Consider the following 284,387-nt stretch of genomic DNA (forward strand, 5'->3'; position numbering starts at 1 on the left):
TCAATCTTTTAGGAAAGCCAGTCCCATCCACTTCAGTGAAATGTAAGTTTCAGGGTGCCAAACACTCTGCTGAGCATGGAGCTCACATCCCTAAGTCATTCAGTTCTTTGAGAAAGTGTTATCTCGTTAGAAATGGTCTCATTTGCTAGAAAAGTTGAATTGGTCTGACAGGAACATTGTCCTGAGGAAAGTGTAGGGGTGCAGTCTGACAGTGTGCAAAGTTGGTTTTAATTTAAAGCTTTACATCATAGCGATGATGTTCAAGAGAGTACAGCAGTGTTTGTATTTATTTTCTGGCATACACATGCTGCTGCAATTTTATTTTTCTTTAAATTCAAAATCATGTAAAATGAGCAGTGCAAACTCTAGAGGGAAAACCAGAGTGTTGTCATAGTTTGTACAGACACAGAAACAGTTTATTCTTTTGTATAGCAAAAAGGTCAAAATGCACGGCTTTGAGGAAAACACAAGCAGATGTATCTATTATAGATGATAACCTTTAGCTAAGTTGTAAGCTCCATGCTTATTGAATAATTGATATTACATCAGAACTTCAGGAAAGCCTTGTTTAACATGCTGAGTTTAAAAAAAAAGGTTTGTCATAATACTTTTTTCTAAAACATAATATAAAGAATAAACACGGACACAGAGACCAACAGGATGGAACATTTCCATGTTATTAAACAGATCACTCTATGTAAAATAGCACTAAACCTCTCTGGAAGAGGGAAATTAACCATGTTTTCATGGTGATATATCACTTCAAACTTGTATTTACAAGAGGAAACTTGCTGAGGGTTTATACTCTTTAAAAATGCAGCCTAAATGCTCTGTAGATTGCTCATAACCACAGAATGATATAAGTAGCTTTAAAGGAAATGATGAGCTGATTCTTAACTGATGTAAATCACCAGAGCTCTGCTATAGTAAATGGAAATTTATTCAATGGACAATTTTAATTTTAAATATGGTACAGATTGCAGATCCACCAAACTAGTTTCCATATACTTTCTTTAAATTGCAATGAGAAAAGGAAAATTCACTTTTCCACCCTTCCAGTTTCCGTAGGTGACTGTGAGACTGTGTGCTCATTTGGCAGAAGGAAATGTTAAAACACACCTCATTTTCCTCTCTGTCACGCTCCAGTAAATCGCTGGTAAGTTTAAAAAGGTTGCAGTGCTGCAAAAAGGTAGTCAGAGGCAGCATGTAACTAAATGCAGAGATGCTTCACCTCCAAGTGATTCATCTGCATCTTTTATGCCAGGTAGGAGGATGAGAGTGGTACAAAAAACCCACTTCTTCCCTCTAAAGAGCCCTGCGCACTGCTGAAACAGAACCTGGACTCCAGCAAGTGCTTTTTGAGCTTCTCAGGGTTAAAGGCAAGTGGCCACTAAAGATATGGAGGCTTACACCAGGGCTTGTCATGGACCAGGAAAGCCCTGCACTTGTCCTGCTGCTCTTTGGCAGCTGCTGCAAGTACTGCAAGCATCCTCTGGTTGTTTCAAAGGCTACTCTAGTGATTCATACTTGGGCCTTTGGTATTGAACTGTGGTTTAGTTGGGTTTGTTTAAATGTGGAATTTTCTAAACCAAAAGAAACACAATAGGTATTTATGAAAATAAATACAGGTTAATTTCAGATACCTCTGAGATTAATGCTTCTTAATGGCTATAATCCAACTTTTTTTGAGTTCAAGCCTGTCCAGCTACAATCAAGATCTGCCTAGATTTTAAGTAGGCTCTTGGTAGCAGCTGCAAAGCCCAGCCTCTCCTCAAGAGCACATTTTCCTTGTTCTTACATTATTAACAATGTCTGATTTTAGACACAAAAAACCCCAAACCATTTTGCACCCATTAGAGATGCTTTGTGCATTGACTAGGCTCTCCATGTGATGTTCCTTCCCAACAATTCTGGACCATAAGGAGGAAACCACTGCAGTTCCCATTTCCAAGTGGTAAAACAGCTCTCAGCACCACCAGCTGACTACTTACTGCATTTTAATTAGCTCAAGAACGTTCCCAGGCCACTGCCTTGAAATGAAATGTGCACACAACTGAAGACTTGCTCATTGGCAATCAAATTTTTAAGTTACCAAGCCTGCTGGGTTCTCTTTGCAGAGCAAAGCTGCTTCTTCAGAAGCAGTGATATTCCTCTGGGGGCAATGGGGAGAAAAAAAAGGCCCTATTTTTGCATAATCACAGTTTTCAGAAGTACAAAATTCACTGCTCTTTGGGAAATGGCAAAACAAAAAGTCTTAGTAAATATAAAGTCGTTAGTGTCATTGCTCAGGGTCTCATCACTGTTACAGAGCAGAATGCCATGGTTTGAAGGGCTCTGTGAGCAGCATAGCTCAGAAAAAGGGGCTTTGTCCTGCTGCTCAGCTCTCCTTCTGCGGAAGTCTCTCACCTCCAGGAAATCCAGGTTATAGCATGATGTAATTTAGCCCCTGCTGGCAGTCTCAGTATTGGTTAATTATTTTTTTCAAATTTATTGCAGTTTCTTGCAGACCCAGCGTAAATGCTGTGTCTTGGCTACTGCAAAGCTGACACCGAGGAATTTTGCAGAAAAACTACTTGCACTTATGATCACTTACATAGTGAAAAAATACTGCTTTTGTGTACTAGTGTGCTCAATTAAAAAGGAATAGCACATTTTTCTTTTCCACTTTACCTGAATTGAGAGGCTAACGTGTGTCTATGATATATTTATCTCTATGAATTGGCAAATAAGGTCAATGATTAGGTAGTTTAAAACTCATGTGTGCCCATATCCAATCTTACAACAAAGATTACAGGTAGAGGATAACCTAAGGCTTCTGTACTCAGCTAAGCTTCAATGACAGAAGAATATGGGGAAAAAAGAAACCAGAGCTGAGCACAAAGAAGACATTGATCACAGAATTGACTGATCCTTTCAATCACAGTGTAGGGATAGGTGGCACAGGCTGTGGGTATTTTCTCTGGACAGACATTGGCCTTGGCTGGCTCTCTGGCCAGGAACCCCTTTGGGGTGGTGTGACCGTGTTCACAGGGGTTCTTGGATGAGGCAAGAGACGAGAATGTTGACTTCATGTTCAGAAGGCTTGATTTATTATTTTATGATATATATATATATATTACATTATAACTATACTAAAAAGAAATAGAAGAAAAGGTTTCCTCAGAAGCTAGCTAAGAATAGAATAGAAAAGAATGATAACAAAAGCAGCTGGCCTGGACAGAGCACGAGAGCCAGCTCTGCCGTGACTGGTCAGTAAATCTAAACATCCACATGAGACCAATCAGGGACCCACCTGTTGCATTCCACAGCAGCAGATAACCATTGTTTACATCGTTTCTGAGGCCTCAGCTTCTCAGAAAAGAAAAATCCTAAAGAAAAGGATTTTCACAAAAGATATCTGCTACAGGGTGGGTAACAGAACCCCAAGCTGAGCACGCACAGAAATTTCTGCAGGACTCAAAGAGGTTCTCCAGGAGAGGTCAACTCTCCTGTCAAGAGATGATAAATCAGATCTTCACTAACAGAGCAATGATACTGTGAGAGTAAGCACAGAACGGTGCCATTCTGTAGTGTGCTGGATTCTGGTGTGTGCTTTGGATTACTGCAAGAAACGCTGGCATTAATATTTTATTTTTACTTTTTTCCAAGTAAAGGGAGTTTGACCTGGTTTCCAAAGCCAAGTAGGCCACAGTTCTTTCAAAATGATGGGCCTCCAGGGAACCAAGTGTAACTGAGCTAAGTCAAGAGACTCCCACAATTTACTCTTCCGTAGAGCCCTAAAGGTTTTCTGCAGAGGGAAGGGAAACATTTATTTATTTAATTCTGATTTGTTCACTCACAGGCATCACAAAAAAGAATTGCATTTTTATTTACAGCTTTGCAATCACTGCTAGATTCATAAAAGAAAGATGATCTTATGTTTCCTGTGTTCTAAATAGCAGAGAAGATAGAATTTGAGCTTGGTGAGAAATTCTTTCTTCTTATGAGCACTGCATGTGGAGATACAGCTTTAGGCACATTCTTTCCTAACTGCACAGCATTTAAATGTAATTAAGCACAGTCACTTGTACCAACCAACATCATGAAGTGTATAACGTAAATAGATCTCTGTTAACCTATTCCGTCAACAAAAAAATTATACCTTAATTTTAAAATTATTTTGCAGAATTTTTAACAAGTAATAATGTGTTTGGTTTAGAATATTTTGCTCTCTCCTTGAACTATAAAGTTCTTTGAGGCATTACCAAAAAGTTGTCTCTCAGGATTTTTATTTCTTTAATAGTTATGATCCTGAACAAGATTAGGCACAGTCAGCTAGTTTGTAGCAAGCCCAAAATTCATGTTCTTTTATTAAAGCCTTTTATATGTAGGAGACACCTTATCTCATACTAAGATGTAGTTTCATCACCCACCCTGCTATGCATACCCAAAAGATGTACCCATTCATTCACTGCCATCCCACTTTCACAACAACAGCTGACCTGGTATGTAATTGGTTTATTTCCATTTGCATCAGCTTAATCAACTCAGACACTTGAGAAATTAAAAATGTACCAAGTCCTCACTAGCTAAAAGGATGTTTCCTGGATCTAGCTTAGCTAGATCCAGGAAACTTCTCCTGAACTCTGCTGCTTAACTGATAATTATTCAGTGACAGAATCACTGGAGCCCTCCACATACGTTAATGGAACGATAGGCAGGAAACATGAAACTTACTCCAAAATTCTTATTCCTTTCTGGAAGGTCAGCTGTGCTCCCTTGAGCCTCTATTTTCCTGTAATCATGCATTTTGGAAAGTGATTTGAAGCCTTCAGGTGAGAAATGCTCTGCAAGTGTTATATATCAGTAATAAAATAAGCCTAATGACCACATCTTTTCCCTTAAAGGCTTCCCATGGAGCCAGCATCAGCCATGGAGAGGGTTCTGCAGGATTTTGTTGGTTTTTTTTTTACCCTAGGAATCATTGCAAGATGGGCTCCAGTTACGAGTTTATCATCATAAGCCTGTGCTGAGACTTGTACATCTAAATACTGGTGAAAATTCAATCACCAATGTAAATTTCCTTATTACTTATGCTCCGTGCATTTCCAAACAAGCTTTTGCCTCCTGCTTGCTGCAATGACATTTTTTACAAGGCACTGCTGCCTGTGAGACCAGATGACAGTGCTAATGACCCATGTCCTTGTTCTCCGCTTCCCTTGCTTACGCCTCTTGTTTCTCCACACTCAATTAAGGAAAAGGAATTGAGGTTAATATTCCCGTCCTTGAAATTAAATCTACCCTTGCCCCACAGTGCAATTAATGAAAACAACATTGGATACAGGGCCTTTCATCTCTAGTTCACTGGTTTATTTAGTAGGAGTTGACAATGACTCACGCCATTAATTTGTCTACTGAGTGGCAACCACAGAGCGAATTAGTGACGTTAGCTGGGATTGTAGGCACAAACCTTGCAAAATCAGTGCCACGAGTTAACAACCCTGCTGTCTTTGAGGTGAGGAGTTGTGGTGACTCTCAGACTTCTCCTTGTGTCACAGGTCCTCCTGCAGCCTGCCTGCAGACTCACAAAGGATATGCATGGCCTGTGCTGCTCTTGGTAATACTAATTCTAGGGGATATTAGATAAAAATGGCTATTATACATAAAACATTAGCCTTGGTCCAAATAACAGGGCAAGTTATGCTATGCACTCATACTATGAGAAGTGTTAGTCAAGTATATATTTGGCTATTAAAAGATTTTAAAGTCCAAAATAATGTTCAGCAGCAGAAACACAATAGATGGGTCAAAATGAGTGCGGGTATCATCTCTGATTTTTCTTCACTGGCAGATGTTGATGACTGGGGAGTTCTTGAGGTATTCACAAATGCTCAAGAGCAAGAATGCTAAAGGCATCTGAGAGTAATCTCTCCTGTATCCACCTGTGTAGCCTCACTTGTAAGGCAGAGAGAGTTATTTTCTGCACCATCCATTTCAGGACTCTGAATTAGGCTCACAGCTTGATTTACCATGGGGGAATACGTGTCTCCCTTGCCTGAAGCAAGTGGGAGGAAGTATCTTTGTGAATACTTCTAGCAGCCCTCCAGCTACCTGTTCCAAGGCAGAGCTCTGGGAAAATGGTTGGTATGGGAAGACTGGCCACATACTGACTAGAGACAGCACCATCCTTCTGTGACAATGAAAAGGTCTTGGCCAGCTCTGGATCTCTGGGAGAGTAACAATATCTCAGACCAACTGACAGAGCAGAACAAAAGCAAATGTTTTGGAACACCATCTTTCTGTACAGGTGTGAGGGTAATACATGATTTACTTCCTTGCCAGCCAGTTTTAGACATCTGGATGAACATGCCTAAATGTCTGCAAAATAATTTTCCTCATTGGTATTTTCTTCCATTTTTCTTGTCAATTTTCGAGATTTCAGCATTTTGCTTGATTTCAGAAATGAGCTAAGTAGGTTTATTCTCTATGATCCCAAAGCTCTGCTTTTCCCTGTCAGATAATTTCAATATCTAGACTAGAAGTAACTGTTCAGGTCAGGGAAGCCACAATGCTAGTTAAAAACTTGCAACATCAACATCAGCCATGAGACTGGTGCTCTACCTGATAAAGATATTCTGAAAATCACTCCTTGTGAAATCTGCCCCCAAATAAATCAAGTAAGGGCTAAACCTCAGTAGAATCATCTTTAAAATTATACTTTGCTACTTTCCTTAGCAACAGTCTAAACTATACATAGAATCACAGAATTATAGAATCATTTACATTGGAAAAGACCTCAAAGATCAAGACCAACAACTAACCCAGCACTGCCAAGTCCAACATCAAACCACGTCCCTAAGTGCCACATCTACACAGCTTTTAAATACCTCTGGGGATGGGGACCCAGCCACCTTTCTGGGCAGCCTGTTCAAAGCTCAGCAGCCCTTTCGGTGAAGAAATTTCCAATCTAAACCTCCCCTGGCAAAACTGGGGGGCATTTCCTCTTGTTACTTGTGAGAAGAGGCTGAACCCCACCTGGCTACATCTTCCTTTTCAGGGAGCTGTAGAGAGCAACAAGGTTCCCCATGAGCCTCCTTTTCTTCAGGCTAAGCAGCCGCAGCTCCCTCAGCTGCTCCTCACAGGACTTGTGCTCCAGACCCCTCACTGAACCTCACTGACAGAAACTAAACTTGTAGGAGCTGGATACAATACAGAAAAGCTGTGTGCAATTGGTTATATTTGCATCTTTTCTCACTCTGGGACTGAGCACCAGGGAAGGTAAAAAAAATCACCAAAATCTGAGTTTTCAGATGATTAATCCCAAGTTAGATTCTTAATGTTCATCACTGTTTGTACCTTTTGTGATTCACCACAATAGGATTTTATTTAAAAGATATTTTTACCTGATATCTTGCTCCAGGAATATTTAGATAAAAACTTCTGCTTTACAGAGGAGCAAATACAGCGGTGAAGGCCAGGTGAAGGCTGAGGTTTATCCAGGAGGTGCAGATTACATGGTCCTAAAACCACTGAATTAAAGCAGCTGAGATGAAAACTCAGTTTCACCTCTAGCACTTCTTGGGGAGATCATGGCAATATTCAAAATTATTAATAAACCAGACACATTCATCTCCCTAGCTGTGTTGTTTTGGCTTTTCCTTCTTTTTTTCCTCCTCTTCCTTTCAGTTCTGAGAACTCAGAGCCCTCAGGGAAGCAGCCATGAAAGCCTTTACCACTTGTTTCACCACATGGTTCTTTTGGTAGCACACTCAGACAAGGGCTGGTGCCAAGGCTACAGGCATACTTCCCTGATCCAGAGGTGTGGGATACAGTGCTCTCAGTGACCTTCACCCCAATTTTTTTTTCTACTCACCCCAATTTTTTTTTTCTACCCCAAAACAAATAATCAAAATCCCTCCTTAGCCATCTCTTTGGAACTAGGGTTTTTGATAAGCATATAACTGCCACCCTAAATCTCACACTTCACAGCAGCTTTGGTGTCTGCCAGCACCCAAGGACACCCAGAGGGGGTGGCTAAAGCAGCAGCCCTGCTCTCACCACCAGCCCTGTAACCTCAGCCATGGCACTGTGCTCTGGTGGAAAGCACAGAGGCACTGACCACGGGGGCTCCTGGTGCAGACTCTTCTGAGGTCCCATCTGAGCACTTCCTTGACAGAAGCAGTTTGCTCCCAGCAGCCCCACAGGCCCCAGACAGCCCTCAGAGGATGAGCTGAATTATCTACACCTCCTACCTCATGAACAATTCCTGGCTGTGCCAGGAATTTGCTAATGATGAAGATGATCTAAGAAATGGGATTAAGAATCTGGTTCACATGTGGTGGCTCTGCAAATATGGATATCCTCACATGATAGGATGATTTACTCCCTCTTTTAGCCTAATCTTTGTACCTTTGCCTGGTTTTGGAAGGAGTCTGAATAGTCTAAAGCATCTACTGTATAGATACAGTAGCAAAGCTGCACGAGGTGCTCTCTGTTTCTTAAGCAACTTTTTGGCCACCCCTCTCTCCACACCGCAGAAGCTAACAGCTCAGTCATGTGGCTTTGCACATCACTCAAAGGTGGCCACAGCTGTGGCATCCACACTGCTACTCTTAATGAGAAAGAAGGGGAACAGACCCAGACAGAGCCCTTCACATATCCACCTCATCATGGAATGGATTGTGTTGGAAGGGGCTTTAAAGACCATGAAATTGCAACCCTCTTTTCCATGGGCAGAGACACCTTTCACTAGACTAGGTTGCTCAGAGCTCCATCCAGCCTGGCCCTGAACACTGCCAGGAATGGAGCACCCACAACTACTCTGGGCAACCTGCTACAGTGCCTCACCAGCCTGTGAGCAGAGAAAATGTAAAGATTATAAAATCTTCAAGCTGCCCACAGAGAGGAAATTTTTTCTAATTTTCTGGTATAAACTAAGATTTTGTTCCACAGCACATGCTAAGCCCATAGATTATACGAATGCAAATCACCACTCGGTCTTTTGCCCAATTACCACAGGAGAGCAGTCTGTGTGCAGTTGCTCCATTGCTTTTCCTGTTCAGTATCAGTGGGGGGAAAGCATGACTAGGCAAAGGGAAGACCAGTGCATTTCCACCAGGCTGCACATGAGTGTTAACAGATTCACAGAATGGGTAAGGTTGGAAGGGATGACAGTGGATTATCTGGTCCAGGCTCCAAAGGTCTCCTAGATCAAACTGCTCATGATTGTATTCAAACATCTTTTGAATACCTCCAGTGAAGGAGACTCCACACTCTCCCTGGGCAGTCTGTTCTAGTGCTCAGTCAGCCACACAGTAAAGTTCTTCCTCATGTTCAGGTGGAACTTCCTGGGCATCAGTTTCTGTGCATTGCCTCTTGTCCTATTGCTTGGGACCACCAAGAAGAGGCTGGAAACACCCTCTTGTCACCCTCCTTCAGATACCAATACACACTGGTGAGATCCATTCTCAGTCAGCTTCTCTCCAGGTTAAATAGGCCCAGCTACCTCAGCCTTCCCTGATGAGAGAGATGCTCCAGTCCCATCATCATCTTCACTGCCCTCCTCTGGACCTGCTCCAGTAGCTCCATGTCTCTTCTGTACTAGGAGCCCAGAACTGGACACAGCAGCTCACCAGGGCTGAGCACAGAGGAAGAATCACTTCCATAAACCTGCCATGCTTTTTCTAACACCATGTGCCTTCTTGGCAACAAGGGCATTGCTGGCTCACAGACAGCTTGTTGTCCACCACGTCTTTTCCAACCTTAATGATTCTGTGATTCTATGATGTGCTCCTCTCCATCCACCTGTAAAAAGAAATGGCTCCCAAGTGCATGGCTGCCTTTATTCCAGTTAGAAGGGCACTACTGACAAACGATGTGGAATTATGCAGACACAAGCCTATTGTATCCTTTGGGGTATCTCAAATTTTTAGCTACTTAGTGTAAAGCACACAGCTATGAACAAAAATATTTTCTTCATTAATGCTTGTTTAGGCTAAAGCCCTAGGATTAGTAGTGCTCAAAGTATTTTAAGACAGTATTTTATTAATAATTAAAAATTAAAAGTACTTAGTCTAAATTCCTTTTTGCCCTTTCATTAAGTACTGCTCCATGACCAGATAGATATAGGTTCAAAATCAAAACATTTGTAGCAAACCTCTGCAAGTTCAGTGGAGGATGTGAATTGTCCCTGCAAGAAGCAGGAAACTGCTACACAGGCACAGAAAATATGATGCACTCTCACACCTCTATTTATCTGCCTCTAAAGAATGTGATCTTCACAGGCATAGAATATCACCCATCTAGTCACATTATTGAAGTAAATAAAAACTAAAGAAAGCTCTGATTTTGGAAAAAGATATCTATCAATTTCAATTTGATATATGCAGCTCTCTACAGAATCACAGAATCAATGAGGTTGGAAAAGACCTCTGAGATCATCAAGTCCAACCTATGACTGAAACCACCACGTCAACCAGACCATGGCATCAAGTGCCACCTTCAGCCTTTCCTTAGGCATCTTCAGGGACAGTGACTCTACCACCTCCCTGGGTAGCCTGTTCCAAAGTCTAACCACTCCTTCTGTGAAAAAATTCCTCCTAATGTCCAACCTCAATCTCCCCTGGCATATTTTAAGGCTGTGTCCCCTGTCCTGTTGGTGGTTGCCTGTGAGCAGAGGCTGACCCCCACATGGCTGCATCCTCCTTTCAGGTAGGTAAGAACACACAAACAGGTAACCCTGTGTTTATATTTGAATATACATCTACACAGGTTTGCTTTTCTAACATCCTCCTTGCCAACCAGCTCACCAGGGATATCTCTATTCTGAGAGGTTGGGTGTGCCACACCTTTTTCTTTCCCCTTGTTTTTTCAAACTTTCCTGGCAAGTTACAGCAGGGCACCTGAAAGGATCAAGCTGTTCAGAACACTTCAGAACACATCTTAAGCACAATTTTGTGATCTTCACAGGCAATGAGACACTTTTGGGGGTCATCTCTGTCTCTGGTATGGCAATGGAACCTCTCAAGCTGCAACATCCATTATGAACAAAACAGATAAGTTACAGAGAATGGAATTTTTCTGACCTTAACAACAGAAGACAAGCACTTAGCTCTTTGCACTACATCCACAAGGTAGATGTGGCATACTTAAAATATCTTTATACTCAGTTATGAGTAAGACTATTCATCCTACACCCTAGTTCTGCATACAGGAAGGAACAAGCTCATAGCAAAAGAATTTTTTTCAGCAGTGGGAACAACTGCACGATGATTATCTTCCACCCAGTGTGGGATTCCATGAGAGATGGATGCTCTGGCAAGTGTTGGGGCATTACTACATGTTTGTGGAAGTCTCTCAGCTTTTATTAATTAGACTCCTGACAAAGCAGTAAAACCCTGTAACAGAAACCCACACTGCTCATTCCTGAATCATATGAAATCATTCACCATTTTATGTACAAGTTTTGAATTACAATCTTCAACTCCTCATCAGAAAAAATAACAAACCAAAAAGCCTAAAAAACCATTTTTGGAAGAACTGCATAGTATACAGAAGCATACTTCAATTACAAAATATCTTACAGAACACAGACTGCAACAAAAAGCAGAGCCTGTTACCTTTTCTGAGAAGGCAGTGCCCAGCCCAAAGTAGATGTTTCACCTCCATTATTAGAGGAACAGCTTTAACTGAACAGAGGAGTACATGAAAAAAGTTCCTGAACAGTCCAAATAGTTTAACAGAAGAATAAAAGTACATTTGTAAACAACTTTAAAACAAGAACCTTATGAAAACAATAAAGGTCACTGAAAGTTAAGCTGTTAAAATTCTTCTTAGCCCAAGCTGCCGTGTTTTACCCTTATAGTTTTTTTTTATGATAAACAAAATTTTTCATATGGAAAACCTCAGTGAGAAATCTGGGCAAGTATTTTTAAAATTTTTGGTAAAATTAAGAAAAGGACAATTTGAAGGCAAAAAGTCAAACTCCAAATTTCTTTTGAAAATTAAGAGTGATAAAACCAAACTATTGATTGAAGCCAAAAATGCATGGTAGCACAGCACTTATTTTATAATCTGAGACCCTTTTTGATGTAAACCCTGGAAAATCATTAACAATTGCTAGAAATTACTTTTGTATTATGTACCATTAATTTTTCACTGCATTCACTTCCATTATTCAAACCTTGCCATAAAGTGACTTTTCACATACAACAGATTGACCTTAAGCATATCTCTTGTACTACACAGCAAAAATGTAAAAACTGTCCTGAGAAATGATTTTGTGTATGTAACTATCAATGCCTCTGAAGTTGAGCATCAGTATTTATGCTGCTCTACTTAATGCTTCAGCATATGTTAAGTAAGCTGCTGATCACTGAGTGTCTCCATTTTGGTAGACAGACAGATGTATGTGAACAGCAATGCTTTGGATAACTTGTGCTATTCCTAATACTAGAGTTATTTTCTCCCTCAATTACATTTTGCTATAAATATGTGTGCCCTTAAGTTGATCCCAATATCAGTTTCAGCTAACTAATCAAATTATCTGTTAAGGTTTTGGGAATGAGAACCCTTCCTTTATTTAAATAAAATGAGGGAAAGGTTTCTAACTCCCAAAGCTTTGCCAACAATAGATTTATTTTCAAGACAGGATGTCCAGTAAGTTGTTCGTCCTCTTTGCTGTTCACAGATAAGCACAACTGTAGTAATGGTTTTTATCAAGTAGGCAGGAAGAGAAAGAGAAAATAGTATGAGGTTTTTCCCCTTAAGGTTTTTCCAAGTTCTGCTCATGGGTATGAGTAACTATTCATTTGAAATAAGTGTACTTCGAATTTTAGATTACTTCTCTTTTATTTATAGGGCTCAGCAGCTAAACTTCAATTTCCTATTTTAATTTTGCAAACAAGTGTTATTAAAACCCTGCCTGTAACTGAGAACATCAAGAAATTATGTATGTATATAAGGAGTAATTTAGCATTGTATATAGAAGTGTCTCATTTTTGTACCAGTTAAAAGTTAATTCATAATCCAAATAATCAATCTGCTATGTAAACAAGTAATTATTTTCTCCTATGTAATAATGGTAAATATCAACACTGAGCATTACATATTCCACTCCACTTCATTAAATGCAATTCTTCAGTCACAAAGGCAGCAGGCATTCTGTAATGAGCTTCTTCTGAGCTATGTTCAAATGAGTGGAATAACTGAGATTGCTGATAGAGGTCTAAGCTATTTCCCCCATTTTCTTAATAGTTTCCACTATTCTCATATTGAACTCCATTTTATAATTTGCTATTTAAAATAAAGTCATTTCCCCACACTCTTTCCCCACTCTATCTAAAACAAACTTATTTACATTTATGGTAAATGCTTTTCATCAAATAACTTTAAGAAAAAAAAACCTCCTGAAACAAAATCAATAACGGAGCAAAAACATAGAGGGAGCAAGTATTTCAAGTAGTGTATTAATTTTCTTTCTGAATTTTCTTTCAAAGATTATACAGGGACAAAAGTTTTAAAAGTTTGAAACACACTTTTATATATTTTTGATGATATCTCTCTTACACAAGGGACCAATTCTGTCCCATGTATAAAGTGTGTATTGTGTAAAGTGATCACCTTCCTAACTTTTGGCCTGTATTTAAATAAAACTGCATGTCATTCACCCCAAGAAAGTAAACAAAATACAGCCTTTTACTTAAAATATTTTATGAATGCAAGACTACAAGAAATATATTAGTCAAAATGCAGGGCTATCAAGCACTGAACTGAGAATGCTGGCATCAGCTTGCCTACCATTTTGCATGTGGAAAAATACACTGTCTACAGGTAAAAGGCACCACTAATGCATCATGAATTACTCTGATCAGCCAATATCACCTCTGCAGCTTGCTGCATGTTTCAGTTTATTATGAAAATAATCATCATAATAATAGTTTGAGATGAGACACTGGAACAAAACCATTCTTAAACAGGAAAGTCTTTTTTTTTGCTCTTACTGAGGCAACACCAAAAACTAAAAGTAAGTTCTCACAATAGCAGCCTCCTCAACACTTAGGCTAGCCTTCACACAAGGAGCATGCAAACAGCCACTCTTCTTGCTTTAAATTGAGGGCCATTGGTTAATTCAAGTTACTGTTTATTCACTCTATTCAATTAACCTGTTGAACTGGATTTCACCTAGAAAAAAGAAAATTAAATGATGTTAAGCGTAGCAGACGTACAGATCACACCAAGAAGCTAACACTCATGAGTTGTCATAATAAGGGATAATAATAACAATTAAAAAAAATCAGTCTTTTCTGTGCATATTTTTCATTCAAAAGGTCCCAGGAAATCATGATGTGCCTGGCCGCTTCTGTTGCTGATTTCTGATGACCTCTAATTGTTTTTTGCATTGCTGATAGTATGTTGAGAGACTTTTGTTTTCATCTAACAGCTTTTTATGTTCTTGTACCAGACGGGATGTGTTTTGCTGGTCTTTTTCATCCTGGTCCAGTTCTGCTATTAGTTCTTGTCTGAAATGGGAAAAAAAAGTCATTGTCATTTATGTTCTATTTTCATTTGTGTGTAGATGACTTCATATGTTTCAAATCAGTATTTGATTATCAATCTGAACTCACAGCTGGTGATATTCTGTGCAAAAGAAGTTGACAAAAGAATGTTATTCTTTAATGTAGAATGGGGAAAAATTCCCTTCCAAATCAAATCCACATTTGAACTTTAAAACAGCTGAGGACTGAGCCTCAGCCCCTAAACCTGTCCTTCAGATAATGTCTTTCAGATGTAGTTTTACAGGTCACAGTAAAATACCTAAGGAGCCACATAAAATTTCATGAATATATTCAACTCCAATTTTAGATGTCTATATGCACATTTTAAATCTCTAAAAGGCAACTTCAAATACAAAATTGCAGTAATTTTTGTAACTTTTTAGTGAAGTGCTATTTTCTATCTGGACTTGAACTTATTAAAGCAGTGGAAAAGTAGAATCAAGGAAATTACTTCTGTAACTGGCATTTCCCATTATTGATGCTGTAAGTGTTCAACATGTTTTTTTAGCAAAGATTTTAGAGGCCTACACAAACTGATAATCTTGTTATAATTTATTCTGCAAAACTGATGTGGCAGTTTGTTTTACTATTTTGTTATGAGGTGACAAGAAGGAAAGCTGCCAGCAATATTTTTGCAACAAAATAGCAAAGGAGAAAATTAATTATTGCCATATGGTTTTTAATTACAGTTAAAGAAAATTTAGTAATTATATGAGGTTTGAACTAATAACTACCTTAACCAGCATTAAATTCATCCATCACAACATCTTTTTTTGTTTTAATGCTTATGGACAATTACATTCTTACTAAGAAAAAACTTTTTGGAAGAAATGTGAACACAAACTTCCTAGAAAAAAAAACCCAGTAGGAATCTAAAAGCAGAAAATTAACAGTTTTGAAATAAATATATTTTAAATAATTTATTGACCACGGGGACAACATAAATAGAATCAAAATTAAGATATTAACTCTAGCATCATTATCTCCTCATCAAATCTAAAAATCCTAGTTACATGTTAAAAAACCAAATTGTTCACAGAATACTAAGCCCAAAGTGAATATGTGATAGGAGTTCAATCTTACAGTAACATTTTCCTCCCATTCTGTATGCTATTTCTACTGTACAAAAGGTACACACATTTTTCTCATTAGCTAATCCACAAACACCAAGGCAAGATCCTTACTGCCAGTGGCTTGGACACTGGTGGGTCACAAGCTGATTATTTGGTCTAGTGCGTGACTATGACCTCTGAACTGGTCCCCAGCATCAGGAAACAGAACACAACAGAACTTGTTATGAACTCAGATTCTGAATCAGCAATAATTTTTGACCTAATACAACAATATGTGCAACCACAATACAACAACAATAATAATTTTTGACCTAATACAACAATATTTTTGACCTTATACAACAATAGCTGCTTTACTTATACATGTAAACACTGCAAGAGGAAAGACTTTATTTCCAACACACAAGGAGAAGGCACATAACAGCTTTTAAGCATCAGGTCCTCAAGCCATGGCAGAAAAATCTAAGATGAATGTTGATAATACAGTTGTAAATGCAGAGCTTGACCAAAGTCAGAGATATGATTAAAACTAACTGCAAAATGAGTAACACTGACATATTACCCAAAATGCTATAATCCGTTAACTGAACAATTCTCTATAAATTGCAACTGAAAATACTTTAATGGACAGTGTAGCAAATTAAATCCCAAGGTTCATTAACAGTTCAGATGTTTCATTTGAGATGATAAAATCAAACATTACAAGTTTGTTACTCCTTATGTAGGACTTGTCCAGAAGAGTCGTCTTGATATTGATTAGAACTTTCAATTACCTGCTCTAAATATTTCATCTGTACTGAGCAGCTCAGTATTCCTGAGTTTAAGGTTGGAAAATAATTATGCCCTACGAAATGTTACTTCATAAAGTCAGAAATAATAGTCACAGTGACTATCATTTACTTTTTATTATGTATTTTTATTATTATACACAGACTTTGTGGATAGGAAAGACATAGAAGAACAGAAAAGGTTAAACACATTTCACTTACTTCCTCTGCAACAGCAATGCAATTTCTGTCTGAACTTTCATATATTCTTGTGCCATTTTGCAGTGCTGTTCAAACACAGCCATAGATTCTTTGGAGTTTGGGCATGGTGCGAGAGGCTGAAAATAAATCAGACATGTAAAAGACTAATGAACTGATATCTTAGTAAATAGTGTGTTAGAATGTCTCTGCAGTGTATTTATAACAGTCTTTTAAAAACCAGTAAGCATTTAAAAATAAGTGTTAAACCATCCCCTGGAAAATATTACTGCACCGATGTCAAAGTTTGCTCAAATCTGAAGTTTTTAATCTGACACTTGTCACAAAAATCAGAGCAACATTTAATCCCACACACAAAAAATAAAGTGTATACAACAATTTGATTCAGTAACACTCAAGCAAATAATGTCTTATTTTGACAGTCAAACTCAGCTTATATTTGGTTTTAGGGATCATGTTTCCCAGGGCTTGTTTTTAATAGCTTGATCAAACCTGAGTCAACCAATCTCAGATTACATAATATATTTTTTTAGCCTTGGTCAAAAATTAGACAGAACATAAACCCAGGTAAATATGTGGCACTATATTTTGCAGCCCCAAAGTCACATGTTGGAATGAAATGCAAACTTGAGAATCTAATTAAACTGTATATTTATTACCTGTAACTGATGATCTAATGTGAGATATGCCATTGGGATGGAGTTATCTGACCCATTGGTCTCTGTAAAAACACCAAGAAAACTTTAATGTATTTAAAAAGAGTTAATTCTATTCTTACAGGGCAAAAACAAGAAGTCTAAGTAATTACACAATACACAATCTGAATGTGGATAAGCAGATGGAAATAGCAGTGTTCCAATCCCAAGGCAGATGAATCATTTTGTTTTTCTGATAGTTAAGAACATCAAAAGTATGGTCTATCACATCAAGAAAAAAAATTATGGTTACCAACCTACATTTCTAGAAGCCATGTAACAGCACACAGATTTTAAAAATACCATTTTTGTACAGTTTGCGATCATTTCTGTTTATAAAAAATTTGCCATTTCATTCTTGTTTATGAAGGATCAGCCAGCCAGCCCATGCATCTAATGATTTTAAAATTAGAAGCTGTGCAAATCAGCTCTGCCAAAATAAAATAAGCACAACCTCCTGCTCAGATTTGAAACCTCTCCCAGTGAGGTCTCTAAGTATCTTCCTCACAACATGCTCTGGGGCATCTTCTCTGCTCCATACATATACTTTGTGGGTAGCAAAGAACCCAATAATCGGTCTGTCCCCTGGGCATGGCTGCTCTCCTTACACTGCAGTTGCTCTGGATTTCTCTAGAGCTTTCATTCCAGATTTAGTATGTTTCTGCATTCTTATCTTTCAGTAGCCCACAATCTGGGGATCACAAGGTTACTGTTAAGCTTTAAGAGACACAGGAGTAAAGACACATGGAGAAACTACTGATTTTACAGCCGCATAATTGCTACTAGAGGATTATATGGAGGAGGGTAGGTGGGAAAAAAAAGGGGCTGCTTACCCATACCCCAAAAGCACCTGCCACAGAGCAGTCGTGGTAGAGAAACTAAGGTGTTGCCCTCAAAGACTATGCTATTTCCAAGAGCAGCTTCAAAAGGAAACAGAAATAAGAGGGTGGGAATGGAGAAAAAGTGGTTAAGTGTATGCTTGTAAAGAAACTGGAAGGTGGTAAAAACAAAAAGGAAAAAGAAAAAGAAAACAACCCTAAAACCAGAGACTTAATCACCACGGTATCTTAAATGCAATCAACATGAGAAGTCCTTCCCTGCATTAGACTATTGCCATATACGGATATTGCGACAATGAATTGCAACGCTTCAAAAATACATCAATACATGTCAATGCTTCAGGTGACATTCCCAAGGGTTTCAGCACCGCGTCCCAGTACTACTGCAAATTCTCCTTGATTGACCAGATACGGCTGCATCCTTGTTTTATCACTTTGCTTCATAAAATTAAAACCATAGCATCTTTTACAGAAAACCAAAATTATTTCTCTCCTCAGAAATTTGAACAATTCTTTGTGCACGGCCTACATAAACCTAACAAGAAAAAATATACATATGGCACATTCTGTGTTTACCTGAGTATAAGGTGACCATTTTCTGTGGGCCAGAAAACAAACTTGACTTTTAGCTCCAGTGCTGTGCTGCATTTAAGACCAAAAACTTGGCACAAACTTTTGTTGCACTGGCTTATGATTTGCAGCTTTTGGTTCCCAATGAACTCTTGACTGGGTAAGAGCTTGCTTCCAATGCGAGGCAGCAATTCCCATTAGTGCTCACTGCCTAAAGCAACTCAGGGTCCATGCTGCACAAGAGGGCCCAGGGTGGGCTGCAGCAGTGGGCAAGGCCTTGGGAAAGTTATGAGTGACAAGGCACTGACTTGTGGTCAGGCAAAGCAACAAAGGACATAAAGAAGAAAATAGGGAAGCAAAACACAAGAGTGTGCTGTCCTCCCACTAACACAGGGAAAAAAGAAAAGTACATCTTACATAATCACCTTATATTCAGTAAAATGCAAGTGTGTAAATATACATACATATTTATGTATATATACATATGCTTGTGCAAGAGTCAGTCATCACACGAGTTTCCATTTTGCAGTTGGTTACAGGAAAAGAGTCTGATCATCAAGATGAAAATATCATAAGAAAAAGATTACAGCATTTGAGGCACTCTGAAGTACCATCTTGAGACTAAATTTAAGATTCAACATGTACATTTCGGTATCAAAAATGTAATTTTTATTTATACCCAAAACTGAATTTGTGGGGATCCATTTTTTCCTGCATTCCAGTACTGGTTCTTTTCATAACAGAATACATTATGACTTTTAAAATCAAACTCAATTATCTTCATTCTTTATCTTATTTTATAACAAAAGAGCAGTGATGCTACAGTAGAAGTATTTACAATGTTTCTACAGACATGTGTTAGTGCATTTAAAACCAGCAATTTTGTGTGCACAAAATGCTATATCCTGCATAAGCAAAATTACAAGAGGTGGTTAACAGGAGTAACCTACTCCAGATGATACTCACCTACATAACATTTAATTCCAGATGTCAGGGCAATGAAATCTTTATATGTGCACTGAAAATACAACTGGACAAGACTAAAATGTTCTAAGATGTCTATTCCCCTAATTCTCCAAAACCACACTAAAAAATGACGGCTAATAAGATACTCATTAAGTATTATTATCACTGCAATTTACAGGGCTTTCTTACAAGCAAAATGTTTACAAGTTTATGTAATTTACCTATCTATAAATAAGTATTCTTACAGTGTATGTGAAAAACAAGGCAGTAATGTAATGATTAGATTTAAGCAGAACTTAAAAAAATAATGATCTTCATTGCTTACTTTTATTAATGTCTGAGCACACACCCCATACCACAATCAAATAAATATTTAAATTTTTTACAGGCAAAAAATTTACACAATAAACAAAGGATTACCTGCATCATCTGGTGTCCATGGATTACGTGTTGGCTTTTCAGAGGTTGGTCCCGAGGTAGTGATCATTCTCACACTAGGACTAGATGATCTACTGCTGTTTCTACTCTCCTGAAATGACAAAATAAAACAAAACGACAAGTTAACAGAAGATTTTTTGAGAAGTTCATTAAAAAGGAAAAAAGTTGAAGAAATATGAACCTATAATCCTCCTTAAAAATACTTTCCCCTTTCCCTCCCCAGGCTTTTACCCTGAATGCTCTCCTGATGGTTTGGTCAACTTTACATGCATTGCAGGGATAATTTCATCCCCATTTCTCCTTTACTGTGCAAAAGAAAATTGATACAATTTTGCTATTCAGCATAACAAAAAGCAATGCTGAACAGTGTGTTCAAGATCTTTATAGAAAATCATGACAATATGTCTAGTGATTTTTGCACCATTGTTCAGCGAAATCTAGCAGCTCTGTAACATAAAGAGGAAATGAAGTTTGTTTCCAACGTTTAATTAATGAATGAACTACACTCAATAAAAGGAATACAGCTTAGTAGCTGCACTAGACTACCATGTATTAATCTACAGTTTTCTTCTGGGTCTTTTGTTAACTCAGAGGTTATGTGATTAATCTTCAGAAAATGTGAAAAAAGAAATCAAAAGGATCAGTCAATTGAAGCACATCAATCAGAAAATGAGTACATGCTCCCTCATGAAGCAGTTTAAGAACTAAACCAAAATTCTGAAGGTTGTTTTTTCATGTACTGTTTGACTCCTCCAGTCTTTTTGTTTACTGAAGCACAAAAACATAATACAGATTTCATTATTCTCCTAAGCTGCTTTTTCAGAAATGTTATTTACAATATATATGTTTCTATTTCACATACCCCCTCAGTGACATTAAATTAACACAGTAATGGATTTAAGACTATAAGCCCCAGCAAGTTTCTCAGAAAAATATGAAGTAAAAGGAAAGATGCTATTAAAATACAACTATTTTCAGGATGGTGTATTTATCATGAAATGATTCATTAAATGACTCCATTTTTCAAAATAAGCACTCAAATATACATTAACTAGAAACTATATTTCTTTATGACTTTATTTCCAAATATCCTACTTTAATTTAAGCTTTAAAATTCAGGATTCTGGCCCAGTAATGATCCAAAGAATAACAAGATTATACACACTGAAACATCCATTATTTCAAATGCATACTCTTTCTTCTGTGATGTTTATTAAGCATTTTGTGTTTTATGTTATTATCTAGAAACAAGACAATAAAACATAGAAATAATCTGATGGATATTATCAAGATGATGGCATCAGACATTTTGAAAAATCTTTTGTGTTGGAGTCTTTGTTGACATTAAGTAAGATTTAAGTTGCTGAACTTACTGTTAGTGTCCTCAAACATGAATGATAAACACACCCTGCTGATGTAAAAGATTAGAAGATAGAGAAAGCACTTGTAACAGCATGAAGGCCCTTTAAGCAAAAAGAGATTAGTTGAGTAACTATAGTGGATAGTGAAGGGCACCTGAGAAATACTCTAGTTACAGTAACTTCTCAGTGCTTTACCAGATTGTTTTGGTCCACCAACCAAAACCACATTTCTTTGATACCTTTATTTACATGAAATTCAGTAGATGTAGAAATGAAGGAATCACATCTGAAGTATATCTAAGAAGCACTACAAAGCCTAAGGGAAGCTTCCCAAGCTGAACACTAGTTAGATTACAGTGTTTGAGTGTTTGTTGAGTGAGATGCTTTAGGCCACTTGCATGGCAGCCCCTCTGACAGGTAAAGTCCATTGTATGGACTTTAGCAATGAATTTCTGCTACCCCTTCATCCTTGCTTCCTCCAGACTTGCTAGCAGGTTACTCTCAAATCATCTTTGCCAGGTGGTCAAACCCTCATGGCATTCTTAGCTGCCATTTCTCAAACACTTACAGTCTTGAAAAGCAGGCATACTCTGAGTAATAATCTTCCCAGAAGCTTAATTTAAACAGGCAAGATGATTTAAAGAAATCATCATTACTAGTCCTGTTTCTTCATCTCAACTGTGAATTTTATCTTGCTGTGAAAGGGGAGAAAAAAACCCAAATGTGCATCTGCGACAAATTTCACAATCTCGTGGACAGAATGATTCATCTGTGCAATATCAGATCCCCAAATTATCCCACTTAGTTTGCATGTACATGTGGGCATGTACATTCTGACCTTGCTTCTTAACTGTTCATATCAGCACATGGCTTTCTTTAATACAGTAATTTTTTTCACTTCAAAGTAAACTGTAAAAGTTATGAAGGCCCTGCAACAGTTACAACACCCCCTCTCCCCCAAAAACCAACAATGCCAAAACAAAACAAAACAATGCTTAAAAGAGGAAGCAGGTAGTTTTGGTGTTTATGGTAGTACTGTGAAAGATGAGTACAAAACATCCAAACCAACAAAAGACACATAGGCAAGGAGATGGATACCACACTGAGCATCAGATCACAACCTGCAGATCTTGGATCATTATGCCAGATATGTTTCTCAGTATCCATATAAAACATGAAATTTTGTAAACACTGCATGCAGTATTAATGGCAATTTGCTGTGTTCCTTCAAATCCCCAAAAATATTAGTCATTGCAGTTAAGAGGCTGCATGTTTCTATGTTGTAAAGGTGTTTAGGCAAGAGCAACAGCACCAGACAGATGACACACTAAAATGTTTCAAAATGCATGTACAGAGAAATAGGCAGAAGAAACAATTCCACTCCAGAAAAAGAGAGAAATTAACAGAGAATCACAGTATATAGACAGAAACAAATGAAAATGTAGCATTTGATTTTAGAAGAGACAGTTGCATCAGTGATGTTTATGTCACTTGGAGTAAGGACCAGTCTAAGGTCTCCAAGTGCTAAAATCTGTGAAAATTCAGACCTGAACACGTGTTCTCAACACCAAATCATGCTAACAGCTGATCCAAAGATGGAAAACCCTTGACCTAGCAAATTTCCTATCTAAACTGTTGATGCTGAGTAGTAAAACCTTCTGCAAAGCACTATTACTGTCTGCTGTTGAGAACACCAGTAAGAGCAATACTGGTGTTAAGCACCTTAAGTGTCTCAACAACATAAGCATAGTAATTGTCAGCCATACAAGCCACACAAAAAAATCTTCCAAGAGCACACAGACATAAAATAGACATACAATCATAAAACATACAAGGTGGTCAAATGAAAACAGACAAACAGGTACACAGGACCAAGAGTCTTGGACTACCCCTTTCAGGTAAGCACCCATATATAAAAATATTAATTAATAATATAAATATATATATTTATTTATATACAAGCCTTGTGTTTTCCTTCACCTTAAGAAAAATTCCATTCTGAATTGGAAAAACCTTTCTAATAAAAAACCCGTAGTAGCAACAGAACCATTTTCTATAGACACAGCAGCAATTTTCAGGAAAAATACATTCAGTAAAAATATTTCTGATCCGTTTTACTGTGTCAAATAGTTAAAAGCCAGAGAAGAGGCACCATGGCAATCCTTCAATTTTGAGTGGGATAGAGCCTTTCATGGCCTGGGTGAGGGAGCAGAGGGGCCATGGCTGCTTGGTGAAGAAGGCTGTGCCTCAGAGTGGGTGTAAGGGAGAATGGAATGAGGGGAAGAAGGATGTTTGCAATGAAGGGAGGGAGGGGAAGGGGATTTTCACATTAGAAAGGATACTCTAGATATGGTATAGTGCATATGGGGAGATTGGATAAACTCACCAGAGCTATATCACTCAGATGTTTTTTCTGCTTTGGCTTGTAGATTGCTTATATGGATAGCAGCTCAGAATTTTTAATAAAAAATCAAGGCACTGAGGTCCAGAAACCCATAAAGATTAATCTTAAGTCTTTAGCCATAATTACATTGTGCTCTGTTTCTTCATTGTTTTCCAATTTTTTAATATACAAGCATGCATACATCAAAAGTTAGCATTAGTTTCAGCAGACTCCTCTATCTCTCTTCACATCAAAAAGGGGATAAAAATTCATTATTTGTTTATATGGACAGTGCAAAAAATATCTTTGAAACTGCATTTTTCATGTGTGTTAAAATATTATGTTTTCCAGATTTCACCATGTTTCCAAAGAAACTGCAGGATAGCAACAGACAATTGTAATTCTTCCACTTACATTTCCAATATGCACACTATCAGAAGTAAGAAAGTAAAATATGACTCTACTTCTATAGACCCACAGGAGATATTGGTGAGCTAAACATAAAACAAAATTTCTGTATCCTTCTGTTCACAATGACAATTTAGCTAGAACACCCATACAAGCAGTAGAACAGCTTTCAAATAAAGATTATAATAATAGTTATTAAGATATGAAGCAAATGATGAAAATTTGAAATATCAACCATTCATTAAAATGAACAGAATGAAAACTTTTAAATAAAAAAGCTCTAATTAAATATATTCATACATCAATCAGCACAATTTGGTATAACTGATGTATTGTCACTTAATTTTTTCCCTTAAGTCTTGCATAATTTTAATTCTACAATTAAATGAATAGGCTAAATTAGTTCCTAAATTTTTCAGATTAATTTCTTTCTATTAAACCTGTCTTCTCTGAAGATATTAAAATATATTATGTAGACTTGTTATTTTCTGGTAAATGTACACAGTAAATTTGCTAATACCTACAGGCTTGATGAGGTTTCTGTGGCTATCATACTCCATGGAATTAAAGTAAAATCAAAGGTTATCTTCCTGGTAAATCAAAGGTTATCTTCCTGATAATTATACCCCCCAAGAATTACCACCCATTTTATATTATTGCAGTAGGCTGTTTAATAAGAAAACCTGATTAACCTGATCAATATGCTAAGCACCAGTATCCCACACTCACATAATAGTAGGAATCTCAAATCACACTAAGGACCAAATAGCCTCTGTAAATTGTTGAAGCAATTAAAAATACAAAATAACCACATCTGAATGAAGTATTAGCTATACTTTTCTCATTTAAAACTGAAATGAAACTAGGAGCATGTTATGTAGCATACCACTGTCTCTGTTTCCATGGCATTTACAATACCAGTCAAATAGCGATGTTATTACAAAATATCCTTTTGAAATAGTATTTTTTTAAAACAAAACTTTTTGACAACACCCTGCTGTAAATCTTTCACAAGAAATAGAGATATCTTGTAATTTACTATTCAGAATTCAGAAATTGATAATAAGTAACATTTATTATACTGATGCACATGCTTTTTATTTTCATGCAGAAAGTGAGTCTATATATAACTGTTTTACACAATAAGTAGCAATTACAATTGTTTCCTACATACAGAAAGATGAAAAGGCTTTCCTGTGTAACATGTGCCCTCAGCCAAATTAAGCAGTACACAAAAAAACGTGTACATAAAAGTGATAAATACTGCATAAGCTATACAGAAAATGCTTCTCATCTAGAGCTCATTCATAGCTACCCTCATGGAATCTCATTTCAATGCAATACAAACAACACTACAGTCTGCCAAGCTTCCACATCATTTCTATGAAAGCATCAAAGGTGAAGATTTCCAGGTCAGTTCCCCAGTACAGATTTGGTGCTGACTTTACTGAGAGGCAAAGAAGAGATGAGAAGGACATTACCTGACTGGACTCTGTTCCAGCAACACTAAGATCTTGAATGGATCTGCGCCTCTGCTGTCCGTTTCCTGCTGGGAAAAAAAACAAAACAAAAACAAACCAGTGAAATATATTCAGAACAAAATAAGAAGGGTGCGACTGTTGCAGAGGAGCTTGGAATTTGTACAAATCCACAGAGACAAAGTGAGAGAGGGGGAGAGACAGCTGCAGAATTTTAACTCAAAACATGCTGGCCTGTCAACAAAAAGTATACCCTAATACAATAACCACTCCTACCACATGAATAGCTGCTGCACTCTACTCCACCATCTTCTGTCACATGTATTTGGTCAGGCTTAGTACTTGGGGCAGGAGCTGATGACGACATCTATTTCAAGTGCGTTACGTTATGGGGATTTCTAAAAGCTAAACCACAAAGATAACAGGCTGCCAGCTTTAACCTGTTGCTCTTTGGCTTGCTCAAGGAACACAGCAAGGACTCCTGCCTGCGTGACACTCCCCTCAAGGAAAGTAAGAAGTGAAAGCGCTTCCTTCTGCTCTCCTGTCTCCTTCAGGGGAACGAAACTATGTCCTGTTCTCATGCTCTGAGAAGTGTGAAAAGGGGACCGTTCAGCTAAATCACATCTCACCATCAACCTACGAAGCACAATGCTGTAATCTTTTCCTCTTCTCCTTCCACCTGTTCGCAATTATCCACCAGTGACAGCTACATAAAACAGTTTAAATTTTAGCACTGACAAGCAATCAAAGGCATTTTCAGGAAACAAAATCTCCTTAAAAATAAAAGGAGATTATGCAACAGAATCTCCCTGACTACTTTGATTTTTATTACAGTGATTGTTTATATTATCTCTTGAGAGCAGGTCAGCTGTCCAAAAGGAAACACCAAAATGTCCTGAGTAACAGCTGACAATGCTCAAAATTCTTGCTCTTAACTCTGTGCATTACGTAACTCTGCTACTGGAAGGGAGCATCTGAAACATGTACTGCAGCCATGGCAGCCCCTCGCCCAGCAGCCCCACACTCAGCCACCAACACGGCTCACTCAAAGCCCTGCAAAAGGCATCACATTGCTGACCTTTTAGATACTTCTCATTCAGCATAATTCCCACGACTCCAAGCCTATCCTGACACATGTTTTGAATTGCAACAGTTACTACAAAAATGTAAGACTATTTAATATTAACTGATAAATTTAATAAGACTTTAATTTTTTAAATATATGTATTATTACACATAGGAGCACACTACCACGAAACAGCAATACAAAATGCTTAGTGTCACTTTATCAATTTGTCATGATATTTTAAAATTTATAGAAGGTACTTTAAGAAACAAGCCTATAAGATAGTCAAGCAGGATTCTAAAACGAAAAAGAATATACTTTTTGCTCTGACTACAAACGGATTTGAATTGCAACTGTTCTGTGGTCTTGGTCTTTTGCTTCTGAAATTCAGGGAAAGTATATACTTACCTAAGCAACAACGGCTAAGTTTGTTTAATACTTTCATATGGGGATCTTGTGAATTACAAATCTATGTCAAAATGTCTGAACTTGTTCATTTGCAGTGAACTTTTTCTCTATGCAATTGTTTAACAAACAAGATTATATATTTAATAGAATTCTGTGCTGTGGATACTTCATCTGGCTGCCACAGCTCATCTCAATATGCAACATATGTGCAATCCACCCACAACTGATACAAAATTATGTGCACATTTCATTCAACAACATTGTTATAAAATTAGCTCAGCTGAAATAGGCTTGCAAAAATATCTGAAATTCTCATTTCAGATTAGCAACATTTGTGAATTTAAAGAACCCAGCGCATGTGTTGCTGAAATATTAGAACATGGCTGCCAAAATGTTAAAATAATCAGGGTGGGGTGCAAGAAAGAAAAGAAAATGCCTTGCGGGAAGGGAAGGGGTGGGAGGGAAAGAGGGGCCAAAACTACTGTTGTAAAAAATGAACACCTTTAAATGAAATATCTTCAAGTTAGTAGCATGAGGGAAGAGCAAGCTCAACTAGGCAATGCCATTTTAATTAGTATAATACTGCAGACATCTGGCAAATAGCTTCAACAAGGCAGAAACAGACTACAAATCCACAAATACTTATTGCTCCAGATTCAAGACAAATTTCAGCTGAAAAATACGCTGTACAACAAAACAAAAAATATTTATTTGAAAAGCTCATGGGTACTTTATGCTTTCCTCTCCCAGTTTTGATCTTGTTCTTACCTCTATGTCCATTTAAAAATATTTTTTCCTCATATAAAACTAAGAGATTTGTACATGGACAGAAGTTAATCCACAGTAACTTGATGTACAGTGTCAGGCTTTTGGTGGTTTACAGGATTTTAAGATTAAAAAGCAAAAGTCACAAATATACTTCATGGCCTCAGGACAACCCATTTCACATAGTGTTATTTATTTTCTAAAATTAAATTCTAAAGGAACAGGAAACTTCCATCACGTCCTGCCCCACATACTCTAGGCAAAAATAAATTGTACAACTTATTAAGCTTTTGATCACCGCCCCCACCCAGCCGCCAAATATCCAGACCAGCTATGACCTCTTCTCCCTGCCCTTTAGCAGATACTTGCAGCTCCTTTTACACTTTCTTATTTACTCACAGTCCTCTCTCTTCCTTACACACCTACAGGGCTCAAGCCTCTCTCAGAGTGCTGGATGATTAGTGACTGCAACACTGCTATAAGACATTCTGAAGAAGTTAAAACATTGATCTGAATTCCAGAAGAATTAAATGATCTTCCCTGATAAAGGGAAGACAAGGGTGGGATTTCTGGCATACATTGATTTTAAAAGTAGATAAGAAAAACTACAGACCTACAGCATCCATAATTCCTATCCACCTTCTAAAGACCTTCTACAAAATGTTCCTATCTTGAGTAATCATTTATGCAGTGTCAATGCTATAAAAATTGTAACGCTGTGGCACAGTTTCAGATGACAAAATTACAAAGCCAAATGCACACATGCTAAATGCACGAGATGTCTAACATTGCCAGTGAAGAGAAGGCTGTACTTGTAGGTATATTTGCTAGATGCTGCATGAATGGTTTCTACCAAAAAAGTATACAAACTAGAATTCATTTTTTTTGTTTCTTGAAACATAAGGATACTTAAACTTTTTGCACTTATTAGGGTTTTCATTTTTTATATATAAATATGTATATAAAAATAAAGTTGGTGCTTATAACCTGTACTATACATACTGTAAATGAAAAAAAAACCAACTGATACATCACTAGGCTATCTGGTTACAGGATATCACCACTGCAAACTCATTTGCTAAGCTGTTACACAAAGGAGGAATTTTTTGACCCATCTTTCAGTTTTTAAGTTTTGTAAACTAGTAACACAAAATAACATCTCAAATGAACAAATAGCTCTCTTCACTCTTACAGTACTTATTTAGAAAGAAGAGCAAATATATTCTAAAAACTTCCCCTTCTGACAGTATTTTACCTTTAATTGATAAAGTATGTATTTTACGACCTTGGAAGCATAATCAGTTCATGGACGAAATGCAGTTGAGGCAACGCATTACGAAAACCCCCAATGATAGCAGATGTAGCACTCATACTTCCAAAATAGCCCTGCCCAAAGCAGCTGACTCATGGTAACATGCCTGCCTGGTGCTTCCCCTCTCTGGGCAGCAGCTGCTCTACCATGTGCTCAACACAACTCCAGGCAGCAGCACAGACCGGCGCTTGTGCGGCTCCGAGGACAGGGACGAGCTGCTCGCCCCACCGAGGGACGTGCCCTGGGAACTCTGCAGGAGCTGGGTCTGTGGCAGAAGTAGCATGGAACATAACTGGGTGGGACTGAGATGGTGGCGACAGTTTGGGGGTCTTGGAAGCTTAGGGGTCTAGAAAGTGAGAAGTGTGTTCAGAGGCCAGAACTGAGAGCTTTGTGCTGAAAGAGTAAAGAAAGGAAAGAAGTGAGAACTATACAGATGAATATAATTAGTTTACTGGGCAGATGATCATGTTCTGTCATGTAATGATTAATATCATTTTTTCTAGCTTTGGGATTATTACTGGAAAGCTGTTCTGACAACCGGAAAGTTTTCAATATAAAGCTCAGATTTATTTGCAGACAATTTACATGTTTTTTCTGTAGTGCCAATACTGTCTTTTAGCTTAAGTAGTCATCTCTTCCTAGGTTTTAGCAGCAGATTCATCTATAGAAAATAATTATTCATTCTCAGCTTTCACTTTGTGAGCTAAAAAAAGCTATGCTTTCAGATTTGTTTTTCTACTCTCTATACCCCTCATATCCTAGTAACTCTTCTTCATATTATTATTTGAGTGCATGTATGTCTCTTTCATATGGTTGACCAGAAGAGTATGTTCAATTCCTGATTCAAACTCAACAAGGGCCAGTAATAGTGTCAGTGCTTCTTTATTTTTCCTGGAAATGCACCTTAAGATTTCACAGTTTTTCACAACTACATTAAATTCGTGGCTCATACTACCTGGAATTAATCTGCATGCATGTGCTATGATCCCATGTTATCTTATTAATAGAAATTGTTGTCAGTGCATGACCCTGGATTTTACCCTATTTCTATTCAGTCACAGCAAAATTCTCCCTACCTATGTGATATTCTAATCCTCCTCTTAATAAATAGTTGCTTCTGATAAAGCATTAACTCAAACTTATTTCACGTAAATATTTTAGGAATAATTTTTGAGAAAACTCCTTAATATGCTTGCTCCAACCCTATACCTTTTTTATTTCTACAGGTTTCTATTTCTTTCACATGTATTCCAAATTCTTGAAATTCCCATCCTGACAAGTTCAATTAAAATAGACCAGGTGAAGAATTTTTAATGACTGCCTCTGCCTAACTAAGAAACCAATAGACTGGTACAATACAATCTGTTTTGTGAAAACAACATTGTATTTTATTTCACTGACTTCTTCACTATTGCCTAAAAGTTTCAAAGTTTCTTGGAAGCCTCAATGTTTTTATGGACAGACAGTGTATGGAGACAAGAGGCACTCATTAGCTTCTAGAGCTTATTTACCAGGCTCTCATCATGAGTTAACACTGAAACTGGACAGATGTCTTCACTTTTGCTTTCCTTGCTTTCTCAGGATTTCATTTATGTCAGTGCAGGCCAGGACTGCTTGATAGTTACAGTGGAAAGCTACTCTAGTGAACTTTTTTGCCAATTTGTTAGCCTCAGTGCCAAAGAGGTTTGCTTTTTTATGGGTGCTATTGCTCCTTGGAATCTACTTTCTCATATTCTGTATTTTTACTGTAACCTTCAATAAAGTTATCTGAAAGAAATGTTTGTACAAAATTATCTTTTGCATTCAACTTTTTAATACCTAACGATATCAAGATTTACAAAGAAACTTCCTCAGATGACAGAAATTTAGAATAGGAGGGCCATGGTTTTTAGTGGATTCCTAGATACTTTCACTCACATTTCCTCATTTTCTGCTTCTGACATATCACTCTGAAGTGACTTGCATACTGTTAATGGTATGCCTATCACAGTTTGGGATTGATTATACTTATTTTTAGGCTTTGAGAAGTATGAAATGAAAGAAAGAAAAATGTCATTCTACTAACTAAAAAAAGACTTGGAATACATGAGAATTATTCATTAAATTCCCAAATGATATTCCCATCCATGGTGCCTGATTATATTAATTTTTTTCCTATCAAAAGCCTCTCCGAGTAATTTTAGTTGGCATTAACTTAAACACAACAGCAATACCTCATGCACACACATTATAGCCCTAGAAAAGCGTACTCAAATATAAGAATTACACAGACTACGTGTTAATGTTTTAATCACAAATATCACATGGATTTAAAGTTCTGTACATCATTTATCTTAGGTTTTTTTTCCACTATGATCTGATTAAAAATGGGAGCCTAAACACAACAAAGATCGGGGCAAAACAATTACCTAGACAGGAATTTTTCAACTTAGTTCCATTTTCACCAAATGAGGTACTGTAATACAAGACTGCATATATAGTTTTCCTCTATAAGAAGACTCTGAACATCAAGATCTTAAGGGAAAAAGTCCTTTATCAGTAGAAGTAAATTTGATTAGGAGATTGAACAATTTACTGATAAAAGTAAGTTGGTAATAAAATATCATGCTCCTCTTTACTGAAGCATTATGAAAAATTTAGTAGGATAATTTCTGGGCCTGTCCTAAAGCAACTGGAGCAAGAAGTATTTCAGCAGTCTGATCATTATTCCGGCATCTTAACCAACTGACCCGTTCACCTGGTCTGCGATACCTGGTATGATGATCTCAGGGACATCCAGAATGTTGCCAAATGAAGCAGTTTTACGATGGCCTCGTTTAGGCTTGGAATAGGCTGAAAAAATACACATATACAATACACATGCAAAACACTAAAATGGCAAGAGCAAAATTATTAAATTCCTAATACTGCATTTTTCATATATTTGGTTAAACTAGAGTTCATGCAAAAATGTGTCATGCAGAATAAACTGCATTGCCTTCCACTCATGCTTACACATAGTAAAGCAACTGTTAAAAAGCAAAAAATGCAGAACTAGCCATCATTACAACACAGTGTAATTAGTTATAGTTAGCAACACAAAAGTCAAACACAGAAAGCAGCATGGCAACACAGAAGGGAAAACCAAATGTAATTATCCAAACAGAAAACAAATTAAATTATTTCAATTCACCTATACATTCAGAAAAAAAAAAAACAACAAACCTTGATTGCCTGAACTTAACTAACATTTTCTCTTTCGTGTTAGGCACAAACTATTTTATTAAAAAGTCTAATAGCTAGGTACTTCTGATTCTTTAAATCACCTCCTTTCAAAGGAAATCTCATCTATCTCTGAAAAAATATTTACTTTTACTACATTTGACAATCATTCCTGCAAGTTACTCTTTTATCCTTCCAGTGAAGATTTTTTGTTTTGAAAACTGGATATAACTACCAGCTTTTAAATTTTTGAATAATGTTCAAGAAACATTATACACCTTGAAATAAAATCTAATCATACTTTTTTTTATTTTACCGCTTCTGTAGTTTAAGATAGATAGTTCCTATTTGAAGAAAAATCTGAATGCATCTCCCAAAGGTAGAACATTGTAGCATACTCATTTCAGTAAGTAATGGTGATGTGCATTACATGATTTACTCTTACAATTAATCCAGAGGACGATGGAACAAGATTAAATCATTTTCAACTTGATTTAACAACAGCCCAATCCTCACCCAGCCGTGCAATTTTGTTCAGGTTCACAGCATATTATTTCTGTCACATGGTTAACAAGATTAAAAAAAGAAACCAACACAGTGCTGTTTTACCTCTTTTTGAAAAAGTTATGGTCAGATGTGCTTGACCTCATTTCTCATAGTCCACTACTGCATGAAGCGATTTCCCAAAAATTATCCAAAGAACCCCAAACCAAAAATAGTATGTTCAATATGTACATTTATTTCAAGAAAAAGAAACCCTTCAGTCATAACAAAAAAACACCAAAAAGCCCTTAGATTACTTTGAATAGTAATTATAATTTCAGAGCAATGTACTTAAAGAAGACAAACTAGGAAAATTAAAAACTCTTACAAAGGAGGGCCAGGCTATCTCTGATAATGTCAAAAAGTTACATTAAGAATGTCAGCGACCAAAGTGAGTCCTGACATGTTTTAAAATAAAACCAGCACAGTGTTATTACCAGGTAAGTACACAGCTGCCTTCTGTGTTAAGAAACCTTTATAGATATTCAGGGTGAGATGTGCTACACAGTCATCCAGTCAAAGACTGACAATACAATAGACAGATTTTGGAATAAGGCTTTAAAATAAAAACATTAAAGTAAAAAAAAAATAGGGCAAGATAAATATTATTTCAGTACCTCAGTATTTAATAAAACAAGATCCTGGAGTAACCATAACACAATGAAGAACAAAAATGAAATAGCCATGGTGCACAAGAAAGCCAGAATTTGGATGTGTAATTTCTTATTAATTGCAGATACTCGACTACCCTAATTTTAATATTGGTATAAAAATACTCAAACAGCTAAATAACCCTGAACTAACCAAAGTAATTTTGCTTAATTATTTAAATCTGTGCTTATATATAACACAAAAAACTTTCACATATGGAACTTAACACCTGAAGTTTACATATATTAACAAACAGTATTTTGATGAAGAAAAGAGACAAGAAAGTGTTTGCCAAGTGTACACATTTTTATTAATTTGCTCTTCTGGGATGAATCAAGATTGCTTTCACCATAATATTATGTATTTATACTTACAGATAAATTCTAATTCTCTCACAGATTTAAGGTTTAGAGATGACAGTTTATATCTGACGGAAACCTGGCAAAACACCTGTAGCTTTTTTTTAACAAAAGACAACAATGCTTTCTTAACCTGGTGAATAAAATCTAATTACGTTTCTCATTTTGAAATCTGTCACAGTGGATTTTTAAACTTATTTGGGAACATGAACTTTAAACCTACCTTTTCATTTCAGAAGTATTATAGAGACAACCCTGAAGAATATGTTATTATATAAATAATTACGCTAGCAGAGGTGAAATAACACTATTTCAGATAAAAAGGAGAAAGTTGCGCATTTGGAATAGAACTGATATTTAGAAGTCTCATAATGCTTTTTTAAAAAAGGTAAAAATCTAATTCAACAAAATTTCTAAAACTTTTAAAATACTCAATTAAAATACTCAGTCTTGCTGAGTGTATAACCATAAACAACGGCATTTTCCCCCCACAATTAATAAAGGACAATCAAGACTACAGGAAAACTTTTAAGTATTTTCATATAGCTACTGTTGTCAACTTTCTGTAAGACTATGCATGTTTTACGTTTTCCTTCCTCCTTTATTTCTTTCCAGTTCTTTAGTTTACTCCCCAGACATCATTAAATTTTACCTGTAATGGAAGCTATTCTTGCTTCTATTTCAGACATGTCAGCGCTCATCCTTTTGGCTTCTCCGGAAACAAGGGCGGACGGTGGTCGTGCGCGAACATCTGACAAGCTCTCAACACTGCTCCCACGAGATGGGGGCAAACTCAAACGGCCAGGGTCACCCTGTTTAACAGTCACACCTTGTGAAAAAAAGTTCTGCACAAGCCCCTCCATATTATGCACCAGTACGTTTCTACAATATGCATTTTCAAAGGGACAAGATTTAAAATTCATAACACAATAAATGGCAATAATTGGTATCTACAAATGGAATATCTGCAGCTTTAAAAATAATCTAACTTCACACAGATAAAAAAATCAGCAGAATTAGGCCAATATTTTAATAAGAGTATCTTTGTATTTTTGCATTCTACTTTAATTCTACTTCAAAATTCACCTAAAATGTTTAATCCATTCATGTCATACTAGTATTTTGGTTATAAATTAAGGAAGCAATTTTCAAACATACTTTTTAAATCTAATAAAAACCTTTGAATACATTGGAGATGTATTTAAAGGGATTTATTAGATTAAAATTAGAGCCTTCCAGTTTACCTTTTTGGCACCATACAACATTTTTCTGTCCCTTTTCTTTTATATTCTTTTCCTATAACTAACTGGACCCAATTTTGTACTATTTTGAATGAGGACACATGTTTCAGAGCAGACACAACACTTATGTCTACCCACGTCCATTTTGTTACTATGGTTCAAAATTGCACCTGTTGGCTTACCGGCTGCTTGGCTGTATTTTTGATTTGCTGTGCCAATTTTGATTCTAAACGTTTAATAGTGTCATTGGTAGAAGCTCCTTGGAAGTCACTTGGCTCCATGTTAGCGTCGCTCTTGTTACTTGTGTTTGTAGAAGTGATGTCCATGAATGAACCTAGAAACCAGTAACAAGGAAAAGCATTGGAGAATGTCCACTAAAAATACTGAAGTGCATCTCTTCACAGCAAAGCTCTCAGATGTCTAACTTGCCCTTAAATCAACACTTTTAAAAACTTTTAATGAAAGACAAGTAGCAAGACTGCTACAGATCAATTAGTATAAGAAGCAAGAGCAGTGAAAAAAGAATATGTATCTAAATACTATGATAACATTCTGAAGTAAATCTTTACCTTTCTTTGAAATTTTTAGGGTAGCTGTTATATTATATTAACAACACAGCAGCAACCTCATTCACAATTAATGACAAAGACCATCATTAACTACAGAGCAGCACAAACACCTGAAAAATATCAGCCAATATCTATTCATGGTTTGACGTGATAAATTCACTTAAAATCGTGTGCTGAGAGGTGGAGGAAAATCTACTAAAGTTAGTGAAATGCTAAAGCTGCAAAGATTTTTTTAATATAAAGATCACTAAGCTGCAAAGTAGTCAGTGAAGCTTTATCCAAAATAGCACCAATTTCTTTGGTGATAGAAAATAATTTAACCAAGCAGAGGAAGCTGGAGACATGTAAAATGAAAAACTACTTAAGTGGAAAAAAAAGTACTCTAAGCAATGAGAAAACTAAATGATTTTTTACTATTATTAAAAAAAGGATTTCTTTGAGGGCAAAACTACCTGAAAGTCTAGCCCACATTTTGTTCCATCCACCAAAATTTCTAGTCATTTTTCTTGCACTTAAATTACTGTGTTTACTGTATAGTGAAGAATAGTGAAACATTTTAAATTGACAACTCCTAAACATTACATATGAGTAAAAGAGTGTCAATTGCTAGCAACATTCATGGGGAAAAAATGGAGACATTAAACCTGAGCATTTGGAGACAGCTTTTATTATAAGCTTTTTCTTCATTACAAGTACACTTCAGCAAAACCATTTGACTGAGAACACTAAGTATGAAGTATTAACAAAATAAATAGGGTCTACTGATGCTTAAGATTTTGGACGTATTTTCCATTTTGAGTTCAAAATCAATGTAAGAACATGCTTTACAATCTATCTGCATCATTTCATGCTGCTGTTCTTTTTCTCTAACTTATACAAATGTACCTGTGCTAGTGGCAGAGTTGCTTTGGCCTTCATCTGAATACTGGCAAGGATATTGCAGAGGTTCATCAGCTCCTGGAAAGTACTGTGAAAAACCAGTAATTATTTAATTAAAAAGTAATTACAATTGTTTTAAAACTATTTAAATAGTACCTCATAATTTACAAATGTAAATTATATATTACATTTATAATAATTTATTTAGAAGATAAATGAATGCAATTATTTTCAATAATGTAATACATTAGATACACCTATGACTTTGTTTATTTTCTCAAATCTATTATGAGTTACTATACCCCTTCAAAGAGGAAATATATACATATATATATATATGTATATAAGATGAATTATTTCCCTTCAATAACTTGGTAATTTTTGTCAAAAACAGAGAGGCAAAAGAAAACATGCAAGCCCACCTTTGGAGTGTGATGAAAAGCATACTTTTTGTACATCAATTTTCCAGCTTAATAGTTTAAGAAATGATTAAAATATTTACCCGCATCAAGTGTGTCATTATTTTAACAATTTCCTCCATGGATGGCCGTTGGGAGGGATCCTTGGACCAACAACGGGTCATCAAACTCTCAATTGGCTTAGGTAAATTCTTGATCAGTGGTGGCCGAGTACCTGCAATGGAAATTATAAAACACCTTTAAACTTTTTAAACAGACTCTAAAACAACTGAAAGTGTCTGATCTTGCTCCAGTATTTTGCTATATAAATAAAGGAAAATGCAGAATTAATTGTAATCTGGATGAACTGGCTGGTACTTAGTTTTCTCTCTTACAAACAAAAAACTGACAAGAAAAGTTCCTTTGCACTACACAGCAGCAGTAGAAAAAAATTAAACTTTTCCTTCTGTACAGGTTTGAATACATTCACTGACTGACCAAATACAGCATATTACAAAGGCTAATGACATGTTACTTCTTTCTCAAGAATAAAATTCTAGAACAAATTAGAAAGCAAGTAATAACAGTCTTTGGTTCCTAATGCTGTATTCACAAGAAAAAAAATGTCAAAACAAAAAACCCCCCAAATGAACAAAAACAAAATAAAAAACCAACAAAACAAAACAAACAAACTGAAAAACCCAAAAGACTTAAAAGTATTTTTGAAAGCTGATTTTGAAAGCTGCTACTAAGAACATCCTGAAAAATTATCAGGCCCTGGAACTACCAATTTTCTGTGACTTTTTCATGGTCTATACTCATTTTTAATAACATTTTACTTCAACTATTGTATAACTATTCAGCTGTTTTTTGCTTCAAGTTCCTCCTCTTATTACAGTTGTGCTGGATATATGAGACACAGTGATGGTTTGCAAAGAAAGTAAGTATTTAAGAATATATTAAACAGAACAAGTAATACATGAAGTAAGAATGCCACAATAGTTTTAAGTGAGATGAAGTGCACTAACACTAACTTCCCTTCTTAAGAAAAAGGAAAAAGAAAATGGAAAAAGATAAAGATAAAATTTTAAAGCAAAAGTAGGTAGAGACAGTGAATTTTAAGGTATACTCCCACACCTTACTGAGGCTTCCTAATTTAGCACTAGATTTACACTTAGTTTTACAGTAAATGCTTTTATGCAAGGCACATATCACTCCTAATCTCAACATCCAGTGTCCTTGAAAAACTGGAGAATCTCATTCTTCATTCAAAAATGGCATTTGCAAACACTTCTCTATATGCATTATTAAGACTATAATATTAATTGATTCCGTCTCTGTCTGCCCCATTCTCTTCTTTGAATAGGATATGCCTGTGCTCACCTATGCTTCTATCATTTACTACTGAAGTAATGACACTCAGGCAGAGTACCAGCCTTCATTGCTTGTTAAATTTTTTCTTCCAAAAAGTTGGTGCTAGCCTTGATGTTGTCTCTCACAAATGGCAGAAACTCTTTGCAGACATTCACTGAACTACTTCACTATCATTACTTTATTACTGAAAAGATTGTTTTGTCATGGTACCTAAAAACACAGCAGTAAAAAAGTTACACTTCCAGCCTGAAGATAGCCTACTCTACTACACTGACCAATGTTACACTACAGCTTTAAAGAAAGCTGTCCATTTGAACACAACCACTGTGTCCTGTTCATAGTCTAAGCTCCTGAAAATCTGTTCTGCATAGCACCTAGCACAGTAGAGTGCTGCTCCATGAGTGCAGGTACCTGGGCATAAAGGTAAAACCATTCAAACAACAGAATAAAAAAAAACAAACCCCAAAACACCACAGATGAAAAACAAAAATAACATTTTTAATGCCTAATGTTCCTGGAGGAGGTTTCATAGTTTCTAAGATTTATAAACATAGGTTAAGTTACTTAAAGTTACACATTTCTTGTAGACGTTCACTTAAAAAAAAAAAAGTAGCTAATAAATGTAGCTAATAAACCATCATTTAGCCAGGTAAGAGGTTTTTCTCAGATCACTTTTAAAATGGAGTGATGTAATAAAGAGGGCATTACTCTCCATCCTTCTTTGTTCATACACCAGTTACACTGTAGCAAACACTGTAGCAGCCAAGTAACTCAAAACCTACACTGACACAAAGTGGCTGTTTAGTCTTTGTGACAAAAATGCATATTCAATGAAGCACAAAATGGAAACACTAGTAATTTAAAGCTGTACATTAAGAATGTTTAGCAAATTTATAGGTCATATACACAACTTCAAATGCAATAAAGTATTTTCAACTCACCATTGTGAACTGCCCACATTATCCGGAAAGCTGGACCACCAATCTCATCAAAAGGTTTCCTACGGGTGATTACCTCCCAGAGAATAATACCCCAACTGAAAACGTCACATTTTTCACTGTAATTGCTACCTGGAAGAAAGCCATCAATATAATTTGACTCTTTTCTATGTAACACGTCAAAAAGAAATATAGTTTGAGCAGATCATAAAATCAGGCGGGAAAAGATCTCCAAGATCACTGAATCCAACCTTTCACTAAACCACAGCACTAAGTGTCGTGCTGAGTCACTTCTTCAATGCTTCCAGGGATGCTGACTCCACCACTCCCCTGGGCAGCTTGCTCCAATAAATAAATAAATAAATAGCTTTACATACTTACTTTCACTCACATTTAGTTTGCTGAGAAAAAACAGTTTTCTAAAGCTGACTGATTTATGCTAACTTAAATCTGAAATCACTTGACAGTATGACTGTTAAGAATGCCCCTCTCTGGGAATCAATCCTTTTCATTTGGAGTCATCTTGAAATGCTAAAATGCATCACTTTTCTTATATGATATAAACTGGAATTTATTAGGTTTTAAAAATCTCTTGCATTCAGGGTTTAATCGATTATGTTTGCTTCCTCTAAATATTCTTCAATTCACTTCCCACCTTAGTCACAATATGCCAGCCAATAACATCTCTCATATCCATTCCTCTTAATTAATTACAGGTCTTCAGAAGAACAACTAAGTTACCACATGAACAAAACAGGAGAGTCCTCAATTCCTCACCATCTTATTTCCTCCTTGTTTATTATTCTTATTCTTTTTGTAATGTCATTACTTAATTAAAATTCTTTGACCATAAATTCAATATTTCTAAGACTCCTAAGGCGCTGAAGACAGGTTGGGGATATAGAATAATAAATAAAGTTGTTCAGAGGCTACAAAGAAAGAATGTATGCTTTGCAACCATAACTCATGCAAATGCTAATAAGAAATGTGAATGGCTAATGACATGAGACTATATATATATGTGAATATGAATTATAGGAGATTTGCTCACCTATCTTCAAACAAGCATTAAAATTGGCATATAGTGGCCAAAAGATTTTTTTTTTGTTTATACCTGATCAGAAAGCATTATTCAGACTAATCATTTCAGTAACAGTGGAATTAAAGAAGTCAAGTTCCATGTGAATACCCACCATACAGCAATAATTGCAACAGGCTCCATCCACTACCTGTGAGCCAACTTCCTCTGCCCCCATACCTCTGACAAACTGCAAGGCAAATAGCCCGTTCTCTGGTCAGTTCCAGTCCAGCCAGTTTGCAAGGCAAACACAAGAAACAGACTGCAGCATGAACCACAAGCCCTCTTTAAGTGAAGGCACTAATTTGGACTTTACAAAACTCTTTAAGAATGTGGATCTCAAAAACTCTTGACATCTGTATCAAAGTAGCTGAATGTGGCTAATGAGTTCAAAAGGTACGAAGAAGAAAAAGTCAGCTTTATCAGTCAGCTTATTTTCAAAAATGTTGGGGAAAAAAAGTCATGTAAACAATTGCAGATCACTAAGGAAAGCAAAACAGTCTCATCTATGCAGTCACAGAACTTCTGTAACACACAGCCTATAAAACTAAAGTAGTACTATTCCCCTATTTGAGCAACGGAATTCTACTTTATGGCTGAGAAGTCTTGGACTAATTCTGAAAAGTGAGAGTCCAAAAGAGGTGAGAAAGTATTCTGTATTGTTTCCTTATATCCCAAAGCAATTTAATTTTTTTTAAAAACAGTTTCTTCTAATGGGAGTTCTTATATCAGAATTGCTCTCTTTCATTTCATCCTGATCTATAGCATATTGTTTTTATTTAGATTATTTGATTTGTACAAGGCTTGAAGTGCCCTAGAGCCTTAGGTTTAAAATGGGGGAAAAATTCTTAATATTACAGTAACTAGTTCACTAAGCAACATGTTCTGCAACAGATGCTTTTCATGCATTTATTGTTCTCACCTAGAAACCTTGTACTAGAACAGCATCAAATTAATATTGCCTTTATTCCATTGTTGAATTCTGCTGGAGTAACACAAGCAAAGAAATTTTTAATAATTTTGCCATTTAAAGTGGTTATTTTTAGTAGTTTAATGACTGTTCTAAGAGTAATTTGATATGCTGCATTGTAGAAGATGCATCATACTAGATTCTTTCCTCTCCTTGATATTTGTGTTTTTATAATGATTTGTCTATTTATCAGTAAATGCTTTCAGTTAAAAGCACATGAAAACAACTGTAAACTGAAGGCTTCTTGCGCTGTCCAGCAATAACTGCAATACAAAGTTTCTTTCTACCTTGCTGGATTCATACACTAGAGGAACTAGGATATGAACTGCAAATCCCTACTACAATACACTTATTTATATTCATTTTATATTAAGATTTTTTATGAAAAAAAAGTCTATCTTTAACACTGATTGTTCAATTGCTTATTTCTAAAAGAAAAGAAATCTCCTATTTATACAATTTAATTTACTAGAAAACAAGTGTTAAGAAAAGAAGCAGTCCTGGCTAAAAAAACAGAGGAAGTGCTTGAATATAAAATGACATAATGGAAAATTTTCAGGCATCTGAGTGAAACAAATAATCCTCCAGTTGGTACTCTAAGCAATATGTGGAAGAAAATGGTACCTTCAGAACGTAAGTTCCAAAGGTGATGTTTGGGAGGAATTCTAAAACTGTATATGGACAGTCTCTGGAATAAGGACAGTAAAAAGAAAAGAGGTCACCTGGATCCAGAATCTGGGAAACCACTGCTGCACATTGTCACTTGCCAAATATATCAAATCAAGAACACCTGCTTCCTAAAGCAGGAGGGTGACTCTTCCAGACCATTGCTAAATTGCATTGATAATTAAGGTATAGACAGATTAAAAGGTGTTTAGTCTGCAATTTAATATCTATGGGTTTATTTCTATGATAATAATGCAGCAATTATAGGTATCTAATTATCAAGTATCATCAGTCTTCCCCAATTACACTCCAAGAAATAGCTTGTTTTTCTACATAACCAAATTAACTGGTATTAACAAATTCCTCAGTATGTAGGAAAGAGGAAGTACATCAAATCTCTAGATTACACAAAAAGCAGATGAAGATGGGAGTTACAAGAAAGTGGGGGATGAAAAAAGAAAGCAATTATGTTCAATTTAGACTCGAACAGGGAAATTCTAAAGTTAAAAGCTAATCAGAGTAGGGAGTGAAAGTAGTGACAGTGTATTTAAATGACAGAAGAGTTTGAAATGATTTAAGAATCTTAGAAACAGCAAAACTGGGGGGAAAGAGCCCTCTGGCTGTATTTTACTGACTTACAAAATAAGGAACTGCTGCTGTCTAAAGGTACACCTTATGTAAATCTCAGCAATGACAAATAAAGGTTCTACATCTTCATGTAAATAAATATCTAATAATAACATGAGAGAATTCGTTCAGTGCTGTTCTTCAAACCTATGCACAATTATTTGACAATATACACTTGTAGAGATTTTTAAAAAAAATGTTAGACTTCTGCCAAAACTCTTTCAGTTGTTACCTCAACTTTAGTAAACTTTATTTTAAAGACTATATGACGCTCTTATTCTTACACCACATTAATTCACAGTTGCATCCCTATAAAGAAAATGTAATATTAACACTGAAGTTTTATTACCTTCAAAAACTTCAGGTGCCATCCAAGCAGCACTTCCTTTGTTGTTGGTCATGTGTGTTTGAATATCACAGGCTGTACCAAAGTCACAGATTTTTAGAACTGTCCCCCCAGCTACCAAGAGTAAACTGTCAAAGAAGAAAAAGGATATTAAACCACTTTTTTTTTTTAATCCAACAACTATCATTCTAATATAGGTGAATATCTTAGGCTTTGTATCTCAGGGCTTTGTTTTATAATCTGGGAAATAAAGAAGGTCATTTGTGTCTAATGTGAACACATTACATATTTTAAAGTAACCCAATATATGATGTAATTTATTATTATTTCTATATACTAGATCTTAAATAAATATCTTTAGCCATAGTAAACGACTAAGCATATACTGACAAAAGTAGACTTTCAGATGCCAGGGGCTGAAAACCAACAAATGCTGTAACAATTTTACCAAAAGAAGAACAATCAAGACTCCCACAAATGTCAATCAATGTAGCTATTTATTTAAATGGAAGCACTTGAAGCTACATGTGAACTCTCTAAATCAAAACTGGGGAATACAAGAAAGGACTAAAGATTTAAATTGTGGCTTCATGTTATAATTTTATCTGGTAATAACTGCAGATTACCACCAAAAAGGGATGATTCTGCTGATCCTCAAATATCTGTTTCTATCTAATCTGTGGAGCCAGATCTCAAGCTGTAAAATGAGCTGGATAACAAACTGACTGGGTAGGAAACTATTAAATTTTGTTTTGGTGGAAAGTGATGGGAGCTTCTGGCAGGGGTAGTGGAACGAGCAGAAGGAGGGGATAAAGGAGGATGGCCATGTAGCAAAAGAGCTCTAATGCAACAGATTAAATATGACATTAGAACCAATCAACCCCACCACAATGTTCTCTTATTGAACAACACAACCATTCCAAAACAGGAAGATTTTAAATGCCTCTGATTAGAAGCCCTATTCCTAATAAAATCCTCTTCCATGATGGATACCTGTAGGGGGAGAGAATATAAGAAAATAAAAGATAGTGTAGAAAGTAATCTTACCCCTAAGGAGTTGCAGCTGGGCCAATTATCAAAGATTAGGAACAGGCCTGACTTTAACAGGCCACAGCTGTAACCAATGAGAAGAAGAGTGCTATAAAAGAGTGGGTTGGGGTGCTGAGAGGGGAACTGGAGTCAGTTGGATACTTTGTGAAGAAGAAAGAATCAGTGCTCAGAGGAACAGCCCATGAAAAAACACCAAGAAGGTGTGAAACTTTTGTGATAAGGAGACAACAGTATGGAACCCCTGCAATAAGATGACAACAGGTACCCTGCAAGAGCAGGGTATTTTTCCAGTTGAACAGAGAGTAACTGAATACAGTTAGTTTTCTGTATCATAAATCTTCATTCTACAACTGAAGCTTCATATGCACAGCTTTCATTTAGAATACAGTACATCTAAAAGTTAGTACCAATTAAAGGTATTTCTTTTAAATGCAATAAAACTATTGTAAATGATCTTAAATACCAATTGTAAGAAAATATGAAAAATGAACTCTAAACCTACTTTGGTGGTTTCAGGTCTCTGTGAATTAGAGCCTTTGGTTTCATACTATGGAGATATGCCACTCCTTGGGAACATTGTAAACACCAACTCATGGCATGTGCAGCAGTATAATGAGGCAGAGGTTCAGCACCATGCAGCACTGCAAAACAAAGGCACAAACTAAAAAGAACTTTATTGTATATTACAACAGATACAATGGAGTTAACAAAATACCAGTCAGAAAGCTCTATGGAATCTAAGTAATCACCAACACCTCATTACTGAACCAAAAATACCTTTCTGCAGACTGTTAAAATAACAGAAATGTCAAAATATTTCCCACTTTTTTAGTACATTTTCCATAATAATTTATGTTAGAATTCAATGTGAGAAGTGTTGCTTGTTCTCAGCTATTCCTGGTAAAGTCTATGTTAAACAAATGCCCAGGGAATTTACAAATTAAGGAAGAATGTTTTCAGATGTTCCACTGGCAAGCCTTACATTACTTGTATAAAATATAAGAAACTGCTATCAAGAACAAACCAGCGAACTGAAAAGAGGTTTTAAAACATACACTCCTTTCTCCTTAAAATTATTTTAAGAATTTCAAAGAACCATATAATAGTTGGGAGAGATCTCTGGAAGTCCACCAAGCAGGTAAAGCAGGCCACCTCCAGCCGTTTGCCCTGGACTGCATTCAGGTGGCTTCTCAATAGCTCCAAGAATGGTCTCTATTGAATTTCATTTTTATGAAACAACTTGTAGTTTACATGTTTGCCCTAATACCAGCACTTTAACTCCAGGAAGCTGAAATGATACTCACCATTGTATAGAGAACCTCCTTCAGCATACTCCATAACAAGACACACCTTTGGGGGGAAGGGGACAAAAAATAGGCATATTTTCAATGCAGAGGCAGAAAACAGCTTTTGTAAACTGAAAGGGAAGTTCTTTGAGAGCAACTGAAAAGCCCCCATAACCAAGCTAATGGAAAATACATAGTCAGTTTGAAATGTATGTATTTGCATGTAAGAAAAATCAGTTTTACACTTAGTTCTCACTGGAAGTTAGAAAATATAAGAATGACCTCCCTCCTCCTCAGACTTAAAAAGCAAATACTGTTTTCCAACTGCAATTCATTGTCCTTTACTTTATTCCTTTAGTGGCTTACAAAAAAAAATTGTTCAATACTATACCAGAAGAATTTCACTAGTACAAAGAAAGAAAAGGGATGCAGCATTATTTTAAGCAATTGAATAGTCCATACAAGAATTAGCTAAGGATACATCTGTCCTGTCACAGTACCCTCTCTTCTGCTTAGAGAATTTGTGAGACTGTTTGCAGCTGTGGCAGAAAGCAGGTAAATCCTGAAAATTACATGTATGAAAATAGGAGCTGATTTACAAGACACAGTCATGTCTTGATACTGCATTTTTTTTGTATTGATTTGCAATTAATAGGATTGTAGATATGAATGTAATTATATTATGTAATACACTAAACACCATTTTTTCAAACTGAACTATAACTGGTGATGAGAAACAGATTTGGGGTGTTCTTGAAAGAATTTATTTTTTTATAGCATTAGAAAGGAAAAACAAATACCTGAAAATATCAACCAACCTACATATCTGTGTATTTCCTTATTATGGTTAAAACAGGAAAAATATATAAAAGATACATTTTTAATATAAAATACATGTTCTGTGCATTGATGCTTGCATATGTTAAGCTAGTTACCTTTTGTCATACTGACATAAGCTATAACTTACTGGGTTTAGGCAGGCTCCATATAACTTGACAATATTGGGATGGTTTACCCGTGACAGCTGTCGAAGCTGCAATACAAATCACAGAGCTTCAAACCACAGGAAAAAAAGGCTAATGCTTTATTTTCATAGCTATAAATAATACACCACAACAGCAAGTACAGTTTTCTATGTCTGCATAACTCCAGATGGTGACTTCACAAATTACAAGATTTATGTCGGTCTTTGCATTTTAATTTATGTAGTCAGGTTTGTGTCAGGTTTGGACCTGTATTTTAAAAGGAAGTTTCATGAAATTATATTTAAAGAAAGTATTTTTGTCAGGCTATAGTAAAGTCACTCAAGACACAAGCACTGTGCAACTATGATGTCTATAGATTTGGTGCTCTTCCTGAAGCCTTCAATTTTGGGACTACATAAAAATTGTCCAATTAGATTAAAAAAATCAGAATATTACTGTCTGTTTTATAGAGGACAAAAGTTCTAAAGTCCCCAAGCCCACAACCCCATAAAATAATTTAATATTAGGATGACATAGTTCTAAGAACCTATTACTGTTTGTACTGACAACTGCATTATTTTGCATTATTTTTTTACTAGTACACAGTAGAAGCAAGCAAAAAGGAATTTTTTTTTCCCTGTACACAGACTGCTGAAGTATTTTATGCTGTCTTTGGAGCAAATGCTATTTTTTCTATATATTTTAGATCTTCTCCTTAAGAAGATCTAAAAATCAGAATGAAATATTTCCATTGATGCTTGCACTGAGCAGGGTTTCCCGAATAGAAGTAATTACTGAAGCATTTCTGGGATTATCTACTCAGATCTCTTTTGAACACAAAAATCCCAGGAGACTGATCGTATTTACTCAGCATTAAAACAGACTCAAATTAATAACCTTAAAAACTTTCCATCATAATGAACAACATATAAATATTTACAGAAAAGCCTACTACAAACATGTTTTTTCAGCCCTTTAGTGTGTCACATTTTATTAGAGTTAGTTCTAAATTTAAGCTTTATTTTTAACATGTTTTATGTATCCTGAACATTTTAAGCTATACCTGAATAAATACTAAGCAGCATGTCACAATATATGTAATTTAAATTATGCTTTTGAGTCTAGAAAATATTATGTATCTTGGGAAGTTTATCAGTATACTTGAACTACTCAAGACATTTTTAAATAAGCAGACATTGAATGAAAACAGTGTTCTCTTTAAGGTAGCAATGTACTTGCATAGAAGAAAAAAAAGTTATCAAATTATTAGAACCGCTGAAAAAACTCAGAAACAGTTTCAAAATATCAACCTGATTGTACTGGAGAACCTATGCTGTGGCCCCTGGAAGTGTTAATCAGCTTCAAGGCTTTGGTGGGTATTCCAGCAGCACCTTGACTTCACACTGGGACAGAATCTAAAAACTGTTATTTCCCTACTTGTGTGCCCTTGTCTCTCCCGCACTCTTGCTTTTCAGCTTTTATGAGAAGCAAACTAAAGGAGCTGCAATGTGCTTTGAGAGGTCTCCTGTTCTGCAAGACAAGGGTCCAGACCTGAACTGGGTACTGCAGGCAGCATTTCTCTTGTGATAAAGACATAGCTTTTAGTACACTGAGTGCACCCATGAATTTCAGGAAACAAGCTCTACCAAACCTTATATTTTCCATCAAACATACTGTACCTCTACAATGAAGGCTTTTCTTTCAGATTCACTTTCTATCTGTTTAATGGCTACATCTTTAGCTCGCCATTTTGCCTTGCAGACCACACCAAAGGCTCCTCTTCCAACAACCTAGAACAAAATATAAAACATTGGAGTTAAAATTTAAAACAGTTTCATCCACTGTGCAGGACTTCACAAAGAGAAAAGAAATTTAATTTAGAAAACTGAAGATACACAGGCTCGAGTTTTGTAGTAGGAATTGAATACTATGCCATTAAAGCATAACTAGTCTTAGCTAAGCTTGCTCATGAGATCATTTAGGCAAAAATTGGAAAACACACATACAAAAAATTTTATTACTAATGTGCGGTGACAGTATCTCAGAAAAGTATAATCTCAATTATTTAGAACAAGATTTGCTCAGAAGAAAATTAGAGGAATGAGACCTTTTATTTTTTTCTTTTCAGGTTTGACCCCTGAAATGACACCTATCTGCTGTATTTGTTTATTCTTGCTAAAAAACAGGAATTAAGACTTCTGAAACTTAAATGCATACACAACTGCACAGGACCATGATGAAACTGGGACAAGATGTTCCATGTGCTAAAAGTTATCAGTTCATTTTCTCATAGATGACTCAAGAGTGTGATAGCAGTAAATTATCCTGCAAGTCCTCCAAAAAAGTGTCTATGAACTAAATTATCCCTATTTCTGTTGAAGTCTGCTTTCTAGCTTATTTGGAATTAACATTGCCTAAAACTATGGAAAAAAACAACCCCAGACAAGAGTCATAACTCTTCACTGTAACTTTGCAAAAGCAGTAGTAGCTGCTTCTGCATACTATAGTGTTCAAGTAATCCTTAACCTCTGCTGTGAAGGAGCTCCAACACCACCATTATTTAGAGCAGCTCTTTGAAACCAAGCATAGAAATAAAAGCAGGATAGAAAGAAGGTCACTTTCAGTTACTGGTGAATTACACACGATGTTTAATTAAAAATCCACTTCTTTTAATTGTTCCTCAGAGGAAAAATGGCAACATACCGGAATAATGATAAAACATGTATGTGAGATGTAAAATTGAAATGAAGCTGTTGCCAAAACAGTGACTGCAGCCACTACAGGAAAGCACAGACAAGTGTGTTGTTATTCATATGCTGAAAAGAAAATGATGAGGAGGAGGAAACCTAGGGCACACACAGGCACAGAAAGAAAAGGAGCTCCTCCAAATCCAAAAATGCAGGGCAGGCAGGATGAGAAGTAGAAGAGAGGAGGAGAAACAAGGGGCTGACTACCATTTATGTAATCCTTGGGTTAGGTTCTTACTATGTGCTTCCCAAATAAATAAATAGTGAAACTGATTTCCCCTGGGAATGGGATGGTAAGAGATGCATAACTCAAGACCTGCTAAACTGTCATGATGGATATGAGAAAGTCTGCAATCAAGGCTCCAGTTTGAAGAGATGAAAAATATAAATTAAAAAAACCCATCAAGATCTTGCATTGAGAAAGATAAAAAAAGGGAAATTATGCTTAATATTTCTTAGAAGTTTCATGTGGATAGAAGAGACAGATGCCCCTGACAGCCATGGTGATCAATGGCACTTTCTTCTTCTGGTTTCCTTATTACTGTAAGAAATATTTTTCTCTTTTACATTACAGCATGCACTTAGCCTTCCAGGAGTTCCTGCCATCTCCTGTTTACTTTCCACAGCAGTGGTTCACAGACAGAGTCTGTGATAAGACATCACAGGAGATGCACAGAACATGCCCAATTCTGCTCTGTTTAAGAACAAAACCTGTTGATTGTAACCTCATCCCCCAGCCAAAGTGCCTTGCACTTTGTGTTGCCTTCTTACATCTTGTCCTGATGTAACACACTCTAACTATTTTCTTGCATTCCACACGTGAGGTTGGAAACACCACGCCATGAATGATAGATGAGCAGCCTACAAAAATAGTACATATAAACAAATTGGAAACAATGAGTCACTGGAAGACATAAAAGTCCTGAACAGTCTTCCTTGTTATCTCCTTTTCTCTCAGACCATGTTTTGAATAAAATTGCTCGCTTTCTAGGGGCTGGCAGGCTCCCCACCTTCACAAAAATTGTTGATTACAAAGCCCCTACCCATCTTGTACAGCACATGACCAGACCTACCGAATAAGGAAAATCTCATCAGTCAGTGTGTTGCTGTAAGTCTGCATTTCACAGAAATGGTGATTAGTGAGTACATAAGTGCAAGCACCAGGGAAATACTAAGGACAGCTAATGAGAGAAGGATGCCACAGAGCAGCTTGTGAAGGATGAAGCGTATTGGCAGAAGCAATACAGTTAGTTCCACATCTGCTGCTCCCCTACACTGAAGAAATCCAAACAGGGTTACCCAAGTGAGTGGGAAGAACACTCCCTTTCACTTAGGGAAAAGGAGATGGACATAAAATTAATTCTCCTAGGTGGATACAATTGGTTTTATGGTTCAAGTCTCTGTGAGACACCTTTTAGAAGGTTCCTTTTCTTAATATACCTTTTCTCACATGCTTTCAGAGTTTTCAACTACAACTCTGTTACATTTAATGCAATGACAGAAACAAAAAGAGTGATTGAAAGCAGTGCATATATGTTAAAAGATTGGTCTAAAAATTTAATGAAGCAATTTGACTTTTTTTTTCCACTCAGCCTGGATTACCTACAACAGTTTGTGATAGGTCAGGCTTACTTTTTTTCTGGCTAGTTGTATCTTTCCCTGCTGAAAAGCCTTGTGTATGTCCATATAAACAAATACACTATATGCATTATGTATATTATTTTAATATTATCAATATGCAATATATACTACATATATTTTTATACATTTTATTTATATTTATTTTTCAGATGTATAACAAAAAAAATAAAGTCCATGTATCTCTTCTATTTAATTCCACATGGTAAATTCAGCTCATAAGTCAATATAAACGCATACTACTTCCCTGCAAAAAATTCATGACTATTTGCATGTTTCATCCTGAGAACTGGTACATGTACTTCCAATTAATAAACTAAAGAAATCATTATTTTTTAATGCTGTTGTATTTTTAGATAATATTTCTAATAACTGAAGAAACTCACAGAAACAAGTATACTGCCCCATGTAGTGTTTTACATTGAGCCATGAATGTCACAATATTTGGGTTTTAGTTGAAAAGTGGAATAAATTCCAAGAATTAGATGTTCTTTAAGAAGTCCCACTGATGACTGGAAAAAAATAATAATAAAAAATAAAATCAGTGTTGTGCACCAAGAGTTTACCAGGCAATCTAAACCTTAATTATGTAATAGAAAGCTGTGAGACCACCAAGTATGTAAATTTTATTATTGGTGAAAATAGTTTGATAAATGATTATGCAGTCAAGGTTTCATAACAATTTATCAGTGACTTGGTGCCTGTTTAGGCAGAAGGTTAAACTTGAGAAGAGGACATGGATGCAGTGAATATTTACCTAGGATACAGGGAAAACAGAAGAGCTGATCCTCCATTAAAGCAGCTCAGGCTCTTGGATGGCACATGAAAGGAGCAACCATCAGAAACAATGACAGATCCAGTACAAATTGGTTTCCCATATGTGAAAACTCAGTGTGTTTTTCCTACTTAATCTGGAAAAAGTATATTACTCATAGCAAAAAACCCTTTATAATCGACAGAATGCAGCTTGTGGTGGAGTCCATTTACATATAATTTTCTTCCCTTAAATTTATTCTTTAAAGGAGTAAGTCTTAGATATTGTCAGAACAGTTTAAACACTATGTAGTTTCCTTCAGCACCTCGTGCTGGAACTAAGTAACTTAATATCACAGGAGGGAGGCACTGCCTGAACTTTAGTTTCTTCATGCTCATTCCTTTTTGTCCCCTGCTGCTGGTGCCACACCATATGCTTGGGCAACAGCGCATATTTGGAATTATATGAAGCACAGTTAATGGAATTATTGACACAACAAATCAATAAACAGCAGTTGATCTGTAGCACTGTGTTTATTTGGAAAATGATCTAAAAATAAACACATTCTTTTAGTAAAAGATTCTGTTTCTTTAAATATCTTCTAGGAGAAAAAAGGAAGATACAGGGTAGATGAGACATTTAGAAATAGAGTAAGAACAAGTCTGCTTCTACCTTTATCACAGAAGAGAATTAAGTTTGTCAAAAACCACTTTGTACATGACACAAAACCATTTTAAACTGGAAGTAATACTTAAAGAGGTTCAAAGATTGAAAAGTGTATTAAAATTTATTCTTCTACCTGTAAAATACATACCAGTAAGAAGTTACATTTTACTGCGTGACAAAGTGACATGGTGAAGGACAGTGCCACTTGCATGTTTTCCAGATAATGTATTTAGAGTCTTATTTAAAGAATATGAACCATACAAGAACCCTGGAACAAGCATTACCTCTGTCTCTGTGTACAAATAGTATCAAATGCTGTACATAAACAAAGATACATGATACTGACTTGTAAGTATGTAGACTATACTGACTGGTAAGTTATGTAGACTAGAAATCATGCAGGAAATAGAGACTGCAGATATGCTAAGAGCTTAAGGATGTATTTTGTCCTAAGGGATGTGACCAAAAATTTCCCCTCCCCCAGTAAAACAAGAAAAATGCATCTCTATTCAGATGCACCGTAATTCCCTAACAAATGTCAAAACTTTGGAAGAATTAATTTCAACTTTGCATTAACTCCACAAGTCTTCTATGAACTCAAAAACATAAAAATGCAAAGATTTTCTCTTTATCCATAAAGTTTCCATGTAAGGTAGTTCTGCATGCTGGATACCTAGTACTTTTATTTCTAAAAAAAAACTTGCTGGATATATAAGACACCAATAAAATATAATAGCTCCCTGGTTAGCAGACATAGTATTCTTTAGAGAACTGACTTCATAATTTGCAGTATCTACTGTATGACTGCTCATTTACGATTTTGGAAAGCAGAACAAGCAGTTACAAAAACCCAAAACCAGAAACCAAACAAAACCTGTGCTTCGAAAATGACAACAGGCTTTAAGTTATCTTTAATATCTATATTGCTTTGTTTACCGGTACATTTGCTAATGAAATGGGATGTATGCAAACTGAATGTTTGGATCTCTCAAGCTCCAGATACTACTTGAGAGAGTGGAAAAAACTGTTCTATTATGTGTTCTAAAAAACACAAAAAGATTTTTTAACATTTTAAAATTCAGTTGCTTTTTTTAACATTTTTAAAATGTTAAAATCATTAACATTTAAATCAAATTCAGTTGTTTTTTTAACATTTTAAAATTCAGTTGCTTCTACTCTCTCTGTCTACCAGAGCTCCAGCAGTACTAATAAAGTATACCAATATTTTCAGTTTTTCACATATGTGAAATGTATGGCACACGCAGCGTAAATTTTAAAAAAGTGCCAAAAGAAGCCATGAACAACAGTTTAGAGCTTCTAAAATTATATTCCTACACTTTCTATCATTCATTCAACCAGCATCAAATTCCAGCTTTGGTTCCTCTGCGTGTGCTATGCTTTATTAAGTAGGTTGAAGCAAATCAGCCCCGTGCCATAAATGACTGTGGCCAATACCCTGGCAGCACTTTTAGGAAGGAGTTCAGATCTATCTGCCAATTCTTACAGCTATGTTCTTTGACTGGTTAAGTTTATTTGTACTAGTGTCAGCACAACTCTAAATGTTGCTTTTCCTTTCTGGGATTCATACAGCAATGAAGAAACCTCCAAATCCTCTCCACTCCCCCACCCCCAAAACCTCTGGAAGAAATCCTACTAATTTGAAGTAAACTAAGTAATTTAGTTTAGATTTAGTTTCCAAGTTTGAACTTAGAAGTTATGCAAAACACTGTAGAAAAAAATATTTCTTCCTGAAAGAAACTGGTTATTAAAATCAACTTAGATTCTTAATATAGGCAAGTTCTGCTTGACAAACTCATAGAGTTGGTCCTTATCTAGGGTTTAATCTCTGCTGTATAACACTGTACAGTTTTCATTCAGTGGCTGGTCTATCTGAATTTAGTTCTGTTTTAAGAACTAATTCTCTTTTCAGCTTCTTTAGAACACGTTTATGAAGAATCAAAGTATCATCATACATGTTCCTAAAATTATAGAATCATAGAATGGTTTGGGTTGGAAGGGACCTCAAACACCATTTAGTTCCAATTCCTCATCATGGGCAGGGACACCTTCCACTAGACCAGGTTGCTCAGAACTCCATCCAGCCTGCTCTTGAAAACTATGCTTCCAGAAATTCTTCCTTTGCTCGGAACATGCAACCAACCCCTCCCTCCATTTTGATATAGCTCAAGTCATTCCAAAAAATGCATGCATCTCAAAGATAACAGTTTATCAGGTTATACTTTCATAATGAAAAGCTTTTATGCACTGATAGGATTTTATACATCTGTCTTGAGAACTGAACTCATTTTAATTAATGACAATTTAAAAACATTAACAAACAACTTTCTAATGCTCTAGTATGAATCAATTTGTTCTGTTAGAGCAGCTCAGAGAGTGAATTACTGTTTTAGAAACAAGATGTTGGATAATCTTGTATGTAGGGTGCAGGACTCTAACACGAGCTCTCTGGGCTGGCACTGTCTAAAATTACTGGTCTTTGGAAAAAAACCAAACCAGAAAACAAACAAGTATTCTGCAACTAGTAAAATACTGGTAACAATCTACTGGGTGGAACAAATAAGGGACATGTGAAACTTGCTCTGTTGGTTCACTTTTTTTCTTTTTTTCTTATTATTATCTCATAAATATGGATCTTGCTTTCATCACTGGAACAGGAAGATCTGTGAGGTTTCTTTCCCATGTATTCTTTATGAAGTAAAGTATGAGTCTCTTTTACAGGATACAAACTGATTCACTGAAAGTATCTGCATGTGTAGAAATGAGTGTAAAGTGTCACATTAAGAGTTTAACTAGCTAATTAGCTATCTTCTAACTCACTAGTAAATTTCATCCACGTGGAATAGGTGTTGCATAACTTCTGCTATAAATTCATACTCCAGCTGACATTCCAGCTATTTTCTTATACAAATTAATGAAGAAAATCTTCTATTGATGTAACTAAACTACATTTAAGTAGTTATTGGAATTAATCCAGAAATGTACTTAGAATAAAATCAGAGAAAATACTGGCATATGTTTTCACCATGTACTTATTTTTTGCCTTTGTTTTTGAATACCCAGCTTTGCACTTTGATGTATAACTGAAAAAGGCTGAGAAATTTGACTGAGTTCAAATGGATTTCTAACTACCACCCTTGGTTCTTGAGAACCAATCCTTCTGTACTCATGTCAGATATCCAATAATGCTGTTAAGATCTCAAATCACATCTGGTTCTTCTCCGAATTTCTTCCAATTTTTCAGATTGGTATTCTACAAGTGGGGATGATCCCCCAGGACACAGAAACAATGAAGGTAGTAACAGCTCCATGTTCAACAGCAGCTCACACAAATCTGCTTTACCTTGTAATGGACATAATCAGACACTGCATTGTAGTAAATCCCATGGACCTGGCTAAGGCCCCATGCAGAATCTGAACAATAGGAATGCTGAGAAAGCAAAAGAAATTCCTGTCTCCCTGACCTCCGCCCCATAGCCTATCTCTGTAACCCTATAAGGCTATGTTACTTTAACCCTTACTATTGGTCAAATCTGGATTCCCCTAAACCCTTACCATTGGTTAAGTCTGGATTCTCTCCAACCCTATAAAAAGGCCATACTGTAGCCCATTTGGGAGAAGAGCTGTTCCTGGACCCTTCGCAGACTTCCCCAATAAAGCCATCTCTGTGGAACCCCAGGACGCCTCCTTCTCCTCTCTCTGCCGTCTGCTGCAGCCTCAGCCCAGGGCACCCCTACCTAGCAAGCAGAGCTGAAATCCTAAGAGCTTGCAATCACTATAGAGCTGATAATCACCATGCTTGGTAGATGGTAGCCCCGCGGCGATTCGGCCTGAGCTAGCTTAGCTTCGGGCACCCGGTCCCCCTGGGGACTGAGCTCCTGAGCTGACTTGCACTGCATAATAATAAGGCCAAATCAGAGGCTTTATTACTGCATCTCACTAACTTTTTAAAAGTTAACTATAAAAAGGGAAGCAAAACCCAGTTGCCTTGCTGTATTGCTCATTCTCTTGCTTCTGAACTGCTTTGCTCCAGAATTGGAAGGAACATATGTAGTTCTCAGCACGCTACTCAGTTAATGAAATTAATCAACTATTTAAAAAATATCTAAGATAGGTGGATATACTACAAATTGCATCTCCTTAGTTGCTGGGACCTTAAGTAAATTTTCTAAAATAAATATTTATAAAGCTTACCTCTTCATCTCAAAGAAAACAGGAGATGAAAACATGAAAATTCTCTTAGAATTAACTACTGCCCAAATAGATTGTTGAAAAGAAACTTCATTGTAAACTGCAATATACCAGCAGAGCATTAAAAAACAGTTTTCAAATAATTTACATTTCAGACCATCCAAAAGTAACTTGCAACTGTGCAAATATGGCATTAGTTTTTTAACTTGTCTGCATCAGGCAGTGACTGGGCAGGGCTGCAGTATACATGACCAGACATGTACCTTTGGCTGTGCAATCCAAGCATACACACATCATGTGATGAAGAGGTCTATGTTTTGGTCATGTATGGGACTGTTACCCAGTTACCTGGTGGAGGAAAGCCTGTGGAATTTTCAGGAAAGAGTGGAATTTTCAGGAAAGAGCCAGAACAATTAAAAACCAAAGTCTCTTTTAGCTTAGATGTGGAAACTCCCCTGGGAAGAAACAACCAGAGTGTTGTTCTAGATTCAAATAAGAGATTTTAAAACAAGGCTATTAGGCTTTTCATTATTGACTTGATTTCAGTTATATTAGATTTTATTTTTTCAGTTTCTAATCATTTTTCTATACAATACTAAAAACTAAAAATGGCATTTTCACAATTGAAAACTTGTATAGTGAAATAGAGAGCACTTCTGTTGAAATAGAGAACACTTTCTGAACAAAACTTTTGTGTTGTTTTTCCCCTTCTAGCTTTGAAGATGCTCCTGCTGTGTCACATCAATTTTGATTTGACTCCAACTCTTTCATAATAATTGTCTCTATAGTTTACTTCATTTTAAGCACTTGAAATAACAAAAAGGCATTCTGAAGCTGAAGATGTGTTTGACTGGTGGGAAGTAACACTACAGTTACTCATGTGCATGCTAGCTAAACCAAAATATGGTATATTCTTGTTTTTATCTCAGTAGAGTTCAGACAAACTTAAATGAAAGTGCACTTATAGATCTCACATTTATTAGCAAGGTCTCTGGGCCTGTAAGTATTCCAGAACTTCAATATCTATTAATAAACCAGTGGCAGAGTGGGACTGCTATCTGCTGACAAGACAGCCTTGATAATACAACAGCAAAGCTATGATTATAAAAGCAGTTGAGTTTCCAGTGTAGATCTCTTAACACTCCATTTTGCAACATTTGAAGTTTGCCAAGCATAAATATGACGATTTTGAGATATTACAGCCACTTAAAATCCTTGAAAACCTCTGAGCCTAAAGTGAGAGCACAGAAAATCCTCAGTAAGGATGTGCCTTTTGTTATGACTACAACGTTGACTATTTGTGCTGAAACTGCATCATGAGTAAGAGGTCAACACCCACAGCTCAGAAAAGCAAGGCCTAAGTAGGATCTCCAATCCATCTGTTTTCTTGTAAAGTAGGTCTTGTTTCTTCTGCTGTGCATGGACATTTAGACATTGTTCAATACTAGGGTACTCCCTTTGCCTCTAAGAACTTCTGGGAAGACAGGTACACTCAAAATGCTATGCCAGCTGTGACCAGATTTTTTCATGGAGACAACACTATCTAAGTTGTCTTGCTTACATCACATGAGTTTTGTATCTCTATGAAGATACTGTGTTTAGAATAACAACAACTGCATTAAACAAATTTCTACTTCAGCACTGTCTCTAGATACATTTTTATACAGACAGTCCTGTTTCTGCAAGTGCCAGACTTGACTGTGTTGGACACAGTCAAGCTCTGAGCACTAAACCTTAGAATGCTAGACTCTAGTTACACCAATTACACACTATGCAGGTCCACATCTCCCGTATGTAAAACAGCAATACAATCCTTGCTAACATCTCCCCAAAGGTGTTGTGAGGATTAAAGATTTGAATAGCACTTTATTAATTCAAAGGGCTATGTCTAACACAGCAGATGTGGTACTCACTTCTGTGAGCCATCACTGGGCACCTTTTTACAATGGATAAGCTGCTTATACTTTCTTCATTGGGTGAGAAATGCTATTTCTCCCAAAACGTGTGATTTGATCCCCAGTTATTAGTAAGTGTTGCAAAAACAACAAAAAATACCTTGACTTCAGAATAATTAAATGCATAAAGGGAGGCGGAACAACTAGACTTACAGAAACAAAAATCTTTATGGTTGCCAAATTCACAAAAAGAGATAGAGGCAATCTTTTGAAATATATTGTCTTCTGAAAATTTCCAGTGCCCAGTGCCAGCTATGCTGAAAGGCAAAGTTACCACAATACTACCTGAATACAGCAGAAGGTGCCCTGGTGCTCCATGGTAGATTTTAAGGTCCCTGAATTATCCCCAGGAGACCCAAGCCCAGGAGGATAATTATGAACAAACCAGTATCTAGCAAAGTACTGCAAAAACCTGAGACCCAGGCTGTCATACTGATAAAACTACACAAAACTCCACTTCCACACAAACTTTTTAAGGAAAACAGGGTGATTATTACTTTAAAAGAAAGATGTTAATCTACAAATAAAAGCACAGGGACTCTTTCAGCAGTCTTGGATGCCTGTTAGGTCCAGACTCTACAAGCTGGCCTCATCAAATTTGTTATGGATCTATAAGAAGAAACTTAATTCCTGTAGAGAATTTAGCAGGCGACAATGAAAAAACAGCAGCAATATTTTTGAGTAATTCTGAGAGTCAAACAACACTGTAGTATATAGAGACTGCTGAGCCCGTTATTAAAGCACACAAGCTACCCTAGATCACACCTACATTACTTTTACAGGGACCCCTGACAGATGAAAGATACACCTGAAATAATTTCACTATGTGAATTTCACAGAAGAAAAGCTACCTTCCAATTTTATACAATAACTGAATGTCACTTCCTGTGTAACAGGCACAGGTCACAAATGAAATGTTAAACATCGATGAGTGCAACATCACTAGCCTATGTTAAGAAAAAACCCCCTGTTTATCCTTACAGCTCACAGAGCTGTAAATTTAGCAAATCATTAAGAGTGGTATGATCATTATATATACAATGGCTCAGTTTGGTGGCAGAAGGTGAAAGCAGGGGCATAGAGACCTAAAAGAAAGATTAGAATTAACAGTTCTCTCTTGACAACTATGCTTGCCACCCATACTAAAGTGGGTGGCAAAATGGGCGGCGAAACTTTAAAGTCCTGAATAAATCTATCCCGTTTAAATAAAACTTCACAGTCAGGTATCCAGCAGCAGGGCCGGCAGGAGTAAGCTGGCACCTCCGCTCCCAGCCAGACCGCCTTTGTTCGCTGGTGCCAGCCGCTGCAGCATCCACGGGAGCACAGAAGCCCCGCTCAGGTACACCGGGGGGGTCGCGGCATCCCGGCGCACCCGCGAAGCCTCCGCGGGCCCCTCCGCAGCGCAGCGCAGCGCCGGGCAGGAGAACCGCGGGGTCTGCGTGGCGGGGCCAAGCTGGCCGCGCCCGGGGAGCCAGGGGGACGGCGGGACCCTCACTCACCTCTTCCACCTCGATCTCTTTGTAGTCGATTTCTTCGAAGTTGAGGACCGGGGGGGTTTCAATCATTTCAGCGGAGGCGGCAGCGGACATGCCTCCTCTTTCACCGCAGGGAGGAGAGGGGGCCGGGGTTACGCGAGGGTCCGGCACCGGGCAGCCGAGGGCCGGAGCCGGGGCTACGCGGGGCTCGGCGGCGGTTCCTGGCGCAGGTCGGGGCGGGCCTGGCCGAGGCGCCGCCGGGGCCGCATCCGCGGCGGCCTCAGGCCTCACAGGCGGCGGGCACAGGCCCCGGCGCCGCCGCTGCGCATCCCGCGCCCTCCCGCACCCCCGCGGGGCGCCGCGCCGACTGCCCTAGGCCGCGGCCTCTGCGCAGCTTGGGACCGCCTCGGCCACGCGTCCCCGGGCGAGAGAATGCGGCGCCCCCGGGGCCGCAGCCGGGCTCCGCCGCCAGCCCCAGCGGCGGCAGCCGGAGAGGGGGCCGCGGCGGGGGTGGGGGAGCCGCTCAGAGCCGCGCCGCGGCCGCCGCCGCTGACATCAGAGCCGCTTCCTGCTGCCCCGGCCGAGGAGGGAGGGACGGAGTGAAAGAGTAAGGAAGGGAGGGAGGGAGCGCCAGGCGGGGGCGGGCGGGGAAGCGCCGGCAGCAGCGGCCTCTCGGGCGGCCGCGGCGGGGCCACGGCCTGGCGGCGGCACCGCCCCCGCCCCGCCCCGCCGCCCGCTGCCGCCAGGGGGAGCAGCCGCGGTCCCCGCCCGGCGCCGCTTCCTGTTCCTGCCGCCAGCCGGAGCCGCCGGCGGGCGCGGAGCGGAGCTGCGGGCAGCGCCCCGGCCGCGCGCCCCAGCCTGGGCTGCAGGGCACAGTCCGGCGGGGCTCCCCGCGTTCCGGGCGGGCACGGCCCCCTCCCGGGGCTGCGTGTCACCGCCATGCGAGGGCCGGGCGCAGGCCCTTCCCCTGTATATGTGCTTGTATCTGTCCAGGGCAGGAGGTGTTGTACGGGGTCTTGGGACGAGGGCAGGCCTTGTGCTCCTCAGCGGTGCCTTCTCAGGGGAAACCTGTGTGTAGGAGGGTGACTGTGGAGTGGAGTGGAGAAGAATGGAGCGGTTGATGTAAACACATAGTAATAAAAGGATAGGGAATGAACGTATACCTTAACCGCTCCCTATCCAAGGGAGTCTTGACCCACTCTTTGCCAGGGCTGTCTGCTGCTCCCGCTTCTGCTTTTGGCTGCAGCACCCACCGCATTAGTGTTTCAGTTGTAAATGTCTCAGACTGATGCTTCAGGGCAGTCCATGGTGTGAAATCAGTGCTGAGATGAGTGAATAGAGCTGCTGTGTTCCCCTGAAACAGCTGTGCTTCATTTTGATATGTTTAGCCTTCAGGCTATATATAAAAAGTTATGTTATTGTACAATACTATTAATAGTCTGTAATTTTAGTAGATCTAGTAAGCTTTCCTAGATCTTCCTCTGCTAGCATGCTAGTGAATGTCTGTTCCTCACAAGGAAGTCTCATAAATGTAGAGAGATCTGGTTTACACAGCTAGCCTGAGAAAGCTGCTTAAACAGTTAACTAGGAAAAAAAAAAATCAAGAATGAATATGGGAAGTGACCTAATCTTATGGTGGCTCAGCTGTTAGAAAAGCCAAAGTGAAAGTACCTCTATCGGAGCTGCTGCACTTTGTGACAGGTTGCTATTAAGGCTTGTTTGCTCCCCTCTTGTATTTTTCTGTCAGCTTTTGTAATTTGTCCAGGATTCTCAGATGTACACCAATCCAGAAATCCCAGCCAAGGAGTCACAGTCTGTGTTGACTCTGTTGCATGCAAGATGAAACTCGTATGCAGGGCTGGTGGGGTTGGTGCAATTACATTGCCCATGCAATCTGTGTGTGCGTGGGGAGCAGACTCATGCTGAATGTGCTGAGTTTCTACTGTTGCTTTTTGATTTTCTGATATGGTTTGGTGTAGAAAGATCTAAAGAATCTTCTGTTAGTCCAAGTACCACAAAATCTGGCTAATATCTGCTTCATCCAGCAGTGGGGTTATCCAGAGCCCCTACTTTCTCAGCTTGTTTACAGGTTTGGATGTTCATACTGACCCTGGCACCCCCTTATACCCAGTGAAGCATTTGATTTTCGTTTCCTCAAAATCCACTATTAGTACTCATCTTAGTCATGCTGGGACACAGTCATAAAGAACCATGTTTATACCTGCACCTCACAACTTCTCATAGGAAAGTGTAAGTAGCTTCTGCTGTCTCACCTGCTGGAGTGTGCAATATATCGATTATTGGAAGATTAGGAATATGGATTTATGAGGTATTGAGAAAACTGAAAGTCCAATGAAAACCAGACTCCTTTCAGTCTGGTTCATACTGGCTTCATACTGCTGCATGAAATGCTTCAGTTCTCTAAACACTTGTAGATCAAGACAAGGAACACCTGAAGTCAACTGAAGCCAAGGATAAAGCATGAATGAAAAGAAAGGAAGCTGTGAAAATCTATCACTGGATGCTTGAAATCCATCATCTTGATACTTAGTTGCAATCATGAGCACGATCTCAGGCCAAAAGCTTAACATTTTATTTCTTTTTTGGGCACATTTGCATTGGGAAAGGTGAACTACATCAGTAGTTTTTTTTAAGAAAGATGGCCAAGTGGGTGGTTGTGCTTTAGGGGGTGGCAGTTGGTGATCTCTGTTAAATGTAACTGAATATTTGGCTTTTTGTTATGTTTCACAGGCCTCTCTTTAGGGTATGTATCAGGCAGATGGCAGTTGCAGTCTTCTGTTTTTCAGTGGAGAGATTTTTCTGTTACCTTTGTTACATTTTGTTGATGGGTATTAAGACAGCAGATGAGAGCATTCCAATTATAGTTGCTTGTAAGGTTCATTTCCTTTCAGAAATTGATGTGGAAATATGTATCTCAAAAATAATGAGCTCTTTCTTTGTGAAAGCAGAGTCATCATCATTATCAAAATGTCACTGCTGTGAAGATCAGGAGGGGTTTTAAGGATGTAGTAATTTTGATATTACTTTTTTTTTCTTCTTTCCTGACTGACATAGTCTTAATTAGTTACGATTAGCTATTTTGTGGACTGGGTATTGCCTGTACAGCCCCAAAATATTTATTCAACAGATACATGAGAAAAAGGAAAAGAAAAGCTGTACCTGCTGTGCTTATCTTGGAGAAAAACTGCTCTTGTGTTTAGAAGAAAAACCTAGACCCTGGGAAATCCACATTCTGGGTCTCAGCCTCTTTAACATTGGAAAGTGGTTACATTGCCTGGAAGGTTGCTTAAGGACTGTTGGAAAGGTCTGGGTACCATGGCCAGAGTGTGCACAAATACTCCAACCTGAGACAGCTGCTGTGGAGCTTTTTGTCACACCTGTCCTAGAGGGTAGGGCTGTGCTTTTTTCAAAAGAGACAGCAGTAAGTCTGATGCAAAATATAAACAAAGTCCACCTGGACAGCTTAACAGACCTGAGGTTTAGCCCTAATATCTGCATATGCTAGTGAAAATGTATCCAATATAATATGGAATTGTACAGCTTAGAATTTTGACACATTTTCATGAATACAGACAAAGGCACAAATACATTATCCTGACTACCCTTCATCCACCTCCCTTAAAATTTCTCTGACAATTTTTAAAGAGGGGTGAACAAACATTATTTCCCACTGACTTGATTTAGAAAAAAGCTAAGTGATTTCTTCTTCCAAAAGACTTTATCTTGTGTTGTTTTTTCAGTATATGCATTAAAAAAAAATTGGTTAAAATGTCTCACTTTAGGTGATTGAAGGTTGAAACTAGAAAACAGTGGTGGAACATACTGGGTGGTATCTACAACTGGAATGCCTACAACAAAAAAGGTTTCCTTCTAGATTAAGCACAGGAATATGTTTCTGCCAAGTCTGACTATTTTGTCCCTGTTAAATATTGTCCTGTAAATATGAAGTTATGTTATTTCAGTTTGTGGGAACCCTCTGTTATTAAAGAGTGGGTTCCTGGTGACTGTAGTATGGAGAGCACTGTGAAACACGCGTGTCCCACAAATTCCTGTCACAGCTGGGAGGCACCCCAGAGAAGCCTGCTGCTCCTTCCTGTGCAGGTACACTAGAAATATCTCATGAGGACAAATCACTGTGATGATATTGAGAGACTTCTGTTTCTCTGCATGGCTGAGTTGTTGCCTAATCTACTCTTCTTGTGCAACTCCTTTGGCTTGTACATTAATATTTCCCAAGAGCAGGTTGCAATATTGTGTGTGTGTCAGATTCCACTTTGAATCTCAATGATTTCTTCAGTTATGTCCTGCAATAATGGTTGCAGTCTTGGGAAACAGAACAAGGGTGTCTTCTGCCAAATACACTGAGATAGCACCCCCAGCATGCTTCATGTATTTTTATTGCTTCTTTTGCAGTCCGGGAAGACTTCCCCATAGTATGTAAAATCTTCTAAATAGCTATTAATTCCTTCAGTCGTGGTGTTCCCTATTATTTGTGATAAAATACATCTATTAAAAAAAACAAACTAAAAAAGCCTTGCAAAATAAATGCATGAGCTGCTTTGCTAAATAGCAAACTCAGTTGTATGCAAGGAATTGTATTCACTTTAGTAAAAGGAAAAGTTCTGTTGTATGAGTATTACAGAAACTCAAATGATCACATTTGTTTCTGCACTTTATTTTGCCTCCTAGTCTGGGACATGTTAGATCTCCCAGAGTTTTCCAGCAGTCTAAACCACCAAGAGAGCCAGGAAAGTCAAATAATGCAGCCACTGTGCATTAAGGGCTCAGCAAAGGTGAGAGACTACCTAGATTCAGTCCTGTAAACAAACACATTTTCTCTGGCGCAGCTATCAGCAGCTGGGCTTGGCTAAGTGGCCAGGGGGAGAAAGATAGTAACAAACTTAGCACAGAGAAGAAGGAGACAGATGGCTGTAGACAGGCTGATCTTGATCTGAGAGGTCTGAAAGATATGGTACATGAAATTGCTGATAGAGGATGTGTTAGGCAGAGGCGTAAAGGTAGGTAGCTATAAAGTTGCAAAGGTATTTTAGAAAGATGCAAGAACAGATCCAGACATCTAAGTGTCTTTTGCTCTGCTCTCAGTAGACTTTAAAATGTAATGTAATGGAGAGAATAATAAAGAGCATGGAGGTAAATGGAATGAAATGTCACATCTTTTTAATCAAAGGTCAATTATCTCGGATTAACAAAAGATCATTTTTGATATATTCAGTGATATTTTTAGGCAAGGAGAATGGATAGAACTGTTCTGTCTTGAATGTATTTGATATATTGTCTTGTGGGAAATTGTTAATTAAGCTGGACATGATAAGAATCATTAGAAGAACTGAAAATGGGTAAAGAAAGTAGGGGAGTGGTTAGGAGACAGTAGAGACTATCAAAAGGGAAGTATTGCAATGAAGTTACTAATAAAATCTGTTTTTCAGAATTGAATTTTGAGAGAAAGCTTCTTAGTAATTTCATTAACAGTGTTGATAAGAGAATTAGGAGTATGACAGTGATTCTGAAGACATAAGTTTAGACAGCATAGTTAATGGAGAGAAGGATAAGAACATCAAATGGGAGAAATAAGATGAGTCCAAGGATAAGAGAAATAAAGTGGCTAGTATTTAAAATATTAGAATACACGTTCATAAATTAATTTGAGAACTCATGACATCTTGTTATCCTGTGAAAGGTTTACGAAGAAGAGGTGAAGAAGATTACAACTTGCATGCTTTAACTGGTTTTAGGAGGACTGTGAGTGTTGTAGGTAATGCACCTAGAAAATGTGCAAGCTTATATATCCCGTTTGACATATCCAATAAAGCTATAAAAGTTTATGCAGACCTCATCTGAAAGGCTCTACTGTGTTGGTACCTGCTTTCCAAGAAAAATGAATTGAGACCTAACTAGTTGCAGAAAAAAGCTACAAAGATGGTCAAGATAAGAGAGGGCTTACCACAGAGGGGAATATAAAACAACTTGGCATGTTTAATCTTGCGAAGCAAAGACAGAGAGGATATATGTTGCCTCTGTTTAAAGAGATTGGAAAGATAAAGATATTGTGAATGTAAACAGTACTGATGGAAAGTGATATTCAAGTAAAAGGAAACTCCTTTTTGCACAAGAACCCTGTTAATGCATGCAGATTGGAGACCTGTAAATATTCCTTGCAAATGGGGCAAGTCACTTCACTGGATGGTCCTGATTAATGAAATAATTTATTTGTCATAACTATCTGTGAAAGCAAAGTATTGTATTAATTTCCTAAGGAGGTATCTTCTAATCATATGTTGAATAAAAATGTGCTAATAAAGGTGTAAATAATGTAACAAATTCTTATCGTGGTATTTCTTTACCTGAATATAGATTGGAATGAACTGCATGTTCTTAAGATCAAGTAAGTATTGCATTGAATTGTGAGAGTAAGGTGGTATTCTAAAGAAGGAAGTGAAATTGGAAGTAGGAGAAATTATTGGTATTTTATTTCTTGGGGAAGTAATATCATTATCTTTCATTTTAAAGCTTCTAATGAATGAATTAGAGCATGTGAAAGGAATTGTTGCAGGTGTGATTTTTAACACAATATTGTGAAAAGGATTTTACAGCCTTGTGTGTTTTATACAAGACACAAAAGTGGGTGGAGCATCACAAAATATGGGAGCAGTGGACTGGAAATAAGAGGGGAAACTGTTCATGATCTTCATCACAAAATGGGCATAAGACATGTAGACTGAGAGCTCATACACTAAGGCTCCTGTGTATGAGGAACTTACCTTCAAAATTTTTCTTTTAGAAGATCTGTTCTACTATTTAAATGAGAAACAGGAATAGATGCTCTTTCTGGTTTCATACCAGCTAAAGCTGACAGAAATACAGAACATATAGAGCTCTTGGTCAAATGGAGAACTTGTATGAAGAAAGTCTGAAGCAGTTAGTCCTTTTCTCCCTGAGAAGAAAAGGCTCAAGAGAGGATCTCATCACAAGTATCCTAGCACTTAAAGGGCTTCTCCAGAGGATGGAGTCCCTCTCTTCATAGGGAAGAAAAGGTACAATGGGTGCTAGTTGTGCCAGGTTTCATCTTGATGCAAGACAGAATTTTTTTACAGTGAGAATAACCATTGCCTAGAACAACATCCAGGTTCATGGTGAAGTTGCCTTCACTGGATGTTTTCAAGACACAACTGGACAGGGTGCTAGATAATCTCATCTAGCCTCCATTTCCTGCACAAGGTTGGACCAGATAATCTTTCAAGGTTCCTTCCATCCTTGGCTGTACTGTGTTCCTAAGGATACGCTAGCAAGCTGGAAACATGTCACAGGTTGATTCTTGTGTGGTCCTGTTTCATAAATACAGCCTTCTTCAGGCAATTACTGTAGCAGTTGCTTCAACAGATCAATGCAATAGATGTGATGAGCCAGTTAACTTGCTAAGACCTAATTTTTGGCATAATCTCAGCATTTCATTGTCTAATTCATTTACCTTGATGAGACCTGGCAGCATGTGCCCTCTTGGGAATCTCAATCTGTGTCCGTTGCTCTCATGAAAAGGAAGGAAAATGAACTTTAGTGAAAAAAATATATACATAGATCTCATGGTTTTGTGGTGGAAAACTCAAAACTTCAAAGCTACTCTGAAATGTTAACTTCAGGACTTGCCTACTTTTTATCTGAGAGTGCCTGTGGGTCTCCCAGACTGTGGGGCATACATGGCTAGTGGCATGGCAGGCCCTCCAAGTTCCATGTGCCTGGTGGTGGCATCTTCTAGAAAATCATCTACTTCTGGGATGTGTGCCAGATCCACTATGATGGAGACTGGGAATGTGGAGATTGAACCTGGGGAATTTGTGTGATGCCATGATTTTAGGGTGTTGGTTTGTGGAGAACCTGTTGAGAGGGAGGCATAATTTTTTTCTATCTTTCTGGCAAATTAAATGCATATTTGGAAAAGAGGGGTGCTGCCTTCACTGGGAAGAGAGCATGTGATTGTAAAAGAGTAGCTGGGTGCAGAGGCACTTTTCATGTGCATGAACCATCTCTGGCAATCAGACCCCAGTTGCTGGTACTGCCACCACTAATGGCATCTGAGCTGACTGGTATCCTGGAATAATGTATGCATTATAGGCCAGATCACCTTGTACAAATCATAGGTACGACATGCAACCCAAACAACAACCAACAATGCCAATATTGTGAGCATGCAAAAATAGAGAAAAAGTCTATAAACTGTTATACATTAACTTTCAGTTTAATCTCATCAAAATATGATTCCCTGAAAGTTAGTTCCCACTTAGTTTCAAAGTTCCTTCTTTGATCAGTAAGGAGAGACAGGTGTCTTCAGAGGGCATTTCTTCCCAAATTACTCTTTGGAGATGTCTTTTTCTTTTTCTCTACTGCAAGCCCCTGTGACGAACTTCAGTTATACTTCTAGGGCTTGGTTCAGCTTCCTACTAATTATAATTTAGTGACTTTGAAGACCCCCAGGGATTCTGTGACCTCTGCATGGGGCTGGTAAATGTGATGCAGGTCATGAGCTGAAGGTCCAGGGAGCATATTCTGGGGAATCTGAGATGATGTTAGGTAGGTATGTGTGGGCAATTGGGCTGCTCACCCAATTTCTTAATGAAAGTAAGGTGAAGGGAATCCCACTATTGGGATCTCACCCCAGCCCAGGTAAAGCCAGTATCAGTCTTAGTAGAACAGCTGTACGTGGATGAGTCCTCAAACTCTAGAAGTCTAATGTCACAACCTAGCTCTGTGTGAAGAGTAAACCTGAATACAATTTTGTTAATTTCTTGTGAGTTTGTTTCTGCACTGTTCCCATCAATGGCATGTTCTCCACAGCAAGAAGAAAAGCAAGTTGAAACTTTGTTTATATATTGGAGGAAAATATAAAATAGCCCAACGAAATCCCCTAAAGAATATTCCCCTCCCCATCTCCCCCTGCCCCATTGGTCAACATCCGAACAACTTGGGAAAGAAAGAACTAGTTGTTCTGCTTTATTAGGGATTCATTAAATTCAGAGATGCCTATAAGAAGTTATATTTAAAAGGGTGAAAATTGCATTTAATACAGCTCTTAAAATATGATGGCTGGGCAACTACTTCTTCTGACAACCAGCAATTACTTAATCATACAAATTTCTTTCACTATATGAAAGAAATGGAGAAAGGCAGATGAAAATTCCCTTTGGGGATCTGAGGATTTGATAACCTTATTTCTTCAGATGTAGTCAGGAATATTACTGTCTCTAATATCTACATCAGTTGCAGAAAAGCAATAAAAAAGTCATCTCAAAGATCCTGGCATTAGTTTATTTGTGTCATAGCCTTTAACTTTATGAAGCATTTTGTGTGGGTGGAATTTGACATGCCTGATGCAATTGTTCTCTTGATTCAGTGTAACTAGAGAAATAAATTTGAAACAAATGGAAGTCAAGTAAAGAATGTAGGCAAATGTAAAAGGATACATTTTTCTTCCAGGAAGTTTTTACAGTAGAATTCTGAAAGATTTCATCTGGAACATGGATTCTTCAAAAAGAGTAATTTGACACTGGGAGAAATCATGCATCACATACATTGCTGATGTCTGGCTCTCTTTCATTTGTCTTAGTTATAATTTTATGTTTATATGATGAGTATTTCCTGAAACTGTGCAGCGGAAGAAGTCAATGCTGAAACCATTTTTATTTCCCCACAAGGTGGTACTGTGGTACTGACTATACAGCTCTTGTTTTGGCTGTAGTTGATTTATATTTGTACCTCCTTTTGCACATGTTTTAAAGACGGATTTTTGTTTGCAAAGAAGAAAGCTTCAGTGTTAAAATCAAATGTCATTGCACAATGTTCTTAAGACTCTTTTTTTAATGTGCCTTTTCCCAACTTTTTTCTCATTAAAAATAAATTTTACTGCGAGTTGTAATTGTCAGAAAAATCTCCATTATTGTTCTTTAGATTTTTTCACCTTTTATTACATTAAAAAAATTACTTTGTTTCAGACTCCTCTGTTTTCTAACTAAACCAATAGCTATTATATGTTTGTTCAGAAATTAATCTTTTTTTGTCCCCCTTTAGTTACACGTAAGTAAAGAGGTACCTACAATTAATTACAGATGTAAAAAAAAATAAACATTAAGTATTTAGGAGAATGCAGTTTTTTTTCTCTCCTGAAAACAGACCTAATCACTGTCAAGTACAGGAACAACACATAGTAGTTTTAATCTAGCTCTGTGGCAGTATATGGGGTTCTTCCAGGAGGTTCTTGCAGAGGTCTGTAGGATCTATTGTGAGCAGCCCACTGTTGCATTTCATAACTTTTCTGTGGTCATGTCTATGCTTCTATACTACTGTAGTTTGTAGTTTATAATTTATATTAGAAAGTGGAATAAGACTAGGGAACACCTGAGCCCTGGCCTGGGTCTGGGTGTCTGCATGCTGCTAAATGGTCAGCATAGTCCTTGGCAGGGCTAAGGGCTCCCCAGACAGAGTTTATCAGGGTTTGGCTGTAGTCCGTACTTTGCATGGGAGAGAGTTCAGCTGTATTGATATAGTCCAGGGATTATTGGTCTCCAGAGCAGAGGACAGACCTTGGTCCATTGCATTCATCAGTATCAAGGTAGCCACTGGGATACAGTGAATAATCCTTATGCTCAAAGCTAAGGATGGACTCGGGTAGGTTTTTGCTCAATTTTAAGAAACGCAAACTGCTGTTTTTATGGCCCAGCCTTTCATCCATTGTGTTTCTCTGTGTGGCTGTTTCTATTCAGCCCCTGTGCAAGGACATACCATAGGCAGCGTGATAAAGCAGTTACCCTACAGATGCTGGTTGTACAAGTTATCAAGTGTCATGAACAATCTATACTTAAAAGCAGGAAGGAACATAAAAATGATCTCTAGTTATATGTATTAAAAAAATACATATGGAGACTCACATTTAACTATTATTAAAAATGTTCAGTGGTCTATGCCTTATTTAGTGATATCTAAGAGCTTTCTAAGAATAAGTTATTTAGTTTTCTCTGCATATTCTATATATTCTTCATGAGTGGAAGAAATTGGAGAGCTGAGTGCTGCTATTACCTTTCAATTCTTCCTTTCAAGCAGCATCCAAGTTCTTGTGCTCCTTTGAAGGTCAGGGAGAACAACGTAGATCAGAAAAGTGAGAGACCCCAAGCAAGTCCCAAATTAAGGGGGTGCAACTATGTGGCACCATACAACCTGTTTGGAGGCAGAGTGAATGCCTTGAATCCACAAACAGGACTTGTCAATGTTAACAGCTTGCTCTTCATGGCCTCTAGGTCAGAAGATAGAACTGATCCTGCTAGGGTGGAAACACAGCAGGAGATACTCCTCTTTTTGGAAAATGTGGCTTTCCCACACTGAGACGAGGGTGTGGGAGACATGGATAAGGGGAGACAAGATAGGGACTAAAAGAACTGAAAGAACCTTGGTCTTCTGGCAAGTAGTGCTTGCAAAACAGATCTGTGGGATCTGTTACCAGCATTATGGTAATGTTATGGTGCCAGAGGTAACATGAGAGCAGGATAGGAAGAGGTATGCAAAGCACTTCTGCTCAGATATTCTGTACCTTTACAAATTGGCACCCTTTCTTTAGGCATCAGATCCCAAGCAAAGAATTTCTCTATGATTATATCTTCTCAAAGCATGAAGTTATGGTCTATTAAATGTCTGCACACCCTACTTGAAAAATGACCTATCAGCATTTTCAGCTTTTGGCTCTGCTTTTGAACAATCTCCATGTATTATTGTTGATAAAGGCTTCTTTCTTCCTACTATTTTCCCTTATCACAAAGAAGTTCCCTGAATTCTGGGACTTTCCTGCAAATGAAAATGCTTAAAATAACACTTTCTGTGGGCTTTTTTTAGATTTTCAATTTTTTCTTGATGGAGATAATAATATTAGTTCTTCATGAGAGAAAAATATATCCAGTGCCCTGGAAAAAGTGTTCTGGACCTGGTAGCAATGTCTCAAATGTGCTTGAATGAGATCTAACAAGAATAAGCATGTGTATTAGCCAGGCTCTTGAGACTGCAGGATGGGAAAAATACGCTCGAAGGAATCACACTGAAGTGGTTTGCCAGTAGTACATAGATAGGATTGCTGGTAGGGATATTTAATAACATGGGTATGGTTCTTGTTTCCAGGACTTAGAGTTCATAAAGAACAGGTGAAAAGAGATTAAATGCTTCTCCGACATCATTTTTCTATGTCAGAATTTGCTGTCAGTGCCACAAGTCATCTTTTCAGGGGGAAAAGTGAGCTACATAGCTAGGAGCAGGAAAGGGAGGCATGCCTATGCCCTATAATCTGAGAATCTTGTTTCCCATGACACTAGATCCCAGTAACAGTATTTCTTTGTTACAGAAATTCACTTCAGAGATTGAATCAAAGCCATACATAACAATTCTAAGAATCCTACTTCTGAAAGCAGAGGAATATCGCACAAAGAGTAGCAGATGTTGAAAATATTTGCCCTCTGGCTTCCAGTTTTGGTTTCTATTCCTAAATGGTCCGTTTCTGAAGCCTAAGAAAACTATTAAGTTGGACTCACACCTGCACAAGCCAGACTCAACTCACATGCACTCTGAAACATCTGCAGACTCTGATGTAAAGCAACCAGGAACCCCATGTTTTATGAGCTATTTTGGGCTTTAGAGAACCTCTACTAAAGTACAGCTTTCATATTATGGAAAGAAATTGAAGGGTTGCCAATTGGAGATGACCATGAAGGGGACAGCAGGATCCAGATGAAAAGAAATCTTTTAATAATGTACTTAAGAGGGAATAGATCCAATAAAATGACCTTTGGAAAGTTTCTTATTCTCCTGTAATTTGTCAGTTGCTTTAGCCAAGTCTACAGGATGCTCCAGGGTGAAGTAACTGACCTTCAAAGCTTGGGAGTCCTTGTACTTTCCTCTTCTGTTTTTATCATTTTTTGGAAGAATTCAAACATTTATCTAGTCACCCACTGAAGAATGGATTCTGGTTTATCTAATAAAGGATAGAAATTGCTGGTCTGTTCTATCTGGAAATGGAAATGACCTCAGATAAAAGCCTTTCTTTATTAAGGAGCCAGAGACATTTTAGATCTCATTTGGCCTTCATGCCCTACTCATTCCTTGTTGTTTTATCTAGTGGTGCTTTGCTGATACAGTTATTATCCATCTCAGCTACTCTAAACATATAATATTAATTCTGCATTGTCTTTCTACCTCCAGCCCTTTTTAACAGTTAGCTCTTTAAAACCCTATAAGGCTAATTACCCTATGATCACTCCGTGTGTCTCACCTGAGCAGGCATCCTCTGGTTCCCTCTAAATCCACTTGCTCCATTTATTCCCTTGCCTTCTTTTTTGTTCTTGTTGCTCTTTAGAATTTGGATCCTTTTTCCAATATCAGGAAAACATTTTTGTCCTCATCTTCTGAGTATTTTTTCCTATTCTTCAGGAAGCACAATAATCTCAGAAAGAGGTGAATAGACATGGAATTGAATTGCTCCTGTGAGGTGGGTTCAAGACCTAGGTTGAAATATTTCAGTGAATGTCCATTTTGACATTACAGACTGTTTTCAGCATCATATAAAATGGTTGTCCTAGATTATTCTAATGATTATAATCACTGGTTTTAAAATCTGTGGGTTTTTCTTTAAAGACTCAACTCACCACTTCAAACAGTTTTCTCTTTCTCTCTTCATTAGTAATCCCCTCACATGCTCTTTGTTACAGTGTTGTTTCATCTCATGTTTGTTTGTCCTAACTAATTTAGATATTAAGTCCTTGGTGACTGACAATGTGTCTATCTATGCAAAGCACACTTAAATAAATAAATTTAATAATAATTAATAATAAATATGCCAGCTGAAAGCTGTGCATCTGAGCTAGCAAGGACGACACTGACATTGATGAATTTGTTTTCAGGAACAATGCTTGCTGTTCCCCTGCCTTGGCTCTTCAGGCAGAGCTGTTAATGGCTGTTGTGCTCTGATGGCTTCCAGGTCCCCCTCTTACTGTCCTCCCCACCAGAGAGTCACTCTGCCTTGCCCCTCATCACTGCACAATTTGAAATCCAACCTTTGGAGCTAACACTCTCTTAAAGGTGATTGAAAAACAAGAGGAAAGCGTGGAATCTGTTTTGGGGGAGATGATCCTTGAAAATTTCCCAAATCCCTGTGCACAACTAGTTCCAGTATTTCTCTTACTGACAGCAAAATTTTTGCATCCTTGTTCTCTGTGTGGAAAGTCTTTTTTTTCTCTTTCTCTCTCTTTCCCCCTTCCCCAGTTTCTTATGTGTGAAAGGTTTGCAAAGCAAGTTAGCACTTTTGTGAAACAGGCTCTGTAAACCCTCAGACAGAATCATTAAAACTGGCAGGAACGAATTCTTGTGGTGTGTGCTAACAGTGTCTAAGCTCAAACATGATTTAATCTGTTATTCCTGGTGGGCACTACCTTGTAGGAAAATAATATCATTACAGATACAATCTTTCAGCTAGTAATAAACCTCAGGAGTGGTCTGGTGGAGAAGGGGGACAAGTGAGTTTTTCCTAAGCAGAAGTAAACTGGGGAAAATGTGTCCTTCGTGTGTCTGCCTGAGAAATTGTAAATTCTGATAGAAGCAAGATATTCACAGTATATATTGCCATTTTATTTCATTGGAAATGCAAGAGATTATTTGCATGTACTTTCTCTGGTCCATTCCAGAACTCTAACTGCAATAAACCAGGAAAAGAGTAGCTGAATAATAAGTAGCAAGGAAGAAGAATTAGAGTAATTTCTATGATTATTAATCCATCTGAAGATGACAATTTTTGTCAGACATGGCAACATCTAGAATGAGTTCACTGTGGTAGCAGTTTTACTGTCATTAAAATCCTGAAGTATTTACTGCCACAAATAACATTTGTTCTCCCAGTTCACCCCTGGGGAGAAGGGGTTAATGTTCATGAGCTTTGTTTTTTGTAGAATCTTAATTTTTTTTAGGTAAGTATAAAACACACTTTGGAGGAAGTTGTGGGATGCTTGGTGGAATTCAGGAGCTGCAAACTAGACCACAAAGCAGTTCTTTTTCAGGCAAATAACTTTTCTTTTTACTCTGTAAGGCTTCATTGTGACAGAACTTTGTGAGGTCCCAGGAGTACTTTGAATATAAACACTGCAATCTTGAGCTTAATTCAATATTTTGTGGAGTCAGTGGAGAAAGTAATATAATTTGTTCACTGTAATCAGCTAGTAGGTATCTCTGAAGGTCTGATAACTTCATGTTCAAATAAAATGCACTGGTACAATCCAGATGGGAGTTGATGATGGCATATATAACTAATCTGGACTTGCTTAGGATGGAGTTTTTAAACCAATCAGAGATAAAAGAAAGCATTATCGATGGATATGGCTCCTTGGGAGCTTGGTGTAAGTGAGAAATCCAAACCTAAATGAAATACTGTGGGCATGCAGTGTCAAAGGAAGGTTATTGCATTGTAACTAAAACTTTTTGAAGTCTGCTGCAGAGCCTCCAACATAATCATCTATGTCTCACAGCCTTAGGTTGTCCAGTCACTTTTCAAACACAAGTTATTTTTGGCTTCTGGGGTTGAGAGGCCCGTGTATTTGCCTTCCCCCATTCCCCAGTATTTCCCACAACAACAGCAGAGGTATGGCTACTTGTGGCACCTTTTCCACTTTTCAGTGGTGTGTGATCCATTAGCAGTTTGGGGTTGCTGTCAGTGGGCTCAGCCACCACGGAGGTGCAGCCATGATTTGAGCAAGAGTGATGGATAGTGAAGGCTGCACGGTGCTGTGTGTCACTGCTGGATTATTGCCTGTATTGGCTGGCCCAATCATTTCATGGCTGCACAAAGATGCTAACAAAGTCTTGAGAGAGAATTATTTCCTGCAGAGCCCTGTCTTTTAAGAATTCTGTTGAAGGATAAGCATTTTCCTCCTTGGTACTTGTTAGGTGCTTCTAACTCTGAATAAGCAATGTTTTAGCCTGTTCCTCATGACTTTTTCTTCTAATCAGGACAGCAATACCTGTCAGATCTTTTAGCAGGCTAAATTTGCAGTTTATCCCAGGTTCTCATATGCACTGTATTGAGGATCCCCTGAGCTTTATGTGAAGCAGAGAAATGCTATGTAATGGTCTTCTAATTTTTTGTTCCTTTTGACAGCTAAATACTGAGTCATTGTGAATAAGACTCATCTGCCCAAGCACAGCTGTCTGTAACTGAGCTAATTGTCTTTCTTCATTAATTACTGAAGAAAACTAGGCACTTCTGGGATGCAATTTGTTTCGTACCAGAGGAGACACCTCAAAAAATACAAGAGGTCTTATGACTTGCTAGTTTCAAAAATTGTGACCTAATTAGATCACTATAATTAGTTCGGGCCATGGGAAAGACTGTTAAGGCTTAGGGAACAACAGATAACAATTTATAGCTTTACTTGTTAAGAGGAATCCTGGTAATCAATATTTCCATGTTTTCAAATGCTTTACAGGAATTGTATTTCTCATAATTTCTGTCCTTTTTTTCTCTAGAAAAAAGCAGCGACAGGATTCCTTTTTTTCCAATTCAAATGTAACTTCCATCCATATTTTGAAAAAGCAATTCTACCCATGGATCCCGCAGAATGAATGAGCTGAAACTGAAAGGTGTGTGTGACTCAGACAAATGCAATGGGCTCAAGACAGGACTAACTGGATGCTATTTTATCAGTAATACAGGAAGTCAGAATAAATGATTTGGTAGTCCCTTCTAGCCTTAAAATCTATTAAAAAACCTGAACAAGTTCAGTAAAAATATAATCGTGTTTTACAGAAATTACTTTAAAACCCCAAAGAATTAATAGTCACTAATAGTCTTTTTATGATGTTTTCACTATATATTTCTAGTGCAAGAAATCCTATAGAGAGGGTTTTTTCTTTTCAAATTGATGATGTGATGGGGAAAAAAAAAGTCCTCATTTGAATTGTCAGCCCTGGCATAGCAAAAAAGCTTGTTTCCTAGTGTGGATGCCTCTTACACATTTGCAAGTAGGAAGAACAGTAATTTAGAAATGAGAGGGGGATCTCATTTTGCCATGAATTTTCAAAGCATCACTCTGTGTATCATTTAGACAACCTTTGGCTCTGACTGCTGAGTACAAATGCATCAGCCAGTGTGTGTGGGCAGTGCGAGCCTTTCAATTTTCCTACTGTATAATAATAAAAAAACAAATGGTGGTGAAGCCAGCATTTAGGTCTAGAGAAAGAAGCTGTGATAATGCCATGAATCCTTGCACTCAGGGATCAACAATGATGGCATACAAAGCAGGCATAATGACAGGCAGATTTTTGCTTATCGGGTGTTGATCTGAGCCACAGGCACATTTATCCAATCTTATTTTTATCTTGCAGCTCCTGTACCCTGACTAATACCTTTAAGAAAAAGAGTGGTTCTTTAAAACATGGTAACTCAAGCCTATAGGAATTAAACACATTTGAAAACAAGTTAATTCTTTTGGGTTAATATCACAGATTTCTGGCCTTTCTTCCTTCCTCTTATTCCCCTCAGCTATATCTGTTTTATTTTTTAATGTAATATATTGTACTGCAGAGGCTGTAGTTTCAATTCATGCTAGTGAGAAAGAATAGAAATCCAGAGCTGTTGCACTACTGTGTGCCTTCTGGGGATCCCTGTAGCAAATGTGTCTGGCGAACTTCCCTTCATTATTGCTGATAAGAGACATGAATAAACATCCCATAATATAAATACCTACTCTGCACACACAAACAAGTTTTTAATGACAAAACCTATGTTTTTTATTGCTTTTATTAGCACTACTGCACAGAGACAGGACTAAGATTTGCTCTTACAAATTTTATTTGTGGTGAGACATGGGTATTTAAAGAAGATCAAGTGTGGAAAGAGAAGATGATTTCAGTAATTTTTAATAATCAGACCATTGCATTCAGGTTTACAGGCTGGTTGTAGATAATATGATGGTCCAAATTAAGAGGATTAGGAATGAGAACTGTCAGAAACACAGTAATAAATAGGGAAAGAGTCAAGCTTCTAATCCCATTACCGTATTCACAGATAAAAAATAGTCAATTCAGTGGTACATAAACATAGACATGTTGACTCTAGAGAAACTTGGCAAGGCCAATCACATGAGGAGAATAATAATTCTGATGGCATAAACCCTGCATGGTAAATTGGCTCAAGGAAGATTTTCTTAACTGCTCAAGACTCAGAAAAAATTTTCTGTCCAAAGGGCTTAAAGGGTAAGGCATTATTTTTAGGTCTATATGACTTGAACTATGGAAACTCTAAATTCTAGAAAAATTTTTCAAAATATGCTGATGATGATGCTTAGTGATGTGAAGAGAAATGTGATAGTGCTGGTAATGATACTGTTGTATAATCTTTTCCTCTGGGTTAAAGGGCCCAGAACTTGAATCAAAAGTGTGGGTATGCCATAGCAATGCCCACAGTACCTTCCCAGCCCTGCTAGGCTTGGAATTCTATCAATATTCCTGTGACATTTGGATCCAAAATGGAGTACAAATTATATGAGGGCTGAAGACTGTTTATTGTTGCTGGAGTAGTAAGACACAAATTAATAAAGAAAGCAGCAGCAACAAAATGCTGCCGGTCACAATTTGTGATATAAAATTAAAGTAGACAGCCTGGAGGAGCTAGTGACAATAAGTAAATAACATTTACAAATATGCTGGAGGAAAAAAAAAAGAAAAAAAAGCAAAAGCAAGAGAAGCAGTCAGTCTCTTGATAGATGACAAGGGTAATAAAAAGCAGAGGGATGAGGCTTTGCACAATTCTCTTATCTTTCTGTCCTTGTTCTCACTCATGCATCCTAAACTGGAAATGTGATCCTCTCATGTCTAATGAGAAGGGACATATAGTATAAGGGAAATAAGAAAAGCAGACATGTTCCAGTGCCTTCACTGCTGCTTGTGTGAGCTTATCACCATCCGGGAAACACAGAATCTGCAACCCTCTAGCAAACCTCAGCCCAAATGCCTGGCAAGGCTTACAGCTCTGCAAGAAAATCCTGCCTTTTCTGCTGGGTCTTCACATCTGGCCTCACCATCTTCCCACAGCACCTGCATCCTGGTGTAAGTGACCACATCACAGCCCTGTGTGGGTACTCCATGCTGGACAGATTAGAAGGCAGCAGCTCTCAAGCTTATTTCTGCCTCTGTTCAAGTTCCTCACTGAAGGTTTCATCTGCCTTTCTCATGCCATGTGCCCCTGCACTACCAGTTGTCTAAAACTCTTCCACATTTGCTGGAGATGTGCATTACACAGAAAAGATATGATACACTTGAGTTATTTTTCCAACTTCCCAGATTCCCCCTGAGGGTAGGTAAGACTTTCAGGGGAACACACTACCAAAACAGTGCTCCAGTCTTTGTGTTTCCCTCCTGAGGTCTCTTTGGGTGCCATCAGCCACCTACTCCAGCAGGCTCTTCCAGGATTCCCATAACAATATTGCCACAAAGCCTTCTCGACCAGTCTGTCTTTGCCTCTTACTTTCCCAGCAGCTCTCCATTACTGCTTTTCCAGGACTCACATATTTCTCAGTGACATTCCTCTCTCCTCCCTCCCCCTTTCCTCCTAAACATCCCTTTCCCCCTGTTTTTCCCAGCAGCAGCCTCTGTCTCCCTGTCAGCTTGGTGCCTCTGCCTGAATTCCGTTGTTAGCAGAAGTTCCTGGCGTAACATACAATTACATGGCTATGGATTATGGAGCTCTATTTAGTATTCAAATCCTTGCTTTTCTCAAGTGGCAGAATATATTAAACTCAAAGTTTTGCCTTCTGTGGAAGTTTAACAGTGGAGGCAGGCCCAGTTTAAGTTTCCACTGTGTGTGGAAAGGAAACTGGAAAGATTTATGGGAGGAAGGTAACGAGAGCTTGACAAATAGGAGAATTATCCCATAGAGGATGGCTGTGCTCCTCAAACTGCCTTTCCTTTGAGCTGGAGCAGCACTGGCCTCCAGGGTTGTTCAAAAGGGGTCTGTCTGCAGACCCACAGTGCTGCAAGAGTGTGACAAATGCAGCCAGAAATGTGCTGGCAGCTGGAACCTCCCTGGGCCTGTAAGCTGCTTCTAGACAGAGAAGAGTGAGATTGAAGGGCAAAGGAAATAATGGAAATAATAAATTAATAAATAATAAATAATAAATAAATAATGAATAAACTTCAGGTGAAGAAGGTGCCCAGGCTCTCTGGACACTGAATGCTGGGAACAGATGAAGCCCAGGGAAGCTGTCCCATCTCCAGGAAAGGGGCCAGTCAGTGTCTAGGCTTGTTGGGCTGACTCAGATGGGACCTGGTGCCCTTAGGGGTCAGGAGGCAGCAGATCTGGTGTCCTGCTGCCTTCAGGGAGAGTCCCCAGGAGCCTTTGGAAGGGAAGGTGTGCAGAGCTGCCTGCAGCTCAGCCAGCAGACGCACTGTGTGTCCCTCACCAGCTGGCATCGGCCCAGCAGGGCTAATGCAGCAAATGAATTCAGTGCAGGTTGCCAGTGCTGTGGCCTGGGTTAGCCCTAGGAGGCTGCTCAGACAGGAATTTAGGGGAGCAGCGGGTGACCCTGGCAGCTGGCTGTTCATGCCTCTGTGGTCTGGTGCTCCATAGCCTCCGTCACCTTCACTCAGTGCAAAGCTTGGAATAATCAGCAGGTGTAACATAGCAAGGTAGATTAACTAATGCAAAGTGCTTTTTCATCCCTGATGCAATTACGAGCTATCCCTCATTCTTCATTCAAATAAATACATTAAATTTTGTTGCACTAATATGCAATACTTAGAGTGTATGAAAGCTCTGGTTTGACCTTGTATTCATGTTCCTTAATCATTTGTTTAGAACATGTATCATATATGCACTGCTTCTGTCTGCAGAAAAAAATAAATGTAGAGAAAGAATTGTAGAGAAATGCAGTGAAGAATTAAAAAAAATAAATTCCCACAGCAATGCTGCTGAGCTGGACTGAGAGGACACACTATACATAAAAACCCTTCCTGAAGAAAAGCATGTCATTTGCAGTATGCTACATGCTAAAGCTAGTCCCTCTCTTGGAATCATAAATTTTTGATCTCATGATTTCTGTGTGTATAACATTTTCAGAATTTGTGCTGTGATAGCAGTCTTTTCCATTAATTTGCCATCTAGTTGCAAAAACAAAGCACTGCTTTTGTTTTATTAGTTTACCTTTTATTTACTGCATTCCTACTTTACCAGAGGTGTGTTAAATTATTAACAGGTTATGTCCATGTTCACAGAAAACCTAAATTGAATCCAGTACAATGAGGACTTATTAAAAGACTGGCTAACAGATTTGCTTGGCCCACAAAACTGCACTGTGGTTTCAAATATTCTTTTTCCAATTAAAGCTATTTATTTATTTTGATTTCTACCAGTCATGGTGAATTCTTGACAGTGGTATTTTTTTCCACAGAAATGCTCTGTATTTTTGCAGGAGTAAAACTGCATGTTTAATTGGTTATTTTAACACCTTGAGTGCAATATCTCCGTGCTTTAATAGACCTATAATTTAGGTCCACTATTTTCTATGGCACGAACATTGGCAGACTTCTCAAGTGTCTTGCTTCTCATTGCTGTCTCTGATTTCACATTAAAATCCCTCTTTGTCCCTTTTAGTCCCTGATGATGATCCTTATTAACCAAAAGGATTTCTAGAGCGAAAAACTTTCCAGGTTAGAAATGGGCATGTTACAAAAATGTGGTTTTGTTAAAACTTAAAGTAACTATCAGGATAAAAAACCAAAACCTTGTCATTGTGCACTGGGGTGCACGAATATAAGTATGACATAAGTTTAGATTTTTTTTCTTAGTATTTTTTCAGCACAATGGATGAAGTGCTAGGCAGAATCAATAAGTTTTGCTCCACTAAAAGACAGAAATCTGCAGTATCCTTCTTTCCTAGCAATCAACTGAGCCTCCATTTCAGCAGGTCAGGTCTCCATGGTTATTGTCAGCATGACCAGCAGGTCAGGTCTCCATGATTATTGTCAACATGACAAGCAGGTCATCTACCTACGTTCCAGATGTGTTTGTGGAGAAACCAGTGCCCTCTTTCTGTCCTATTTGGTAGAAAATAATGTGAAGGATTGTGGGAGAAATGGCTTTAAGAATGTCTTCAATGCAGGAGGCCAGATTTTTAATTTGTGTCAGCTGATGTCACACCACAAATTGGTAAGGAGCTCTGTACACTGATGTTGGTTGGGATATGGCTCTTTGAGTTGTGCCTCTTTAATAGCAGAGTTTCATCAGAACAACTCATGTGTTAGCAAAATTGGGCCAATTGTGGTTAAAAAAAAATAAATCAAGAGTTACATCCTAAAATATGTGTGGCTGAACAAAGGCTAATTGTATACTTAGACACTGAATGGGGAACTCACTGGGAAGTGCTAAGGACAGAGGGCAAACACAAGGTTTAGGTGTGAAAGGAAGAAATATCAAGCACCAACAGGAAACTGGTGTCCCACATTGTTCAGTGTTGGGGACATATTTATGGGACTACTAATAAATCAGGCTGGAATACCTTCAAGAAGGATACTGAAAACCAGAGAAATCTTAGGGCCCTTGTCACAAATCTTTCACCAAGATTTAACAAAAAAAGTTTCAAGTCATAAATTTAGAGGTGCAAGAAACTGCATGTATTTTGATTCTCCAAAGAGGATATTAAGAGTGATTTGATTATTATTTACACTTATGTAAGGAAGGTATTTGTAGAGATAGGTCTTTAATCCAGTGGAAAGGCATAATGGGATCCAACACTCAGAAGATAAGACTAACAAACAAGATGTGTGGTTTAAGTATTGAGGATGATTAATCCATAAATCTACTTAACTTGGAATATGATCTTTTCAACTGCCTGATTCTTTGAAACAATGGTAAATATTTTTCTCAGATATGGGCTATAGCTCACTGAGACATTATAGACTTGGTATAGGAATCTGCTGTTAAAGTTTTGTGGAGGAAAGTCAGATTAACTCATCGTATCATATATAATCTAATCCATGATTTATGAATAATCTTTTAATTTATGAATAAATTATGTCATCTTGGCCAGTTCTATATTTTGATTCCTGTTTTTATCTGTGTTTGGGTGTAGAATCTTCATGCAGAATAGTCTATTAGATCAGGCAGAGAATCAGCAGCATTCCTTGGGAAAATTTGTGAGCTACTAATTTTTCTGCCTTTCTGAAGCAATCAGCATCAACTGTAAAGCAAATGGATGTAGAAACCCTCAGCAATCCCTTCCTGCTAACCTGACCAAGCTGACATATGGTAACTTGTGACTGGGTTCAGGGTTGACTGTCTCAGCCTACATTGAGATGTAAAGAAGATATTTTTCTAGCCCAGACCCCTATGAGAGTAGTTCAAGCTGAGCAGAGTATACAACAGGATTTGCATTTCTTCTCTGTTTAAGACTTCATTCCTTCTAAAGTATGTCCTCTTTCCAACAATGCTATAGGGAGAAGTGGAAATAGAAGAAAACAGTCCTAGGAGGGTTTTTTCTTTGTATCCACTTAAACTAAGAACATAAGTGAGGATTAAGCTATCTGAACAAATAGAAGGTTGATTCTCTATAAGTTGTAACATGAATCAAAGCAAAATGAAAATTCCTCTTTTACAAAATTATGTGATTATTTTACTGGTGCTATTGAAAACACTTGTTTTATTTAAAAGCCTTGTTATAAAACCTTCATAAGACCAAAGAGATGGCTAAGAAGCAGTCCCTATAAGCCATAATTGGAGAATCATAAATGTAACAATTATTTTTGTGCTCCTGGAGTCTGTACAATTTCTTTCTCTCATCAAGGATTAAAAGAAAAAAAAATGCAATAATGTTGTTCATACTTTAATTCAAAGTTTGTTGGCTAATCCTGGCAGTGGTATAACTACAGTGAAGTTTATTGAAGTTGCTTAACAGAGGGATTAGATGCTGCTTTTTCTCCCCATGCCTTTACTTCCACTCTGATAATATACCTTTCTGTAATCAGAATTTTTAACCATGGCTGGAATACTGGATCATTTGTATCATTCCAAGCTGCAACTTAATTTTTATTTTGTTTCAGTATCATCTTTGTCAATTGACAACAAACAATTATGAGTATGCTAAGCTTCTACTTATGTTCCAAATGGGTGATGAATATATCAGAGCAGTCAGAAGCAGAACTATAGTATGATTGATACTATTTGGAAATAAATTGTGTTAATTTTAAGCTTAATGAAATTCCAATAATCAATTTTACACTAAAAATTATTCCTTCAAGTTCTTGAACTAGCCCCTATCTGTGATGTACTCATTCACATCACAGTGCTCTTACTTGTGAGGAAATCTCAATCTTCATTTGCTTTGAAATGCAATCTGTGGCATGAAAATGCTATGTCCCAGAATGGTGCATTCTCCCCCTGTCCAAATGATCAATACATGGTTTTTGTTTTGCAAGTAAGCCACTGCCTAAAATAAGAAGTTAAAAAAAAAAAAAGAAAAAAGTAGGCATTTATTTCTAATTCTAAAGATTTTGATGTATTAGTACTGAAGAGAAGCAATATATTCTAAGACCCGGAGCACAGCAATATCTTTTGTGCCATCATGTTCTGGAGGGATTACATGTATTTAGATATCCTTTATAGAATTTAAGAAGAAATGTGAGGCTTATGTCATACTGCTCTTAACCCTAAGATGCAGAGGCACTTAGAGAAGCTAACCTGATATCTGTACATTGATATAAGTCTCCTGATGCTTGGTCAGCTACACAGAAGCACAACACTGCGAGCGTTTCCTGCAAAACTTAACTCTCCTGAGCTGTTCCAGTGGAAATATGGAGTGTTTCTGCATCCTCTGGGGATTGTCCATAGGAAATGAAATGACCTTTCCTGAGGTAGGCCTGCAAGTATTTGCTTAGCTCTAGAGGCAAATGCATGGTAACCCACTAGGGTGGGAACAGGGGGAGGAATGGATTGTTTACAGCCCCCACAGAGGCCATTTATGTTATTCCTTCTTTTACAGTCCAGGCTGTGGGATGTCATAGCCCATTTTCTTCTAGCAGCTCGAGAAAACCCACATCAGGCAGAAAGTGAAATGCTGTCTTACCATGGAGGGGTAGCAGGGGATGGTCTCTCTATCTTTTACAGGGAAATAGGATTTTTTTTAAAGACCTTGGAAATCCAATCATTAATGGACAGAGAGTGAGATTTCCAGATGTTTGAGACTGCATATTTTCTTGACCATATAAGTCTTCCAGTATTGATCTAGGCAGGATCTAGCTCCATGTTTTAACACTTTTCATGTGACAATTAAAATAGCTATTCAGTATTTAATAGTATAAAGCTCACCTCAATGAACAACAAAACTCCCAAGGCATCTACAGGATCTGGTTATTGCCTCCTGGGCTTTGGGTATTCTCAGTTGATTGTGGATCTCCTTTTCCTGTGAGGAAGCTTCCAGGCTCTTGTGGTTACTCTAACGTCTATTGAACATCCTTTACTCCCAGTAGTGTCATTTACCCATCCTGCCCCTATATCCTCTTTGTCTCAGGCTCTTGACAAAGCTGTCAGCTGGTGTGGATGTTGTGCTTACTTTCTTCTATATTTCACTTTGAAAAGAGGAGAAAGACTTGGAATTTAAGTCATCAAAATCATGATTGTGACAATTTGACAAACTTAATCTAATAAACTATATGTAGAAAAACAATAAATTCAGTGCAGTAAGCGAATGAGTGAAGTATTTTTGTCACTGGGGAAGTGTTCTGTAAAAGCTGTGACAGGGATGAGCAGTATTTATTTTGTTCTCATGTTTCATAGTTTTTCAGACTGCAATGCCAAAAAGGCCTATTAGGATCATCTAATTTGGATCCCTCCTGCATAAATAGAATTTCACTCAGTTATTTCTGTGTCGAGCCTGATAATTTCTTTCTCCAAAGATATATTCTTTTAGCAGCTTTGTGCTTCTTAATGGTTATTGATTTAAATGTCCTCTATCCTGCTCTTAAAAATGCTTTGTTTAGGGAAAGAAAAGGTGCACTTTGTTTCTTGTCTGAACAAAATGAGCTTCTTTACTCAGCTTGGCCTTTCTCTTCTTTCTCTACAGCAAGAAATTTCTGCATAGAAGCTCAGGACATTTCAAGGAGTATTTTCAATTGTCGGTGGAAAAAATCCTATTGATTTCAGGTAACAATTGCACAAAAAAAACCCCCATGAAAACAAGAGAAGAGAAAATGTGAATACTTAGCATATGATTAGCAGATTCAGCAGCTTCCCTCACTACTCTAATTGTTTATAGACCAAAGGACAGATTGATAGCAATCACTCAGTTCTTCCACAATAATAATATACTGTCCACATCAGCTTTGCTGCAGTTTGAAGAGGAGACTCCCTAAAATATTTATTCATCAGTCAAAAAGATGGGAAAAAACAGTAATACTGTCATGACATGCATTTTTAGAAGTGCATTTGAGGAACAAGGAACATGGTCTGGAAGTATTTTTCAGCTGTCTGAGCTATGATATCACTGGTGTTAGTGATATCACTGGGTGGAATGAGTCCTGTGACTGGAATGCTGGGATGGAGTGCTGCAGGTTGTTCAGGAGTAATAGGCAGGGCAAGCAAGTTTTGCACTGCATGTAAGAGGTTTGACTGCACAGTCCTTACAGTTGGTGATGACAGGGGCTCTGTCATCACAGAAAACAAAGAAAATGTTGTAGTGGGTGCCTACTACTGATTGCCCAGCCAGAATGAAAGCATTGATGATTCTGTAGACAATTAGGAAAATCTGAATCAGTAGCCCTTGTCCTTATAGGAGATATCAACTTCCCAGATATCATCGGGAAATATACTGCTGTGATGAACAAGTCTTGGAAATCCTTGAGGTTTACAGGAGATAACTTCTAGTCATAGGTGCTCAGTGAGCCAATACATTTCTTTGTGGTGTAGTGTTCCAACCTAATCCTCTCTAGAGCCAGGGCAGAAACCCCCCAAAAAAACAAAGGAACAGAAAAGCATGTAGATAGCTGTGCTCTTTTTGTTGACTTTTGGTTTCACTCATTCAATTACAAATGGGAAGAGAAAAGAGCATAAGTAGTTGGCATAAGCCATATTGTTATCCATTCCTCATTTCTTATTTCTTATCTGCTGGGAAGGATGTAACAGGCTTGTTTGGACCTGATAAGGAGTACTGTACAGCTTAGATGTCACCACTGCATTTGTGGTTGAACATTAGTACATGTGCTATTACATTATGAGGTGAATTCTGTTTTACAGGTTCATAGCTAACGTACCACATGGTGCAGAACAAATAGTTTCTAGTAACTACATCTTAAATTTCAACAAATAAATTTTGAAATATTTTTTACTATTAGAATTTGATATAATTTATATAAAGAATTTGGTGCAAATGGTGACTACATAGTGAATACATGATTTTACTTCTCTGGAAGGTGTCTCTTAAGTCACAAACTACAAACTCCTTGTGTTTTCATTTTTTTTCGTTCTGGGGTCATCTGTTGTTATTTCTAATATGTACTTCTTAGCTTTCACCTTTGATCTTTGCAATTCCTAGGTTTTTAAAATTTTGTAGTTGATTATTACATGATTTAGTGATGCCAGTTAAAGAATATTATCACTTTCAGTGGCCCTGTGAGAGCTTATTAGTTTACTTCCTTGAGAATTGCAAATAAATAACCCAGTAAGTAAATATTATGAAGGGATGCTTGTGTCTCCACAGTTAGAGGTGACTAACTCCGTGTTCCAGAGGTGATGATAATCTGCTCCCTCACAGGAAAGTTCACTAAAACCAAAACAAGATGCCTAATAAATCACATAAGAAGTGTCTTGCTGCAGGTTAATCACTGTTCAAGCTTAAAAGATACTTCAACAAGGCTGGACTGGAGTGTAGCAGTAGTTTTTTATCTTTTCATATACTAATTCTTTCTTCTTTTTCTTTTAAACTAAACCCTCAAAATTATTTTCTTGAGTAGCTCTGAATTTATGCATGTAAACTAAATCAGGAAGAGTCAATCTTGCAATAGTGAATGGAACATAAAATAATAGGTGGTATAGCAGTTAGCACTCAACCTTTTCTTCTCTCTGGCACTTCCTACACTTTATTATAAACTAGTTATATTCCTGAAACAAAAAACGTGCTCTCCAGAAAGGGGCAAAGCAAAAGAAAATGTTATTTATCTGTCTTTTCCCCTTTCATTGTTCTTAGTTGCAGGCTTCATTAGAACAAATTTTAGTATTCCTTTTTACTAGTCTATATTCTCATTCACATCACTCTGCAAACTATTAAGATTCAAATATGGGGATTTGTTTGTTTGTTGTTTTCCAAACCCCTTGCCTTTTAACCAAAACCAGCCCAGAAAACCTGCAGCCTACATGAACATCCCTCATTTTTCTCTGACACGTGCCTGGGTCGAAGCAAGTTTTAATTCACTGCAGGATGCTTCAAGACCCCATCCTTAGATTGCTTCAGGACCCCATCCTTAGATTGCTTCTCCCTATATCACAGTGCAAGGAGGCAGGGAGTGGCTGTGGAAATCAGAGGCACACCAGAAGAGGTTCTTATAGTCAACAAAACATAGCCATGGCCCAGGCACACATAACTGCCTTATCTGTGTAATCTACTTTTACAGCCAGCAGGAAGGAGCAGGCACCTAGAAGGTACTGTTTATTTAATCTTAAAATGGATGAAAATTTAAATCAGATAACTCATGCCTGAAGGGACCTACTTCCTAAAAGGAGGTTGAGGTGACTGGCTAGGATGTATGTGGCTGCTGCAGGTCACTGGCATATAAACTAAAACTTTGCAGGTCAGATCCTCCATCACTCAGAATAAGCAGAAGGCACCATTTTGCTTTTATACCTTTGGTGTGCCCCATTTTTGACCACTTTAAGCACTTCTAGCCCAGTTTCAAGAAAGACATGGGGGGCTAGGGGTGATGTAGACAAGGGTGAGTAGAATAATTAATAGTCAGGGGCAGCTGCCTGATGAGGAGGGGTTAGAAGATGTGGAACACTTCAGCTGGAGAGGAAAAGGCTGGTGGGTAAGACTGAGGTTTCTGAAGTCACCAGGGTCCTAGTAAGATAAAGACAGAACTGCTGCTATTCACCAAACCCTCCACTGCTGGATCTAGAGGACAGTATCAGAGGTAGGAACATTCCTTCAGACACACCTACAGCAAAAGCTGTTGGTGCTGGGGCTATGTAAAGAAAAGGCAGTAGAAACAGCCTGGCTTGTGTGTTTTCCTTAGTAGTGTCTCTCTTCTTGTGCAAGTCAGTAGCATGATAGTGGGGTAAATGGATTACTGGTGAGACCCAGCGGGGCACTTCTTAACATTTCCCTCCACTGACTGCATAAGGAATGAAGAGGAGCTGTGCTCCTAATTTCTATTTCCTGACAATTAATGTTGTTTGGCATCAGTTCCAAGTTGGGTGCTCTGGAAGCAGCTACCTCTGATGACTGTCTGACTTTCTGGAACAGCAGGAGTCCACCATGAGCTCTGTCTTTATGAGTGAGGTAAGCCTAAATGACCTGGGAGAGGCCAAGTTCTCTCTCCTCCTAATGAAATCAATGAGAATTACGGGCACTGAGTCTATTCCAGCAGGTGTTCAGCATCCCACAAGGTCAGACACTTGGTTAATAGACTGAGGCTGTATAAAATGGTGTATGCTATTAGCAGCCAGGGAAAAAATCAAGAGATAGAGAAGGACATTGGGCTGAGCTGTCAATTATATATTGGATCAAGAAGAGAGAAACTGTCTGTGGCACTTAGAGCAGAAAGGTTTAGACAAAATAGAAGAAGTTGCTAATGTTTGTTGCTATCAAATTTATTCTGCCTTTCAGAATACTAAGTATTTTTAGTAATGAAAAAAAATTCTGCAGCATCAAATGTATTAAAGAGTCACCAACACACAATCACATTGCTCAGTGATACTGAATACTAAGCTGCCTCCAAGTCTGAACATTTTCAGGCTTAGATTATCCTTACATATTTAGGTAAAGTTGACTTGATTTTGAATGCATACCTGTATAAAATAAGAAAGTTCAAAATGTCTGGTCAATGCAGGTCAAAACAACAGTCCACAAAGTTTTTGAAATGACTGAGAAACTTCATGGATCTGGTACCTCCATTTAACCATTCACCACACCAATCATACTTGCTAAACTTAATTTATAGCATCTACACAAGACTGTGTCTCACAGTAGTGTAATTAAATTCACAGAAGATTTTCATAGTTTTAACTTTGTCGCTGGATCTAGCATTCAATAAATAATACCAATCTCATACCACAAATTGACTCTAATGCAAACAGATACAAGAATCAAACCTGTTCAAAAGAGACTATTAGCCATATAATAGAAACAAAAACTGAGTTAGTGTTGCTTAGCTAATCAGCACAGGTTTTATTATCTCTTTCTTTTTTTTTTCTTCAAGTTGTAAGAGACCAAATCGGAGGTTAACTTACCGTTACCATGTTCAGTTTAATTTTTCCTCAAAAACAAAAGCTTCAGCTCTGAAGGACTGTTGGGACCCATTCCATGCCTCACAGTCTGGGGGAGGCTGAGCATCCTCTGTAGGTGGCAGGAACTCAGGCAGTTGGCAGTGCCCAGGTGCTCAGCATCTCTCAGCAGTGGTGGAATGCTGCCGGCAATATTGCTCTCAGAGAATCAATTAGTCAGGAAATATTGGCAATTAGTAACATAAACCCTGTGATATTGCTATAATTGGTTTGGCAAGATATTAACATTGTTTCATTCATAGTTCCTTCATTAAAAGTGGCTGTGAAGTGCATCTACCTTTCATCAGAACTGTAGTGGTGCCATCTGCATCCACACTCTTCTCCAGCATGGGGGAAAATGTTTTCACCCATCTCAAACTCTCTAAGCCAAGGAGGATATCCCTCAAATCTTCATTTTAACTCTTCACAGTACTCCTTACATTGTGCTGGGGTTATGTTAGCTTTTCACTTTCTCAAGATCTGGCAGGTATTCCTTTAGGCTCATATTTGATTACTGGGCCTGTGAACACTTCAGGGCAGGCAATATCCATTGCTATAGCACAATGGTGCTCTCGCTTGTGCTGAGACTGCTGGATGTATCTGCAATAGGGAAAAGATGATATTTTTCCAGTTTTCTAATCATCTGATATTGCATTCTGGTATCAAAAGTCCCCTGAAGTAATTGTTCATCCTTCTGATCCCTAATTGCATTTATCAACTCAGTATGAAATCTATTGCTACCTGGAGCTTTGTCTTCTTTTATCCAAATATTTCCTCACAACTATTTTCATAATCTGAAAAAGAACCTACAAAATATATCCTCACAGGAGGCACTGTTAGTATCTTTCTTAACAAATAAAGAGAAAAAAAGTCATTGAGTTTTTATGTTGCATTCAAAATTACTGTTAATATGAAGGAATGGTTTTTTTTTTTAGCATACAAATACCATGCACCACTATAGGCTGTGAGATAGAAATTGTTTGTGTATTATTAGGTTCATGCTGTTTTGAACTACAGAATCACTTCAGTAATACTTTTCTTGGAATATCAATTATAGATTAAATTGTGTAGCAATTTAGTAACATAAACCCAGGTAATAATATAATTAAAAAGAAAATATTTACTTGCTGCATGGGGTATTTTGGATGCATCTTAATTATGTACCTTTGCTTGCTGACTTGCGTTATGTTTATAACCTTTGTGTAAACCTATCAAGTGGATAGGAAAATAATAAAAATTGATACCATTGTTAGACTTCAGATGTGATTTGAAAAATTGGTACCTAGACATTTGCTGCCAGTGGCACTGTGAATTAGGAAAAGACATAGAAAAAATATTCCTCAGGATGTAAAACTTACATTATAATGTGAGGCATCAGACTGTAAGCATCCAACTAACCATGTTTTAAGTATTTTAGGCCAGATTGGTCTAAGTGGTGTAAATAGTTTGACTCTGGCAGAGTCCAATTTTTGATAATATTTCTCTGCTATGAGTCAGCTCTGAATTAGATAATTTGTTTTATTGTTCATCTTAATGAAAAGGTTTTTGGGAAATATTCTTCCCAGATATCTAGCAACCGTAGGCATGTACTGTGAGTGATTCCATTTTTCCTTGTTTATCAAAAGTAATTTCTGTAGTTTTTATATCAGAAAGATCCTCTTCATACATCTTGGAATAGCTGCTTTATTAGAAGTTTCAGATGATGAGATCATCACAGTCATTTGCAGCATCACGGAAGTAAATGAGTCAGGACTAAGCCAACTAGCCAAGTGAGCATCACAGGTTTAAATATCAATATTTGTCAAAGTATTTACAGACTTTTGGAGTCTTTAATTAGCTGTTGTATGTTGAGGATTCAGTTCAGTGAAGACAGACTGTATTCCCTTCAAAAGCTGGATGAGGTTTACTGCAGTTCTAACCTGAGGATTTGTTCTGTCTTGCAAAACAAATCAAGCTCCCCATTAATCACTTTCTGCATTGTTTCCTTACCAGTCCTAACAAGTTTTTTTCTATAGGACTCCTAAATTAAGTCTAAAATCCCTTAAGAGGACATGTCTCCACTACTCAGTGAGCTTGGGCACTTTCTTTCAGAGAACTGCTTGACTGATTTGTCTGATTTTAGGTGAGTAGGTGTCAAGTTTGCTGTTGTGGTCACTGATGATCTAACCAATATCATCAGTGGAGTTCATTCATCTGACCAAAAGCAGGCCAAAAAAGTTGCTTTCTGAACTCCTCTGATAAACTCAGATGTACTCATGTCTGCTATGTGGACCTGTGTATGACATGAGCACCACTTTTGGTGCGGAAAATCTAGTTGAAAGTCAGATACACAAGTGAGGTAGCAGTGCTCTTTAAACTTCACCATTATAAGAGGAGCCTGTTGTTCAGGGATATGTGTGACTGCCTCTTGTGGCAAAGATGTCTCAAGTTTTGGTAGAGTTTGCTGCTGTTGTCACCCATCCTTTTACTCATTTTGAACCTGCTGCCTCTTTTAGTTCTGTAAAGTTGATACTTTATGGTTTCCTTCCACCCCTTGGGCTGGCAACCCCTGCTGGTATCTTCACATTTGTGTTTTCTTCACTACATTTCTCCAGTCTACCATCTTTACATACACCTCCAAGATGGGAAAAAACATGAGTTTGCTTGAAGGTCCCATCCTTTGGGAAAAGAGAAGTGAGGAAGAAGAATTTTTTGTGCAACACAGTCTCCCTCAGAACCTGTTTTTTGTATAACTAAATTCAACTCAGAGTCTCGTTGCTGTGAGAGGCCAATGTCCTTTATACACTATTCTCTATTTATACTCAGCTGAAGTCAGTGTGAAATGCCATACTGGGCAACTGCCAGGGCTAGCAAATCCTTGTTTTCTGTGGAGACTCCCATGCATGGTTGACATTTATCAGTGTTACAAAAGGTCTCCTCTGCAAGTAATAATGGATTCCATAGATTCTCAAAAGGACAGCTTCTCCTGTGATAATGAGTAACCCAATTCAGTTTCATCTAGAACATCTCACTAACTGTTCTCTGGCAGTCAACACGTTCTGTAACAAAATTACTGCTACATCTGGCAATATAAAATTCAAGAAAGAAAGTCAATGCTTAGTTTTAAAATAAGTAGGGTTTTGAAGACTTTTTGAGGACCCTTACCCAAGACCCAGGTCCTGCTGGGAAATCTCTCCCTGTCTTTTGACAGAAGCTGGGCCACTCCGACAGAGAAAACAACTATCGTGAGAGTGAATAGACCTGGAAAGTGGGAGGTCATCTAGTCTCAATTCCATTGTCATCTCTATTCAGGGGGTTGCTTTACCATACAGTCTGAGGTCTTTGGGGCTGTCTTGCCAGCAGGGAGCTTTGTGTCTGTGGAATGAAGCTCCATGATGTGGTCCTGTCCAAGACCTGCCCTGAATGCACCCCTTTTTGCCTACTGCTGGTTTTCAGGCTCTGCTTTTTTCACTAGTAATGTTTCTTTTACCTACAATTACTACAATCACTGTGTTCTGAGATGTTTCATTGGAATTTTACCTGAGAAACTTCTGCTAGTTTGTTCAAATTCCTTCCTCCAGTATCTTTCTAAAAGGTGTCATCTCAAGCAATGGTCTGTGTTTTTCTTTAGGCTTTAATATTTGAAAGGGCTAAATAAAGCCCAGATGTCCTAGATCCTTTTTCTGATGTAGGTATTGCAAGACAGCTTCTTCTTTCCCTCATCTCAGTCTTTTATTTGGTATATTCTTTCTTTACTGAGTATAGTGTATCAACTATAATAGCCACCTCCAGCAATATTATTTTGTGCTGTTTCAAGTGGATATTATTGAATTTTCTTCCTTTATCTTCAGTGCATACTTGTGTACTTTCTTCTAGGCATCCTTCTCCTTTTTTGAAGTCACACAGCTGCTGGGTTACATTTTTTTAACCCCTCTGGCCTTTTGAGTCAGCATTAAGATGCTCTCTTAGATCCATAATGGATCTTAAAATGAGTCAGAAGGAAAAAAGACTGGGACAAAAAGAACTCACTACTGCAACATTTTGGGTGGGTCAGCTTTCTTCCTGATGACCACACACAATACAGCATCTCTGTACTTTTGTAACCCTTTCTAGTACACGATAAAAATAATTCAGGATTCATTAACAAATTGCACATGCTTGAAAAAAATGAATGACTATCATTATGTAAAAAGCAGGAGTACTAAATTTGGAAAAAAAAGTATTTCTTCTTTAAATCTCTGCTTGGTTACACTGCCTATGAGAGAACACAGCTAGAAACTGACTTTTGGTTAAGATAACCAAGTACATTAAAGTATTCTTCATCTCTTTGTATCCACAATCAAAAATTAATGTTTTTAGATGATAGAAAATCTCCTCACAACAACCTGAAACAACCTCAATTTTCTTGATGGCTAGGAGAAAAGTAATTTATTTTTCTGATCCAGTGGAAAGAATTAGTGCAGATCTCAATGTAGATATCAGGACATAATCTAAAGTTCCAGTACATCATTTTAGACCCTGGTAAATTGTAGGTCAGATGTCACTGCATAAGATGAGTATGATGCTAACCTCTTTCTCTGACCTAAACTAGAATGGCAACAATGGTAAATGCACCTGTGTGCCCCAGTTTTCTGTCTGCAGCAGTGAATAGGCATTGAATAGGTTTCAAGTGATTCTCCAGTGTCAGGCAGTTGGGCAGCCCAGTGAGAAATCACAAAATTAGGTAACCCAATAGACTGATGCTGAGGAAATTTTGGGTAAATGAGATCTAGTTTATATATGAGGCACTGAGGTAAATGAATAAGGGAAATTGACAATCATTTTTACATGCCAGCAACAGGAGGCATCTCAGTAATGCTGCTGGCAAGGGGTCACAGCTCGTCTGTCACTGGGACAGCCAATGGCCAAACTAAAAATTATTCATTTTCAGACACTATTTAGGTACTTTGTTCACCATGGAGGAGGCAAAAGACTTCTTCTTTTTTTCCTTTTTCTTATTTTTAATTTTATTTTTTTTTTTAGCAGGCAGAAGCAATAAATCACCTAGTTTAAGAAGACCCAGCTAGCCCAACACAGATCGATTTCACAGGGCAGTCAATGGGCTGCTAATAGAATTACAACTACATGTCAAAATAGGGAAAACATATCTGTGACAGTGACAAAGGGCAAATCAATTGAAGAAGTGTTGTGGGCTCTTTTTAGTTTTTGGGGTTTTTTTGAGACATAGATGAGAAGTACAAGGGAGTCTTTAAAGTCTGCAACTGTGACAAACAGCAATGTTTATCCCTTTACAGGAGCCATCAATCCTGCAATACTGAATTCTATGGTCACTTTATTTCTACTGCAATTACTAGACTCCCATAAAACAAAACTAAAGAGCTGTATCCAGAGCTATATAAGAAGTTTCTCATGTATTAGGAAAGCTATTTAAATAGGTTTTATTAACACCTGTAATAATTTGCTTCAGGTGAAAAACCTTGGCACATTTTGTTTACCAGAAATGGGTATTTTTTTCAATTACACACATGAGCTTGCCAGTTTCAGGTGTTTTTTAATGTTTGTACAGCTCAAGCAGAAAATCAGTTACAACAATATTGTTGGCTCACAAATTGCGTTATAATTTGCAATAATTAGATAAAAATTGAGTTATTGAACAGTGAAAAGTTGCCGTTGTGCTTTAAAACTACTCTGCTGCCTTTATAGCATATATATAATCTGTTCCTTTAATACTTTACATATCTATGTCAGAGATTAAAAAAATTCTATGTAATTGAAAATGTATGTCCTCATACATGTTGATGCAACAGTTTTTGATGGCTCTGCAGATGCCGCGGTTGAATACTGAAGTTGTGAGATATTTACCAAGTCATGCCAGCACAGGCTTCTGCTCTGCTGGTACAGTTCCTAAGCAATGAAGAAATACCTAAGGAAAGTAAGTAGGGTGGTAGTCCTTATTCTCCTCTCACTGCAGTCATTCTTAGGTCTAAAGCTATCTCTGACTCCCTATAGAGAAGATCACGTATTTTTATGCATTATTTATGCATGTATGAATGACAACTTGGAATAAAATTGTAATAAAAATTAATTATCTGGGAATCTTCCTCCTATATTTTTGCTTGGATATATAAGCCAAAGAGGTATAAGTTGTGTAATTTCTTAGTGCATACCAGTTTAGACAAATGTTGGGTGCAAGAAAACTGTACTGCCAAAATCAAAAAAGCAAACGGTTTTATTTTCCAAAATTTACTCATGTTGTTTGTTTAAAATATGTATATATATATATATATATATACATATACAAACACTAAACTGGGGAAACCTCCTTGAAGTCAATTGAATTTGCATTTAAGCATTTAAATAGATGATAAAACTTATATTGACTCCCAATGAAAGCAGAATTTCATACAGTGCAATTAAACCAGACTATAAGAAGACTCAGGGTCAAAAGGTCTGAATATCTTGCTTTTCTTACATTTTTTTCTTGTTTTGCCTATATTAAATCAATGCCCAGCCATGCTCTTTATCACAGGCTGCAACTTCCGTCGACTTTGTTGGGTCCTTCAGGCTTCTGTGAGTATGGCAGCAATGTCTCCAGAGGCAGAACTGTGTTTTAAATTCTTTGGAGCAAGGAATAAGCCATAACATTAATCTTTCTGTAGAGTATTCTATGCATTTTTAACACTGCGATTTTTAATAGATAGTAATAATAGCAATTTTGAAGTACCCTGCTGATTCTAGTAAAGGACTTTTCTTCAGAAACACTATCCCCTGCTGCTAGTTTGCAAATCTTCTAATTCATTACCACATGGAGTGTCCTATGTGTACAACATTTTTTTCCTTCAAAACAGATAAATCCGTATATTTTAGCAACAAAGGTTTCCTGACAGCATGTCACCATTTCTGCCGTGTGGGACTACAGCTACATTAAATCATTTCCAAATAATGGTAGTGGATAATTTAAAGATCATGAATAAGTCATTTATTTAAATTAAGCATTTAGATTAGCCATCTGTATTTCAAAACTTATAGATCCGTACTAAACTAGTATATTTTTCCTGAACGGTGTTTTTATGCTGTGGGTTATACAGTGAGTCACACTATTCCTCAGCAAGCTGCATCATCCTTAAGTTATATATATCTGTGAGAAGTGTGTTTCCGTGCCCAGCACGGATGTGACTGTGGCTCTTTGTGCTGTACAGAGCTCAGGAGCCCAGCAGGGAGTGGCTAGGCTGGAAGTTCACAGCTCCTACAGCAGAGCAAACAATGGGGAAGCTATTGCTGGAGCTCCCAGAACAAAAGGTATGAAGTGAGATCCAAGCACCAAGTGATGACAGAGTAAGTGTCTGTCTGCCATCCACCATGGCTCGTTCTGGAGCCTTACTCACTTCAAAAGCAGTCGGAAGACTCAGGGAAAGAGGGCAGATTCTCTGTTAGTTTCAAACAGACATATAAAAAACTGTGTATCCAAAAGGGGTACCCAAACAACAGTTTTGAATTGAAAGTTGGAAAAGAGCAAGTGCCTAGGGCTTTGTCATCATGGCTTCAGAGTGCATCTGGTTTATGCAGCCCAATTTGCATTCCACGTCACTACACTTTTGATCTATGTTTTATAAAATAAGGCTTAAAAACTCGAAGTTTTATGTGGGAGAGTTGCCATGAACTTCTGATGTCTCACAAATAAGAAAGATTGAAGGAGAGTTTGTCTCTCCAGAAAGCTTCGCTGTGTAAGTTTGAGAAAAATGCTTGTGGAGGGAAATGGGTTATGGAAACACTGAATCCTAGAATACAAGCACAACAAATATCCTGCCAGCACAGGTCCTGGCCTTAAAAACTTGGCATCTTTGTGCCAAATTGTACCTGGGAGAGAAAGCTACTGGGGAGAGAATGCATAAGCAGTGTTTTCTACTCAGTGTTCAATCACTTTTGTGGTTGCGTTTAGCCCACTTTTATAAATGATGTGTTTTAATAGGCATTATGAACACTTGACTAACAAAGGTATTCACTTTTATTTAAATAGAATTTCAGTGAAATATGTTTTGAGAGGATATATGACCCTTTTAAGGCAGGAAAAACTGTTACTATAGAAGCCTAGAAAATATTTGTTCAGTGCTCTCTTAAGCATGTAGCCTGAATGCCTCACAAACACCATTTATAAATTATAAATTAGGCTGAGACAAAGTGCCTGACTGTCTTCTATTGTTCTGATGTGATACAAAAGTCCTGTGAAAAGCTCCCAGTGCTTTTCAGTAGCATCGAGTCAGGGCAACACAGTGGAAAATCAGAATGGAAGGGTATTCCTGGTGCTTTTATTAGCACTTTTGAGAAGAGGTCATACTTCTACTCCTTTTGAGGATTGTGCTTACTAGATAGAGTTTTAAAAGAGCTAATATTTTAATGTTGTGTTTTAGCATGTATAACATATACTGAAAGTGTTTTAAAATGCTAAAGGTAAAACCAGCTTTTAAAATACATCTTTGGAGGCTATTGCACCATTCAGGCTCTGGAAAGATTAAAGGAGAATCTTACTTTATGACGTACTCAGCACTTGCAGTGTAGTGCAAGAACTGCAGATTTCCATTTTTTTTTTAAAGTAGCTGAAAAGCTCTGTATCTCCTCTGGGTTGGCATTTGATAAATTTGATACATGGTGATCTAAAATGACCCTAAGTATTAAATAATAGCAAGTATATCTAAAGGATTTTAGTCATCTTATCTGCACACTCAATATTTTTTAGTAATTTCATTGCAATTTTCAGATGCAACTTAAAGAAGATGAAAGAAAATGAGGAAAACATTAACTTTTTTACTACATGGTTCCATTTTAGTGCTACTCTCTATGCAAAAAAACAAGCTCATTCCACTAAAATAAAATTTAAAAGAGGCAGAAAAAGTATCAAAATTTGAACAAAAATAAAGTCCCTCCAAAAAAAGCCCAAGTCCCAAATGAGGCAAAGTTATTCCAATTAATGTAGTTTCAGGTCTACCTGCAGTATGGAGAATTTGTTTTCTACCAAACTTTCACTCTAATTCATTAATTTCTTTATAGAGTTATAAACCGCACTGTCTCTCTTGTGCAGTAATCAACACTGTTAAGGAGCTCATGAGCAGATGTGATACAAGAGAGCCTTTTTATTTTATTTTTTTTTTAACTCAAAGAGTAATGACACCACAATATCATGTGGTGAAGAAGCAATAATTTGATAAACATTGTCTTTCCATTAGATTAGAGCAATTAATCTGATTCTAATTTAGCTGAAACATTACCATACTGGAATCCCTAGAGCCCGATGAATAATCTCTAAACACATTGACGCACTCAGCAGACAAACATTATTTCCACTCATACTGTTGTTCCATATGGTCTCCTCCCATTCTGATGGAGGGCACCCTGCTGTTTCAATCAAATAAATGTCAATTATCTGAGATAGATTTTTTAGTTCACAGGCTCAGGCTTACAATTCAGCTGTGGAACAATTGTCTGCAGTTCTCCCCTGATTGCTTCTGCCTCCTTCTTCAGCTGCCCACCTTGCTGGATTGCTGTCAAGCTTTGCTGCATCATACACAGTTTCTAATGCTCTCTCTTGAAAATTGTAGGCACAGGAAATCATTTGTACCTGGGGAGAAACAGCAAACCACAGAAGAAATGGCAGAAGTGTTTGCCATGTAGGCTTCTTTATCCTATTAGTTGGGATGCTCTTTATTGCCTCTTCTATTTGTTGATCTAGCAGGGTGCCCGAACTCTATGCAACTAAAGGCTGCTGAGATGATCTGTTAGAGTCTTACTCCTCCAAGGCAATGCCCCACAAGCCTTTTGCTTCAGTGGGTTATGGGCATGCTCACCACATCCCACAGACTGGCTGACACTTTTATTTGGAAAAACTATGAGAGATGACAAGCTGAAAATTTCAGGCCTTTGGAAGCCACAGTTTTGACCATTGCTACAAGGTTCAAAGCTCATCCAAAATATCTCTTCGGAGTGGTAGAGTAAATGTAGATTAGATATTAGGAAGAGATTATTTTTTGTGAGGGTAGTGAGACACTGGAACAAGTTGCCCAGATTTGTGGATGCCCCATTCCTGAAGTGTTCAAGACTAGATTGGATGGGGCTTTGAGCAACCTGGCCAACTGGAAAGCATCCCATGGCAAAGAGATTGGACATAGATGAAGTTCAAGATTACCTTCCAACCCAAGCCCAATAGTATGATTCTGTGGTAATCAGACTGCTTGGTGTGTTTGTTTGCCTCTTACACAACTTGTGACTGCTATGGTGTCTAACACTGAGGGAGTGTTGTGCAATTCAGGTTGCTATCAGTAGAGATAAACTAATGCCATTGGGAGAGAAAAACAATCACAGCACCTGAGGTAGAACCAGAGTGCTGGTCAGACAAAGCCCTTTGCAGACAGAATTCATTATTTTATTACATCATGCATGACCTCAGTTTTCTTCCCTAGATGTGTCATGGTAGGCAAATACACCCAATGCTAAGGGCAGATGGAGATGAAAAATTTTGTTGTTTGTTCTGCTTTCTGTTGTTCGGGTGCTTAAGGTAGCTCAGCAATGATGCTCTCTCTTTGTCAGTTCACCTTTAACTGTGCCAGGCAACCCTATTGCACCTACTGAAAACTATACTAGGCGATTGACCATAGCTGTTTATAGTGATACGCAGCTTCTTAAAGGATACCTGTATATATGAGCTGGAAACACAGGTTGGATCACTTTGCAATCTGACATGAAGAAAATTTTAAAATTGAAAATTCTGCAATTTTTCAATGATACTTGGCATTCAACTTGACCTAAATGATACGGCCATTGTGAGAAGAAAAGTTTATTTTTGAATTTGGGCTGTGATCTGTGTGAGAAACTAATTGTTTGATACGCATGAGTGCCATATGAATGAGGACCAGTGCAGCATTCTGCTAGCTGAAAAAACCTTTGGCTTGAGTAAGTCCTTTTAGGTTCAGAGACTGAAATAGTAAGTAAGGTGTGAGTTGCTTTTCAACAGCTTTAAATTATGGCTGTGAAACTGACCTAGTTTGACTCTCTCAAGTAAAGTATACCTGCTCTTCTCAGCTCCCTTCCCTCTTGCCTTCCTCACCAGGTGTTCTTCAACACTCATTACATAGACTTGAAATGCTCTAATATCACTGCTTTGAAAACATCTTATTTTCCAAGATGCTGGCTACCTTCCCCTTTTCCTAATATCAAATGGGATCCCAGATACTTCAGCACATCAGAAGCAAATTAATTCATCCATTTCCACCAGATATTCTTCTGTAGTGCAGACAGCTGGAAACACAGAGAATCTGTCAGTACAACGGGGTGATTTGTATGCAGCAGTTATCCATTCATTCCCACAGAAGATGGGGCTTTCAAGCAGAGTGGGATGGTTCTCAGTTTCTGATGTGGAATTTTAGGCTATCCATAATTGTATTTTATAGAAATAAAATGTGTCTCTTACTATGGATTTGGGCATTATGTACCCTTAATGTGCCAATAAAGGCTTTGCTTGAGGACACTGTGGAACAACACACTTCTGTTAATATTGCTCAATAAAACTATTAATACAATCAATTTCATTTGAAATGTCTCTTGTCTTGTAAAGTATCAGATCATTGACTTTAGCAATGACAGAGAGTTGTAACTGTCCTATTCAACTAAATTAGTGTCCAAGGATTAGCTAGGACCTCATATTGCACAGTGGAAAGTATTAATGTACTACTGGATGTAAATAAACTGAGCAACCTTCAATGCTTCAGGAAGGATGTAAGTTTGTACTGATACATGCTGCAAAAAAGGGGCAGTGAAAAATGTGAGGCAGAGAAGGAAACAATAATGGTTCTTCAACTGAAGGCATGAGATAAAGGAAATGGTACTAAACATCTGAAATTTTCTTGTAATCACAGTGATTCTCAGGACCTCAGAGTAAGGCATTTTATATAATTATATTTAACATTCTTATCTGTTTTGTTTCTGTTTGAATAATGCAAAATGAATAATTGAGCGGAAACCAAGCTCAAGTCAGGGAAAGTAAAATGAAACACACATTGATAGACATGAGATATTATTTTCAGTCAGAATGCCTGTGTTCTACCACAAATATTTTTCTGTCTTTCTCCTTTCCCTTAACAGGCTGCCTTGTGGTGGAGTAACCATCCCTGGAAGTATTTAAAAGATGTGTAGATGTGGCACTTCAGGACATGGTTTAGTTAAAAGTTGGACTTGATGATCTTAAGGTGTTTCCAATCTAAGTGATTGTATTTTTCTTGCTAATGAGACACAAGGAGTTGGGTCAGGAAGTGCACAAAGAAGAAACTCATGTATCATTGCATTAGCATTTTAGTTCAAATCAGGAGAGTATCTCTGGAGCACAAATCATAATCTTTACAGTTTACAATATTGGGTTCACATTGTAGAGACATCTTGGAGTACATGAAAGTAAAATGAAAGGTGTGCTCTCACTGTACCTAATTCACTTTGTTCATGGCTGATCAAATGCATAGGAATAGACTGGAGCTAGTCAGAAATAAAATGCCCCGAAATTCTTGTAAAGTGTAAGCTGAGTCTTCAGCACTGTTTCACTGAAAAATCCCTCTTTATTGGGATGCACTTTCTGCTTGTGTGGACATAGCAGGGAAATATACTGAGGACTCTTTCCCCTGCCCTGCCTATATACACTCTGGCTGTATGAACATGTATAAATAATGATCAAACCAATAGTAGTTGTCCCATTTACATTTAGGAACATCATGATTTTAAGCCTGTTTTTAAAAGCATCTGTGAATGCTTTGGTACTGGCAGTTCCAACAGCTGAATTTAATAATAACACAGGGCAGAGCCTAGTGTGGGCAGTGTGAGTACAGAAGGGAGAACAAGTGGATAATGGGAATGGAACATGTTATTTTTGAACTCCTATGGATGTGTTTTGCATATTTTTATTCCTGATCTGCTCCTCTGCTTAAAATAAGCTCACCAATAATACTGAGAGCTGGCTGTCCAAGTGGTAAATACTGAAAAGGACTGGGTGGATACCAAAATGAATAGGACGTGACAATGCAGCCTCATTGAAAGGGAGGCACATCATGCAGAGTATGTTGGGAGGAGTGTGGTGTGTAGACTAAGGAAAATAACTTTTCCCCAGTCCATGCTGGTGATGTTGCACCTCCAAATTGGTTGGAGGCCAGTCACAAGGATGATATAACTGCAGTGCTTGACAGTGGTGGCAGGTCATACAACCAGGAGCAGCAGGGAGGGACTGCATTAAGGTTTGTCATTAGGAAAAAGCTTGTGCCATAAGTGCCACACTGGAACAGATTGCTTAGAAAGATTGTGTGATCTCTACTGTTGGATATTTGCCCTAGGGGGGGAAAAGCTGGACTAGTGCTTGTGGTGGCTCTGCTTTAAGTGGGATGTTGAACAAGGTGACTTTGGGAGACCCCTTCCAACCTGCACTGTTCTGACTGGGGAAGGCTGTGAACTCCAGTGCATTAGGGGACTGCCACAATTTGTTAACTAGATTTCTTAACTAGAACATTTGGCCTGGCCTGGCTTTGCAGAAGGTCACAGGTAGCATAAGCTGTATCACTCACTGGGGCATCAAAATCTGTAGCAGTTACCTGGGGAGAGTCTGTTTCTTTGCATCTAAGATTTCTTAACAAGGAGAGAAGTAAAACTAAGGTGGAGAAAATAGAGGGAGACCCATGGGGAGCCTGATTTATCATTGCTGAGAGGAAGAGGGGAATAGTAGTTGTTTCTTGAATAACTCTCCTCATTCTCCCACCCAGAAGTAGCTGCTGCCCTTCATGTTTCCAGCTGCAGTCACAGCAAAGGCTGATTTCCACCTGGCAGCCTGCTGCCTGAGGCAGCTGCCTACATCACCTCACCTTGATGACTAGTTCTACTCAGGACTTGCAAACTTGCTCTGGGGAACAGAGCAGCTGCACTCAAAATATTGAGCAGACGTCTTCATCTCCACCTCAGTACTGAAGGTTTTCCTCTTTCTCCCCATGGGGTGGCTCAGTGGTACAGGTTAGGAGCAGAGACAGGTGTCAACATGGCCTTAGTGAGACATCTAAATTTCCTCAGCTTTACTGAGGTACTGGGAGATGAAGCTGCAATCTGGCCTCAGAAATGTCACACATATGGATTGGCAACAAGATGTGACCCACAGAGGCATAGCTGAGCAGGTGTCTGCTTAAAAAACAGCTGCATTGATGATGGCTTTTCTTCACTGCCCGTGTTAATTTTCTCATCCAAAGCCAGTGGATCAGTGGCATTGAAAATACTCAGTACAATGTTTCAGCTCTGATTTTAAAATTAAAAAAATTATAATTAAAACACTTTTCTTTCAAAATATATTTTTCCCAAAGTTTGATTTTACTGAGGATATTCTTCTGGTTAACATCACAATTTACATTATTTTCCTAAGAAATCAGTGACCTTTTTTGGTTTTGAGTTCCTTTCTGAGAGTTTGAGTGAGACAAAAGAAACTTTCTGTGGTGGGACTAGAGAAGCAGGCTCCTTTCACAACACAATAGACTGTTAGCAAATGGTAAATATAACCTATGGCTGTAAGACTTTAATGGATTTTTACCTCTGCTCTATTTTCAAGATGTGACAAAATTACTGGGTAGCCTATGTATCCAAAGTCAGAAATATACTGGGAACTGAATACTGCCAGCAAGAGCAGAGAAGCCTGATTTTAACTCCATTGCAACACAGCAGAGTTCAGCTTTCATGGTGCATTAATTCAACACCTGCAGGCGCTCTCTTCCCTTGCTGAAATTACAGGCTGTCTACTGAGTAGTTAGGGTTTGGAACTGAAGTGTGGAGTAAAGTCGTGAGGTCTTTATTGATCAACACAGGGACAGATCCTAATAGCTGGATGTAAGCTACAGATGCTCCCTCATATTGCCTAGAATGGAGACAAAGGATGAAACATAGCTGAGATATTTTACTGCCATGGGCAGTTTTTAGAGTTCTTCACCTTTAAAATAGAAAGTTCTTTAAATTCAAAATTATAGTGATGGAAAAGGATCAGCATTCAAATATGTTAGTTAGCTGATCAGTTGAAATTATAATTTAAATGCCACTTCAGCATCTCAAAAAAAGATTTTGAAACACAGGACTACGTGAATCACACAAAAGCCAACCCAAAATCTTTGCTTTTGTCATGTGCATTAACAGATTAAATTAGAAGCATTAGAGAAGCTTAATTTAATTTGAAAGTAGGCAGTTGACAGCATTGTTTTACTGTTGGGCTGCTGAACCACTCTGGTTCCTGTACTAGTAGGAAGGGCTGTAAGTAACAGAGAGTCTAGAGAGGAGGCCATAAATAAAAAAGGCATTTAATTCAGTATCTTAGGTAAAAGTTTAACAGTCATAATGAGACTGCTGAGGGGCATGTTAATATGCTCCAATAAGCAATATGTTATTGTTGTTTCTTTGGTTTCCCTAATGTGGCAGTTGTGTTATAAGGTCTCTGTCTGGCAGGGTGGAAAATGGAGATGCTTCTGAACTCAGCAGAGAGCAAGAGCTGCTGCCTCATTCCTGAAAATCCCAGTCCTCTCCTGCGTGTGGAGCAGTGGTGCTGTGGCATTCCTGAAGTGTCTCGTACTGCACTGACTTAGGTCTCTCGGCTGATTTTCCACCTTCAGGCAGGCAGTATCTCTCAAGGCTCAGTGCCCCACCACAGCTTTGACACGGGAGATGCTGGCAGCACATGTTTGGTGGTACCAGGTCTCTGTGGTAGAAGACCATGCTGAATTCCTGCCAGTGTTTGCAGTGAGGCAGTTACCTGAGTCTCGATGCTGTTCAGTGGGTCAGTGGAGGTGTGCATGCAGCTGCACACACTGCTCCAATCTGAACACCAAACAACTTGCACAGACTTAATGAGAACTCAATGTATGCTGTAAATTTAGGGCATAAACCGCCAGACTAGAAGAGCACTGAATGGGATTGTACCAGATGGCTCTCTAGCTCTTTGCCCAGTCCCTGATGGCCATTAAAAGGAGGTATCTAGGAAAGAGGATAAAACCAAGGTGAACTGTATGTGATACTTCCTTAGGCTTTCCCCTGCTTCCAATTATTTGCAGCTCAGAGACTTCCTGACCTGGAAATATTTCTTTAAATTTACAGCCTGAAAAAAATTCTGATCCATGAACCTGCCCTTCCTCTCATTGTATCCATGTAAGCTTTTAGCTTCTGCAGCATCCTGTGGTGTGGAGTCCATCAAATGCATGTGCTTGTCTAAGATCACAGTCTCAGAGGTCAGGCTGACTCCTCGTGTCAACAAGATTCAATCCCCATTGCCATCACAGCAGGATTATGCTCCAAAACCAGCTCTTCTTCAGTACCCTCTCTCTGTACCTGTTAATACACGTTAATATTGATTAATGCACTCACCACATATGGTGCAGGCACTTATCTTACTCCCCATCCACCTGGGTTACACATTAATCAACAGTACAGCATGGTATAGTATGTCATGTCTCATTGCTTAAAGATTTTCCTACTCCCTTATGTTGTTTTTAAATTGAAGAAAACTAAGTGCTCAGACAGAAGTAATAGATCAGTATAACTAGATTTGTCTTAATACACCCCAGATGGATTTGCCCAGAAAAGTTTAACGGAAAATCTTTTTCAGCATACAAAAAATTTTTGAGGAGTTATATCACTGAGGATTGCTTTCCGCAGAAAAAGCCGAAAAGGCTCTTTGTTCTGTTCCCATGACTCCCACAAGATAAAGACATTTTTTCTCCCAATTCTCCATTAAAAACAAGATAAAAATTTTTCACTGTGAGGTGTGTTCAGACACTGGAACAGGCCTAAACCTCTCTGAACCCAGGGAGGTTGCAGATGCCCCTGGTGGTGTTCAAAGCCAGGATGGATAAAGCCTTGAGCAACCTGGTTAAGTGGGAGATGTCCCTGCACATGGCAGTGAGGTTGGGACTAGATGATCTTTAAAACCATAACAACTCTTAAACATTCAATGATTTCATGATTAATTTACTAGCTTTGGAAAGACAGCATTTCAGCTTCCCAAACTTTTAGTTTCTGAAAAAGTAATAGGTTATGGGCTAAGTACTGCTGTAGCTTAGTTCAGCACTCAGTTTCCCTGATGCTGGACACCAGAAGTCAGGTGTCTGGTCTGAGCAGTCAGCTCTGCAGTGGACAAAGATGAATGGTGCCTCCTGAGACAGATTTATTTTAGGTGTTTAAAATCAACCCCTAGAGATGCTCTATTGATTAGAGGTTATTGATTCATTGAAAACTAGACTGCACATTACCTCTGGAAAAAGTTGGACCCTGGGATCTGGAGCTTAGAGGAAAAAGAAACATGATGGAGAATGATTTCAATTGTGTTTGGTATAATGCTCGTCAAATATATAAAAATTCATATTCATAGACATAAAGGAATTAAATAAGTTAAATTTTCACAGAACACAAGACAAAAGGGCTCATGGGCCAAACAGCAGGTCCTTCCAGTGTGAGTGGTTTCTGGAGTGAATTGTTCTGTTGTATATGAATAGTTCACACTTCTAACCGATCACTAAATCATTATTGTTGGTTGTCTTGGTGTAGGGTGAGGACAGAAGTGGGGGAAACTATCCTGTGATCAATGTATTTCCTTGGGGTAATAGTGACAAGAGTGAAAGAGTAGGAACTGAGGGTGATAACCAGAGGTTTTGTGTTCAGTATTGTCTGACTTGCCTCTTGCGTGCATAAAGTTTCTTTTTACATTTGTTTTGGAAATTGTGAACAAAAATGTGTTTTTCATTACTTAAGACATTTCTGAGCTTATGCACAACCTAGTAATAACATGGTATATTTTAATGTGCTTACACAAAATAAGAAGGTTTTTGTTGCTCATGTAATCCTTATCATACCATTTTATCACTTCTGAATGCAAGTGCTATGGCCCATTAATGTATGTTTTGAAACTTTCTTTTTTAAATTCTCTCAAACAAGCCCACAGTTTCCTTGGTTTTTCAAAAGATGTCAATACGCCTTGCAGATTATTGGCACTACATGAATATCAGATAGAAACTATGATTTTCTTGCATTGACTGTATATCAGATGCTGTGTGATAAAGGATATAGTCAGGCCTTCTGAGCATTGCAAATGTGGCTTGTGATGCAAAGAGTGAGTCTGGAATAACTTTAATGCAGGAAGTATTTTGATGCATTATGAAAAGAATTTTAAATGGAATTATACTTTCCAGTGTATTTATGCAGCCTTCATCTTTAAGCAACCGTATAAACAATAAATAATCCTTCTCATCAGTGTCACTACATCCTATTGAATGAGTCTCCAAGGTACTATAAATAAAGGTTATCTTGCAACCATTAATAGTAAACAGAGGAAAGATTTCTTCACTGACTTTTATGAAGTTTTCAGTAGTGTTTAAATTTGATTCGGCATTTTTGATAGTGGCATTGTGTTTGCCTGCCTGCCTGGGATGTTGAAAGGCAAGGAAGTTTGTGAGGTCCACACATCCCACAGGTTTCTATAGGATTTCAGAGCTTGGTGGGCTGTTTGTTAATATCACTGCAATCTAGTGCTCTCTAGGGTGCATTTGAAACTGCAATTGCATTGAAATGTGTCAGAACTGTGCCTAGACATGCCTACAGGGTGTAAACAGGGCAACCTGCTCTTGCTCTAACTAAAGAGGGCTTGTTCAGGTTCAGGACATCCTGGCTTTTAGCCAGCTCAGAGTAATAAAAATGCATAGAATAATTTGCCTTGAAAGGGACCTTAAAGATCATCTTGTTCCAATCCCCCTGCCAGGGGCAGGGACACCTTCCACTTGACTCAGTTGCTCAGGACCCCGTCCTGCTTCCTCACTTATTCCTCTCTGTGGTTCACCCACTCACTTGTGATAAAGGCCCTAATTTCTTTGGATGTAAAATCTGTTTTGTCTTTTTAGGATCATACCTGCTGGTAGCCTATGTGGAAGGCTTTCCCCAGTCCTACCTGAGCAGTGGGTTTGAGGCACCATGGTTGAGTCTCCAGCCCCTGCTCAGTATCATCTTGTGAGCAAACCTTTGCCACTGCTACTGGGACATTATACTTGTATTTCCTAGTTGCATGTTTCTCATGATAGAATATTTTGTCTCCCAGCAGTGGTATGAACAAGAGAAACTAAGCTCGAACAAAGGAGGAAACTGAAAAAGTCCCTGGAAGGATATTAATCAGACAAGACATGAGTAACCTGAAGAAGAGGTGAGTTATAAATTTCCACATTCAGAGGACACTGCTTGCCTTGTACCTTTCAAACTTGTTAGTGCCACTGCTGATCCAAGCAGTATTTCTGGCAATTCTCATTAGGATTCTCCTGCCCAAAGTCAATGGACTGCCTGTATCATAGAGCACAAGGACTAAACTTAGCCTTGCACTGCATATACTAAAAATGTGTCTGAAATTCTGTCCATTCATGAGAGCAAAGGAATCAACAAAATAGCCTTTGCAGGACCTATTCTGATATGAACTCTTCCCATGACCTTTATATCATGAAAATCTGATACCTCTGAGAGAAATGACCCAAAATGCTTCAAAAATATTTTTAGGCATTAATGAAAGGCATAACTTTTCAAGGGCTCCAAACATCAGTCAGTCTTGTTGTCTTTTATTGGCTTTGGAGCATAATTTTATAGTACTATTTTACTTCTAAATTGAGAATATTTTTTTAAGAGAAAACAAAGCAAAACATGAGCAGAAAGACTAAGTCCAGAAATATTCTGATTTGTTGCAGCAGCAAAAAATTTGTGTATTAGCAGAGGCCCATGTTGGGTTGTTATATGCTATGCTATTGTCATGCTTTGTCTATCTCTCTTTAAATTAAATCCCAAAGCTACTGCTGGGTCGATTTTGGGTAGAGCAGAAGTGGCATAAAGCCAGTTTTTCTCAGTTGAGAAAATACATTCCCTGTGTGATAATGTCTTTTTAAAAAAAGACACTATCAATAAAGTAATCAGTAAAGTAAGAAACATCAAGGTAGATTCAATAGTCACACCAGAGAGTTTACTAATGCATAGCTGCTCCTTGTGAGATCACCACAATAGACCTGATGTTTTTTGGTTTTAATTTTATGTCAGCATGAGCTCTCTTCTCTCTGTTCAATATAGCACTCTTCATACTGACAAAGTGGAAATGGCATCTATCCAAACACACTGGCTCAATGAGCCTTGGTTTTGATGACCTTATGCCTTGTTGGCCTTCTGGTTTAACTGTGGTAAGTTTATTGTTGGCTTCAAAGCAGTTAAATGTAATCTGAAAGCCTTTTCTTGTTTACTCCTTCTTTTTTTTCTTTCTCTTTTTTTCCTTCTCATTGTAGAAAAATAAATACTATGTCAAGGACAAACACTTAGGTTATAGATTTTTTCTTTTCTGTTACTGTTTTTATTACAAGGTAACCCTGAAGACCTTTTCATTTTCTTGATTGTTTAAAGAGGCTTCATGAAAACATGACATCTCAGATGTAGAGATAGGTATAATTGAGTGAAAGATTCCATTTGCCAGGATTCTACTACAGTAAGATCCTAAGGAATTAAAAAAAAAATGGAAAGAGTCAGTAAGGTTTTAGTGGAATTTGATAGGAGGCCCTATACAAATATCCAGATGAAACTCTAGCCAATTATTCTGTGCTGAATATTATGCCCTGTTGAAAATAAAATACCTGAGTTTAATCTTTCATTCAGAGTAAAAATTTGTAGTATAATGACCTGATTTAGCTGAAAAAGGGAAAAAATAAGTAAGTCTGACAGCTGAGAACAGAAGGGGGATTAATCTCAAAAGCTTCTAGTCTTTGTTTCCCATCCTTTCATTATTATTCAATCAGAGCAAAGAAAGGACTAGCTGCCCTGACACAGCTCCAATTGCATTGCTCAGAGAAAGGGAGAGGCATGGTGTAGAGAGAGAGATTTCATTATTTACAGAACGAGGAACTGTGAAGAAAATAGAGAGCAAAGGAGCCATTTGGCCCACCTCTAGGTCTGCCTGGGGCTTTGGGCAAAGGCAGGCTGGCAGTCATCAGCAGGTGCAGCAAGGGCAGCTGCAGGTAAGTATGACAGGGTGGGGTGTCTCACGAGGTGCAGGGTGCAGTAACCCACCAAATGCATCATTACCTCACTTTCAGTCTACATTTGACCTCCAATGTGCACATGAAGAGAAGAAGGGAGATGATGCTGTGACATACATTGGAGTGCTGTCTGCTCTTCTGATGTCTTTGATGGTGGCTCTTGGCATGTGACATGATCCCAGCTCTCATTCCACTTGTGAGCATGTACAACCACAAGCTCCAATACAGCCCCAAATGCCAGTGGCTGCTGCAAGTCAGACTGTTGTGCACCTACTCACTCCAGCTGACCAGAATTGCACTGGAAAGTGCCATGATGTACCTTGCACTTCTTACACCACTGTTTGAATCAATGCTTTAGTCTGCTAGGCTTTAGTTTCTGCAGTAATACTGGAACAAATATTCAAAGTATCTTTAAAGATCTGGAGGATGATGAGGAGATGAATTAAGAGCCATTATAGATTTTCCAAAATCAGGTTATGTCAGTGGTCTAATTTCCTTCTGGAACTAAATAATAACTACCCTTATAGATAGGAAAGAAACAGGCTATGACACTCTGCTTTCTCCTGACAAATTCTGATTTTATCTCTCATGACATTTCATAAACTAGCTAAGAAATCACTCTACAGATTATAATAAGACTAGTTGCACTCTTTTTGGAAAACTGCATTTAAAAAGTTTTTCAAAGCTCACTATCACTTTTTAGTATTTTTTGTGAACTTTCATTAGATATCAATATTTAAGGAGCATACTGTAGGACAGGATTAGTCTTGAGAAAGAGTTTGACACATTAAAGATGCAGTCTAAGGCAGCAGTTCAACAAGAAGTATTTCAAGATATTATGCTTGGACAGGAATAATCTTCTTACACCCACAGAGAAAGAATAAGAGGCTGGATAATTGAGTATCCTCCTCACTGGAGAATAAGAGGTTAGGCTGAATCTCTCGTCACAGTGAATAATCTACTGAACAGGATAAGAAAAAAGTGATTTTGTTGGGAGTTAATAGGTTAGTTACACAAGAGTATTACCTGTAGGGTATTTGAAATCATCTTCTAGTCTATTAAGTTTTGGTAAAGGTTCATTTAGAATATTATGCCCAGTTTTGAGTACTAACTTTTAACAAATACCTGGCTCAACTGGAGAGATTACTGAAAACAACAATTGTAGGAGCAGAAAATGTGATTTATGAAGAAAGGCTTAAGAAATTGGAATGGTTAGGTAGAGAAAGAACATAGCATGAAACATAACAGTCTGCACAACTTAAAAGGAGGGTGGAAAACTCTGTTCCTTTCACATTCTACTGATAGAATAAGAAATAACAGGCTTTAACTGGTGTAATGAGGATTCCCGCTGAAAGTTAGGAATAATATAATGAGAACAAAGACAGGAAAGCTTTAGCACAATCTGTGAAAGATTATGGAATCTCCACGTGAAGAACTTGTCTCTCTGGCATGGCTTGGGTATAGTTCAGTGAGGAGAAGGATTAGATGTACTCTTGAGGTAATTTCAGTAGGGTTTTCTGTAACATTTTTGCTGAGTCTGTCCTTTCAATATGCGATTCCTTCTTTAGAGCAACTGTGAGGTGAAAGATGTTATTTAGCAGAAAAAAGAGATTAATTTGACTTGATTCCACTTACATGCTCACAATCACCTCTCACATGCTCAAAATGGATTTTTTGCATCCTGTGTGAGCCTGTTGTGTTGGCTGAGCCTAGTAGGTAGACTCCAAAATACCCCTGCCCTACTTGCAAATGCTTAAGAAATTTGATGAGTTTTGTTGCATACACAGCACAGTTTCCAATGAGGTAGAAGTCAACATGATATTTTCAAAAAATGTCACTGCTTTGGAAAACCTCAGGCTTTGGTTCATCTTGAGACACTCATTTGCCTTAAACTATTCTCTACAGCAAGACAGTGCATGAAATTGTTTGCACTTTGGTGAGTGCTGCCTTTGCTGATTGTAATTCAACTTCCAAAAGAAAGTTTCAACTGTCCTCACTGTAATCTTCTTACTCTCACGGTTCTAGGCTACGGAGACATTGGCATACAACTTGTGATCCAAAAAGTTTTCTTGTTAATAAGTTTTCCTGTTAAATTGCAGATTTGTAGGTCTGGGTGAAAACATTTGGGAGTTTAACCATTTCATCAGAAAACTCTGAGCTCTATTACTAGGATTGTTGATTTTGGCTGGTAATTGCAATCAAAGTAGAATAATTAAAGAAAGCAGCAGTGGTTGAAAATGATTGCCAGTTGTAATTACAAACCAAAACCAACAATCCTATGGCCTACTGCCACCATCTGTTTTTTCTGCTCACTGTGACTACAGTTTCCCCCATTTCCTTTTCTCACTCAGCATGGGATACCTTCTACTTCCTGCTTGACCCCTTTGCAGGGTGTCAGAGCTGGGATCTTCCAGGGGCTGTTGCTAGCAGGATGTGTCCTGTTTCAGGCATTCTACTCATGTATATGGGGTTTGTCATGCCTCCTCCCAATAACCTGTCATGGGAAGAATGCCTCTTGTTGAAAGAAACATCAGGTAGCCAACTGAGTTGATTAAAAAACTTTCATTGTTGTTTGCTAAACTGACAGCTGGAAAATTGATTCTCAGTTAACAGTTCTAATTTCTATTACTGGATATCTAACTCCTATTTTAAAGAATTCAGGTTTGCATTTAATAACTTGAATATATTTTATTTTTGCTTATGTGTCACATACTGGATTTGCATAATGAGATTTGAGAGCATGTGCAGAGGTAAAGAACCCCTAAAATAGCTTACATTGTGTTGAAGGAGACAAGGAGACATTTACATACAGAAGGCAGAAGAGGGTGAAGAAAGTTTTTGTCATGGTTCTTAAATATTCTGCCAGTTTACAGTATCATCTAATTTGACATTTCATCACAGACTATGGAGGCAAAACAATTATGACATAGAACATTGCAAACAAATGAGCCCAAAGTATAACTACAGAAAAAGCAAAAGTAAAATATTTTTGAATATAATTAGTCACACTGGTCAGGGGCTGTAGTGTAACCTCCTTCAGCTGCCCAAGTATTCCATTCCTAGGCTTATACCTAGTTTTAAGTTCAGCCTCCTGCTGTCTGAAAAAGTAAACAGATATGTTGGTGAACTACTTTTGGGCAGGTCAGGGTTAATATTTTAGTAGCAGCCACGAGGGGGATAATACTATTCTATACTATCTTGCACTTGCAAGGGGCAGAAGTAAGGGACTGGCATTTTGGGGGAAGGTTGGTATTTTGTTGCAATTTTTCTCTGTAAATTGTTTCTTTATCTTATAGCTTTTGTCATTAACATTGTTGGTGTCACTGTTCATTATCTTATCTCATTGCTGTTTCCTGTAAATTGTTCCTATCTCAGCCTATAAATTTCACCTTTTTGTGGCTCCAATTCTGAACTCCATCCCCCGAGTGGGAAGGGGGAGGGTATTGGGTATGGAGTAAGCAGGTGGTGCCTGCATTCAGAAAGTCTTGTTTGGGGGATGGAGAAGGTACTAAATTGGGGAGTGCCATTCCTAAGACACAACAATTGTTTTCCAGTGATTTTTCGCTAACTCTGGTGATGTAAGAGAAAGTATGTGCTTCTTATCATGTTTAATTCTTTCAGAAATTTTCAGAAGAATTAAGTAACTGGAAAATCACTTAGATTTTTTGACTGCTTATGACTCAGTACTGCTTATGATAAAGGTGCTCATTAGTTAATCCTATCCTCTCAGATGAAAGGTTTGTTGATCAATATAATCTGCCGAGATATAAGACCTTACCTGTAACCTCTTCAGTTTGAAAAAGCAGGTTACCCCACCCAAGCTGCAAGTTTGCAGACAGTACTGGAGATCACATTTTTCAAGATGGGAAGGAACTACAGAACTGGGATACTGTCTGGGGGAAAAGAACATAATCTTCTGTGGTATAAAGAATTTGGGTGGCATATTTTGTAATCTTTTGTGGAATATCTAACATTACAATACAGTGTCAAGAAGTGGCTGAACAGCTGTCAGAATATGTCTGTACACAAACCAGACAAATTGGTGGATATCTAGTGAACAGAGTTATGTGTATTGCAGCTGTGCCATCTTCCTGTTATGAAAAAAAGTCTCAACATGTTAGGAATTGGAACTTTATTTTTAAAATCCCAATATAGGGAAGAAATAACAGTAATGAGGTTAGATTTGATAATTTCGTATAAATGATGAACAGGATCTCACATGCATTTGAAATAGATCTGATTGAAATTCATTCTAGTTGTCTCCCATTAATCTTAATTGTAATTCTGTATTTCACTTTAATAGGTTGCTAGACTTTAGGAAGCTGTGTTATTGTTCTTACGTACTTGATTGGTTTTTAATTGATGAAGTTTTTCTGAGTTCTGCATGTGGAAAGGAATGTGAACACTGCCATTTTCTATGTGAGTGTTTCTAGGGCAAACAGTATTGCTATGATTCAAAGCAAGTAGGGAAAATGCAGAAAGTTCTGCTAAAGAGCAGACTTCTGTACTTGGGATGAATTTGATGGAAGGCTTTTTGCTTGTAGTAAAAATTTTAAAACAAACCCAGATTATCTGTCTACAATGAACAGGGTACCTGTAAAACAAACTAACCAAACAGCACATGCATTGCTTCAGAAAGCCGTGCTCACATTTTTAATGTCCAGAAGGAAGACTTGGCATTTGTAATGCAGAACCTGGAAGGACAAAAATCTCACCCTTTCTGCTTTCACTCATTTCAAGGAGACTCGAGTGTTCTCCACACCTTGCAGGATTGAATCCTTTGTAAACTTGCTCATGATTAATATATGTTATGAATATCTATTAAATGTTACAGTAGGTTGATAACACCCAGCCATATCACTCATTTATTAAAAGAAACTGTTCAGTCAAAGTCTGGATAGGGAGGTGAGAGAGCAACTCAGCTGTACTTAGATTGATGATACTTCTAAAAATTGTCCAAGCATGTGTGCAAGAACCTGTCAAAGTAAGAGTTTAATAAATGAGAAAGTGAAGGACAGGTAACTTTCCCAATATACAAAAGTTGTGCACATGCACCTACATGCTTCATTTATTCCCTGCTTCCTAGCAGGTAAACAACACAGAAAGAGAGTCTGTTTGCTGGTTTAGAGCTAGATTGTCTGGAAAAGAATTTTGCCAAGTCAGTTATTACTGGGGCTACAGCACCATGCTGTATGGCATCACTGAAGGCTGCTTTTGCATCAGCAGATTTCCACCAAACTCAGTGTAGTGATTCTTTCCTGTCACTCCAAGAACCTGCTCTGGTCTTCTGGGCAGCGTCAGCCACAGCAGGATTTGCCCCCAGGAGGACAGGTGGCTTTTGAAAAGAGATAGAGGGTGGGGAAGGGAGGGTGAGGAAACAGGGGGAGGTGCAGACCAGAGCCTGGGGAGCAGCTGAGCCTGTGGAGTTGCTTGCTCTAAGCAGTCTCACCCCTCCACAATGACAGCAGCACTCCTGATTTTATAGGAAATTTGCACTTTTCAGGGTCTGTTGCCCAAGTTAATTGCTGATTTTGCCTTTTTTTGGGGTGCTGTCCCTGTTTACACCAGAATTGGTAGGGCAGCATAGCGCTATAAAATTCTCAAAGATAACAGGATATGTTAGGTATCAAAATATTTTCCTCCCTACTGACAGTTTGGAGTTGTTTGTGGTGATTATTTGGTAAACCAGATGCTTAATAAATTTTGAAAAAGAATGTGCCTAATCCAGGGATTGAAAACTGCTTTTAGCTACTTGCCTGACGTGGAACCATCATCTTAATCCCAGGTTTTGATTGTGTAAGTCTCTGAGAACAAAATATAAAGCACTTGGAAATAGCACTCAAGCAGAAAAGGACTGTTGGCTGAGAAGTTCTTAGTGCCTGAGCACTCCATAAAGATTCTTTTCTGTGCAATCATCTGCTTTCATTTCTCCCTCATATCTATAGAAGCCATTCCATTCGTAATTACAGTAAGGGGCTTGACACAGCCCACATTTCTAATGAACTGCCACAATGCTTCTTTATCGGCTAGTTTGTTTCACCTCCAACCTCTTGTTTCACAACATAATTCATATGTAACACTCCTGATAGGTTACTGAGTAATGTCTGGGAGTACTGCCCTCTCTGTATTCCTCATTGCCATTTTGACATAATCAGGACTTACATGGTTGCAGCTCAGGCATCTTTGCTTAGTAAGTGAGCGATAGATTTTCTATGGTAACATGTTGTATTGCTAGATCTTGGACATCCAGGAATTTTTGGGAATAAAATTGCAAAGGCTGAGTGCTTTTTTTTGCTTTAATATCTATTTTGGACCCTGTGGTTGATATCTGGTATCTGACTTAGTATGATGTGTTAGGTGGCTGACTGGAGCTGCTACCCTCCAGATGTTTGTGATTATCTGTGTTCTGGTGTGTGTACAATAAGAAAGCATTGTGGAAGCTGGCTATGGTTAACCTTGGTATTTACTGTCCTTTAAAAGGGAAAAGATGCTGTCAGGGCCATAAGAGCATCCAAATGCCTCTGTTGCCATTATCACCCATGCATGCCCTGCCTATGGATAAGGAGTTTCATTTCAGTACAGGTCCCCAGTTCTGACTCAGAAATGTTGAATGTTGCTCAAAGTCTTTCTGTCTTGACTTCCTGATGGGATTTTCTGGAGGGATCTCAGATCTGTCCTCCTGTCAGACCCCATCCCTGCCTCCCCCTGCATAGACTCTAGGTCTGACTCATTCACTTTGCCTGATGGTCCCTGGCTGGCTGATGGCTGCCACAGTCACTGGGTCCATCCTCTCAGATGTGGTGGGTCAGCACCCTGGTAGAAGAGGACACAGGCTGTTCTGTGTCCCCTTGGCTCCCGGGAGCTCCTCTTCCCTCAGGAAGAGCCCCAATCCCCTGTAGGCAGCATTTTCTGCCTCAGTTGGCTCAGGCAGCTGGTCATTATATAATGACCTCTTTGAATCGCCTGTCTCAAGTCTTATTGGCAGGAGTAGGAGCCTTTGATGATTTGATAAATCCAAAATAGATGAGGGTCACTTCACGGTCATGGTCAGGTTGCCTAGAAACATCTGCTTCATCTAATGGCATTTGGTGCCTTCTTTGGGAAGGTGGATTTGACGGGGCATGTGACGTATTTAGAGAGTGTGAGTCATCAACATCTGAAAGGACTTCAGTGCCCTCATGTTGTGTGCTTGGCATTGGCAGTAAATGTAAGTGAAGACAGTATGCTGAGCCAGACTGGAAACATTCACACCATTGTGCCTGCAAAAGCACTGGGATATCTCAGCAATCACTTCTCATGGCTCAGTTTGTCCCTTTGAGGGTAAGGAATAATAACTTATTATCAAGTTCTGTGAGATATGAATAATGTGCAATTCTTGCCATTAATTCCTCCTGAAATTGCACTGTGATTGCTGCTGCACACTGCTGCAAGGTGACTTAAATGTGTTTCTGGGAAAGGGAAAACAACCAACAACCAAAACCAACCAAACAACCAAACCAAACCAACAGCCCTCAAGAAAACTAAATGTATTGTTTAATAATTTACCTTGATGGAAGAGGCACATGAATGGGAAAGTTAACCAGTCAGGGAAAATAGAAAGTAAAGAACAGTAATCAGTGTGAAATAATCACCACAGTATCTGAGTGCTTTTTCCAAGTCCAAAATTCTACATCAAGTCTCAGCCTCCTCCTGGCAGGATAGAGGTCACAGTGTGCCACTTTCTGTCATCTTGGCATTAACTGCTTGAGTCAAAAAATGTAATGACAAAAAAAACCTCCAAATCTGGGGTATTTGCCATTTGTAAAGGAAGTATCCTATTCAGAAAAATTACTCCTATTCATGAAAGATGTAAGCCAATATTACAAAAAATTTTAGTGCAGGTTACATAGGAGGCTGCATAATATAGTTTTCTCTAATAAGCCAAAAAAACTTTGCATTCATCAATATGGATTTCTTGGCATGCAAGTGGTATTCAGGAGCACACAAGGGAGGGGAAAGGGAGGCCAGAATACAGGTGAAGAATGAGAGGAAGCTGGCACTGACACAAATGATAGCAAAAATGCTGATTTAGTAAGGAAAAATGTAAATCATTTTTAGTGCCTTTTGAAGAAATGTTCCCAAGTTAAAGTTGCCTTAAAGGCATATGACCCAGGCTGACATTGCTTTGGCAGCAGAATGTGAAGGGTGTGGATGCAAACATGAAATGTCCTTTGATGAAGAGTGCTCACCAACAGCCTTTTTGACAGTAGCAGCAACACCAGTACTTTTGAAGACCCAGTTATTTTTTCTGTCTCTGGACAAAGACAATCTGTACAATTTGTTAAAGCTGAAGAAAAATTGATGTAATTTTCCATATGTGGGGGTATTTATCCCCTCATTTCTTCACAATCAGCTAAACCTAGCACTAATTCTAAGCATATTACCGGTTCAAATCTTGGGATTTTTTACCTGAGACAGACACAAAACTTTAACTTTGAAATCATTATAGTCAGTTTGTGACTGAACCAGCAAACAGTTACCCCTTCAGAATGCTGAGCTGACCATAAGGGAACATCCCTGCTGGGGTGCTATTGAGCACAAGAGCTGTCTAAACTTTCTAGGGTATATAAGGCCACACCATGTGAAGCCTCTCCTGCTCCTAACCCTCCTCTGCCTCTCCCCAGCCCTGGTGTGGGCAGGAATAGCCCTCATTTCTGCACCATGATTCAAGGCCATTATGCTTGGTAGTTGGGTACTTATCAGTTCAGGTACTTCTTGTGCTCACTTGGCTCTATTCTGCTCTTCTTTGTTTTACAACATGGAACAACACATTTTTGTACAGCAGAGCCCTTTATATATCTTTTGAACCTTGTACCTATATATCTTTTGAGCCTTGTGGGGTGCATCACTGCAGAATGTATGAGTTTCTGTACATCTGGGGTACATGTAGGTAGCAGAGAGCTTAGTTTTTTTTCTCATGCTTCTGCTTGATTTCTACAGCACAGCATCACCCACACAATGCTGCAGCACCTCTCCATCCTCTCAAGTCAGATGTGAATGGTGAGAGGACCCTGTGGCATTGTGCTGCAAGTGTGAAGAGTGCCTGTGCTGCTGGGGGAACTGGGGTTATCCCTCTGACTGAGCTGGGCCTGGATGCTTTACCTTTGTCACATGTCTTTGTCACATTCCTATTTCTAAATGCAGCTTTTTTTGCAGTGTTAAATGCTCCAAGGGATTGTTAGACCCAGTCATATTAATTATAGTCTTGAACTTGGATCCAAGATGGAAGGATTTTAGTCCCAGTTTAAACTGAGCTAAGACTGGATTGAGAATGTGCTGGTTCAGCTTGTACCTGCAGGCTGCTTCAATTTCTGAAATCCCTGTCCCACTACACATGCTCAAATCTCCAAAGGCTGGAAAGCAGCAGCCAGTGTTGGATGAGTGAGTTATATTCTGCAACAGCAGTTCCAGCCTGAAGAGCTTTAATTTCTCCTGGTGCTCTTTTGTGCATCTTGAATGCTTTATGGACTATCATCACAATCCACAGCTATGGCAGCAGGAGAATTAGAAATGGGATCTTTACAGAGGCTAGCTGTGTCCTTCTGGGAGAATGGCTAAATTTCAAGGTGTCAAATTTACTTGTGAGCAAGCAGCTCCCAAGAGAGGCTTAAACCTGCTACTTGCTGATGTAATGTTTTGTCTTTTTGGATCTACCCTTTGCAGTTTCTTTGTGTGCTCCATTCGGGGTAAAACTGACCCTTAAAGAGGGAGCCTGGAGTCCACGTATAACTTGCCTCTTTATTTAACCTTGTGCTGACCAGTTACTCAGGAATAAATTGAATCCCTCCTGAATTCTGCTTTCCAATATGTATGATTAAAAAACCCAAACGAACTGAGACATTTTCTGTTTTGCAGAAACCTTAATAACTTTTCATAGACTCTAAATTATTGGCTCAGAAATTTATTTTCTTTCTGAAGACTTCTGACTTTTAATAATAATGTCTGCCTGCCCCGAGCAGAGAAATACAAGAGCACTTTCTTTTTTGGTTATTCTTCAAAAAAAGTTATCTTTAAAAAAAGGTTAATAGCTTGTGACCTGGGTATATCAACAAGGAATCTTACTGGTATCATTTGTTTAGTCCTAGGTGGAAGCAATTTCTTTATTTATCTTCATCCTTCAAAAGGGAAATTTGTAGAACCTGTTTGGAGATTTAAGGAGATGTGCATTGCTTCATTGCCAATTTAACATTACCATTTAATGTACACAGTATGTGGGCTTCTCTTCCATGTTTTGCAATAGATGTAGAGTAAGAGTTGTAATATATCACTTTCACAAGCAATTTAGCACAGCACAAGGGAGGAAATGTAGCTGTACTGTCTTGCTACTTATTTTCTAATAAAATTCTAATAGATTTTAGGTTAATGACACAGAAGATGACATTTATATCTTTTTTTTTTTTTTAATCTGCAGCACAATGAAGCAGGAAGTTATAAAACCAGATGATAAGATAATGCACTCCTTGCTTGTGCACAATAAAGTACCCTTATAAAGTGCTGGTTTGCCTTTGACACTTCACTGAAGTCTCTCTCTGAGACAGTACCTGGCAGGCCAGAGTCAGTAAGGCTGGTTAGGCTTTCCTTCACTGAGATTGATTTGCTCCTCACTTGAAAGATGATCTTCTTTAACTCTCCCCTGCTATGCCAAGAATTATTTGACTTTTTTAAAAAAAGAAGGCAGGAAAACCAGCAATTTTTTTTTCTATGGTTAATAAAGGAAGATTAAAAAGAGTACCCTGTTGATAAGATCTAACCATTTATGTTCCTGTGTGATGAAAGGTGAATACTTATTTAAGATTTATTTAGTATTTTGTCATCTCTAATGAATCTAAAGGGCACAACAATTTGTCTTAACATTCTATAATGCAGTGAAGCTCATTTTAACAAATAACTATATAAATAACACATTTACCAAGCCCCTTGGTTGACTGATCTTGTGTTTGAGCTGTAAAACATTTTTAATTGATAACAGACTGAATCTGAAATAACAGAATAGATTCTTTCTGTATTAAAAAAAAGCGTGTAAGGCACTTGTGGCTGTGTGCATATGTTTCTGTAAATCTTGCTGTGCATCTGTGTAGGGTCTCATTTCATGTTTCTCAAAGTAACTACGAATATTACATCTGATTACTTTGAACATGGCACTGGACAATATCTACTTTCAAGTTCTTTAGAATTTAAATGAAGCACACATCACAATATTTTTTTAAATGTCACAATGTTCTTTGATTTCCAGGGCAGAAAGAAGAGTCAATATTTTCTGATAATTTTTTTACTACTACCCAGTCCTAGGTAGAAATGATTGTAATTTCTGTCCAAGACAAGTAAAAGAATATTATGGCTGGATTTGATGTTTACAGAATCATGCAACCTATCAAAAAATTGTGAGACCTTAGTGCTACTCATGACTTTCTTTTTAGGTCTCAGTGGATGTTTTTCTTTCAATGTATTTGATCCTTAAGCAGGATTTTGCCTGGTATTGTGAGTTGGCTCCTTTTGGAACAAGAAGCAGCAAATTAATAAGAAAATAAGAATACAGCCTAAGAATATGCCCAGTGGAAGGACTTCTCAAGCTTCCCATATAATTGTTTCAAATTATCGCTGTTCTGTGCTGTGTCTACCCATGAATAGAAGTAAGTAGAAGACCTAGGATTTAGTTTCTGTTGTGGAGGATATGCTTTCTACAACAGCTCAGTTGGACTGCACTGGAGTCTAGAAGGACAAAGCACAGGTGCCAGGCTATCATTTGTACCTTTTCCCTTCCAAGGCAAGGCCTGAAAAACTGAAAAATGCACTGTTTGTATGCCAGTGAGTTTACTCAAATAAAACAATGTGACTGGGGCAGAGTGGGAGCTTCAGACAGAATTTGTTAGAGAAGTTCCTCCCATTGAGTCACAAGGTGCAGAAAGGACCTCCTTGCTTTTGTAACTCCTCTCAGAGAGGAGCCTTGGTGAGACTGGATCTTCCCAGGCTAGGTCAGCAATTCATGGCTAAGTGATTTTACAGGTGTAATTGAGCTTTTATAAAACTTTTTCCTGCAGGATTAAAGATGGCCACTCAGATATATTTATATAAACAAAATGAATTATTTATTTGAGTTAATTAAAAATTATAATAATTAGACAAAAAAAAAAAGAGCCTTATCAGAATTATTTACTATGCAGTATGGTATAACTACCAGTATAGTGCTATTTTTGAAGCAATATTGAAGCAATTATATTAATGCAATTATATTGAAGCAATTATATTAAAACTAGAAAAACCAATTATTAATGACTGTTAGCAAATCTCTTTATCTCAGCCTCAAGAAATGACCTTAGGGGCACCCCCACTCAAGGGAAGGACCGTCACACAGCTTAGGGATGTCTGCTCAAGGGCCTCACCATGCAAAGTGGGACTGGCCTTCTAGAGTATAAAGTGATGGACTGTCAGCCATACATATTTTAAGGATTATGTTTTGTCAGATTTACTCAGCAAAAAAAGCTTTGTGCTGAAAGAAATTATTAGCAGCTCTGTGGTTTTTACTGCCGAACACTTCTGACTCACTTTTGTATCAGTGCTTGTATTTCCTCACTGGTCCCAGCCTCAGGGAGCATGTCTTGCACATCCTTGTGGTGGGGCCTGATGGTTTGGTCAAAGTGATTTCAGCATTCACCAACACTAAAATCAGCAGACCCTCCTTGCTCCAACAAAGGGCAAACTCTCCTTGCTCAAGCCATCAACCTGTAAACAGATGCAAGTTTTGAGCTGCTGTATCCTTGATTAGGCAGAGCATCCTGCTACAATGTTCTTACTTAGCTTGAGAGATCTGAACAAAATCCAGTACTTTTACTTAACTGTAAAACTGGCTTTGAGCAAGACTTGGGTATCTTTTAAGAGTGTAATACAGAAATAATTCAGCAACATTCGTGTTGGCCCCTAAGCATGGTACTTTTGCAGTACTATCTGATCTCTTTTATTACCTCTTTATGAAGATGAAAGGAGTTATTTCCAGACCTATTGCTCTCAACAGTCTACAAGAGGTCCAGGCAAGTAGCTCTCAACCTCTAGTGGCAGAGACTTAATATTAGGTATCTATATTACAGACTCTACCTAGCAAGTCTGTTTTGCTCTGATTCACTCTGAAGTTAAGCTCATTTAGCAATTCATTTTCAATGAAGCATTCTCAGGACTAAAATACATGAGGAGGAGCTGGAGCCACAGCATCGGAGCAGAGGGACTGAGTCTTCTTCTATGGTGAGACTCCAGGGAGTCCTCTGGGAGTCTTCTGCTCTGCTTCTCTATGTGGTCTCTTAGATGTATATACAACTGTTGGAAACAACAGATTGAATGCATTAACCAGGACCTTTGACTCACCTTGTCTAAAATTCTTTGTTCTATATGCTCACAGTTCTTTGCCTACATCTGAGCAGCATTTCTTAAAAGGAAAAGGGCACAGTCGATGTTCAGCTGAATAAGTACTACAGTCTTGAAAGCTCTTCAGATGTTTTAAGAAAATAATCAGAATTCAGAGTGTATATTAAATTATCAACTATCTAATAAGCGTGCTACTTCCCAGCTGGGATCCTTCTGGTACATTCATTCATCTTCAGCTGGTGTAATTAAAGATGAAAGGTGTAACACTGATGATCTTTCTCTAGAGATCTCATCAGTTTAATGCTAGAACTATCAATGGAAAGGGAATATCATATAAATTTTTCAGACTTAATTGGACACCTGCTGGAGGTCAAGCAAAACAACCAAGGTCTACTGAAACAGGGATTGCCTTCAGTAATTCAGTAATTTGGTAGGAGGGAATTTGGCAAGGCAATGCAACCTTTGTTTCATATTTGCTAAAACCAAGTTAGTGTCTAGCAAAGTGGACACTAGGAAAGAAATGGAAAACAAGAAGAGCATAAAGCAATGTGCTTAAAAATCTCATCATATAAACTAGTAACCTCATGCATGGAGCAACTGAAGCAAAGAATGGCGTGTCAAGGTTGCATTTAATAGCTTCCTACTGGTCCAACAAGGGTGTGCAGATCTATTTCTGGGGTAACAACTTCCTAATAAACTTCTATCTAGATCTACTAGATGAGTGAAAAAACAGCCTTTGTTTCCCTCAAGCATGATTTTAAATCACATCAGTGTGTTTTGATGTACTGGCAAAAAAAGACTCACTTTTAAAATAATTTTTCATATGGTAGTGTCAAAAATACTTTTTCATTGTGATGATGTCATCAGATCCTCTTGATCCATTTATAGCTGCTATTAAAATTGCTGTTTCCATAAATGTATATGACTGCCTTGAGGGTGTCTATATTTGCTACAGAAGTTGTCTCAGGAATCTTGGAGCAATCTCCCAATCTAATTAAGAGTGCTGTAATTACAGCATGAAGGGCTGTGCTGCTAATACCAAAGTTTCAAAAATCATGAGTCAGGGCCCATAATTTGAGACTGGCCCCCATATATGAATATTTGCTTTTTAAAAGAGTATATTATATTTTGGGTTTGTTGTTAATTTTTGAACTCCCTCTGCCCATGCCGTGGTTTATGTGTGTGTGCATGCATGTGTGCTATAATTCTACAAATAATGTTATTTCTTCACCATAGGTTTAGGGAAATGCAGTTCTGGTCCCTAGTCTCATTTCTGTCTATCTGCCTACCTTTAAGCACCCAGGAATTGTTACTCCACAGGTCCTCCTTACATTACCCACTCCTTGAGAAGAGGACAAATTGTAGTTTCTTGGGCTCCTCTTGGGCCTGGAAGGGAAAGAGATGGGAAAAAAGAGCTTAGGGGGCTTTCCCACATGGAAGGAAGAGTCAGGTATCTTGACTTTCCAGACACTTTGCTACTCAGATGAGGAATTTTTCTCCTCATCTTTTATTTTCCCCAGAGCTGGGGACTACATGATGAATGGGCCAAGTTCTGACCAAAGTATTTGGATTTATCTAAAGCTTAAACCAGGGCCTTCCTTGTCCTGGTTAGAGGACAAAACTAAGATTTGATGATAATGGTTTGAGTCCTGTGCTGCAGGAAAAAGGACTTGTTATGTAGTGTTTTTCTTCTGTCAACATTATATTCAAATTTTCTATGGTAAAAGATGCTCAGCTACAACACTGATAGGTACAATATATATCAGTCTTCCATATAAAAGAGAAAGAAGGAACCTCTACTTGGGTAGACTGATACAAGACTTAATCTTTACTTTCTTTTGTCAGTTTCCTATAGCTGAACTAATCCCTGGAATAATTTATTTCAGTTATTCCTAGAATTTCAATTAGTGAATTATCATAAGGCATCACCCTGTCTTACAAGGCAATTAGAATGTTTTGCCTCAGAAATGGCTGTGTTACACCTTAATGTAGTAAATGCCTGTGAATGGAAATATTTTTGATCTCACTCCTCGTGGCCATAACATAAATAAAGAAATCATTCAACAGTGCCTCCCAGACAGCAGCAGCAATCTGCCTCACCACAAAATATTTTTTGCTGTGGCACTTCAAAGAGGTATTATACTAATTGAGATGGATGTTTTAAAACAATAAGAAACTTTCCTGTAAATGGTTTCTAATACTTCAACCTTCTCCTCATTCTCTGAATTTCTTGGCATCATTTCATATGCTTCTCTACTTGCAACCCTCCTTCAATATCTTACCTTTTTCATGTCAGCTGACTCAAGGTTCCTGGGTATTTTTCTCCCTTCATGATATTTGTAACTTTTGAACATTATCTATGAATGAGTAATGAGATGTGCCAAGTTTGACCAGACATTCTAATAAGCACATATGTCACTTCATTTTCATTCCTCATTTTTGACTCCACTGTTTCTAAATTATGAATCTTTATCGACTGAGTCAACAACAAAGACCACATATCCCCATTCTTGGTTCTTGTTTGCACATCATCTGCATTGCACTTGAGCAGTGAGGTTCTCAATCACTCTTGTCTGATTATTAAGAACTGTATTTTTAAGGTGGAGAGATTGGGTGTTTCTCCAGTGAATCTTGCATACCCTTTTGGAAAAATGCAAAACTTAGTTCAGAGTGAGGTCTCTTTCAGTATTTTCTAAATGCAGGCAAATCACCTTTTCTCCTCATCTAAGCATCACCTGTAGTCAACAGACAGAGAAGCACCATAGAGAGGAGCATATTTTTTTGTAAAAGACAATACTAAGCAGGAGAAATTGTCCTGTGCAGATATCCATAGTCCTTCCCTTGCTTCTAGGTGAGCTGTGATGCTCTGGTTTGCACTCTCTAACTTCAGAGACACATCAGGCCTGTGCTTTCAGTATCTCCTTCTCTTGCACTGAGCAAATTCCCATTGGATGAACTGGAGCACCCATAAGGGATCTCCAGGTCCAGGTCCTCCTATCTCATGGCATGCACCTCCTGACATGCACCAGGTTTCTCAGAGATGTTTGGGGTGTTTTATTGCCAGCCTAGACAGCTCTCTGGAGTCTGGAAGTTCAACTCAATAAAAGAAAAAAATATTTTACCTAGAAATACTGCTATTTATGTTTTGTTATTTGTTCAGGATGCAGCTGTCAATTGTTAGCTGTATGACTTTGTTGTACGGACCCAACACCCTTCCTGTTTCATAAGCCTGCTGTGGAATGGCTTTGGGATGCTGCACAATTCCCCCAGGTTCAGCCAACTGCAGTGCCTCAAAACACAAACCATGTTCTGCTACAATTTTTTTCTTCTTAACAAAAACAGCCAGACCCCCAGAGCTAATATATTAGCACAAGCAGGACAATTGTATTGCTACGCCTTAGCAGTGCATGATGTATGATTAACATTTTTTTGTTAAAATGTCTCAGTTCCAGAAATGTCCTTTTTACTGGCAACTTAAGAAGGTGAATTTGTCTTTGGCAGGCTGCAATTCTTCCCTTTGAAAATCATACTTTTTTTCTAGCACTCCCCTACATTATGCTTGGGTACTACAGTGTTGCAATGTATGGCATCAGCTCAGTTCAACAAAGCTATTGAGTTATTGTACTGGTTAATATAGCGAAATTTATACAAGTTTAACCACATTTATTATCCCTGACAACAATGCAGGTGCTCTGAATGCTAAGTGAATTTTTTAGAAAGAATATAATTAATTTTTCTTGCCCTGTCCAAAAATGCTTAGTGGTCAGTTCTGCCATGGAAATGTATTTGATAACATGTAAATCTGGCATTTTGGAAAGTAATTAAAAATAAAGTTGCTGTAGTTTTAAATTCAGCTAATATCTGTCTTGCTACATTCTAAAGTGGTACTAGGCTAAGTGCTTGAACTAATCGATTTTTAAAAGGGTTTGGTTAGTAATCTCAGGGGAAATAAGGTAGGTTGTATGAAAACATATTAATTATAAAGTCTTCTTTTTTAATGATGCATGCCCTTTTTAGAGTACAAAATATTGATGTAGTAACTCCTTCAACTTAAATCATCCAACAAACCTTTCTAGTTTTTTGTCATCTATCTTGATTGTTAGCTATATTTATTACAGGATGAAAATAAGATTTTAGATTTTTAATTATTAGCTATAAAGGATTCCAGAGCAGCTCAGTGATTTAATTTCTTTGTGAAAAGTATACAACTTCAACAAATTTTTGCTGACTAGGAAATTTGTCTTTCTCAAAGATTTATATTACTTTTGGGTTCAGTATGTCATATTTTGCTCTCAAGTGTGCAGAAAGCTTATTCATGAAAAAGTTTTTAGTCTTTGAATAATATTTTATATTAGACTTAGAATGCCTGTTGCAGTTTTGCTTGATGTGAATCAATATTTTAGAGTTTTTAATTTAAAAAGAATAAAGGCATCTTTAATGGAGAGATAAAGGCTATGCCTAGCCCCTGCATTGGAGTGAAATATCAGATTGTCTGGCTCAGAGGGACTGGGGTTTTTACTGCAGAGCGCAGAGCAAGGCTGGAACAGTTTCTAGGGAATGTTGTGGAGCTGTTCCTGACAGGCAGGTCCTGTGCCAGGGGACGTGAGATGGGGCAGGAGCTGCTCTGCAGAAGGAAGGTTGGCCTGTCAGGATTCAGTGTGGAGATGGCAGGGGTGGTTAGCAGTGGGCACAGCCTGCTGATCAAAGTGAGACAGAATGCACAATAAGGCAAAGCACTGAGGAGGAGCTGCCTGCACCTTTCTCCTCCAGTGGGTGTGAAAGGGCATCAAGTATCAAAAACCTTGTTTACTGGACCAGTTTTGAATACATTAGGTTTGAAACTGAGATAATTGAAGTCTGCTACAGAAGAACAGAAATGAAAAGCGTTGAAAACAGCTATTTCTCTTAACCATTGCTCCTTGAAGGACAGGTCCTTTCCTCAAGCTCTGTTTTCAGTTTTAGTGTCTTCCCAGGTTACAGCAGACACTATATAAAAATCTGGTCTTTGATCTTAACCCCAGTTGTTTGTCCTGATCCCCAGAGTCTTTGCTTTTTTCCACCCTGGAATCTAAAAGGTAAGTGCTTGGGGGCAGACCTCTACTCCCCACAGAGAGTCTTTGACCCAATGAGCACCTCGTCTCACAAACCTAATGGACAGCTTTCCCCTCCAGCTTCTTAATAAAAAAAGCATGAGATACAGTAGTCAGTGGGCTGTGGATCAACAGATAAAATAGAATCATGGGATCATTTAGGTTGAAAAGACCTCTCAGATCATTGTGTCCAACTGTTAACCCATCACTGTCAAACCCACAACTAAATCATGCAACATGTGCAACATCCTAAGTGCAACATCCATACCTTTTAAAATACTTCCAGGGTTAGGGATCCAGCACTCCCCTGGACAGCCTGTTCCCATGTTTAACAATACCTTGCACGAGGAAATATTTGTTTCTATCCAACTTAAACCTCTGTAGGGTAACTTAAGGCTGTTTCCTCTTGTCCTGTCCCTGGTTGCTTGGGAGAAGAGACCAGCTCCTACTTGGGACTCCCTTCTCTCACGTATAGAGAAAAATAAGGTCCTCCCTGGGGCTCCTTTTCTCCAGGCTAAACAACCCCAACTCCCTCAGCCTCTCTCACAGGACATGTGCTCCAGACCCTTCCCCAGCTTTGTTGCCCCTTTCTGGACGTGCCCCAGCGCCCCAATGTCCTTCTGGTAGTGAGTGGCCCAAAACTGAACACACAACACACAGCCTCAGGTATAGGGACATCATGTATAGTTTTTATGCTTTGTGTAATAGATGCAATGAGGAAAAAAGGGTGTATTTTCTTATTACAGTTTCATTAACTCACTAAAGTAATATTCCCTGACTTTTTAGACTTTTTTTTGGTTTTGTTTTGTTTTCTTTGTTTGTTTTGGTTTTTTTGTTTGGGTTTTTTGTTTTGTTTTGTTTTTTTTTTGTTTGTTTGGGTTTTTTTTTGTGTGGGGCACACATTTCAAAAAGGATGTTTATTTTTGAATACAAATACCTCCACTGCTAGGCTGCTAAGTATGATCCTGTGCTGTCTCTGTGACAGATGAAACCTCTACTACCAGAGCTAACACTACTTACAATGTCTAATATTAGGCAGATATTTTGAGTATTTTTAATGAAATTGGCAGATAAGATACAGGATCTTATGGGATTGGTTAAAGTCTTCACATACCATCAGAGAATGTAGCTTCTGGCTAGAAGAAAATTATTAAGGGAATATTTATATCTGATTATCCTGTTGGAAAGAAAGATGTGAATATTGTGAGTGTTTCAGCTACTGATTAGGCAGTAGAGTTTTGTTTATGTTCAGATAAACTCTTGAGGTGTCTGCCCGAATTTAACAAGGTGGTGTAGGGAGAGTAGAGCACCTGGAATGAATCTGACAATACACATGTTATCAGTCCCATTTTCAGTGCTGAGGTGTGGATGACAAGAAATATGTGTTTCAGAAAATGGTTGCGCTAATTTACCAGCACAGGAGAGCCTGTGCCTTCCTTTCTCATTGCACTCTGTCTGTGTGATCCTGTACATTTTCTTTTGCTGTCTCTGAAGCCAGTCTGACCCCTTGATGAGACATGTCAGCTTATTCAACAGGCAGAAAATTATCTCCCTTTTTTTGCTTGCTGAGTGAGCTGAATTGAGTCATCAAACTGTTGGAGCTAGCACAAAGGAAGTGGTAAGTACACACAGCTGAGATTGAGAAAAAGGAGAAAGCTGAACCATATTTTTAGTGGTAGGAAGCTGTTAGACCAGCTCAGCACTCTTGTGAAAACTCATTCTCAGTGAAGAACTCCTATGTCACATTCACTCTGCCTCTGGACTGGTAAAACCTGGATATGTTGGCTGCTAAGGCTGGTGGTTCTGCAGAAGTCTTTGCCAGAAGAAAGATTGATTCAAGTGGGTCCCTTGATGGAGATGTCATTGGCAATGGATATTGATGGATTGAGGCTAATTACTAAGACTTAGTGCATAACCTTTTTGCTCTTTTATATATTTTTGTAAATATAAATTTACACGTGAGCTTTATTTTGTTGACTCTTGCAAAGGATTTTGCCATTTGCACTTCAAAAACATTCATGTAACCCCAGAAGTTTTTGTTAAAACCTACAGATGTATTCACTTACTATATCTGTTAGTCACATGAATAGGGTAGGAATGCCTCAGAATCTGCAATGCTAAATAATGTGAGACTTACTGAAGAGAATGCTTGCTGGAAAAAATATAAAGCTACACAAAAGTGAGAATATTGGAGAGGTTTATTTTTGTCATTCTAGACAAATGCTAGTGATTATGTCAGTATTTTAAAATTTTGTGGTATTCAGCAACCACCATAAATAAACCACCACAAGCAATGCAAAACCCAACAACAAAAAACCTCAGCACCTGTCTAGGCATTAAAGAAAGAGACAAATTTTCTAAACTGTATTTAATACCCTCAAATATTGGTCTTCTGTGCACTCTTCAAACATGGTTAATGCTAAGAGTTCAAGCTCTTAAGGAAGCTGACTTAAACTCTCCATACCATGCTGAACAGTCTTCACACAGTAGGGCAAAAATGACTGCCTGTTTTCCACTACAGAACAAATTATATATCCAGATTCAGCTGGACATACCCAGGAATGGATCAAAACAATCAAAACCAGAAGACTTGGGAGACCTTCAATGAAATGTTGTACCAAACAGCAGGACAAGAAACAGAGGGCAGAAGATAACTCACTGGAAGTTCCACCTGAATATGAGGAAAAACTTCTTTACTGTGTGTGTGACACGGATTTCCTGGAGATGTTGTGGTGTCTCCCTCACAATCCCAGGAATTGTGCTCTAGGATGATTCTGCTTGAGTAGGGAGGTTAAACCCAATGACCCAGTGTGGTCCCTTACAACTTTACTCATTTGTGATTCTGTCTGTTCAATATCCCTGACAGATGCTCTAAGAATGACAAAGTAACAGAGATCAAATAATGGATCAAAGAAAGGCAGGTATTTTCAGAACACATTCATAGAGAAATCTTTTCTTTGCAGATGGATTTCACTTGAACAACTAGGATACTTTTATTCTGATTTGAAAAAATAAAAAGAAAGGATTTTCAAACTGTTAAAGACAGGAGATGATAACCCTGAGATACCTGTAAAATCTTTATATGAAAATTATTTTTGTTACAATAATTACAAGTTTATTACATGAATATCAGGAAGTGGGAAAAACAAAAAAAAAAAGTTACTCTGAGTAGGTAGGTACTTGGTTGAGGCTGGCCACAAGGGAATACATGAAATATCCATGCAAGGAGTGTGGGCCAAAAAATGGAGACATTAGAACTGTTAATGTACAGAATGAAGCTGAATATCACAGATGAAAGAGAGGTGGCCGTGGCTGGACCAGGGATATATTCAGAGTCTAAATGATCAGAATCAATGAGATTACCTTCACTCAGAAGTTGTGATAAATACAACACTCCCCCAACCAAACCAAAAAACAAATACAGTAGATAAAATTATCTTGAAGTCAAAATTACTTTTAGAAAGGTGATAAAAGCTGAAATATTGGCAATGGACCATCAGACCTTGATTTGGCTATACCTGTGGATCTGGTATTGATTTCAGAATGCTAAATAGCACTGGAAATGTATTAATTTAACTAAATCCTAACTTATCCAGGATAAATTAGAAAAAAATGCTGTGAAGAAGTCCATCACCACCTTATTTATAAAAGCAGTCTTTCAATTTTTTTCCCCAGTAGTCACTGAACTAGCAATTGCTGATGCTATTTTAAGCTTGATTTTGCATGAAGATGGTTGACAAAAGACTATAACACAAAATTGCTTTGAATTGAATGGCCCTGCTGTCTTTCAGTCTGAGTGAAAGAACAGACAAAGGAGAGCCCGCAGAGTTCTCAGCCTGAATGGGAGAGAAGTGCCTCCAAAGAAGGGATTTGGCCAGAAGAGAAGCAGAGTGAGATATTCACAGACTTGTCTGTGAAGGAAACTCGTAAATAAGTCAAACATGGAAAATGAGTTTAGAATTGCAGTACCTCCAGGAAAGGGAGGGAAATATGTTGGAAATGCAGCTGTGTCAGTGTTCACTTTAGTGGGTACCCTAGGAATGTTCAAAGTGAAAAAAAAGGATAATTTCAAGGCAACAGATAATTGTTATTGAAGAATTGTGAAAAATGAACCCACAGAACCACAGATCCAGTATCAATTTTTTCAGTAGTTTTCTTGGTTTCAAAGTGGTTCTGTATTGGGTATAGAATCTGTTTGTAGGGAAAAGTAATCAGAGAAACCTATAGCATTTAACTGAGCATTATAAAGTTAAAAACATATTTTGAGAAAAATAATTAGGATATCCACACAATTGAAAGACTGGATAAAATGTGAAAAAATTTTACCAGAGTAGAAATCTGCAAGCATATCCTCTCACCTTCTTTAGTATAATGAATTATTTTCAAGGCAAATACAGTATATTTAACTAATCAGAGCTGCAATAAAATAGTATATGAATTTCTGATTAGATAAAATTGATAATGATTAAAAAAACCCCCCAAACTGTCAGGAGAGGAACTGTCTAAAAAAAGGATATAGGCATATTTGTGATATAGGGTAGTGGGAGTTTATTGTTAAACTTCCTCTGGATAAACTATTAGAATACATCTGCTACAACCTTTTAATTTATCCCCGTGTAAAGGCTCAATATTTAGAGCCCAAATGGATTTTGCTGATGATTTAAATTGAGGAGGTATCATTATTGCAGAAGAGGATCATAATAGGACAGTGGCAAAATTGGATGACCTTGAGAACTGTGATCACAGAAAGAGGATGGAATTTAAAATCTGAAATACAAGTGTCAAATAAAGATTTTCTGCTTTGATTTGGAATCTTAACATTAGAACAGAGATAAGAGAAAGCTTGATCAAAGAATGACACAAGGAGTAGAAGTGATGCAATGCTATGGAAAGAAAATTCAATTCTCGGATGTGTCTGCTAACAGAGGGAGGGAAAAGGAGATGTAACTGGATGTGATCTTCACTATTACTGCACAACCCCAGTGACCTGTATTTGTAAAAGATGCTTGAAGCCAGAAAAGCTGCAGAGAAAGGCTATGAAGTATGTAAGGGGAGTGGAGAGAAAACAAAAAGACCCAAAAAGACCCTCTATTTTTTAGCCAAATTGCAGACTCAGGAAGCATTTAGCATAAGCCTGTATCATTTGAATATATTCTTGTCTAAGACTTATGGGAATGAAACTCTTCCAGTCAGATATTTCTGCATCTGCTGATTTTGGTTCCTTTATTACTCACTGGGGAATTTCTCTTAAAATACAGCAACTCTTCAGAGCCATCGCATGGGGAATTAAAAGAATTTAAGTAAAATAGCATATGTGTAGATGCTTTCATCCTGTCTTGAACTGCCATTAGATGCATCTAAGGGGAAAAAACTGTGGAAAATGTGCAGAGTAAAATCCTGGCTCCAGCAAAGGCAATGCTGAAAAGGAATGGTTATGGTGTCCCCCAGCAGTACAGTTAGTTTGAAATAAAGTAGCTTGAAGTAGTTCATTTTTATGGTCATCTGATCTTTCCACTGTTCACATTCTTTGTTCAAATTTAAAAGTGTTAACGTAACTGTTTTTAAAGAATAAAACTCTGAGATTTTAAAAGACAAATATTCCTGGAATGAAGAAAACAGGACAAGTCCTGTTTTTAAATCTGAACAAATGATTATCAGGAATTAAAAAACCCACACAAATCCTTAAGTACCCTTTTTTGGAATGAAACATTCTTAGATTATGGGAGAGAGGAGAGTTGTAATTTTACAATGTCTTTCACTGTCACTCAATAAATTTCAAAGATTATTGGAAGCAGGTTCACAGAAGACTCTGTTATTTGTCTTTCGAAATATGCACGAACTCTTAGGACAGTTCATCTAAATCACTTTGAAACACCCAGCAGCCTGGTACTGTAATGCAAACAGAACTATTTTATAAATCAGTCAGGAGAACTCATTCTTTAAAAGATATGCTACATTACTGGAGGCAAAAAGCTCTCTGTTTCATTATATAACAATGACAATAACTCAATTTAAGTGTATAATGACCCAAGTCAGCAGTCCACAGCAACAAAAATTTAATAGGAACCTTATCTAGTTTGCTGACATGTTCTTCTCTAGAAACCATTATAGGCTCTTCAGTATACAAAACAATTGGCTCTAATCTTTAATATTGCTAAGCAGCAGGGGGCAAATAGGCATTTTAGCACAGCTTTGCTTCTTATAAACAGCATTTAAAATATTCACGTGCTCCTAGGCGCAGAGCTGTATGTCAAGTGTTTCTGAAGTTTGGTCATTAGAAGAGGCTCTCTGGAAGCAGGGAAGCGTTTCTGCACTCCCGCGATGCCCTTTGGAACGGATCGAATGTCACCTTGCTGCGAGGGTGAGAGATTCCAGCCAGGGCTTCCTTCAGGAGCAGCGTGATTTCCGACTATCTCCTGATGTAAATTAAACCCATGATAAAGTGAATAGGCTCCAGAGAGCCATTATGAAGAAAATCACTCAATTAAATACAAAACCAAATGTAATTTCCTCCCTATTTCTTCCACTAGTTTTCTATATACTGCACATAAAGAGTACATACTATTGCCTATATTAAGTAGGCTATAATGGCCACTTAGCTTATGATATGAAATATTTATAGAGGTAGTAGTGCTGAGACTGGGACAGCAACAGAGTAAGAAGCTGTCAGAAAACAACACCTGTATTTACATCTCATTCATGTCTGCTCAAAATTCATTCATTGTGGTCATTTAAATACTATTTTGTTATTTTTACAGTTACAAGGCAATCAGAGGACATTAGGTATAAATATATTTTTTATGGTTTTGGTAATACTGCAATGCTTTAGCAATGCATGCTGGCCCTCCATAACAGAAGGGTGAAAAGTAGCATGTAAAAAATCTGCTCTCTGCCTGAAACAAAAGATTTTATACAGAAGGCACTGCCTGAGTCACTGAGTCTAGCCACCGGTCATCACAGATTAGTGATTTTTAGTTTGGAAGGCTTTGCAGCAGATATGTCTCACATCTCCTTGCACACAGGCCAAAAAAAACAACCCAAATACACTTTAATACAGTGAAAGCCAATGTAAAGGAGGAGGCATCTCTAGAAGAGAAATGGGGAAGAAGGGTGTGTGGGGTAAAAGGAACTGTGGTGAAGGACACGTCAGAAGGATGTGAATGAGAAAGGGAAACCTAGAGCTAAGGAGTGCAAAGTAAAGGTATTTGGGTATGCTTAAAGTGAAGGTTTTTGGGTATACTTATGGAGCTCCAACCTAGATTAAGTCACACCGTGTTTGCCTTAGGATAACGTCACAACCTTTGACAATTGTTGCACCTTGCCTGTCATATGTTTGGGATATAAACCACTACACCTAAGCTAGCCAGGATAATCTCTCTGTCCTAATGGAGAAAACCAGGAAATTTTAGGACAAGAACAGTTTCCAAAATGTACTTTAGATGGGATGTATTGGGTCATAAAAGTACCTAATCTCCATTAAGCTCTGTGGTTTCTTTGGTTTAGTTTTGGTTTTCATTCTGTGCATGAGAAATATATATATTGTGCTTGTATGGGCACTTTCTGCCAGAAATAATATTACATCCTCTGTGTCCACCTCTTCCCATGCATATCGATATGGTTGTATATGATAAGTGTTGTCTGTGCTCTGTTGTGAGGGCTCTGATTGCCTCCTCCCTTTCTCTTTATTGCTCAGCTAGCAGAATGAGTTCAAAAGGTTAGTGTTTTTTCAGCCAGTGCTGTAGGAAACAGAAAACCAGGAACTTTGTGAAAAATCATCCTGTGAAAGGAGAATTTTTTGAGTTTGGATCCGTTATGTTATGTTATACTTTTCAGTGGCTGCTGACAACTTCCTATTTAGTATTGTCAATCTTTTCTAGTGTTTCTTGTCTACAGAGCTTGTGAGGCCTTCTTTTTATTTTAATTTATAACTACCAAATAGTTATCTGACACCTTGTGAATGGAACATGAGGAAGAATGAAGTTGAAAGTCTGTGTCATACAAGGATGTTATTTGACAAGATAACTGCACTGCTCCAAGAGCTTCCAGATGCCAGAAGGGGTAGTTCTGCTCTTGCATTCCCCGTTTACCACTGCTATCAGTTTTCCCTTCCTTCAACAAAATGAATGGCCAAAGATGTTTTACCAAAAGCATTCAAAACAAACCAAAAAAACCAAAAAAACCCAAAACCAAACCAAACCAAACCAAAACCACCAAAATACCAAAAAAAAAAAAAAAGGAGAGACGAAGAGTTCATAGTGCACCAGGACAACTGAAATTGGGAAGACAGGACTGTGTTGCTGAGTAAATGTGCCTGCAAAAAGGAGGAAGGAGAAACTCTCCTTTTGGCAACAGCAGGTTGCTCCCTGTCTTACCTGAGGAAAAATGTGATAACTATAGCCAAGCAGCAGAGGAAATTAAAAAGAAGCTGCAATGACCTAGGAATGATGGCATTTGCTCAGCAGCCGGGTCAGGCAGGTGATTTTCACTGTGTAGAGTCCTGAGTTTGCACCACTCTGCTGCTGCTGGGAGCTTACAGGGCTTGAAGGGCTGCTCAGGAGGCTTTGCAGTTTTTGTTGTGTGAGCAGAAGGAGGCTTAGAGGTGCAACCAAACGTATTCCATCAGATTTAACAAAAAGAGGTAAACGTGGGAAAGAGAGACAAGAGTTTGGAGGGTATGTTCATGTTTTTATTAAAGCAGTCCTGCTGAGTTTCCTTTGGCTATTTTTCTGAATCCCTCAAGTGGGGACCCTTAGGAAAAGACCATGGTTAAGCATTTCTACTTTTAAAATATAGTGTTGGGCTGTCATTAGACCTTTGAGTTGGCCTTAGGTCTTACTGCCTGTGGTTAGGAAGGAAACTTGTTTTACATGCACTAAAATGCCTAAAGAAAAGGCACCCTACCCTGAAGTTGTTTTTATTCCAATTAAAATGTCTTTGGGTTTTTGGAAACATTTAGCACTTTTTACTTGCTTTTCCTTTTCCTTACGAAGAGTCCAACACCCCTGAAGAGAAGGTGAGCCTGTGTCTCATGGAGAGCTATTTGTTATCAGGTGGTGAAGTGTGAACTTGCCTTGTCTCACTAAGGAAGCTGACAGAGGCAACATCTCATTTTTCTCCCTGTAGTAATTGCTTTAAGGCAAAATACTTTTCAATGTCTTGGGAAAGAAAAATTCTTGTTAAAGTAAGCCTTACTGATTTTATCATTACTGACCTCGTAAGTGGCTGCTGACTTACATTTTTAGCAGCCAGTAAGAACATTCTGGGTTCCTTTAAGAGGAAGTGGGCTTAAGACAATGTCTGTCATGAAGGAAAACCATAGGCTCAGAGGATTTGACATTGTTTATTTCTCTAAGAACTCATTCATTATGTTTCTCATTCTTTTTGGATTTCAGAGGCTTATTTCAGAAAATGAGCAGTTCAATACTGATCTGTGCTAAAGCAAACACGTGGTCCATCTGGTGAATTGCACATCTGTCTTCAGACAATAGAAGGCGATTGGACATTCTCCAGGATGGTATTATGCCCTAGGCCGTGCTTTGTCTTGTGCCTTACTAGTGATTTCAGACTCTCTCATTTTTGTAGCAGTGTCTTCATATAAAGACATTTCAGTTTTGAACTTTTCTCTTAGAATCCTTCAGGGAGTTTTATCTGTGTTATCATATGAACACAGACTATAAAATGAAAATATGGTATAAAGCAAGAATCATGTAGTTGATTCAAATAGCTGATCATGGGGTTCCTCCTGCACAGAACCATTTGAAGCATCAGGGACCAAGTTTACAATATCTATAAAGGCAGAGATTGGAGAAGACTAAATGATTATGTAATGATGATTAAACACCAAAGCCTTTCTCTAATAAAGAAATGAGGTATGACCTAATTACTACTGTTTGCTAGTAAAGATTGATCCATTTATCATTTTACTCTCTGTAATGGTTAAAGTATTTTCTCTCAATTTTCAATAAAGTGGAACTTTTGCAGTGTTTTCAAACTTTTGAGTTATCACTTGGGGCTCAAATAGTCACAATTAAATTATGATGACCTGAGAAGTCATTCTGCCACAATTACCTTTGTGCCCTTAGCACACCTCAGTTTAATGCAAAATGCTAAGTTTAATGCCAAATTTTAAGCTTGTCAAATTTCAATGTATTTTTTGCTGAGAAGTCAGCAGTTGTGACTGAAATGCACCAAAAGCACTCACATTGTGGACTAGGTTGGCTCAGTTGACAGAGTAACCTATGAAGCCATAGAAATTTGGTCATGCTTCATCAAGAGCCAGAGTTCCAGCATTTTTCTCTGGTGTCCTGTGCAAGGCCTCAGGAAACTTGCACAATGAGCCTCTGACAGCAGCTTAGGGTATTTTATGTACTCTGAGTTCCGGAGAAATACAGACAAGATATTCTCAAGAGGTCAAAACAACAAAAAGAACTTTAGTGGCAACTTCAGAAAATCAGAGGGCTTTGGCAGAAGTTTACAGCAGCATTCAGTGAACATAAAGCACTTCACAAGGCATTAACTTAGCCCATTCAACTTAGCAAACTCCAGGCCCATCTGATTTTACCTATCTAAAAGCTTCAAGAATAGGGACTTAGAAGACGGAGAAGAGACAGACAGACAGAAAAAGTATAGAAAAGAACAAATATTGGTACCACTCCTGGTTCCAGTCGTGTTCAGCTGATAGAAATTCCAAGAGGTGGTAGGGCACATGCTTGCCACGCTGGGTTAAATACCCTTTGACTTTGTGGGCCCTGGGCCCTTCCCCCTTCCTCCAGGTAGCACTTTCAGTCATTTGACCATCCTGGGGCTGGACTGGGGCTCCAGGAGGGGGATGTGGAGCATTGCCTGGGGCATGCCAGGGACTGGCGGCCACTGTGGGGTGGGATACAGACCCAGGGGGAGGAATGGGGTACGTGCATCACCTCAGCAAAGCTCAGCCTGCTGCTTTACCCCTGCTCTGAAAGGTTTTGGGCTAGCAATACTTCCAGCCTTTCCACGTCTGAGAAGAGTGATGGAAAGCTGTATTTAACTCCTTGGGAGGTCCCATGCAAAGTAATTAATCTTCCTTCCACACCTGACTTTGAAGGTGTTTTTCAGCAACAGGAGAGCAACAGCATTGTAATGATATAGGTAGAAGTTGAATTAGATAGCACTCTTTCCTTTCTGTGTAAGGCAGGATGTTTGTTTTAAACCATGGTACAAGGCCTTTGACAGTCTTGCCAGAATCCCGAATTTCCTTTATTGGGCCAAAGGTCTCATGACACTAGTGTTTGAGATGTGGATAGAATCACAGTTCACATAGAATTTGTTTGTGATTCTGGGGTCAGTCCCACAACTGGCTGAAGGGAGAACCTTTCCCCTGCTACTTTGGGGTTTGTATGGTAGTGTTTTCACCTGTGTTAGATTTCTGTGCTCCAGCTTTACTGTTGCCCTGAAGAGGAAAGTGAATATCAGCTGGCAGGCTGACAGTGAGTTTTTTGCCATAAACCCTGGTCAGCTTTAGACTGTTGATGAACAATGAGGCATCTTTACTCTCAAACCCATGTGAGGGCCTATAGGCAGAAAGGCAAAGGCATCAGGTGTTTTAAACTCGTAATGTTAGCGCTTTCCAGAAGAAGGACACAAGTCCCTATAGTTCTTACTTGAAGTACAGACACTTCCAGGGGACCTGTTTTGATTTATCCAGCCAGTTGTGGGGGAAGGGGATTGCAAAGCAATAGATCAGATGATTTAGCTGCAGAGTTTGCTTTCAAGATGGCAAGCAGCACATGTGCTCATTATTAAGCACATATGCTTATTGCAATTCCACCAGCAAACTCAGAACTTCATCAATGAGACAAACATTGAAGCTAATTTCCACTGCTCCCATGGAGCTGCAGTCTAATCATGTCTGTTGAAGTGACCTTTGGAAAAAAGTTAACAGAGTAAATGACAAACTTATCAAAGCTTTATTAGGACACTTTTGCCTCATTTCATAGTTTTTGAAACCTTCAATAAAAATGTTTACTGCTGCCACTGCTGGTGACGGAATATATATATAAAAATGTTTACAATTTTTCCTTAGTACTGCTCCTTTTTTAAAAATTTTTGAATTTAATTGAACTCAAATGTATTCAAATGTGTTCAATATATGGATTTTTCCATAAAAAAAGCATATTGTACTATGTAGCTACTGTTCCTAGATGATCTGAGATTTTCCTAACTATTGTAGTGAAAATGTTAGCTTCATCTTTATGGAATGAAAAATGAATGGACTGATAAAGCAAAAAAGCTCGGGTAGGATAGGTATGCAATGTATTCAGCTCCTTGCAGAGTTGTTTTTCTTGCTAGGCTTGGTATTGTTAGAGTAGACAAATGAAGACCATAGGCTAATGGTCTGCTTCTCTGCTAGTAGCCTGGTAGGTATGTGTCTTTACTTCACAGGCAAGCCAGGAGCTTTCTCTCTCTTGCCACTATTTTTGTCCTCCATCATTTCTACTCCCTTGACCTTTACCTCTGCTGATGCTGGAGTAGATCAGATGGTGCTGTTGACACTTTGAATTTTAGAAAATGTTCAGTTTAACTTTAGGCCTAAATCTCTCAACTTAAACTTTAAATAAAAGATGCTCACTGTTAGGTCTTTGGTCCTCTGGAGAGCTGAAATTCATTGCTCCATAAAACTGTACAATTGCAGCCACAATGTTGGGCTTCCTACTCCTCTCCTCATGCTATAGATTTTATGATTTTGCAATGTGCTCTTTGTACTGCAGCTATAGAAAACCCCTTTTATTTTCCTTGATTTTGCCAAGAGAGCTTAGCAACAGATACTTTACACCCTCAGAGAAGAACGCTGGTTGTAGGGGTTGTTGGCTCTTACCCTGGATTCCAGAGTTCCCAGGTTCCATTGTGCCCCACAGAGTGCTGCAGGGGACGTCCCTGTCCCTCCTGTGTCTCTCCATTTAAAGGGAACCCAAGAAAGGTGGATGTAGCCTGTAATGTTTCCTGAGAAACAGGACAGCCAGAGCACTGGGATTGCAGGGCACATTAAGAAGTGCCTTTTGTCTTCAGTCTAGAAATAGCCTCAAGGTTGAGTCTAAGTTTGAGTCTGAGTGTTGACATGGGTGAACTGTTCTTGTGTTCCCCAAAGCAGAGGAGAAAAGAAGGAACAAGGAAAATAGCAGTTAGTTCTAGCACTGCAACAGATCAGTTGGGCTACTGTCTGTAAAGGTCTGTTTCATTCATCACCTGAAAGATAATTATGTGAAAACCTCTATTTCTATTAAATTGCACCATTTGTTTGTTAAAGCAATTATTTATAATGTTTCCCCAACTGTAGCTACTATTCCTCACCTCTGATGTGAGAGCTGACTTTCAGAGACCTCTCACAGACTATTTCTCCTTGCAAATCTATTCTTCTTACCATTTTTCATTTAGGCTAAACATGAGGGAAAAGGCCAAACTTTTGTAGGTCTCTGTGTCTGTCAGACATGCATGAGGGGAGAGTGAGGCTCTATACTTTGGAATACACAATGAAAAAGAAAAAGACATCTGTTTTCATGCATTGATTTTCATATATTTTAAATGTATAGTATATTAAGAGCTGACTTAGCACTTTATAGAATACTAACCATTTTTCTCACAATTCCATCCTCTAGTTCAGATTTATTTTGCATGTGGAATTGAGTTTTCGGTTAGGTGCCAAGCTATGGAAGCAAATTTTCCTATTTCTAATTGCACTGCTTGCTCCAATTCCCCTTGTAATAGTATTTATAGTCAGTTCAACATGCAGTTTATCCTCTGTGTACTTAAAGTACCTGAAAATTTAGCTCCATGTATGTATATATATACACACACACACACATACACACTCATGAATATTTGCTGAGTTTTCCAATGATCAGATCTTTGACTTTAAAATGCTGTCCAGTATGAAAGAAGAAATTATGAAATTTATACTTGCTAGCATCTTTGTATTTATTTTGTTTTGTAAGAAATCCAAGGCAACAAGCAATTCTAGGGAAAAAAAGCATTGCAATAATAGAAAACAGGAAGTCAGTGATGAAACTTTGAAATTCAAAATAAAGTAGAGAATAAACTGAATTTCAAATATAGTAGACAATAAAATATATTAGGTCACTTTTAAAAGCTTTTGACTTTTTCTGAGTGTCAATTCCAAGAAGATAGACATTCAGAAAAAGTCAGAAGGCATTAATGTATTTTAGTACCTCCTGCATAGGATCTAGAAGTAGCCATTGCTTACCAAAAACAGTTTTCACACTGTATAAAAAACAATCATTCTAGGGAAAAAAATTGTGCTATTTAATAGTGCTATTATTTCATTGTTATTACCCTCAGCTTCAGGATAAAATCTGATGGCTACTGTAAAACTGCCTGAAAGGAAGCAGTACTAACTCCCAGGACATGTGTAAATTTTCTTGTAATTACTGAGGAATGCTGCTTTTTGCACTTTCCTCTTGGGCAGGGCAGACACAGCTGCTGGCAGTGCCTTGGAGCCTCAGGATGCTGCCACAGCCCTGGCTTCTGGCTCCCTGTTCTCCTCCCTGGGGAGAGGTGGCTGCTGCAGCAGAGATGTGAGTTTACAGCTGCTTGCTGTGACCAGGGTGATGTGGGGCAGGCAGAGCATTCCTGTGAATCTGGCCAGTGCCCTTTTTATAGGGTGAAATCCTATCCTTGTGAAATCAATGGGATATTTGCTGTCACAGGGCCAGGGTTTCTCCCAGAAGTTCCTCTTTGTAATCTGAACTAGACAGGCAGACATCATTGGGAGTGTTGAAAAAAAATCCTCAACTTGCTCTAGTTTGCTCCTGCTAGGTCCAGTTTTCCACTGTTTTGTATATGAAGTTAAATTTTACCCTGTGCCTATGGCCTGGCAGCCTGGGAATGAGTTAGGATTACCTGATTTCTTTATGGCCCCAGGTACCAGGTAAAATTGCAGGAGGGAGCTCAGGCTGCTCCAGAAGGCTGTGCAACAGGACACAGGAACTGTAACCCTCATTTCATCTCCTGTTTTTCCTTTCCCAGACCCTTTCTTCCTTTCCTGGCAGGGTGATGGTGATACAGGAGGTCTCTTTCTTCCCTTCTCTCCTCCTTGGTGCAAGCGAGATGGCCGCAGGGGACGCAGGCAATGGAAAAGGACGGGATTTTGAAACACAGGGAAACACATCTGTTGTTTCTCAGATTAGAATTGAGCCTATAACAGTTGTCTGACAATTTGCAAGTTGGATTTATAAATCTGCCATTGTAAGAGGCTGAGTTAAAAATGCACTGTGCAGTTTATAGAACCTGCCAGCAAATCTTAACTGCAAACTCTTGATTTATAAACCATCTTTTAAACCAGTAATTTTTAGTTCAGTTTTTACTGAAGCATTTCAGTACATGGTAAGTCAGAGAAAAAATTTCCATATCCTAAACGGGATTAACAAATCTTAAATCAGATCTGTAAGTCCTAGAACAGATTTACAAATCATACCAATAAATCCAAAATAAAACTACATCTTCTTTTTTTTCCCCTTGGCTTACAAATCCTGATTTTGCAGATGCCTGGTAAGGAAGTGATTTATAAAGTAAGAATTCAAAGCTCAACTGTCAGCATGATCAACTCTGAGAGGTCTGGCTCTCACATCTTATCTGAGTGCTTTGATTTACAAGCTGTAGTCAGGGTCTCTCTATCAGAGATTTTCTCCTGAAACTTGGAGTTGTTTATTATGAGATCTACAAAAGGTTAGGCTCTCTCTATACCAGAGTTTGACTGGCTTGGCAGTGTTATGGAAAAGGTGATACCTAATCAGATTGCAGCTGGCAAAAGTGCTCTGTGTAACATTTGGTTGTCAGAGAAAACAAACAGCAGCTGAGCAACAAATTCTTGAAATGTTAATAAGATGAGATCCCTGAGTCTTTCTTCTTGCATGCCTCGGCAGAGTGCAGTGCACACCTTCAGCAGCTCCAAGGACAGAGGTGTAGGTTCATGTGCTGCTTTGCACTTGTTCAAGTCCCATTAGGGGCAAGATGAAACATAGGTTACACACTTTGTTGAGTATATATGGGCTTAAGCACATGCTTCAGTTTGTGTTCTAGTACGCTGCCTAACAGGATTGCATCTGATTCTTTTTCACATTTGAGACTGGATTTTCTTTCTAACTCATGTCAATACCTTTGAAATTCATACAAATAAAAATGCCAGACAATTAAAATTATGTAATTAGAGAATGCATTCTGGAGCTGAAATCAATGCAGTAATCTGTCTCCTTCTGATGAAAAAAAATCTCCACCAACAATTGAAAACAACTGCAATGACAAGAGAATATTTAATTTATGGAATATTTATGTGAATTTGTTTCTACTTGACAGATTAGCTCCCACTAATCAGATAAGTAATTTAAAAATCACTTTCTATGCTCTAGAGTGATCACTTTAAGTGCCCATTTTTTCTTTATTGATAGTCAGGATTTTCTTTATCTCATCTAACATGTTTTCCTTCTACCTACTCTTCACCTCCTCTTTATAGATTAAATACTAAGAATCCTTTCACATTAAGGAGCTTGGTGAATAGCCTGTGTCCATCTACTGTTTGGACTTACTCACTGACCTGTGCATACACCTTGTAGTTCACAGGTTCCTTTCATTATTTGAGCTCCTTGAGAGCTTGTGGGCATGTTTGTATGAAATAAGCTGACAAACCCAAAATATACTGACTGCAGCTGCTGCAAAGGTGTTTAATTTGGGCTGAATTTTGTTGGACTATTACTTGATTATTCTAATGCCCCCTCCTAAGCACAAACCAGACTGGGGGATAACCAGTCAGTAGTGCTCAGTACTCTGGTCTTGTTACTCCTTGTGCTGCTTGGACTTTCACAGTTAATTCAAGACTGTCACATTGCAGCACAATCCATGCAAACCCAGGAAGTCCAGTGCTCTTTTCTAGTAAATTCACTCCTTAGGAAGTGAGTGGAATGTTTCTGATGCAGTTAAACATCTAACTTTTAGTGTGATAAACGTGATTTGACAGACAGCTACCTGGATTTGAAGAGATGAGATCCGATGTGCTGGTGCCTACTGATTACACAGTGATTATTTAAATCCTTGTTTGTTGTTGGGAGCTGTTTACTGAACACAGGAGCTCATCAAGAAGAGACTTCCCAATCTGAACAAATAAATCACGTAATCCTAATAGCAAACAAAGTGTTACAGAAATAATGAAAGAATTCAAGGAGGGTGTGGGGGCTGGAGCATGGATGAGTAACTTTGTTGGTGCATACATCCCTCACTAGTGCCTGTCAGTAAATTTTCAGGGACCAAGCAACTTAATGGCAGGGCAGCAGTTGTACTGATAACAAGATATTACATAAAGATAAACATAATTACAACCATGGGTCTATGTGGTTTATTTTTCTTTTTTTAACGTAATTATGGTGGTAGTAGTATGGTTTTAATAATATATGGAGTTGTTCCAGAATAAGCAAGGATCTATTATGCTCAGGAAAACTGTGTTTTACTTTACTTGTGCTTGGTTTTATCCAAGCATACCAAAACTGCCTCACAAAGAGCTATGGGATTTGAAGAGACATTTTACCCATGATGAAAAGGAGAACAGGAATCCAAAAATTTGCTCTGTGGCTTCTGTGGCTTTAACAAACCAGAGGAAAACTCCCATATAAAATGGCATAAATATATTTACTCTACTACCTTGGAGAAATGGGTATGTAAAAGTATGCAGACAAAGCTTATGCAGATCTGGGAAACTGTGAAGTAGAAGTCATCCTTATTTTTATTACTATAGTTGGCATACATACATACATACATACCTAAAGGGGTGTTTGGATTTTCTCAACTGCATATCAAAATTTCTTCCTTGAAAATCCTTCCCCAGATAAACTGGAAACCCTGCAAATTTTGTATGAACAAGGGCATAGTAAAGAGTTTGAAGGTCTTTCCTGCATTGCCCTGCACTGAGCTGAAGGAGGAGGAGAAGGGTGTCCCAGGGACCTTATGTGACATGCCAGTGTATGACATCCTGTACTGGCAGTTCAGGCCACAGTACTGAACTTGAGAATGGAGTTTATGATCTGAGTATCCAGTGTCACTTCAATGGCCCAGAATTTGATTTCACAATTGTATGCAATTTTAAACCCAACTTGTACCAGAATAAACTTGTACAAATTCTGTTCTACCACATAAATAGTAGACATTATTAAAATGTGTCCCTACTCTTCTTGGAAGACTGTATTTTTTTTTCTTTTAAAACATGGAAAAAAAAACTTGATTGAAAATAAAATGCAAAATATTTATTTCAAGTTGTTCCAATACGATTTACAATGTCTCAGTTTATTTAACCAAACCAAGAGGTATCATCTTGGGACAATTCAATGTTAAAAACTGTAGTTTTAAATTTTTGAGTTTTTTTCTAAACTGTATTTTTCTAAGGCACAACAGTGATTTTCCCACCATTTGAAGTGCAAATAGCTGATACTTCATTCACCTCAATGGGTCAGCATTCCCTGTCTGTACTGTGGCACAGACTACTTCAGGGACTTCTTGCAGTACAAAATGGGAACTGTGGCTGGAAAGCAGTTCAGAGGAAGTGTGTTGCTTTGTGGAAATGGGGGTGTTTGGCTTCTAAAATACAGTTCTTATGAAGTGTTGTGACAGCTTACAAGGATTGTATTGAACTGTGAACCAAAGTGAAGCATTTGCTTATGGGACTGCTGAGATGTTTTATCTCAGTTAAAAGATGTATGTTCATATTTCACTGCAAAAATCTTCAGCCTTTGGCTAAAATAGTTTTGTGTGTGTCTGTTTTCTTTTTAGATTTTTTTTTTGCTTTCACATGTTTGTGGTTCGCCCCCGCCCCTCCAAAAAAGAAAAAAAAAAAGTAAAAATTATACTTAAAATAAGACATTGCTATTGGATAACTATATTTTGAGAACCTTTCCGCACATACAACTATATTTGATGAAAAAATTGTTTTGGTCTGTTCTTTCCACCATTGTAATGGACAGTTTTGCACTTAGTATTCACACACAAGCATGTACAAACACAGACAGCCCTAGCTGGCTGATATACTCAAAGGGAGTCCAAGCATTAAAGATAAGCCATTATATTTTACTCTGTGTTGTAAAAGACTACAATCATTTCTCAGCACAATAAAAAAAGAGATGGATAAATGTGTTTTATATTTAACTTTTGAGGTTTTCAGCTTGTTCTGGACAAAAAATACTGGACAATAAGCTGTTACTGTTCTCAGCTCTATCCAAACCTACCTCCCCACTCCCAAAATTGAAGGGAAAAGAAGAGAGCTCTTTCTGGGTAGCTGGAAGATGGAAAGGCTCCTTAGTGAGAAAAGAGAATAGCAGCTCTCCATACTATCTTTTCTGTGTGAGAGAACAAAGACTGTTTTCCTGGCCCATTGCCTTGCCTCCCCCTCTTCTCCCTTGGTGGTGGAAATCATCCAGCTCTCACGTCCCAGCAGCCTCTTGCAGTGGGGAGGAACTGCTCTGGCTTCTTTCTTTGTTAAGTCCCTTGTGAATTAGTCTCAGATTTGATAGGGATTTTCTGTCTTTCAGGAAAAAAATGCATGTTACTTTAGCAAGTTTTGCAAATGTGCTGGTTTACAAAGTTTAAAATTATTGTTAACCTTTCACGGAGTGTCAAAAAGAAGGAAGGAAGGCAACCTTTTACAAACTGATACAGTTCTTAACAGCTCTTTCAATGAGTCCTCATATCAGACGAGATTTAAAGTAAAGAAGAGAGAGACTCCTGATGGGATAAACTTTTTCTTATGTCTTTGAATTACAGGTCAGGCTTTGCTTTATAACAATGAAAAAAGAAGTTGGAGCAGGTATTGACTTCACAATGATGTAGATCAGGTTTGTGTACTCATGCAGGCATAAATGAGAATTCAAAGCCAGACACCATCTCACAGAGGGAAGAAATGGAAAATTAAACCTCTCATTATTGCATTGGAAATTATAGGATTATATCTATCACCCATAGCATATAAAAAATGTTGTAGCCAGCTTTGCTGAGTGGATTTGCAAGGCTCTGGAAACATGACATTTAGAAATAGTAGTTAAATAAGGAAAAAGTGCAAGCTGTTTTTTATCTTTGTGACTGCAAGCTGTTTTTTGTCTTTGTGACATATACATAACTTACATCTTGCTTAAAAGGAGACGAATTATCTCATCAGCCTCATCTGTGTTATAAGTTAGATTTCATTGCGGACTAAAGGAGCAGCTTGATAAGGACCATATCCTTAAACATCTGCATCCATTTGATCAGTAGACCAAATCATTCCTTCCCTTAGATGTATTTGACCTAACCCTATTCCTACTGGCTTCACTTGCTGCAGTGATTTAATTCATAATGTTTAATTTTCAATTATTAATACTCATCTACACTGTCAGTTTATTTAATAAACATGTAATATTAATCTAATTCAACAGGGTTCTGTTTAAAACTGAGGAAGTTCTGGTTTTTTTTCACTGCTATCATCAGTTACTCTGAACAAAGCAGACTATATAGGAAAGAAAAAAATCCAATAGTGACATTTAGAGTTCAACAGTGAGCAGCACACAAGCTGTCAAGTGCTTTCCTTTGACTTCTTGACACAATAAAAAAAGACTAAGATTTTTTTTTCCCCACTGGCACGTACAAATATTCTGGAGTTAATGTGTGCGTCTGAGCAAGAAAAGAATTTGACCTAAGTGTTTACTTTTACCATTTTGGATTCTTATCTGTTACAAATGTGCTTCCAAACATGATGGGCTATGGAGTATAGCCATGCCCAGGCATAGTGGGTATTCCAGGTTTCTCAGGCATCTGTGTTCAGTGAATGGAAGGAATTGTTAAACTGTACTAAATAAGAACAAAAGCCCCAGTGAAGTATTCACTTACTTAGAAACAGCTTTCTATTTCAATCTCGTTATTCAGTTACATCATGGGATACTATGCAGGAGACATTGAGCCAGAAACGCTTTAATCAAATAAAGAAACTGAAAAGGACTTCTCCTCTTAGTATCATTTTATTGAGACTAATATTGTTGTTGTCTACAGTGTCCATATCAAAGAATCTGTATTGATTTAATAATTTCAGGCTAGGTAACAGAGAGAATCCTCAATACACATCCATCAGCATATGTTTATGGAGATCAGTGCCCTCATACACAGTGCACAACAGCCCAGGGTTTAACTGTAACTTCAGCCCTCTTGGTAAGTTTCTGGATGAACTCTGGCTGGTTCACCAGGCAATAATCATGTAAGGGAGCACCTCCATCTGAGAAGATGTGGTGTATACACTGTTCCAATGTGACAGCTGGCTGCTTTTTACAGCCTGAAAGGTGGCAAGAGACTCTGCCATTGCCCTTGCCCTCCACAGTGTTGTTGGTGCCTCTACTGCCAGCACAAGACTTGTGTCAACCACAATCTGGACTGAGCACAATGTTTGAATTAAGCCAGATGCAATAACCTTTAAATCAGCCTTTGAAAGGCGAGAGAGAAAGAAGGATGTGATTGCTCCAGTTTGGCAGTGCTGTCCTGATGTTTCCACAAAAGGTGCTGCATTTTTTAAAACATGAATGGACTGGTTTAAGCCTTTGCTCTAATTAGGCCTTTGGTGATCCTAATTAGGAGTTTGTCAGCTAACACAGAATGGCATTTGAGAGCATGTGTAGGGTCTAAATGCCAAAATGTAGGGGCTGGGTTTGCATATCTCTTAACAAGTTGCCCAAGGGGATTTTCATCTTCAACATGCCTTCTAGGTAAGCTGTGTGTTCAGTGACAATGATAAGGATGGTGGCACAAGCAGGGGTGTCTCACTCTCAGTGCTGAGTCTTCCTTTGTTCAAAAGATTTCTGTTGCCACACCAGGGGAGAAATGATAAAACACACTTATCAAGCCACTGTGAAATATCAACAGCAAAGGTAAGATTGAATCTGAGCATTATCTGACCAGAACATCATCAGAAGAGAGAGCCAACGTACCTCCATGTGTCAATTGTCTGTCGAAGTGTCTGGCTGATGGCAGCAAGTGGCAAATACGGCCTCTGAAATACATATCAGCTCTGGAACAATTTGCTAAGGGGAACAGGTCACGAATGACTTAACTATCACTAATAGTAATCTGTAATTATTACCTCGTTAGGCTGTGTTCTGTTAAAGCCACCTCCTGGGAGAAGGAACGAAGTCAAGGAAGGGCACACCTTGGACAGATCTCCCCCTACAGATCTCTCTGTAGGACTACCCTTGTGTTTGGCCTTGCTGTTGAAATAATCAATTACGTTCATCTTCCAACTAATGAACTAGTATCCGTTCCACAGGACACGCTCGTGCCGTAATTAGCGCGGTTGCGTTTCCAGTGCAGCGCTGGGGAGTGAACGCGTGTGGAGTGCTGCTGAGCTGGAATTGCATGAAGTGGGGAGGCAAGGGGAGTGCTCCCTCTGCTCTGGAATGCACACTTTTTTTAAAGTGAGAAAATACAGAAGAATCGGATCAAAGTGCCACTAATGAGACAACATATTTTTCTCTTGTTTCTGGTGTATTAACCATACCTTCCTCTTTTATGATCAGAATTAAGGTTTTAGTTCAAGCATCTGTTTTATCTGAACTGCAGGAGGAAGTCTATTCTGTCCAGTAGGAAAAGCCTGCAACTCAGCGTGTGTGGAGAAAAAAAAAAAGCATTTTGCATCTTTCTGTTTATAAGTTATGCTGTCAAACATTTTTGTGTATAAGATTTAAAAATTCCATGGTATCTTGAAAATCTTTAATAAAAAGTGTAACATCAATATTAAACATGTCTGAATAGAGGCTTTATGGGGAGTCAACTAGATGGACAATCTGATCACTTGGAAAGTGATACTTCCATTTGAAAGGAGTTTACCTAATAATATTTTATTTCTCCTATCAATTAAATTCTATATTGAAAATCAGAAGGAATAAAACTATATGTAAAATTTCATTAAAGCCAACTAGAAATGTCACAGCAAGTTAATGGGGCAGTTCTTTAAATGGTGTAAATTAACCTGACTTCACTGAATTACAAAAGACATTGCTCTTTAAGTTCTAGTTACAAAAATAGCTTTTCTACATTCCTCCTGGAATCTGAGAATAATGTACAGCTCTATTTCAGTGAATCAGGACTTACAGCAGTGAAAAATAGCTGAGATGATCAGCAAGGGGCTCTTTGTACATAAAACCAAATCACTAGACTCATACTACACATTTGCAAACCAGAATGAAAAGAAAAAAGCAAAGTATTTGTTTTGTGAGAGTTTATTTTTGTTTATTTTACTTGGTCACTTTCCCCCATTTGTTTCCTTTTATCTGTTGAAAACCTTAGTTTAAAATTCACATTTCATTTGGCTATACAACTCATATATTTTTGTATAGCACCTCTTTGTTACTGATTGTCTGGTGGAATAATGCTGCTATATGCTTAACAAATTCTGGTTCTGTTATGTAGGTGATGACAAAATATCTCCTGTATATAATTACAACTTTAGACCAAACAAGAAGAATTAATTATTCTGTTAATAATTTGTGCATGTGGTACTCAAAGCAACTTATATTCTATACTCCAGAAGAGAGGCAGTATGTAATCATTTTCTAAGAAACTAAAGTAACTCTTTCTTACTTTAGCTTCCTTATGCATTTGTGTTCCAAGTTTCAGAAGCAGACTTTAATGGTTGCGTATGGAACTCTCAAAGTGTCTGTAATGAAGACACTGACAAACTGAACAATGCTGAAGTTATATAAATCATTATGCAGTGGATGTATGCCAGCTGCCAAATGATGGGATTTGAAAGAAAATTCTGTGTGTGCAGCTTATTTCAGACTTTTCTTCTTCGATATTTCTTCTACCTGTCAGTAAAATCTCTCACTTGTCTTGTTGTAAGTGTATGAATTAATGGACCTTTGTCCCAATCTAGACAGAAGTTTTCTGACAGAAAGTCCTGTGTTTTGGAGTGGCCAGCTGTACCAGTTCTTTGTTCTGGGTGTACATGTGGGTGTGTGTTTGCATTAGCAGCAGCATGAACAGAAATGGCACTTTAGAAACCTGTGCTGGCTTGAGCTCTCTCTCTTCCCCCTGGATCTAGCAGGAGAAATCTTTCTTATGAAGAGGCATATGAACACTCTGGACAGAGTTGTGATAAATTACAGATGTGTAGTAAATTAAATTTATGATAGCTACCTTTGACCCCCTCCTATATGCTTTATTTATTAATCACATTTCTTCTGGGATCACTTCTGCTGAACATCTTCCAGGATTTCCACATTTCTAAACTGGTCTGCTACAACTGTGTATGAATATAGGATGCTACTGAAGGAGGGAGGAGGTGTGAGTCAGTGACCTCATCAAGGAGAAATATTTCACTGCTTTGGAAAACTGTTTGAATGGAGAAAGAGGAGGAAAGTTACAGCAGTGAGCAGCACTGGATTAATGTCAGGCCATTTCAGTGGCGCTTCTAACTGACTGCATGGTGATAGCTGTATGCCCATACACAGACAAATATCTTATCAAAATGAGGACACAATAGCTAAATCTCTGCTCCATTTTGATCTAATTCTGGATTCAGATCTTAGATGACAAATCAGGGAAGTTAACCTCTGTGCTACTCTCTCTCCTCTGTCCCCATAACAACACTTTCACCCTCAACACGGTTGTGAAAAGGTGGCTGTATAAACTTGCTCAAAGTGTCAGCTCCAGGAAATTGTGCTCCTTCCTTTCATGAGTCTGAAGATAAAAATACTATCCCACCACCATCCATTAAATGCATTCTCTATATATAGAGAATATATTAGAATGATACTACGGATATTGAATTTATCTTCATGAGATGGGGATGGTCTCATCAGTCATGAGTGTCACAACTAAGCAAAGACACAAGTGAATAATGAAGCCACCCTTATCGAGTACAGATGAATTCAATTTCCTCTGCACTATAATGTCATATTTGATTCAGTGAACTATAACATCTACTTTTTATTTTTTAAGTTGCCCATGGGTTCTATCTTTTTCTCATTCTCCTTCTCTAAAGCTGTTTTTGGGACACATTTTTCTGCTTTTATGCATCATGCAAGTCTTTTTCCTCTGTTTGACATAACAACTAAGTTGGGTTCATAAATGGTATACACAGAAAGAGAATGCTTACCGTGTCAGGTGCCTAAATTCCCTACCCCTACTACCTTTTCTGAAGGACCAGTCCCCGGGAGTTATGCTGACAGAACTTTATGCACAGAAGTATAGACCAATGGTAAATGAGCTTGTTCTGGGATTTCACTAAGGTTATATTTTCTTATGATTTTTTAAAAAGTGTGTATGAGTCTGTCCATTTGGCAGACAGAGTGGCAGGAAGGAATGAGTCCTAGGAGTGGACTTGGGGTTATTCTCAACAAACCAAATGTGGACAATATTATGCAGCAACAGGTCATACACAAAAGAGTACAAGGAGCAAAATTTGCTATGGTCTTCTTCTTACCAGGATAGTTTTTAATATGAGAAGAGCTAATCAGAAAGCCTGTTCCTCTCTATACTACAAGCCCCTTGAAGTTTTTTTTCCAGAAAATGTGCTCTCTGTGAGCTGCATATTAACCTGCCAGTAAGCTGCTGTTTCAGGATGCTTTCGATGCATTGGGAACAAATGCTACTTGCACAGCACTGCTACAGCCAGGCACTAGACACTGCAAGAAGTGCAGAGGGACAGAGCATCTTTGAAGCCTCTCCCAATGTTGAAGTTGTGCCAACATGCTGGCTGCAGACAATACCAGGTTTGTTTTCAGGCAACTTAACCATTCACGCAATCCCATGAAACTGACGTCTATCTCCTTAGACAGGAGAATGTGCCACCTAAGCTACCAAGGGCAGAGCATAGTGCTGTCCCTGGGAAGAGCTTCTCCTAGCTGGGGCAGTTCTTGGCACAGCGGCCTCTGGCTCAAATCCTCACAGCTCGCTCTAATTTTTCCTCTTTGCAATAAAGAGAATAAACACAAACCTGTTGTGTGAGCAATGCAGCTGCTGCATCGGCTCTGAGCCTGGTGTTATTTTGTACCTAGGCTGTACATTCAATATTGTTTAATACAGAAAAGGGCACAATAGCTCAATTTCAAGCTAATTATAGTAGTAGAAGATTCTATGGGAATGCCTCTCCAGGTTTTACCAATAAACTCCTTAGAGAAACAAGGAAACGTATTCACATTATATTTACCTAATAGATGAGATTCAGTCTATTAGATGAGATATGAAGTAAATTAAATTCCATGGCAGGTGAACACCCTGAGGGTACTGTAGTTTATAGCACTACATTAATATTCCGTGAGACCACTGCATGAGCTTAGTACAGCTAACTTCAAAATTAGCTTTACAGGCCACCTGCAGAATTTTTTCTGGTTGCTTTCATAGTCAGTGCTGCAATCATAGATAATTTAACATAAATATTAAGTAAATAATTGGTTCAGAATATTTCAAGGTTAGGGACATAAATCTCATTCTCATTACATGCATGCAAACCATAAAAATACAAGGTGGTGCTTAACCTGCCAATTTTAGTTTCCAATGAGCCATATTCAATTTTTTGAAATAGAAAAGACCTAAACAAATTCTACAGAATGCAGTTATTGAAGGTGCAGAAGAATTATTGTGGAAAGCAGATATTAATTCAGAACTCTACATAACTCTACATAAAAATGCTCAGGCTGGTGAAATGATTGTAATGAGCCCTACTAATGTTTTAGATTGCATTTGTATAGATTTAGTGATATGAATATAGACTGAAATTATTTTTCTATCCTTTTATGAAAGAATGATTTCTGAAGCTGAGTACTGTCTGAGGTAAGGAGAAAGAGGTAGTAAGGTGTGCCTCATTATGACAGCTGTGGCTATGACATGCTCTCTTATTAGCCTCCAGAAGCTTGCTACTTGCAGGTTAGCTAGAAGCAATCATCACAATAACTAGGTGGTCTCAGTCAGAAAAGCACATTTACATTTTGAAGGTGGTAGACTTCTTTCCTAATGCAGTTCTCTAGTACCAGAGCTTGGAAACGAGAACAAGAACTACTCTTAGATGTCAGACTTTTGGCTGCTTCCAAAAAAATTTTCGCAGTTCATCACAGTGAACTGCTAACTTGGGAATAAGTCAGTAAGGTACTATGTCTGTTATGTCCATTTTCCCAACATCAGCAGCCCCTTAATTTAATATTTCTTTTTCATATACCACTTAGATTTTTTTATCAGACTGTAGCATGTCTGTGTTGATTCTATTTTGATGCTCTTTCCCTAATTTGTCTGTAAGGATACAAGGAAACTTGCATTTTAATCTTCACTTTAGAGTGTAAATTGGTTTAATTAGCCTTCCGTTCTTAACCAGATCCTTTTCAAAACATTTGCTCTTTGATATTATTGTCAGATTGTAAGAGGTGGCTAAGGAAGGAGAGCTGCAGGTGTTTCTCATGGACTAAACAATGCCTGTTAATGCAAAATTGATCTAAAATTATTTTAACTCTACATGTCACAGAAAACAAAAAACTGCAATCAGAGAACCTGCTGTCAGAATTTGGATTTGTTGACTTTTACCAATTGCTTCCTTACTATGTATAGCAATTGTTTCAGGTTTACTAAGATTTTATGTGTTCTTTTTATTTCATACCATTCAATGTTGAATCTGAACAAGCTGATTCTCCTTTAAGTGATTCCTTTACAAAACAGAGGATACCTGCTGGCTATTCCCCTACTGCAGCAGGAGAATTTTATACAGATATAAATTTCAGATAGTAGGTCTGAAAGGCAAATATGCAGAGGCGTTGGCTTTGGAGGGGAAGGCCATGCTTTGAATCTTCTAGTCATGACAGCAAAATCCACCAGAGATGGTTATTAAGACAACATCCGAATATTTAGAAACTTAAGCAACTGTAGGGAATGTTGCTTAAGAATAAGAGAAATGGATTTACAAGGAGTCAAAATCCATTGAAATTCTGACAGGAATTCTGAGAATTTTTAGGAAGGAAAGACAGTGAAACTTTTCTCATACATGTAATAGATGTTTTTCTTTTGTGTCCACAAGTGAGGGCATGTCAGTGTGAAATCACAATTATTAAGTGATATATTGATTTGTATATAATTTCTTTCTCAAAATTAAGTTATACCTGTGTGAGGATAGTGCTAAAAAAACACTTGCAGATGAAAGTGTGAACATAAAGAAACTTAGAGGAGGAAAACAGAGATGGAACTTGAAGGCAGAAGGATATAAAAAGAAGACAGGGATTGTGTTGTTTATTTTGGTAATTTTTTCCTCATATTTTTTGAGGTACTAATATGTGTCTTGATTACATTTTTCTGTATCTGCTAACAATCCTGATTGTGCACTTAAATGCTATGTGGACTCACACCAACTATTAAAGTTTAATGATTGAATAATTTCAGTAGGGAAAGGTCTGCTTTATTAAAGTGCATAGAAGTCCAATAGCTAAAGTCTGAACAGACATATGAAGTAATATATAGTGTAACTTTTTATATATTTGATTGTTACTACACCCTAGAGATACCAGGAGACAATGGAGACAACGTGTAATGAATGACAGAAAACATTTGTAAAAGTTCTATGGTGAATAAATTGAAGCCTTTAGTCATAAGGCTAATAATAGGAGAAGTGAGGAATTAGGGAGTATAAGCAAGGACAAAACATCCAGCAGAACAAATAGATGCAATATTTTTCAAACATGTCAGCTAGAATCAGCTAAGGTAAACATTCGGAGCCTCAGTGCATGCCTAGACTAGGCAAACTTTGCCACTGAGTACTATAAAATGGAAAGGAGTCATAAACTGTTTGAGAACAGAACAGGAGTGTGTGTCTGACCATTTATAATCTTTTAATCAAACATGGAGCTCATGTCTTGGAGTCTGGTAGCTTTGGAGAGTACTTTGTCTGTGTATTCATAGACCATTCATAATGCAGTGAGCCATAAAATGCTCTCACTTTCTTGCTTCAGCAGTTTCAACACCTTCCTCTGGGACAAATTTCTCTAATAACAGGAAGTAATTCAATTTTGCTCTTGCTCCGTTCTAAACAAACAGTTCTGACTGTTGTGACTCACCAGATTTGTGGAGCTTGCACAGGGAAGACAGCAGAGCAATTCGGAGTTTACCAGGTGCCCTGTCAGATTGTAAATTGAGTGTTGTAGGGACTGGCATGGATATTGATGCTTTAAAGACCTAAAGGTATTGCTGTGCTTCGTGGCATGCTGCAAGTGGTGCATGCTTTTGTTGTGCATCACAGTGACAGTGCAAGGAAAGGGCTCTGAGGGGCAACACCACTTCCCTGCCTTCCTCAACCGCCTGCCACCCTGCTACTAATGGTCCTATCGCGAAGTGTGTGCTTTGCTAATTTTAGGATCTCACAAACAGATAAGATGAGTAAAACTCTCTCTTCATTCCAACAGCTGCATTTCTGACACAGGTACACAGGCTTCAGCCAGTGGTAGTGCAATTCAGGGGACAATTTGGCTGGCTCGGGTTCACACATTGTCCTAGTTTGGATTTTGTACATCTCTTAAAATTTGCAAGGTGGGAAGTTAATTTGTGAAGCTGTTGAGCTTGTGAAGAATACCTTGAAAGGTTTTCCTTATCCATTTATTTAACATTTTTTCTTATAGCTGTTTCAGATTGAAATTATATTTATATTTGTTTTTATTAATAATAAGAACTTGCAAGCTTGAATTTATGTTGTTGCAGAGAAAATGCAAATATATCAAGGGCATGAAAATTGATTTAGAAATGGAATACTCTTTTATTATATTCTGTAAGACCTGAACTGATTTATTTGGGTTAGTTTAAAAAACGGCAAAGCTCTCAGTGGATGGGTAGTCTTTGCAAAGCTTCTTAGGAACGACCTTGTACTTTTAGAAAGGTAACTAGTGAGATGTGTCTTGTCAAATCAAGCATTTTCTTCCTGTAGCTCTTTTTCTCTCTGACCTAATAATTTGAGGCTCATCTGCCAGTCCCGTTGTGGCTGGGGGTTCCTGTTCATGTGAGGTTTTGAAAAAAAGCATCCTTACTGCTTCTGAGGATTTCCTGGTTAAAGAAGTTCTGAACAGTTCTCTGTTTTAACTGGATTTTTTTTTAACATTCCAAAGCAGCTGTGTTCATATAATATTTTCCTATATTTTCCTTTTTTCTGCTCTAGATGGCAATGTAGCACTTTTTCTTCCACTGGGAGCCTCATGTTTCTGTAATATTTGTATAAATCCAGCAAGCTAGCAATAGGTATATCTTATTATGTGTATACAGTGCTAGCTGTAATGGTTCCCCTGCCACTCAGCTGTGACTCTCACCCCATTGCTTGTATCCACCCTCCTTCCTTGTCTTTCTTCTGTCCTCACCTCACAGACTCCATCTCCTGCTCCTGCCACTCTAATTCCGTCACCCTAAATTTTTGCCTGCATTAGATGATGATAACTGTGCAGGAGACAGACTTGACTTTCACCCTTTTGGTGCCACTTGCCCCAGTCTTTGCTTGTATAGTCTTACATTTCCACTGGCTCCTTCATATCCCATCTCCTCTTTGTGTCTTCATTTTCTTCTTATTTTCTTTTTTCTTTTTCTTCCTTATTGTTTTAGATTTTTTGTTTTTGTTTTTGTTTTTTTGTTTGTTTGTTTTTTTTTGTTTGTTTGTTTTTTTTCTGGAAGAAGGACTTGATTTCTATGAAAACTTATTCATGGTGCAGTAATAAAAAAGAACTCTTCCAACTGAGTAGACCCTTCTATTTTGCTTGTGAAGTAGAATGTGCTATACTGCCAATCTACAGTACTGAAATTAGGAACAGGTTAATAGCATATATTTCCAGTTATTTAAAGGCAGTTGTACTGCATCAGATACCACCTACCTATTATTCTACCTTTATAGTGTGAATGGTGAGGGAAAGAATGTTAGACAAATGATGTATAAATTCCCTTCAGGTGGCACTTGAGAATTTAAAGGTTCCTTGAGTCAAAGGTGGCTTTGTATTGTTGCAATCATCTTGATGGAGACTTCTGTGAATGGTGCAGTTTGTTCCATAACTAACCTCCAATTCCATTATGGAACATATGCAGACAGTTCTTAATTTTCAGATGCTCTAAACCTTCTTTTTGGTATTAAGGTGTCCCTAGTTACTGGGTTATAAGACATTGTGAACAATTGTTGTCCTTAATTTTCAGGGGATGAGGTACAGTAGAGGTACATGTACATCATGTAACAGAGTTATGTAATTATGCTGCCTGTTTTGTTCATTTTTATTTTTCGTCTCCTATTGAAGCCCAGTGGTCCTTTTTATTATTAAGTTTGCTGCTGAACATGAAGTTTGTTTTGAGATGAGTGCAAAATCTCTTTGTAATTGATAATAGTTAATTTGGAATGCATTGACGTGTCTACATTGTGTGGTTATTTCCCTCTCTTGTTCTTTGTTTTGTATTTACTGACAGGGGATTTCATTTGGTGTGTTATTACCTCTTCACTTTGAAACAGGTATTTCCTGCAGCCCTTCACAGTCAGTTCACAAGTGAGTGAATTTGAATAATCAGAAAACTTAAGTAACCCTTTCATGAATGTGCTGAGGATTGGCTTTAACACAGTAAACCATCGTTGGCTACTTTCCTAAAATATGAAAATTGAAAATTTATTCATATTATTAATTTTATAGTCCTTAAATAGTAATTAATTCTTGATATCATGAGGGGGACTTCCTTTCTATTCCCTGAGAGGTGTTTTACAGGTGCATGTGGTGGAATTGTGTAAAGGGGCAGGGGAGAAGGTGTTTTCTGGAGTATACTTTTTCATATGCTTTTTAACACTTTAGGAGCATTCCAATAGATTTCTGGGCCATAACCTCCCTGGAAATTGTGTTTACCATCCCATTACATTTGCCCATGTGTCTGTGTTGATTCCTACTGTAATTTCATGCAATGGCTGATCGAAAGTTTGACACACATGGAAGCAACAAACTTTTGATTTAGAAAAATGGTAAAAGCAATGGAAGAAGTGATTAACAGATACAAAACTACAGTTTGAGACACAGGAAACTGGAGGGTGGCTTAAACCATCACAAAAATGGTAGCATTAATATAGGAAGAGGAGGAAGGAGATGAACAAGACAATAGATATTTTTAAGAAAAAAGACCCTTAAATGCAGAGTGGTGTGTTTGAAGAGATGGTAATAAGGACATGGACCAAAAAACCAGTTGTGACACAGCACAAGAGAAAGTGTTTCAGAAGCCACCTCTGTTAGATGGTGAGGTCAATGATGATCTCTAACATGTGCACACACACACACAAAACTTGTGAGTCAGATTCAGCATTGAAGGATGACTGAAACAGAGTAAAGGGAGGCAAAAAATGGGCCATGGCTCAGAATAGGATACACCTGGAAGAAGACATTAGGAGTAATAGGAAATCATTCCATGCATATGTAATTAGTAAGGGAAATACCAATGTAATAAGTTTCTTTTTCTCCTATGCAGTAAAACTGCTATAGGAGGAGGGCAAGAAGAATTAGGGGGTTGTATTGTCCTTTTTGCATCAGTCTTTGTAAACTGCTTGAAGGAAATTACAGCATAACTAGTACAAATTCAAAAAGAGGTATAATTCAAGTCTAAAATGGGAAAGAAATTTAAGTCTTAGAAATGTTAGGTGTCTTCAGGTGAACAGAACTGACTAACATCACCAAGGGATATTTATAGAACTTGAAAATACCAGTGCTTATGTTTATTACATGGTTGATAACCATAGCACTGAAAAGAACTACAACAAAGAATCACTGAAAAACAAGAAAATGTTTATATTTATAAAAGGCAAAAATAGGCCTTCATTTAAGTTCAGAAAAATTCTGGAACAACGTATGAACAAACTTGTACTGCATTCACCTTGAAGATAAAAAAGTGTTTAACAACAAAAAAGACTTGGGAGGAAAAAAAGTTAGTAAAGAAATCCAGTATCTTTGAGTGATAACAATCAACATGGATAGGATAGAAGCAAGAAATGCATCTCTTCTTTAGATAAACATGGTTTTCACAAAAGTTCAGAAGGGAGGTAATGAAATTGGTTGATAGCCACATCTATACACTAATTCTTTGTGGTTATTGTCTAAATAGAAACAGAGCTCTAGCCAGAACGCTTTGGGACCTTTCTGGTCAGTGTTTCTGAACTTTACCAATGTTTTGAACTTGGCATTATCACAAAGCTGGGAGGCACTGCAAATCCTCTGGAGGACAAAGTTGGAATTCAAAATTATCTCAGTGAAATGATGAAATAGTTTCTAATAAAAACCTGTAAATCAATAGGGATATTCAGTTAGGCAGTGATAATCGCCTACACAAATATGGGATGGGAAACAACTGATTAAGCAACAGTCCTTCAGGAAAGAGTCTGTGAATATAGTGATAACAACCTGAACAAGAGTCAACAATGTCTTGCTGTTACACAAGGACAAACTTTACAGTGAGAACTATAAGGTAAAGGAAGTTTGCAAGTTGTGTGACATAATCTTTTTGCTCTGCTTGGGCACACTGGAGAACCATGAGTATGAACTGGTCTAGAGTACCTCATTGCATGATAAATGTGAGATTATGACAATAAACTTGTAAGATGTGAAAGCCTTCTGTGAGTAACTGTTCTCTGCATTCATGGTGTGGTTCAATAGGTATGAACTGCAGCAAGAAAGGTTTATGTTAGTTTTAAGTTCCTGACAGAAGGGAGTCTGAATCAGCTGAACTGTGTGTTTTCCTAATGCTGCAGAAGCTATGTCTTTGGAGGCTTTCCCACCACATCTGTTAAGGATGATCTAACATATTAGAAACAACCCATTCTTGAGGCAGGGGATGGACTGGTAACACTTCCAGTCCTGTTCATTCTTTTCTCTTGCTTTGCTTCTTTCTACTAACTCTGTTTCCATCACTTATAAGTGGCTTCCCATCTGCTTCAGGACCCTGTACTTCCTGTTCCAGGTTTATTATTCTTGAATTTGCCATGGAGAGCCAAGAAGGCCAATGTCAGAGTTGGTCAGACCTCACTATTCTTTTACTTTCATTCAGTAGTTTATTGAACCACATTGGTCCCATCATTGATTTTTGAGGTACTTGTGCTGGCAAATTCCTCACCTTCTGAGAAGGAATAATTTGTTCCAACCTGTTGTTTCCTGTCCTCCAAACTATTATTAATCCCTGAAAGGTCTTCTCTCTTACATTGTGCCACCTTAATTTGTCTTCGTAACTGCTGCTGAAGGACCTCATTTAAAGTCTGTGTTTGGGTTTTCTTCTATTTTGAATGCATGCTGCATTATACCTACTGAAACACTGTTTTCTCACTATGTCCTTTAAATCTCTTTCTCTTGAATTATATAAATGATGTTGATTCTGCCCCAGCATGTTACAGTTATTCATATGCTCACCTGTTCTAGCTTCTATTATATTTTATGCTAATTAGGAGGCAAATGAATTTTCTGGTGTGTTAATCAGACTCATTAGATTATAATTTCCAAAATTGCCTCTGTGGCTCCTTACAAAGCTTGGTCTGATATTTGTCTTTTGTCACTCTGCTGGAAAGTAATAAAACTTTCAGTAAGCAGAAGGAGACATACTTCTGTACTTTATTCTCCAGTTTCACAACTGAAATTCATTAAAAAATTATGTGAGTATGACCTGGCCCTGGATGATATATTGTTAATTTCTTGGGGAGTATGATTTAACATTTCCATTGTTGATTATCCTTCTCCTTTATCAAGTTCAAAGCCACCAAAAAATTGCTCCTTAAAATTTCTCAGATTTTAACTTCTGTTGATGCTGATGAAAATAATTAATTTCTTAACTGTGTTACCTTTCTTAAGTATACCTCTTTTACTTTGAGTGTCATTTTGCCCAGCTGCCTAGTTTTTAATTTTTAAAAGAAAAGTGTATGTCATACCCTTTGGTTTGTCACCCCTCCTGTTCGACCCCTGATGACAGCTCTTGGGGAATAATTTCCAAAAATTAAAAAATAAGCTGCCTAGAGAGAAGAATATGGATGCCTTTAATGACATCCTCCAAATAACTATGGCATGAACTATTTTCTCTTAATGTATTCTTTGCTAAAAATGTAAAATCAATTAGTATTAGTTAATCAGAACGAAGTAGTGTACTACCACTTGTTGGAGCACTATTTATTGGTATATTGCTACACTAAAGTAGGTTCCTAGGCTACAGATAGGGCTTTAAATATTCTTACTGCTTTTAATAATTCCAGCAAGAAAGGTGTGGGATTTCTGCCTTTCCAAAACCAGGTAATTGTTTGAAAATATCTAAAAAAACCATATTTACAGAAACACAGGGACCTATTACAGCAGACCCAGATGAGGGCTATGAAAATGATCATAGGGTTGGAACTTCTGGTCTGAAGACAAACTGAGTCAATTGAGGTTGTCCAGCAGTGAGAAGAGAAGGCTCTGAGATACCTTGCTGGGGAGACTTTTCCGTACTTGATGGGACTTGAGAGAAAGACAGAGAAACTTTTTTATGAGGGCCTCTGGTGACATGACAAGGGATAATGGTTTGAAACTGAAAGAGGGTAGTTTAAACTGGATATAAGAAAGAAAATTTAAGCGAGGGTGTTTCACTGAAGCAGATTTTCCAGAGTAGTTGTGGATGTCCCCTTCCTGAAAGTGTTCAAGGTGAGGCTGGACAAGGCTTTCAGCAACGTGAACCACTCAAAGGTGCCCTTGCCCATGTCAGGGAGTTTGGATTGGATGATCTTTTAAGATCTCTACTAATCCAAACAATTCCTTAATTCTGTGACTTCAACTGGAGCTTTTTTACCTCATTAACATTGACCACTTGAAAATGCACATTCATAAAATGACCAAATATGAGTACATAAGTCATGACCTAGGAAAATGGGGACATGTATAGTTCCAGATATCAATTATCTGTAATGAGTTTGTATCTCTTGATCAGAGTCTCACAAAGACAATGAGTCTGTCAGAAACTGATGCTATTACAACATATTAATGAGAGGTTCTTCAGTGAAAGATCTTGTTGATAGAGTTTAACTTTCTAAAGCCAACAGTGATTTGGTCTCAGACCTGCTTTTCTCTTTCTGTTCCCCCTATATGACAGATGCCAGAAGGAAAAATAGCCATAATATATAAAAACATTTCACCTGTTTTAAATTTCTCTTTAATTAAGTATAATCCTAAGTGGCGCAGTGCAAATCTAAAAAATTTGGAGAGAAGTAGGAGTACCTTAGCTTATAGTAATAGGAAAAAAGGAGATTCAGGAAGATGTATAGCTCCATATATGTGGAGTGGCTTTCAGTCAGTGCTCAGCTACTATACAGTAAAAATATCAGAAGGGAAAATTTTGCATGTTAGATCTTCTCCAAAAACAAAGTGAAGTACAAAAAGTATTTGTGAGGCAAATACTAAAAAAAAAAAAAATTTGAATTGACGATTAATCCTGAAGTTCCATGTCTAATTAATTCTACAGAGCAATTGAAAATTAAAAACATTACAGAGCAATTGAAAAGATGACTGTCCTGTAACTGCTGACCTAGCTACAGCTGAGAGCATGATGGATTTAACATGAAAGAACTAATGTAACATTTCCATACTTTACTGGGGACAGGTTGTGCCTCTGATAATTGCCTTGAATTGCAGATACTGATATCATCCCACTGATTTTTATTGCTTCATCAAAGCAAAGCAAATGTAAATTCATAGTAGCTACCCACCTGAGCTACTTTTCTGACCGTTTCATATCAAGGGAGTGGACAAGCAGATAGACCATGCTATTTTATTTATCCTACCTATGTAGACTGGTTGGTCAAAAGGAGGACCAGCTTTTTAGAGTTAGAAAAATCTGAGGGATTTTTTTCATTGCTTTGCTCAAAAGGGAATGTTGTGATGTTTCAGTGCTCTACTGTACAAGTAGACAGTAGAGGATGAACAACTTTTAAGTTGTGACAGCAATTTTTTTTAAAAAATGGAACCTATGAATGTCCTGTATCAAGTCTCATCTTGAGGAGTTCATTCTAAACTAGTTCGTTCCCTTTTCTTTAGCCTTTTTCCCCCCAATTTCTCCATTGCTAGATATTATACACCCTTCAAAGTAATTTCTTCAGCAGATTTATGCTGATACATTATTAAAGATAAATATTTCAAGTGATGCAAAGGTCCCTAAACTTCTTTTGAACTATATTTTTAATACCTAGGAAAGTTGGTGTTTCAAATCATCCCTGATCTTAGTACCCTAGGGCTTGAAAAACATCCCCAGTATTAATGAATGTGATCTGAGTACAACATTTGTCAGAGAGAGCTGGGAAAGGGACCATGAAAAACGTATTACGTAGAGTGGAGCAAAATGGTTAGCCTTCTGATTATAAATCTAAAATATTAAAATAATGAATTCACAGAACCCTATTAGACATCAAAGCTTGTGTCTTATTGGGGTATGCTTTTAATTTATATGCCCTCTTTCAGGCCAAAAGTAAACCTGGTAAATTGAACAGTGAATTCCTAACCTGATTGAAAAAACCTGACTCTGGATTGTTGCTGTCAATAGAAGGGAGAGTGTGCAAGCTGAACTCTACCCAAGTAGATGCCTGTGGTATATTTTAATGGCACATTTTCAAACCTTACAACCTTTAAAGACAGAGCTAAACTTTAAAGCAGCAACTTGGTAGCCGTTATGCTCTTTGCTCTTTTATTTCAGTTTTCTTTGTTTCAGAAGTCTGCAGCAGGGGCAGCTGTAGGAAGGGAATTTAAGTGCTTTCAGTTGGCAAGAGCAACAGTGTTAGAGCTAGTAAACATTATGTCTTTTTTCCCCCTTTTTCCAAAGTAGTGAGGAATGCAGTGAAATGAATATGCAGGCAGCTCATAATCTCTACATTCCTCTAACCCAAATGTCAGTTTAGGAATATTTAAGCACTCTTCATTACATAGCCTTTTGATTTTAAAAGTGAGAAAGTTTTGTTATATTCTGCCTAGAAACACATAAGGATTTCAGAGACGACAGATAAATACAGTTGGTAAAAAATGTTAAATGTCAGTAACAGGCACACAGGATGAGAGAGGGTGAGTTATTATGGTGCTAATGTGAGATATGGGAGACCTGCTTTCAATTCCTTTATCCATCACAGGCTGCCTCTCTGACCTCGAGCAAATTTGTCTCTCAGGTTCAAATTTACCAATGTCTTTAGGCACGTAACTCTCTCTGTTTAAACAAATACACTGCTGATGAAATGAGTGGTAAGTTATTGATTGGTACATTTGGTTCACCAGGCTTCCATTTTTGTCAGCAGAATTGGGGGTCATGTTGCTCCATTATCTTGGGGTTGTGTTGGGAACATAAATAGCTTACTAGGCTCTTGGGATGCTGATTTTCCAACTCTGGGAAGCTTCAGAATATCTCATATGATTATGCCCCTGTGTGAATTCATGTTGAGCTCCTTTCTGCTATTGTATTTAGTTCTGATCAACCCATCTCAAAAAAGCCTGTAGCAAACCCAAAGAAGGGCTGTGGAAATGATCAAAGGTATGTAATACTTTCTGTACATGGAGAGGTTGAATAGACTAACACTCTTCATCCTGAACCAGAGGTGTCTGAATGGGGATGTGATGGCAGGCAATACAGTTGTGAAAAGGGAGCAATTACTGAGTTTCTCACTGTATAATTGCCGTAGACTTAGTTTTTTACCTAACATACAATTAAACTGCAGGACCCTTTTCCAAAAGGATTATGGGTGAGAAAAGTTAGATGGTTGTAAAATATATAATAGAAAAATTTCTGGATGAAAAATCTATTCTGGATTATGGAACACAAAGAAATGACCTTGAGTTTAAGAAATTCTGTAGGCTCAGGCTGCAGAAAGCTGTGGGGAACTGCTGCCTCCTGTTTATCCTAATATATTTTGGACACTTTTGATACTGACCACATCAGAGAGGATTCCAAGATGGATGGACCTTTCATCTTTCCTGACACAGATATTCTTATTTTCTTACTTTCCAAAAGGAAATAAATACAGACAAATATATTCTTCTCTGCGCTTTGTTGGGTTTCATTGATTCAATGACAGATGCTAGGTGTGCCTTTTGCTGAGACAGCTGAAGGGATAGAGATGAAAATATATTTTTGCATTTATATTTCATCTTTCCCTGGAATGAGGAGGAAGGGAGTCCATTTGAAGAGCAGGCTCTCCTTCAGTGACTGAATGTTTAGTAGACAACCATCTTAGCAATGGACCAGAGAATTAGCTGTGACAACTTTCCACCATATGCCATCTTTTTTTTAGTGAGAGACTAAACTACTACTTTCACATGATGGCCTTCATCCTTCTCTTACCCTTTCCCAGTTATTTCTGGTTGATAAGAGAAAGCAAACCCTATTAATCTGTGGCTCTTGGTTGTGGGTAAAATCTGAGAAGTCACCAAAACATCCCTAATTTTCCTACACAAACCAGCTGGTATCACAATCACAGCAGAGAAGAAGGGAAATTACTAATTTTGGAGACACTCAGTAGAAAAGGGAGGGATGATTTAATCTAGCCTTGAGTGTTTGGCTCCTGAGGCAGACTGTGGACTTCTGGGGAAAGGTGGGACACAATTTGAATGGATAAATCTCCATGGCAATGAGCAGCAGCACCTGGTAGCTACCAGGCGTCCATCTCCTTCCAAGAGACGAAAGTGTTTTCTAATTTCCCCCCACCCCCAGCACTCTTCCTTGCCAAAACCCTCTTTGTAGCAATATCCTTCTAGGTGCACCAATAGACATACATGTCTGCCTCTGAGGTTTGAGAACATTACTTACCACGTAGTAATAGGGCATACCCAGCAGCAAAGCCTGTCGCTTTCCTCCAGTAGGACTGCAATACAGCTTCCAGGCTTGCCACAGCCCCAACAATCCTGGGAGTGAGGAACTGAGATGAGACAGTTTATTTGCAAAACAGAAAGCTGTATCGCTAGCAATGAACTGAAGAATAAACAGAAGACTTTACACAAATGTGGCACTTGCTCTTTTCAAATTACAGCCGTTGTATTTTTCCTACAGATGAAAAACAAACAAGCTGCTCTGTCTTGTCTCTCCCAGCTTGCTTAGAGACTCAACTTAGCTTGGCTGCATGTAGATCAATTTTTTTCAAGAGATCAGGATTTCCTTTTAACCTTTTGAACTGTAAGTCTCCATAGGATCCTGATGTTTTCATCAATTATATATTTTCATTTTGTACTGGTAATCAATAGCACTTTAGAACACAATGGCATACTTTAGCTTTGTCTTAGGCTAGTAAATGAATAATAACTAAATAATGCATTTCAAACAAGAGAGAAATGAATATTCTCCCTCCAGTGCACAAAGAAACATGGAAAAAGAAATCTCCGAACAATAGGACATTGATTTTTGTGTCTCCAAACTTTCCAGCTGCAGGCAGAAAAGACAAGAATAGAGTTTTAGTACTGTATCTTACGCCTGAAGTTGCATTTGGGCATGAAACTTCAAGATGTATCTCATTTTCTGAGCATTACAACTGGGTAAAGGTTTGATGCAAGCCATGATAATACTAAGAATTCACTGAGTAATAGGAACCTTTGGAAAGCAAAAGGAAATGCTTGCAGTTCAGCTTTGTTGGCAAGGGCCTTAAAACTCTATGTGTTCTCAAAAGACAAAGCCTCCAAACAATTGATATCTGGAAAACAAGACTACATGTGTATGAGCAGGCCAGAGATGGTCAGGGAATAGCCTCAGACTCTGCTTTGGAATCGTATATGCTGTTACATTGTTAGCACAGGTTTTGTCAGAATTTTGGCCGGTGCTAATGAGTGTTCTCCCAAGCAGCACTGGAGTGTACATAGGTTGGGCGTTAGTGCTCTTGGCAAAGAGCTTGAACATGAATTCCCTGTTTTGGGTACAAGAACTTGGCTGTGCAGATCGGAACCGTGCAGTGTCAGCTGGCCTTGAAGCCAAGGAGCAATCCACCTCTCGTTTCATTTGCTAATGGAGACATGGCCAGTGGGTATTGACAGTGTTTGATAACCCTGCTACCAGCTGAAGAAAGAGCATCTCATTTCTAAAGTGTTTGACTGAGACTGGAGAGATTCAGTTCCTACATATGGCACAGGTTTTCAGCCTAACTTGAGTTCACTTAGATCCTCTGTGTTTCTTGTTTCACCTATAAAATAGAGATAACAGAACTCTTTAAGTACTGTGACAATGTTATGTGGAAAGATAGATGGATTGTAACATATTTAATAGAGCAACCATCTCTTACTAGAAATGTCCAGGATAATGGGGAATTCATTTGACTGAGAAAAGTTTCCAGTTCTCTCTCTTTGCCCCACTGTTTATTTCTCTACATCAAACTGTTTAGCTCAAACACTGAAGATGCTGGAGGCTCTGGAATCTGGCTGGGTTATTTTTGTCTTCTGTGAATTCAGCCCACCAGTGTACTTGTGAGGGCTGAACCCCTGCTTGGTGTTTGTCAAAATGTATTTTGAGCCTGAAATCTTTTGAAGGCAACTGGCATGTGGCATTTTCTAAGTAAAGTTTTTGTCACTGGAATACAAATGTCAGTGATATTAGGTGATGCAGGGCTGCACAATTAAAATGAGAATAATAACAACAGAAGAGAATAGTGAAAAAGTGTTAAAGATTCACAAAAGGGGATGCAGGTTACTTTTCATCCTGATTCAGGACAATGCTTAAACTTACCTAAGTGTTAAGCACACTCGAACACCTTTCTCAAATAAATGCTATTTTGATCTGATTTTGGCAAGAGTAATGCATGGTGCTCGACAGCTATTATGTCCAGAATGAGATCTAAACCAAAATTATTCACTCGAACAAATTTCTCCCATGAAACTGATTGTCTACCTGATGATAGCACTGCTGGAGTTTCCCTTCCTTGAGTTAAACATACTGATCTTCATCAGTCCTGTGGTTCCTTTTCTCCTGTTTGTTTTCTCAAGAAGCAAACCCTAAGGTTTCTCTTGAGCATTCCCAATTATATATGAGTGTATTTATGTATATACTGATAAATTATTCTGACAAATCAGTGTAAGCTTGCAGGTGCAAGTTTAGGCATGTTGCATTTTCTCATTTAGGCATATTGCATTTCTCATTGAGGCAGTGATGCATTTGAATAAAATTCCTCTGTCTTATTCTAAACAGAATCTTACATCATGACTGACTGAGGGAAGACAAAACTGCATTTGTTAGCATGATGACTGAGTCATATATGCTGAACATGGACACTTTATTACAGAACAATGTTTTAACTTATTGCAGTGGCCTGTCATGTGTTCCTGCTCTCAGCCAAGTTACACTTTCCTGTAATAATGGAATGAACAAAGAACCTGCACTTGGGATATACTTACAAACATTAATATACATCTTAGATCTTTTGGTTTGATTCCTCGTGATAGGACAAAAGATCTCCATGTTATTCTTGCTTTACCTGGATATGCTTTTTCTGATGATTTTGTGGGATTTCATTATTCTTTTACATTTCACATTCTTTTTACATTTTGCAAAATTATCTACTTCTGAAAATGCAAATGAAGAAACTTCTGTCTCTCTCAAGATATATTAAAAGTGAAGAGTTAAAATGATTTTCCATAATCTGGGGTTTTTTTTAAATCCAGAAAGTTAAATGTAATTTTAACAACTGGCCAGCAACAAATGGCTGAAGCTTTAGGAATGGAGGATGTCTTCTCTGTTTACGCACACCAAAATTTCTAAGATCTAGACAAACATTTTTTTTTTTTTTTATGCTCAAACAGTTAGGACATGGAGTAGCACATTTAATTTGGCTAAAAGTCCTTTCTTTTCCAGCTTCTTACACGTATCTCAAGTCTGTCAGTGTAAAGGATATAATACTGTAACAAGCCTTTCTCAAGGCTGCCCTTTAGCTTAAGACAGTCCTTGGCTGCTGGAGAGCTCTCTGCCCCAAAAGATTTATCTGTTCCTTCTACCACCTCAGACCTGCATGCCAGCACAGGTGGGAATTGAAGAAGTTTTCAGACTTTCCTGTTAAACTTTCCATACAAAACCCATTAAGATTTCTGTGCAGATGAGGGTAGACAGGGGACTTGTTGAAGTGGGTATGCTTCTTTTAATCTTGTCTGCAATACAATCAGATTTTTCTATTGATCTTTGATCTGAAGTACAAAACGTCCCTTAAGCCATGGGAATTCAATGTATCTATTGAATTATCTGTCTATCTAGCAACAGTAGAGTCAATTTTTAAAATACATATTCGCTTACTGCATCATTTTAATTATATTATATGAGTATCTGACATATATCTTTGGTTTTTCAGAAGTTTGCAGAAAATTTTGTCTTCACAGGTGTATGCACAGCACAGTTACTTTTTTACTCTGGAGTTAAATTTTATCCTCAACACTTATATGATCTCAGTTCATCCTACTGATGTTACTGAGAGTCTTTAACTTCAGTGGGAGTTTGATCAGGCCCTGAAGAAAGTTGGCATCAGCCACAAAAGCCAACAAACGACCATGTCTAAGGAGAAATTCAATCAAAATATCCCTCTTCATGAATCAGAAAAGGCACACTGGAAATACTTGAAGAAACCAGCTAAAATTATATAATTAAATATATAATATCTCAGACAACAGAAATTTATACACTTCTAGATTATTTTACTTCTTTTATTTATCCTTTGTACAATGGAATTTAGCAAAGGTGATGCATCCCTGTAATTACAAGTGAATAACATTTTTACTCTAGGTTATAACAGAAATTTTTCCAGTAGTGAAACTCTCGTGAGCTACAAAGCCAGAATAAGTAAAACCTTCTAAAATTTCTTCTCTCCTATTTGATTTCAAAGTTCCTAGAAGACTAAAAAATAACTCAGGGCCCAGCTTTCCTGGTTCTTCACAGAAATTTCCACCCAGGACACTCTCTGCAGAGTGCTCAAACAATTGTTTGTGGCCACATTCACCTGGATGTTTAAGAATATTTTGCCTTGTGGGCAACATGGGTACAACTAAAGACACTTTGGATTTCACCACTCTGTAGACTTCCAGCACCATCCCAGAAGGTCTGTTGTGCTCAGGCCTCTTTGTTCTCCATCATGACACATCCTGACATGTGTAGAATACTCACCACACCACAAAACATCTCTGGTGGCAAACCATAATGTAGCCATCCTATCATTTCAGACATTTTGACTTGAAGAAGTGAACCCCAAAATCATAGTATAATATAGTCATGAACCCTCTGGGGCTCATGGGAGGGCTGTGAGGTGACCAGGGAAAATGACTTAATTTGTGTGTTAAAAGTGCAGTCAACCTGCTCCAGCAGCAGCCAGGTGTGGAAAGCATAGATGATACCTAGTAGGCTGCACTTCACCTAGAGGCCAGAGGTCATTGTCTGGACTGGACTTCAAGTTTTCCAGATGGTGATCAATAGGCATGACTGACTGATTGAAGGAATTTTTGATTTATTTATTGTGACAATAAGGCAGTTCAATTTTTAGAGCTTGCTGAAGTGTATGCTTCCTTAGCAAGTTAATGGTTGATGTAAATGATGACTGGGAAGCAGTTTTTTTCTTCTTGGTGGTTTTCAAGTCCTTTTCTGTGTAAACAGGAGCTGATTTTTCCTATATTCATGAGCAGAAAGTAACAGTGAAGTCATTGTTTAAGAGCTGTAAATGTGCAGCAACAACAGTGCAAATGCTTTATGGCATTCTGGATACTGAAATGTAGAGGCCTTTTGTGACAACCAAGATGTCTCCCATTGGTGCTTGATTTATTATTTACATGAATTTGGGGAATGAGACCTTGGGAGGTTGAAATATAATTATCTAGTTACATGTTCATAGTGGGGGGGAGGGGGTGGGGTGGGAAGAAAAGACAAAAATACCCCACAGGGAACAGAACAATATTTTAATCAAATAATTTGAAAAAATATTTCCTTAATTTTCAGTGAACATTGATATTCATAAAATCACTCAGTAAGGGCATAAGAACTGTTTGAGAAGGAAATATAGATAAATATCTGACTTGATATTTCAGCGTGTGTCCTTGCCTATTCTTGGTTTTGAGTACAAAGGGATTAAATGGAGAAACAAAATATGGTTCTGAGAGGGGCAGAGAGTAAGAACATGGTAGAACATTGTAATGTCTCAGCAGTAATTTCTTGAGATCAGTTATATCAGCAGTAATGTGGAATAGCTTGCATCCTGTTATTGCTTATGTAAGAAAGAAGAACTATTCTTCAAAGATATGAGAGCACCATCTGTGGCAATAATGTGGGAACAAAACTTGTGAGAAGACATCATGTTTCCATCTGTTTTCAGAGAGCCTTAAACAATGGCCAAATCCACCAGCAAGCTTCTGCTGTGTGAACTTGTGAAGTGGTTGAGAAAGTTTTATGGCTTCTGCCTCTGAACTTATGCATGCAAGTCCAGAACAACTGTCTGTCAAGAGCAGCTGCCTCTGCACAGGGATGTGTCGGCACTGGAGGGCACAGGCAGCATCAAAGTTCTGCTGCAGCAGCCGCCTTTCATGTTGGTCATGTACAAGGTCCTGCATGTGCTGAAGCAGGGAGCAAGCTTAATTCTTTGTCAAACTCTTCCATTTCCAAATGTTGGCTTCAGGGTGTTTTAGATATTTTAGGGTGTTCAGAGATTGTAAAGAATAAAATGTGATAGTACCAAGTTATCTTCTTGTGGAACCTTTATCTATTTTTGTGTCAGTAAGTTGTCTTGCAGCACTTATGAGTTTTTTTCCCAAAAAGTCATACTTTCTCCAATGTGTCTAACTGGATAGTTTAACACCAACCTGTGCAGTTGTTTTTTATGCTCACTTTGCTGTCTCCCTCACTGTAATGTTGGCTTTCAGGGAATCTCAGGAAGGCTTATCTTTTTTAGGGACCAAGTTTGGCTAAAGAATAGCAGAGATTAACTGTTGAATGACCAGGATATTTATCCCTGATATTTGTTAGTCTGGCAATTATACATTATTTTGGTATTATGATGGCAAGTCATTGCTTGATAAATGAATGAAAATGAACTCAGAATTTCCTCACGGAAATGAACTCAGAATTTCAACAGACCCTGAAGTCCAGTGCTTTTGGCTAACTCTGGGATTCACGTGCAACCTGGCTGAATATCTGTCAAGTGTAACAGGACTTTGAAGGAGATTGCAGATAATTTCTGGAATATGTCTTCTTTTAAAAGCCCATTATTTTTTCAGTAGTCTTTGCTGATACGTCTTACTGTAGCTAGGCACTCCTTTAAATTAGTGCCTGTGAGCCAGTGAGTGAAATCCTCCTCGGAGGTGCCAGTTTATCATCTTGGAGAGCACCGCCCCAGCCCAGTATCCAACAGGGGTACAGTGTGAGTTCCAGCACAGTAGTTCTGCACCAGCAGGAGATTTCTCTCATGAAAAGAAAATCCTCAGGAGAGAAATGGAGAAAGGATTTGAATCCTAAATCACCTGTGTATCCTTGGGAGACTGGTGTGAGAAGCTTGCTGTGTTCTCCCGTGTGGCAGACTATCCCAGCTATCCCGGCCATCACTTGTAGCATATTTTCGGCAGCATGCTTCAGCCAGGCATCAGAACAGGCTTCTCTGGTTTGCTCAACTGGGGGTGTGAAATAAAATTTCATTTTTGTTTTATTAGAAACTATACATCTGTGGTTTTCACCTATAAAACTCACTGACAATAAACAGTTCTGACTGGAAGGTATGCATGTTTTATCTAGTAAATCCAAAGAGAAGTTTTAAAAAAATGTAGTTTCAAGTGAATGAGAAGAAGAATAAATGGTAATATTGTGGTCTTGTAAAGGTAAGAGTGAAAAAGAAAGAAAGGGTGAAACATTACACAGGGCTTATGCCATTTTCTCTTCCTTTTTCAGGATATATGAGGGGCAGAAAACCTGGGCAAAAGAATACTTAGAAACAAAGAAAAACTTCTATGAAATAACCTTACAGACAAATGGGAATGGACCTCTTGTGATTTTAAATGTATTCCACTACTATGCTAACACATGCAAAGGATGAAGGAAAAAACTTACAAATGGAGAGAGTGTCAAATTCGCAAATCAAGACAGAATAATTCATCCTAAGAGATAATTTATACCGACTAAGCTGTCTGAGGCTTTGGAGATCAGCTTTTGGCATGTGTTTCTCTACAGCTTGCACGGTGGACCACAACATGCTATATAGATGATTCATGGGCTGGAGACTTTCTGCACATGCAGGGTCCAAGGTGGGTTGGCTCAGCTACAGAACAATTTTTAAAATTCCTTTGCACCTTATGTCTTTGGCTTCTTTTCTGTGGTTTCTAACTCCTACTTCTCAATAGCTGAACAAGATATTAACAGGATAAATTACTCACTCACAGCATTTTAGCAAATTGCAGGAGAGATGTGACTTATGAAAACAATTGTGTCTCTCAGATGCTTAGGCTCCAGCTATAATGCTGGTAAAGATGACAGTAACAATATTAATAATGAGAATGTATTGCCACTAAATAGACTGCAAGCATGTCTTTATTTACTTTCAAAGCTGTGCTTTGCCAGTACTGCCTGTTCCCTCTCTTTCCTGTAAAAAAATTTGGGGGGAGGGAAGAGGGGAGAGGGGGAAGAAAACAATGAAAGCCAGAAAATGCAGAGAGAATTCTGGCCAAGATGAACATAGAGAGGCAAGTAGTGTTGTGACTCTTTCCTGTTGTCAAGGGTACAAGTGAACAATAGGAAACTTTCAAAAATAATATTTTCAATTTTAAAAAATATTTTAAATGAATGAAAAATAATTTAAGTAGTTCATATAACTTTTCAGAAATACTTTAGTAACTCTTTGGATTAGTGGTATTAAAAATCAGATGAAAAAAAACCAGTGTCGCTTTATACCAGTAAAAGCAGTGGCTGAACTTTTAAAAGCTTGCTGCCATTAAAGTCTGCAGTGTTTGAAATATATAATAAGCTTATGATGATAATTCTCCATCCACTGCAGCTCTTTCTTTTTTTAATCCTTTTTTGCTTTCCCTGACTGTTTGACCTTCCGAATGATGCTAAAATTTATGGGAAGGTCAAAAAGTCACAGGGGCCCATGTGAGACAAAGGAAGATGAATACAGGATATCTAGGCAAAATCAATGATTTCTAAAGGCTAGTTCATACTGAGCAAAACACACCAGGGCTGTCTATAAGAAGGGTAGATGGAAGTTTGCTTTATACATATTAAAGGTGCTTTTTATACTCTTATGGGGAAAAACTTTGCAAGCTTCACATTCCAGGACCCAAAACCAAATGCCAAGACTTTTCAGATCTGCCAAGTTCAAAATCTAAGATTTCAGGTCCACTTGCCAGATCACATTTTCCATTTGGCAGCAGTATTCTCTCCAGCCCTGCCAGTAGCTGGCCCCTGAGATGCCTCCTTATGAGGTGTGGGATTTAATTTAAATTTTTGGTTTTTTCAAACATTATTGTTCTGTGAACATGAAAGTCCAGAATTTCAAGATAAACCCAGGCTGAGCAGAACCCATTCTTTCCTGCTGAAATGTCTCCAAGAGAGAGCCTGCTTTGAGAAAACCTTGGAAATGATATCTGACTTAGCCAAGGGAGTTTATTTGTTACCTGCAGTGATATTTCTTAGTGAATACACATTTGTCAGGGGAATCCTGTTTCTGTACTTAGTGCAGAATTTTTTTATTAGTTTTCTAACTGTGCATGCTTAATTCCCCTTTCTGTTAATGAGAGTTTAATGTGCTCTTTGAAATGAAGAAAAAAATTTCTATGCAACTGATAAAACAGAGCTTAAAGAGGTAGGGTGACAGCACTTGAGAAGGGGGAAAACAGCTTCCTGGCTGTGAGTTTAATGCTTTTCTGCATCAGGAGTCAAACTGTAGAAAATTGGTGATGGTGTGGGTTGGTTTCTTTTCTTTTGGCTTTTTTTTCTATGAAAACAGTACTTGAAAGGAAGAGAAAATAGGGGTGGTGTGGTAAAAGAACCATGAATTTTAACTACTTGCAGTGTGTGAGCCATGGACTGATTCCCTAAAATAAATAAAGTTAAACTAGTCAAAACAGGATATTGGAAAAGTGGGCTGCATAAATTGTACAGACACTTTGTCAGAGCTCATCCCATTTCTGTGTTATGTTTTCATTTTCATGAAAAATCAAATGTGACCTTTCAGGCCAGACCTGGATAATTTAAATGTTTTTCCTTGTTGTGATGCCCTCTAGAAGTCTGTTCATTCAAACTTCAAGGAAATTTTGTGGCAACAAATCATGATGACATACTTATTCTTGCAATTCCCCTTGTCCACCCTTAGAGAAGATCCATGACTTAGCATATGAAGTAGATTACCTTTCACCCCAATTAATGTTTTTATAATGAGTACCAAAGGAAGTAATAATGTTTTGCCACTTATTATCGAGTGTTACTGGGGCAATCTCTGAAACTCAAGACTCAGGTCGTTGACAGCACTGACATGATGGCAATCACGTTGCTGAGGTTTAAGCCCTGCTACAGTGATGAATAAATTGGTCAATTTAATTTCCAGTACTATCAGTTTGATGCTTTGAGTAACAGAATGAGATAGATACAAATGTCCAGGGGTTTTGAAGATTTGGCAGGGGTTAGACTTGTAATTTCATCCACTTCTGAACCTATTCAAATGTTAATTAAAAGAGAAACAACGAAGTAATAAAATAAGGAATTATAGTTGTGTTTTGTCTGGGAACTAGAACTACATAATTTTTAACTACAGTGATAAATATTTTTTATACTATATATGATAAGACATGATATTGTACAATAAATTATATTTTGCAACTTGTCAGTAAGTTGATTGTATTGCACAGCTTTTAAACTGGCAAAATTCAGTTGCATTGGTTTTAAAGAATGAGAACCATCTGAGATGTTATTGAACAGCCTGATCCTACCCCACTTTCACTATCTTTTAAAACAGTGTAGTAATTCTTAAATGTACCTTAGAATGCCAGACAAAGAAGGAAAGGCAGTTGATAGCTGCCTGACAGAAATAATGTTTCCAGGTTGTTCCTTGGATTTCTCATATTGGGAAAATTAAGCTGTCTTTATGTTTTAATCAAAAGAAGAAATGACTTGCATAGAACTTTAACAAGGGGACACACTGGCTTACCAATAAACTTTTTCATTTGAGTTATAGTGGCTGATAGCACTGGATGACCATGCACATACCATTTATATGAAGAATTCTCTTCTTACCATGCATTTTTCTTTCTCTTTTCTTATTGAAATTATAAAAAGTTATTTGTACCAACAGCCAGTTCCACCCTACCTCAGGATAGCTTTCTACAAGACCTAAATAAAGGCAAAGAGCAGATGGACAACTGTCTATGTATGTGCGTGTTTTATGACATTTCTCCCATTATTTCAGGTAATAATGCCATTCAATACTGTCCATTCATTTCTCAACCTCATCTTTACATTAGAGAAGTAATTTATGCCTTCTCCATTGAAAAAGCTTCATGAATCACTTTTTCTCAAGATGGTTGAGCAAAAATCTCTTGAATGTCCTCCCACATGGAAAATCTATGGGAGGGCTGGATAAAATAGGAAAACCTGTGTAGGGGTGGATATTGAGTCACATTAATTGACAGAAAGGTGTCTTTGGGAGAGGAAAGACTTCCCACCAGTCCCTGTGCTACAGACTATTCTTAATTGTTTGCTGGGAAGCGCTTGCCTGGCATTTGGGATCCTGGTGAGCACTGCAACTGCCTTTGACTGCCCTCTGGTATGGGTGAGACCCAGGCTGCAGCAAAAGGCTTCCCTGCAGCACAGAGATTCCCTGGAACATGGGGAGACTGGAGCCACAGTGTTCCTCAAATGGTTGGTAGACCTGTGATATGCCAGGACTGACAATGTGAGCCCTTATTTGTCTCATCCAGCTGGAGAAGAATAAATATAGATTTTAGTCTCCATGCTTCAGTTTCCTTCCCTATATAAAGTAACATTTACTTTGTCTCTTAATATTTTCATGCACTTTTAATTATTTGACTTCAGAAATATTTTTGCATTGATAACATTAAACAGAAAGATTGTGTAAATGCAAAACACTGTTGTTACAAAATGTCTCATCTTAAATAAGTTATTTCAAGGATGACAGTTGTAAAATTTCAATATCTGTTAAAAACCAGTTATTTATTTACACTAATGTGCTGTCCTCATGCATAAACAATCACAAGGAGAAGAGTGGTTTTCTCCGTGGCTGCATGTGAAAGTGTGACACACCACCTCTGTAGTGTTTGTCTTTCTGTGTGTCTTTGTGTGTGTCTGTTTGTGTCAGAGCTAGGCTTTGAGGTGTTGGCCACTTTTGTGCCCAGACATCTGGAAGTTCATACACATTGATTTTTCCAGAGCAGGGAGGGGGGCATGGCTGCATGTTCCTGTGAGCAAAACCAGAAGAAAACTGAGTCAAGACGATTTTAGGAAACTACTTTTGACACTGGCATTTTAAAGCCTCAGCTTTCACAGATACATAGTGCATCTGAAGCCCTGTGGGCAAATTTCTGTTCCTTTCTGTCCTGCATAATGAGCAACTTGGGCTCAGTTCTTTGTTTCTCTAGTTTTTCAGCTCTGAAATCCATCCTGCTTCCTACCTGCGCTCATATCAGAAAAGTTGCCGAAACAGCTGGGGGATGAATTATCTGTTTATTTATTCATTACAAATGCTTCTTTGACCTGGTGAAATCTGGTGAGCTGGAAAAGCCTTTCTTGTCACTCATGTTACCTCTTATCCTCCGCAGGAGTCGCAGCGGATTTAAAGGTCATTTGAAATGCAGCCTTTTGCTCTTTGACAGCCCTTTCAATATCAGCCTCCAGTTCTGTTTTACAAAGTCATCATTATTATCTTCGTTCGTGGCTACTGCTATTTTCCTGGGATTGCAGAGAAACCTGAGATACTAATTGCAATGAGCTAATTTGGCAATACCATGAAAACTTCCTTAAGGCATTAGTTAAGAATATACTTTCCTTTACACAAAGAGAATTTGAAAGTGGGAACAGACTGCAAATGCAGCAGAAGGTATGCTTTTGTACTCCTATACTTAAGAGTAGATGGTATAATTAGCTTACAATGGTAGTTGAATGTATCTCTCAGAATGAGAACATACAGAATTAAACAGTAGCTTTAGCCTAATGATAATCGGTGATAATGATGATAATAATAACAGTACTTAGAACTTTAATGCAGAGATTTGCATCTTGAAAGTGCTATGCTAAACATTGACTTAATTACTGTCACCTCTTCGGGGAAGGTAGGTATTATTGCCCTGACTTAATAGACAGGGAAATAGAGATATAAGAGAATGAAATGACTTGCCAAGGGCTCTGCAAGAGCCTGTAAAGGGATTCAAAATTTACGGGTCCCTTTACTGTATGTTCCCTTATACCAGGATAATTATGCACGTTGTAGGGTTGCTCTGTGCTTTTGAAACTTGAGCCAAAGCCTTTTGATATTAGAACCGTGTGTGTAGCATGTTTTGAAGGTTGTACTTTTCAATCATATTTTAATATGATTTTCCTTTTTAGGTCAACCTGAAACATACAGTTGGAGGCAAAAATTTCAGTTTTGGTTTTAAATATATATATTTATTAATCCTTTTAGTAAAAATCTTGTAAAAGAAAGGTCAAAATTTTGTACAGGGTCATTCAAGAAACAAAAGAAATTTTTCTCAAATTGCTTCATTATTAGTTGTGGAAGGATATGATTGTGTAGCCTGAAGATTTTTGCCAAATTCCAAATTTACTAAAGCTGTCTCTGACATGCAAATGGCATATTTTTTTTTGAGTTTGTATCTTGTAGACATATTTTGCCTGGTTCTTATTAAAATCACTGTGAATCTTCCTACCTCAATTATTTCTCCTCACAGAAGGACTGGAAATCAGCCCTGTGATTTGATTGCTTGCAGAATATATGGGGAGTAAAATGGTATGATAACACAAACAGTTTTCTGACCACAGCCACGAGTTAAGGTGATGATGAGATTCTGTAAGAGGAATTGTATTCTGTAAGTATGAAGTGAAAACATCAGCTTTTAGCTATAATTATTTCCCTGTGTAAAAGGCATTAACACCAGACTACAGGAATGAATTTTGCTTTGACTGCACTCACTATGCTTTTAGCATAGATCTTGTAGGCGCCACAGTTCTGGTTAATTAAGTCTGAGTCGTAGTTCACTTTGATAAGAAATGTAGTTCTATATCTGTAAAGCATAAGGCAATAAAAGATGTCAACATCTGCATTTGTAGGATTTAGAAGGAGCTTTTGATAATTGTTTTCTCTGGCTCCTACCTTCTGTCACCTTTGCTGAACAGCGGATCAGCACATACAAGCTCACAGGCATTTAAAAACTGGATGTACTGAGTGCCTTTCTGTGAACAGGGTGAAGTGTCCCTCTACACTGACAGCTGGTGTCACATTTATGTGTTTCAGTACCTACAGTGCACGTGGGCACTTGCTGGTGCTCAGAAGAGAGATGACACCCGTAGATAATGGCTTCATGTAGCATTATTGATTTTTGCATTGTACCAGCCGCCGTTCCTGGGTCCGTGAATCCCTTGTGGAGCCTCTCTTGGTAGCTGAACTAAAGCTTCAGACAGTTTTTGTAGATGAACTTGAGGAATGCTTTGGCTGTTTCCAGAACAAGATATTTGAATTCATTCAGCTAATCAAAACAAAGACTTTTATCCTACAGGCTTTAACTGGGGTGTTCATTAAATGCTTTTGCTTTTTTTTTAGAAAACCTTTTTTCTTTGTAATGTCACAACTGAAACCAGCAGCAAAAATTAGAAACATTGAGAAAACAGTGGTCACACTTTCTGAAAGACTACCTTTGTATTTTCTTTCAACAGACATTTTACACTGAAAGCCAAATGTTTTTCTAACATTCACAGTTTTCCAGTCAGGTTAAATGTAAAGAAACTATTTCTATAAAGGTGAAATAATAGGCCATAAGAGAAGGAGTGGCTAGTCAGCTCAAGGTGGGTTTTTTTAAAAAATTGAATTTTTGTTTTCAACAAATTGCTTTGAAAGGATAATACCAGCTAAAATATTCATAGGCATTATTTAGCAAATAATTTCAATGAAGTGTAAGAGAACCACAGTCTAAAGATAAGCTAACAGAACATGCATTCTTTCATATAATTAATAAGAATTATTCACTTCTCTAATAAAACTAAGTGGCTTTTAGGGAGGTGGAGTATGAATGGAACATTAAATTTGTTTTGTCCTGGCAGTCCGTATTAGAATACCAGAGATGAGTGGTTATCTGCACGTAGTTTAACAGACTCCCAGCTTTGAGGAGTACTAAATAAGAGGCGAGACCTAATGGAGTGGAATAAGAAATATGGACCTGAAAATGAGACTGTGCTGTATTATATGTTGATCACACAAGGTGGCAGAATGAGCTTAGGGCTATCCAGAAATAAGAGGCAGTGAAGCACCATTGCTCTCAGTCGAGAGTGTATCCTTGCTTGCCCTAGGAATATGCCAAGTTGCTTCTGCACATGGAGAGGGATGGAGGAGAGCATTTTAATACAATATTTTTTGATTATTATCCAAGTGATTCAATTTCATTTGGAGATTTAGTGGAAACTGTTAGAAGCTTGTGTCTAACTTTGGAAATTAATAATCATACAATGCTGAATCTGTGCACATCTTCAGTTTTATTGAAAACACAGTTTACTCTCTATTGATACATTGATTCTCTAAGTGGGGCTGAACTCTTCAGATGAAGGACAGCAGCAAGAACAGGCACGTAGGGAACATTTTGCCTTTCTTTATTGATTTATGGCTAAATTCACTTCTATTGTGAGTGAGTGAAACTCTATTGACTTTCCTTGTGTTGCATTTACTTATATGCTCTGCCTGAGCATGGCAGGCAGGTGTATGTGGCTGAACTGAGGGCAACCCAAAGAGGAGAAATTGAAGTGCAAGACAAAGAGAAGGGTACACTCTTCAGCAACCTCCATGGTACTGCTTTGGCCAATAAGTAGGGGAATAGTAGCAACATTTCTTTCCACACCTGTACAGCTGCCTCAACTGCTGAGCCTGTGGTTCTAATGCTCTTTTTGAGGGGCACCACTGATCTGCATCACCAAAGGAACCTTTGGATGCAGGTTGCATGTGTGCTCACTCAGTTTGCCTCTGTGGAGCTCCAAGACAGACAAGTGGTGCACCAAAATGATGGAGAGCTTCAGCTCTGATAAGGGACTCCTTCCTGGCTTCCTGACCAGAGTTGCATCAGTAAAGCATCAAAGCGGGGGTGGTGTTAAGCACAATTAATGGTTGCTTAAAGAAAGAAATATGTCCTTGTAGGGTACATTTTAAACATATATGGCAACATATATGTTTCAGATGTTTCAGCATCTGAGTTTGCTCCTGCCTGTAAATGAGTGAAGTAACAGAGCAGGATACTCTTACAAGTAAGGGTTTAAGAACTCATATCTGTGCATTGCTCCTTTTGCAGTATATTTCTGGAAGCTCATTAGAAGCTATTAAAGATTATTCACCCTTCCAACCTTTTCAGCAGATGTTCAGCTGTTTGTTTTTTCCTTCACTGCCTTAAGATATTTGGCTAAGCATTAGTACAAGACTGGAACAGGTCAGGAAAGTATTTATTTCCCAGAAAAATAAATTAACTAGTAAAATAGATGGCAATTAATAAAATAAGTAATCTGTAACATATTAATGAGAGCTGGAAAATAAAAATTGAAAGTTTGAAATTTAAAGATAAAGCAGACACTAGAATGGCATTTCTTTTTGCACAGAGAGAAGGTTACAAAATGATAAAGAAGAAAAGGAAGAGCCAAGGAAAAAAGGCAAAGAAAAAATTAATTCTGAGTTCTGGAAAACTCCTTTTGCCTTTGCTGCATTTGTCTTTGACCTGTTGGCCATCAGGGGAGCTGCAGTTTGTGAGGCTCAAGAGACTTCTTGAATGACTTATGGTCATGTCTAAGAGAGTTTTATTTTGACCCACACCTTAATGCTGAGCTTCAGACCTGAGAACTCCCTGATCCCTTTTTATTGCATCCAGCTCATTCCATAGCCATGGCCAGACTTTCAGTTCTTAGGTTCTGTTTCTCAGCTGAGCTTCATCATTTGTGTGACATTTTTTCCACTGCCCAGTGCAAAACTAGGGAGGTTATTTTTATTTGTCAGTGGTTCTAACTAACCTGCTCGAATGTACACTGCACAGGCTTGAGTCACAGACTTTTCAGCCTAGATGAGGTGACTGAGTGGAGACAGATTCTCAAAATGCCTCTCTGCCGTGACTGCCTGCGAGTCCTCCCTCTTTTCAGTACAGTCAGGCTTTAACAGCCTAAACCACTGCAGGGGACGCTTTGAGTTAAACTGCTACCCTTGCACAGAAATGGGCAAAAATCCCTTATACCAGCTCTTTACCACCTCAGTCACTAATTACTGCCTTTCAGTCTGACCTGCCTTGAGGCAGCCTGCTGCCATTGATGGAGTGTCCTAAGAGAGCCAGAGCTCCTCAGAGCAAGCGAGCCCAGTGCTGTGGGGGGGCACAGGGTACTGGTGGGGATGGCTGTGGAACTGGGGCACAGGGCTGGGCTCACACAGGCATTTTGGGTGCCACCTCTCACAACATTCCATTCACATGGTCCAAAGCAGTGTGAGAGATAGGACAGCAAGACTGAATATACACAAGTGATAGGCAGCAATCTTTATATATATATATATATATATATATATATATATATATATATATATATATATATATATATAACAAGTAATTATTTCATGTCTGAAAAGGCATATGAAGCTGTCTGCACTCTGAGTGTAGCTTGGCGGTGAGACAGCCATAACTGAACCAGAGCAGAAATGCAGAGCTCTTCTCCTAAGAGCTGGTGATGTGGGACAGCTCCCTTTGTCACTTTCTAAAATAATTTCACAAATTAATGTCTGCATATTGGTTAAATGAATGAAACTGGTTAAGTTTCAATCAATGTCTAACAGTCTCAGCAGCCTTAGCCAGTGCCCCTGGAAAGCAGAAAGCAAGCAGAGGCTGAGAGAAAAATACTGGGAGAGCTGGCACTGACAGCAGTGGGTTGTGTCAAATTAATAATGGCAGTGACACAGATGCTCACATAGATGCCATCCTGGTAAATGCAGGTGTCAGTCACACCTGGACAGCACACATGGAAGCAGAACACACTCCCTGGACACGTATGCACATACGGATCTACAGGTACATATATATGCTATCACAGCATAGTGGTGGGTGGATAAACCAAGCAGATGGGGGGAGAACATGCTGCAGGGTTCATGTGGTCACTGAAAATGTTCTCATTTGAGTGTGCTGCTGAAAAGCTTGCAGGCCAAATGCATATGGATGACTCCAGTGTCTGGAAAAACATGCTGTGGAACTGCTGTATTGTACTTGAAGCTACAGACAGTCCCTGACAGCCTTTGTGAAGTGATATGAAGCTAAATGCCTGTGAGAGTGAGGAGGTAATTCTGTTGATTAATGCCAGTCTTGTTGGTATTGATGATTTAGCTGCCTGTATGAAACAAATGTGAGCAATCAGTTCATCTTGAAAAAACTTGTACAACTGAATAAAGGAAGTTGTTGCCTAATCTATTTTATACTAATTGCTTCATGCCACAAATTCAAGCCCTGATCCAATATGAATTGACATGGAGGAGAGATAGTCCATTCACTGCAGTAGTCTTTGGATCAAGGCTTCATTTTAAAGCGAGCAAATACTGCGTGCTAAATTAGCATTCATCTGAGTTGTCACTATCTGTTTCTTGAGAAGCAGACAGGCTTGATATTCTCTGTGTAGCCAAATGAGTCTTAACACATATATGCTGGATTGCAAGGCAGCAGAGCCAACCTGAGCACAACAAAGTTTTGGTGAGAGCTGGGGCACCGTGGGCTGCTGCCTGCGACAGACTGCCTCGGCTGGGTGTCTGACACGGGGCTCTCACTGCTGTGCTGCCTTACAGAGTCATTTACCACCAACAAACACTTAGTGCTTATGAGGCATTTTTCAAAAATCTCACTGGGGCCATACCTGGGGCTTTAGCTATTTAAACATCTTAAAAAAATCTGTCCCTTGAGAGGATTTAACTCAGCAGGATTTAGGCTGCTAAGGCTCGCATCATCAAAGAGACCAAAGCGTCAATCCATCTCTTTTCACGCCTAAGGACATAATAGTATCATGCCCTCTCCCATGAGGGGGTACTGCAGAGAAATTTCCAAGCTCTCAGCACCCAAACTAGCTAGCTCTGGAAGCAGATGGAGTATAATTATAGCAGCGTTGAGCTGCACCTGAACTAATTAGCTCTGCTGAGAAACAGGGATTGAATTTAATAATGCATGTTCTGCCATACCAAAAAGGCTAGGCTGCCTTTGAGACCTGTGTGACTGTCTCTGCATGGTGCTGTGCTGAACTCGGTGGATGTACTGTGAAAGTCAGCTCAGAGCTTTTCTGTCACCATAATCTGCTGCTGAATGTAGGTATCACCTTGTCCCAGCATTCATGTACCATTGGAATAATTACTCCTCAGCTGTCACTTATCTCCTGACTATTAGTTTAGCATGTTATGCTTTGCATATGCTCAAGATTTTGCTGTCCAAACTCACCTAAATATTGAGATCTACTTCAAGGACTGCTGTGGCTAAAACCTTGAAGCCTTCAAAATGTGACTGTCTTTGCTATGGACCTGATGTTACCAGCATGGTCTCAACATGCCCAAAGTAAATCTAGCTGTGAGAGAAAGGTAGAAGAGCCAGGTTCAGATTCCTGCTCTGGAGCAGTGATACCCTTCAGATGTGGAGTTGAACACCCATCTTAGATACATTTCCTAGTTGCTGGGGTTAAAGACACTCTTTCTTACCTCAGTCCTTTGCATCTCAAAATATTTCTATGAGGAGGAGAACCTCTTGTGTTGGTGTCTGAGAGAATTTTCCTACTCCAGAGAATGCTGACTGTTGGGGTTCTGTCTTGGGGTGCTGGTTTGAGCTCAAGCTCAGGCTGTGGTTTGGTCAGAAGGAGCAGTTGGACCTGGTTCTCCACATTCACAAGATGATCTAACCCCAAAGCTCTCAGTTGTCCTGGGCTACCATTACATCTTTAAAAATGTAGATCTGGTGTTTTGTATCATACAAGTGGCTGAGATTATTTAGGAGCTTAATGGCTCTAAACAGAGACTTTGTCTCTCTGGACACATATGAGCACCATTCCTTTTACCTGAAATTTATCTGTTACTTGTGTGATCCATACACTGCTCAGCAGGTTTCTGTTGCCTCCATACTTATGTGCCTATCCACAGAAAAATTGGGTGAGTATTGTAAGAGGTATGATTAGGACTGTAAGGAAGATGTTGCATTGCTTAATTCTGTTAAGTCTCTTTACTACTTAGGGTGTACAAATGGAAACTTTGATGGTTCCATACAAATGGTCCTTTGAAATACTTGAAGTCTTCTGAAAATTTAAGCCATGTTCATAACTTTTGATGATTTTTTAATGTAGTAAGTACATTTAGACAAAGTTAATGACTCTGTGTGGTGCAGACAATATATTACAACTACTGGATCACACATACACACAAATCTAGATGTAAATTTTTCAAATGTTTCTTCAATTTTGTAAAACGCAGACTTCAATGTTTTGAGCCAAAGGAGATACTTTGGTAGCTACTGATGCATCTTACCAGGTTTCCTGCTGCAGAGGTAAGTAGGTCTCTTATCACAAACCCAAAATACTTTTTACTTTGTATCAAAACCATTCTTTTTCCTGCCATACTGCTGATAGGGTCTGAAATAAAATCCCTTAACTAGTAAATGATCTTATGTAGGAGATTTGTAATACCTGTGTTGAAACCAGATACCTGTGTTGAAACCAGATGTCTGTACAGGAAACACATTTCTTCTCCTCTTCCTCTATTTGCTTTTCAACATATTTGGCTTGAATAACTTGTTTCTGAAAATATCAGTGGCAAGTGGATGAGCAGAAGCAGTAGAAGCAATACTGCATCTGTGATAAGGGGAAAGGGAGAGGTACAGGAGGAAGAGAGACAGGAAGGAAAACTCAAAATCTGAGCTCCTCTTCACCCTTCTCCTGGCATGGCACCAAGGCAGTCTGCCTCTTCTACATGGAGAGGAGTAGAAGTGCAACCTCTCCCTAAGTAATTAAATGAATACTTAACCTGCAGGTTCAAAACTTACAGCATATTATAAAACAATTATGTTTCCTTTGCATGAAAAAGCTGAATTGCCGTTCAGCTTCTTTTGTCATCTGTATGCATGAGTTTGGAGCAATTAGCATGAATATATTACAGGTGCAGTGTCTCAGGAAATTGCAAGAAGCTATGCTGTATTTTTGTACTATAGAGAAGTGACAGAACTATAACTCTTGGAAGAGTTGAAAACTGGGGAGATATGAGTATCTGAAGTGCGATTTTATAATCATAACGAGCACCGATAGCCATCGATTTAATAGTCATGAAATGAAATGCTGTGTTTTCTTAGATTGTTCCACTACTCATTTAATTTAACTGGACACTACAAACTATTTAATTTTAGATTTTAGATTACCTTTCTAATGTGCCCAGTTTATCCTTTTAACTGCAGATAAAGTTTTTTTTTGAAGAGTAACAGCAGTGGTATTATGTTAGCTTTGATGTTATCTCCAGACAACTTCTTATGCCAGTGAAACACTTTTTTGCATGTTCTTTAAGATAAATTACCAAGCAATTCAAGAGCCCTGAATTTTGTTTGGTATGGTTTTGTCACATTTAATTGTTCATGTAAAGCTGATTCTTTTTCCTGACTCTCAGATGCAATTTAATTTTTAAGTGCAGGTTCCTCATAAATTCAGATGAGCACAGTAAGATAAATGCTTCCTAAATCCAAATATCAAAGTGGCATTAATGGTGACCTTTTTTTTTTTTTTATTAGAGTGATAGTGATTCACATCTGCTGAGGATCTCACCCTTAGAATTACCTGACCTGATAATAATTTTTGCTGATGCTCCATTTATATGAGTACAACAGAGGGACCTCAAAGACCACAGCAATTATTCATATATGGTTTGATGCCCTTTTTTTCCACCACAGAGGCTCAAGGGAACAACTGTGGTAATAAGATTCATATCCACCATTTTACCATCATGAAATCACAGATTTGATGAATGATACTGATGTGGAACTTTGCCTTCTTTGCAGGTATGAAAGGAAAAATTAATCCTGGGTTCTTCAAAACAAAACCTCAGTCAAAACTCTTAGCACATAGAAAACAAATCCTGAAAAACAGTGTTACACACAGAGAATGACACATGGACATGTTTGGGAAGTGGCAAAGGAGGAGGAAATGTAAATACCAGATCAAAAAAGCAGTCTTCAGGTTGTCAGCATGGTGGGTCATCTGCACTGTGTTTCCACAAATATGACAACATCAGTGACTACCCCTTACTTTCAGCTTCAGGGACACATCAACATTTTGGTCAAGTGGGAGGAGGGAAAAGAGCTTACTCTGAAATGGAAATGGCAGGAGAAGGATATCCCATGAAAAAAATTCTGAGAGCAAGAAAGACTTGTGACAGGTTAAAGATTATGTGTTTTGTTCATAGCAATCTTAGAAGCACGGGCACAGTGGCTTGGTGGCTTTTCATATGAGAATAAGATCTGTACTAATGCCCAGTGCTGTCCTGCATGATGCACCAATGTTTTAGTGCTAGTTTGGATGCTGGTTTCCTATTCAGGAAACTTTCAACTCCCCTCTAAAGTAACAATGCCAATAGAAAACCTATTTTTTTCATATAGAGAGCCTCCATTCCCTGTTTTTTTTTTTTTTTTGATATGGTTTATAAAGTAAGAGTATTTGTGGACCCCAAGGCACCACCTCACTCCTCTGTCTCTGGGTTCTCTGTGTGGGTCTATAGCTAAAGTGGTAACACCTGTCCTATATTTCAAGTGTAACAGGAGGCCTTTTGAGCAAACTATCATTTACCAAAGAGCTAGAAATTGCACAGCCCCTGTGGCTCTGGGAAAATTTAATGGAGTTGTAGACTAATCCCCTCACCATTGTTCCACAGAGCATGGAGAGCAAATTCCCACACTTCCAAGGAAGAAGTAAATGTTCTCAGAGGGAAACCTCAGACAATTTTTCTCTTTCCCTCCCTCTTGGGTAGAGTTTTCTATGGGAATGACTGAGGATTGACCCTATGGAAACAAGAATTCGAGAATACTTATTATAAAATTGATTTTATTTCCTTGTCATTGTGAAGTTGTTCCCTATAGCATGTTCTCTAATGATTTATCCAGAAGTTTCAAGAGTTGTAAGTACCAGTGGTTCTGTATTTCCCTGGCCTGTCTCACTGACAGATGGCACAGAGATGGGAATTGCAAGGCACAGCAGGGACAAAAAGAGAGATAGTCAAATAAGAAAAAGATTTTTTTTTTTTTGTTACTGTAGGAGTAAACTGCTTGGGAAGATCAGGAGTGAGACCAGCAGCATTTGCTGTGTATATTCTGAGTGAAATAGAAATTGTATTTGAGATCTAGGCTATGTTTAAAAACAACGAAATTTGCCTCAGACACAAGTCCCAACACTTCTACAATTATCTCCCTTTAAATCTATTTCACTCTTTTCTTGTAGTATTTTTGCACAAATGAAAGAAGAGCTTCTGGGTCCTCCTCTCTTCCCCCTGTTCTCTTGTTAATGCCTCCCTCCATGCAAACCTCTGCACACTTCTTGGGAGGTGGATGCAAAGTGCTGAAGCAACACAAGGTGTGATGTTCTTGAGGAGTCTCTGGTCTCCTGAGCAACTTCTTGTGAGATTTACAACTCCAAAGGATTGACTATAAATAAATAAAACCTTTCAACACCTTCTAGCTCCTGGGAAACAAAATCCAAAAGATACTGAGTTTTGCTTACCACTTCCTGCTGCCAGGGTTACCGGAGGGCTTGCTGTCTATTCAGTCCTGTCATTCCACCTGCCACTTACATTCTGTCTCCAGCAACCACAGCAATATCCTGTCTCTTCTGCCACTCATCCATCCAATATAGCAGTGCATGGTAATGTAATGCTCAAGGATAATACCCTGGTATATCTTCTGACTTCTACATATGAGATTTGGTGTTTGCTACTTCTTTTTCTATTTGGTATTGACTCTAGAAATTCTTACACAGACAGCAAATGCAGTTGTGAATTCAATCTCCAGATTTCTTTTTTTCTTAGGGCACCTCTTTTCCTTAATTGCTTTTGCTTTGTTTGTTCAAATTAAATATTTATTGCATTTTAAAGAAGAATGAACTTTTGGTACAAGATAATAAAGGATTTATCTGATGATAAAACATGTAAATCTTTCCAGAAACTTCAGGAGGATTTTAATATTAATGCAGATCAAATATGGAAATATATGCAACTTGTGAATAGTTTTATAGAAACAGGAAGAGCTGTGGTGTCAGTGTAGGAGTAATCCTTATTAGGATGAGTTTCTGATATTGATAAGACAGGAATACAGGATCTCATTTTTTTCTCTTGCTTAAATCTCTTCATCCTTTTGTAAAAGTTCAGAAAAGAATGACAAGTCCTTTTTTTTATGTTTTAATAAACTGCTGAATAAGTCATTACAGAAGAAACTATAGGGAACAAGTTTGTAGTGACAAGGAAAGAAAATCGGTTCTCTAACAAGTCCTCTCAGTTTCTAATATCTAGGGGGTCAATCAGCAGTCCCACCCTATAGAGAAAAATTATAAATTATAGATAATTAGTATTTTGCTGGTTTACTATTTTGAAAAGCATAGATGTCCCCCATGATAAGGTGCCCTTAGAGTAACTCTTCCCTTCTCTTTGTATGAAGTATGAGGGACTAGTACTCAATATTCCTAACTTAATAAAACATAGTTATGAAATTAATATTTAAACTACTTAATTTTTTAAATTTCTCGTTTACTCTTTCCAAATCATTGAAACCATAGAATGTACTTAACAGGAAAAAACACCAGAATTTTTAAGTTTGGAGAAAAGTGAGAGGAGGAAATCAAGAGGTAAGATATGGGTGAATTCTCTACACAGCAATGTTCTCAGTGTCCTTTAAAATTTTTAGAATTCTTTTCAAGAGTGAATCATGATAGAAGTATTGAAATCTCTTAACCACTAAGGAGGACCATGGAACTGGGGGTTTAGCCTAAACAGATTATTCCCTTTTGGCATTTTCTGATCACCATGTCTATCATAGTGAAATCCCAGTTTGATTTGGCTTTCACATGTGCTCATAGTTTGTACCAATCAATTAAATAAGTGGGCATGACTGGAGAGGTTGTAGAATGCACAAGATCAAGGACTTTATAAAATAAGGTAGGATTTTCAGAAGGTCCTCAAAGACCTAAGTCCTTTGCTCTGTGAAATTTAGGGTTCCAGTAACCAGAAATTTGTTTAGTACAGAGAATTGCAGGGAAGTCACAGAATGCTTGGAGTTGTAAGGAACATTAATGATCATTTACTATCAACTCCCGTGCCATGGTAGGGACACCTTCCACTAGATCAGGTTGCCCAAAGCCCCATCCAATCTGGCCTTGAACACTTCCAGGGATGGGGCATCCGCAACTCCTCTGGGCAACCAGTTCCAGTTCCTCACCACCCTCACAGTAAAGAATTTCTTTCTAATCTAATCTAATCTAATCTAATCTAATCTAATCTAATCTAATCCTGCTCTCTTTTAGTGTAAAGCCATTTTTCCCTTGTCCTATCACTACATGTCCTTGTGATTAGTCCTTCTGCTGCTTTCTTATAGTCCTCTTTATGGACTGAAAGGCTGCTACAAGGTCTTCTTAAAGCCTTCTTTTTTCCAGACTGAGCAACCCCAACTCTTTCAGTCTGACTGCATAGAAGGAGTGTTGTAGCCCTCTGATAATTGTAGTAGCCCTCCTCTGAGGCTGCATAACAGGTTGGTGTCCTTCTTAATTTGGATGCCCCAGAGTTGGATGCAGTAATCCAGATGGAATCTCAGGAGAGTGCAATAAAGGAAAGGGTCACTCTACAGAGACTCTGCCTTTCAGTGTTATGTCTCTTTGCAGACTGTGTCCCCTAGCATGAAAACTTCCAAGATTCACTGCTGTGTTTAGAAGCATGGAATAGCTGGTGCATAGCCCAGAGATCCAGAGACCACCTTATTCTTCTGTCACCCTTAGTAATCTATCTGCTCTCAGGCTTAACATTACCATATTGAATAAGCTTTCAAATTTGCCCAACATGATGATTTTGCAAGGCTACATATGAAACTCATTTGTGCTGCCCTCTGAAGTAATTCTGAAAACACCCTGCTCCCATTCATCATTCAACATGCAGGTTTCTTTCACTCACTGTGTTCTAGGATGTACTCTCAGCTAACTAGTGAAAAACCTCTGTAGGAGGTTTTGCTCATTAGAGAAGCGATTTAATGTTAAAGAAATATTTTGCTTTCTATTTTAAAATGTCTTTTTGAATAAATAGTATACAGATTTTCCTGAGATGTGCTTTGAGCTGCTTGGAAAATGAAGAACAGAGCCTTTCACTAAAATTAATGGGAAAGTTCAGTGAAATTTGGATTAGACTCCAATGATAAAGAAATCTGAAACAGAAACATCATTAAAAGATACTGGTAATGGAACTGTGAGCTTATTTGTCTGAAAAACAGCTTGCGAGGTAATAAGTAATGAATTACTGCTAAGAAGTACATCTGTCTCTAAAGAGAAAAATGTCTTGTGGAAAGCATTGTACATCTGTACTGATGAAATTATTAAAATGAGTACCTTTGAGATAGGGGTTTATGTCATGAAGATGACCAAGCAAACATTGGATTAGGGGGCTTTTATGGTAATTAAATGATGGACACACAGTAAAGAGACAAATTGTTAATATATGCTAAACACAGAAAATCTAGAAGACCATCTGATTCATTCTATCAGAGAGAAAATATATCTGCTTAATTAAGGGTTGTAATATTGTATGCATGCGTGCAAGCAGTGATAAGGTAGCTAATCTAGCTTTTCCTGAGGTGCACTCTGTCTTTTTAGTGCTTAAATTTTAGCCTTAAGATTCCCCTAATGTTGCTGTTTGTATGGGATTGTTTCTCTGTTGCTGGCACATAACCGATTCCCTGGGAGATAGATGCACCTCCAAACAGCAACTGCTTGTCAGGAAAACAGTTTTTCATACCTGGCTTTAATGCAGACCTTTATTTTACAGACAGGTTTCTCAGAGGCTCACGCTGTCTTATTTTTAATGAATAAAAAAAAAAAGCTGGGTGAGTGGGAAATGCTGTCATGCAGGCGTTCCAGATGAGGCTGGGACAGCATCGCATTTGAATAACCACCCGACGGATCCGTCAAGCTGAGCTGAGACATGCCTCAGCAGTCTTGACTCAAAATCCACCCTCGGATGGAGGGTGAGGCGCAGGAGTGCCCGCAGCCTATGTGTGCCTTGGCTCCTCTCTGCAGTGCTCCCGCCTGGGAGAGCGCTGGCATTGGCAGGGCGCCGTCCCACAGAGGAGCTTAATTGTGCCTTTGCTGTATTGCAGAAACATATGGCTCAACGCCTACAGGAAAGTATCAGGGACAGAATCTTGCAGCAGTAACATAAACATTATTTTGCATGAAGTAAAATCAATATTTGTTGTCTGAGCATCTTCCCAGGGTTTCAAAGCCAAGTGTTGTAACATTTCACTAAGTTTGGGGTATTTGTTTCCATTTGCTTCCCAGTCAACAGCTGTTTTTATGGGGAAGCTGCAATTTTCAGGGTTGTGTTTGTGGACCGCCCCAGGACGGACATACAGACTGGGGAATGCTGACCCATGAGAGGGACCTGGGGGTCCTGGCAAGTTGAACATGAGCCAGTATTGCCCCAGCAGCCAGGAGGGCCAAGCGTGTCCTCAGAGGCATCAGGCACATCAGCAGCTGGGCAAGGGAGGAGATTGTCCTGCTCTGCTCTGCACTGGGGCGTCCTCACCTTGAGTGCTGGGGGCAGTTTCAGGTGGCACAAAACATAAAAGACATTAAGCTATTGGAGAGCTTAATGGCCTCCTCCAAAGGAGGGCCATGAGGATGGTGAGGGGTTGGAGCTGAAGCCGTATGAGGAGCTGCTGGGGTCACTTGGTCTGTTTAGCCCAGAGGAGACTGAGAGGAGACCTCACTGCTGTCACAACTTCCTTGTGAGGGGAAGAGGAGGGACAGGCATTGATCTCTTCTCTGTGGTCACCAGTGACAAGACCCAAGGGAATGGCCAGAAATTGTGTCAGGGGACATTTAGGTTGGATATTAGAAAAATGTTCTTCACCCGGAAGAGTGGTTGGGCACTGGAACAGGCTCATCAGGGAAGTGGTCACTGTACCAAGCCTGACAGAGCTTGAGAGGTGTTTGGATGATGCTCTTTGGCACATGGTGTGACTCATGGGGATGGTGCTGTGCAGGGCCATGAGTAGGACTCGATGATCCTTGTGTGTTCCTTTCAACTCAACAAATTCCATGATTCTGTAATACGAATTTTGCTCCTAATCGTTGCCCATATAAAATGTTGGGCTGATGGATATCTGCCCCATAGAAATTCAAGTGCCAAAAATTCAAAGCAAAGCTGGCACCTTCCTTACAAAGCTCTCCCCCCCTTTTTTTTTTTTTCATTTGAGTATATCTCAGTAGGACCAAGGCAGGCTCCCACAAGCTTTGCAGTGGTAAATTTGTATTAGTAGTGACTACTGATCCCAGAGATGTGAATAGTGAAATTGGTGCACATTGCACCAGAATTCATTGTTACTTTCATTTTAAATTTCCATGTCTCAAAAAGACAAACTTCTCCGTATGGAACAGCTTACATGAGTAAGTGAACCTTGATGTGGGTCCCATGGAAGAGGTCAGAGACCTGCTCTTGGTGGTGAACTGTCACCAACAAAGCAGCCAAACTGATCTGATTCTCTGTGCTTGAGCCATACATGTTTTCCCAAACAGATTAACACTGATTAGCAATGAATTACCAAGCGCGAAATGAGTTTCTTGGCTTCTAGCCACTGGATGCATAGAAAGAATGTATCTGCAGGAGGAGGAAAATGAGTATCCACGGCTGAATAAAACACTTGGATGTATTTGGTGTTGCAGGCTGTTGCCAGCTCAGAGTAAGAGTGGTCATTGCCAGTTAAATAAAACACCTCTCTCCTTACAGAGAGCATATTGCTTTCTAGAAACAGGATCTTTTAAATAATGTCTGCTTATCTGTGGTCTTTGAATATATTTTTTGCTGAATAGGAGCACAGTATTTGAGCACTTCTGTCATGCAGAAGCAATCTGCTCTTCAGACAGCGATGCTTACTTAAAATGCTGATGTTGATGATGCTGAAAACGTGGGTTGAGGGAAAACTCAGGTCCCATCTTGAAGAGGCTTGCTTCTTTAAGAGAAGGTAAAAGATGAGTTAATCACTTAGCAGCAATTTAGAGCACAAGTAAGCAGTTGGAGTACTTTTAAGAGAGATATTAATAAAAACCCACTTGTTTCTGGCAGATGAAAAAGAGGGAAATTGGTCCACCTGATTATGAAGAAGACAATGATCAGTGAGATGGTTGGTCTGTTAGGCTGTGGCCTCTGCTCTGAAATAGAAGGACTCTTGCCTTATTTCGCTGATAACAGGTTGAGGGTGTGAGGCTTCTCTTTGCCAGCAGGAACATGCAAACTGCATCCTCAACCCTTCAGCCAGTTCATGTTAGTAATTCTAAGCAGTTTGATGCTAGGCACAGTATCTCCACAGTTAACAGGTGTATTATTACTTTAATTATCTTTAACTACTAAGCATGCTGTGATACTAGGCATTGAGAGATTCAAATATACAGTAGGTCTGATAAAAACTGTTTGTCTTGAATAGATTCAAATGCTTGGATTTTTTTGCATAGAAGAGCTAATGTTTGTTATTAGTTTGCTGCTCATAATCTTGGCTATACAGGCTAATTAATTTACCAGCAGTCTTATGGTTGACACCTGAAAAAAAAGTAAAAATATAGATGATGTCCTACATTTGCTTACCAAAAGGAGACTGATATTTTTAAAAGAGAAAAAAACCCCAATATTTTTAACTGTTGTATGAAACTAGATAAAAAGTGGATAAAAACCTAATTCCTATGTGATGAAAAGAAAGGTGAATATTTATTTCTAATTTCTGTAACAGTCTCCAAAGAGAGTACTTGTACTCTAATGAGGAAAAGGAGGGGAAAATGGTTATTCAATACTTTACTTTTTAAAAAAGAATTTTCCTTTTGTCTTTTAGAAGCAGACATTATAACAGAAATCTCACTGAATTGCCTAAATTTCAAACCAAAATTTTCTAGTAAACTAATGAATATAATCTAGCACACATTCACTCATCTCTGTTTCTTCTCTTTATATATTCATTTTCCATGGCTGCCTCCTTTTCCACTTCCCAAATATTTTCCTTTCTTGGTTGTTTTTTTTTCTTTCACCCCCCCCCCCCCCGCTTTGGTTTGAAGCTATTCAGAAGTGTGTGTCAGTAGTATTAACTCACATCTTAAAATTCCAGCCTCCTGATGTCTAGTTTTTAAAAGCAATGGACTAATGAGAAAAAGATGCATGGATTCAGCTTTTTATTTATTCCTAGGCTCACTGTGAATCCTAAGCCATGTGATGCACCTGTGTATGCTGGCTTTACTGTAAGATTCTCAGACACTTACTGTACTGGTATGATGTTTCCAGACAAATACATATCTTGCAGGTGTAGCACTGTTTTCTCAGAGGTTTTCTGAAGGGTTATAAAGAGCATCCATTTTGGGCAATGCACCAATGTTCAGATGTTTTTGAGGTATTCAGATATCAGTGGTTAGCCCTCACTTGCCTTTAAGTGAATACATTCCAAGGAATTTGTCATCTCTGTTTTCAGCAATTTTATAAACACAGCCTTGCACAGATCTCTTGGCATAGGAGAGTGTACTTGGAGCAGTGTGTTCATTGAAGATTTTTTTCCACTCTTCAGCCTTGTGTGGATCTTTAACGACCTGCTATATGCTTCCTCTTTCTCTAATCTTCTGAGAAAGTCAGCAGGCACAAACTGTACTGAGAAAATTATACTATTCCACATTCTGAAACTGTAGGTTTGATTCCAGCCTGTCTGGTGGGACTGCTGCTAAAAGTCAGCATCTAAAGGAGCAGCTCATTTGAATTCTGGATGTATACACAAGTTAATACGAATGTGCTCAGAAACTGAAGGCTGATATATCAAAGCCACCGTTCAACACCACCTCAGGAATGTTCCTAATAGTGCAACCATTTTTTCCTTTCACTTCTGTCAAATTTATCAATGTCTGATGTCACTCTTTCACAAAGAGGCAGCCTATTAATATGTATAAAGTAAAAATAAAAGTTCATCCCTATGCATTAACATTTACTCATGGCAATTATGCCTGAGCTTATTAAATTCATATGTCCCCCTCTTTTTCTTTCTTTGCATTCCAACCCTACAAAAAGTAGTACCAGATCTATCTATTTTTATTATTCTCTATGTGTGTGTACCCCTGTATCTGTATTTTTATGTGCATTATCTATACATCTCTCTCTATATATACTTCAGCACTGAGGACTGAATAAATTTACCCACTTTTTGTATCTTACTGCTCGAGCATTTCCCGAGAAAACTAATGACTGCTTACCTGGAGCTAGACGGAGTTATTAGGCAGGCACATAACTGTACTGCCCCAGGAAGTATACATGAAAGGAGTTGGACCTGGAGCAGGAGTTTGTCCTGCCTCTCCCTCCTCGTTTGTGAAATGAAAAGGCAATTTGCACTTCTCCTTTTTTCACGTGCCTTTTTCTGGTGCCTGTTAATTTTCCTGTGCATTGGGGCAGCATGTAAGAGGAGGAACCAAGCAGCTTTCACCTCTCAGCCCCTCTCTTGGGGCCACAGTCCCTCTCTCCTGAGCCCAGATCATCCCTGTAGCCTGGGGCTGTCCCTGTGCTAGGCTCTGCCAGAGATGGGGCAATTTGATCTCTGCATAGAGACAGCCATGAGGTTAAATGCTGCATGCTTCCTTGCATGGAATGTTTGCCTAGATTCTCCCCAAGAGGATCATCTCCTTGTCCTTGACCTTTTCTACTTCATGCAGGGTGGGATGGGACTGCATGCCCTCAGTGCCTGGCATTTGGCTGTCCCTCTGTGGGTTTAGGACCCAAGGGTGGGTGAAGGGAGAGAGTGTAGGACCTCACAGGGTGTGTGTCAGCACTCTCCCCACCTGCAGCTGGAGGATGCTATGCCACAAGTTGGGGTTTGCGCTAGTTTTGGTGGAAACCAACAGTTTAAGCCACTGAATGAGGAACTTTGGTGAGGAGGCCATGTGTAGGGTGAAATTTTGCTGCAAATTCAGGGAGCACCTCAAGGTAGGTTCCCACAAAGGGGTTGTAAATCCAATTCACATTCTTGGATTGATGGAGCCTGCAAACACCCTCCTTCAGCTGGGCTGGCCACTTTCTGAGGGACTGGAGCAGGTGAAGTGAGAAGATGGGGGTCAAAAGACAGAGGGGAGATTATATCTTAATGCTATGCAATTTTCCAGACTGCTCCTCTGGCAGGGATATTACAACACAATTAAATCCCCCTTCATCCCATTCCGGCTCCACACTGGGAACTGAAACCTGCAAATAAATGAGTCTTTGTATGGACTTTAATTTCAGGGATGCAACTGCTTTCCACTCTCTGAGAGGGTGAGATAGAAGACGAAAGACCAAAGAAGCTAGACTCCTATTCCAAGGAAGAAGTTCAAAAAAGAGCTGCTATGGCAGTAATCACCACAAGTACCTAGAGGCTATAGTCAGGGTTGGAAGGATGCTTCTTTGATGTTTTCCTAAAATAAATACAAACATTTTTCACTCTTTTAAGCTGAGTCAACAAAAGAGCAGCTAACTGCTCTGTTAGCTAAAAGATCCCCAGCACTACTTTGGTCACTTTTTCTTCTGCCATGGCTTAAATTACAGGTTAAATATTATCTTCATTTGTTCTCTTAGAGATTGACTGGAAATTAGAGGCCAGAGGAGAGAAGGGAAGCAAACCCCGTGGCTTTAAAAAGGACAAGAATTTGGTTCCTGTTGACTTGTCTTCAGTCCTGTCCTGGCAGCAACCTCACTCAATACTTGCATTTTTCATTGCTCAAAGTGCAATAAACAAGCAGCACTCCTTGGCTAGAGGCTTCTCAGAGTGGACTGCCATGTCCTAGACATCACCCCATCACCTGGTGACAGCCACACTTGTCTGACACCTTTGTGCTGGTGACTCCTGTTCTACATTGCCAAGTCCTGTTGGCTTTCCTGCATTCTGACTGAGCACCCTGAGATGCTTCAATCCAGCAGCCAGCTGTCATCAATAATAACTGCATTTACCATAATTAAAATTAGCTTGTTTTCTTCAAAGTAACACTTGTCTATGTGTTTCTGTTCATGAGACTAACAACACAATTAACTTTTATTTTGTCCACATCTGTATATTTACATGGCTGCTGAAGCCCCTGTGAGCTGGGTGATTTATAAGCTCTTTGTGCCACTTGCCTGTCCCACTCAGTAGGAAACTATAACCTAACCCTTTCCCTAATGGCATTAAAAGGTCCAATTAATCAAAAAGGGGGTCAGTTAATATTCTCCACACGTAAGTGCTGAACATCAGAATAATTTGCTCTCTTGTGGTTGGCATCCCATCATTTTGTGGTTTAGTTAAAAAGGAAATTGGCAGGACAACCACAAGTGTACACCATGGGATTGCTCCATGGATTTGGGGCAGCTGTTATATCTGCTGCAGAGAAATGTTTTCTCTGCTGAAAGAGTTTTTTAAAATAAATAGACAAGTTAGTAGGGAGTAAAATTTTCTTTTTGTGGTTTGAGAAACTTTCTTTCTTTTTACTTCAAAGACTTAAGTGGCACGAGGGAATCCCCTAGCAGCCATAGGCCCTGGGAATTAAATTTTCTCCATCTGTTCCCTAGTCCCTGAGCAACACAGCACAAATCCTACTACCATATATCTCTTTAAGCAGCCTCCTGTGGAAAGAGAGAAGCTTGATTAGTGCATGTGCATATGATTGCCGGCCCACATTTAGAAAACTGGCCACTAAGAGAAATGTTGGCTCAATATTCATTACCATCCTGAAGTTCTCTGCACTGTACACATGACAAGGTAATATTTCCACTGCAGGAGGCAATGTGGGAAACAAGGGTTGAAATAGTCTTACCTGAAACCAAATCAATTAATTTGCTCTACAGTTCTTAAAAAGGTCCTTCTCTTAATAAAAGGCTGACCAGGCTTCAGGCTATTGTGTTTGACCAGTGCTCTACAGATGACCTGGGACAGTTTACTGGCAGATGCATTCTTCTTAGGAATGCCTTCTGAATACACCATTTAAATGCTGTTTATAAACTAGTAACTGTGATTTTTCTAACTGAAGTTGTCTTGAAATTTTTTCTTCAGCTGTTCTTTGAGTTGGGAATATTTTCTTTCCAGAAAATGCCATTATAAAAGTAAGTTACTTTGTTCTTTCAGCTTTCTGGTGAGTAATTAAAATAGGCTCTTCATCTATTTGTGTGTTTTCTGTCTGAAGCTGCCATGAACTTATGGCAGGTTTACATCCCAGGCTGTTTTGTCTATGTCTAAATGCTAATGTTTCATTTTGTTTAACAAGCCACTGGTGTTTTTCTGGAGCTGAGACCTTTCTGTAACACTCAGTTTCAAGAGGTCTGGCCTTGCTTATGGCTGAATATGGTCATTTTGTATCTGACTGAGACCATTTGGCACAGTGGTGGTTTAATTTTAAGATTTTTGGTAATTGTTTAGAAAAAGCTTTCGGGATATGCCTACATCCTCTGTTCCTTATTCACTCAGCTGCTCTTTCTCAATCACCTTTGAATTCCCTATAATGTGATCCATGTGTGTAGACTATGTTTTATGGATGAAACGGATTGGCAAATTAAGCTACCTGGCTATGGAATTCAATTCCTTGAAGTGCAGTTCTGTGTCTTTCATTCCAGTGCAGAAAGGGGAAATTTATAACAGACATTAATAGATTTGAGATATTGCAGGGCAGATATTTTTTTATATGAGGTGCCCTAATAATGAAGAGTTTCAAAAAGGCCATTTTTGCAGAATTCATGATTGTTGTCTGGACACAGCTCAGACTAACATTTGTTTAATTTCTTTAACATTTGGGGTTCTTTTAGGGATATGGCCGAAAAATAAAAAATGAACTTCATAAACAACCATTAGAAATTGAGGATCTGAAGTTGTTTGTACAACATTTTTCAAAGGGCCTAATTTGTGAATTTTTAAATTAGTAAATATCATTACTCTAATTTTGATCAAGAATGGGATTGTCAAATGGTATAAATTGGTTATAAATAACTTTCATATGCAACTGTCTGTACACCAAAATAAAAAAAAATACTTCTTATATTTTATTACACCAATTTTTATTTTAAAAGTTAATTTAAAATTAAAACAGTGTGGTCTTCTAATCAATGCAACATATGTATGGCTATTTTCAGGTAAATCCTGTGCTGGAAAATAACCAAAATGCCAGTGATTGTAATTATACACTACTTTTGTCTACAAGTTATTTAGCAGATATATGGCTGGACAACTTTCTGTCAGATGGATATTCAGAGTGGAGAAGGTGGAGACCTTATTGCAGTCTCCAGCTTCCTCAGGAGGGAAAGCAGAGGGACAGGCACTGATGTCTCCTCTGGTGACCAATATAGGGACCCAAGGGAATGTCCTGAAGCTGTGCCAGGAAGGTTTAGGCTGGATATTAGGAAAAGATTCTTCACCCAGAGGGAAGCTGGGCACTGGAACAGGGTCCTAAGGGCAGTGGTCACAGGGACCAAGCCTGACAGAATTCAAGAAGCATTTAAACAATGCTCTGAGGCATGTAGTGTGCTTCTTGGGGTGTCTTGTGCAGAGCCAGGAGCTGGACTTTAATTATCTTTGTGTGCTCCCTCCAACTCAGCATATTCCATATTTTATGATTCCATTCAATTTTTCTATCTTTTTTTCGGTCTGTTACTTCTCTCAATGACAATCTAGCAACCTTTTCCTGAGTGAAAACCAACATATCCATGATCATCATAATTAGTAGCAGAACTGTAGTGTCTTTGATCTCCAAGAGCTGAAAGCAGCCCACTGTGCTAAACACTATACAAACACTGCACAGGTGCAAATGTAGCTCTAGAAGGAGCATCCTCACTTGCTCCAAGCAAGTTTAGATCTGGACACTGGCTAAACAAACCATCATCAGACTCTCTCTCCTTTTCTGATAAAGTGAACATCAGTGTCTCAAAAATTCATTGTGACTCAGCTGTCCGGTTCTGCAGTGCCTGAGGGGTGACACTGGACCTCACCCAGGCCATTGGTGGCAGCTCTACTGGCCTTGAAATCATCAATAAAAATATGTTCATTCCTTATGAAACTAGCTGTTTCTTGATTTTCCGGCCTCTTTCCCTCAAAATTTTCAATGAGTTTGTAAAAGAAGATGGCAATAAAAAACACTTGGATGGCTTGTTCTAGTAATAGCTTGTAATATGTTTAATGATTCTTTTCATTTACTGAATAGCATTTAAGGTAAAATCTCATTCCAGACATACACAGTTCTGCTCTTAGTGCTGTTTCTATTTTACAGCAAGTTCTTCTTGTAACAAGATCTATTTTATGAGGGTAGCTTCATAAAAGAAGATATGTTTTCATTTGCAGTTTGTTAAATTATGGCAGTTTCTGTATTTCTGTATCTAACTGCTAAGGAATGGCAGCCTTTTATTTGGCTACAGTTTTAGATAAATACATTATTTATAAAAATAAACATTTCTCTTATAATGTATCAGGAAATAGTTTGCATAATCCCCAACTTCTTGCAGAAATACAAACATGATTCATTTCCTTTTCACAGGTTTTGATGGAGTAAGAACATAAGAAAGCTGATTCAAAATACACCCTCTGAGGCCAAACTTGACCTCTTCTCAAACACTTCTGCTAGGCTCAAAGAGGCTGATCCACAGGGATCGATGTCAAAGGAAGGTGCTCAGGGTCCAGGGTCTGGGATGCTGAATATGGCACTTTTTCAAGGTGAAACAGCAACACAGAAGGAAGATATTTTTAAAGTAAAAGTACTTGCCTGATTCTCCTGTCACTGCTCAATGACATGCATTTATGTATACTATTTAAAGCTGTGTTAAATGCAAAAATATGTGTAGTCTATGACACTCAGCTCAACAGATATTAAAAGATCCAGGTCTGTGGAAGTCATTTAACTTGCTCTTTAAGACTTTTGCAACTGTTTCACATTTTCTGTGCCTTTTTAGTGTGTGAGATGAAAGCTGGATTGTGGTGATAGCTCAGAGTTATTCTTTTTTTTCTCTTCCCCTTCTCCTTCCTCCCCCCTCACCTTCCTCTGCCCCCATCTCTTCCCTCCACTTCCCTTCTCTTCCCACTTTTTAAAAGAAAGGACGACTGGTTATTTTCATTATTATTTTATACCAACACTGAGTTGAAAACATTTGTAGTTGTTTAAATACTTAAGGAGGATCTGCTTCTTACCTCCGGGTAAGACAGTAAATTCTTCCATGTGTTGACTTCATCTGTTATCCCTACCCATTTTCCACATGCCTGAGGGATATTTACTCAGACAGACTCTCTGTACTAGAGAAATCTCCAGCGAAGGTCAGCCAGAGAAGCAGCGCTTACTCAGGAGCGATGTGATGGGTGTGTATGTGTGAACGGCAGGTCAGTGACATGTGCTGAGGAAGGAAAGTGGGAGCAGCCCTTTCCTCTTCAGCTCCCTCATGAGAGTAACCCTGGCTTCAGAACTGAAGAGCCTCCCTTGCTCTGCCATCTGCACTCCAAGCAGCACTGAGAGCGAGTCCTCCTCAAAACCTGATTCAAGGTCTTCATTCTCCAAACCTTTGAAACCCTAGTTTTTGCTAATTGAAAGAGTAAAAGCGGGGCCAAATCATGCAATGGGGGATGAGCTATCTGGTGTGTTCACTCAAATGCTATGGTGCAGACCCAGAGTTTGGCATCCAGTAAGGGGTCTACAGACTGAGGACCCCTGGGGCTTGCATCTGTGTTTCAATTCTCTCCTGATGTTTTGCCTTTTCCTCCCTGAACCAGATGTCAAATTCAGCTGGCAGGTGAACATGAACCCCTACACAATGTACATGTGATATGTACAGTCACAAGGTGGGGGGCAAGCTGCAAAGGTGAACATATGAGTTTGTTTTTATGGGGAGGAGGGAACCAGACATATGGAGAATTTTTGCAAATTGCGTAAGTGACTTTGAACAAATGAGATTTGCCTTTCCCCATGACCTCTGAGTGCTAGGAAAGCTCTCCCCAGCCACAAAGCTCAATAATCAAATGTCAGTCCTTCCCTTAGAACTAATTCCCCTTAACAGGGTTGTAGATGTGAATAGCCTCACTGGGATCAAAGGAGTTACTTACCTGCATGCAGTGTCAGGCACACACATTTGCAGGATCAGGCCCTCCAGGCACACAGCAGCTTTCATTGCCCTGCATGTTGCTAAGTCACAATCTGATGTCAATTAAGGAAAGTGAAGAGAAGCATATGCTTACATGGCAAGAGTGCTGCAGAATGTTTTAAAGTGTGAAAGGTTTAAATCACATCAAGGCTATAAAAATCAGCTTTGTTTATGGACTGGTGCAGAGACCTATTGTACTTTGTATCGATCAATCCATTGAACACCTGGTTCAAAATGTTCAATTGAAAGCTGGGGAAAAGTGCTAAATTGAACAATCTAAGTAACCTGTGAACCTGACAGTCATAAATCAATGGAGATGTTACACACAGTTAACCCTAACCAGTTAGCAAGTTGTACCAATTATTCACTGTGTTACCTGGTTAGGAGCTAGTTCACTGTTTCAGAATTGTACTAATACAGAAAACATCTTTGTGCTGAATGACCCTCAGTAAACAGTACCAGGTTCACTGAAGACTTTCTCTCCTGCATCTGGGCTGGAAGAACCTTGCCTGAATATCAGTTTGGAAAAGAGGATACTTGAAATGAAGAGACAGGTTTACAAAAACTGCTAAATTTGGGGGGCTTAAAAAGTGTGGCTACAAAAGATGAAGGATCCACTTTTCAAATGTGCTTTATTCTATGGGGAAGGTTATTCACACCTGTATGGGCTCTGACAGACACTGAGTTTTCTGATGCCAGTGCTGTTTGCTATTTTTGTTCACAGGTTCTTTGCAGACTTCGAAGAACTTTGATTTGCTGGCCCACCTTGTCTTTTATATGCCTGGCAACATTTGCCTTTTTTTTTTTTTTTTGCTTCCTAAGGCCAGTAAATATGCTGAATTTTTCAGGAAGGCTTATGAGAACTTCTTGTTTCTGCTAAACCATTTTGCTTAGGGTGAATTGCATACACACCCCTAGTCCTCTATTAGATTTTACATTATTTTATCATTTCAGCTCAGACTAAAAGGGCTTCAATCACCTGGGTTACACATGTAACTTAAAAAAATAAAACTGGTGAGATATTTGCACTTTTTTTTTCCTGTCCTTCTTGGGACATCAGAGACTTAGCAAAAAGCAATATCCACAGTTTGGAATTTTCCTCAGCCAGCTTTTTTAAACCTCTAGGTTGTAAATCCTGCTGGTCTACTGATTTAAATTGCTATTTAACATTCTCCTGATTTACTGAAATGAACAGCATTGCATTGTCCTCTTATAGGAGAACTGATTTTGTCTGTTTTTTCTTCCAAGAGAGATCAGATTTCTTTACAGAATATACAAATTTTTGCATATATTATTAAGATGGCTACAGTTGTGTGTAGTCAAGACCATAAATCTTTCTTGTTATCCTTAACTCTGATGAAAAACCTTCTTGCTTCCATCCTTATCAATTTTCTGTAGTTCTTATCTCCTGTCTAATTCATATTCTAATAAATGCCTTTTTTTTGGTGTAATTATTTTGATTTACATAGCTGTTTCACTTTTATGCAAGTCAACATTTAGTCCAGCTTTGACTCTTTTTTTCAAACCTCTGGTAAAATGTTTTTAAACACTTTCCAGTTATTATCCACATTTCCTGTCTAATTTCTTTCTCCCAAATGATTTAGCTCATAATTGTTTTCAGCTTTGCAAAATTGGCTCTTGCAATCCATCAAATATACATATTACTGCTCCAGACTTTTCATTCTGATTGTATATAACAAACAGAAGCAAATCATGATCACTTTTATCTAAACTACTGCTGATTCCTTAAGTCTACATCTATGATATTTTATTTTCATCTATAAGGATAAAATAATGTGATACAGCTTTCCAAAAGTATTGGATGCAGCACTTTTTAAGGAACTTATAATTTATGGCTTATTCCAGGGATATATTAATTTGGTGGCATGAAAACTCCAAACCATGCTATTCATATTGAAGTGCTGATGCTGCATGGTTTATTTTTCTTCTTGTTTTATGGATACTTACTTAAGGTGATAGTTTTTCCCTCTTCTTCTGATAATTACTTGTAGAAGGCATTAATAACACACACACAAACCCCATATTTTTTGTACCTCTTTTGTAAGAGACCAAGCTACAGATTAAGAATTACTTATGTCTTTGAGCCTATTTCCTAGTTTTATCATATTTCTTCTGCCCTATTTTCATGAGTAAATGGAATTTAGAAGGAGAAAACTAGCTCCCCAAAGAATCTTTCCCAAGGAAAAGGAATGGATAACAAGTGGAATGTGTTTAACAGTTCCACCACAACTGATATTTTAAAAAGGGCAGAGTGCCTGTCTCAACTTTTCATGCTTTCTTGTTGCTCTCACCAACAGATTGTGAGATGATAAGGTGGATTAGAGCCAGGCTTCAGTATCACTTGTACCCTAGAATCCAGGAAACTGGTTCTTGAGTGGGAGACACTGCTAATTTTGGTGGTTCTAGGATTTGATGCTGTATTGTTACTGTTAACAGAAAAAGTTAGAAATGACAGCCAGCTTTCTGCCCTGAGATAGGCAAGATGATCTCATTTGGAGTTGTTTCCTGCTAGGGCTTTTTTAGAACATTCTGAAGCTACCTCACTTATGATTCTGTTCATCTTTGGTTTGTTTATGTTAAACATTTAAAAAACACTTGTATATATTTAAATTTGAAACCTTATAATATAATTTTTTTGCAGTTATGAGTTCATCTTTCAAATTACATCAATGTTCAACAGAGTTAGTCATTTTAGTGACTTAGTGTTTTTCTTCAAAATCACCTGTTTTTCATAAAATGACCTTTTTCCTTCAGGACTGTCACTATAATTAATAACAATATAAATCTATTTTTCTGTGGCCTCTAAATGCTCAGGCAAATGTATTTCTTGGAGAATGGAGGTTTGTGAAATTACTTTTTTGATGAAAAATGTAGGCTCTCCAGTGCCAAACATTTCATGAATTCATGTCGGTATACATGACACCAGTGCTTTTGCCACATTTTATTTTTATTTATTTCAAAACTGAACATAAACTGTCCTGCTCCTTCCAAAATAACAAAATATTCATCTGTTTGAAGAAAACCCTTCTCCCTGAAAATATTTTGTACCATCTTTTCCATGAGAAAACTAGTGTGCTCAGCATCACCAACTGGATTAACTAATGAGATAGTAATGTGACACTCCTGCTTTCACAAGCATCTGGCCAAATGAGAGCTGGGCAGACTAGCAATGATTTCCATGGTGGCAATATTGTTGTGTCAGTAGGCACAGAGTGATGGACCACTGGGAGGTGAAGATAAAACAGAGAGTGTCAGGTGACAGCCGCATGGAACTCGGCAATTGGGCCTGAAAAGCTTTGATGACCCTGACTGTACTCAGTGAGGCTGTGCTCCAAAGGGAGGGTGAGAATTTCAGACACACTGCCTTCCTCATATCCAAGGACTGCAACTGGTTTTAAAAGCTGAGGCGACAGCGCAGTTAAGTGCGTCACTGTGAGGGGCTGCCCTCTGTGCTCAAAGAGGTTTGTAGGAAGCCCTGGGCTGTAGCTGTTTGAGCAAGGAAATGTATTTATTCACTGCAAAATGATGACGATTAAACTGCAGTTTCAGATGTAGGGCTTCCTCTGGTGATGCAAGAAATCACCCTAAGTGGATGACAGAGACTGGCCAATGGATCAGGAAGGTTCATAGTAATGGTCTTTCTGTGGGACACATCACTGAAAACTGCCTTTTCCAGCATCCACATTTTGTAGGATTAAAAACCTATGGCTCAAATTTTAGCAGAGCAGCCCAAATGAATTTATAAGGATTATTTCCAGTTCAAACTTTGCATGATCCTTTTCCTGTGAATGTTTGCCTATCTCCCTGTAGCAGTACAAGCTGTGGAAAGATAGGAAGTTCTGGCAGATCACACCGGCAATAATGGCAGAGTGTAGGAGGACGGGGCCACAAGCTCACTCTTCCTGCACTCATCCATCCCCTTGTATGAGATTGCTGGTTATGCTGCTCACATATGAAATAAAAATTTGTTAATCCTCAGAAAACATGCTAATGCAGTGGGAGATTATCAGATATACTGGGTCTAGGTGAGATGGAGGTAATTTCCCCAACAGCAACACTCACAGTTCTGTGCTTTGTATTAGTAGCTAGAAAGGTGTTGAGAATAGATGCCGGTGCTTTGGCTCACACAGCATCAAGCCTGTCCAACAGACAGCATCAAGTCTATCCAGCTTTTTTTAGGAAAAAGTTTTTTACAGAAAGGGTGATAAAGTCCTGAAATCATCTGCCCTGGGAGAGGGTGGAGTCACCATCCCTGGATGTGTTTCAAAAGAGATTGGATGTGGCACTCAGTGACATGGTTTAGATGAGGTGTTAGGGCATGGGTTGGACTTGAAGATCTTAAGGGTCTCTTCCAGCCTAGTGATTCTATGATTCAGTGATTCTGCAGTTCTGTGATTCTGTGAACATTCTTCTCTGACCAGTAGGTTGAGGGTGGGAAAGATTTCAGGAAGGGACACAGCCAGGACAGCTGAGTCAAACTGACCAGATCATACCATATGATGCCTGCTCAGCAATAAAAGCTAAGAAAATAGAGGGGAGGGAGCATTTGTTATTACCCTTGTCTTCCAAAGAAAACACTATGCATACTGAAGTCCTGCTTCCTAGGAAGTGGTTGGTCATTGTCTGCTCATGGGAAATAGAGAATAAATATTTTGTTTTCCTTTGCTTCCACACATAGCGTTTGTTTAATTAAAGTGGCTTTGTCTTGATCCATGAGGTTATTTTTCATCTTATTTTCTTCTCCCCATCCTGTTGACAAGGGGAGTGATAGAGTGGCTTGGTGGACCCCTGACATCTTACCAGAGTCAGCCCACCACACCAGATCTGCTTGAAACCTGCTAAACACAGTCATGAGGTATGGTTTGGGTCAGTGCAACTAAGCATTAACCAAATTACCTTCCAATGACTAACCCTGCTGGCTGATATCTAATTTACTTTCCCTTGTTTCACTTGCCATTGGATTTAGGACAGGAAGTGATAGAGAGCACTGTAAAATCAGATAATAATGTGATTTGAAAATGAAAAAGATATTCCATAAATAATCTGACTTGTGTAAGAGTCACTCTTGCTATGGGAATTAATTAACAATCAAGTCATGTCTGTGCTCCTTCCTGGTGGCTGCAGTAAGCTTTTTTCTTGGTCCAAAGAGCTGAACATAAATAAGATTGCAACTAAGTGTATGGTGTGAAGGAGAATTTGGCATTTGGGAAAACAAATTTAAAGCAGCCCCAGAGTATCACTGTGAAGTTTTCCCTTTGCAAATGCTGTCTCAGTTGGCAAAAAGGAATCAAGAGACATATTTACAATTTAAATGCAAGTTTGGTCATCGAGGACATTTTTTTCAGGTTGATGTGGATCAAATATGTCCACTGGGTTACAATGCTGAGACCACCCAAGCTTTTGCTAATGCTGGTGTTTACATAAAGAATTAGAAACAAGCTTCTCTCCAATTAGAAAGCCAATATCTAACGAGAGACTAACTTCTTATATACCCTATAGTCTAAATGTTAATAGCTTTGACCTCCTTCAGTTTAATCTTAATCTCTTTGACAGAGCAAGTGGACTTGGGGTTATATTTTACCAAATTGTTCCCTTTGTTTTCTTTCCCTCCCTCATATTTCCAACAGTGACTATGTCACATATTGCAGACCCAAATGAAAGCCTGTCTTCTTTTTCAATCAGTCATATCACCAAGTATATGAGCAGGAAAACCCTTGTGATTGACACTGCTTCAACAAAAGCAGACTCAGTTTGCAGACGATAAGAGGCAAAGTCATACAAGCAGTGTTTACAAAGCAGTGAAGGAGAGAAAAAAAATTAATGATAAAAGGACTAATCTTATTGTTTTACTAGATGAGAGAATGGTTCTTTGTGTTTACTCTAGCAGAAACCGACAGATTGTCTCTCACCTCCCTTGTACACTTTTGGCAGCAAAATAATTTCCAGATTCTGTATCAAATGCTGGCTGGTGGATTAAAACAAGGGCTCTGGAATGCCTGGGAAGCCCCAGAAAGCAGAGGAGTGCCTGCACATGACAGCATGGGCATGCACTACCTACAGCAATGCTGTGTAATTGGGTATTACCTCCCTTATGAAGGTGGAATGAGGTGTAATACCAACAGAAGCAAGAGCCTTTAAAGGATAAAGAAACAAAGCTATGTGAAAACAGTGAAATGGCTGATCTGATGTGTTTTCTGTAGCATGGCAATCTCCCTGCTATCAAGAACATTCTTTGTGATTTCTTCCCTCTTAGGGAGACCAGACCCATGTCAGCTCTAATCAAAAGGAGTCCCAGCTTTCAACCCATGTTCCTGATACTGGAGTACTTTTATGGCAATATGGCCAGCACAGATCAATGCAGCACCATTGCCATTTCTTGGTGCCAAGTACTGGAGAGGGATGACTGGAACAGATTCACAGTTTATGTTGGAAAGGACCTCTGGACATGACACAGCCTAAGCACTGCCCAAAGAAAGGCTGACTTCAAATCTAGATTGCCCAGAGCACTTCTGATATTCACGACTGGAAGGCAGCAGGGTGGCCCCACTGTGTCTTTTCTCAGGACAGCACATCTGTACAGAAATCTGTTTTAACCATGTGTAATGGTTGCCATTGACTGCACAGGAGGCAGGACAGAGAATTGAAATCCAGGACGATCTCAACAGGAGAAGGACAGGGTAACCTTGCTTTCCAGCTCCTCTGCTGTTCATTAGTTTCATGGCTTAATTCCTATCTCTTGCTAGCAGGGCCTGGCAGCTTTGTCCTTCCAGCAGCTGAAGTCACGCTGCCTCACCACCGTTCACCAAAGGTTGCTGAACAAATGTTGCCAATTTCTTTCTCTTCAAGATGAAGCCTGCCAGCTCAGTCGTGTCCTTCACTGAGGGTGAATGTCTAGCTGTGCAATAATCAGTGGTTGCAGTCTCTATTGAGATGTGGTACGTTGCTCAGAGAGCAGGTGAAGCAATACAAGGCAAGACAAAACTGTTTTGATGATTATTCCCCAAAAGTCTCTACGGAGTATGTTCAGTGTGTTTGTCTAATCTAGCTGTCCCATAGGCAATGTGAGAAGCAGAACCAGCACTGAGGGAATAGCACACACCTCAGGTTTCATTGAAAGATTTAATTTCATTCCATTCTGCCTCACTAAAAAGACATTGACACTTTTAAAAAACATTACTTGAGTTAAAGAAGGTACTCTGTTGGGGGGAAAAATTGACTTACCAGGTGATGAAACACATGCAATTTTAATGTTATCCAGAACAATTGCAAATGATAGCAAATAATATAGAGTTTCAAAATGAGGAAATCCAAAAATGACATTCTTCCATATATTTCTGAGTTGTGCTCAATTTACTGGTGTTTAGCAAGTTATCAAACATCAGCAGAGACACAGGAACTGTATTTACATGTGCCTATGGCTTATGGAAAATATGAATATATTTGGTTTACAGTGGAAGTGTCTTTTACTGTGTGCTAAGGTAAGTTAATATTTTAAATATATATTTATTTGTTGCTAGTAAATGCTTGCATATTGGATGCATTTACCATACCCACCACCACACAAGATGTAATTTGTTAATTTGTGGTAAGATGATCAGGTGACTGAGCTCTCTCTGACATTTGTGCTGCTTCAAACTCATGAGTTGTTCTTGCAAACCTCCATGAATTAATAAATAAGGATCCTGGCAAACTACCCCTCAATGATTTTCCATGGCATCTGCATTGACAAATAAAGCTGTGAAACATTTTGCTTTGTCAATTGCGAACAGTTACGGTTCTCCTCTGGTACATTAGTTAGAGTAATTTGGGTTTTAGAACAAAAATGAGTTTCTATAACACAGACACACAAAATGAATATCAGGGAAATCAATCAAAGTGTAATAAACTTTTATTAAAAAAAGACATCACTCTCTGGCAATTCATAAAACAAGTCTCCAAATCTGTATAGACAGTACAAATAAACATAAAATGATTCTTTAAGGGCATAATGAAAGATTCTGTCAACAACAATAAGAAAACAAAGCATAGATCTATGTTTGTGAAAGAAATAGCACATTTTCTGTTTTTCAGAAAGCCTTTGGCACTTCTTTTTTATAAAAAAAAAAGAGCACAAGATTCAAGAAATGAGTTCCCCACCTGAGCAATGTCTTTTTAGTTCTTTCTATTCTACCAAATTTACCATTGATGATCTGAATGGGTCTTGATACTCCATGAGGGTTTTTGAACTTGCTGGAGTACTTTAAGCTAATCCTGAATGTCTGGGACTTGGCCACATACCTAAGTACAGCAGAGTTCTACTCTATTCCTAGAGTATTATTTCTGTAAGACAGAAGCCTCCTTTTTGCTTAAACAATATATTTCAAGCTAACCCTTTTCCAAAAATTACAATTTTTAATTCTATGAAATGTTGCTGGTATAATGTATGTTATTAAAATCACTGTTCTTTATTTTGTTTTCTTTTTGAGTTCATTTTAAGTATAAAGTTACCAAAGCCCTACATCATATTTGGGTCAAAAGATAATCAGTTGAAAAGGGATGTTTATTTAATAATTATCCTTAGAAAATGAATATGAGGGCAGAAGGGTGAATTACAGGTCATTTAATCAGAATTTGAGTCTCATATTAATTGAACATTTGGATTTAACTTCCAACTTGCAAAAGACTTCAACTTTTGAACTGGCAGTACCTAAAATGAAATGGAGTCTATGTCTAAGAAGGTATTTATTTTAGAACAGGTATAAGGAGTAGGCAAAAAAAAATACTCTCCATAATGAAAGAAAAATGAGCAATACCTGAATGTTTTCTGAAAAAAAAAAAAGGAAAAAACAAGGCTGAGAGCTGAGCAATACAAAGGCCTTCAGAGATCTTCCATATGGACCACACTAAACTCTGCACTGCTGAAAAGACCTACCTGGTCATCACCTCAGTCCCTCTCAGATAAATGGTATTTTCTTACACTCCCTCCCTCTCTCTCATCCTCCTTCAAACCTTCTTTCTTTCTTCCATTACCCTGAATACCTTAATTTGCTTGTCAGGATTCAGAAAAGATAGCAATTAAAAGACATTTCCAATAAAAAAAAAGACTATTTCTTCAAACTTGTCTCAGTTGCCTACTCAACTTTTTGTTCTCATCTGTTCCTTGTAACAGCTCTCTGGGTAACTTCAGGCAATTTATTTTCCTTCCTTGAGCTGAAGCCCTTGAGAATTTCCCCCTACTAGCTACATAAGAGTTTCATTAGCTCCCAAATGGTTTCAAATTTTTGTCCACATCCTTATGTTCAGGTACGAATCATCCATATGATGAATCCCTCTCTGCATCAGACACCTGAAAGTGCAATCTTACTGCTTCAATGCTTGTTGTAAAGCCACGACATCAGTACTCTGTAGTTCATTCTGTTTCTTGTGTGCAACAAAGGAATAAAGGCATTATGCAACAGAAAAATTGAGGTTTGCATTTTTCAATCTGAGTCTGAAAACATCAAGTGCAAAGTAACTGTTAAATATGTTAACACGAATGTGATTGACAAACCTTGAAATGCAAAAGATAAAGCACATAAATGCACACCTGTGTCTCTTCATGTTTGTATTGCAAATCAGCTGGTAACAAACCTGGCTTTTTTTTAATAAGAAATTTTGTATTTCCTGTGAAACCTAAATACTGGTAACTTTAATAGCTGGTTAGGCCATTCTCCTCCTGGTTTGCTTGTTTGTTTTTCTTTTAAAACACCATATCCCTGGCTCCTTTTGATATTATTACTGATACTATTATAAGGGTGAATTAGTGTTACTAATGAGCACAATGCAGACATATACACAAACATATATAAAAGGTTGTCTTTCCTTCAAGGACAAAACCAGAGACCTGAAAAAAAAAAAAAAAGAAAGAAATTAATGCAATCTTCTAAATCTGAATGTTATTTGACATTCATCAGAGCCAAGAGGTACTCAGTACATTTAAAGTCAAGGTGCCTAAATAAAGAATTAATAGCTCTGTATGAGGCACCTCTTTTGAACACCTGAAGGTTATAAGAAATGAGGACATGGATCTAGAATGCAAATTGTTATGCAGCTGTTGCTGCTGCTGTAATAAGCTAACTTTGTTATTATGTTTGCCAGGTAACTGCAATCTTTATAGAGAACAAACATATCAAAGGTTTATTTTGTTGCATTTATAGTATTAGGAATTGATGGAACATGAGTTAAGATAAAGAACTTGGAGCACTAGGTAGGGCTGTATGTGGGAGACTTTGGAAGCTGATGACTCAGAACTCCTACACTGAAGCTTGCGGAGTTCATCTGTGATTTTGGGACTTAAATTTGCCTTTGTCCATTAAAAGGAGAGTGGGAGGTCAGGTCTCCAGCTGTTTTCTGGAAGCTGTACAAGTTCTCCAAGCGATGGCCAGTGACCAAGAGCCCAAGAGGACACAAATACCGTATGACCCTTTGCATTGCTACCCTTGTGAATTCTGTTCTTGGTTTGTTTTGAGGGCACATGATTGTCTTGCACCCACTGCTGGGACAAACCCTCTTCTCTGCCCTGCACTGCTCCAGTCCCACCTCATTCTGCTCAGGGACCTCTACTCATGAGACAACAATGGACAGAACTTTTCAAATTGTGAGATCCTGCTGGACAAAAAGGGGGAACTGATTTCCTTTTCTCTTTACACGTTCCTTTGGGCCAAAATGGGCTTTGGTGTCAGTAACACAAGTTTATTCAGAAAAAGCATTTACTTTATCAGTACTGAGTTTTCACATGCAAATTATACTATTTGGATACTGCAGATTCAGCAGCGTGCTTCAAAAAGTAGAATAAGCACCTCATATTATTACATTGAGAGAGCTGAGGGGAGAGGCATTGTGGGAAGATATCACGATATTATGCTCAAGATATCGCGATGCTACGCTCAGGCGGAACCCCTACCCTTTTACCGTTGCCTGAGCGTTAACCCCTGTTATAAATGACCCCGTGAAACCATTAATAAACCCCATTTCACCGTCCACCACATTGGTGTGTGCGTGTGCTGGGTCCGTGTGGCAAAGGCGCTGCCACCGAGCTGTCCTCGGCCCGGGACGCCACGCCCCAAGCGATGGCAACAAGGCATCAAACACAGGAAGCAGAGCTCGTGACGTGGTTCTTTCCTTGGGGCTGAGGACTGTTAGGTAGGTTACTTAAGCTTCAGACGTGTCTGGAAAAATCATGTATTATTTTGCACTGTGACACCTTGACAGCAACAAATTCTTGCTGTTTATTACAAATTGATATTCAGACTGCCTTCTCAGGGGTGACTTTAGAAAACAATGAAGTCAGATGCTGATAAATGAACATGGGAGCCAGGAAAAAGAGGTTTAAGTCTCTCTTGGGATGTGCTGCATCATGTGAAAGGTGAAAAAAACATATTCCATCTGTGAGGTGAGGAAATAAACATGGCACTGAGCTGCTACTGTGATTCTGTGTGTGTGAGAAGTATTTTAAAATCTTGTCAAGCAAGGGACCTGGTCTGTGTAAAGATGTTCTATTTTGTTTCCTTGCATAAAATATCTGTAATCACAGCCCTTATTTGAGATGTGCTGATCCATTTGTCAACATTTGAAATCTACAACGAGGATGTGAGAAAATCAGAGATGAGACCCAAGATTTTATTTTCAGTTTATATTAATTATTTTTATAGTTTTAATTTTATTAAGTGGCAAACCTATACATGTACAGGAACTTTCAGATAATGCATTTCATTGCTTTCAATTACTTCTATTCTGACTCGAGCCTACTCATCCTTTGAAAAGTGTTTAAAACTTTGGGGGGACATATGGTCAACTATTTCCTAAATTATAGCACTATTTACTTGTAAATTAGTTTATAGCTCACTAAAAGGTCCTGTAAAATGAGTTTAAAATGCACCCCATCTCATTTAGAAATTTAGTCAGAAGATAGCACAAAATAAGTAGTGAATTTAATTATATCTTTAGACGTTTAAACCCTCATAGAATGAGGATGTAATTAGAACTCACATAAATCAGTGGAAGAACATGGAATGGCATTCCATATTTCTGGACTCTGGGACACACCCTCCAAAAGGGAATGATTTGAAATGTCCCTGAAAATGCATTAGACCCCCCATTGAGTGTGAAAGTGTTTTGAAAATTGTTGGTCTAGATCACACTTGTTTGTATTTGCAATGTCACTCGATGTGTGTATGTACATTTCTGCATTTGTGTTCTTGTCCCCTGTAGTACTTTTTTTTTTTATTAAGGCTTGTTGTCTGTAGAAGAGAGACACTTCTTGGTGGTTGCTGAATTCCCTTCTTCATTCCTACAATACATTTTATAAGGTGCAAGCAGAGTTTTGCTGTTCTTTATACTCCTTATATCTATCTACAACTGTGTTTTCTGGGACAGAGGGAGTAAAATAATGGTACCAAGAATATTTTCTGCATAGCAGGGAGAAACCTGGAGGCACATCTGCCTTCCGCAGCCGTGAGCTATTCTCCTGCTCAATTGTGGCAAAGCCATTACTGAGCCCTAAACCAGCCATAGCCATCAGCTTCTTAAAGCCAAGATCTGAATCAAAAGAAGTATCTAAATCCCCTCAGAGAGTGCTTCAGTGTGAATATCAGATGGTCAGTCTAAAATCCTTTGAAGAGCTCTTGTACATTCCATGGTAGTGGTGCAGCCTAATAACAGTGCCAGAGATGAAAGGTTTGGGAGGTTTGATCTGGCAGCTGGAAAACAAGTTGTGCTACGTGAGGCTTAAAGAGTTCAGTCTCTTCAGCTTATCTGAGAGGAGATGGAGAAGTGGATTGATCATTTCTAGGTGCTTACAGGTGGGAAAGAGATCCAATAGCAGGGTCTTTTTGAGCTTGTTGACAAAGACCTGACAAGATCTATTGTAAAGACTAAGACAAATTAGGTCTTGAAGTTAGTCATATCTTGCTAACAGAGAGGATAATTAGACTAAGTAACAGTCTCCTAAAAGGGCTGGAGGGAGGACAGGACAGGGACAACTCAACATGGATTTAGATCTTTAAAGATAGATGTAATTAAATCCTTCTATGAGATATAATTTAATCTGCCTCTGGGCCAAATTCTGTGTCCAGTAGGTCCAGGGACTTAGTTGGAGTTGTTGTTTTGGTACTTTCTGATCTTAATGCTTATAAATGTATGAATCCTTTATTCATGTCCTCTTTCTCTTTCTGAGGGAAAGGATAATAAATTATGCACAACCCCAAGAGTGCCCATAACACCTGGAACTTGTGTTAAGACAACCACTGCAACCAAAATTTATCAAGACTTCAGGGGATTAGTGAAGAGAAAAGATTTCTTTTATGCACTAGGGAGATGTATTCTCAGGGCTTATGTCTTTGTTTGCCTTTATTTTTTTTCCATGTCATTCAGAAACATCAGAGGTGGCTGCAGCTGGAGACAGGGCAACAGATGGATAGACTGCAGATGCAAGATTCTATTTTTCATTTATTTACTCAACAGATTTCCACTTTTTATTTTATAAGTTAAATCAGAAAACCCCTTGGTTTATATTGCTTTTATTTTTGGAGTTAATCTGAAATACTTTAAAGATTCTTTTTCACCTGTTTCCTGTCCAAAAGTCCTTGCTTATTTGAAGTTTTTTTATTGTTTTTGTTTCCTCAAACTAAGAGGCAGGTCTCAGTTAACTAACAAGCCCTTTCACTCTTTGTAGAGAAAAATTTATAAAAGTCTGCATACCTGTAAGAATAGATTACTTGATAAGGTGAGAAAATACTGCCAGCAAAGCAGAGTCTACTAAAATAAAATTTAAAAAAACACCAAAAAAACCCCTAAAGACTAAAAAAACCAAACCAACACCTCCCTCCCCCCAAATAAAAAAAAAGCAGCAGAGCCACTCCTACTTTCCTATTTCCATTTCTAGATAGCTGAACCAGTGCATATCAGAAAGGGAAAAAACCCTCCAAACTTCTGAATCCAAAATTACATTCCTTTTTGAGAAATAATTTTCAGAAATGCAAATCAAATCTTAATTTTACCTTTTACAGTTTCATTCTGGAAGAGGTAAATGTGGTACCTGTAAGCGTGCTGGCTTTGGGAAGTGACACTTTATATGTACCTGGTTTACAGTGGGTGACCAGGACTACAGTTAGTTCAGCTGAGAGGAGTCAAGGGAGCCCAAAGGGAATCACTCTTTGAAGCAAATCAAAGCAAATAAGCAAAGAAACACACGACTGAAATCACTGAACCCAAATCCACAAATTAAGGAAATAGAAGACTCCAGTGCTGTCCCACTCAGTGAACAAATCCAAAACTCATACAAGTGGAATTTCAGGGTCAGTGGCTGCCTGTAAAGAAATAAATTCTGTCCAAAAAATGAGTAATTTCTGCTGCTAGAATTCAATACTCTACTAATGCTTTAATAAGCAGTGAGCTGCTGCTTGGTTCTGGCTTGCTATGAGTTGCTACTCAGGAGCCCTATTCCTGCATTAAGATTTCAGGATGTCCCAGATTCCCATCACAATTTCCTTTCTCATCAAGGGGAATACATTCCAGTCTGTGAGGAAAAGGCCATCCATTTTTCATTTAACAAATTTTTATCTACCTTGCTTCTTAAGTGTCTAAAGTTGCACACTCAGGTAAGGTCTCTAACCTTGTCTCCTCTTTTGAAAGTCACCCAAAGATGAGAGTCACTTCTGTCATCATGCTCCTGTGGGAAATCAAATTATGATGTTAGGCAGCAATGGTTAATAGTGTCTTATTTATTATGTATGAAGAACTAAATTTTAAAGAGAAATCACTAGCATTAAGTGCAAACATTTTTCTTAATTTAATTGACATTTTGACAGCAAAATCTTTTAGGCTCCTTAAGGAAATTCAGCCTATAATAATAAATAATGAGCAAAAATATTGCTGGAAGATGAAACTTAATAGCCTATTTCTTAAAGACTCAGATTTTAATATAAGAAAGTAGATGCAGATTGCTACATATACCAGACTAATTTTTCTCTTCAATTCTTCTCCTAATCCCTGCAGACTAAGAATAAAGTGGAAAATTGGAAAAAATATGCCACAGATTTGGAATACTGCAGCAGACATTCCTGTATGTGCACATCGTAGGAATCCATGTGTACTTTCCCAGTCAATATTTAAAAGGATTAGCTGGTCTGTTTGCTGATTGCTCTTTGAAAATTAAAATTCCTTATAAAAGATTTAGTCAAAGTACAGGGAATGGAAGATCTGGGATTCCTGTGATCCTGGAATCATTGCAGAATTAGGGAGTTTTATTTCTGCCAATAACATAAAGACTAAAGACCCCTGTCAAAGGCACAATATTGGATTATGGACTGCTAAGGAGGCTAACTAAGGAAGGCTAGCTGATAACTCCCCTGAAAAGCACTCTTAAATCCTTCCTAGTCAACTTAGTGGGCATTTGGTGTCTGTGAGACATTTGATTTGGCTCCATTTCCAGAGTTCAGCCTGAGAACCAGGCACAGGATCTAGTGAACTACATTAGCTTCACTTGCTTTCTTGCACAGTAAACTCCCAAAGAAAAATGCAACCTACATATATGTGCACACATGTATGCATTTTTATTTAAAAAAATAAAATTGTAAGAGTGTATCTGGCGTTATAAAAGCATAAATTTAAATCAGGATTTTCAAGCAAATCTTCTGTGTCACTGTCCAGTAGCAGTGCAATTTCCACAGAAGAGGAGGCCTCTGTGATGACATATCTTGGAAAAGAAGGGAGGAAAGCATCTGTGGGAAACATTGCATCCCAGAGGGCTGTGCTGACCTTCAGACAAAATGGCTAGGTTGGAATAACCACGTATTTTCAATGCAAGGAAAGGAAGGGTCATAATTAATTTGACATAGGTACAAAAACCTTGGCAATTATATTTTATCACAGAACAATTTTGTAAAAAGCCAGCATCTTGTGCCTATATAAGGAGGCTCAATGCTGCTGACAAACATGTGAATTGAATTAAGGAAAAGGTTGAGTGATAAAATGGAAGTCACTAATTTCCACTCCCAAGGCACTTAGAAAAAAAAATGCTAATATAAGATTTTTATTTTATTCAAGCATTCATTAGAGTTTTCAAAGATGATGAAAATGCCAGAATGAATCAGTTATTTAGTTTCAAGGGCTCTGAGAATGTTTAAACTACAGCTTTTTGAACTTATGTTCAAAAAAGAGTACATTTCCTAAGGATAATCATTATTCCATCTCTAAAAGGCGAAATTCTCTCATGAGGAAAATCAAGGCAGAAGGAATAGGTTAAAAGTCTTAGACCCAACTCCCATGACAATTAGATTTTGTATACATGTATATCTCTATAACAAACATAGATAACACATAATATGCCTGTTACTCATATGCTCTAATTCTTTTGTAACATTATATTGAAATCTCTTTTTCCCACTTAAAAGAATAATGGCAATTAGTTGCTATCTGACTGGAACTACATAAAATATGAAAACGTGTTATATCACTCTTTTTTGTAACTGTGTTTACAAATTGCATAGGACACAGCTACATTTATTCAGTGGAGTTAGTGCTGATCCCACAGCACAGAGCAGAGGTACTGGCTCAAAGGCATAGGTCAGCCAAGTCTCTGATAACTCTGTGACTTGGACTGTCCTGCTTTTTTTTAGCTTTCTGAGCACTCAACTTCAGTGCCTCAGCAGCATGCTTTGTGATCCCCTGCACCCCAAAGGCAAGGATCAGCTGTCTCAAGCTGAGGGACCAAAGCCTTGCTGAAAGCAGAAGTCAAACAGCATTCCACAAGACTGGGAACTGAGAGCTGCTTTATCTTGAAGGTGTTCTCTGTAAATGTTATCCAGCTCTTGGCTCCTACTGTGCCTTACACTCAGACACAAGAACCTTTTTCTTACCTACTGCTTCTCTTCCAGTCCTACCACAGGCTACTCAGCGGTTCCCTGACCAGGAGATGGTGGCTGTAGTGGTGGGAATGAGCTGTCACTGGGGACTTCTCTGCCAACCCTTTGGGCCTCCAGAAAACACCTGGATCTGCCTCATGTGTACTATGAGAGCACCATGGTTTGTAGGGGCTGCCCTCTGCTTGCCCTCTGTCCTAGGCAGCCAGTCACTTGGAGGTAATTTGTGAATCTGGAAGGTGTTCTGCAGGCAGGACACCCCAACTTTCCCATCTCCAAATGGCAGCTCTGGACAAGGCAGACCAGCACTTTATGGAGAGATTTAAAAATTCCTAGAAATATGAAGATTTCAGCTCAAATCAGCAGTGTCTTCTGGGTTTTGTAAGCCAGCATGACCAACAAAAAAGTATGGGTGTGTGACCACAGGTGTGCTGCCAGCACATATTGATGAGGCCACTGCTCTGGCTGGGGTGGCATCACCTCTCCCTGTCCACACCAGTGGGAGCAGTGCTGCTGGTGGTGATTGCTACTGATGGATGCTAAATGCTCAGAGTGCTTGTAAGGGACCTCTTAATAGATACCCCCAAAGATAGGATTTTTGACATTGGCAGATTGTGCCTGAAATTTTATGTCATGCAGGAAAGTGAAGTGTGAGCTGATAGTTTTTGGTATGGTTGGCTAGAGGAAAAAATCCAAAGGGAAATGGAAAACAAACAAATGGATGTATCTGCACCCAAATCCATCAAGCCTGACTGAAGTCCTTTAATGACTGTCATACTTAACTTCTTACCTGGAGGGAGGAAGAGAGAAAAATCTGTCACCTCATCATTTTGTCAGATTTAACTGTGTGCACAGGGTAGGATAATTTAAAAAAAATAGGATCCCTTATTCTTTCTAGGTGCAATTGATTCATTTCAAATAATGTAGGAAGTATTTTATGATAATTTTGAATCCAAATACCATGAAATTTAGTAAAATTTCCTTTAATTTAAATGGGCTTTGCTTTGAAGCTGTAAAGTACCTGAAAGGTGAACATATATTTTAGTCTAATTTACACCTTATCACCTTATTATGCTTTGTTTTATTCCTGAGGGTGCAATTATGTGTAAAGAGCCTAACTTTTACCTCTTATAAATCAGTTTTGGATTTGACCCAGAATTGTAATTGTCTCAAATTATGTGTGTTGTGTTAAATGTCAGAATGTGATTATAGTATAACCCTCTAAAACTGGTCCCAGTGGGATGGTTGTGTCTTCAGCCTGGGTTATTTATGTTAGTAATAATATAAAAGATAAGAAAAAAATACAGAATTTGAACTGAAAAAAAGCAAGTTTGGAATAGTGTCAAAAGTCATCTAATGTGTAAAAGAGATTCAAAATCTATTCTCAATATCCACCTTGAAATCAGAAATATTTCCATTTTCTAGGTTTTGGAAGCAGTATTTCCTATCAATGATGTCCAGTTTGTTACATTTGTCTTGTATCAGAGACATAAATACCACCAAATAGTGGACTCACTGTTCAGAGTGCTGTATTTGTACCTATATAGGGTCTCTATTCTGACAGAAATTTTGTTCAGTGAAGACAAGTAGCACATTAAGAGCAGTGAGGAAAGATTCACAGTAATGTGCACATATGTCTGTTTATACTTCTTATTTCTATAAATAGATACATGTAAATGTTAACTTTTTTTCTATCTTCATTTCTCTTAGCTAAAACGTCCTTGAGCATGTCTCCCATTTCTTCAAATAATGAGGTAGTTTTTAGTTTTATGCAGGTATCTATGCATGTGTTGTATGAGATTTGAGATAGTAAGAATGTTTCCATTTTTTGTTAGCATGCTATTTTCTTTTGTTTATATGCATTTGAGAATAAGAATCATGGCTTATTTCAAAAAAACCTTTAAAAAGCTATTGTTCAACTACACTCTATTCTTCTTTAGTCCTAAAACTTCAGCATTCTCTATTGTTGTAACATCATATAATCAGCATTCTTACAAATAGAAGAAGAAAGTCAAAGCAGTTACAGCTCCAACTCCACGTTCTGACAATAAATGCAGATGATAATGAAGGCACTAAATTAAGCAGTCATAGCCAGACTTAGGGGAGTGTGGGGCCATGGTTTGCAGTATCACTCTCAGCAGGTGACACTTGCTGGGCAGGCAGTTCTTCCCATGGAGTTCTGATTTGCCAGATGTACAGACTGAAGCTTCATGTTCCCTTAGCTCACATTTCATCCTGTGCAATGTCATCAGCCATCCCTATAAAGCCATGCCAATCCTGCATCTGGAGAAAAATTCTAATTGAGATGTGGGCTTGAGTTAATTCTGGGGAAGCACCATGTTGAGCCCTTTTGTAAAAAGGGGCAGAAAATGTTGCCAGGCTTCTTTTCCCTGTGTTTTGCTCTGCAGCTCAACCTTGATTTGAAGAGTCTATGTTCAATGGTCACTTACTCCCTAATACTTTGGAAGCAGGCAGAACGTTATAAGTGAAATTGAATGGAATAAAACACTGAAGGGGAAAGGCTGTCAGGAGCAATTTCTTAAAACTGGAAGAATAGACTACTTAAAATAAGATCTTGAAGCTAGAACATAAGGTAGTTATTTAATTTTTGGCTTACAGTATCAAACTTGTCATTACCCTTTTAGGAAAAGTCTAAGAAAATTGTTGAGTACATGAAGGTAGCAAAAGTAATTTTATTTGATAGAAGAGGTTGGCATTGGTAAACAGATACATTCATTCAATGCATCATTAGCCCCAGAAAAGAATGATTGGATTCTGGCCAAAATAGAAGAAAATTCTACTAAGAAAAGGAGCTGATCACAGCCAGATGAATTAGACCTATTATCTAAAAAATGGGAACTTGTCAATTGTGATAAATTATCTTTTAAGATATTGGTGAGCCTTCCAGGAGATATTTGTGTATGTGGCAATGCAAACATAATCACCTTAGCCACTGGATACATCAATGGATATCTGTGTCACAAGTGACAGCTCATAGAGGTGATGAGATTCATCCTGCCCTGTGGTGCATCCAAAGAAATGAAAGAGAATGAGAAAGGAAGTAAAGCCAGAGCCTTGCTCAGGTTTATAGGGGGGCCTTGCCTGTTCTCCCACAGGAGGGCTGCTTTCCAGAGAGCAGGTCTGTTGAGGACAGACAGAGACTTATGGTGGGCAGAAATTGCACCCTACCACAAAGTTTGTATTAGAAAGGGGGATCCTAGGCAATGTGTCAGCTTGCCTTTGAGGTGCTGAGCAATAGCGGTGCAGAGTGTAAGGAAGGGAAGACGGGCATGCAAAAAGAAGAGAGATGGAGACAATTCCTGAAAAGTTATAAGCCAGCGTAGAGCCAGCTACTTGAGACAGTAACAAATTCAACCTAATTTTCAAAAGAAGCAACAAAAGAGTGGATCAGCTTTTGATAAAGCACAGCAGGGAAAGCATATAAGTCATCTGCGATCGATAATTTTGCCATAAGGCTAAGCTACTTCCGTGATAAAGAGCTGGCTTTGATGTCAAAAGGAGCAGGTGCCTGTGGGAGGTCAAAGTTTGAAATGAGATTACTCACAAGGATCAGAAAGATAATCAAATCTGCCCACTTCTGTGGCAGTGACATATCATTACAAAAGACTCAAGTTCTAAATAGCCACAGTTAGGACTGAAAAAGGATAACTGCAAAATCCTGATGAGAGGACAAAAGGGAAGAATGGTTTCTGAGGGCAACTCATTTCCGACTGACTTAAAAGGGCCAAGCTCACTGGTCTGTTAAATGGCTTTTGCTGCTCACTTGAGAGGTAACTGGAAGCAAGGACAGTCAGACCCAAATGCACAAACAAGCACGGGCCTTGCAGGGTTAGCAAGTCTTGCAGTTTTAGAGATGGAGTACACAGAGCCCAGAAACATCCATGGCCCTGTGCAATGAATGGAGAAGGTGGCCACAGTGACTGGGAGGAAGCCAAAGATAGTCCAAAGTGAATATTCAAAAAGGAGAATGGTGTCTTAAATTCCACTTTTCTCATAAAATTACCCATATCCCAGGATTTAGCACTTAATGTAACACAAAAGCATCCTTCTACTCTGTGGTACTAACTCATCCGTTGTGGTGGTTCACCAGCTCCTTTCCTCTCTTCAGAGACCCAGATGGAGAAAGAGCTGTGCATTTTCTACACAGCACCTGCCTAGCAAGTGTGACATCTGAGTCTGAGTTTAAAACTGCATATTCTGCACTCTTAAGAGTGCACAGGGGTGAAATCAATGTAGGGTTACTGGAGCCAGAAAAGAGGGCAAAGAGGTATCTGATTTGATGCTGTTTGTGCTCCTGGGAAGCACAATCCTGATGTCTCAGAAAGAACAGGCGAAGCATCTTCACCAAAAAGCATGGCTCAGTTTCACTACACTGAAGTCCTTTAGAGATCTTGATATTTGGATACCTGTCTGCAGAGGTAGTGCTTCACTATACAGCCAGCTTAGTACAGTGCTGAATCCTGAGCTGTAATAAAATCATTCTTTGTTCAAATCCTCTGGCAATGGTGACCAAAGGAACTCAAGGGCTTACAGCAAGGTCCGAGGAGTGGCTACCTCACAGCCTCTGGTGTGCAGCCAGCATGTGGCATCCAGCCTGCAACTTTCCAGATCAGATCTCTCAACCAGTCTCTTTGTTTTTCCTGTTCTAGCAAGCCAAACCAGTCCAGGTACAGACAGGGTGCTTCTGGCACATCAGCAGCAATGGTGTGGCAGGACTCTCTCTGGCCAGGCTCAGCTAGTTCTGTCACTGGTAATATCTGGACATAGCTGAAAGGATAACACAGGCCTGGGACTGTCCCTAAAAAGCAGTACAGGGATGCTCACCTCATTTTGGGGGGCAGGGAAAGGAATACGTACTTGCACTGCATCTTGCCATTTGTCAGTAACCTGTTTAACCTACTGGTGTAAAAGCAGCTCCATTGTTCATGAAAGGCTTGGCCTCATCACTGGAGCTGTGGCTGGGCACAAGCCCATGCACACAGGTAGGTGTAGAGCACTTGCTGAATATGCCACAGCATTGGAAGGGAATGGAAGGGTTTGCCCCATGTTTATGCTGAGATGCCTGTAAGTCAGCCAATACCCCTTCTACCATTTCATAGCATCCCAAAGGCAAGAAAACCTGGCTGGGGAAGTACCCTGGTCAGCCTACTCAGATGATAACGGCAAGATAAAGTTCAAGGTAAGAGCATACCAGCTGCCTTTGGCAGCCCAGAATGGTCTGTTTGTAACCTGACAGCTGCCATGAAGCCTGAGAACATCAATAAAAGCCATACTTCCTTCACCTTTGTGTATCTTTTTCCCTTTTGTAACCACGTCTGCCTGTTTTTTCAAAGACAGGAAAAGAAACTATCATTCAGAGCTCATACCTGAACAACAGAACTAACTCTTTCATCCTGATGAAGAAAGATTACTAGACAGAATCAGAGAGTGTATCCAAAATCCTGTCTCTGAAAAAAGTGTTTTGATACAGTTTGATTATTCTTTTTCCTTCGTGCAGAAACTCTATTTTAGTTTCAGAAGACTCTTTATTTTGTTTTGATTCTTTTCCCTTTGTGTATCTGAGTCAATAAATGTCCAGACTTAGGCACAGATTTCTCACTTTGTCATGGCAACTGAGTAGTCCTTATTCTTCAGACCCTGAGTCTTGTTTCATTATTTGATGCCATCTAGTAATGTAAATACCTTAATTTGGGCTTAATTATTATGTGGAAATTAATACAATATACTTTTAGTAACAGCTGTACATAACCAATTACCAAAAACATTTCTATAACTCCAGACTGTAGATTTGATATCCCTTGTTTCATCAGAGCTGACCTCCATTAAAAAATATATGTATTATCATCTTCATTTTTATATTTATGTATAAGGAATATGTCTAACAAAATATTGGTTTGAATTTTAAAAATTCAGTTGATTTCAGGTCTTTGCTTTGAATGCCTCATCTATATTCTGAAATTTTAATGAGAAATTTATATGTTGCAGCATATGTTTGCCATGTGTTCTACTGGGAGTAAGTAGCTCTTGTATTATCCCAGTCTTGTGAAGAGGTTTAGGCCAGTAAGCCAGGCTTGAGAATCAGTTATAAATTCAGCAGCTAAAGCCATGCCTTCTTCTGTCCCACCACTGAATGTCTTTGTGGAGTTTCCTAGGCAGCAAGTCAAGGCTGTGTGCTCACTCCTGTGTGGTCCTGTTACAGCCTGCCTGCCCCCATTCTCCTCATGTCTTCTGCACAAGCACAGCTGTTCCCCTGCCTTTGAAGACTTCTGTCCCCAGCTAGTGCACATGTTGTTCTCTCAAACCTTATACAATTTGTAAGAAAACTACTTCCAGTAAATGATCTCATAGTAAAATTTTGCCCCAGTTTCACAAGTCCTTCTGTAACCTTTCTAGATGCCTTCAGTGCCTTCAGTGTTTGGATCTTCCTCAGTGAGATTTTCTGCTACCTTGATTTTTTTCTTGGCACACATGCAGATATCTATTTAAAACTTCATTTTTAGCACAGGGATCTAGCCATCTGATTCCTATTAACAGTAATGGGAACTGCATGGCTAAGTTAATTACCATGTACTGTGCTGAACAATTAGCACTTAGTATCTTCCCTTTGTTTTCCCTTAAAGGTGTTCTTTGGCCTTTCTGAAATTAATACACTGTTCTGGAGTAGTGGAGCTGGATTTGGGTCACTAAAAATCCTGATTATATTGATGTGTATTTATTGCTATGTCCAGTAACAGTAGTGAAAAACCTTTCCTGGTATTGCATGGCTTCAGAAATTGGCATTTTGATGCTGTAGCAGATTAATTCATAAAGAAACAGAAGAACAGAGAGAATTGAACTGAGGGTATCACCACCCGACTCTCACTGGAGAACCATGACACCTCAAGTTCAAGCGCCCACTAAATACCTAACTGAGAATACAAATGAGCCTGAGCTCAACTCTGATATAGATGACACAAACAATTTCCTTCTGTCAGCTGCTATTTCTCTCACTGACAAGTGCAAATAAAGGTGGGAAGGAGTGAATTCAAGAGGGTAAAGCCAAGCTTAGCAGGGATAGGAATAGCTGGCAGAGGCCACAGACATTTGGGAAGATCAATAGCACAGCACTAGTTAAGCCGTGTGTGGTCTTGACATCTCAACACAGGCATTTTTGCTTGGGGAGGTGGTACTTTTTTGCCAAAAGTGGTTCTGTCTTTTTTGTATCACAGAGACATTGTCCTTTCCATTTAGATAAGAATCTATTTAGTATGACCTATATTTTCATTTTGTCACTGTAATGAGAGAACACAATTTCTGTCAGAACAGATAAAGGAGACAAAGAAAAAATATGCCACAACCTCTGTTTTATTTTAATTTCAAAACTGACAAATTTTTCTGTTTTTCTTTGCAAAATATTTTTACAAAGTGAAAAATGGACAAAAAAATAAAGATGCTTATCATCTTTGCCAGAAATTGTTTTATTTTATTAGCTCTGGTTTAAACCTTCCCAGACATGTAGGCAAAAACTGTTTCATGGTAAGATAACCTAAATAAAATGAAGGGCAGTGAGTAAAATACTACGTGGGTGAAGAGAGGGGGTAAAAACTCCCTCTGTCTCAGTGAAGAGCTGACACCTTCCTCAGCAGGAGCAGCAGCAATGAGAGGAGAGGGCTGTATGGATCAAAAATAAGTATTATCTTCTCTTTACATGTGGTTTGAGCTGCTCACCCTTGGATTCTATATGCAAAACAGGTGATCTCTTAGTCAGGCTTCTCTTACATGTTCTGTTGTCCACACCTAAATATGGATTGTCAGAAGTTCAGCACCAAAAAGAATATCTAGCAGCACAGTTATTCACCTCCCCTAGATACATTTGTCTCCCAAACATATTTGCTTATCTAGCCACCAGGAAATATGGAAATAACATAAAACAACTGGCCTCTTGCTGAGATTAATATTCTGCGGTTAGCTTCAAACTAGCATGTAACAGCATTACAACTTATCTGTCTGGTTCTGCTGAACTTCAGATGTCTCTAAACAAGATACACACATAAAAGGTTGTAAAGTCCCTAATAATAATTGCATTTAAAATAGTTATAGTCAGCACAACTGATAATTTCACACAGGAGAGCTTTCCAGTGCTGCAGTTTAAAAGCACTCTGAATAGTGAGAAGTAATAAATTGGTTCAATGAAAGATTTTGGGTTTGGAAAACATATTTCATACTGAGAAATTTAAGAAGATTCATCTACTTATTTTGCTGAAAGAAGGCTAAGGAATGGTTTGATTTTGGTCTCCGAGTACCTACCTGAGGAACAGATTTCTCATAGCCAGTTCTTTAATCTATCAGTAAAAAAACATAATGAGATTCAGCAGTTGGAAGCTGAGTCAAGACAAATTTAGATTTGAAGCACGGAACTGATTTTTAACACTGATGGTAGTTAAACATAGACATAACTTACCTAGGAATGTGATTGATTCTCCACCATGTGGACCCTTTATTTTAGGATTGAGTGTCCCTCTGAAACATATATCACAGTTCAAACAGAAGTTTCTGAGAGGTTTCTGTGGTGATGTCCTGCTGAAAGTAAAACATAATCTTCTGGCTTTCTGGTGCCTTTCCAACTTAAAATTTAAGTTAAAACTTTTTAATGAGTGTAAAAATACGAACTGAGTATTAACTGCTCCTAACAACTACCTGAGACGTCAGAAAATATAAAACTTTAGATCTGAAATGGAAACAACATATTTTTAAAGGAATGATGATTCACATGTTCATTGCTGGGGAAATGTCAGCTCTTCACTCCCTATCCAAACAAGGAAAAAATAACAAGAACATTCATATTACAAGTCTTTAAAATCAGGCTCAAACAGTGTGCCATTAAGGTCCCATCCAAGTACAGGTTTGGGAACTCAGTGCCAACCCTATGCAAATGGGGATAAAAATCCTTTCAGCGTGGCTTATAGACAAAACTCCTGAAATCCTAGTTCTAATAACTAGATCACACCAATTTGGGGGTTTTTGGTTTTTTGTTTGTTTGTTTGGTTGGTTGGTTTTCTTCCTTCCAGTCACTTGGCCTGTTGGTTATGTGTTTCCTATTGTATCCCTGTGTCTTTGACAGCCAGGCCAGATGTTCATTGACACTGGAACAGATGTGAGGATGAAAAGCTCTTTGACAGAAATCTGTACCAGTGCTTGGCATTGCCAAAAAAATCAATGCCAAAAAACTTTGGGTAATCACAGAGTCATAGGATGGCTTGAGTTGAAAAGGATCTTAGAGATCATTTAGTTCCAACCCCTATGACATAGGTGGGGACATTTTCCACTAGGTCAGGTTGCTCAGGGATGCATCCAGCCTGACCTTGAACTGTCCCAGGGATGAGGCATTCACAAGTTCACTGGGAAACCTGTTCCAGAGTCTCATCACCTTCTGAATAAGATTTCTTTGCATCTAATCTGAATCTCCTCTTTAGTTCAAAACCATTTTCCCTTATTCTATCACCATATGCCCATGTAAATAGTTGCCCCTCTTCTTTTCTAAAAGCTCCTTTTAAGCACTGGAAGGTGCTGTAAGATCTCCCATGGGTCTAGTCTTCTCCAAGCTGAACATTCCTTACTCTCAGCCTGTTTTTATGGGAGAGGTGCTCGAGCCTGCTGACCAACTTCATGGCCCTCCTCTGGACTCACCACAACAAGTCCATGACCTTAGTACATCGGGATCCCAGAGCTGGATTCAACACAGCAGGTGGAGTCTCACAAGAGCAAAGGAGAGGGGAAGAATCACCTTTCTCCACCTGCTGGCTACATTTGTTGTGGTACAACCCAGGACAGGGTTGGAATTTTGGGCTGCAAGTACACATTGTTGGCTCATGTCCATGAGAACCCCAAGTCCTTCTCTGCAGGGCTCCTCTCTGTGAGTTCTCCTCCCAGTCTGTACTCCTGTCTGGGATTGCCCTGACCCACTGCAGCACCGTGCACTTGGACTATTTCTTCTAACATTTATGCAGGTCCCCTTGGATGGCATCCCTTCCTTGGGTTGTGTCAACTGCACCACTCAGCTTCGTGTCACCTGCAAACTTGCTGAGAGTGCTGCTGATGTCATTGTCTATGTCATTGAAAAAGATATTGAAGAACACCTGTTCCAAGACAGGGATCTGAGCAACACCAGCCATCACTGGATTACACCTGGACACAGACCTGTTAAAATAAAACTCTCTGGCTACGATCATTCAGCCAATTCCTTATGCACAGAATACAGAATAGTCCACCCTTCAAATACACGTCTTTTAAATCATCACACCCATCTATGCCTAATGTCTTAAAAAGTTTCCTAGTCCCTGATTTTTTCTGGACTAATGTAAGTTAGTTGTGAACAGCCTTCATTTATTTTCGGCAGTTTTAGACCTCCCAGAGAGTTTTCTCTTCCTAGGGGAACCTATGTAAATAGCTTAAAGAACCTTGGGAAGTCTGCTGGCTTTGAAATAAAACCAAATAAACTTGTGAATCTCTCTGAAGGACTTGGCCTCTTTGGGGTAAGAAAATGACACAGGGGTTATATCTTTAAAACAGAATCAATGATATCCTTAGTGGCCATAGCTTTGAATGGAAGTGCCATACTGTGCAAGTTAGTTGTAGATGTTAAATGATTTTGTTCATCATTGGTCCATTTTTTGACAAATCACTTCTACTTCTTATTCACCTTGCCATTGCTTTCTACAACCAATAATGGAACTCCCATAAGACATAATGGGATCACTTGGCATGTAATTTAATCAGTGACATGTTAAATGTGGAGGGAAAAGGCAGTTACACCTGAAGGCAGATTCTTCTTTAGTTTAACTTTTATACAGTGTGGCAACATTAGGATGAATAAAGCAAAGAAAGAAAGGAAATGGAAAAGAGCTGGTAAAGAGAGGTGACAGAAGGTAAAGGTAATTTGCAATTTGTACTTTATGGATGTAGTTAAGAGAAAATATTGTGGAAACACAAAGAGTGTTTAGTATGAACTGAGCCTGTGTTTGGGCGATAGCTGAGAGATAAATATAATGTGGAATTTGGCACAGATACACAGACGCCTGAGCAGCTTCTGGAATCACTTCTCTTTCAGTATCCATCACATATATCACAACAGAGCTGTTTTAGGGGCGTAAATAAATGTGACTCATAAATTTATCTGTGTTAGCCTAAAAATTTGTACTAAACTAAATAAAATAAGGACAGAAACCTGTTAAACACAGAATGCAGGAGCATTGCACAAGAAATGAAATATGATTCATGTCCCCAGCTGGAAGAGCACTCCTGACTTATCTTCACAGGTTATTTGGGAACAAGTATGAGAGCTTAAAGAAGGCATTTGCTAAGCAGGTATAAATCACTGCAAAACTGACTACTATAGCTGTATTTCTGAAACAAACAACCATGACATATTTCCATTATATTTTCCCTTGTCTCTCTTGTCTGGTTTAGCTTCCCTATTTTTTAAAGGAAGCAGAACCTAAAGCACTGACCAGGGTTGTGGGAAAGTTCAGCTGCAGGCTCGGACTGTGTCCAGCTCTAGAGACTTGAGCATATTGTTTTATTTCTCTTTTCCTCTATTGTCACTTAGCTCCTGTTTTTGCACATTCTATTCTTACAAGTCATTGGATAAATGTACCAACTGCAACTGGAAGTGGGACCAAAACTTAGGGATCATACAGCCTTGTTGTTGGGTGATGGGAGAACTGTAATGCATAAATAGGCTGATTTATGTGAGTATGGTCCAGTACAAGAAGAGGTCAAGGCCTCTGGTTGTGCTCCTTCTCAGAAGTGACATCACAGCTTAGAGGGCAGGTCGTGAACTGCTTCAGATCACAGAGATGGTCACTCATAGAAGATGAAGATCACAGGTCACTGTGGTGGTCATCCACATGTGGTGGTCTTTGCAGAAGCTCAGACAGTGCTTGGCCAGGACTGGGGGCTGCTGGAGGAGGCAGATTGTTTTGCTTTGCTCCCACCCACCATACCCTGCCCACTCCCACAAGTGTGGACTGGTCCTATCTCTTGCTTGCATGTGATAATTAAAAGTCTTTCCCTAGAATTCCCTGAGCTGCTCTGTTGTGCTTTGCACTGAACTTGAGCTTAAGCAAGATAGCTCAATCTAACAGTGTGTGCTGAACTGTGTGTGGGAAACTGCCTAGACAATTGTCCAGGGAATTTCTTGGGTTTTTTTTTGGTGTCTGTGTGTTTCTAGACATTTCTACTTAAACAAGTTTTAGGTACCTAGGGTCATTGTTTCTCCAATAGGAATCTACTCTCGGGTTTCTTGGAAATTTCATTCCTTGATCTTTGAGAAGATTCCCTTAATTTACTAGGTCTTTACAAATGTCTTAGTCTTTAACTTTAGCTCAAACCAGCATTTGAAATGTGCAGAAGCTTAAAATGATTTGTATATCCAGCCATGCACCCTGTCTTCATGGAAGAATTATATTAAGTTCTGCTTTGTAACAGGCCAGTAACTTTTGCATCAGCAGTGTAAGGCCTTTGCTTCTGCCTCTGCCTAAATGTGAAAAAGAAAGTAAGTCTGAAAGCCTCTATCACTTCTGGTGAAAATTTGGCTTGAACAACGACTGTGAACTTTGGCCCAGGAAAAAGAAAAGAAGAGCTCACCCTTGAATATTTTACAATTTTCAGGGAAAAGCATTTTCTTTTTCTTTGAAATAGCACCAAAACATACTTAATTTTTTATTGATCTGACACTCAGAGTATATAATTTTGTCTTTTTACCTTTAACCCTTACTGTGATGATATTTGTTATTACTGTCTTACCTGGTTATTATTTTCACTATTTACTATTATTTTGTCTATTCCACTCAGAATCCTTTCTAACAAGAGTGTTTTCATAATGCATAAAATTATGTACCCAGCTGCATATTTCAGGATCTTCTGCACTATGCCTTATTTAAATTACCTGCAAGTCTTTTGCAGGTATTCCAGTCAAAAAACCCTGGTCATCAGACGAGGGAGAGTAGCAATATCACTTGTCATCTTCTGATGATCTTCTCTTAGCGATTTGTGATGATAAGGGATTGAAAATGAAATTAAAATTCTTTTGTAATTTCATTATCTTGGAAGTGATTTTATAGCCTACTGAGAATTAAATGTTGAAGTACAGCACAGTGTACAAAACAATTCCTCTTTTAATACATTTTTATAGCACTCAGATGAGCAGAAGCACAGCTCGGGTCAGAATTAGCCTGTGTATTACTCAGCTTTCCAGGTCTTTAATTCAAAATGAAAATTAAACAACACTGTTTTTACCAGAGTAGCTCATCCAAAACCAGCTAAGACAATAATTTTTCATTTCGAAGGGCTCTTACTCAAACCATTTCAAGGTGGTTTTTAAAATTGTTTACCCCAAAACTGAAACCCCACAATCCTCTGTAATAAAAGCTGTGGAGCCCCTTTGCATTAATTGCATTGCCTGCCTATTACAGCTAATATGCACTTGTTAAAAAGCTATGATGCTGCATTTAAAAGCATAATGCCTGAAATAAAATTCACATGGTATCCAAACCTAATGAATTTTTCAGGAGGTTCTGCTAGACTCTCAGGTATCTCTATAAATAAAACATTAGCATTTTAGGATTATTTTGATAATTCCACCAGTAAATCCTAATGAATAGTAGAGATTGCATGTTTTGTTAACCAAGTTTCTGACCTCTGCAGCAGATGTTAGATCACACAGCAGCAGACGTGATGCTGGGATCACTACAGATGACAAGAAATCAGTTAGAAAGGGACAGTGAAGCTGACACATGAGAAGCAAAGGGCTTCCTAACTTATTTCACAGGATTTTCTCCCAGGGTCTGTAATGAATCCAGAACAGAAATAAGATGGGCTCTTTCCCTAGTTAATCTGTGAACGTGCCTATGACTTGATCCTCAGCAGCTCACCTCACCTCCCCGTAGCCCCTTGCCAGTGGCACAGCAGAGATCCCTGTGCCTGTGCTGGCTTTGCCTCTGATTCCTCCAGCACCATGTCCCTCCAGTGCCCTCTGGGACACCCTGTTGGCTTCTCTGCCCTTGTGCTACAGCCTGGGGCAGCTGCAGGGCCAAGGTTTAGGAGCGAGCCTGATGCACACAGGCAGAGGCACCTAAGAAATAGTTGCTGACTGATTATGCTCTCCTTTCTCAGCTTGAGGAAACCACAGAGAGAGCCATAGCTAATGTCCTGTCTCCTAAGTGTGTGCTGAATACAGCAGAAAATGCAACTTGTTTGCTGCACACTAATTCCTTCATCCGGTGATTTTTCCCTCTTCTGTTTTTGTTTGCTTGTTTTTGGTTACTCCTTTTAATTCATTTGAAATGAATAAAAGACACCATTCTTTTGAAACAAATTAAGATCTTCCATAGCATTTGCATTCTCTGCTGAATCCAGCATTTTCCATGTCAGCCCCAGCAGCAGTATCAGCTGCCTTTGAAGTCTTTGAAGTCTCCACAGCGCAGGCTAAAGGCATTCAAAAGGGAAAAAGTATCAGGTTGGCAGAGGTAAGGGGGAGAAGAAGTCTTTTTCTTTACCTACAGCCACTCTTTACACTGTGAATGGTAGAATTAGAACACTTTAGAAAATAAAGCAACCCATTGATTTTTCCTTTAAAAGAAGCTTCAGCCTCAGCCAGGGTTATTTAAAAGCCTTCTTAGTGTGACCTGATGAGTTGGAACCACAAGTGTCCATTTTAGGGGGTAAAGAGGAAAGGGTGGGGATTTACTATAGACCTTTTTTCCAGTGTTTTAAAATATCCTGGACAGGACTCAGAGTGAATCTATATTTTAGGGGAAAACCATGAGCAGAAAGCTGCTATTAAAACAGATTGAGATTTACCCATCATGATACTGCAATTTTGTCTTGCTATTCAATTCCTCAAGAAAAAAGGGGGTGTTGTTAGCTCAAAGAGCCCCAGCTGCACAAGAGGCCACTCAGCGGCCTTGCCAGGAAAATGGACTTTTTTCAGAACCATGGTTGAAGTGAGAGGCAATGAATGGAAGCTATGAGGATTTCAGCTATTGCCACATAGACTGCAACCAAAGGGTAGACACAGCGTAAGAGGAAGATAGGAGGGCAAACTCTGTGTCTCTGGCTACTTTTTCTCTGAGATCAGAGGCAGGGTGCATATGACATGGACCCTCTTCAACTAATATACCCAGCAGAGAGGATTTCCTCCTCAGCTGTGACACTGCTAATGTGGTCACACTACTTCTGGACCCTTCATACTCCAGGAGATGTGCATAGCATACCAAGTTCATGAACGGTTCCCAACTTGTCAATGCCAAAGACTTGACAGTTGTTAAAAAACTAGTTGGGGCAATACTTTTGAAATAAATTCTGACAGACTGGAGACCTACTGATTTATTTAAAATATCAGCTTGACAGCTTGAGTAAGAGAAGAAATAGAAAGATTTTTAATATTGGCACTGTCTCATTTGGAACTGAAAAACCGATATTTTGCAAGAGTGAACTGAAAATCCAGTGGGGAGGAACATCAGATTGGGTCTGTCAAAATGTTTCATTTAGCACAGTTCAAGAGCTTTTGTGTGATGCTTCTCATTTGGAAACATAATTGTCTGTTAATTCTAGAAGACAATTAAAAGACATTTTGACCAAGAAAAGACACCTTCCTGATTTTGAAAACCTCTAAATGGGATTTAGTGAAAATTCCGAAACTTTAAAAAATGGTAATTTCTGAGGAATTATGTCAGGAAATGATTGGGTTAGCTTTACTGGTGCTTTCTAAGATTTCCTTTGTTTCTGGAAAAATTGCAATGTGCTGTAGGCAGAGTAAAATTGAAAGCGAGCTGTCGGCTAGAATGAAGACTGGAACCTTAGGTCCTTAGGGTCCTTAAGTCAGTGAAGGAGCATGCCTTAAAATTAGAGTGTAGCCTGTGTTACTTATCACCATGAGTAATTGCATTCATTGGGTAAAGGGTAATATGATCCAAAGAAATTGACTGTTGGATAGATCCTCAGGCACAAAGAGATTTTGATTACTAAGGGCAAAAATAAGGACAAATTAATTGTCTTTATTATAAATAATTATGTCAAAAGGAGAGCTCAGAAAATTTTCATAACAAGTATATGGGAGTTTGCTCAAATATGCTCAATTGTATTTCTTTCCAGTGTTAGTAACATGCAACAGGTAGCAGAGAAACTTTTATGCATATTATCTCTGGACCAATATCCTATTAATAAGAAAAGACCAAAGCATCTCAGAAAATAATTTTTCTCTACCTTGTGTTACTCCTTTGGAAGTGTGGGATAATATATGCAGTATTGCTGGATGTGTGTTACTCCTTTGGAAGAAAATACAGAAATTAATATTAAAAGTTATGCTAGGTCTGTGCAATAAAACTGTTTTTCACCAAGGTTAAGAGTGCTAAACTTCATGCTTATAATATTGAGTGTCTCAGTTTTTAAAGCTAGAAATATAATGAATATAAGAGATGTTGCCTAACACTGCAGTTAGGAAACCACACCCTTTTCTTTAACAAGGAAAATTAATCCTCCTGTGTGTATTTGCCAGTGCTTTTCTTGCATGATGGTTGAATGCTGGATGTAATGGACCTTTTATCTCTTCATTTGAAGACTGCTTTGAAGCTGAATAAACCTTACTGTCACCCTACTTGGGAGCCTCTTGTATACATTTATTTTCTTCATCTTACCCAATCCTTTACATCTTTAATCCCTTAAATATACAAGTAATTAATTTCACACAGTAAGGTATTTACTCCTGCCTATATGCTATATATATATACATATATATATGCTCTCTCTGTGCTTTTTTTAAAATAATCACAGCTTTTACTAACTCGAATCTTCTAATTCCCTAAGTATATCTTTTGTGGTAATATGATGACAATGCTGCAGATTTAACTGATTCAAAGGCACAGTGAGAAAATGGGGAAGAACTTCACAGACCCATGGGTGGATGATGCCATTTTCAGTTTTCTGCAGTGGCACACTCAACTTCCAATCTTTATAATTTTTGGACTTGAAATTTGTTTTGGACATCATGAATTTGAAAAAAATTAGTCCATTGCCTGTGAGCAACCTGCTTAATGAGTCTTAATGTGTTACCCACTACCTGCAGCAGGTGTTTTTTTATTTCCAAGTCTTTGATTCATCCTCATCATTAGGTGATGGCTCAGACTGAAGGAAAAAAATTTCATGAGTGCAAGGTTATCCATGTCTGCAGAAATGGGTGAGGAGAGTTTCTTCCCTCAGGAGGGAGGTTCTTTTGTAACTTTACAGAGCCACTGTTATTGCCAGAACTGACATTGCTACACCGCCTTTGTAACATGAGCTCATACTGGTTTTAACAGGAACCTACCTTGGCCTGTTTGCGTGTAATGTCTCCGTTACACACTCCAGTACAGGTGCCAGAGGCTAAGAGAGGTACCAGAAACATTGTGGGAGAGAACTCCAGGAATTAAAAGGTGGTGAAATGAATATTTTCAGTTTAAAATCACAAGTAAATAGAGGAAATTGGCTCCCTTTAACGGTCTTGTTAAAAATATATATCCTGCTAATGCAGCAGAAGACAATGTTTCAGATACTGTTTGTGCATGAAACAGTTGTTTTAGCACCTCATCAACATGACATTTTTCTTTGTTTTCTTGCAGGGTTGTTTTTTGAAGTAATGAATCATCCATTATGCTCTCAAACAGAAACTAGCCTTTTGGCTAAATGAAACATGTGTAGCCTTTGTTCAGCCTGTCAATTGCAAAAGGATTTAGTGTCATGTAGAAAAATAATAATTACTTTCCTTCCTGCTCACATGATATTAGGAAGAATAAAATTTGGCAGGCCTGTTGGGCAAACTGTATTTTTCTTGTTCCTCAAATCTTTATGTTTTACATTCTGCATGCTGCTGTGGTCTAAAGGAGCTGAGATTTTTGATATCCACAGCATTTATATTTGGAATGCCATTTAATGGAACTTGTGAGCACTATAAAATGAGTTCTTTTTCACAGACAGGACATGCTAGCATTGATTTGAAGGCCTGCTTGTTGAGGGTCACCTCAGTTTTGAAGTTACAACCTCTTAGTGTTGGGTTTATATCTTCTTAGTGTGCAAACTTAGCCTAACAGATGGTATAAGGACAGTCATGCCAAAGACATTGTATGTGCATCTGTTTTGATTATTAGGATCCACATGACTGCTCAGGAGTTGCACAAGCAACAGGGGTTTTCAGGTTTTCAACACCCAAGGTGACCAAAATGAAGCTGTCTTTCTTCAAACGTCCTTTAAATTTAAAATGAACAAACAATCATTTGTTACCACGTAACATTAATGTCCGTTTCCAGTGGTGCTCCAAGTGGAAGCGAGATTTTTTTAGAATAAAACCCTTGTTCCCAGGCAGTGCCCTCTAGGAGTCAACTATTGATGTCATTCTAACTTATGAAATCCACCAACATTTTCAATCTGAGTTTTGATCTAATTGTTGTAAAAACGTCCTATACACTAAAAGCTACTGATGACCTTCAAAAGTAGCTAACAAAGGCTTGTTCTCTGCTTTAGCAGATTCAGTATTTCAACTACTTTTCAAAAAGGTACATTGGATTCTTCATATGATTGTGGTTGATGAAGCGACTCTGAGGGATAGCTCTAGTCTCATTTGTCCATTTGTTAATACAATATTTTTCTTCAATAGCTAGACAATTTTTTAAAACCCCCAACCCCTATACATTTTCAGATTCCCTAGGGGTTTCTATTGCAATTTATGACCTTTTGTCCTCTTACATTTCAGTTTTGAGTGATTTTTCTCTTATAACTATTTTTATTGTACAGGAAGAATTGATTGTTATTATCTTAAAAATACAGCAGCTCCTGCCAACTGTTCATGAAACCGGACTTCTAAGACTTTAACTTTAATTGAAAGATTTCATATTTATTTAATTGTATAAGCTTATTCCTCCTATCCATATTGCTGATGATACAATTGCTTCTGTGGTACACGTTTGGAAAGCCGAGTCTTTGTTCTCATTCTGTGGAGTCCCATTATAAATGTCACCAAGCTGAAGCTCTTCCTTGTAGAAATATCTTTGAAGTTAGATAATGTTGGTCCAAGTTCTTCTGAACTGAATTAAGATACATTATAGTAGGCATTAATTTTGTCTGCTGTATGCAGCCTAACTCTATTTTGGGAATTTCTGTCCTACAGAAGATTTTTAACCAATATGGCTGTTGACTATGACTTCCTCACCTCCAGATTTGTGGAGAATGTGAGTTATGGTTAGCAGAAGATTTTGCCTTGTTTTTCCTTTTCTACAATAACCTCCCCTCTTCTCATAGCAGTTCGATGTGGTGGGATGTGGATCAGAACAACAAAATGCATTGCCTTCTTTGTGCAACAGTTTTAATCTAATACACCATATGGAGCTCCATGGTAAAGTTTAAAAATAAGACGGAAAAGCAGGGATGGAAAGTAGATGTACAGCTAGCAAGGAAATGTGTTTTAGATCAGATCAGAAATAGATGGAGAGTCATTATTCACTACAGGATCCATTTCAAAGCTGTACAGTAAAGTTAGGGCACCCTACTCATGAGTTCATGATGGATGATGAACAGCATGGTCTTTACAGGCTGGCGCTGTGAAATCTGAGGCTTGGCACAGCCACAGAGGAAGCAGGAGGGCTGCAGGCATGTGTAGGAGCAAGTCTGGAGAAGCAGTAGATTGATTAAAGTTGTCAGAGTTCCCATCACAGCCCTTTCTTTAATGCATGCTGAGCCTGATGCAGGTTGACTGATAACACCCATCACTTCTTCCCATGTCTTATCAGACCTGGAGTTAATGCTGGGCAGAGGGGTACATGGCACAGTGAATGTGTAGGTTCACTGTACAGAAAATCATCCCACCACTCTGCAATTTTCACCTATCAGCAGTCCAGACTTGTTTTTGATGTGAGAAATTCCAGCTGCATTTTGAGAGATGACAAGACTTTTCAGAAGAGGAAAGGCAGGATTCTCACAGTAGGCAGGCTAGAAATGGAAATTCCTGCCTCCCATCTGGTGCCCTTTGTTACAGATTTGCTCTGCTGCCTGGAGAGAGACCAGAGCTTTCCACAGTGTGAGGAAGGCCAAGAGAAGAGGCACCACTGACTCCATCTGAGGAAAGTTTTACATTCTCCATTTTAGAAGACATTTGGTCAGTCTGAAGGTCCCATCGAGTGTTCCTCTTCTCCCTCCTACACAGATGTATGTATACTTCTCCTGAGGCTAAATGTCTAGGGGGAGAATTGCAGTAGTCCCAAGGTCTGAATTGCCAGTGAGGAAGAGAAAACAGCAAGGGAAAAGAATGATGTTCAGGAAAAAAACCAGAAGCTGGCTAGTTAATGGCAGCAGTTTAAAGTTAAGGATATATCCTCATGGTCCAAATAGTCAGTGGCAGGTGCTCACTGGGAGTAATAACCTGCTAAGCAAAGAAGCAAATATTGCAATTCTAACTTGCAAAGCAATTAATGTTTTAGACAGAACATGAAGGATTATTTTTATTTTCTGGTGCTATCATCAGATCTCCATGTTCCTTCCAGCCAAGCACACTCCATTTGTGTAGTTCTAGAAACTACTTTTATTGCTTTTGCACTATAGAAAAAAAGTAAACACTTTGACTGATCTGCAATTAGATGTTCCCCTTACACAGCTCAGCACAGAGACAACATGAATGCAGCTCTGATGTTTGATAAGAAGGCTTATCAAAAGGGGAGTGCCCAAGTGACAGAAGGGTAAACCCTCCATCTTTCTTTATAGGATACACAAGGGTAAAATCTCCCTTTTTCCTTGTAAGATGTTCCCAAGTGGTGAATAAAGCTTAAATCTGGTGTAAATCAGAGTGTGCTTAATCAAAGAGCTTAAATGACTTGCAGAATTTAAGCATTTTCTGCTCTAAGCTCAAGTATGCATCTATATTTTAATTTTCTTGTGTGTAAAAATTTGTAGCATAAGTAGTCCCTCAAATTTCATTGTACTGTTAGATAATCATATAAGAACTTTTTAATATTAGCATTATGCGTTTGGATGTTACTATATTTACTACTTTCTGTCTATTTATTGTGTCTAAGGAGTTCATACACTCCTCTGTCAACTGGTGGATTTCCCTGGTTACACAAGGTGGGGCTGGTTTATTGGTTTGAAGATGTGTTCTCTGTGTGCTGAAATCTTACAGAAAGAGTTGAAATGTGACTTAGAGTCAGAGCAAGAGCAGGACTTCCTGGGTGCAGAGTTTGTTGGACTTGGGAATTCTTGAAGAAGGGAAATGCCTGCTTTTAATTGCTTTTTTTTGAGTTAGGCTTGGCTTTCAGTTTCCTCTTTGTAAGTAAACAAAACGGATCCTGTTGCAGGGCTGATCTGTGCTTCTAATTTCTTAAACAAAGGGAAACAAATTTGTAAACCACAACCCTGCCCATCTTCACCAACACATATTAAGAAATGTGTTAACAAAGAGATTTTTAAATATAACAAATATACTTGTTATATTTGTATGTTAACAAATATATTTTTTAAAATCTAAACCCTTAACGTTTCCCTTGGTGCTGAACATCCTGTGTGCTGAGAAGTGACAGCAACAGGGCTGAAAAAAACACCTGGCCTCCAAGTCTCCCTCTCCCCAGGCACAACGTCACATCCCCAAACATTTCAAGCATCTTCATGTTCCAGTTTCAGCAGGTTACACCCAGGTTTGAGTTCAGTGTTTGAGTGAAATTAACCTTCTGTGAAACCTCCTTGAAAGGTTAGATCTGTGTTCATCAGAAATTGGATTTCACAGCCTGTCACAGAAGTGATCATTCTTGGCTAAGGCTTGTGTTGATTGAAAACCTTCCACCCTTTTCTCAGCAATACAGCACAGTAAATTTTGCATTATTGTCATCCCATCCTTTTCCTCACCCTTATAGCAACAGCCAGCTGAGGACTTTTTCATTTCAGACTCCTATTTATTTCTGAAAGAAATGGATGTTATTTAAAATTCCATTCCACCCACGATGTGAAACTAATAGACCTGCTTAATTATGGGAAAGCTATATGTATGGGTATTAAGGAAAAAACCCTGAGAAAATGTTTTTTAAATGTTGATTGCTAATGAGATTTAATGATACCAAACAGAGTGTGCTGCTCTAAGAATTTCAGCATGATAAATGCCTTTAAATTCTACTGAAAGAAACACCAAAATAAGTTACAGTGCCACTTAGTAAGACACCCTTGAGTGAAAGTAATAGGCACGAGGGAGCATGACTTCAGAAAGTAGGCCCAATTACACACATTACATATATATTTCCTTCCAAACATATTTCCCTCCTTTCTTCTCTAATAGTCAGAATTTCCATCTGGTTTCTTTGGGAGTTCTGGCTAAGTAGGAGTAAGCTTCACATTAGAGTTATTGTCAGCTTCCTGTGGCCTAAGAAAAAGACACCTAAGGTTAAAATAGAAATGTGCTACCTCCTGTTCCAAACACTTAACTGATCAGAATAAAATGTGGTGGATTGGGAGGGTCAAATTTAGTGATGAAGAATCTTAAATGTCTTACAAATGCTTCAAGCAAAGTTATGTGACTGGGAACCTCGGAGTGCCATGGCATCCCTGGAGCCAAACACTTAACAAGGCTTCTGGAGGGATGTTTCCAGGCAATGGATAATGCTCACAGATAAAGAGGGAAGACCAACTCATATGCTTCAGCAGAGCTTCAAAGCTTCACAGTGGTACAAATAAAATCCAAATATTGTTGCTAAAGGACAGCAGACAAGACCTCGTTGGAGTAATGTTTTTTCCCAGTGTGGGAAGGGAAGGAAGAGAAGCAAGCCTGGAGATTGCTTCTCTTAGGGCAGCTACTTAGGGCACTTGACATAGAGATCATCTCTATGACTTTCAGAAAGCAGTAGCTGCCCTAAGTTTCCCCAATGGCACCCCAAATAATGCTCAGAGGCCAGGGAATTCTGCTGCTGACACCCCAGAGCCCTTTGCTTCCTGGTGTTCTGGTCAAAACAGGCAGTGAGTTAATTTTGCTGCCTCTTAGAAACTTTTTTCTCTTCAAATGGTTTTGTAATTTTGCTACAAATATAAACACAAGAGGAAAGCAGAGTGCTTTATACCAAATTTGTCTCATTTTATTTTAGAAAAACACCTACCTGGAATCAGTCATTGCTGTGCTTCTCTGGTGGCAGATTTCTATTTTGTGTTTAGAGAAGATCCATAATTCACTTAGTTAAGTGTTTGTGTACTCTACATTACTATGGGGATACAAAACATGAATAAATCTCTGACACTTGCATTTCTTAGCACAACTGTTATTTATGTATATGTAGAAGCAATCTAATAGTGTGAGACTTAACAGGGTTGGAGTTATGCTTGATGAAAACTCTAGCAGAACTTAAATTCCTGCTTCTATCCAGAAAAAGTACTTCTTCTCTACTTTATTACTATCCAGTCTCATACTTCAAGTCAGATTTTAGACTTAGAGAAGACCTCAAAATCTACAGTATGTGAAGGATTAATGTAATAAAAAATCTTCTTAATGCATAGGAAACAAAAGAGATTACTATGACACAGTGAGCATCTATATAGTGTGCACCAAAGATCTCTGAATGTCTGGGAAAGATTCTCAGCTACCTCAACAGAATTTGAACAGAATCATACTTTATATTGAAAAATTCTGAAGTGACTATTTTCTTTGTGTGCTTTTCTTCTTCCTTTTTTATTATTTTAGCCTCTATCTGTTACAAATTATAGCTTTTGTGGATACATTCCTAAATACTCCATTCTTAAAATATCAGTGGCATTTTAAAATATAAATTTATATTTAAAAAGTTAATAGAAAAATGTGTTTTAATGACTTGGTCCACTGTAATCTTCCTCAAAATAAATATTATCAGTCCATTTTTGTTTGGATGGCATCAACAGCCTCTGCCTAGCTGAGCTGCCATAGTGTCTCATGGGAGTTTAAAGTTCATGTGTATCAGACACTGGTTTTCATATAAACTGAAGATTCTTAAGATCATTCATTGCCTTTAAGCATATCCTTATGATATGCTTATGATATGAGTGTGAGTAAATTTTTATGCTTGTTCTACTTTAGGATGACAAAAAATGTGATTTTCCATTGGATGAATCCCACTTTTGGATGGATGTGTCCTTGTGTGTGGAATCTGAGACACTTTGGGCTTTAATCTCTGATATTGCAAAGTGCTGAAATAATAGTATTCTTTCAAAACAGAAGAAATTAAACTCTCCTGTAAGACAGGAAATTTGATGGTGTTTCTCAAGTCAGTGGAAACTAAGAATAATCAATATTTTGTGAAAGTGGGTAAAAAGCAACAAGAAACTCACACAAAAACCTCCTGTGAAATAATCAGATCAATGAAGTAAGGGGGATGGAAAATACAGTGGATAATAGAAATATAAAAGTCCACACAAGCAATCCTAGCAAAAAGTACAGTACACTCCTGGACACTTTACAAGAAAGGACACTTCTACCCATGATGCAATTAATGTTTAGTATAAGCTTGTGTACAGTAGTTCTGAAAATGTAATTATATTACCTAACTGCTAACAGTTAAGGCAAAACAAAAAAAAAACCACTTTAATCTGCTCCATTTGGCCACATTAAACATCCTGCAATGCACCTTTATGGATAGATAGATAGAAAGATGGATAGATAGATAGATAGACAGACAGACAGATAGATAGCTTGCTGGGGGTTCCAGAACATCAGCTAGTAAGTGAAGGTCCTCCTTTGTTTCCTATTCCCAGCTTCGGAATGCCAGCCAGATAGGTTTACTTGCATTTCTATTTATCACTACACAGAAATAATTCTTTCATCTGTTTTCTACATCTAAGAGCATGAGCTTTCAATTTTATGTAAGCTATCAGGACAATCGCCTGTACCCTACTGTTGCCATTGTTATGATATTTTGTATCTCTCATAGCTTCTAAGAGTATTTTGCAAAAAAAATCCCACAATGTTTTTTTCCTCTCAATGTTTTCTTCCCAAAAAAACAAGGCATAGTGCTAATAGTAGTTTGCAATACCTCCTTCTAATTCCCTAGAGATTTTTGCTGTGTCCTCCCTTTTTTCTTTTATGATCATGCCTACCTTGAAAGAAAAAGAATAAAAGCCCTCCCCAATGGCTAAAGCATATAGGAAATACAGTAGATAAAATATAATTCAAATCCTTTATGCAAGAGAAAAAGATGTACCTTCTGTCTTAGAGACTGAAAAATTTGGGGTTCCTGTCTGCTCTATTCAGCAGTGCTACCAGTTTTGTCTTTTGCTCTGTACTTTATTCTGTAGTGCTGAGTCCAAGCAGGGTCCAGGTCTCACGTTGGCTTCCTGTAATTATAATGGCAACAGCAACAATAAAAAAAAATATCAGTGGTCTCAATATTCCTGGAACAATTTTTCTGTGCTACTGAAATAGGCAGAACTTTGGTTAGTATACAGAAGCTAATTTTGCTCTTTTTGCACAAGGTGTTGAGCACTAAACTTTTTTATTGAAACAGAAATTGGAGACAGAAGAGAAATAACTAAATAAAAAGCATGCTACCGTAATATCTGTGTAGCTGCTATTTTTGTAAAGATTTTTCAAATACAGAATAAAAAATGTAAAGCCAAGGTAAAAATTATTTGAAGTGTCCTATGACGCAAAACCAAGAGCAGTGCAAAGCTGCTCATGCTGGTTAGTGGAAAGAAACAGGCATTCCTAGGGCTTGATCTATGGCATTGCAAAATAAGTAAACATATAAATTAAGTTAAACAGATTGTTCATCATAGCTGCTCCTTCTGTTTGCAAAAAAAGGACAATATCTATGTGAATAGCTCACGTGTAAATGCCCTATTTGGTATGCTAAATTTGCACACATATCTTATGTAACTTAGCTAGCCAGGAGGGGTGCACAGTAAACATATTGTGCATCATGTTCTGGCCTGCCTTGAATGATGTATAACAACTTGCTGCAATTGCTATAGGATGAAAAAATGAGTAACCAAATGGATGCAGCCCACCTGGTACATAATTCTAAAAATAGAAATTTTGATTTCATGTTCAGTAAAGAAAAATTTTGAAATAGTGAAAGATCTTGAAAAATAGAAATGCTGCATTTTTGCTGGCTCTACTAATAGCAGTCATATAGTAATAGAGTTGATAATATTGTCCCAGGTCAAGGATTTCTATTCACCAAAATCCTTCTGTATGGAGTTAAGTATAGGCTAAAGTTTCCCTTTAAATTTTCCAGGATTTTTTCTTTGTTCCAGGGTCAAGATCAATAATATTTTTGGAGAAGTATATGACATGTGAGCAAATTTTGATACAAAAGATAAAAATTGAGGAAGTCAGAAGTGTTTCTACATTGTTTTGAGGTCAGCTGTTATATTAACAAAGTGAGTTAGGGAAGTAAAAAAATATGTATGCTTAAGCTGTAATGTAAATACACAGAGAAAATAAAATCAGATTATCTCTATTGTCATATATATTAATGTACTTAAAGAAGAAATTTTACCACTGGAAAATAAGTTGCCAGTTTGAACTAGATTTTTTGAAGACATATTAGAGATAGTTAGAGGAAGTTTTGAGTGAAGAGTGTGCTTCCATTGTCTCATCTGTCCTTTGAAGTTTTTGATCTGATTTTATGTATGATAGGGTGGAGGAAGGAAGAAAATCGAACTTGAATATTTGCTTATTTTATGCTTAAGAAAAGAGATGGAACATGCATAAATAGCTTTCTCTCTTTATGTTGTTCATTTTTTCTTCAATAGCATAGAATTTCCACTTCTGAACTTGATAGCCCATAATCAGTTTTCATCAGGTGACAGATTCATGTTTTCCAGCTGTATGAAAGTGTCTGACATAAATACTTGTTGCTTCCATAGTCATATTCTTTCCAAAAAGGGTCTGTCACAAGAAAACCTCAGGCATCAGAACTTCTTTTTTCCCTTCTTCTTTGCTGCTATTCTGTACCACTGCTCTGATGTCTCATTATACCTGCACAAGAAAGGCTATTATCCTTCACACATTTAGCTGCTGATCTAAATGAAAGTACATTATCTAAATAGTTGAATCAAGAAGCATACAACTAAAACTCATTTCAGTTTGATCTGTATTTCTTGGTGCTTTAACAGGTTAACAGTTTCCTGTTAAATTACTTTATTCAAGGGTTTTCACCATAATTTGGCCATAATGTGGTCTAGACCTAACGGTAATAAGAACTTGCAGAAAATCTGCAGTTCATTTTATGTCTTGGTAGAAAAATGTCTCTTTTCTAAATAATTCAGAAATTGCATTCAGAAACAATATGCCCATTATCAAGGACGAGTCTAATGAGGAATTTATCTAACGCCACAGAGTGAGTATTTCAGGTACTTATCATAGCATGTGAATATTAAATATCATCCTATTAGCATTAAATGGTAAGCTAGTTAAGTCCCTGAATATTTACCTCAGTAATACTGGAAATAAAACACAAATTAAGTTCTTTTTTGAGTGCTGTGCCTTTATTTCACACTCTCAGAGGCTCTCAGTGGTTCTGTAGCAGTATTCTGTCTATGCCAGCATATGTTATTATCATTGTGGAAGTTTATATGGGAGATCATTTTGTCATTAATCCAGACTTCTGGAAAACTTCAGAGCAGGAAGAGCATGTCATGGTAGAAATCAAACAAATATATCATCTTAAAGCAACAAAAGTGGATTCCAAGTATGTGTGCTGCATTTCCATTCTACACCCTGTTTTCTGGTTGTGATATTAACATTTGTACGTGATGTAAGCTGAAAACACTTAAGAGGCTTTTGAAGGAAATTAATGATATTTTCCACAGTGTTAGGGTATATTTTTTCTTTCATATTTAAGAAGTCGTAAATAATTTAAACCTGTAACAGCCTCAGTGTTGCAAAGAGTTTAAAACTAAAAAAGTTCAGTGCAATGCTTTTACACATATCCAAGGTACATTCTCATTTTCACCATAAGGATTCAGGAACTTTATCCAAATCTGATGTATTCAAATTTGCCAGGCATTTTATCTTCTAAAAAAGTCAGTAAAGGGGTTTATTCTTCTTTTGAACCTCTCTTGTTACTCAGTTTATTTCTGGTGTTCCTAACTGTTAGACTCTGTGGTATATTAAGGAAAGATGGATTATTGTTAATAGCCTCCTCAATAAACAGGCACCCACTACTTCAGCATGGCAGAGGAGATATTTTTGAGCACAGATCTTTACTCTCACATACACCTGAGCCACAGAGAAATGTGAAGCACAAGGGGGAAGAGAGACAAGCCCATGAGCAACTCCTGACATGGTCATGAATTCTGGTTATATTCCATTAGCTCCTGAATGGCAGCTTGCTTTTCTGGCAGAACTGCAGCCAGAAGATTGGCCATTGTGTGCCTAAGCCTAGACAAAGGACAATGACTGTAGTTGGTGGTTACAAAATCCTTTGTGTCCATGATGTAGGAGGCATGTGCTGGCCCTAGGGAGCACCTGTATGCTAGAGGAATGCTTTGGAATAAAAATTGTTCAGTCAACACTTATACACATTCCTGAGTTGAAGGCAACCTTTTATGTGCCAGCTTCAACACCAAATATTGTTTGAACTATGGATGGCAACTTCTCTGGTTGTGTGACTGGCTTTGAGGAGTCTGGTCTATGTGGAAGGTGTCCCTGTCTCAGGTAGGAAGATTGAACTAGATGATCTTTAAGGTCTCTTCCAATCCAAGCCATTCTATGATTTTATGATTCTATTACTCTGCCTTTCCAGGTGGGTGCACAGAGAGTAAGAAGAGAATAACGGTGTTATTGTGTCTTTGTAGACACAGGTGAGGAATGTAAACTGGGGAATTAACTTTTCTTACTCTCTGAAGTATGTGTTTTGTTGGAGACACCTGAGCTTGTGCTGAACAAGCTGGTGTGGCTCTCCAGCATAGCTCAGGCATGAGCTCAGGTCTGGGAAGCAGTGAAGCTGTGTTATCTCAGCATGCCACCCTGGGGAGAGCATGTCTGGCTTTCTTGCTTCCAGTTTTGGAATGGGCTTGGTTGCTGTGAGCTTGGGAATCTCTGTGCCACAGATGTTTGCATGCCATGAAAAGAAAATCCAGCCTATTATACTGCATACATCAAATCTGACACGCAGTTGCTACCCTTTTTGTCATCCCAGTTAAAACTATAAAAAATTGAAATTTACTTACTTCATGTCTTTATTCTTTCTTGCCAGACTCACTGTTTTTCATCTTTGAACTGTAGCATAATGCTCATGTCTGTGCTGCAGAGCTACATTCAGGATTTTGAACTCTTTCTTCACTCAGGATATCTGTGTCTCACTTTTAAGCTGGGTGCTAGTTCATGTTGCTGTGCAGGAAAGTACTTTCAAGTGAAAAACTTAAGTTTTCTGCTTTTCCAACTATCATTTTCAATCTTATAGGCTCAAAGTGTTCACTCATCTGGTACAGTCAAAGTTCTTTCTTTTCTTGTTTCTTTCCTTTTATTCTCTCTACCTCTCCATCCAGACTTGTCTCTTTCTCACTGGTCCTTTACCTCACATTTTCATCTGTCTTCTTTTCATTGGTCTGTTCTTAATTTTATTTTTTTTTCTACAGATCTTCAGTTTAAAAAACACACCTCTGACTCATTCCCCTCAAAATGTATTCAAAGAAATATCTTCATTCCTCATATTTCTTCAAGACCCATACAAGTGGGTTTTGTTTCTGAGATTTTGGATAGATATTTCACTTCCATGACAGTTATAGATATTTCAGGGTTCATATCACCGCATCAGAAATACAGCCAGTCCAGACTCATAAATCAGTATTACTAAGGTGTATCTGAAGAACTGAAACACTTTTATTGCAAACATCAGTGATAATATGGGCCTCAGAATTGCCCTGGAATATGGATGAGTACAAACCATTTAGGAACAAATATTCTGGCTGATAACTGACAGCCAGCCGAAAGCAGCCCCTGATAAAGATAAATAACCTGTACTCAGGGAAATTTTTTGCATCATTAAACATGGTGAGCATATTAGCTAGCAGGGGGTGGAGCTGAGTCCCTAAAGAGATAAATCTAAATTATATGTGCTACAGTGATCATAACAGTAATGCACCATCTTGGCTAACTAGCTGACATCAACAGGGAAGGGAATTTCAGATTTAAATGAACCAAACTGAAGAGCATTGCAGTGTGCATACAGATTAATTGGAGCACATTCATGAACTTTTTAGCCTTTTTCTCTGGTCAGCTTTCAGTGGTGCCAAAGCACAAGTAGTTTAGACTATTCTTGTCATTTTTGTATCATTTTTTATTCTTACTTACTTATGTGGTTTGATTAATTACTCCTTTACTTGCCTTTACTTTATTAATCACCTTATACCACAGTTGTATCAACTCTTGCCAGAAGCTTATAGATGGACAGGAAAAATTTAGTGGCATTTTTCTGTAAATAGGAAAGTACACTTAGAAATTATATACCTAATATTTCAAAATGGGACAACTCTGAAAGACAAGAAAGCATTTAGTTATCCAGACACATATAAACAACAAAATTAAGCTTTGCTAGATGAACATAATTTGGATGAAATATTTCCCTTAGAATTTATGTGTTCCCTTAAATTAATTTATTTTTAAAACCATATCAAGTGCATTTTTGTAGGATAAGGAATGTCTTACTAAAAGATAATTGCCTGCTTTCAAATATTTGTTATTTTTGTTTTCCAAGAAAAGTTTGGGTTCAAGATGGTAGAAGTGCATGAAGTAAAAAGATGAATATTAGTTGGTTGAAAATGATTTGGTATAAATTGCAGTTTTGTATTATTAGTTGGGTCCATTTATTACCTGTTGACTTGGCAAGTAAGAAGGAAAACTGGATGTAACAATCACAATTTTTAGTCAAAACCAAATATGCATTTTCATGATAAATTAGTCTCAGGTATGTTATTGTCCAGATAGTAAACAAATCTGTTCAAGAGACTCTTAGATAAATCAGTGGTTATCCTAGTACTATCTAAAAATCCACTTGCAAATGTCTAAGTGTATTTGATAACGTGGCCTGAAAGAAGCAGGAGGGTGCAGAAATGTGACATGCAAAGGGCACTGCTTTTGCTTGTTGTGGTGTGTTTTATGCTTGTTCAGTTTTCCCTCCATTGTTCTCTCAGAAAGTCCTGTCCTGTTACCAGTTTGTGTCAATCCCCAAACCCCTCCCCAGTTGTCTTGGATACCAAATGTATCTTTCTTGTTCCCCACCCCTGGCAGCCTGCCTGTCACTCGACACCCCTGCCTCTTTTTCTAGAGAGTTCGGGCCAGGGTGTCGAGTGATTGGGTTAGGGGCCAGGGTCCCTCCCGCAACTGTGTTTGATGGGTTCTCCGATCATGCCAATCCTTAATGTATCCCTCTCTGATTTGCTATCTTTCACCCCTCCCACCCTCCGTAAAACCGAGGCTTTTTCCCTGCCTCGGGGCTCTCAGCTTCTTCCACCGAACCTGCACGTTTCCCTACCAATAAAACCACCCCCCCGAAGAAACTGAGGGTCGCCTCTTCATTTCATCCTGCGACTTCGGAGCTCTTTACTGCGGCCACACGTCCGCAAGGCTTGACATCGCCTTGGGCACAAAGCCCTGACTCCGGGTTGGGGAAGTGCCTTACTGGCTGGAGGTTGGCTGGACACTTATCTAGCCTGGGCGTTTCACTTTTCACCGGCCACTGCTCCAGTTTTGGCGCCCGGCGCGGGGCCCCCCCTTTTCTCGGATTCGTGGACCCCACGGACGGGATTTCGAGAATCCCAGCGGTCGCGGAACTACCCTGTGGTCGAGCAGACCTTGTGCGCGAGGTAGCGCTCCCCGGGGACCCTGGACGGCAGCTCCTTGCACCTGGGAGTCGTCCTGTCGCAGGAAACCCCTTGTTCCAGCTTTTCGTTTGTCGCCTCCGGACTTCGTGAGTATTCTGCTACTCTCCCTGTCGCCTTCCCCTCTATTGGTGTTTCGTCACCACCCTTCTTTTTCTCTAGACAGGGGCCGGCGGTGGGCACCCTTATTTTTTTTCTTTCGCGTTTACTGGAACGGGGGGGGCTTTTCCGCAGCTGCCACTTATAACATCGAGCGATGGGTGCAAAGTTTTCGCTCTCGGCAGCTCAGAAGGGGCTGTTTTACCAAGTTGTGGGTATCCTAGTTGGGGGGGGTTGTTCCGTTGATAAAAAGGAAGTTAAAAAATTAATCCGATGGCTTTTTTCTGAGTTTCCCGAAGTCTCCCCCGATCTAATTAAAGATCCTGCCTTTTGGCAGAGGGCAAATGCCAAGTTATCAAACTTGATTAGATCACGAGACACCTCGCTTTCTCCGTTAGCTTTTTGGATTTCACAAATTCGATCTATCTTGAAAGCAGGAGGAAACTCAGAAAAACCTTCGGTCAGTTTTAGTTCGTGCCCCAGTTCTCCCGCCTCTCCCTCTACCCCTAACCCTTCTTCCCGTCCCCACAAATGTAAAACCGGGATTCTGAAAGGTGCAGCGCGCTCCAGCCCCGCGCAGGGTGACCATTCGTCCCCTAGCCCCCTTCAAAATCCTCGGCCCCCCCGCCCTAAGAGTCCTGGCCAGTCTCTTAGGGGCTCCTCGTCTTCCCCTACCTCTCCTGTTCCCGCCCCCAGGTCCTCAGTTTCTAAAACCCCAAAATCCAAAACCCTAATTTCTAAGTCCCCAGTTTGCTCCCAGTCGCCTCCAATTCCCCAAAATGGCTCCTATGGGGCCCAAGATGGAGGCAACCACATGGCTGAAATGGCGGGAAAGCCCTCTTCTTCTCCCCAGAATCCCTTTTTCCCAAGCTCCAACCCCTTCCTGCCAGTCGGCCACTCCCAATGTTCTACCCCCTCGTCCTTCCCCCCTCCTGGTCCCTCCTCCTTTCCAGAAACCTCCTCTTCAGTAGTCCCTCCCCTTTCTCCTCCCACATCCCCGCCCATAGCTCCTCCCTCGGTCCCTCCCATACCACCTCCCATCTCTCCACCCCCTGCCAGTCAAAAGGTTCCACCCCTTGTCTCCGCCTCCTGGGAGGGTCCCTCGATATCGGATTGCCCTGCTCAAGTTCCCAGCCACGCCCCTACCTCCTCCTCTCCCGGTTCCCACGCTCTCCCTGCCGGCTCCCGCGCTTTGGGTTCTGGGGGGGGGGCAGCAGTTAGGAACCGGGAACCGGGTTCTGCTGCGATACCATCCGCAGCCCCGGTTGTTTACCATCCAGAGGGAGATGGTGGGGTGCGTCGCCAGTGGGTCCCCTTACACCATTCACAAATTAAGGAGCTGTGCAAGGCACAGAAAGATTACGGCCGGGACAGCGAATACTTTCGGGGAGTGTTGCAGGCAACACTTACCGAAGCCGATGTCACCCCCTCTGATATCCGGCGCCTCTTCACGTGTCTGCTCAATCCCACCGAGCGGGCTATGTGGGAGGCAGCCTGGAAGAGGAGAGTGACGGAGGCCCTCCCGAGCCTGTGGGAACGGCCCCACACGGGGCTGGACCTAACGGGCAATGTCCTAGCCATCGATCAACTCCTTGGGACCGGCAACTGGGCAGATGGGCACTCGCAGGCGAGTGCCATCCCCCAGGAAGCACTCCGGGAGTCAGCGCGGGCAGCCGAGAAAGCGTTCCTGGCGCTGCCGGGGGCGGCTCCTCTCCTTTCTTTTTCCAGAATCTTTCAGGGCGCCGAGGAATCTTTCCTCGATTTTGTCGAACGTCTTCGAAAAGCTGTCGAGCAGCAAGTGGCGGACGAGGTTGCCCGGGAACATATCCTGAAGGAAGTAGCGTCCACGAATGCAAACTCTGCGTGTAGGGACGCCATCCTCAGCCTCCCGATGCACCCACCCCCCTCGCTGCACGATATGCTCGAGGTCTGCACCCGGAAGGTCCTAATCATGCCATCTAGGGAGGGAGAGAAGAGAAAACAGCTGCCACCCCGAGACAGCGCTGCAGAAGAAGCGCCTGAAAACACCTTCTCTGAAGCCACCTGCCGCTCGCCTGCTCCCGGTCCTTCCGCCGCCAAATCACCCTGCCATCTGTGCGGAAAGCTCGGGCATTGGATGCCCGACTGCCCGCTGCGGCGGGAATTTTATGAATTCAAAAGGGGGCAGAGACTCCTGGGGAAAACCCAGACAAAAAACTAACATCTGAGCGCAGTTCCCCCCTGCGCCATGATAAAAATAGGGCGGGACAACTAACACCACGCAGGGAGGGGAGATCTCAGGGACCGCCGCCTGCCAAACAAGACATATTCTCACCGGACTTGTCACATGTTGCATGTCTCCAACCTAGACCCGTGCTAACTACCTTTTCTGCTTTCAGACCCTTCCGGCTGCAGCTGACGGAGCCACTACATCTTAAGAACTCCGATTTTCAACTCGTGTCAGTCAGCCCGGAATGCCCAGGAAACTGGGAGCGGATAAGGTGTAAGTACGTCGTTGTCGGAGACACTAAGCACACACCTTTAGAGGTGAACATAATCCCAGGTCTTCTGCCATCTGACCCAGGACTGTTCGCCGTGGGGCTGCACTGTGTCCAACCCCCCACTTTCCTGCCCAAGGGACAGGTGATCGCGCAAGCGATCCCTGTTCCCGAGATAACTTGGGCCCTGGGGTTTCCTCCGGCTGAACTCCAAAATCCAACAGTAGCTTGGGCCCAGGTCCTGGGGCGGGAAAGGCCTCATGTCACCTGTCATATCTCAAAAGGGGGAGAGGGCAAGCCTCTTAAAGGCTTGTTGGACACAGGAGCAGATGTAACGATCATTCCTTCCCGGGAATGGCCGTCACATTGGGAATTGCAAAACGCGCCTGGCCACGTCCGAGGTGTCGGGGGTTTACAATTGGCACGTCAATCAAAGAGCGTTGTACAAATTACGGGGCCGGATGGGCAATTGGCTTCAGTGCGCCCATTCGTATTAGATTACACGGAACCCCTGTGGGGGAGAGACCTCTTAGCCCAGTGGGGAGCCCGAATTGACCTCCCAGCAGCTCCCCAGGTTTTTCGGGCAGCGGTCACTGATGAGCGCCCTACCTGGAAACTGAATTGGAAATCTGATAAACCAGTACAGGTAGTGCAGTGGCCGCTCAACAAGCAAAAATTAGCGGCGCTCAATGAGCTTGTTAAGGAGCAGCTACTCAAGGGCAACCTGGTGGAGACCATGTCAGAGTGGAACTCCCCAGTGTTCGTTATCAAAAAGCCCAACAAAGATAAGTGGCGGCTCCTTCACGACCTCCGCCAAATTAACAACATCATTGAAGATATGGGGCCTCTCCAACCAGGGATGCCGTCCCCAACGATGCTCCCCCAAAATTGGAATTTGGTCGTAATTGACATAAAAGATTGCTTTTTCCAAATTCCCTTACACCCGGATGATGCTCCGCGTTTCGCCTTCACGGTTCCTGCCATCAACCGTGAAGCCCCAAGCAAGCGCTATCATTGGCGAGTTCTTCCACAAGGCCTGAAGGCCAGCCCAATGATCTGTCAATGGTACGTCGCCTCCTTGCTGTCCCCAGTACGTGCAGCCGCCAAAGACACCATCATTTACCATTATATGGATGACATCCTAGTGTGCGCTCCGACCAACGACCTACTTACCCACACGCTTGACCTGACAATCGATGCATTGGTTGTTGCAGGTTTTGAGCTCCAGCAAGATAAGATTCAACAGATGCCACCCTGGAAGTACCTGGGCCTGGAAATAACGAAGCGGACCATTGTTCCGCAAAAATTGGCTATTAAAACTAACATCAAAAACCTGGCAGATGTCCACCAGCTGTGTGGGTCCTTGAATTGGGTAAGGCCTTGGCTAGGCATTCCAACAGAAGACCTAGCCCCCCTTTTCAATTTATTGAAAGGGGGAGAAGAGCTTAGTTCTCCAAGGTCCCTTACCCCAGAGGCCCAGACAGCGCTGGAGAAGATCCAAAACTCCATCTCGGCCAGGCAGGCCCACAGATATCACCCGGGCCTGCCATTTAAATTCATTGTTCTAGGTAAGCTGCCACACCTCCATGGGGTGATTTTCCAGTGGGATGATTCCATCAAGGGCAAGGACCGGGGCTCGGGGGATCCCCTCTTAATCATAGAGTGGGTGTTCCTCAGCCATCACAGGTCCAAAAGGATGACGCAGCCAGCCGAGCTGGTGGCAGAATTGATCAGAAAGGCTAGATCACGGATCAGAGAGTTGGCAGGTTGTGACTTTGACTGCATCCACATTCCTTTAAAATTTGATTCAGGCCATCTAAAAAGAAAGATGATTGATAACCTTCTGGAAACAAATGAGATGCTTCAACTGGCTTTGGACAGCTACACCGGCCAAATTGCAGTAGATCGGCCGGCCCACAAATTATTCAATCAGGAATTCACATTGTCTCTAAAATCAGTTCAGAGTAGAACTCCTCTGAAGGCTTTGACAGTTTTTACAGACGCGTCTGGAGCATCCCACAAGTCAGTGATGACTTGGAAGGATCCTCAGACTCAGCGGTGGGAGGCAGATGTCACAGAGGTGGAAGGTTCACCTCAAGTTGCTGAGTTGGACGCAGTCGTCAGAGCCTTTGAGAGGTTCTCTGAACCATTCAATTTGGTCACTGATTCAGCCTATGTCGCGGGTGTAGTTTCCAGAGCCGAAAATGCAATTTTACAGGAGGTATCAAACATCCCTTTGTTTAACTTGCTCTCTAAGCTTGTGAACTTAGTCTCCCACCGAGAGCAACCCTTTTATGTGATGCATGTCAGGTCACATACCGATTTGCCTGGATTTATTGCGGAAGGCAATAGGCGTGCTGACGCCCTTGCCGCTCCTGTTCAAGCTGCCCCACTCCCTGATCTGTTCAGTCAGGCCAAGATCAGCCACCAGCAATTTCATCAGAACGCCCCTGGCCTTGTTCGACAATTCCATCTTACACGCGAACAGGCCAAGGCGATCGTGGCTACATGTCCTCAATGCCAGTCCCACCAGCTCCCAACAATACCCTTGGGAGCTAACCCCAGAGGTCTATCTAGTTGCGAGGTGTGGCAGATGGATGTTACCCACATTCCTTCCTTTGGCCGTCTGCAATTCGTACATGTCTCAGTGGATACCTTCTCCGGCGCAGTCCATGCCTCTGCCCACACAGGGGAAAAGGCAGCAGATTGTGAAAAACACCTAGTTCAAGCGTTTGCTGTCCTGGGCATCCCCAAGGTCCTGAAAACAGACAATGGCCCGGCGTATAAATCCAAGGAGCTGCGAAGCTTCCTGCAACAATGGGGAATAGAGCATAAGACCGGCATCCCCTATTCCCCGACAGGCCAAGCCGTGGTAGAAAGGACCCACCAGAGCCTAAAGAGAGTTTTAGAACAACAGCGAGTGGCTGTGAAGGTGGAGTCCCCCCATATCCGTCTCGCGAAGGCGCTTTTTACCATTAACTTCCTAAACTGTTCTTTCGAAAATCTCAATCCGCCTATCGTGCGACATTTCGGGAGACATGAGCAGCTGCAGGCCAGGGTCAGGCCTCCTGTCCTGATTAAGGATCCGGAGACCTGGAAAACGGAGGGGCCTTTCGATCTAGTGACTTGGGGAAGGGGATACGCTTGCGTGTCCACCCCCTCAGGTCCGAGATGGATCCCCGCTAAGTGGGTCAAGCCCTTCCGCCCTGGGAAGACTCTGAGAGCAGAAAACGTAGAACAGGTCACGGAGGCATGTTGGCGGCAGCGGCGGAAGCTCCCAGGGATGGAGCCACTCCCAGTTTAACCCTCTCCCTGCCCCGGGCAGGACCTGATTCAGAGTCATTCCTTATGTCTGTCTCTTGTTTGTTTTTAGTTTTCCCCCAATGGAACGTGTCTACATCTTAGCCCGCTTGACAGCCGTCCTCATCTGGACCCTGATGCCATCAGTGGGCCCATGGATCGTCCCCCAGCCCAAGGCCAACGTTTGGCGCACCCTCGCGAGTGCCCTTGGCCAAGAACACATATGTTTAGATATGGGCTCAGCAGAGGACCCGATGTCGTCATGCCTTGTGGGGATCCCTCTCTCCCTTAATGAGTTTCCCTCCCCTTTCAATACTTCCCTCACCTCCCTCTTATCCAAGACCCCTCCTCTAAAAATCAATGCACAAAATGCCTGGGGAGAAGGAGTCAAGGGGCTGGTCCCTTTGAGCTCTGAACCTCCAGAGCTTGATTTGCTCGGCTCAGCCAATGCTTCCCTCTGTATTTGGTTTCAGTTCGCCCCTAACCCTTGGGACAGCAGGTACTCGTGGATCAAACCATCAAGGCCCGAGTACAAAGCTGCCCAGTGGTGTCGAATGACCATCGAGATGCCACTTGCTTCCACCCTGGGTAGCCAACCGCTGTCCCTGCCCCGAGGTATCTTTTTCATTTGCGGAGACCGAGCTTGGGCTGGCATCCCCGCTCGTCTAGCCGGAGGTATCTGCACTTTTGGGCGGCTGTCGCTGCTTACACCCAACATTACCCAAATTCGCGATTGGAAAATGAAAAGAGCACAACCGAATTCGGCCCGCTCCAAAAGAGATCTCAAAAATCTCGACCCGGATTGTGACTCCCAAATTGAACATTGGTCGAAACCAAAAACTGTAGCCCTCACCCTGCTTTTGCCCTGGGTGTCTGTGGCCAAGTCTCTAGGTGAATTGGCCCACCTGGAGTGTTGGGTAGCTAAGCAAGCCAATTTAACGTCAGCGACGCTATCAGACCTCCTCACAGACGAGGAAATTACAAGGAAGGCGACCCTCCAAAATCGCGCGGCAATTGACTTCCTGCTTTTACTGCATCACCACCGCTGCGAGGAGTTTGAGGGCCTCTGCTGCCTTAATTTGTCATCTCGGGCTGAGGACGCAAGGGTGGCCATAGATAAAATGCAAAGCCTTGTCCACCAAATAAAACAACAGACATCAGACTGGCTGGGGGACCTCTTTCAAGGATGGGGTCTGTCAAGCTGGGCTGAGTCCATCCTGAAAACTATACTTTCCACCCTTTTAGTTTTACTTATTGTTTTGATCGCCTGCTCCGTAGTCTGGGGACTCGTAAAGAGACTTATATCCAGGACCATCAATGTCCCAGACGTCAGCCGAGCGGAAGTCTCAGAAGAAGAAGGAGAAAGAGTTGACACCGCTTCATCAGAAAACTCCGATCCTGAAGACTCCAGCTCGGTTTCTAGCGACGCGGAGCAGGCTGAAACTTCATTTTGAACAGTGTTTGCCCTTACAGTTCTTTTATTTTTAAACGAAAAAGGGGGAGATGTTGTGGTGTGTTTTATGCTTGTTCAGTTTTCCCTCCATTGTTCTCTCAGAAAGTCCTGTCCTGTTACCAGTTTGTGTCAATCCCCAAACCCCTCCCCAGTTGTCTTGGATACCAAATGTATCTTTCTTGTTCCCCACCCCTGGCAGCCTGCCTGTCACTCGACACCCCTGCCTCTTTTTCTAGAGAGTTCGGGCCAGGGTGTCGAGTGATTGGGTTAGGGGCCAGGGTCCCTCCCGCAACTGTGTTTGATGGGTTCTCCGATCATGCCAATCCTTAATGTATCCCTCTCTGATTTGCTATCTTTCACCCCTCCCACCCTCCGTAAAACCGAGGCTTTTTCCCTGCCTCGGGGCTCTCAGCTTCTTCCACCGAACCTGCACGTTTCCCTACCAATAAAACCACCCCCCCGAAGAAACTGAGGGTCGCCTCTTCATTTCATCCTGCGACTTCGGAGCTCTTTACTGCGGCCACACGTCCGCAAGGCTTGACATCGCCTTGGGCACAAAGCCCTGACTCCGGGTTGGGGAAGTGCCTTACTGGCTGGAGGTTGGCTGGACACTTATCTAGCCTGGGCGTTTCACTTTTCACCGGCCACTGCTCCATTTGCTCCATTCCTCATCTGCTCTCTGCTCCAGGTCTATGATTGCAGCAAAGAACTCCTGTGTGAGCTCCTGGGCATCAGGCCTCTGGTAGCTAAACATCCATCAGATTGTCCAGGCTGCTTTTCCCCCTGGGGAAATGATGATGAAATACAGGAATTGCTTACACTGATGGCAGCAAGGAATTTTTCACCTGGCTCCCTATGAAGCTCCCTGTTCTAGATAGGAGGGCTGCATCTGACTCTAGTAACTCTCTGGCCTGGATACATGGTTTAAATGGGCTGCAGTGAATCAAGGAATTTCAAAAGCTGTACTTGTGGCCAAAAGGGGCTTGTCCCTCTGAGGAACAAATAAAAAATGGCAACTGGCATTTTACAATGCTGTTGCACCCTGGGGAGATACAACTTCTCAGAGCAACTGCTCAGCAGCTCACAGTATTCAGCAAAATAGGAGATATATCAAGAGAGATGACTGAGTACACTTGCTAGACAAGCTGCCCCTGTAAAGTAACAAACAGAAAAATTACAACTTGACTGTGTGATGAAATCAGCTAAGCTGATTTGCAGTACTGGGCATTCAACAACATGGATTGAGGGCAGGAAATCTCTTGACTCGATGAAAAGCTCCAGCTTCAAGTCCTGATTCTGCAGAGCACCTCAGCATATATTTTAGACCTCTTGGTATTGTTTAAACCTGAACTTGAATGTTTTGCTATCCTGGGGCTCTAATAAGGAGGTAGGCAGCAGGAACTTTCTTAGGAGCTTACCAGAGCTTTTGCATGCAGGAGATTAACCAAGAAATGATAGAGAATAACTCCTACTCTGACTATCCTCAGCTGTAAATAAAATGTAAGCCTTAGGATGATGGGATTGGTCCAGGTCTTCCTGTCAGTGCTGCAGGGCATGATCCTGAGATCCTGCATGCAAAATATCATGTTTGTGGAGCAGCTGCAAAATAGGGATTTCATATCCAATTTTTCTATCAGAAACTATTCTGAGTGGGTTCAGTAAATCAGCTGATTTTGATGTTGAATCATAAAGTCCCAAGTGAAGGACCTTGTTTAGGTTGTTGTGGCAGAAGAAAAGGCTCAGTAAAACTATGTTTTCATAGAGCTCTCAGTTCTGTCATAATTCAGATGAAAATTTGTGAATTTGTGACCACTTATGTATTACTTACATGAATGATCCAGCCTAATCTCTAAAAATAATGACCATTGCCACTGCTCTTGAGAAACTTCTGGATTTAGGAGAAGAAGTGTTGACATGTTCCCTAAGCACTGCTTTGCCATAATCAGGCATTAATCTATTTTGAAAAGCTGCAACTGCTTCATTTAAAAATATTATCTCCAGATGTGATGTTGCTATTGGATTTCATCGAAGCTTGTGAGCTGGAAAAATGTTTTCTCAGATCAGTTCTTCCCACTATCTGTTACTCTCAGAGGAACTGATTCAGCAAGATGCTCCATTTGGGGTACAGTTAGTTCAAAGTTTTGAATGGGATTTTGATTTCTGCTCCTCTAGTCATGTGGTTAAAGTTACAGACTTGCTTATGGGTTATATTGAATTGAAGACTTGTTGTCTTCCTCCTACTTTTGTTTGCTGCCTTTGGTCTTTTTCTTTTCTGTGTGTTTTTTTTTTTTTTCCTTGTCTTCATATTTTTTTTTTTATTCAGGCTTTCTGTTCTGACTTCTTTCTACTACTTTTCATTTCTTCTCTTATTTTAATTTCATGTAGAAATTCCTAATGGAATGAAATGCTGAGTAAGACAGAATAGTAAAGTAGAATCTACCTTAAATTTGAAAGCTGAGCAATTTCCCTCTGATTGAACGCTAGGTTTTGTGACTTGGAAATCTTTTCAGTGTACAGAGAAAACCAAAATCTGTTGAAGTGAATAAGAAAATTTTTTACTTCAGTGGGTTGATGTTTAGGGAGTACTCTGATATTCCTCCTTAGATTTGGTAGGAGTCCAGTAATTCTAACAATGTAATTTAAATTCCCAGGAAAAACCCCAAACCAAAGCCAAAAGCAGGACAGTGCAAAATATTGTGTTCCTTCTGTTCTCTATTCCCATAATTTTATAACAGTCATGATCATGTAAGATCCAGGGAGGAAAGATTAGTCCTGCCACCCATTTACTGAAGGCAAAAAATGCTTTGATATATTTCTCTCAAGCTGTGAGTTATAAAGCTTTGTGAAAACAGAGTAGAAAAAGCCCCAAACACCCTTGTGATAAAACTGAGAGTAAGCAGTTCCATGCAGACTGTCATTTTCTTTCCTAATTGCAAATGCCTTCTAACACCTTTCCATCACTTTATTCAGCATTTTTAATAACCAACAGTAAATGTGAGTAAATCACATTGACCTTTAAGGTCCATATATAGATCAAAATAAACACACAGAGATTAAACACGTTGTTGCTTTTACTGCAATGATATGCAAACAATTATAGATGGGGTCAATCTAGGGCACCATTGATATTGCTTACCAACCAATTTATTTGTGAAACTTCTAACCCCCTTTAATGTATTTCTTCAAAGAGGAAGACCTAAGAGGCTCTTAGGTATGACTGATGGAAAATTGACTGTTTTTTTTTTTTAACTAGTAAAAGATTTTGCACAATTTTTTATGATTTATTTCTTACTTAAATGAAAGATAAATGTATAGCAATTTAAAATCTGCTTCGTGGTGATTTTCTGAGATATTTAAAAGCATAAATATTTAATGTTTTAAAATACCTCAGAAAAAGCATTCAAACAAAATATTAACATAACATGAAGTTTAATAGAGTTTAATAATTTTTATCCACTTTTCCATTGATCACAGAAGAATATGTCTGTCTATTCTTTCAGGATATGTTTAAGATATTTTTAAGCAAAAGATTGTTCAGGCATGTGATAAAGTGATTATTAAAAAAAAAGACATTAATGGGGTGATTAACTTATATTGCTCTCATTATTATAACCTTACATTTGAATTATCAATACATGATTCAGAGAGGGGAAAACAACTTTAGAGCTGAATACAAAACAGACAGCGTAAATCATGACAAAACATTAATCTACCAGGGTTTAAAGCCAATTATTTTTTTAATGCTCTCTATCCTAAGTAGATCCTCAAGAGAAATACACACACAATACTAAATTAAAAAATGTACTCATTAGGATTCAAAAAATTAATTTAAATCTTTTAATGTCAAGTATTTCTAATAATTTCTAAATTTAATTAGTGAGCAGCATGCTTGCTATCGATATATTTTGTGTATGATTGCATTTTCAAGGAATGATAAAAACCAGCCAGCTAAGGTGGATATATTGTTTGACAGCCTGGAGAAGACAAAAAGTACAAAGATATATTTTCTTGGTACCCAACAACTTTCAGTTCTAGTTCTTGACCTTTGAACATTATTCATATGAAAGCATAATCACAAACAAAACCCTGTTGTCATTTTTCTGCTCTCCTCAAATACCTTATTATGTAATTGACTAAATTTTACAACATCTTGTACAGGATGCTGTTACTGAGACAAGCATGATTGTCCTGTTGGTGTAGTCTTTTTATGTTTTTTTTAATTTAATGTGCATTTTCCTTTAGGAGTCCATTTATCATTGCAGATCATGATGTAATTGTGGTAGGTGGGTGCTGATCCCTTTAAAATCTCGACCTAAGTGCCAGACCTTAGAATGGTCCACAGAAGAGGCTGGAGTGTGTGAGATGATAAAGGGGAAGGGAAAAGCACTTGCAGTTGGGAAAAGAAAACCATGATCCTGCACTGCCAACCACACGTTAATAACAGGCAACTACTAACAAATTCAGCAGGCTCTGAAGGCTTGACAGAAGCTGAATGACACTATATAAAAGAGACTGCATTTATTCTGGCTGGGAGATGAGCTCATTTGTCCAAGCAGCTCTTTGTAGCCTGTCTGAATGGCACCGGCACCCTAGTTTTGCATACATTATACTGGAATGGCTGTTTGTCATCAAGGTGCTTTTCTCTAGGCATGCACAACATTAAGAAAACAGGGAAGGTAGCAGGTTGTACACACTAAGAAAACAGGGAAGGTAGCAGGTTGCCCTGAAGGAATTTTTGACTGTGGAGCTCATGGCAGCTTCTTCTGTCTGCAGCAGTTTGTGGATGGTGCCAGTGTAAACTAGAGCTGCCCACTTGGCATGGCCTGAGGGCTCGGGCACTTTTGCTGCAGATGTTTGCAGGCAGTGATGTGTTTGTGCGTGCATGCACACACACATACGTGCTCCTTTAGCCCTGAGGTCTGCTCCAGGTAAACCAGACTGCAGCTAAGGTCAGGCAGTGATGTGACTGGCCTGGGAAGGGTGGGGCAGTTTCACTGTTTTCAAATGGACTTCTGAGGGTCTCTTCAGTGAACCTGAAACTCTTATGAGGTGACAGATGGCATGTGATGTTTGATTAAGGCTGTCCAGCGTTTTCTATTTATTGTCTTAGACATGAGAAGCTGATGGTGAGGTTGTAGTTGGAGACATTTCTGCAGCAGAGGCAGGTTCCATGTCACTTTATTAATCTTAGAAGCTCAGATTTAGTAAAAATTCATTTCTGCCAGCTCTTCTTGGTAGTCCAGGTTGACAAAGAAAGCAGCTCCTTCCATTTGTTTTAAACTTTACACTTGTGTGAAATGAATGATTATTTGATCTCCTACCTCTTTTGGTTGACAACAGAGGTAGTGAAAAAGACTACCTTAAAAGACATATCTGTCTTTCAGATGGCTAAAATTATGTGACAGGAAGCCTCAAGGACTAAATGGGTTATTCCATCTTTCCTTGAAATAACCAGATTTGTTTCTGTGAAGTAGATACTCATTGTAGCAGTCATATTTACATTACCTTTGTTGCACATCTTCCACACGGGTCACGGATGTTCTTCCCAGACCTCTCTCACAGTTCATACCATACATATTCCTGGCAGCTCTAGGCTTCTGCCTACACATCAGATTAAATTGGGGTGAAGATGCAATTAGTGTCAGGAGATCTGAGTTCAAAATTTTATGCCATAGTGAGCTCAACTGTGGATTCAATTGTGGAAAACAGGCTAAGTGTTTTGAGTGGTATTATTACCTAATTACACTTACCTAATTACATTTTAATTAGGATGAGTAGCCAAGGGTTCAGTATTCCCAATAAGAAGAGGCTTCTGTCTGAAGGTTTTGACAGTTTTTTGGAAGGTGCACAAGAAAATTATCAATTTCAGTCTGTTTTGGTTTTAATAGCCCATTCCTGTAATTTTGTGTATAGATGGACTAAAGAATTAGTCAATTTTAAGTGTACTGTAAATTCTGTAAATATGGATTGAATTTTTACTTTCCTTTTTTCACAAAGTGATTTTGCTGTGTGAATGTGTTCACAGACTGACATTTCACAGAATTTTTACAATGATTAGCACAGAAATGAAACATGGACTGCTCTGCCTCTGCATATATTCCAGAAAGGATTACAGCAAAGTCTGTGACTTTGACCTATTCAATGTTTTCTATTTGGTGTGTTAGCTGTTTTCAATCTCCTTCATTTCTAATTTTGGTACTTTGTGAGGAGGATGTGAAATAGTCAGTCCATCAATATGTGTAATAGTGAGATGGTCAAAAATGATGTTAGTGAACAGAAAAATAGCATTGCTGGAAATTTGGTCACCTGCAAGTGTGTTCACAATCTAAAAGATGGTATTGCAAATTTTTATGCTTATTGTCTTCCTATTTCTTTATATTCAGATTTATTCAGTTAATTTTGTTAAGAAGTCATCTCTTTTCTAATTCCAGTATAAGTGTTTCTCATGTTAGACTGTTGTTTTAACTGTTCTGCATTCCAAAGCTATTACTTTATCTACTTCAACAGAGACCAGTGACCTCTTTTATGATATTTGAATGTTTCTCTGGTCACTGCTTAATGTATACTTACACAATGATTTCCCTGTGACTGCTTACATGCTTAGGATGTAGTATGTGTATGTACTGAATATTTCAGAGTTGTCCCTCAGTTAAAAATTATTTTAATCATATGCAAGTCAGGATTAACTTATTTCTAACATTGTACATATACTGCAGATTGCTCTGCTTTATGGGAATAGAATACAATAAATCCTATTCTTTAGATAAGCAGATATAATGGCTCAAAAGACACAAAGTTTACACATCTGTTGGATAAAGCACTTCCATGTTTATAGAATAACTTTCCAAAGAGGAAATGTGCTTTAATCACTCATGGTTTTTATTTCTCTGCCTGATGTTCCCAGAAGCAAGTTCTTCTGGGCATCACATTAAAGCATTCAGAGATCCTTGTCAGTGCTGCTGCAGCATCATTCCCAGCCATACTTTGCCTTATTTTGCACAAACAGAGAACAAATCAAACTGTGATGTTTGAATTCTCATGAGAAAGAGTGTAGTGAGAGACAAATGTGAGTCCAATAAGAGACCAAATAAAATTTACACACATAATCTGGTTATCACCCCACAACTGTGACTTTTCAGACTTTCCTAGATACTCTGTTTTGAATTGTGTCTCAACATGAAGATGTGCTTAATCCAGGATCCTGCTATTTAAAACAAAACAAACAAACAAACAAGCAAAATGCAAATGGGATTCTATTAGAGACATATTGGTAAAGCATAATGACAAAGTCCAGCACAAAGTGTGATTCAGTCAGTTCTACTGGAATGGTTACATAAACCTAAATCCTACAGAAAAAATTAAAAAGTTTCCATTTGTTACAGAGGGACAGAAGATATTGTTCATGTTCTCCAGAAAACTGCATTGAAGGCTCTTTAACATTCTTAATATCAAGGGATTTTAATGATAGAAGCCCTTTGCACATTTGCTCATTCTAGTTTGTTTCATCTTGTTCAACTGTTCTCTCACTGTTACAAATTAAACATATATTTTGAAAGAATTCATGCCAGAACATGTTTGTGATGATGTAAAAGCCATAACCTTTTCAGTACTTCTTCATAGGACATTTTCCTTTAACTATTTCTATGCTCAGGATCTGAAATGTAATTTTTCAGTTTTAAGAGGAGTAATTTCTGTAAATACACTCTGATATCTTCTTTTGTATCCTGGTCCTCTTGTAACAGAACTTTAGCACCCCTGTTTTTGACAATCTGGCTTTCTAGCAGAACCTCAATGGATTACCAAGGACAAGAAAGCTTAAAATGATTACAGGAAAGATAAGGTTGGCACTTTTATATTGACTGCCACTCAATAATATTCCAAAGGATCTCATGCAAGTTCTTATGCAGAAACTTGCATACCATAAAAACCCAATAATTTCTTATATTATTTCTTGGTCTTCACTTCATATTTTTAAATTCAATTTCTGCAAAATTATGTTCTGGTTTTTCTGATGGCTATTGTTTGTGCATCTTTACATTGACTCTTCAAAGGATCCACTTTAACTTTGTTTGGCACATACATTCAGTTCTGTGATTCAGTTGAAGAATATATAAGAAATCTGCATTCTGTACATACTGATTTTTCTTCTCCAGACTTTGAGGCTGTCTTGACTAGCTGCCTCATTTCCTGAGAGTCCTCATTGCCCAATATTACTGAACCTTTCATATTACTCAATACATTTTTTCTCACAGATGTGTTTAATTATATCGCAAGAGCTTTTTTTTGGCTGAACTGTTGTTCCTTCCAGATGCAAGTCAAACCAGATGTCCTATTTAAAGCCCCTATCTCAAATTATAGTTTTTTCTATTCTGCTAAAAAATGGTGCAAGGCAAGAGCTGAGTGCAGAAATTTGGGGTCTTGGTTAGAGGTGGGACCCTCTGCACAGTCTCTGGCATGAGCTAGGAAGCAGGAGCTGTAGAAGGGCAGTTGCTTCAATAGGGAGAAGGATTCTGTAATTTATTTTATTAAAATAATAATTTATTTTATTAAAATAAATTACAGAAAGGAATCCCAGAATATTCTGAAGGGGAAGGAACCTAAAAGGATCACTGAGTCCAACTCTTAAGTTAATGGACTATATGGGGGTCAAACTCTCAGACTTGGGGTTATTAGCACCATGCTCCAACCAACTGAACTAATCTCACTGCTGTGCTTACTGATCACTGCTTTACTTTCTTCAATAAGAAAGTTTTTCATGGTCTGAATGCTGGCTAATTTCCAGCTAAGACTCATGCCCATAAAAATAAGCTGGTCTTAAATTAGGAAAAGTATTTTAAAGAACAGGCATAAAAATTCTAGTCGCCTATGTGCCAACCATATTCCTGATGCTTCCTCCAAATTATTTTTCCAGCATTTAATTCTCATGGAAAGTTTAATGAAGTATACTATAAGTGATGCTTCTAAATCCCCACAAAGAAGAGCTGTTAAATGGAGGTGTGGAAAAGAGGAGCAGGTTGTGGGGAACCTGCAGAGTACTGGAAATCACAGGATTTATTACAATCTACGACATTTCTGTGAAAAATTCTGTGGATTCTTATCTTGATCATTTTTATTATGTGAACATTTCAACAAAGAAAAAGAATTGTTCTTCAATTTAAAAGAATTTGATGATAGATAGTGACATGGTACTCTGACATTCAACCTGTGAATTAGAAATTATGTAATAAAAATGAGGGGGGAACTGTTTATTACAAGTGTACCGAGTTCAGCTTGCAACATGGTTGAAAACCTTGGGAATGGTAGGAGAAGGGTGACCTATGTGTGATTCTAGTTTAAGAGACCTAGTTTAAGTGGTATGGTGGTCAAGCTCAAGTTAAGCCATCAGACAGCTTTTCTATTTAGTATGTGAATTGACGACCTTAGGTTCAGTGAATTAAAAGGAGTGCAATGCTCACCCGCTGTTTCCACAAAGGAAGAATATTTGGTGCTTTCTTTGCTTCTGAATTTGGATCAGAAATTTTTACTGTGGCAGAGTGGATTTTAGACAATGATGGTCAAATTGCAAACAGTACAGTTTCTAACACCTAAGGGTTTATCAGGTTGTACTCTTGATTGCTTGCACATTTATGAGAGTTTCCTGGGCTCAGAACTAATAATGGTGCTTTGGCAGTTTTCAAAGCCACACTCTAACTCAGCATGTTTTACCTTGTTACTGCTTCTACTTCCATGGTACCCATTCTCACCTGTAACCCCCTCCTTGACAAGACTGGGCATTTTAGGCTACACACCGATCACTACCTGCCACATTGGTACTCTAAAGGAATAAAAATTTCCAGAGAAGGAGGTGCAAAGGAGTCATGGTTTCCTTGGAAACATTTTCCATAAACAAGTCTGAATTTTCATGCGAGTATTTCCCAAACCTTTCTTGAACCGCTGGAGTGAAAAAAGATCGGTTGTACCTAGGCATAGCAACAACTGTAAAACAGAGGGCAAGAAAACAGACATATCACCTCTACTTAAAGATGAGGTTACCTAGAGCACAGGGAGTATGTCAGTGTCTTAGGAGTGTCTTCAGTAGCCTGAGATGTGTCTGGCACAGAGGTGTTACAAAGCCATCAAACATTTCCTTAAAGAGGAGCAATTGTAAGATTTTATGCAGATTCATGCCAAAACTAAGTGTTGGCACTACCCTGTGAAACAAGAGACCACGTGTGTCTTCTGCATGGGCTTGTGCTGCTTCTGGTTGCAAGGTTGTCTTTCCGACTGTCTTCTACTCTGGGATATTTCCAACAGATATGTCAATAGTCATAATAAACTGTAGAGTAATGCCATTATATTTAGCATTGGGAAAGTGTGAAGACAGTACTGGTGTAATTTCTATTTCTGACCGAAGACAAGACTTACATGTGTCCAATTTGAACAAAGAGTAGCCTGCGCAGAACCCAACAGGAAGATTTGTTTCAGAGGCAACATATTTGCAAAAGGTTAATCTAGGATTTTTAAGAAATGAATGGCTGACTGAGACCACTGTTATCTTAGAAAGTCTTAAGAAGCAGGCACTGTGTAATTTGATTTTTTGGATGGAAAAATTTTAAGATAACAAGAGAAAAGAACCAAAGTAAATGAGAATGATATAATGGAAAAAAGAAAAAAAACCAGGACCAACAAAAGCTTTGAGAAATATACTGATGAATGAAGAAAGAGAAAAGACTGAGATCTTGTCTGTTAAACATCTCTTTGTAGAAGGAACAATGTCATAGGGAAATAAAAGGTCGTTTGAAATCTCTGATTTAACTTCAGGTGATATTCACAAACAGTCTATTTCATATCCTTTAAGACCATGTCAATTAGATACAATAGAACTGTTTTCAGTACAGTAACTTGTTGAAAATCAGTGGGAAAATCTTTGTTGCATTTACTTATTGAATCCAAAGCGGAACTTAAATCTGAGCTTTCTGATCATGAGGCTTTTCTTAAGTGCTCACAAATAAAGAACTGGTCTTTATTAAATAATAAACATCAAAAATGACATCACATAGAGATGTGCCAGTGTACTGATAGAAAATAGTTTTTAGCCTGTTTTTACAGAAATGACTGTTTTTAAAACAAGTGTTTTTGATGAGAAGTTTGCCTTTGACATGCTGGGTTGTTCCAAATGAGGTATGGTTTTTTTCCAGTGCAGTCTTATGAAATTTAATTCAGAGAAGATAGGCAAATCTCTGCTATTTATGGATTTTGTCAGTGCAACTGTTGTACTTTTAAGTTCACATAGCGCCATCACAGACAAGGAACTCATAAAACCTATGGCTTTCCCCAGAAAGTGCATCATGGTGCAAATTTTTATTGTTGGTTTGTTAGGATGCATGGATCCAAAGGAACTTTTGACCTACTTCAGAACTATATATAGAAGCCTCTACTAATCCCAACACTTAAGACTGTATTAGTAAAACATACTTGATCAGACAGTGCTGAAAAAATAACTTAAACAGTGCAACTCTCTTTTTGAATGCAATATTGCCTGTTCTTTTTTTAATTTATTTTATTTTGTTGCAGCAGACATGTCTTTGTTGTAAAGGTCCAGGAATTATAACACTGGAAGACTTAAGTACATTAAGAATTTGGAGCATTAATCACAGTAAGAGAAAAGAGGCAGGCTTCCTTTTCAATGCAAGAATAATGTATTTCCCTCTTTAATACAAGAATAATGTATTGCTCTCATGACAATATATTCTTCAATTATGATTTTGATTATCATAGGACTGACTTCACTTACAACTGGCAGTAACTTCAATGCTTGCAGTTCATGCTGAAATAAATATTGCATTCATCCTCTCTGAACTGAACCTAACCCAAAGTCAACGCAGTTATGCTTCTGTATTTACAGAACCAAGGGTTGGTTTATATTTCCATTATACCCTTTATTTTTAAAGGTCTTTACTTGGATTTTGATTTTTGTTGTGTTTATTTTAAGATTTCTAAACTTAAAATATTAACTGCATGAAAACCACATGTGTTTGCAAAATAAAATATGCATGCCAAAGAAAAATTGTTATTTGGCTTTGAAATATATGGGTTTTCAGTGCCTGGAAGGTAAAAAAATAAAAAACCTAAATGAAAACCTCCCATGAGGAATAGCCCAAAATGAATTTGGTCCAGAAGTAACAGTCTATAGCCCCAGAGCTGATTCCTGGGAACCAGGTAATTTTGACAGGACTTCAGGAAAGTAATAGAGATTGGAGGCTTGAAAGTAAAATTCAAGCATGTTCTTGTACTCAGTCCTGCATACAGATACACAAACTCTGCTCCACACAAGATATCAGTCTGAGTTACAAGTTTGCCAAAGCAGAGCATCCAAAGTCAATTTTTTAATACACAGAACTGAAAACACTGGAGTTATCCAAATAATAATCTCCACTCATTTCTCCCATACTAGCTCATTCCTTGACTCATGCCATGGTGTATCAGCACAAAGACAGATATTTGCAGTTGAAGCTGGTGCATAACCAGCAATCCAAATATTATAAGGCAAGATCTTATTGCAAAGTTTTGAAGTATATTGCACTGGATATAATTTGAATGTAAGAATTGCCTTGCCATTCTTGCTGCAGAACCAATGCAGAACTGTTGAATACCAGGAAGCCTGAGGAGACTTAGACAAATTAAAACACTCCTGGTGCATCCTGGTAAAATATCTCTAAATTTGTATTGGGTACAGTTCTATACCATGATTATCAAACTAGATAATATCTAAGGTAATGATACAACCTATATTTTGAATTCTTTTAATCCAACAGATATCATTAGAGAGTATATTTCTGTATTATGTTAGAAGACAGAAGGTGTGTGCAATCAGGCTGAGCTCTAAAAACATTACTTGTGAGATAATAATTGAAAAAGAGGTGTTTATTTGGTTAAATCAATGTTCTGTTCTTCTAAATCCATGCCTATATTGTCTTAGGACAAATTTTTAAATTATTTTAAAAAATATGGAAATCTGATTTTCATCTTTTTTTTTTTTCATCTGCTCCTTAACAATATTTTTTTCTTTTCCTTAGTAATTTTTCCTGAAAACATGCCCACAAATGCTGCTCTATCACCCTCCTTGTCAGCTGGACCTGGGAGAGAAAATACAATGAAATGCTCACGGGTCAAGATAAGGATAGGGAACATCACTCAGCATTTACTGTCATGGGTAAAACAGACATGACTTGGGGAAAATGAATTTAATTTATTACCAATCAAATCAGAATAGGGCAATGAGAAACAAAACCAGATCTCACAAGCATTTTCCCCTACACCTCCCTTTTCCCAGGCTCAGCTTCACTCCTGATTGCTCTGCCTCTTCCCTGCCAGCAGAGTGGGGAGATGGGGAGTGAGAGTGACAGCCAGTTCATCACACCTTGTCTCTGCCACTCCCTCTGCCTCGGGGGGAGGTCTCCTCAGGCTCTTCCCTGCTCCAGTGAGGGATTCCTCCCGCAGGAGACAGTCCTTCACCAACTTCTCCAAGGTGAGTCTTTCCCACAGGGTGCAGTTCTATGGGACCCGGCTGGTCCAGGCTGGGATCCCTGCAGGGTCACAAGTTTGGCCAGCGAACCTGCTCCGGTGTGGGTTCCTTTTCCCAAGTGTCTGCATGTCCTGGCAGGAGCTTGATCCAGCACAGGCTTCCCATGGGGTCACGGCCTCCTTTGACCATCCACCTGCTTTGGCATAGGATCCTTTATGGGCTGAAGGTGGAAATCTGCTTCACTGTGGATCTGCATGGGCTGCAGGGGCACAGCTGCTTCACCGTGGTCTGCACCAGGGGCTGCAGGGGAATCTCAGCTCCAGTACCTGGATCACCTCCTCCCACTCCTTCTGCACTGACCTTGGTACAGTTGCTTCTCTCACATATTATCACTCTCTTCTCTGGCTGCACCTGTGCAATAACTTTTCCCCTTAAATCCATTGTCCCAGAGGCACTACCACCACTGCTGATTGGCCCAGCCTTGACCAGTGGCACATCCGTCTTGGAGCCTCCTGGCTTTGGCTCTGTTGGATGTGGAGGTTGCTCTTCTGGCAGCTTCTCCCAGAAACCACCCCTGCAGCCCCCCTGCTACCAAAGCCTTGGCACACAAACTCAGTACAGCACTGTGGAGGGCTGTGTGCTGAAATGCCTGAGAGCAGATGTTGGCCAGTCTTGGTGTTGACAGCACTGGGCTGGAGACCTGTAATGATGATTAAGAGCACCTACTGAATCAATGTCATTTTGATTGTCATGCTGCTGGTGGTTGCATATGCAGGGATACACCACAGGTTATTTTTAAGTCTAAAGTCTGAATTTCTGCCTTGGTCAGAACAACACAGTAATTTTCTAGTTCCTTAATTTGTTGCCGAAGGGAAACTAAGGTCTGTATTGCCTCCTGTGGGTCATCTTTTCTTTGTATTAGATGGTGGAAATGAAGCAAAGCCAATTCCAGTGACGCTCCAAGCTTTTCAATGAACGGTACTGGAGGTCCAACGAACTAAATGGGAATGTATCAGCTGAAAAAAAACCCCATAAAATAAAATAATCATGTTTAGAAGGGTAGAGACAGGAAATTACTTGTGAGAAATGTATAACACTGAGTGATTTCTTTTTTAAATGTATGACGCCAATTTAGTGTTTAAAGCTGCTCAATGGCTGGAATACAAACTTCTTGTGAAATATATTAGGTGTTTAGAGTCACTTAGTGGTTAGTAAAAAGCCCTCCTAATGAAACAATGTATTAATTGCTCAGGGCCACTCAAAGCAAACACACATAAAATATTTAGATGTCTGGAGATGCTCAGCAGCTTGATAACCAAGTTTTAATAAAGTCTATTCAGTGTTTAGAGTTGATCAGCAGCTAGGAAAACAACCTGTGCTCAGCAGCAGAAATGCAGGGCTAATAAAATACGGAGCTGCTCAGTGGCTGCAGCAAGGTTTTTAAAGCTATGCTGAAATTAGGGAGACTAAATTAAGCAATAACAGTAGAGGCACTGGTAGTTCCATAGGATTAATGACTGTCTGGGATGAGTTGATGGCCTGCAGCTACATTTCAGGTCATTAATCCCAGCTGGTCATTAGTCCCCAGGAAATACTGAGCACTGAGGTCATTATTACTATTATAGCCAGCTTAAAAAAAAAACAATCAAAACATTTTGTGCATTATGGTATATGAATGTGTGTAGTGCCTACAGATACCTTAAGAAGAAACCTCCATACTCATATTAACACAGATTTTCTCTAGAACGATTCTAACACCTTAGAGTCAGTAAGATTATTGGGAAGTCTATTCATCTTTCCACTTGGAAATGTACACAAATCAAAATCAAAGTTTTGGTGCCCTGCACCTCTTAGTTGATGCTGTCTGGCATCCTTAAAAAGGAGCACCTCTCTTGGGATACTTGGTGTGGCCTCATTTGCATTAAGCAGGAGCTGCATTTGGTAACATTCCCAACATCCTGTGTTCTTCACACACTGACCTCCTTTCTTTTTCCTTTTTATGAATACCAGAGTGATAGCATTGCATACAATTATACTTTGCATTTTTATAGAAACGTGTACCCAGAAGGATACTAAGAACTTCTCAGAGACCCTAAAAAGATTGCTGGGCTTGCTGCTGAAATACAGTTTCCCTTGAAAGAACAGTGACTCCTTCTGGGACAGCAATATTACGCAGTAGTGTTTTAACAGGAGGAAATGAAGGTAAAATTTAATTGAAAGTACAGGGGAAATTCAGGTAGGTAGTAATACTGCTGGAGTTTGGCCATGATTAACTTTCACAAGTAATTGTTCAACTCATTCTGTCTGTCCAGTTGCCTACCTTGACATGAATTTAGTATTCATCTTAATTTTCTCAGTTCAGTAATTTAAGAAGTAGTAGGTAGCAGCCATGATCCAAATTCCAGAGCTAAAACCCATACTTGCAGCCTGCTTATGTTATATAGAGAAGAACTTTACATCTCAGGACTGGAATATAGCTTTGCAAATCACAAGGAAACACCATGATACTTTAAATGCTATAACTTATGTTATGGATTTTACTCTGGAAGCATTTACTCTTTTCCATTAACCTAAGTTGGCCACCTAAAGCAAAAATGATAGGAGTACCTTCATAAACAGCTTGCAACCAGTAAGGCAAGACAGAAAGGAAAACAGCAGATATTCCTTTCACAGGAGAACGAAATCTGTTTTGGATTGGCTTTGTTGTGATTGGTAACATCTGTTCTGAATTGTCCAAGATGGCCTGCAGACCAAGGAATGGAAGGGTATCTTCCAGCTCTCACAATCAGATATCCAAAAGGCATCTGATCATACCTATGAGAAATTACTTCTTGTGTTTCCAGCTGATCAGCAGATTAAGCCTTTTTTTTCCCTCTTTATCAAGGTGATCAAAGTGGATTCACATCTCCCAGCCTTGTCTAGACTGTTATAATCACCTCTAACTCTTCAGGTTAAAATATCGAAGTAAGTCTGAGAAACTGAGTATGAATTTATGTGCTGATCTCAGCCCTTAAGTTTGATTGTTAAATTCTCTTGCTATTACTTCACCAGCATCTTTGCAGATAAATTTATTTATCTACCATTTACATGCAATAGAGGCCTGAGAGCATGAACACAGTTAACTAGCTGATCACATCACTGTGTGAATAGGTGAAAGAACTCTCATATTACTGACATCAGAAAAAAACCCATTCTGTGAGATTACAAAATTTTGCTCATATCCCATAGGAATTGTAACTATCTTTAAGATGCTGTCCTGGGGTTGAACTGGTAAGGAAACCTGGTCTAACTGTGTGTGAGTGGGGAGTCAAGCAGGGACCCCTTGGGTCACTGGAGCCGCCTCCTGTGAAGGGGCTTGGGGAATGATCATGGGAAGTGTCCTTGGCAACCTCAAGGCTTGAACGACACCACTCACTGACATAAAATGTAAAATTGATTTACTGAGTGGGATGGGCATAGCAGGTGTCTAGTGGTTTCTATTCCAAGATTGCTATTTTACCATGCACACACACTGCAGTCACATTCACATCAAAAAAAGCCCTCCTGCTTTGGTCCAGTCTCAGCCTGCACCGTGGAGTTGAGGATGCCAGACACTCACTACAGTTGGTGACTGTGTGCAAGCCTTTACAGGTGGCCTGGCTTCCACAAATAATGGTGCTAACTTGGGCTCAAATTTCTGCCCAGCACTAGGCATTTGCGGATATGTTCCTTCCATGGCACTACTGTCTCAAATATTTATTGCTTTCTAGGGTATGTGGTCAGCATAAGCTGTGAATAGCTTTGTTGATCATGTAGTTGAAGGCCAAATGCCTTGGACTTTCTCTCTGTTTAAGACTAAATTAGCTGTCATTACCTTGGTTGCTATGACTTTCTAGCCTTTCCCCCAAACATGTTACAAGGATGTAGATTTAACAGTTCAGCTTTGATTATTACCTGTGATCCTTTTTTTCACACTGCCTACCTGAATTGTCTGATGAGTTAGATCTACTCAGATACAGTCCAGATATTTTTCCAGATGCTTTCAGGCATTTCTTGTCCTGTGACGACAGCCGGGATGTGTATATCAGAGTACAAGCCACTGGCATCTTGAATCCCGTTCTGGTACTGATATCAATGGCTTCTGCTTCCTCTTGCGTGTCTTTATTTATTTATTTGGATTAACTGGATGCCATTTTATAAGTTTTCAACATGCTGTTGTATCTTGCTTTTTCTTGGTCTGCAGCTGGACATTGTACCTGAATTTATGTTCCATTCCATGGAACATTATGTTCCATTCCATTTCGTTCCATGGCTGTTAAATTCTTAGTCTTTGATACACCTAAACCTCATTTTGTCCAACTCCATATTTGCATTCTTTAACAGTGTCATGGTGAGCTATTTACTCTCTTACAGTCTCCAGTGTTGGCCAGTTTCTCATCCTTACCATTCCCTGCCTGCTGCTCTGCATCACATCCTGTGTCTCCACTTCTTCAGACACCTGCTGTTGTACCAGGTTTCTTTTCCTCTTCAGCACATTGCTACATTAGAGTAATAAATACCTAATTCACCACAGCATAACTACTTGATAGTATTGTTAGCACTGGTCATTAGACACACTACTCTTACGGCTAACATGTGCTCTGTTAAAACAGAGTTGACTGCAGTTAAGGAAAGGTTCAGACAAATGAATCCTGGCAAACCTTGAGACCTTGAAAACTCAGTGAAAACCTGTGGCTCATTACTAGCAAAGGCAACACCAGGACAGTGTTCCTGACCTACAGGGCTACTGTAGGGTCTTCCTCTCACCTCCCACAGAGACCTCCCACATTTTTTGCATCCCTTTCCTTTAAACAGAAAACTCTGTGTAAATAGTGCCTTATGACAAGACCTTTGCAAACCCTTGAGCAGCTGACCTTCTGTATCTTGCAGCTGCAAAGCTGAATAATTCTGTCCTAAACTGCACACGAGATTGCAATGACACAAAACGTTAACGTTAACTGCTGATGAACCTCTTTCATTACTTTTAATAACATTATATCTGTGTTGTCTGCTCAATGCAGTGATAACTTAGTGAAGGCGAATTAATTTTACATATTATCCACATAAGCAATAATGAGGGAAATCAGTTTCCTCTAGAGTTGAGGAGAGAAGTTTAATTAAATTTGGGTATGGGCCAATTGATTTCAGGTTGGTCACTTGCTTTCTGGCTGACAGTGGGACCTTGGGGCTCAACGATAGGTGCAAAGTCATGAAAATCCATGAGTGAAAATGCCCATGCCTGAAGCAAAGTCTTCAAGATATAATAATGGGGGTGAAAAGGGAGCAATTTGAAATTAACTGCACAGAAGATTTTTTTGTAAGGTTATTTTTATTAATCTTATGCTCTGGAAGGGATTTGCGTAGCTATGAACACACACGTACCTAGCAAAACGTGGGGTAGTATTATTGGTCAACTGGTGAAAACACTGCATAATGCAGTCTGTAAAATCTCTGGGATACTCTGGTGTTATGCATAATGAGAGAAGCAATGCATAGGCAGGCACATGATAAAGTAAACCTCTGATTCTTGAGAAAAGATGTTTCTTGTAGTGTGTACTCAGACTAGAATGACTAGCAGCTTTGAGTTCATATTGCAAATGAAGTCTCTCACCACACCCCCTGTGTTCATGGGAAGCAGGCACTGACTGATTAGTGGGACTTAGGGTTGCCCCTCATGGACAAAATTTATTTGAACACCAAATAATTTAAACACTGGTGTTGCTAGTATCTTAATGAATCAACCTGTATAATAGGCTTCTTTGATAATAATTTAAAAATATTTTTGATTCAGTGAGTTCTGGAAAAGCAGATGAAGTGGCTAATTTATTAATTAAACATTGAATTGACAGGAGGGGATAATTGGAGAAAACCGGTTCTGATACTTTCAATTTAAAATTCATGACAATCAAACTGATCTCTGCAATCAAACTGATTTCTAATAAAAAAATTTCCTGAAAGATCCAAGCCTCAGCTAAAAACTTCTTCATATTACGTGCTCTACCAAATTAGAAGAATTTTGGACAAAGGTCTTGAGGTTGCTTCTATGTAAAAAAACAGAAAAGGCACATATCACTATACCTTCAGCTGCATAACAAAGCTTTGGGCTCAAATCTTCCTCCTCTTAAAGGAGCAAGGGTTAGGCACTGACTTAAGTGGCTGCAGGATCAAGCTGCAAATCATCTGTGTGACCTTTACTTATCATGACTCACCTCCCAGTTCAGGGTAAACCCAGAATCTGCCTGGGAGTATTTGTGTTCCTCGAAGACAAAGGACAATTCGCAGTCTAAATGCTGAATATTGCCAAGGGGCTGCTGTAGGCTCCAGGAACCTGGCAAAGGCCGGAGTGAAGGAGTGAACTTGTGGAGGAATGAGCAGATTTGTTAAAACTGTACTAAGCTGGTGCTGTTTATTAAATTCAATTTGTCAAAGATGTAGTATAAATTGCTCTTTCAGTTGCTTCTAAATGGCATCATTCTGTATGGGAAAGGATAAAGAAAGGTTAAAGCAATGTATTTAACTTCCAATATGCATCTAAAATATGTCGTCCCAGAGAGCTGGGAACTGACACATTCACCAACACAGAAACGCATGTGCTGTGCCTCCTGTGACTTTCCCCCTCCCATGTTTCTGGGGCAAGTATGAACTAAGAAAGAAGTGCCTATGAATCCTCGGCAACATATACTGGCAAGAAAGAGCCAAAATTGCTATACTGAGTCATCATATCCAGCTACTGGCAGTAACATTATCAATAGTAAATTGCTATGTTGCAAGACAGCAGGTAGCAGAGGAAGCTCCTAGCAGGGGGAGATGGATCAGAGATACAGTAGATTACACCCCACCAGAGGGAATCATGAATGAAGCCTCAAAGGAACATGAGCAATCTGATAAAATTAGAACAGAGATATTAGTAGCATGGAAAGAGGCTTTTCCAGGGAAATCTTGCACTCTGATGCAGAGCACGTCAGGTGAGACACTATATTGTGCCTCCAGGAGATGCCGCACAGACCTCAAAGTCAAAAGTCAAGTGGGAAAATAATGAATTTACCTCTGAATCCTCATAATTCTAGGCTGGTCCTGCAGAGCTGGCCCGAATTTCTGCAGCCATACACCTACCATATCCATTGTATTCCAGTCTGGATCTGTCCCTTCCTAGCCCCAGACTGAGCAAGAGCCTGGAAGAAAAATTATACAAATGCGTAACCTACAAGCAAATTCATCTTGAGACAGATATATGCTGTGAAAAATATTAGTCTAAATGCTTAGAGCTGAGCTAAGCAATAAACAAATAAAAAATCACAAAATAGTCACAAAGGCCTTAATGAGATCTTAAAGTTGTGGGTTTGTTGT

General features: G+C 38.8%; 1 protein-coding gene and 1 long non-coding RNA gene across 12 annotated transcripts; one reads left to right on the forward strand and one right to left on the reverse strand.

Annotated features, from left to right (window-relative positions):
• Positions 1 to 11,408: 11,408 nt before the first annotated feature.
• On the reverse strand, positions 11,409 to 60,023 carry MAP3K7 (mitogen-activated protein kinase kinase kinase 7). Of its 8 annotated transcripts, none has more exons than XM_071445877.1 (18): positions 59,892 to 60,023; positions 48,103 to 48,213; positions 46,426 to 46,491; positions 45,477 to 45,522; positions 44,675 to 44,813; positions 43,126 to 43,250; positions 39,439 to 39,567; positions 37,228 to 37,358; positions 36,732 to 36,813; positions 35,460 to 35,611; positions 34,689 to 34,848; positions 32,034 to 32,114; positions 25,735 to 25,799; positions 20,084 to 20,192; positions 18,122 to 18,208; positions 17,253 to 17,314; positions 16,597 to 16,712; positions 11,409 to 14,498 (listed from the first exon to the last, which is right to left on the reverse strand). In XM_071445877.1, the coding sequence occupies exons 1-18, from the start codon at positions 59,979 to 59,981 to the stop codon at positions 14,318 to 14,320; spliced, it is 1,932 nt and encodes a 643-aa protein (XP_071301978.1). In that variant the 5' UTR covers positions 59,982 to 60,023; the 3' UTR covers positions 11,409 to 14,317. The 8 variants fall into 8 exon arrangements, with proteins under 8 accessions (XP_071301978.1, XP_071301974.1, XP_071301983.1 ...); XM_071445873.1 differs by having other exon boundaries at positions 25,735 to 25,802; XM_071445882.1 differs by lacking the exon at positions 32,034 to 32,114.
• Positions 59,566 to 202,356, forward strand: LOC139598981 (uncharacterized). 4 transcript variants are annotated; one of them, XR_011682114.1, is made up of 6 exons: positions 59,566 to 59,731; positions 109,532 to 109,633; positions 110,536 to 110,642; positions 176,822 to 177,174; positions 191,149 to 191,295; positions 201,951 to 202,356. It is a non-coding gene; the product is annotated as an uncharacterized lncRNA (long non-coding RNA). The 4 variants fall into 4 exon arrangements; XR_011682120.1 differs by having other exon boundaries at positions 109,535 to 109,633; XR_011682117.1 differs by lacking the exon at positions 201,951 to 202,356 and adding an exon at positions 194,780 to 201,917.
• The last annotated feature ends 82,031 nt before the right edge of the window (positions 202,357 to 284,387 follow it).

This window comes from Agelaius tricolor, unplaced genomic scaffold, assembly GCF_023055355.1.
Source record: "Agelaius tricolor isolate 1412-34295 unplaced genomic scaffold, bAgeTri1.0.p SCAF_1, whole genome shotgun sequence".
NCBI classification, from domain to species: Eukaryota; Metazoa; Chordata; class Aves; order Passeriformes; family Icteridae; genus Agelaius; species Agelaius tricolor.

Excerpts from the sequence above, each read along its gene's own strand:
- MAP3K7 (XM_071445873.1), bottom strand. The coding sequence starts at position 59,981 with ATGTCCGCTGCCGCCTCCGCTGAAATGATTGAAACCCCCCCGGTCCTC. Across the intron at positions 43,251-44,674 it reads AGAGACCTGAAACCACCAAA|TTTACTCTTGGTAGCTGGGG; the intron begins GTAGGTTTAGAG and ends CTTCTTTGACAG. Across the intron at positions 20,193-25,734 it reads CTGGAACAGAGTCCAGTCAG|GAGAGTAGAAACAGCAGTAG; the intron begins GTAATGTCCTTC and ends TTGTCATTTCAG.